Source organism: Natator depressus, chromosome 3 (assembly GCF_965152275.1).
Source record: "Natator depressus isolate rNatDep1 chromosome 3, rNatDep2.hap1, whole genome shotgun sequence".
Taxonomy (NCBI): domain Eukaryota; kingdom Metazoa; phylum Chordata; order Testudines; family Cheloniidae; genus Natator; species Natator depressus.
This window is the reverse complement of record NC_134236.1, coordinates 83,925,426-84,213,783: the sequence shown is the minus strand read 5'-3', so window position 1 is coordinate 84,213,783 and position 288,358 is coordinate 83,925,426. Positions and strand designations below refer to the sequence as shown.

General features: G+C 42.7%; 2 protein-coding genes and 1 pseudogene across 5 annotated transcripts in view; 1 reads left to right on the top strand and 2 right to left on the bottom strand.

The window, feature by feature from the left end:
• SESN1 (sestrin 1) overlaps positions 1-134,108 on the top strand; it is a 137,892-nt gene extending 3,784 nt beyond the window's left edge. The window contains exons 1-10 of one of the 4 annotated variants that reach the window (XM_074948207.1): positions 113,797-113,976; positions 122,299-122,364; positions 124,098-124,298; positions 125,226-125,408; positions 127,080-127,322; positions 128,522-128,669; positions 130,642-130,754; positions 131,014-131,204; positions 131,488-131,632; positions 132,920-134,092. In XM_074948207.1, the coding sequence (XP_074804308.1) occupies positions 113,890-113,976; positions 122,299-122,364; positions 124,098-124,298; positions 125,226-125,408; positions 127,080-127,322; positions 128,522-128,669; positions 130,642-130,754; positions 131,014-131,204; positions 131,488-131,632; positions 132,920-133,006 (1,464 nt within the window). In that variant the 5' untranslated portion in view covers positions 113,797-113,889 and the 3' untranslated portion in view covers positions 133,007-134,092. Of the gene's footprint in view, positions 1-113,796; positions 113,977-122,298; positions 122,365-124,097; positions 124,299-125,225; positions 125,409-127,079; positions 127,323-128,521; positions 128,670-130,641; positions 130,755-131,013; positions 131,205-131,487; positions 131,633-132,919 lie in introns of those variants that run through there. The other 3 variants (XM_074948206.1, XM_074948209.1, XM_074948208.1) reach the window with 3 other exon arrangements.
• LOC141985607 (U2 spliceosomal RNA) lies at positions 85,388-85,483 on the bottom strand (annotated as a pseudogene).
• Positions 134,109-144,558: 10,450 nt separating the features above from the next.
• On the bottom strand, positions 144,559-264,316 carry ARMC2 (armadillo repeat containing 2). Its single transcript, XM_074948204.1, has 18 exons — positions 264,071-264,316; positions 262,837-262,909; positions 258,030-258,201; positions 255,539-255,746; positions 254,620-254,775; positions 228,808-228,884; positions 219,947-220,039; positions 209,784-209,959; positions 201,177-201,279; positions 198,403-198,623; positions 187,984-188,129; positions 183,737-183,836; positions 170,964-171,282; positions 169,249-169,371; positions 163,281-163,394; positions 161,572-161,704; positions 151,282-151,442; positions 144,559-144,916 (listed from the first exon to the last, which is right to left on the bottom strand). The coding sequence occupies exons 1-18, from the start codon at positions 264,286-264,288 to the stop codon at positions 144,759-144,761; spliced, it is 2,751 nt and encodes a 916-aa protein (XP_074804305.1). The 5' UTR covers positions 264,289-264,316; the 3' UTR covers positions 144,559-144,758.
• Between the last annotated feature and the right edge of the window lie 24,042 nt (positions 264,317-288,358).

Sequence of the window (288,358 nt, the reverse complement as noted above, 5' to 3'; positions counted from 1 at the left end):
TTCCCTGTTAAACTCCAGTGATATAGTACTGCACAATATGGAAGTCATTCTTTATAAAGAATTGCTTTCAAATACAAATGAATTCAGAGTTATTTAAAACTTTTCTCTTTTGCTTCATTAATGTTCTCGTCTGTGACAAAGTGTTAAAGAAGTTACTATGGTTAATTTAAATTCCTACTAATTAATTTTACATGTTAATTTGCAGCATCTTAATTTTTATCTTGTATGTTGCAGAAGACGTGTTGTAATGTGAGAACGTACTTAATCAGACAGTTCCGCCTATTTTGCTTAGTTCAACAATCTGAAAACTCAGTAGAAGAAAGAAGCCCTTTTTTTGACACACAAACTTTTATTGCAAACAAACTTAATTCGAGTGCTTGTTCTTGCTGAGAATTGACATGTCACCTGGAAAATACTAGCAAACTGAATCACTTTTCTTTCTGCTTTGAAACTGACTAGTCAGAAGCCAGATATAGTGTAGACAGTAACAGAAAGGAAATGATTTCAACCCAGCTGGAATACTCTTATTAAAACATTGCTGTTTAAATAAAAATATTAGAGGAACAACATGATCTTGAATTACGTTTGCATCTGAATGTTTTACATACTATCATTACAAGAAACACCCAAGATTAATATATCTGAAAGAAGCTTAGTTTTTTCGGTGTTACTTTGTGCATTTGTAGTTCTTTGCATATAGTCAATTGCACTGTATTGTTTGTGATTATTTGTACTGCTCTATGAACTGTTTTGGAGGGAGCTCACATGCATGGTTTCCCCTAGTATTTACAAGTAATTTAGCAACAGACCTGATGTTTTTTGAGTTTGGGGCCAGGAGGATATCTTTTCTTTCTGGACCCCTGCGTAGGAGATCTAGGCAAGCCTTTGCTTCTGTTCTCAGCCCACTGAGTGGGGCAGCCTAGTGGAGTGGGAAGATGAGGGAGACTTCTGTATAGTTCATGATAACAGGAAACTGATAACGGGGGTGGGTGGGTGCTGAAGAGACACCTCATGGTTTCCCCAGGCCCCTGCATGGAGCCAAAAAATGGGGAGGAGTATGTTCAATAGAGTCCTTTCTCTCCCCAACCCCTGCATGGGAAGTTCCCTTACTCCCGGACCCATGCATGGGTCTGGGAGTATCTGGCTGCAGCTGGAGTAGATGCCCAGCCCTTTCCCTCCTCCATAGCACCTGGGATAGATAGCTTGCAGCAGCAAGCCCCCCAGTTTGGCTCAACAGACTTGGGTGGTGGGCCTGGTGATAGTGCTCTAAAAATAAATGTGTAGACAGTGCTTTGAAGTTGCAGCTTCGGCTCTGAAACCTATCCCCCCTCAGTAGGTTTCAGAGGCTGAGCTTCGAGCCGGAGCCACAACTTCAAAGTGCTGTTTTTCACACTGAGTTTTAGAGTGCTAGCCCAGAGTGTCTCGACCTTGGCTGGGAGGCTTGTTTCCTTGGGCTGTGTTGACTTAAGGTATGTCTGTGGTTCTCATCCAGGGGTACCTGTACTCCTGGATATACGCAGAGGTCTTCCAAGGGTACATCAACTCATTGAAATATTTGTCTTATTTTATGACACGCTACATAAAAAGCACTAGCGAAGTCAGTACAAACTAAAATTTTGTACAGTGACTTCTTTATACTGGCAAAGAGTCCTGTGGCAGCCTATAGACTAACAGACGTATTGGAGCATAAACTTTCGTGGGTGAATACCCGCTTCGTCAGATGCATGTAGTAGAAATTTTCAGAGGCAGGTATAAATATACAAGCAAGAATCAGGCTAGGGATAACGAGGTTAGTTCAGTCAGGGAGGATGAGGCCCTCTTCTAGCAGTTGAGGTGTGAACGCCAAGGGAGGAGAAACTGCTTTTTTAGTTGGCTAACGATTCACAGTCTTTGTTTAATCCTGAGCCGATGGTGTCAAATTTGCAAATGAACTGAAGCTCAGTGGTTTCTCTTTGAAGTCTGGTCCTGAAGTTTTTTTGCTGCAGGATGGCTACCTTTACATCTGCTATTGTGTGTCCAGGGAGGCTGAAGTGTTCTCCAACAGGTTTTTGTATATTGCCGTTCCTAATACCTGATTTGTGTCCATTTATCCTTTTCCGTAGGGACTGTCCAGTTTGGCCAATGTACATAGCAGAGGGGCATTGCTGGCATATATCACATTGGTGGATGTGCAGGTGAATGAACCGGTGATGGTGTGGCTGATCTGGTTAGGTCCTGTGATGGTGTCGCTGGTATAGATATGTGGGCAGAGTTGGCATCAAGGTTTGTTGCATGGATTGGTTCCTAAGTTAGAGTTATTATGGTGTGGTGTGTAGTTGCTGGTGAGAATATGCTTCAGGTTGGCGGGTTGTCTGTGGGCAAGGACTGGCCTGCCTCCCAAGGCCTGTGAAAGTGAGGGATCGTTGTCCAGAATGGGTTGTAGATCACTGATGATGCATTGGAGTGGTTTGAGCTGAGGACTGTATGTGATGGCCAGTGGAGTTCTGTTGGTTTCTTTCTTGGGCTTGTCTCGCAGCAGGAGGCTTCTGGGTACAAGTCTAGCTCTGGTGATCTGTTTCCTTATTTCCTCGTGTGGGTATCGTAGTTTTGAGAATGTTTGGTGAAGAACTTGTAGGTGTTGGCCTCTTTCTGAGGGATTGGAGCAAATGCGGTTGTACCTCGGCGCTTGGCTGTAGACAATGGATCGTGTGGTGTGTCCGGGATGGAATCTGGAGGCATGAAGGTAGGCATAGCAGTCCGTGGGTTTTCGGTATAGGGTGGTGTTAAAGTGACTGTCACTTATTTGTACCGTGGTGTCTAGGAAATGGACCTCCCGTGTAGATTGGTCCAGGCTGAGGTTGATGGTGGGGTTGAAGCTATTGAAATTGTGGTGGACTTCTTCCAGGGTTTCTTTCCCGTGGGTCTAGACGATGAAGATGTCATCAATGTATCGTAGGTAGAGAAGGGGCATGAATGGACAAGAGCTGAAGAAGCATTGTTCCAGGTCAGCCATAAAAATGTTGTGGGGCTGTCAAGGTTCCTTCCCCACTCTGAACTGGGTACAGATGTGGGGACCTGCATGAAAGACCCCCCCTAAGCTTCTTCTTACCAGCTTAGGTTAAAAACTTCCTCAAGGTATAAACTTTGCCTTGTCCTTGAACCCTATGCTGCTACCATCAAGTGTGTTAAATAAAGAACAGGGAAAGAGCCCACTTGGAGACATCCTCCCCCCCTAAAATATCCCCCCCAAACCCTACACCCCCTTTCCTGGGGAAGGCTTGATAAAAATCCTCACCAATTTACATAGGTGAACACAGACCCAAACCCTTGGATCTTAAGAACAATGAAAAGCAATCAGGTTCTTAAAAGAAGAATTTTAATTAAAGAAAAAGTAAAAGGATCACCTCTGTAAAATTAGGATGGTAAATACCTTACAGGGTAATCAGATTCAAAACATAGAGAATCCCTCTAGGCAAAACCTTAAGTTATAAAAAGACACACAAACAGGAATCTACATTCCATTCAGCACAGCTTATTTACCAGTCATTTAAACAAAAGGAAATCTAACGCATTTCTAGCTAGATTACTTACTAACTTAACAGAAGTTCTGAAGAGCATTCCTGAGCTGGTCCCGGCAAAAGCATCAGACAGCCCCTTGGTTCCCCCCACCTCCAGCTTTGAAAGTAACTTGTCTCCTCATTGGTCATTTTGGTCAGGTGCCAGCGAGGTTATCCTAGCTTCTTAACCCTTTACAGGTGAAAGAGTTTTGCCTCTGGCCAGGAGGGATTTTATGGTTCTGTATACAGAAAGGTGGTTACCCTTCCCTTTATATTTATGACAGGCCATGTGGGTGCCCATAGCAGTGCCACTGGTCTGGAGGTATATATTGTCACCAAATTTTGAAATAATTGTGTGTGAGGATAAAGTCACAGAGCTCAGTAACCAGTTGTGCGGTGGCATCATCAGGGATACTGTTCCTGACTGTTTGTATTCCATCTTGTGTGGGATGTTTGTATAGAGAGTCTCTACATCCATGGTGGCTAGGATGGTGTTTTCTGGAAGATCACCAATGCATTGTAGTTTTCTCAGGAAATCAGTGGTGTCATGGAGATAGCTGGGGGTGCTGGTGGCGTAGGATCTGAGTAGACTGTCCACATATCCGGACAGTCCTTCAGTGAGAGTGCCAATGCCTGAGATGATGGGGTGTCCAGGATTTTTGGGTTTGTGGATCTTGGGTAGTAGATAGAATAACCCCGGTTGGGGCTCTAAGGGTTGATTTCTTCCTGTGTTAGTGTTGCCTCATAACCTAAGTTGTGCAGAACGCAATGCCATCTCCAGCCTCAGAAACAACCCAGACATTATAATCAAAGAGGCTGATAAAAGAGGTGCTGTTGTCGTCATGAACAGGTCTGACTACCAAAAGGAGGCTAAGGCAACTCTCCACTACCAGATTCTACAGGCCACTTTCCTCAGGTCCCATTGAGGAATACACTAAGAAACTGCACCATCTACTCAGGACACTCCCTATGCTAACACAGGAACAAATCAACATACCCTTAGAGCCCCGACCAGGGTTATTGCCCATCATCTCAGGCATTGACACTCTTACTGAAGGATGTTACCTCTCAGGTTCTATTGAACATCAGAAAAAGAAGTGTTCACCTTACCTGTTGCTAGATTTCTCCTGTGGTGCCAAGGTAAACAGTTGTCATTCTCATTTACTTTGAGCAGTTCAGATGTGCTGGCCACTCATTGCACCATGTAAGCTTGGCTTACAGGGGGTAAATAACATTCCTGGACTGGGTCTTTGGTTGTCAAGGCAGTTTCACCCAGAGAATATGGTGCTAGAACAGGATTCAGGAGACCTTGGTTCTATTCCAAACTCTTTCAGTGGCTTACTGTGTAACCTTAGGCAAACCACTCTGCCTCAATTTCCCCTATGCAAGATAAGGGTAATGATGCTTGTTAAACACTGAGCTTTAATGAAAAGTGGTAGATAAAAGATAAGTGTTGTTGCTGGACAACAGGATTTTCCTTTAGAGTATTTCAGTATATTATTTGGGTAGTTTAAATTGACCCTACTACTGCATGATATTTAATGCTTAATTTGTAATGAAAGAGGTGCCTGGGCTCAAGCAATTTTTTTACTTCCATTATTAGTGTGGCAAGCCCAGAGGTGCTGGGGCTATGTACTGCCAAGCCAAGAAGTGCCGGGGCTCAGCCATGGCACAAATTAAGCACTGATTGTACTGTAAAATATTTTCATGTTTCCATACGATGCTTGCAGTCATTCAGTAATAGTGGAAGCTTCCCTCAGATTAAATTCATAATCTATTCAGGAAGGATTTGTTTACGTATCCTCTTTTTCTAGGATAAAAAACAAACCCACCTGGTAAATGCTAATCTCTTTACAGATCAAACATGTAAAAAGAATCCAGCACAACTTCTGTTCACTTAGTACTTCACTGTTTAGTAAATTAACATATGTATTTTGATTTTTTTCTGCATTCTCTTCTGCCAAACCACTTTGAATGTATTTTCTGTGTCTTCCCAATCATTCAAAGTGGCCAGGGAAGGGAATTAGTTGCCTGCTATTGGAGCCTCTCCTAAAAAGTCCAGTTGTCATTCCATCCATATGCTAAAGCTGAAAATACTTGCACCAATATTTGCTTTGTTGGGTGCTCTTCATGCTTATCAGTACTGAAAGGAGTATTGAAGACAAGATATGACTTGCCTAAATGAGATCTCCTGTTTCTGAGGCTGGGAGAGACTACAAGTATTATCTGGTAGTGATCTTAATCTTCCTGGTGGAGAGAAGCTTCTAAATCTCTTTACCAACATCAGTCTGCTTCGTGAGATAGGTAAAGTTTCTCATTTACTAGATGAAGCAAATTAATTAGCATCAAGGGGGTCATAAAGGTCTCTTGTATTATGCTTGTGTATGGAGTGTTTGCTTGCATAAGAGAAGTATGTCAGGCATGTGTCTTACTTTGGAGAGTTTTCCTTAGGACTTGTCTACACAGGGAGATTTTTGTGAAGTGTCTTGGGTTTGTTTTTTAATAAAAAATTACCACTGTGTACACAATACCATCCCATCCTGTAAATTATATTGCCAGTTAGTGCAAATTGTATAATCTACTTTGGAAGTGGATTAAGTTAATTGTGGAATGAATTAGTGCAGAGTAAAGTTTTGTGGCTGCATTTTATTTCACCATGACTTGATATTCTTTGAGTGATTGCTCATGTCTATTCCACAATAGGTATGCATGCTCGCCACGTGCACCGGTGCCGGAAGTTTTTTCCCCTAGCAGTACCCATAGGGGGGGAGTGCCCCAGCGACTCCTGGAGTGCCACCTCCCTGGTGGGGTATAAGGGGAGCTGCATGCTCCCCCCCCCCCCCCACCCTCAGTTCCTTCTTGCTGCTAGTGAAGGTATGTTGGAACTACTCTGCTTCAGCTTTGCTGTAGCTTGTCCCCAGAACTGCTTGTTCGTTCAATGTTTGGTACCTGTAGTTAGTTAGCTGTTTAGTTAGTTCAGTTAGTTAGAGTGCCTGGGCCGGGGCATGCCCTGCGCCCCAGGTTTTAAGTTGCGCAACACTTGTGGGCGATCTCTGCAAGGAGTGACCTGCACGGAGACTGTCTGTGCTGTTTGGGAGAAGCCCATACCAGTGATCGTTGCAAGATTTGCAAGTCATTTAAGCCTTGGACCAAGAGAGAAAGGGACATTAGTCTCCGGGCCATTCTGATGGAGTTGGCGCTGATCCTGACTCCAGTGCGCCACTCCGAGTTGGCACTGCTGTGTCGGTGCATGCCGACCCTCCGGTGCCATCGACCAGTCAGCACTGCTCCCCGTTCACGGGGCACACCAAGAAGGCTAGAAAGACACCTTCTTCACAGCGGCACCGAAGTAAACCCGGGACAGAGGCTAGACCCATGTGGGGCAGTCCTCGATCCCCACGGGCCTCTAGGCCTCCGACTCAAGTCGAGCAGAGTAGCCCGACTCATTCGGCGCAGGCCTCCCCGGATGTCTGGGTGCTCTCCACACTGGAGGCCCTGCAGGTGGCCCAGGATGTTATGTCCATGCTGGTACCAGGAGCACCGCTAATGTTGGCTCCATGCTCCAGAGGCAAGCCGCTGCTGGGATCACCACAGTCGCCCCCGGCTCGGTACTGGTCTCGGTCAAGGGAAAGTTCCCGATGCCGTTTGCTGCCCCGCGACCATTCAGGGCAAAGTCCACGTGGATCGCCCTCGACTCCCACCAGACTGTCTGGTTGGGTTCTATCTGACCAAGACTCTCAGCAGCGCTCCACCTCGAGGAGCGAATATCGACAGGACTGAGGCAGATTTCGCCAAATCTGGGGTTATCGCAGCCGTTCATGACATGGATGTTGACACCGTTCCCACTCGGAATCCCGCTCCAAGACATCACCTCTGCAGCCCCGGGCATCCATCGCTGTAGTCTCGCCATCGTGGGTCTGCCCGTTGGAGCCAATTGCAGAGCAGCTGTTACCGATGGTACCAGACCTCCACGTCGGGGTTGCGGTCCCGTGGTCGGCATCGCTCCCGGCACCGCCGCTCCTCCTGGTCCGGGGATGGTGGCAGGTCGTACGTCAGCCCAGCCTCCAGTCGTAGTCATCCATCGATGGGCCAGGCCAAACAACTGGCTCTGCCAGTGTCACAGGAGGTGCAGTGGCACCGGGCACCGTGGCCGGCCCAATGATACCAGTGGGCGTTGGGCTTCGTCGGGAGCCACCTGGTGGGGGCTTGCTCGGTGGCTGGAGCCTCAGAAGGACCATCAGCCTCCCTCTCCAGACCTCTGAGGAAGGAGTCGGTGGGACGTACATCCTTGGCACCATGCCTGGAGACCGACCAGGTGGTGCACCCTCCAGTGCCAGCAGACACCCAGAGTACCGCACCGGACTCCTTGCCCTCCCTAGATGAGGCGATTACAGCCCCACCCCCCTCCATCCTGTGGGAGGACGGATACTTCCACATTCATATATTTGAGGGGCACAGATGCTTCCTTTGTTTTGTGGTGGTGCAGAATCACTACCAATTTATGGTCCTCCCGTTTGGCCTGTCCACTGCCCCCAGGGTATTTACAAAATGTATGTCGGTGGTAGTGGCCTACCTCAGGTGCCAGGGGGTCCAGATCTTTCCCTGTTCGAACGATTGGCTGGTCAAGGGCAGCTCCCGGTTGCAGGTGAGGGATCACGTGATGCTCCTCCTGTCCACGTGCACCGCTTTGGGCCTGTTAGTAAACAACACCAAGTCCACGTTAATCTCGGTTCAACGCATAGAGTTTATCAGGGCGCTCCTGATATATGGATGCCTCGTCGGCCAGAGCCTCCCTCCCACTGGACAGGTTCAAGACCCTGAAGGGGCTCATCGACACGGTCACCAGGTTTCTGGTGGCAACAGCCCGAGCATGCCTCCAGTTCTTGGGACACACATCGGTGTGCACATACGTGGTCCATCACGCCAGACTTGGACTGAAACCCCTCCAGCTCTGATTGGCCTCAGAGTTCTCCCAGGTCAGGGACAGTACCTTCTTTTGAATAGGCTACATAGAAAGTGACACTGACGATTATAAATCTTAGTGTCAAAAGGGGGATTATGTTGGATCATATTAAAGAAGTTCTGTATTAAAATCACAAATGAGTTTGATTCCCCATAGTTTAAATTCCAGGGTATTACTAATTAAGAGGTCTCTTGGTTTTTGGTACTGTTTCTCTCCCTCTATGTGTGAAACTTGCAAGCTGCTAATTGCGTTAGTACATTCTAAGACAGTCTGTTCTCAAAGCAATTCACAGAGAGAGAGACTCAAAGCAATACTCTGTAACAACAGAACCGGCACCCAGAGACTCCCCGCCTTTTTGTTGTATTAACAATTGTGATTAAAATAGAGCTAGAGGATGCATGTGGATGGATGCTTGGTGTGGATAATAACTGAATGATCAGGGAGGTGCCAGCCTAAGAATGCAGTGTCCATCAGCTGAAGAAGGCGTCAAGTGGAAATAACCAGAGGACCCCCGGAGGGCAGACTGGAATCCACCCAACAGCCTCAAGAATGGGAGAACCAAAGAACAAGGTAACATCTAGCAGCACGGAGCCGTCAGGAATGTGCTATCTGCTGATTGATTCAGCAACAGCATGATGAAGCAATTCCCATAGACTGGCATAGGAAGAAATTCCTATAAAAATAGATAAAAATAGACTCTAAAAAATGAGAACTTTGGGGGTCTGATTCTGCAAACCAACTTCCAGGAGCATCAGATGAGCATCTGACAAGGCCTTGCTCCCTCCTCATGTCCAAGCCACCTGGCCAGTGGCTTGGCATGAGCAACTCTAAGGCTGGTAACTATGATGATAACCTTGCAGAACCTGTGTGTGTGTGTGTGTGAATGAATGAATGAATGTGTGAATAAATGAGATTGAATGGAATGTTATAGCTATAACTAACTGCTTACTAGGATTCTTTCTGTATTCACAATAAATGTGGTATTTTGCCTTTTTCCCTTTAATAAGATCCTGCTGGTTTTTAATTTATTGGTACAACAGTGCCACAGGACTCTGCTGCTTTTACAGATCCAGACTAACACGGCTACCTGTCTGATACTGCTCTAGCAGCTTCTCTTGTCAAGTTATTCTAATGTAGAATTGATTTCATCATTAGGATGACTGAATGGTACAAAGATATGCTTGCCTTTTATTCAAAGAAATTCCATACACTCTTTACAAAACATTGTAAATTAAACCGTGGGACCTGTTGTAATACTGCTTCTGTGGGAAATCCTTCCAAAATTTTCTGTGCCAGCATCCTAGCATATTTTTCTATGAAGTGGCCATTGCTAACTATCCTGTTTTGTTTTGATTAGTAGTTCTGATGAGCATGAAGGGTAGCTAGAGCTAGAAAACTGTTCTTCTGCAATTTTGATCAGTCTAGAGCTTCTCATAGTTGGGACCTTTTGTATCCAAAAAGTGGAGGAGGGAGCATCTGCTGGTGGTTTTGTTTTTGTTTTTGTTTAGCTGTACAAAAACATCTGAGAACAGGAAGCATAAACCTTTCCTCATCTGTTACTGATCTGATTGTTCAGCTACCCAGCTCAACTGCAGACAAAGTGGATTAGTAGACTTAATTAAAAAAAATCCTAATTTATAAGTGTTATCTGAGCTTCGAGATAAAATGTAGACCTTTACGAGCTAATGTTTAAGAGGTCTGTAGACTCAAAAATACAGAGCTCTGGTCATGTTCTCCCTGCAGGATGCTGACTTGGATGGCTGTTTGGATCACAGCACTGGACCTGTGTACTTTTGGCTTGCTGAGCCTGAGTAGAGTCCAGGCACTACCTCTGATTTAGCATCTCAGAGTGTGCCTACAGGTACAGATCGTCTGTTTAGCCTCCCCAGCTGGAGAGCTGAAACTTCACTTTTTAGGCTCTGAGATTAGTGCTGGCTCCCTCAGGCTCTCCACTAGCTTTATTACACCAGAGCTCCAACCTTGTGGGCACTCTGGTTTGAAGCTTACCCCTTCAAAGCTTACCCCTCATACCTGAAGCAAATAGATTTTGCATAGGATTTCTAACACAATCAGTCTTAGCTTTAGGCAGCACTAGAGCAAAATAAGAAATGCCTGAATGCAGTTCCCTACCTCAGTTGTCTCACCACTCTAGAGTGTTCTTTGGGATTAAATCAGTTTTCTAAGGAGTCCGGAATCCTTCCCTTTCTCTCTCCATCATACATGTGATTTCTTCTTGGGAACATGGAGTCAGTCTGACTCTTGCAGTCAGAGTCCTGTGGTCTGGCAGTTAAAAAGATTCCCCGTCAATCCAGTAACCTGCTCCTTTGTTTCAGAGTAACAGCTGTGTTAGTCTGTATTCGCAAAAAGAAAAGGAGTACTTGTGGCACCTTAGAGTCTAACCAATTTATTTGAGCATAAGCTTTCGTGAGCTACAGCTGCATCCGATGAAGTGAGCTGTAGCTCACGAAAGCTTATGCTCAAATAAATTGGTTAATCTCTAAGGTGCCACAAGTACTCCTTTTCTTTCTGCTCCTTTGTGTTTCTCTGAGTCCCTCTCCAGCTTCTCAGCATTTTGTGCTTTTAGAAGTCTGTGTCAAACCTCCAGTCTTTGTTCTTCTGGGGAAGTTCTGTTTCTTCTCCTCTAGAAATCTGGATAGAACTGGTTTTCCTAGGTGTCAGCCATCCCATTGTTCTGTTTGAGCATGTGCTATTTAACAGAATCATAGAAATGCAGAGCTGGAAGGGACATTGAAAGGTCATCAAGTCCAGCCCCCTGTGCTGTGGCAGGACCAAGTAAACCTAGATCATTCCTGACAGGTGTTTGTCCAACCTGTTCTTAAAACTTCCAGTGATGGGGATTCCACAAGCTATTGGAAGCCTATTCCAGAGTTTAACTACCCTTATAGTTAAAGTTTTCCTACTATCTAACTTGAGTTTAAGCCCATTATTTCTTGTCCTACCTTCAGTGGACCTAGAAAACAATTGATCACTGTCCCCTTCATAACAGCCCTTATTGGCTGATAGCCCTTAACTACTGTCTCATTCAAAGACATCAGGGTGTCATTTCACCTGTCTCCTTAGCACAAGAAGTATGAGGGAAAGAACACAATACAGATAATCATAAGGGCTTAAACAGAGTTCATAATCTCAAACAGAATTAATTTATACAGAGACTGTATTCACCATCCTATTTGAAATGCTCAAACCCTGAATCTTCAGTATCGGGAATGACTGCATCCAGGTGTCTACACTATAGAGACTATATTGGCATAGCCATGTAGTGTAGATGTAGACTATGCAGACAGAAGGTGGTGTTCTGTAGGTGAAGGACAATAAACTCACCAAATAAAGGCTATATCTACACTTAACCTGCTACAGTGGCATAGCTGCAGTAGCACTTCAGTGTAGACACTTCCTACACTGATGGCAGGGGTTCTCCTATTTGCTGTAGCTAGTTCATCTCCCAGAGAGACCGTGGATAGGTTGAGAAAAGAATTATTCCATTGATTTAGTACTGCCTACACAAGAGGGCATTAGATCAGCATTGCTACGTCTTAGGGATGTAGCTATGCAGATGTAATTTTTTAGTGTAGACCAGCCTGAAGGTAGCTGTATTGATGTTGAGCTCTCTTCTGTTGATATAACTGTCTACATGGGGATTGTCAGCATAGTTATGTCTGTTGGGGTGTAGGTTTTTTTTTGATATCCCTGACAGACACAGCTATGCTGATGCTACTTTTCAGTGTATACCAGGCCTCAAATAAAAAGAGTAAAGGTCATTTTGCCATTCTGATTCCTAACTTTTTGCTAAAATGCTGCTTTAACCTGGGTAGTATTAAGGTCTGAACCCCTATCAGTAAATCAGTATTTAGCTAACAAGTCAGTGTTCACCTTTAACATCTTAGTTCTAAAATGGAATAGCTCAACAAAAAACCTTGCCTCCAAAACTCTGTAAAAGTCCTCGAGAGGTGAACTTAACACCAGTAGGTGTTTGGATCATTTGCATCACCCTTTCCCTTTCAAAGAGGCACAGTCAATCACTCATCATATACAAAGTATTAAATACAAATCCACAGACTCCCAGTTTTAAATATAAAAAGGTACATCTTCATGAATGATGGACCAAAAATAGATGGAAAATTAAATCAACTTTTCACAAAACTGCCAAACAAATATCAAAGAAACTTGCAGTAGTCTTTTTCTTTTAGCTCCTGGCTTTTTCAGTCTATTTGGGTTGCCTCCATCCCTCTGAAATAAGTCTACTGGAAGAATACTGATTCTGGTTTCATAGCTCAGAGATGACCACTGTGGGATAGCAAAATAGTGGAGGAGGTCAGAATATTTTTTCCTGTACATACTAAATGTCCTAAACTTTTTTTAAAAAAAAAAATATGGTGTTATATTACATGTGTTCCAGTAAGTTTGTTCACAGCTAAAGAAGGTTTCAGAGTGGTAGCCGTGTTAGTCTATATCAGCAAAAACAACGAGGAGTCCTTGTGGCACCTTAAAGACTAACACATTTATTTGGGCATAAGCTTTCATGGGCTAAAACCCACTTCATCAGATGCATGGAGTGAAAAATACAGCACATGAAAAGATGGGAGTTGCCTTACCAAATGGGGGGTTAGTGCTAACGAGGCCAATGCAATCAAGGTGGATGTCACCCATTTCCAACAGTTGACAAGAAGGTGTGAGTTTCAGTAGAGGGAAAATTACTTTTTGTAGTGACCCATCCATTCCCAATCTTTATTCAGGCCTAATTTGATGGTGTCCAGTTTGCAAATTAATTCCATTTCTGCAGTTTCTCGTCAAAGTCTGTTTTTTTTTAAAGTTTTTTTTGTTGAAGAATTGCCACTTTTAAGTCTGTTTGAGTGTCCAGGGAGATTGAAGTGTTCTCCTACTGGTTTTTGAATGTTACATTCTTGATGTCTGATTTGTGTCCATATATTCTTTTGCGTAGAGACTGTCGAGTTTGGCCAATGTACATGGCAGAGAGGCATTGCTGGCACATGATGGCATATGTCACACTGGGGTGAACGAGCCCCTGATGGAGTGGCTGATGTGGTTAGGTCCTTTGGTGTCCCTTGAATAGATGTGGACAGAGATGAAAACAAGGTTTGTTGCAGGGTTTGGTTCCTGGGTTAGTGTTTTTTGTTGTGTGGTGTGTAATTGCTGGTGAGTATTTGCTTCAGGTTGGGAGGCTGTCTGTAAGCGAGGACTGGCCTGTCTCCCAAAGTCTGAGAGAGAGGGATCGTCTTTCAGGATAGGTTGTAGATCCTTGATGCGCTGGAGAGGTTTTAGTTGGGGGCTGTAGGTGATGGCTAGTGGCGTTCAGTTACTTTCTTGGGCCTGTCCTATAGTAGGTGACTTCTGGGTACCCTTCTGGCTCTGTCAATCTGTTTCTTCACTTCCCCAGGTGGGTATTGTGGTTTTAAGAATGCTTGACAGATCCTTGATGGATTCTTGATGCGCTGGAGAGGTTTTAGTTGGTTTCTTCTTTTGCTAACCCTCAGTGGGATCAGAGGGTAATGGCCTGTAGAATATGGGGTCAGAGTTGCGATGGTCACATAAACGCCACCCTATTCCAGAAACCTACTGATCGCATGCCTCCAGCTTTCATCCAGACCACATCACACGATCCATTGTCTACAGCCAAGCTCTAAGATACAACCGCATTTGCTCCAATCCCGCAGACCGACAAACACATACAGGATCTCTATCAAACATTCTTAAAACTACAATACCCACCCACCTGGTGATACCATCATTGCTCTACAGTGTTAGGTTGAAAAAAGTAGCATAGTTAATTGAGGCGCAAAATGAGGACAGACACAAGAAAAGCAGCAGGCCAAAACTCTTATTAAACTTAAATAGAGGGGAGGGGTGCTACCTGCCGGTCACCCATTCTTATATCCTATAATTCAGGGTAGGTTCTCCTGAGCCTACTGCTCTGGACGTAACTTACTCTGAGTCCTATCCCCTTGCTTCCACCGATGAGGGGAAAAGAGGGTGCAGAAGTTTGGGCCCTGACCTTGGCCTGCAAGGACCACAGGACCAGTCATCAGAATCCCATGTCTTTTACCTCTTGGAACAGTTTATTTTACTAAAGTCCAGCTCCATTTGGAGACTGAACACACACTGTCTCCAGTCCTGTCTCTTGTGGATCCGAAGTGTAAATTTCAGTGTTGTATGCCGGAGTCTGGGTGTTATCCACTAACAAGCTGGGCTGATGCTCTGTTCTTAAAATAGGTTTTTGATCCCCTATGTAATGGTTCTCAACCAAGGGTATTTGTACCCCTAGGGGTACGCAGAGGTCTTCCGGGGCGGTACATCAACTCATCTAGATATTTACCTACTTTTACAACAGGCTACACAAAAAGCACTAGCAAAATCAGTACAAATTAAAATTTCATATAGACTTGTTTATACTGCTCTATATACTATACACTGAAATGTAAGTACAATATTTATAGTCCAATTGATTTTATAATTATATGGTAAATATAAGAAAGGAAGTAATTTTAAAGTAGTAGTGTGCTGGGACACTTTTTTTTTTTTTGGTCTGATTTTTTTGTAAGCAAGTAGTTTTTAAGTGAGGTGAAACCTGGGGTACGCAAGACAAATCAGGCTCCTGAAAGAGGTGCAGTAGTCTGGAAAGGTTGAGATCCACTGCCCTATGCATCTATTTTAATACTTTATAACTTAACATAACTGTTTTTGTTGGTTTAAAAATCCATACTATGATACAAGCATTGTGCTTTGTAGCAGGACTTTCTAAATTATATGATCATTTTAAATCATACATACTGCAGACTGACTGGAAACCATAATTGTTTTCTTCACTTCCTTTTGGATTTCGGTAGTTAGCAGTAGGATGTTCTCAGCTGCATGTCCTTCCCCTATAGGTCCTTCTCCTGTTTGTGGGTCTGTCTCTCTGTGATCCTGAGTCTGAGTATCAAACATCATGCTGGAAAAAATTCTTCATTGAACTTCCCGCTGAATGTATTTTGCCAGCTGAATGTTTAAGCCTATTTAGTGCTGCGCAGGCGCTCAGGGAACTTTCCTAGCGGGGACCTGCCCTGGCTGGGAGAGGGGCGCCCCTCCCCTAGCTCGGACCTGCCACGGCCGGGGGAGGGCCACCTATCCCGTAGCCCCAGCCCTGGAGCTGCTGTGGGGAGGGGGGAGAAGTCCTCTCTCCCTGCCGTAGCCACGGAGCACCCTCTTGCACCCCAAATGCCTCATCCCTGGCTCCACCCCAGAACCTACAGCCCCAGCCGGAGCCCTTAACCCCTGCACCCCAACCCTGAGCCCTCTCCCACACTCTGAACCCCTCGGCCCCACCTCCACCACATTAATTTTGTTATGTGCACCAATATGAAGGTGATGTGTCACACAACACCTCCATATTGGGGCACATAATAAAATCTGTTCCGCACATGTGTGGGGAAAATTAGAGGGAACACTGGTTCTAGTCTAGATTTGCACTGATCAGAAGGAAAAGTGAGACAAACAAATCCATTCCTCCCTGCTTAGAGCCCTTCAAGCCATTGTCCTTGTGAAGTTCCAACAAATGCCTAGTGAAAACTCTCTAGTTTAGAGTTTTGTTGTTGTGAAACTGGACACAAAGAACGGGACATTGATTGGAGACCACTTTATTAGGAAGACAGTTTTTTCAGAGCATGCTCTCTGATTGGAAAGGCCAATCCATGAGTTGACTGCCAGAGAAGAAAAACTGTTCACTTGTAGGACAGTCAGTGTTCAAGCAAATGACTGAGCTCCAGGAAATTGCTTCAGTACACCTCTCAATTCTTCAGGAAAATTAACTGACTTCTGCTGCAAAGAAACTTGTGCATGACAGTTTGAGTGAGAGGCAGAATATCCAGTATTTGTCTATGTGAATAATTAGTTGCGACATATACAAGAATTAAAGTGGGTGTGCCTCACTGTCTGGAGTAGCTCACAACTGAGAGTGCCAATTTCAGGTCAGACTGTCAGAAAACAGGGCAGACACCCCAAACTGGTAGTATATTTTATAATTAGATTGTACCAAGCCAGTTACAAATGTGAACTCCTTAGGCTCTCCAGCCCATTTGCCACCCAGACAAACTGGACTTTGTAATAAAGGCCCCTTATACCAAGTATAAAATTACATTAGGTTACTCCCAAACCCAAAGGACCACTTAGTTACCCTAGGTCAGTGGATCTCTGAACTGTTTTGGATCATTCACATAAACCAGTATTTATAGATCCTGCTCGCAGAAGATAATCTGAACAGCGTACTCACCCATGTGGGTTTTCCTTTGTTTGCTGTGTGTGAGGAATGCAGATTGAGTTTGTGAATTTTCATTATGAACTCAATGGCCCTTGCCTTCAAGTTAGTAATTTCTTCTTCTTAATTTACATTTCCAAGGCTCCAGTTGCGTTTTATGGGTAAACATAATTACTGGGATATATACTATGTAAATTGTAATGTAACAGTATACAACAATCCTTCATTAGTTTTCATGAAGTTTACACCAAGTAAATTCTCATCTTAATAATAACACATCCTTTTGATCCAGGGTTAATTAAGTACAGGGGTATACATAATGTGAATAGATAGCAATCAACAGGTTACAAAAAAGTGAAGACAATGTCATTCACACTTCCTTTGAACTAAATTAACACTTGAGTGAATTAGTACACTTAACATTCTTTTGATATTCATGGACGAGTTAATTGGGCTATTGCTCTGACCTGAGCTGGCCTATCAGGTGAAATTCACTTCAGTGCAGGGTCTGGGTTTAAGTGGTATAGAAGTTCATCAGTAGGTCCTCTGCATTGTAGTGAACTTTGCTCAGCCTGAGTAGGAAAACAGTTTCTAGATTAACAAGGTATGCAGCAATGAGTTGGTCTGCACCTGCTAGAATACTTTAAGCTAATAAATTAGCTAAGATGTACCATTTAAGATATTCTTTGAGAGTCACCTTGGTAATCATAGTGTTTACTAAAAAAATTGACAGATTTTATAAGCTTATTTTTAGTTTAAGTTTCAGAAAACCAGAACAGACTATAGTTTTTAGCCTGTGTAAACTCTAATTTCTGTGGGTGCTTTTTAAAACATAAACTATTCTCTTAAACTGTGATCAAACAAAATTTTGCATTGCTTCTGTGGTATGAGTGCAAATACTCCTGTACTCATTCCTTTCTCCCTCATCTGGAGTTTGTGGCCCTCTTCTCTCCCCCTTCTCCCCCACCATAATGTAAACAAACCATATTTGTATCTGTTTAATTAGGAGCTCTTTATTCTAGATTGAGAACACTGTAATAGAGAGTTTTTGGTGCTTAAGTTTGTCACTTTGAACTAAACAAAACTGGTATGATTGCTCTGAATTGTGAAGGTAGAACTTATTTGGTGTTCAGTGTTGTGCATTAAGCATTTGTTCTCTAACAATTACCAGACTGTAGTTACAAAAATATTACTGTCAGTAAACAGTGGCCAAAGTACTGCTAAGAACTGTAAATGGTAAATAAAACACTAAGCAGTTCATTTCAAACACAAAAGTACAAACTAATTTAGGCCCCCATGTGTCAGAGGCCCATTGGTGGTTCATGACTGTATCAGCAAGTTACAGGCCGAAACCTTGAGAGCTAAGGGTTACCAGGTCCAGACACGCACGTTGATCTTCGGAGCCTTGGGCAGATGGGACCCCAGTAACGAGCGAGTGCAGAATCGGTCAACGCTACGCTTGGCTGATGTCCGACACCATGAGTTGCCGCACCATCAGGTGGTTGAAGGATGTCTACATAGAACACATCACCGGATATTGACAGTACCAGGAGGGTGAGCTGGAGCACTGATAAGCGCAGTCAAGAAAGTAACTGAAATCTTTCCTCATGGATTGTATTTCAGTTACATCATGTATAGTTCATTCCATGTATACTTCAGTATACATTGACAACCTACCTAAATCTCAATTACTGAGGGACAGACTTCACTCATTGATATATTTCTTTCCACAAACAAATCGCCATACAAGTTCTCATGAGTGATGTACCCGAGTATTCGGATTCTAATATCTAAACTGTATTGTTAAATCTATTCACCTAAATTTGGGTTATTGCTGATTATGTACTCTATCATATGACTTTTAAAAACTTTGTATTTGTGGATAATCTAAGCACCATATCCAGATGTACAGACACTCTATTCTCAACCTATATATTAGTTAACATTCTTTATAGCTAAAGCCAATGTTAAAAAAAATTGTGAGGTATCAAATTAAAGCTTACATCCTGTTGGTCATCGTAAGCATTGTGAGGTATAGGTACTGGTGGTGGTCAAGTAGTTTGTTTGTTTGTTTGCTTAAATTATGTAACGAGGCCCAGTTGATAAACAAGAGTCCCCCAGACAATTGAATGTTAATTTACCTGTCTGCGTAGGTTTCTGATGTAAAATCAAGCATTGTAGATGCCAAAACCAATGGGAGCTGCAATCGCATGTAAGTCAACAGAGAAAGTCTGGGGGCTGAGGGAAATGTGAAATCAGCATGGGGAGACATTGGAAACTGAAACTGGGGTGGGGAGGGCAGGGGTTGTCTTATTTCTGGTCTTTCTAGTTTAAAAAAAAAAAAAGACAAACACACTTCGTTCATCACTGAGGCAGCAAAAAGAGCTTTTTGTATCCCTGAAAATTGATGATGCTGTGAGGTTGCTTTAGGTGGAATCTTGTCTGAGACAGAGATTTTAGCTTGTTAAAGTTTGGTTTAGTTTCTTAGTGTGGAATACTTCTATTTTTATTTTTAACCATATCTTTTCCATTATCCTTACTCAGTATCATCTATGTCGGGGGTTCTCAAACTGGGGGTTGGGACCCCTTGGGGGTCGCAAGGTTATTAAATTGGGGGTCGTGAGCTGTCAGCCTCCACCCCAATCCTCGCTTTGCCTCCAGCATTTATAATGGTGTTAAATGTATAAAACAGTGTGCTTAATTTATAAGGGGGGGGGGTCGCACTCAGAGGCTTGCTATGTGAAAGGGATCACCAGTACAAAAGTTTGAGAACCACTGACTTAAATCTCTCTCTTTTTTTTTTTTTTTTAATAAACTTCTCTTTTATCATAAGTAGATTAAGCAGAGTGTGAATGCTTATTTGGATCAAACAAGTTGATGTGCACACTGTGAATCTGGTAATTTTCCTGTAAGTGTCCAGTGACAAGGGTTGGTAACTCCGGGGGAATGCTGAGAATTAGGGTGCACCAAGTGTTACCTGCAAGACAAAATAAAAGGGCTGTCAGAATCCTGAGAAGTGTGTCAGGGAGCTGCCATCCAGGTTAGCACCAGCAAATCTTTCTCACTCAAGCAGGGCGGTTACATGGTAACCTGCAGTTTTGGGCATGCTGAGAAAGTGTCACACCCTGATCCTGTAAATACTTAAATGTGCTTAACTTTGAGCAGACCCATTGATTTGGGAATACTCGCAGTACTAACGATAAGCACATAAGTGTCTAGGATTGGGGTCTTAAGTATTATCCATGTGCACTCATGGCGTTGCAAAATTAAAACACTATTTGTAGCCAACTTCTAGTATATGTATGAGATGGAGAACTTTATGCTAAAATAAAATACTTCAGAAGGATGGAATGACTGCTAAGGTAGTATACTTGAGGGGGAGACTTCATATCTTGTCACTTGTCTGTTTTTTACTTTCAGTTTATTTCAGTTCTCAAACTTGATTGCACTGCGACCTTATTACAACAAAAATTACTACATGGCCCTGGGAGGGGATGGAGCCAGAGCTGGAGTCCTGCTGCCCCTGGCTGAAGTCCATAGGCTTCAGCCCCAGGCCCCAGCAAGTCTAACGCTGGCCCTGGCAACGGCATTAAAATGGGGTTGTGACCAACGTTGGGGTCCCAACCCACAGTTTGAAAACTGCTGGTTTATTTGATTAATTTCAAATTTCATTAGCTTTATAATACAGCTCAACGTAAACATAATTAAACAGCTATTCTTTGTGCTATTTATAGCTACAGTTGAATAGTATTTTCACTGACTTTGCTATACCCCTCTTATGATGGCATCGTGATATCGTTTATATCACATTTAAAGTATCTCTTATTCAGGGGTTCTCAAACTGGGGGGTGGGACCCCTCAGGGGGTGATGAAGTTTTTATATGGGGGTTGCAAGCTGTCAGCCTCCACCCCAAGCCCCGCTTTGCCTCCAGCATTTATAGTGGTGTTAAATGTGTAAAAAAAGTGTGCTTAATCTAGAAGGGGGGGGTTGCACTCAGAGACTTGCTATGTGAAAGGGGTCACCAGTAAAAAAAATTTGAGCCACTGCTCTTATTGGTGATACCATCTTATTACATTTTCTCCTGAGAGTCTTAAGATGTAGATGTATCTAGGTTTTTGTCTGAAACTTGAAACTGAAGAGGGGGTTGCACTTTTAATCTTGGGAGTGCGGTAAGAGAAGGATGAGATTTCAGTCTACTTGGTGGAAATGAGGAGGGAGCCTGTGATCCCAGATGCACCAGAGATATGAAGGGGTGATGGGATTTCAACTCTAACCATAGCTTGGGAGCTGCATGTTTGTTTCCATTCTAATTTCCCGTCACCAACTTTATGAAACACTCACCTTTTGGCTGACACAATGTAGCTATTGGAGCATGAACTTGATTATTTTCTGGCTCACATAAAACTAGATTTTTTTAAAAAAATTTTTTGCTGAGTTTCAGTTGCAAAAATATTCATAATTCATATTGATATATACGTAAGAAAAAACCCTGCTTGTCTTTTACTTGTTTGAGCAAACTGATCTCGAAGTTTCTTAATTACATGGAATCCTCCATGGTGCTATTTGATTCATTCACTATACAGCTGCAATTAAAATTTAACTTTTTGTTTTGAACAACATTCTATGTTAGAATTCCTGAGTGCTAATGTTAAATTTGCTCTCACAGCTCTGCTGCTACTTTGTGTGTGCACATGTGCATTCAGATACTCTTCAACTACATGATCACATTACTTTTTCTGCATTCAATATGCTGTTTGGATGGTGCTTATGAAGGAGTTGGCTATTCAGATTTTTGTCATTGATGTTCAGTTTATGGTTCTTTCTTGCCTCATTCACTGTCCAGCCTACAAGCTGAATGCAGATGAAATCTTAGGGAAAGAATAAGGTGATCACATAAAAACTATTATAATGCATACTACAAGGGGAAAGAGTTATAGGTCCCATGGACAATCTTAACTTTGACTTTCCCTTTTTGAATGCTTCCCCATTCAAAATAAATATTATTTTAACAGTCAACAATTTGTAGAAGTAAAATGGTACTCACACCTTCTTGTCAACTGTTGAGAAAAGGCCACTTCCATATTAATTGAATTGGCTTCGTTAGCACTGACCCCCCCCCCCCCACTTGGTAAGGCAACTCCCATCTCTTCATGTGCTGTAGTATGTATACTGCTTACTGTATTTTTCACTCCATGCATTTGATGAAGTGGGTTTTAGCCCACAAAAGTTTATGCCCAAATAAATTTTAGTCTAAGGTGCCACAAGGACTCCTCGTTGTTTGTTTTTGATAGATCAAAAGTTGATCATGTGGAACTCATCACTAGACCACGTTAGAATGCTTTGCCTTGTACAGTGTTTACACTCAGTGAGTCAAGGGCTTTTGTGGAGTCCTGCCTTGATGGGTTCAAAATTTTATTCACTTTCCATGCATATCCTTACAGATTGCATTATATGCGCCTAATCATTCAACAATACAGTTCCCCTCAGTGTTCTTACATCTATCTGCACAGACCCAATAGAACAGTGGCACTTCACTTAACATAACAGAAACCAGTGTGCATGCATGGAATATGGTTTTTAAACTTCTGTCAAATCAAAACTGATTTTCATTGGACTATTGAAAGATATGTCCCCAATCTAAGGACATTCCAAACTTCAAGTTTCACCTCCTACTGAGTTGATAGGTATGTTGAGTTTTTTATCACAATTTAAAAAAATATAATCACACTCTGTTATCAAACAGGTGAAATATTTTTGCTCAAACTTTCCAAAAACTGGTTCCTGGGCTAAGAACAAACATGCAAAATTTCAGCACCAAAGTAATGAAAAGCATTTGAAAATGCCAGTTGTGTAGTCTTAACCATGTTGCTACATTCTCTGCCTATTTTGCTGGTAAAAGGTAGCATGTTTTTCTCTAGTTGGTCTTTTACATCTCTTTTTGGAGCCTTAGAATCTTTCTCTGTACCACCTCCAGATTTCCTCCCCTTCACTTCACATCCCCTCACACTTGAGGGCAGTATAAATTCATTATTGAGGAAGTAGAGTACTCTGGTGTTTCCAAAAACACTTCTTGGAGATATAGATTAAACTGGTTATTAAAGTTTTAGTCCTCCCTCCCCCACACACATTTCTCCCTTCTCCCCACTTAGAGAGAGAGGGTGATTTAGTGACATACGTAGAACTCCTCATGAATGGAATAAGAGAGCCAACAGTATCTTTAAAATCTAGCACAGACAGCTCTATAATTCAAATGATAGAAGTTGCTATCCTGAAAAGAAGTTATTAGCCTGACTCAGACAGAATTATAACTTGACTTTTTCAGTGCAAGGTGTAATGATGCAAATGTCTAATCCTCATAACTGTCTTCTGAGGTGAAATAGAACCAGCAAACAAGTCTGGAGGAACTGCGCCAAAAAAAAAAAAAAAAAATCAGGTTTGAGACCAAAGGCTTAAAATAAATACTCCATATCCTGCTGAGTAAGCATAGGATGAAGCCCAGAAGTTTTCCTCAAATAGTAATAGGAAGTGTTGGTATTAACACAATTCTCTGAAAGACAGTGAAGTAACTCCATTTCTTTTTCCCCACTTAAGTGGACCTTACAGGAACTAGATCAGTACCATCAAAAGGAACATAAATGCTTCCAAGTGTATTGTGACAAAGTTCCTCCTCTACCTTGGTGGGTCTTGCGCTTAGTGCTCACCTTGGAGCTTCACGGCAGCCCTCAGCTTGGCCATTTTTTTTCTGAACCCACAGTCCAGGTCGACTCCTCGTGTGTCTGACCAGGAGTTGGGAGGATTTGGGGGGAACCCAGGCCCGCCCTCTACTCCAGGTTCCAGCCCAGGGCCCTGTGGAATGCAGCTGTCTAGAATGTCTCCTGGAACAGCTGTGCGACAGCTACTTGGCTACTTCCCCATGGCCTACTCCCAACACCTTCTTTATCCTCATCATAAGACCTTCCTCCTGGTGTCTGATAATGCTTGTACACATCAGTCCTCCAACAGTCCGCGTTCTCACTCTCGGATCCTAGTGCCTCTTGCTCCCAGCTCCTCACATGCACACCACAAACTGAAGTGAGCTCCTTTTTAAAACCCAGGTGCCCTGATTAGCCTGCTTTAATTGATTCTAGCAGCTTCTTGATTGGCTGCAGGTGTTCTAATCAGCCTGTCTGTCTTAATTGTCTCCAGAAGGTTCCTGATTGTTCTGGAACCTTCCCTGTTACCTTACCCAGGGAAAAGGGACCTACTTAACCTGGGGCTAATATATCTGCCTTCTGTTACTCTCCTATAGCCATCTGGCCCGACCCTGTCACAGTATATTCAGGCCAAATGTAAGTTTTTGCAAAACAGTTAAATGATGTAATACAGTGTACTAAATGTGCAAATACTTTTTTTTCCTCACTACTATTGTCAGGTTGACAAATACATTATTGGATACAGTGTATGTCAATCGGGTGGCACTGTGCTTCATCTTATGTTTTGGTCCTGCTTTTGAGCAGGCGGTTGGACTAGATGACCTCTTGAAGTCCCTTCCAACCCTGATATTTTATGATTCTATGATTAGTTCTTTTGATAGCATTTGATTCAAGCTCATTAGTCTTGAGCACTAGTAAACCACATTGGTAGTGGTTGTCTGCTAAATGTTTCCCATAATTCTAGATTTTCAATCTGATTACTGCAAAATATTGTGTTTGTTTATAATAATGTAAAGTTAGTTAACTTGGCAAAGTTTTGCTCTTTCTACATGACAGGTCTCAACAGACTATGCTGTTACCCTTTTTTTACAATCTTTTGTCTTAGTCTTATTCCCAAATATGTGCTCTGCCTTCCACGTAAATTGTGTGCTCTTGCATATGTTCCCACCATCTCTTCCTTAAAGAAGTATTTTCTCTTCACTAACATGCTTGAAAGGAAGAGATAAAAAATAAACCAGACCACCATGTTTGTAAATTGGCGCTGCAGCCAGTCTTTGCTGGATTAATCTACCAGCAATGTCCAAGATAGCTCATTCCCCTTCTTCCCTGCAAGATAAGGTTAGGGTTTTAGTTCATCCTGAAAGTTATTTACAAAGTGGTGAATATCTTTGAAGATGGCTGCAACAAAGTGGGAATACTTTGTAATATACTTGAGGCCTGTTTGTGCCTCAGTTTCCACTTTCTGGTGCATTGTTATTCAGCTGATAGCCTGCCCTGAGAGCAGTCTCCTTCTAAGAGAGATGGGTATGGGTGTGCTTTAGCTGTCTGGGGCTTGTCCCCATATCAGTGGAACATTTGAAAAGACAAGGGCAAATCAAATTGCCCTGACATTGACACCTAAGAACCAATGACCCAGGGGATTTGGATTTTCCCACCTCTCAGCAGAGAGGCTCAGCAACATTCCCCAGCTTGAGAATAAAGGACTGGGAAAGTATGAGGTTGGGGTATGTGTTGGCTGTGGGAAGCAAAAAGAAAAGGAGTACTTGTGGCACCTTAGAGACTAACCAATTTATTTGAGCATAAGCTTTTGTGAGATACAGATCACTTCATCGAGTGAGCTGTAGCTCACAAAAGCTTATGCTCAAATAAATTGGTTAGTCTCTAAGGTGCCACAAGTACTCCTTTTCTTTTTGCGAATACAGATTAACACGGCTGCTACTCTGAAGGCTGTAGGAAGGGCTCTTACTTGGAGTCTGACCACAGAGGTCAGCCAGACACACAGAGCTTGAACCAACAGCCAAGAACTGATCCCTGTAGGACCCTCTAGAAACACACCTGTTTGATACTTCCCCATTTACAATTACATTTTGAGACCTATCAGTTATCCAGCTTTTCATCCATTTAATGTGTGCCATAGTAATTGTTGTATTCTAGTTTTTTAATCAAAATGTCATGCAAAATTAAATGCTTTACAGAAGTCTAAGTATGTTACATCAACACTATTACATTTATCAAACTTGTAATCTCAAAAAATCAAGTTAGACATGATCTATTTTCCATAAACCCATGTTTCTTGGCATTAATTATATTAACCTCCTTTAATTCTTTATTAATGTAGTCTTGTGTCCTCCAATCCATTGTGTTGCTTGGGATTGATAATCAGACTGACAGGCCTATAATTATCCGGGTCATCCCATTTAGCTTTCTCCCATTCTTCTGAAACTTCCTTATTGTGCCAAGATTTATTGAAAATTCAACATTAATGGTTCAATGAACTCTTCAGCCACCATTTTAAAAAACCAAAAAAACCTCTTGGATGCAGGTTATCCGTACCTACTGATTAAACATCCTCATGAATTACTGTTGGAATGGAAAGCGTCATCTGACTTTCGTCCAAATACAGAATATAAATATGTATTGAACACTTCTGTGTTTTCTGCATTATTATTGATAATTCTGCTGTTTCTATCTAATAATGGACCAAGTACAACAGTTAAGATTCTTTTTGTTCTTAATATACTTGTTGTCCTTAACTCTGCTGGCCATAGATTTGTGTCCCTTTGCTTCCCTTATCCCTTCCCCTCGACTCCACACTGATTAGCCCTCAACTGCAGTGTTGTGTCCAGTTTTGGGTGCCGCATTTCAAGAAAGATGTGGACAAGTTGGAGAAAGTCCAGAGAAGAGTAACAAAAATGATTAAAGGTCTAGAAAACATGACCTCTGAGGGAAGATGGAACAAATTGGGTTTGTTTAGTCTGGAGAAGAGAATACTAAGGGGGGACGTAACTGTTTTCAAGTATATAAAAAGTTGTTACAAGGAGGAGGGAGAAAATTTGTTCTCTTCAACCTCTGAGGACCGGACAAGACAAGAAGCAATGGGCTTAAATTGCTGCAAGGGCGATTTAGGTTGGACATAAGGAAAAACTTCCAAACTGTCAGGGAGGTTAAGCACTGGAATAAATTGCTCAGGGAGATTGTGCAATCTCCACTGGAGATTTTTAAGAGCTGTTTAGACAAACACCGGTCAGGGATGGTCTAGATAATACTTAGTCCTGCCATGAGTGAAGGGAACTGGACTATATGACCTCTCGAGGTCCATTTTAGTCCCATGACTCTGATTGTGCAGGGTTGCTAGTTCGTCAAAGAACTTTTGAAGTAATATATGCTGTTAATGCACAATATTTTAGGAAGGGAAAATAGGTAGGGCAGGAGTCAGTGGGAGGAAATGAGACAAACCACTTCTATCTGAAATTATGAATGTAGAAAAACTCAGTCTGTGGAAGACCCTATTTAGTGCCACTGTTACTTAATAGAAAATACGTACATGACTAAGTAGTAGCTGCTTAGATTTAAGATGTAGCTGAAATGGCTGAAAGCATACAAATGCTGTAATAGAATTATTTTCTTCTAGATGTTTAAAAACGTTCATTTTAACACCTGAGAGTACTTTATCAGTATACCACTGCAGACTCCAATATTAATTTAATAATTAAATTAATGTCTTGCTAGAGAGATGAAAATTTAACTACTTATGGTTAATATTCATACATTATGGTAGCACCCAAAAGTCCCAATTAAGGCCCCATTTTACTGGGTGCTATGCGAACATAAAATAAGAGTTTTTGTCCTCAAATTCACTTTTTTCTTTTTACAAAGTATTACTAGTTTTAGCCCTTGCTTTAAATTGTTCAGTACAGAATCTTATCTGTTTAATATGAAATTTTAAAGATTGTTTAAATATACATTAATTTACTTACCCTTTCCCAGTAAAAGTTAGTTTTAGAGGTTTTAAAAAATGACTGACACTTAAATTAGTTGGTAATTGGTGTTTTAAGTACTACTAGTGTTTGCATAAGCTTTACTTTATTATTACAAATGCAAGGCTATAGCAAAATAATTAAAGGGGAACTGTCAATGTGGAAGTTAGGCTACTTAATATCTAAATCTGTTAACTCACTTTTATCTCCACGTCTAGCTTTTTAAAAAGCTTTTTCTCTTCCTTTTTGCTATGAGAGACCGAAACAAAGAGGGGAAATTGATTAAGACCCTCATCCTGTAAAGACTTGTACGTTCTTAACTTTAAACACATGAACTGTCAGATGACTGCTTCAGACTTTTTTTCTGAATGCTGACAAGCCATCCTGTAGGTGCTCTCTCCCACCTCTTACAGCACATCAAAATGGCATGGCAGCTCTGGCTTCAGGCATCTGGACTGGGAGTTAGTGAGCTCTGATTTCCAGTATGACCTCAGACAAGTGAGGTTCCCAACTTGTCAGTTTTCCCCAACTATAAAATGAAAATAATGCTTATTCACCTTTTACAAAATGCTTTGATATCTACAATTGAAAGTGCTGTAAATGCTAAGTTATAGTTTTTTCCTGCTTAAGATCCAGTGCCTCCAATTTACTTTACACCCAGTTGCACTATGTGTAAAAACAGAGAGTACACAAAATTTGGCTTTAGCAATCCATGAATTATTTGAACGTATATTGGTAAATTCTGTTCGGGGCACCAACAGAATTTTTTTTTTAATGAAAACTTGCATGTAAAAACTATTTCTTTTTTGAGTAGTGTCCCTGTGGGCGCTCCACTTTAGGTGTCGGTGCGTTTCTGCACCACAGATCAGAGATTTTTGGTAGCTGTGCTTGGTCGGGGCACGCATGCGCAGTAGTCCTCTCACGGTGCTGTTGGCACCTCATGTAGCTTGCACAAGGCCTGACCCTTCAGTTCGTTCTCAACCATCCTCGGTTGCAGATGGAGCTCAGTGGCAGTGCTGCCTCTTCGTTTTTTCTCTCTATAGAAAGAGTTGGATTAGTTGTAGTTTAGTAAATTACTTTGTAAGAGGTGGGGGAGCGCACCTACAGGATGCCTTGTCAGCATTCAGAAAAAAATTCTGAATGAGGTCGCTCTCCTCGGTGCCGAGCTCGAGTAGAGTGAGCACTTTTGAGGCTCTGGGCACCCTGGCACTGACCCTCTATGGACCTCTGCTGAGCCCTGTCACTCCAGATTGGAGTCGAGACACTCCTCCTCCATGGCTCCAATCTCCCTGGTGCAGGAATCGGCACAGAGATCATTACAGCAGAAAACGCCACCCCACTGGCACTGACTCAGTCGTCAGCACTGACAGACAGACCAGGAACAGCACTGACCATCTCAACAAAGGCACCAACTGCATCTATACCAGCGGCACTGCTGCCACAGAAACAAGCAGTGCCACAGCAGTTTCTACAGCACAAGGATAAAGCAATCACCTCGGTGCCGCAATCCCCCTTGCTTGGTACCGTGGGATCTCCGGGCCAAATACCTGAGCAGTTATCCACTTCTCCTGCTCCCCAGTCTGTCTCCAGTGATGAAGAGGAGGAAGTATGTGGAAGCCGTTTCTCTTCCCACCACTCTTCACCCACAGAATGAAGACCACTATGGGGAAACTGCTAGGACCAAATCTTGCCAACCTTGTGAGATGCAGCAATGATACAGACAACCCTGGATGTGTCCACTGATGCCCTTCCCCATGCAGTGGCCCTCCTGGGTCAATACGCTAGGCTCTTGTCTCCCTATTTGAGGAAGGTGGAGAACAAATTTCCCTTTGGGCTGGGGTCATCAGGGACGTGGGAGAGGAGGAGGAAGAAAGTTCAGACCGTGCAGACGCTTCTCTGGCCCATAACTCATGGTCCTCCCTTGATGAGGCAGTCATACCACCGCGTCCAAGCAGAATGGATGACCTGAAACAATTTCAGGAACTCTTTTTTTTTTTTTTTTTTTTTTTTCAAAAAAGAATAGCTGCCAACCAAGACATCTCTCCTCCTCCCCCCTGGGCTGGGCTGCCATCTGGCATAGGGGCACCAGTTTAATAATACTGCGAAGGGCCCCATAAATCCTAAGGACAGCCCTGTCCACTGCCTCCAAAGTCGCTCTACCAATCACTGATACTATAGTGTAACCAGCAGAGACTATCTGGCAGACCCCTGCTTCTATACCACCTACCAGCAAACGAGCTGGCAAAGTAATTCGTCCTAGCTAGGAGGATGGACTTTCTCTTCTCTCATCCACTACTCAGTTCCCTAGTTGTGGAAGCCATCAATCACCACAGCAAACAACCTCAGTTCCGGTCCATTCCACAAGACAAAGAACACAAATGTTTAGACCTTCTCAGTAGAAAGGTATCATCATCATCAGCTATGCTCCAATTCAGGGCAGCCAATTACACCGCCCTTCTAGCCAAAAAGTACAATTTTGATAACTATGGTAAACTGCAAGAATTCCTTGTGGCCTTACCGGAGGAAAAATGCCCCACTCAACGCTATCATGATGGAGGGAGCAACTAATCACCTGTACAGTCCTCAATGGACACTGCTGCGAGAACAATGGCCAGAGCTGTCATAATGTGCAGGGCCTTGTGGTTGCAGTCGCCCGGGATCCCGAAAGAGCTCCAACGTAAGGTGAAGGATCTACCATTTGATCGGGAGAAACTTTTCTCTGCAAAAACTGACGTTCTTCACTCAATGAAGGACTTGCCTGGAGTGGCTCGAACTTTAGGAATAAACACACCACCAAACAAACTATGTTGGTATCAACCATACCAAAAGGGCAGAGACACCTCTTTCCATCTCCCACAATACACTGGCACTTCGACCAGAACAGAAATAAGCAACGCTCACAAAGATATAGGGCTCCCCAAACTCAGTCTCTGTCTTTGCAACCATCTGCCACCAAGCCACAGTTTTAAAGTCTTGGTCGAGGGCATGAATAACCTCCCCCACAATACAGCGCTCTTAGATGCTCCTACTCAACATTTTGGTCACTGCCTGCACCCATTCTGCCATGCCTGGGCAGCAATAACAATTGATCAATGGGTAGTGGAGATTATGGGTTATGCCATCCCTTCCCTGTCCCTGTTTAGGGACCCCCCTCACGAGCACCTTTTACCACAGGAAGTGAACCATCTTCTATAATTAAGAGCTGTGGAACAAGTTCCAACTCAATACAAGGGGAAGGGCTTTTACTCCCATTATTTTCTCATCAAAAAGAAAAATGATGGATGGAGAACCATCTTAAACCTTCGGAAGCTCAACAAATTTGTGAGGAATTAGATTCAGAATGGTCACACTGGCCACTATCATCCCAGCACTAGACAAGGGGGACTGGTTTTCAGCCCTTGCCTCCAAGATACTTATTTTCATATTCCCATACATCCGGTTCACAGAGGATTTCCAAGATTCACGGTGTGCCTCAATCATGATCCGTAGAGAGTACTGCCTTTTGGCCTTTCCACTGCCCCTCGAGTTTTTTCTCCGATGTGCAGCTCAGGAATGCACTGACTCCCAAAGTGGGCACCTACAGGGGGAACATCTTGAAGAACCATCGTTACTGCAGAAGGTGAGTAACTTCTTCCTAATATTTGTGCTTTGAACATTGAAACTGCATATATTAATTTTCTTGGTGCATTTGAGCACATTAGTTTATTATTCAATTAATTTACTGTGAAGTATTTTTGACTTATTTTCCTACTGAAAGGACTTGACTAAACAGATTTTGCTCAAACTTTGAGAATGCAACTCTTGAATTAAGCTAAGAAAACTTTGAGTATAAATTATGGAAAGAGGAATTCGGAATTGGCTATTGCAACCTTAATTGTAATTGTTATCAATGCTGCATCAGGATACTTCTACATTATATAAAAAGTTTTTCTCTCTCTTAGAGTCTTTGCTTAAATTCTCGTGGTCAAATTTTCCTTGCCTTTAGCCCTCTAAATCTTTTCAGTTGGCATTTAAATGCAGCCACCTTCGTGGAACGAGGCAACTGTTAAATAGTGCACAGCAACACTGCACAATTATTTTAAGGCAGGAGACGAATTACATTGAAATTACAGAGGAAAGCAGAATTCACTCAAATTGGAATTTGGCCAGGAAATTAGAGCTATCTTACTTAAGCGTTGCGTACAATAAAAACTGTTTAAAAGCGTATGTGTCAGCATTTGCAGCCAACTGACCTGTAAAGCTGAATGCATAGAGCACTGCTCTGAAATGGTAACTGCCTGAGTCAAGCTAGAATGACTCATAATGCTATCACAACCCTATGTGAACAAATGTATCACTGTCTTCCTGTGTTCTTCATATGTCTGTATGAAGGATGTAAGATTTCAATAAAAATGCTTTTATTCCAGCTACGCACAGTTTCCCATGCTGTCCTGTTTGTGAGAGTAGGAAGATTCTAGGTAGCTTTGACTTAGGGTATGTCTACACTACGAAATTAGGTCAAATTTATAGAAGTCGGTTTTGCAGAAATTGTTTTTAATTAGTCGATTGTGTGTGTCCCCACACAAAATGCTCTAAGTGCATTAACTCGGCGGAGTGCTTCCACTGTACCGAGGCTATCGTCGACTTCCGGAGTGTTGCACTGTGGGTCGCTATCCCACAGTTCCCGCAGTCTTCGCTGCCCATTGGAATTCTGGGTTCAGATGCCAATGCCTGATGGGGCAAAAAACATTGTCGCGGGTGGTTCTGGGTACATGTCATCAGGCCCTCCCTCCCTCCCTCCCTCTGTGAAAGCAACGGCAGACAATCATTTCGCGCCTTTTTTCCTGAGTTACCTGTGCAGATGCCATACCATGGCAAGCATGGAGCCCGCTCAGCTCACAGTCACCGTATGTCTCCTGGGTGCTGGCAGATGCGGTAGTGCATTGCTACACAGCAGCAGTAACCCATTGCCTTGTGGCAGCAGACGGTACAATAGGACTGGTAGCCGTCATCGTCATGTCCGAGGTGCTCCTGGCCACGTCGGTCAGGAGCGCCTGGGCAGACATGGGCGCAGGGACTACATTAGGAGTGACTCAACCAGGTCACTCTCTTTAGTCCTGCAGGCAGTCCTATTGTACCATCTTATGGTGAGCAGGCAGGAGACCTGGATGACTAGCAGTCCTATTGCACCATCTTTTGCCGAGCAGCCAAGAGATGTGGATGGCTTGCAGTCCTTCTGCACTGTCTGTTGCCAGCCAAAGATGTAAAAGATAGATGGAGTGGATCAAAAACAAGAAATAGACCAGATTTGTTTTGTATTCATTTGCTTCTCCTCCCTCCCCCCCCGACCCCAAAGTCCTGCCTGAAATACAAGAGGGAGGGATAGCTTAGTGGGTTGAGCATTGGCCTGCTAAACCCAGGGGTTTGAGTTCAATCCTTGAGGGGGCCATTCTGTGTGACAGTTGGTTTTGTTTCTCCTTGATGTAAAGCCACCCCCTTTGTTGATTTTAATTCCCTATAAGCCAACTCTGTAAGCCATGTCGTCAGTCGCCCCTCCCTCCGTCAGGGCAATGGCAGACAATTGTTCCGCGCCTTTTTTCTGTGCAGACACCATACCACGGCAAGCATGGAGCCCACTCAGATCACTTTGGCAATTAGGAGCACATTAAACACCACACACATTATCCAGCAGTATATGCAGCACCAGAACCTGGCAAAGCGATACCGGGCGAGTAGGCGACATCAGCGCGGTGATGAGAGTAATGAGGACATGGACACAGACTTCTCTCAAAGCACGGGCCCTGGCAATGCGGGCATCATGGTGCTAATGGGGCAGGTTCATGTGGTGGAACGCCGATTCTGGGCCCGGGAAACAAGCACAGACTGGTGGGACCGCATAGTGTTGCAGGTCTGGGACGATTCCCAGTGGCTGCGAAACTTTTGCACGCGTAAGGGCACTTTCCTGGAACTTTGACTTGCTTTCCCCTGCCCTGAAGCGCATGAATACCAAGATGAGAGCAGCTCTCCCAGTTGAGAAGCGAGTGGCAATAGCCCTGTGGAAGCTTGCAATGCCAGACAGCTACCGGTCAGTCGGGAATCAATTTGGAGTGGGCAAATCTACTGTGGGGGCTGCTGTGATGCAAGTAGCCAACGCAATCAAAGATCTACTGATACCAAGGGTAGTGACCCTGGGAAATGTGGAGATCATAATGGATGGCTTTGCTGCAATGGGATTCCCTGACTGTGGTGAGGCCATAGACGGAATGCATATCCCTATCTTGGCACCGGAGCACCAAGCCGGTGAGTACATAAACTGCAAGGGGTACTTTTCAATGGTGCTGCAAGCACTGGTGGATCACAAGAGACGTTTCACCAACATCAACGTAGGATGGCCGGGAAAGGTACATGACGCTCGCATCTTCAGGAACTCTGGTCTCTTTCAAAAGCTGCAGGAAGGGACTTACTTTCCAGACCAGAAAATAACCGTTGGGGATGTTGAAATGCCTATAGTTATCCTTGGGGACCCAGCCTACCCCTTAATGCCATGGCTCATGAAGCCGTACACAGGCAGCCTGGACAGTAGTCAGGAGCTGTTCAACTACAGGCTGAGCAAGTGCAGAATGGTGGTAGAATGTGCATTTGGATGTTTAAAAGCACGCTGGCGCAGTTTACTGACTCCGTTAGACCTCAGCGAAACCAATATTTCCACTGTTATTACTGCTTGCTGTGCGCTCCACACTATCTGTGAGAGTAAGGGGGAGACGTTTATGGCAGGGTGGGAGGTTGAGGCAAATCGCCTGACCACTGGTTACGCGCAGCCCAACACCAGGGTGGTTAGAAGAGCACAGAAGGGCACGGTGCGCATCAGAGAAGCTTTTGAAGACCAATTTCATGACTGGCCAGGCTACGGTGTGAAAGTTCTGTTTGTTTCTCCTTGAAGAAACCACCCGCCCCTTGGTTCACTCTACTTCCCTGTAAGCTAAGCACCCTCCCCTCCTCCCTTCAATCACCACTTGCAGAGGCAATAAAGTAGTCATTGCTTCACATTCATGCATTCTTTATTAATTATTCACACAAATAGGGGGATAACTGCCAAGGTAGCCTGGGAGGGGTGCTGGAGGAGGGAAGGACAAGGCCACACTGCACTTTAAAAGTTTTTAAAACTTATTGAATGCCAGCCTTTTGTTGCTCGGGTAATCCTCTGGGGTGGAGTTGCTGGGTGTCCGGAGGCCCCCCCCACCGCGTTCTTGGGCGTCTGGGTGAGGAGGCTATGGAACTTGGGGAGGAGGGCGGTTGGTTACACAGGAGCCGTAGCGGCGGTCTGTGCTCCTGCTGCCTTTCCTGCAGCTCAACCATACGCTGGAGCGCATTAGTTTGATCCTCCAGCAGCCTCAGCATTGAATCCTGCCTCCTCTCATCATGCTGCCGCCACCTTTCAGCTTCAGCCCTCCACCTCTCCTCCTGGTCATTTTGTGCTTTCCTGCACTCTGACATTGTCTGCCTCCATGCATTCGTCTGTGCTCTGTCAGTGTGGGAGGACAGCATGAGCTCAGAGAACATTTCATCACGAGTGCGTTTTTTTCGCCTTCTAATCTTCACTAGCCTCTGCGAAGGAGAAGATCCTGTGATCCTTGAAGCACATGCAGCTGGTGGAGGGAAAAAAAAGGGACAGGTATTTAAAAAGACACATTTTATAGAACAATGGGTACACTCTTTCACGGTAAACCTTGCTGTTAACATTACATACACAGCACATGTGCTTTCGTTCCAAGGTCGCATTTTGCTGCCCCCCCACCACGTGGCTAGCCCCTCCCCCCTCCCCGTGGCTAACAGCGGGGAACATTTCTGTTCAGCCACAGGCAAACAGCCCAGCAGGAACAGGCATCTCTGAATGTCCCCTTAAGAAAAGCACCCTATTTCAACCAGGTGACCATGAATGATATCACTCTCCTGAGGATAACAGAGAGAGATGAAGAATGGATGTTGTTTGAATGCCAGCAAACATACACTGCAATGCTTTGTTGTACAATGATTCCCGAGTACGTGCTACTGGCCTGGTGTGATAGTGTCCTACCATGGTGGACGGAATAAGGCTGCCCTCCCCAGAAACCTTTTGCAAAGGCTTTGGGAGTACATCCAGGAGAGCCGCAAATGCCGGGGCAAATTAATCCTTAAACATGCTTGCTTTTAAACCATGTATAGTATTTTTAAAAGGTACACTCACTGGAGGTCCCTTCTCCGCCTGGCAGGTCCGGGAGGTAGCCTTGGGTGGGTTCAGGGGGTACTGGCTCCAGGTCCAGGGTGAGAAACAGTTCCTGGCTGTCGGGGAAAACCAGTTTCTCAGCTTGCTTGCTGTGAGCTATCTACAACTTCATCATCATCCTCTTCCTCGTCCCCAAAACCTGCCTCTGTGTTGCCTCCATCTCATTGAAGGAGTCAAACAACACGGCTGGGGTAGTGGTGGCTGAACCCCCTAAAATTGGCATGCAGCTCATCATAGAAACGGCATGTTTTGGGCTCTGACCCGGAGCGGCTGTTTGCCTCTCTGGTTTTCTGGTAGGCTTTCCTCAGCTCCTTAAGTTTCATGTGGCATTGCTTCGGGTCCCTGTTATGGCCTCTGTCCTTCATGCCCTGGGAGATTTTGACAAATGTTTTGGCATTTCGAAAACTGGAACGGAGTTCTGATAGCTCGGATTCCTCTCCCCATACAGCGATCAGATCCCGTACCTCCCGTTCGGTCCATGCTGGAGCTCTTTTGCGATTCTGGGACTTCATCATGGTCACCTCTGCTGATGAGCTCTGGACAGCATGGCAAGCTACAGGTGACCATGCAAACAGGAAATTGAAATTCAAAAATTTGTGGGCCTTTTCCTGTCTACCTGGCCAGTGCATCTGCGTTGACAGCGCTTTCCAGAGCGGTCACAATAGAGCACTCTGGGATAGCTCCCGGAGGCCAGTACCGTCTAATTGCGTCCACAGTACCCCAAATTTGACCCGGCCGATTTAAGCGCTAATCCCCTTGTTGGGGGTGGATTAAGGAAATCGATTTTAAGAGCCCTTTAAGTTGAAAAAAAGGGCTTCATCGTGCGGACGGGTGCAGGGTTAAATCGATTTAAGCCTGCTAAATTCAACCTCAACTCCTAGTGTAGACCAGGGCTTAGTGTTGTGAGTGAGACTTTAGTGTCACTTCTTTTAAAAGTGAGGTATCCCTGCAGAACCCCACCTTCTAGAAGATAGAAAATCATGCCACTCCAGCTCATTGCTGTAATTTTGGATTCACTTCTATGAGAAACAAGTCCCCTGAAGCCACTTTTAGATGATTCCAAGTTTTGTTTAGGATTGGAAAGACAAACTTGAATCTAAGGCATATTTATAGCTGTACGTGGTTTTTCTTTTGTGAAATTCAGGTCTACTTAATATAGGATGTTTTTGCCATCACTGTTGCTGTTCATATTTGTTGCATCTGCTTTTCTATTTTGAAGCTTTACCACACAGCCTGATCTTTGCCCTAAGCAGCCATCCATCACTGGGATTGTAGACAAAAACAGAAAAACAAGCCTCCCTTCTTAGCTGGGTTGGACATTGTGCTACAGCTTTGTGATTGGTTGAACAGGAACACCACTGGACTCTGTTTATTTCTTAGAAATAAACAAGGTATCTTTAGTAATTCGTGTAGAAATCTTTAATAGTGCTTTTAGTATACAAATAAACTGAGCAAAGATACTTAACCTCTTTGGAAGCTATCTTGGTGTTTGTTTAAAGGGTGAAACAAATTTTGTGATTTTTTTTTCCCCCCTCCCCCCTTGAGTGCAGTGAATCCTATGTGGGTGGTTTTCTAGATGTTTTTTGTAGGTGGGTGGTATGATAGAGAATTCTGTTTTCTCAAATTTTATACTTAAGATGAAAGTTATTTTTCAAACTTTATAATGTATTGACATAACCCACTTTAAGTATCAGACTGTTTATCTTTAAAGCTAATTTTCTGATGAGATCTGTATTCAACATGGTAGTTTAGATGCAATATGGCCTTTTTCTTTATGTTAAGGACTGATAGCTTATTCGTGATTATGCACTAGTGAGGTAAGACGTGAGCCAAAGGCATTACTTCCTATAGTAACATAGCCTCAGTGTATGTTTTAAGATTTCTTGGATATTTACTTTTATAATTTGGGATTTAAAAAATACAATTCATCTTACATTGTGTGCATTTTATGATTTTATAGAAGCAGATTATAGAAGCATTATTGAAGCAGATATTTGCATGGCTGGGTTGAGGGTTCTTTGTTGACACTAGAGATCTTAGAGCAGCACAGCTGTACCATTCAATGCCAACGGAAGAGAGGTCTCACGTCAGCATAATTAAACCATCCCCAATGAGTAGCGGTAGCTATGTTGGCAGGAGAGATTCTCTCCCGCCGACATAGCACTGTCCACACCAGCGCTTTTCTGAAATCCAGGGTCCGTATTCTGCTGCTCTCCTTTCTTCCTTGTGTCAGGATCCTGAACTCTACCATCCCATGGTCACTGCCTCCCAGGTTCCCATCCACTCTTGCTTCCCCTATTAATTCTTCCCTATTTGTGAGCGACAGGTGAAGAAGAGCCCTGCCCCTAGTTGGGTCCTCCAGCACTTGCACAAGGAAATTGTCCCCTACACTTCCTGGATTGTCTGTGCACTGCTGTATTGTTCTCCCAATAGATATCAGGGTGATTGAAGTCCCCCATGAGAACCAGGGCCTGTGATCTAGTAACTTCTGTTAGTTGCCTGAAGAAAGCCTCATCCCCCGGTCTGGTGGTCTATAGCAGTCTCCCACCACGACAACACCCTTGTTGCTCACACTTCTAAACCTAATCCAGAGACACTCAGGTTTTTCTGTAGTTTCATACTGGAGTGCTGAGCAGTCATACTGCTCTCTTACATACAGTGCAACTCCCCACACCTTTTCTGCCCTGCCTGTCTTTTCTGAGCGATTTTTATCCATCCATGAGAGTACTCCAGTCATGTGAGTTATCCCACCAAGTCTCTGTTATTCCAGTCACATCATAATTCCTTGACTGTGCCAGGACTTCCAGTTCTCCCTGCTTGTTTCCAAGGCTTCTTGCATTTGTGTATAGGCACTTACGATAACTCACTGATTGTCCTGCTTTCTTGGCAGGAGTCCTCCCCTCTTGCGCTCTTCTGCTCGTGCTTCCTCCTGGTATCCTGCTTACCTCAGGGCTTTGGTCTCCTTCCCCCAGTGAACCTAGTTTAAAGCCCTCCTCACTAGGTTAGCCAGCCTACTTGTGAATATGCTCTTCCCTCTTCATTAGGTGGAGCCCATCTCTGCCTAGCAATCCTTCTTCTTGGAACACGATCCCATGGTCAAAGAATCCAAAGATTTCTCTCCAACACCACCTGCGTAGCCATTCGTTGACTTCCACGATTCGACGGTCTCTACCCAGGCCTCTTTCTTCCACGGGGAGGATGGACGAGAACACCACTTGCACCTCAAACTCCTTTATTCTTCTTCCCAGAGCCACGTAATCTGCAGTGATCTGCTCAAGGTCATTCTTGGCAGTATCATTGGTACCCACGTGGAGAAGCGGGAAGAGGTAGCAATCCGGGGGCTTGATGAGTCTTGGAGGTGTCTCCGTCACATCATGAATCCTAGCTCCTTGTGTAGTTCCCCTTTCTGAAATTAAATGCTACAGTGTTGGGCCACTGTGGTGTTCTCCCCACCACAGGGGATGTTAAATTTAATTATATTATGGTCACTGTTACCAAGCGGTCCAGCTATATTCACCTCTTGGACCTAATCCTGTGCTCCATTTAGGACTAAATCAAGAATTGCCTCTTTTCTTGAGAGCTCCAAGACTAGCTGCTCCAAAAAGCAGTCATTTAAGGTGTCAAGAAACTTTATCTCTCCATCTTGTCCTGAGGTGATATATACCCAGTCAATATGGGGATAGTTGAAACCCCCCATTATTATTGAGTTTATTTGAATAGCCTCTTTAATCTCCCTGAGCATTTCAGTCACTATCACCATCCTGGTCAGTAATATATCCCTACTGCTATATTCTTATTATTAGAGCATGGAATTACTATCCATAGAGATTCTATGATACAGTTTGGGTCATTTAAGATTTTTACTTCATTTGATTATATGCTTTTTCACATCTTGTGCCACTCTCCCCCAGCATGACCTGTTCTGTCCTCCTGATATATTTTGTACCCTGGTATTACTGTGTCCCGTTGATTATCTTCATTCCACCAAGTTTCTGTGATGCCTATTATATCAATATCCTAATTTAATACGAGGCACTCTAGTTCACCCGTCTGATTTAGACTTCTAGCATTGGTATATAAGCACTTTAAAAACTTGTCACATTTTAGCTGTCTATTACATGATGTAATTGAATGAGACTTCTTTTCATTTGATTTTTTTCTGATCACATCCTACCTGTATTTTAACTTCCATACTCTCCTCCTTACTAGGACATAGAGAATCTCCATTAGTAGATCCTCCCCATGTGCTCCTCCGCACCTGTCGGCTTTCCCCCAGACCTTAGTTTTAAAACTGCTCTACCACCTTTTTAATTTTAAGTGCCTGGTTCCAGTTTGGTTTAGGTGAAGTCCATCCTTCCTGTATAGGCACCCCTTTCCCAAAAGTTTTCCCCAGTTCCTAATAAATCTAAACCCCTCCTCCCTACACCATCGTCTCATCCATGCATTGAGACCCTGCAGTTCTGCCTGTCTGTCTGGCCCTGCACATGGAACTGGAAGCATTTCAGAAAATGCTACCATGGAGGTCCTGGACTTCAATCTCTTACCTAGCAGCCTAAACTTGGCATCCAGGACCTCTCTACTATCCTGCCCTATGTCATTGGTACCTACATGTACCATGACCACCGGCTCCTCCCCAGCACTACATATAAGTCTATCTAGATGTCTTGAGAGACCTGCAACCTTTGCATTAGGCAGGCAAGTCACGATGCGAGTCTCCCGACCATCGCAAACACAGCTATCTATGTTCTAATGATCAAATTGCCCATTACTAATACCTGTCTCTTCCTAAGAACTGTTTTACCAACGAAACTGCTAGTGTAGAAATCAATAACCTACTTGCCCTCCAAAAATTCCTTGCCCATCCAAGGGAGGAAAACAGTATGAAAAAAAAATTTCTTTTGTAGTAGAAATGAGACAGACACACAAAGCCAAGAGGCTTATGAAATCTTGCTAGGTTTTTTGCGTTCTGTGGTTTTTGTTTTGTTTTTTTTTTAAACAAGAAGTTTCATCTTTTTAATCTGACAGCTGGGAAGCACTGTGCAAAAGAAAAGCAGCCACAGGGATTATCCTGCAGGAGAAGGGACAAACACAAACAAAGGCAAAAGGGGAGGATGGGGGAGAGGGGGAGAGACACTCTTTCCCTCCCCCTCACCCCCCAATGGAGGCCAACTAAATACCAGAATGGACTCACTAAAGGAAGTAAAAGATTAGTCGGATTAGGATTTAAACAGATTATAATTCATTCTTGAATATTTACATATTAATAACTTTTGGAAGTAAATGGTTATTCTTTAAAATGTGAATTAAAAAAGTTCGTGTTTTGGATAAACATCCATATTTTCCTTACATTAACTGAAATAGTAAGTAAGTTGTTTAGATATGGAAGTAATTGACATTTTTTGTGGGGAAGACAGTTATACTATTACTGTTCAAGAATTCCCTGTTTATCTTCTAGTCTGATATAAACCTCCTGTTCTAAAAATCTCATGCATTTTTCTTGCAAAAACAATTAACCCCCCTTACTTAAGTTTGAGACTCCTTGCTTTCGTAACTGAGGTGATGAGGAAGTAATACTCTTAAGAGGGTGGAGGAATGATCCAGCCAAAAATATATGAAGAATTCTGGTCTTGAAAGCCCTGTAAAGTTTCCCTTAATCAGCAAAATGGTTGGCTTACCACAGAAGCCCCAAAAGAAAATAACTCCAGTTCTGTATCTGCAAGTTGTGAAATAGGTGTGAAGGAGCAGCCAACTGTTAATGCAATTGAATATTATAGTATTGATTCTTGGGGTTGTTTTTTCATTCCTTTCCATAGCTATACACAAAATGGGAGTTACAGCTTTTATGGCGGGGGGGGGGGGGGCGTGCATGAAAGGAGAGGACAGGAATGCACGTTAATAAATGGCGAGGATGGAAGGATTGTGTGACTGGGATATGCAATGAATCTTTTTTTGCCCTGATAACTGGTGGTCATGAAGGAAGGGGAATTCTCTGAATTGTGCATGATTCTTTCCTCTTTTTGCTGAAAGCTCTGTTTTAATGGGCATGAGACAGCCCTTCACATCAGTATCTCTTAGGGCCCCAGTTTATTAACATTCAGCATAGACCAAGAGGCATAAAGGCTAATTTATGGGAGGAGACCTTAAACGATACCAACTTGAAATCTATTCAGCTTCAGGAAGTGAGTTTAAAATTAGAGGTAGGTATAGTACCTACTTGTGACTCCCCCTGCCAACTTTTGTGGTTTTATAATCTAATTTTCTTAAACTAAGTTTTCCCTATTGCTGTGTGAAAGACCTACACAAAGTGAAATTGACTGTACACAGTGCATTGGATAGCACTTTAAGTAAAACTGAAATGATAGGTAAAAATAGTTTCCCTCCAATCTCCTTTGGTTAGAGTAATAGCTGTTACTTGAAAGAATAGTAGGGTTTAAACTGATAGAAATTGTTATTTTATTTTACATCAGTAAGCTGCACTACAAACCTAGTGCTTAAAGTGAATTTTCAGGTTCATGGTTGACTGTGTGGATGACATTTGTCTTCCCTTTCACCCACATTAATGGTTCTGCAGTGCCTGTGGAAATGTAGATGAGCCAGCCAATGCCTTTGGGCAGGATGGCCTTTACTAAGGCTATGTCTTTACTACCCGCCGGGTCGGCGGGTAGCGATTGATCTATCGGGGATCGATTTACCGCGTCTCATGTAGACGCGATAAATCGATCCCCGAATCGATGCCTGTACTACACCTCAGCAGGAGGAGTAAGTGGAGTTGACAAGGGAGCTGCCGTGGTTGGCTTGCCACCGTGAGGATGGCCAGGTAAGTTGAACTAAGATACTTCGACTTCAGCTACGCTATTCGTGTAGCTGAAGTTGAGTATATTAGTTCAAACCCCCCACCCCAAGCGTAGCTCAGGCCTAAGGCTGGTGTTTCACTCGTTATTTGCCACTAAAGAAGATCATTGGAAGTTACCAATGTGTCCCTACAACACTGAACCCATAGGGAATGAGTACAGATTGCTGTTGCTGCTACCTTGTTGATGGAATGGGTTCTTCCTTCATTTCCACCCTTTTCCTTTCCCTTCTAAGAGAGGGTTGAGGGGGAATTAATCCCCTGCAATAAGGAGGTGGTGCAATAAGGCAGCCAGCTTTAGTTATACCCTACCGCTACATATTTTTCCTCTTATGAAGTACCAAAGGACCCAAGTGCTCCTGGTGATGCCAGGAACAATATCAAAATGGCAGTATATGCCTTTAGGCATGGTTCAGTACTGAAGCAGAATTCCAACATTTTATCTTCAGTCTGAAAAAATCTTAGGTTTCAAATCAGGGTGAATTTGATTTAAATCCATGATTTAAATCACTAGTCACTCTATTTAATCATGGTTTTCCACATAAAAGTGCATTCTTGTTGGTTGTTATAACCTTAATACATATTCTTCACAACTCAGATAGATGTAGGTTTCATTTTTAGAAGGTACACACTATACATTTTTAAACAGTGATTTATTTTGAAAACTTTTTAATCAGTTTTACAGCTATATCCGAAAATGAATGATTGTTTGGTTATTTCATTTACCAAAGGTAATTGAAGCAGATATTTTTGAAGTCCATTGGGAGGTGAACTACCTCCAATTCAACAGGTTAATCATTAATATTTGGAGGATTTTCTTGCCATGCTGTATTAGGAGGAGAACATCACCAGACAGATATTTAAATTGTTTTATTTAACTAAAACAACAATGTTAAGTATTCTGTATTTTTTTTCTTCAACAGCAAACATACAATATTTTAACAAAAAAGCATATGTCCCTCACTTCTCTCATTTATCTCCAGATTTCTTCGCCTTGCCCAGATCTATTCTGCCCCCAACAATCTTCTATTCATTTAACTTTTTAAAATTTCGCACTTTTAAAGAGAGGTAAGGGATTGACTCTGTGTACACAAATTTGCAGAGGGACAATAGAGTTGAGGTCTGTTATTCCTCACCTTGATTGATTGATAAAAAACATTTTTGCTGTTAACAAGCATGTTACCTCTGCGGAGACACATCCACAGTTTGAGAACTGCAAAACTAAGCATCTCTGGTGGTATCTTCTAGACTGAGCACTGAGTCCAATTGGGTAGATAGAAAGATTAACCTAAATAATCTATACAGAAGCCTGTAGAACCCCATAAGATTGGGTCCCTAATCCATGAACTATTGGAACTCATTTACAAAACTTTTCTCAAACATTATAGACGCTCCCCAGGTTATGCAAGACCCGACTTATGCAAATTCGCACTTACGGAAAAAGTTCCATAAGCCAGAAATAGGATTTTCGAGTTGCGGAAATTTTTGCATAACGTATGGGTATACGTTTCCAACTTACACAAAATTCGAGTTATGCAAGGCTTTCTGGAATGGAACGATTGCATAAATCGGGGGGCATCTGTACAGGAATATATTGTCTCATACCATAGAATTAGAATTTATAATCCCTATTCCATGATGAGATATCTTTGAGCTATAATGTATCTTAATTAAAACTATCTTTAGATTGTTTGTTTTTTTAAATAAAAATTTTTTTATTCAAATGCTTTTTGAGGGGAAAAAAACCTATCATTGATTTTTATGAAACCTTGGGTTTCATAATTCATGCTTGCATTAAAATTTGAGTAAAAATCTTGGAAAGGTTTCTATGCTGGTGTCTTCTGGTATCATGTAAGAAAAAATCAATTTGTGCACATCTTTGTTTCTTTAATTTTATTTGTAGGTTGACAGAAATGTTATCCCTTAAGTCTGGAAAACTTCCGTTTGGGAACTGGTGATTACTGACAGGCAAGAGTTCTAATTTCTGCACACAAGGTAGTGTCTCCAGGTTTTATTTTAGGAATAATACATTAGTTCTCAATACGGTGGCTATCTTTTTTTTTTATAGTCTGAGGTGAAGTAGTATATTTTTGACTTGCTGCTTTAGCACCCAGGAAAAAATGATAGTGAAGGCATTGAAATGCTGCATGCTTTTCAGACCAGAACTTCTAAGTCCAAATTCTTCCACGTGTATGGCAAAACTTGTGGCGAGTCATAGTAAAAATACATTAGGTTTTTCTTTTCATAGAAAAGTGCAGTAGTCTTTAAATGTTTAAATATTGTGTTTTTGTACTTGCCACAGTAACTGCTGTGCTGACAAGAGACATACAGTGTATGAAAGGCAGGGCGAGTAAATCTTGTAGATCATGCTTGGCTTGAAAACTACTTTCCTTTAGCGTGTTTTAGCATATAATAGGCAGAATCAGTGCTTGTTTAAACAGCATTATCTCAGAAGACCATATTTTGCATCCCTGTCTCTGTGCAAACAGTTGTTTACCGTAATGCCTACAGTAGATTATGAAATGTTGCACTTGCATCTAATTTATGCAAACATCAAAAAGGAAGCACTGGACTTCTATAGCATCAGGTGATCAAAAATTCAGCTAGAAACAGTATAAGACACAAGTGCAAGTTCATATTAATTTAAATTATTTGCTTTTGGTTACATTTTTGTGCTGGACACAGTTATTTAAGAAATACACCCATCAAGAGCTGGAAGCCCTAATTTCTGGTTCCTGCTCTAACACAGGTTACCTGGCCGTCCTTCTTCAGCATGTCAGTAATGTTTGTGTCTCCACTTCCCTATTCATAAAATGGGTGTAAAGGTGTAGTTCACAGGGATGTTATGATATTGAGCTGTTCTGCGATCCCAGGATGGAAAGATCTACATAAGTGGAAAGTATTATTCATTATAGTGGATGTGTGTAAAGTAATCCCCCAGGACCAAATATTTAAAGGTATTTAGGTACCTAGTGATCCATCTAGGTGCCTATGGGGACTTTCAAAAGCACCTACAGTGCCCAACTTCCATGGCCCTAATTACCTTTAAAATCTGGGCCCTTAGTGACTACTTATGGAGCGAGGATATGAGAGAGGAAATGAATCATGAACAATAGATGTCAGTCGTATCAGAGTTTCCGACATGATGGTGATGAAGGCAGTATAACAACCTATATAGAATAGAATCTGAAAGTCTATATTAAAAAAAAGTTTTAAAGATGCTTGCTTCATCACCCTAATGTAAGTATCCAGTGGTTAGCTCTCAAGGTTGAACTGCTCTGAATTTTGTGGTTCCACTTCATGAATTCCATTCAAATTTTTTTAAAGTGAATTTTAAAGTTCAGTGGCTCATTATATGGGGTGGAGCAGATATCTATGGCACTAAATTTTATTTATGCCTTAGGTATGGTCTGTAAAAGATGTTTAAAATAACTGTATAGGAACTTGATAATATCCCTTTAGATAGCTTTTGGGCCCTTACTCTCGTCTGTGTAGAATAGCAGTGTATATAGGTAGGTAGGCCGGCCTTTTATGTTGTATAAATAAGCATGATTATTTGGACCTCATTATGGGTGTGGGTTCTTCATATTATACATGTGTAAAGAGCAAAAGACTTAATTGGTGATGATGATAGGATCCTTATCCAGGAATACAGTGATAGTAGAGCACTAGTGAAAATGAAAAGGAAACTACAGTCTGCAGCCAGTGGAACTGAGTTAACTGCTAACTTTAAATAGAAATGTAGAAAGAGTTAAAAAGTCTGGCTAATTGGGGGGTGGAGGGGAATTGACTTGCTTGATAACTCAATAGGACTTGCTCTCTGATATTGAAAGACTAGGGTTGCCAACAGTCTAATCACACAAACCCAAACAACCTTCCCTGCCCCTTCTCTGAGGCCCCATCCCACTCACGCCATCCCCCCTCCCTCGTTCGCTTGCTGTCCCCCCCCCCCCACCTTCGCTCACTTTCACTGGCTTGGGGTGCAGGAGGGAATGTGCGCTCTGGGCTGGGACCAAGGGGTTTGGAGTGTGGGAGGGGGCTCCGGGCTGAGCCTGGGGCACGGGGTTGAGGTGCAGGAGGGATGTGGGGTACAAGCTCTGGAAGGGAGTTTGGGTGCTGGATGGGGCTTAGGACTGGGAGAGGGGATAGGGATGTGGGGTGCAGGCTCTGGGAGGACGGGGCTCAGAGCTGGGGCAGGAGGTTAAAGTTCAGGCTCTGGGAGGGTGCTGGAGGGGGCTCAGGGCTGGGAGAGGGGATGGGGGTGGCAGCTTTGTAGAAATTTTGGTGGTGCCCAGACTCCACCCCCCCACCTGCCTAAGGCTCTGAGAGGGAGTTTGGGTGGGGGAGGAGGTCTGGGGTGCAGGCTCTGGGAGGGAATTTGGGGGCAAGAGGGGATGTGTGGGAAGGGGGTGAGGGTGTAGGCTCTGGGACGGAGTTTGGGGGCAGGAGGGGATGGGTGGGAAGGGGGTGAGGGTGTAGGCTCTGGGACGGAGTTTGGGTGCTGTGTGCAGGCTCTGGGCTGGGACAGGCTGGGGGTGCAGGAGGGGATGAGGGGTGAAGGCGTTGGGACTGAGTTTGGGTGTGGGGTGGGGGTACAGGCTCTGGGAGGGAGTGGGGGGGTGCAGCACTTACCTGGGGCCCCTAGGCAGGGCAGGCTGGGAGTCTCCATGTACTGCTACTCCCAGGCACTGCCCCTGCAGCTTTTCATTGGCTGCAGGGGCACTTGGGGTGAGACACAGACCCACCCAGGGGCTGCAGGGAGGGGCCAGCAGCCATGTGGAGCGAACAGGGAGGAAGCCGCTCAGCTCCACTGTGCTGCTGATGGTGAGTGAGGGCCCTAGGCTGTTTTAAATGGCCCAGGGGACGTGCAGGGGGTGGGGGCTGGGGGCAGAAGGCGGGGCCGAAGGAGAGACTCAGCCCCAAACATTGCTGGAGTCGGGCCCTGGGCCAGGAATATTCCTGGTGCCCAGGCACCACAGGTCCATAGGGCTCGCTGCCCATGGTTGGGGATGCAGGGTGTAGGCTCCAGGCTGGGGTAGGGAATTGGGGTGTGGGAGTGGGTGAGGGGTGCAGGCTCTGGTCAGGTGGTGCTTACCTTGGGCGGCTCCCAGTTGACGGTGTAGCAGGGCTAAGGCAGGCTCCCTGCCAGCCCTGTCCCCGCGCTGCTCCCGGCAGCAGCCGGCATATTCCGGCAGCCCCTGGGTGGGCAGGGGTCTCTGTGCATTGCCTGAGCGCTGACTCTGCAGCTCCCATTGGCTGGGATCTGTGGCTAATGGGCGCTGTGGGGGCGGAGCCTGCCTTAGCGCCGCTGTGCTGCTGACTGGGAGCTGCCCGAGGTAAGCAGGGCCGGTGGGCACTGCCCTGAGAAGTGGCCTGCGGGTGCCGCCCCTTGCAGCTCCCATTAGCCGTAGTTCCTGGTCAATGGGAGCACCTCTTCCCCACTCCCACCCAGGGGCCGCAGGGATGTGCCGGCTGCTTCCGGGAGCAGTGTGGGGCCAGGGCAGGCAGGGAGCCTGCCTTAGCCCTGGTGCGCCACCGGACTTTTAGTACCTAAAATCTTCCGGTTTGGCTTCAGTAGTCTCCAGGAGATAGAGCCTGATTCCAGGAGACTCCCAGCGAAACCTGGAGGTTTGGCAACCCTACGAGAGACTGGAACAGTATATAATTAACTGGTATGATTGAGGAAAAAATGGCAGTTTGAGGCCTGGTTTATACTACAAAGTTAGGTCAGCATAAGCCACCATTGGTGTTAACCTACTTGTCTCCCACTGATAGTAAGCTGTCCATTAGGCAGACATAGGAACACCACCTCCCTGAGCAGTGTGGATTGATGTACTGAATTGACGCAGTACAATGTAGACATTGTGTTACCTATGTCCATCCTAACGGTCCTCCAGCATCTATCCTTTCATGCCCAATGCTGACAACTCTGGTCACAGTTATGAACTCCATTTTCTAGGGGTCTTTGAGACTAGCATTGCCTGCCTTTAAACCTTAGGAATTTTTGAAACACCTTTTCCTGATTGTCCATCTCAGCAAGCCTACTGAACAGCTCTCTATTGTTGCATGCAACTGCCTAGCTGACCGTGTCCAGCTACATGTTCCAGACATGCTCCCACCTGAAGTAGACAGTAGATATTGCATCTCCTGGCCTGTGAGGAGAAGGGGCTGTGCAAGTACAGCTATGGACCAGCTGGAGAAATTAGGACATCTATGAGCAGATTGCGCAAGGGATGCTTGAGTAGGGGTATAATAGGGATCAACAGCAGTGCCGCATGTGAAAGCGAAGGAACTGCGGCAGGCATATTGGAAGGCCAAGGAGGCCAACCGTTAATCCAGTGCTGAGCTTCAGACCTACCACTCTTACAAAGAGCTTCATGCCATACTTACGGAGACCCCACTACCACCCTGTATACCACTGTGGATACTTCTGAGTAGCCTGAGTCGCAGGCCCCTGGCATAAACAGCAAGGACAAGGAGGAAGAGGGAGGAGGATGTGGGGGACATGTGACAGGTAGGGCCCAGCTCTGCCACAAGCCAGGACCTGTCTGAGTCTTCACTACAGTCCTGTCAGTCCAATACAGGTGAACCCAATTCAGGGAAAGGAACCTCGAGTAAGTGTAAATTTATTTCCCATGACAGTGTTGGTGACCCCAACTTAGCTAGACACAGCTATCAACTTTTCATGAATTTACTTGTACTAGAAAAGATAACTATCTCTCTGTTGTATTGCTATCTGGTTTTCATGCCCTGTAGAGATAGGCGGAGATCCATGTGGAGCAGTTTATGTAGAGAGAGATGTCCCTTAAATCCTCCTGAGAGAGCTCAGTGAAACTTTTTCGTGGAGGTGCACTGCAATCCACTCCTGAAGGTTTCTAGGGATGACAACCTTATTTCTTTCTCTGCGGTAGGTCACTTGCCCGCACCATTGCAGTAAACAGGCCAGAAGCATACTGTCCTGGATGGCTTTGGTTTGCCAGGAGCAGCTGTGCTCTCTGTTCCTTTGTGGCCCTTAGGAGTGAGATATCAACTAAAATCACTACTGCCTGTGGAAAGTGGTGCACGTATACAGTGCCATTGCCCTATACTCAGTTTCATGCAACCGAGCAATTCCCTCCTCATTTCCCTCACTCCTGGTAGGCCATACTCACCAGAGCTGGAGCTATGAGTGGTGCTGTGCATATGCACTCTGAAGCAGAAGTGTCAATGAGCATGTCTTTGTTTAAAATATTAGGGAGCAAGTTCTGAATTGTTACTTTTTGCTTTCCATTGTGACTATACTGATGATCAGCTCTGTTTTATGTGTAACTGCTGCTGTTGTGGCCTTGAGGGGTTTCCCCCTCCACACCCACGGAATGCCTGAGCCAGATAAGGAGGAGAAAGAAAAGGACTCAGGATGACACATTCAGCAAGATCCTGCAAGTCTGTACTGCATCGGACTGTAAACAGAAGGCCTGGAGAATGAATATTGCATACTTTTTGGAGAAGAAAAGAGCAGACAGGAGAGAGGCCCAGGAGTTAGAGAGGGAGATGCACCAGGACATGACTGGACTTCTCCGGCAGCAAACAGATGATGCAAACTTTTGTGGACCTACAAGTTCGACAATCTGTCTCCCCTCCTTTTGCAGTCCACGGAGAACTCCATTTCAGTACCTCCCTACACCCTCTCTCAGCATTCCATTATGGCTTCAGAGGTTGCATCTCTACCCCTACCACTGCACACCAGGATTAAGGACAACCACAGCTTCACATACTGAACTGTGAGAGCCACAGTTGGTGTGTAGTGTGACTGGGTCGGGCCAGATGGCTATATGAGAGTGGTCCTATTGAAAACTTCAGGGGTAGAAGGCAGGTATATTAGCCCCAGGATAAGCAGGTCCCATTTCCCCTGATAATTGAACAGGGGTACTCCAGGATAATTAGGACACCTGGGGCCAATCAAGGGCCTGTCAGAACCTGTTAAAAGCCTCCCTTCTAGTCAGATAAATGCTCAATAGGAGCTGTGGGAATCAGGTGTGCTACTGGAGAGCCAGATGGTGCAGACACTGACGAATGCCAGGAGAGAGATCTCACAGATACAGAGGTGAAGAGTAGAGGAAACCCTGCCCAATAGGGTGTACAGCCTTTCCAGGCCCCAGAGGTTTGGGGGAAGAGACCCTGCCAGAGGGGAGAGACTGAACTCCGTGTCCGGCTTGCTGCCGCTACGCCCAGAGGAGCTATCGGAGACTAAGAGGCTTCCCTCCCCCCCATCAGGGAGCCCGGGAGGAACCTCTGCTCCAACAAAGTGGGGACAGTAAACCCAGGGGCATGGAGAAATTCCCAGGGAGAGAGGAATCCCCCAGCCCGCTGCTAAGAGAAAGCATGGAACCCACTGAGGTGGAGAAGGAGCTCTTCCACAGTAGCCTAAATAGACATGAATGTTCCTCACTCTTCTTCAAGCACTGCTTCATGAATTTATTACAGTTTTCATGTTTTGCTTTTAACTTGCACAGAATTTTATTTTGAAGTGTTTTTGTTACTCAATAAAATTATTGCTAGGAAAATAATTCATTTAGTAGTTCCCAACATATACTGAAGAATGCCTGGTAGTAGTGAAAGCACCCACTTGTTGTACATTGTGATACAACTCATAGGATCAGTGACAAACAGTGTAATAATCATAAATGTACAGCAAGCACCAGAAAATAAGTTAATTGTTGGTGTTTTGTTTATAGATGTGCACCACTACACAATTCCTAACAGGCCCCCAAACTCTAGGACAGGTAGAGCACAGTACACCACAACACATTATTGTGGCTCGCTGTTACAGTGCTCTTTCAGAGCCGCCCTGAGCCATATATGTTGAGCTCTTCTGATAGCCCTTGTTGTCTGGCTGTTCAAACTCAGCAGACAGCTGCTCTGTCTCTACCCCACAGCAACTTATCTCCTTTTGCTTCACCGATTTTATGCAGGACACAGCAGGCAGCTATAACAATTGGGATATTTTTCTTGCTGAGATCCAATCTTGTGAGAAAACAACATCAGTGCCCCTTCACTCTACCAAAAGTGCATTCAACTGTCATTCTGCACCTGCTCAGCTGTTAGTTTAATCTTTTGTTGGGGTTGTCCAGGTGGTTGGTGTACAGCTTTGTGAGCCAGGGGTGCAAGGTATAGACTGGGTCCCCTAGGATCATTGTTGACATTTCAACATCACTGGTGGTAATCCACCTGTTAGGAAAGAGAGTCCCTGCTTGTAGATTTCTGAACAGTCCTGTGTTCTTAAAGATGCAATCAGCATGCACCTTCCCTGACCAGCCAACACTGTCAGAAGTGTCCCTAATGATCCACTGATGCTTGCATAATGATAGAAAAACAGCAATTTCTGTTGATGTACGCTGTGCCAAGGTGATCTGGTGCAAAACTGGAATTGAATCCTGCTCATGCTGTACAGTGCAGTCTGCATAATGTTATGACCGATATCATTTGTAAGTCATATTTTTTTTGAGCAAACTCCATTTTACTGGTAACTTTGGATACCAGTAGCCTGCACGATATCGGGAGTAAATGTGTATTGACAGTGTATTCTGTATTTTTCCTTACCAAAGCAAACTAGTTGGGAAACGGTCTCTGTTGGAATCACATTTCCATGTACATTGGGACAGTTCACTTTCTGTAATATCCTTTCCATCCTGTATTTCTTGTTAAAGAATCATAAGTTGGCTGTGATTAATTTCTGAACAGGAAACATCTTGATGCCCTCAGTGCTTTAAGTGAGAAATGAAAATAAATCCTTAAGGGGAAGCTAAGTAACCACCTCCCACGCAGAAGTATTTTTTCCTTCTCTAATTTCTACATATGTATATTAAAACGTTTAAGGTTCTTTCCCCATGTGTGACTGCTTCCAACTTCCATGTATCAACCCAGCATAGAAAGTTATCTATGTGATGTCTTGTTTCAATTTTGATACTAATTTTCCTACTCAGACCTAGAATTATAGGATACAAATAAGTGTGCTGGTTTTGTTGCTACTGGTCAGAACTTGGATGGGTGGGATATTATGCGGGAGAGGTGGTATCAAAGCCTATACCTAAGATGCCAAAGGGCTGGTTCCTTGCAAGCAGATTTTGTACCATTATAACTAGATCCATTTAGAAACTGATACCCACTAGACGAGGGTTGTTTCTACTTAGCTTGGCTACTGTGGCAAATTGCCGGCACTACTATGATGGGTCTCGCGCTTTCTCTTCTTGGGTGGGGGTTAAGGGCACCGTTTCTTGCCCCTGAACTGGGGTATTAACTGCCTCACTAGTGTCCTAGAGGAGGAGAGTGGAGAGGGAGGGACCTGGGCCCGCCCTCTACTCCAGCCCAGGGGCCCTAGGGATAGCAGTAAACCAGTAGAACTAGCGGTTCCTTCCCCTGGGCTACTTCCCTCTCCTCCCCTTCAGTTTGTGGGGCTTCCTGCCCTCCCTCTGCGCAGACCAGGTGTCCCTTTACCTAGGGTCTTGGTGGTCTTAGCCCACCGCAGCACTTCTCCAAACTTTTCTCTGCTTCCCTCCAAACTGCTCTCTGCTTCAACATCAATCCACTATTGTTTCAACTCCTCCAAACTGCTCTTTGCTCCAATGCCAATCCACTTTGCTTCAACTCCTCCTCTTGTCTGATTGAAGCAGGGGTGTTTTATCATGTGACTGGCTTCAGGTGCTTTAATTAATTTATAGCAAACTTTCTTCCCTCTACAGGGAATAAGGCTCCCTTCTAACACTCTCCTGCTGCCCTCTGGCCATGCTGTATCACACTACCAATAGCAGTCAAGATGTATAACAGTGCACGGTACCTTGGGTAATTACTAGAGTGGCTAGCCTGGACTGAAGTCCATGTTTCTGCAGCTTCACTGCTACCAGTACTTGAGCTAACTAGCCCTAAATTAGTAGGGTATAAAAGCATATGCTGCGGTCGCACTTCCAACTGTTGACCTACCCAGTGTGGGTATAGTTATATTGGCATAAAGATGCTTACATTACTATAGCTTATTCTAGAAGATAGTTTCCTCAGGAAATTGGTAGGAATAAGCTATTCCATAGCACACTATTCTACGTCACTATAGATTTTAACCTTCCAGGAAAATTTTTCTACCAGCCTGAATTTTCTTTTTCTGCCTATTCTTCCCAGCTAACCACAATATACAGACAACAAATTCCTACATCTTGTGTAGATAGAATTAGATATACCAATTAAGCACCTTTTTACTGGTATAGCTGCATCCACACTAGGGGCTTGTGCTGCTTTAATTGTGACTCTAACTTCGTCTAGTGGTAAATCTACATAAATTTCTTGTTGACAAATCCTAATATTTTTCCTTATAAAGGATTCTTGTGATCTTTTCTTTGAAACCCTATCACACTTCCAGTGTCTGCAGCAAGCCTTTAATGTTTGTGGTGGGGGGGGAACCAACAGAGCTACAGAAAGTGCCTTTTTCCTGGTTCCATGAAATACCATTCAGATGTAGCTAAGATACGAAGTATTAAAAATAGGTCTTCCCTTGTTTCACTTGCAAGCTTCACAAAAACTTTGGCAACATGCCAAAATCACTGAACATCCAAAGGCCAGGTTTGCACTGTTGCCACAGCAGCACCATCCCCATCACAAGCTGCACTGAGAATACCAGGCAGCTCCTACACCAGCTGTAGCAGAATGGGAGTGGAAGAGAGGCAGGATGGGCTCTGTCCCCCTGTAAATCCTCAAACCCCTAACTTAGGCCACTGACGCTATCTTCCTCTCCAAAGGCAACATACAGGGCAGAAGGTCTCATAACTCTGGGAGATGAGATGAGAGGGAGATGCTGGCTGGCTTCCCCTGAACACAACAACCCACCCTGCTGCAAGTGAACAGTCCTAATGCTGCAAAAAAGACTAGTCCTGTAGCTCAAGGTAATAGTACTGTGCTCTGAGATGTTTAGGGTTCAGGGTTCTAATCCCACAGACTCATGAGTGGAATTGTCACACATGATATAATTTGTCTTTACCTTTTTCCTTTAAAAGCAATCAAAAAACCCTAGGAACTTATGTATTCATATGTACATGCACACTCTTCCTAGCTGTACTGGAAGAATTTTATTTAAGTTGCACAGTCAAGCAGTCCAAAATTAGGAAATGCCAGATTTACAGTTGTCTGTGCAACTTTAAGTCTGTCCCCCCTGTGCATATGTATTATGATACAGCTTTTAATTACCCAATGAAATACTTTTTTCCCCCAGGACATTTGTCGGATTCAATGCACAGAATGGACATAGGAAATGCCAGCTTTTCAGTTGCCCCCTAACTTTTTAAGTGCTTAACTTTAGAAGAATATTCAGGTTGTCATATTTTTGTATGTGTAATATTATATAGGTCAAAGAATATCAGAGTAGCAAAAGGGAAGTCCCTGTACTCTCTTATATTGTCTCAGCTCTCTGGTGGAGCTCAGTTGCATTGTTATAGTCTATTCCAGCACTCACAGGAACTCAGGAAATGCTGATATTGCAGAAAGCAGGAGCATGGTCAAGAGCAACATACAGCTTTGTTCTATTTTAATTGCTTCCTTCAGCTTTATTTCTATAGTGATAAATTGTGTACTGTATCTGTTGGGGATAGAGAGAAAATATAAATTGTAATTCAACTTTTTATTTTAAAATGTGGTTTGCAGATTCAAATAGCTAAATACAAAGCTATAACACATCCTTTCATAGCATAATTAGAGCATTACAGAGCAATGAATGAAATGCTGCACAATTGAAAACCAGAACCTAAAATAGGGGATTAGCACCCAGTCTTCCTCTGTTTCGTACTTTGTGGTCCATATCTTTTTCTTAATGTTAGCTAAGCCACAGAAAATGTGAGTTCACTTTGCAAGATTGCACAAAATGACCATTCAGTATGTACCTTTAAATCTGTCATTACATTGGCAAGGAACCCCAAACTCTAGAGGGTTAAACATCTGATCTCTCCTAGTAGTCTTGTCTTGGCTGTGACTTTTGCAGTGGTCTGACAGGAAAAGAAAGCAAGGCTATAATGTCAGTGCTGCCAGTTCAGATACAGGAAAATAAATATATATATATATTTTTAAACTATCATAGTCTGTACACTTTTTGCAAAAAAGGGGGCATCCTTTAAGCAAGATTTAGAGTCATTATTTGTACATAGGCTGGATGCATCTTTAACTTCCATATGAATGAGGTATTTACCAGCATACGACTTCCAATCAGATGATAAATAGTTTGTTCATAACAGGATGGACCAGACAGCCAGTAAAACATTCCCAGGGTACTAAATTAGCACTTGATTGTTTTATTTTGAATGGTAAAGGAAAACTACAATAATACATTAGAGAGCAGAATAAATATTAACTAAATTAGAATTCCTATATTGAAAATGAATGTTTAAAATACATTTTTAGAAATATGAGTCACTATTTTAGTATCTCATTCAGTGGATGTCATCATTCTTAGTGAGGCTGCCATTTAATGATACTGGATTGTACTTCACAGCAGGAGACACAGTTTCATGAGACAGCATAACACTTAAATTCAAGTTCTATTAGCAATAATTGCAAATCAAAGTCAGATTGCTTAAGTACGTTCTTAAGACACTTTTTAAAAAAAGTATACGCTAAATTACCAATTGGTTTAAGCAGCTGTAAATTACCAAAACATAAAACTAGGACTTCCAAGTGATTAAAAAAAAAAATCGTGATTCATTGCGTGGTTAATCTCACTGTTAATAGAATACCATTTATTTAAATATTTTGGATGTTTTCTACATTTTCAAATATATTGATTTCAATTACAACACAATACAAAGTGTACAGTGCTCACTTTATATTTGTTTTTGATTACAAGTATTTGCACTGTAAAAAAACAATAGAAACAGTACTTTTCAATTCACCTAATGTAAGTACTGTAATGCAATCTCTTTATCATGAAAGTTGAACTTACAAATGTAGAATTACCTACAAAAAACCTGCATTCAAAAATAAAACAATCTTAAAATTTTAGAGCCTGCAAGTCCATTCAGTCCTACTTTTTGTTCAGTCAATCGCTCAGACAAACAAGTTTGTTTACATTTGCAGGAAATAATGCTGCCCACTTGTTTACAACGTCACCTGAAAGTGAGAACAGGCATTCTCATGGCAATGTTGTAGCCAGTGACCCAAGATATTTACGTGCCAGATGCGCTAGAGATTCGTATGTCCCTTCATGTTGCAACCACCATTCCAGGGGACATGCGTCCATGCTGATGACAGGTTCTTCTCTATAACAGTCCAAAGCGGTGTGGACTGACGCATGTTCAGTTTCATTATCTGAGTCAGATGCCGCCGGCAGAACGTTGATTTTCTTTTTTGGTGGTTCGGGTTCTGTAGTTTCCACATCGGAGTGTTGCTCTTTTAAGACTTCTGAAAGTATGCTCCATACCTTGTCCCTCTCAGATTTTGGAAGGCACTTCAGATTCTTAACCCTGGGGCAAGTGCTGTAGCGATCTTTAGAAATCTCCCGTTGGTACCTTCTTTGCGTTTTGTGAAAGTGTTCTTAAAATGAAAAACCTGCTGGGTCATCATCCAAGACTGCTATTAACATGAAATATATGGCAGAATGTGGGTAAAACAGAGCAGGGGACATGCAATTCTCCCCCCAAGGAGTTCAGTCACAAATTTAATTAATGTATTTTTTTTTAATGAGAGTCATTAGCGTGGAAGCGTGTCCTCTGGAATGGTGGCCAAAGCATGAAGGGGCATACGAATGTTTAGCATAGCTCGCACGTAAATACCTTGCGATGCCGGCTACAAAACTGCCATGCAAATACCTGTTTTCACTTTCTGGTGACACAGTAAATAGGAAGAGGGCAGCATTATCTCGTGTAAATGTAAACAAACTTGTTTGTCTTAGCGATTGGCTGAACAAGAAGCAGGACTGAGTGGACTTGTAGGCTCTGAGGTTTTACATTGTTTTTGAGTACAGTTATGTAAGAGAAAGAAATCTACATTTGTAAGTTGCACTTTCACAATTAAGAGATTGCACTATAATACTTGTATGAGGTGAGCTGAAAAATACTATTTTGTTTATCATTTTTACAGTGCAAATATTTGTAATGAAAAATAATATGCACTTTCATTTCAGTTACAACACAGAATACAATATATGTGAAAATGTAGAAAAATATCCAAAATATTTAATAAATTTCAATTGGTATTCTATTTAACAGTGCGATTAACTGTGATTTTTTTTTGAGTTAATTGTATGAGTTAACTGCGATTAATCGATAGCCCTACATAAAACACAAACAACCTACCTTAAAACATGCTCTTAAAAACAGACTAGACACATTTTTTGTTCTAGTTGTGTGCTGTGTGTGGAGTCTTCTATTTCTGTATCCCAGACTGTCCTCTGACTGTATCTCCATCATATTAGACTTAACATGGTCCAAAATGAACTCCGTATATCTCCTTCCAGAGTCTACACATGGCTTCCATTCTGCACCACTGTTGACAGCACCATCATCTTCCCTATTACTCAGGCCTGTAAGCTGGAGGCCATGTTTTAATTTTCTCTCTTCTTTGCCACACATATCCAGATTGTGTCCAAAGCCTGTTGCTGCTGCTTCCACAACATTTCTAAGATATGACTTTTTTTTTTTCTGTCTCCATAGCTAAAGTTTTCATTCAGGCATCCTCATCTCCTGTCTTGATCACTGTAACCACTATCCCAACTAGCCTCTCTGACACTCACATTACTCCCCTCCATTCTATACAAAATGAGTCGCTAAGATAGTCTTCCTTGCAATTTGTTCTTAACTTGTCACACACTCTGCTTTTGAATCTCTCCACTGGCTCTCTGTTCTCCATTGCATGAAATTCAAAGTTTTTGTCTTTGTCATCAAAACCCTGCATAACTCTACTCCAGCCTACTTACTGGTTCTTGTCTTTGCTCACCTGTGACCCCCATCTCCTCTGCTCCACCAGTAATGCCAGCTTTATCATGTGGTCTGTTTCTCACAGCCACCTCAATGCTTCCTTCCCTGCCACCTCATGGAACACCCTTCCAAAACTTGTCTCCCAGGCCTCTACCCTCTTGCCATTTAAATCCCTCCTGAAGACCCACTTCTACTGAGACACCTATAAGAAATAAACTGTCATAATGGTGAGAGATGTGCAACTGGAAATAGTTTTTATAATTCTAACTTTCAAAAAAGAGTTGTACTGGCAAGATGTGGCCAATAACCACAGTTTGTTTCCCTTTCTCCTACCCTTTGTTTGTCTGTCTGTTTTTAAAATTGTAAACTGTTCAGGGCAGGGACTGTTCCTTCCTTCGTTCATATATATTCTGGACATTGCCAGAAATGAAATAATTATAACAGTAATAAGTTATAGCGAAAGGTATTCTTTGAGACTACTGGCATACACAGACTTCAGTATGTTGAGTCTCATGAGTACTTTCAGCTGCCCCAGAACGTGACCACTAGTCAAGTTATGTACGCTTGAAATTGGCTAATTGCAATTAGTTAGTGTAAATTTTAGCTGTTCAAAATTGGTAAGTTTTTTTTTTTTTTTTTTTTTTTTTAGGCCTTTAAGAAGTGTATCTTTCCACTATGAAAATTAGCTCCTATTCTCTTATTCTTTGACTAGGGAAAAAAAAGAAACTCCAGTTTGCCATAGGACCAAGGAGGTTTGGAATTCTGGTTTAAAAGCATCATAGGAACCTTTAGTATTAAGGATTAGAGGGTTTCGTTTGTTCTTTTTGGCGAGCAGGTCCCATCATTATACAACAGTTAGTTGATATGCTGCTATAATGTCATCAGGCCCAAAGAGCCTGTCAGAACATGACTTTAGAAAATGTCACTATACCTTAATGTAAAATAGTTGCTGTAGCAGAGGTGAGGAAACAAAACTGGAGTTTGCTACAGACCACGGAAGTTTGAAATAAACCTCTGATGTAGGGCAAAATTTTCAAAGATCCTAAGTGACTTTAAGTCCCATTTTCAAAAGTTACTTAGTGTTAGGCATTAATAATCCTAAATATCTCTCTATAGCACTTCTATGCATACTTGCAGTACTTTTTTACTTCAGTTATTGTGTGCTGGTTTCCATTCTTCTGTTAGGTGGTTGCAACAATTAGTTTTAAGAAGAAACACTGTCCCTCTTCTAAGGAGAGAAGCAAATAAACAAGATTCCAAAACAGTAATACTCAGATTATGTGAATTTCATTTTGTGCCATTTTGATGCCAGAATTGCACAGCTGCCAGTTTAATAACAAACAGCATTATTTTAAGCCTTTGACTTCATTAAAGCATACCCATTGCCAACCTTTTCCTTAAACTGGCGATAGCAGATGTTGTTAGTTAGCCCCATTGCATATTGTGTGAATGTTAAACTAAAGATTATCTTCCCTCTTTATTCAAGTATATATTAATATGTTTATTCCACAAGCCAGATCACATGTCTGGATGTGTAGCTCTTTGAATCTTGTTTTCTGTTAATTACTTTCTAAAAACCCCACTGAAAAGTTACAAAATGTATTGCTTGGTCTCTGTTAAATAAACAATTTTTGAGTACTCATCTCAGGATATGTTGGTCACATCACAAAATCTCATTGTATTAAGATATTTTTCAAGAGTTCTTTTTAAAGTAATTCCTTTTGTCAAAAGTATCTGGTTTATATGTAGGACTTTAAGTTGTTCTCTTTGCCAAACCAATTTTTATATCCTATGTAGCACAGACAAAATTTTGAATTTTTATGGCAGAATTTTAAAATGGTGAGGCCTACAACAAGCTTGGCTACTGGCACGTAGGTATGGTATTGTGCTGCCATAGAGAAGGCCCCACTGTAGTAACAATTTTCAAATTCTCCTTACCAGGCAGGTGGTGCCATTTAGTTATGCTACTTAGTATCCAGTAGTGGCACTGAGAGCGTTTTGGAGTAGGCGTTATCTGGTGTTTTTTCTGGCCGAAAGGAGAATTTATATAAGCAATAGTCTCCAGGATGGGGTGAAGGTTAAATCATTGTGACAACTTGGAACTTAATCTGTTGGAAAAAAAATCCTTGTTCTACTAATAATGATGGGAGAAATACTCTTTGTGGAACAGGCAACACAATTAAAAAATTGTGTCCATATATAATGTGGAACATAGCTTTAGACATAAGTTCGTTTCATTGCTAAAGCCCATACTAACAACTCTTCATTAACTATATGAATTCTCTGGAAGTGATGAAACTTGGGAACCAATATGTCTAGCTACATTCCTCTTAACACCACAGTCTTGCCTACACAGTGACATCAATAAGCCTTGAATTTGATTTGTATAAAACGTGTGCTCATAGCCTAGTGGTGGAGTATATTTAAATTTCAGATCTTCAAGGATCAGATGAGCTTTTCCCTTAACGTCCCTCCCCCTCTTTCTCTTTCTCACTCTCATCCTCCCACTAAAGCCTCCTTTTCAGAGGGAAGTTTAACATTTCTTCCACTCACAGGTTGTGGACATCTTCACTCATCAACCTTCCATTTTTCACCTTCCAGTTTCCCGCCTCTGCTCTGGACCCCTCCCAGTTTTCACCCTCCCCAAGATGTTGATCTCACAAAATTGGGAAGAAGCTTTTAAGAACTGGTCTTGCTGTTGTTGCTTGGTGCTTCTATGCCTTCTGAAAGACTACTCCCTTCCTTTTTCCCAGTTGGCCTGTCGGTCTCTTTGGCTCCTCCTGCGCTGTGACACTTGCAGAATAGGAGCTGGTGGAGGAGCTGAAAGAAGTGTGTGTGTTGAATGGCTGGCTGGGAAAAGAGAGAGTGCGTGTGGGGAAATGTTGGTAGCCAGCCAAGAGTGTTGGACATGGGGGTGGCAGCCAGGGAGCCATAAAATTGGGTGGAAAGTCAAATGCTGGAAGTTGGCGAACTGATTAGTTTACGATGAAGACAAGACAATTTATATTGATTGTGTGTAAATATCTCATAAAGCAGTCATATGCTGGTGTTCTACAGTGCTAATGGCAAGACTTGTGACTAGTTTCATGACCTGGATAAATCCTGTTCCAATTTAAAATATTGCTACTTTCTTTTGGCAGTAAAAGATATACGTTCTGAAGCAAAATTGGGATTCTTCTTGTGTTAGTTTGTATGCAAGTACCCAGAGTGCTGTTTTAATTCACAACTATTGATATCTGGGCTGTGGGAATAAGCTAAAAGTTGTATAAGTATGCCTGCATGGAGTTTTTTGACGTGTGCCTTGTAAGTGAATTGTGGAAGCCTGTCCTACTTCTGGTCTTGAGATAGCAGTGGTTGAGATTTTTCCATTGGAATGGTTTTCCAACAAAAAAAAAATGCAGTTTCACTAATTTTGAAACTTTATGCAGGGGAAGTCTCAATTTTCCTGAAAATTTTTGATTCTGTTCAGAAAAATCTGAATGAAATAATTTTGGGTTGGTTTGAGATTTGGAATATTTCAGTCTGTTTTGAATCAGTTCAATAAAATCTTAAATTGCATTTTCCAGTACTTAACCTTAGGGTCTGAACTTGAGCTCCCATCACTTTCTCCTGTGGGTTGATTTCCTTATGACTAAGCTGTGTGATGCAGCATGGGACTCAAATGAGTTGGGTATATCAAGTTCAGAAGCCTGGTGCCCCTGTTTTTCTTGAAGTGTCAAGCTTCCTGGCTGGACTGCATCTTCCATGAGGCACCTAAAGTCATTGGATTCCTATGATGCGTAGCACAGAGTTTGGTCACAAGAAAATTCACATTGCATTATTGGAGATTTAGTCCTCCAGGTAGTTCATCCCATGAATGGGATAAGAGAATGGGGGCCCTGAACTACAAGTCCCATAATGCCACTATGAGACAATGCATTTTAAGATTGAACTCACCTGAAGTGTTCCAGATCAGTTCAATATATTGATCTGAAACATTTTTATTTTGGGAATGTTAAAGTTTAATTTCAATCAAAAATGTTGAACAAAATGCTCTTTCTGAACTGAAAATTTTTGGAATTTCCATTCTGTGAAAAATTGCAAATTTTAGCATCCCTGATTTGAGATGAAAACAAATGTTGAGATGTTAGACTTCACTGTGGGGTGGAAACTCTGAATTTCACTCAGCCCTGTCTCTAGGGCTGTATGTACATGTGCAAGAGAGAGAGACTGTGCAACAGTCTTTATCTACACCACACCATCTTGCTTTACCGTTATTGAATAATGGCATCAGACTTAGTTGGTTAGTAGCTTTATCAGATAACCACAGAGTAATTCTACAACCAATTACAGTATATGCAAAAATGAGTATGGAACAATGATGCCAATTGTCTCCTACAAAAGAGACTCATCCTATGGAACCATTGCAAGATTAATGATGTCAGGTTAACTTGGACTGGACTACTTGGCTAAATATGAATTGTGCTAATCTTCACTGATGTTTTTTCTTTACAAATGTCAATGTGGGATCTTTTTTATATACCTTGAATTGCTGTTTAAGTGTAATGAAAGAGCATGAAATGGGTATTTCCAGTATTGGTCCTATAGGTGGGGCATGTTTCCCTGGCAGGAAAACTTACATATATTTTAAATATTTCATTTACAGATGATTGACACAAGAAGTTTGAATATTTAACTGGCGTTAAGCCAGGCCTTTGAAATGTAAACAATCTTTTATTTTTATTAATGGAACTTAAAGCTAAATAAGTAGTTCTATAGTTGATCTCCTTGAAGGCAGTTTAAAAGATAACTTTGCATTCTTTAACAAGCTAAGTCCTGATATCTTACATTTCTACCTAATTATAAGAAAGTTTTGAGTTAACAAGATATTCAAAACTACAAATTCTTCTCTGTGTAGATGTAGTTTGAAATAATTTAATCCTTGTTTCAGAACTTTGGAAATCAAAGCTAAATTTTTGCAAAAGCTAACCTGCCACAGACTATTGTTTGGTTTTTCTAACCAATGAAATTGAAAAAGGAAAAACAACTTGCTAGTTAGCTCAAATTACATAGCAGTATTTTTCTAAAGAAATGTGGTAGACTGAGTCAAATTCTTACTAAAAATGTAAATTATATTGACCAGTTTCATTAAAACATATAAATAAATTTCTATCATATGCCCGTAGCATCCTAGACAACTAGATACTGCTAATTGTCTTAAATAAAAATACTAACAAGCCAATGCACAGCTTGCATACACATCATGACATTACTCATGGGGGAATTCTACACCACTGTGCAATGCAGAATTTTGCAGAAGTTAATGTGGGTGCAGAATTTCTTTTCCCCTACAGAAATGGGCTGCAGTGCTGCTAGCCACCACTATGGGCTGCTGGACCCAGCAAAGCCAGGTTCCTGGCAGCCGCAGTTCCCAACATGTCCTCAGGGAAGGAAAGGCTGGCACACAGGAAACTACGTGCAAGCCTGGGACTGAGTATCAAGTTGTTTCTCCCTCTGGATCCCTGGGCTCTGGAGGGGGAGGGGGCAGGTGTCTGGGCAAGGGAGGGTCCCTGCAGCTGGGCTCTGGGGGGAGGGGTTGTGAGTGTCTGGCTCCCTGGCTGGGCTCTGGAGGTGGGGAAAGGGAGCAGAGAAACAGGGACTGGGTTGACATAGGAGTTTCTTTAACTCTCCACTCTTGAGGGGATTTTTGTGTGTCTCTCTATTGTTATAGACATACTTTCTGACAGGTATTTTGAAATAAATTACCAAAATAATTGAAACTGGAGTGATTATGTAGTGTTGTTTTAACAAATAAAATTTGCAGAATTTAAAAATATTGTGTTCAGAATTTTTAAACTTTTGGCACAGAATGCCCCCAGGAGTAAATAACTATTTACTCTATAAAGGGTGCCAATCTTCAAATCTAAAACTTCTTCCCATTTCATCTCCCATAACCCCCACCCTCAATCTTTCCCATATTCCTGCCCAAATATGAGTTTTATAGTGAGTTCTAAAGGTCAACATCTGTGGGCTAAATTTAGACCTAGAGAAGTTAATCTCAGTTGAAGGGACCTCATTGAGAATACCCTCCCAACAACTCTGCCTCTCTCATACCAAGGGAGCTCCAGCTCAAGTACCTCTACTGATTTCAGTATCACCTGAGAAGAGACCGGGCTTCTCAGTTAGGCAGGTCCCAAAACATTAAGAGCTTTATTGGTCAAAACTCACCCCTTAAATTTCCCCATAAACTAGTAAGCAGCCAATGCAATAAATGTGGTATTCCTGGAATTGGTTTGATTGGACAGGGGGCAGAAGAGCTCAAAGCACAATCATACTATGAGTGCTAGGGACATCAGTCATATTGTTCTTTACTATCCATACAACAATTCACAATTTAAATTTTACTTCCTTAGTACTGTAGTGTTCCATTACCAGTTTCCCACTGATCCATAGTCTTTCAAGGTAGACAAGACCTGAATTTCTAATTTAAAGAGCAAGCAGAACTTTCCTCCTCCTTTTAGTAGTGGAAAGGGGAGATAAGAACACGATTTTGTTGTCCTCTTAAAGTCACAAACCAATTTTTAACTGCTTTGCAGATCATCTTCCAGTAGTACAATATAAATACTTCAATAAACAGTAGTCCACTTCTAAAAATAAATCTTTGCCAATTCGTGTTAGTTATGTGCATAAATATTCACATTATTGCAATATTTGATCATAAATGTTCCTTTAAACACACATTCTACCAAACTCTTGCTTTTTATTTTGAGCTAGTAATGAACAGTACTGAGACTGTATGGCAGATGAACTTTTTTGGAGGCTTTTAATTTGTCAAATTCTAGAACTTACTCAGTTTGGCAGATCACACAGAGTGGGGGAGGCTGTTTCCCCTTCATACTTGCTCGTGCCTCTGTCAAACCACAATATCACAGTTCAGGCAATGTGCTTTTGTTTTCTGTGGCTATATTATCCTATCTGAGATATGGGGAGGTTATTTTTGCAGCAAACAACCCTCTTAATGCCTTAATGGTTGTGTGACTAATTACTGTCCTGTTCCTTTCTATACTAGTTCTGTGGACCAATATTTTCAACAGTAAAATGGTATAGTGATAACAACCAGAAGATCTTGGATTACTATATAATTGTCTAGACAACTGTATGTTAGTTTTGAATTATAACTAAAGATATGTGGAACAAGGATAGTATGGATTTTTTTTTTAATGTGAATGTCTGGATTCTGCATATGAAACTTGTTAAACTGTTCATAACTTTTTAAAAAGTTTGAAGCAAAAGGGCAAATTCTAAATCTTGTATTCAGCTTGTTGTTGATCCAGTATTAGTAGATGTATGCAGTTCAAATACCATAGTTAGACTAGATAGGCTTCCTGTCTGCTGTTTTTCATCTAAATTATTTCATATGGCACAAACTCCTACATTAACTTAATATATTAAGATTGGTGTGAAGATTTTGAAAGTGAGTCTTTATGGTTGAATCAGGTTCATAGATCTTTCTTGCTTCCTCTGTTCTGCAATGTGTCTGACCACTGCCTTAATGAGGTAATAAGTCTGTCCAAGACAGTGGCTGGGTTGTGATGTTCTCTATTTTGATAGGTAGGCAGAAAATGAGTCCACGGTGTTGACTGGCAGCATGGGGGGATCAGAGATGATCTGTGAAAGTCCTAGGAAGCCAAGTGAGGAGTTGTCTTTCTCTTTGTCTATATCCTCATCTTAAATGTGGGGGCATGGGGTCTTTCACAAATGCCCCTCTCTTTTCCACTAGGATTTAGTTGGACCTTCAGCCCCTCTGCCTTCCAACATAGAAACTAACTGGGGCCTTCTGCCCTCTTCCCTCCACGTGCAGACTATTTGGAGGTTTTACCTTTCAGTCACTATTAGGTTCTCTACTCTTTTTTTTTTTTTTTCTTCCTTCCCCTATAAGAGCTAGCTAGAAGTCTTTTCACCCTCCTTCCTCCATAAGGGGCCTAACCTGCTACACTCATCCATAACCACGTACTTGCAAGGGTGTGCAGCTCTACCTAATCTACTCCCATCTCCATCCTCACACAGGAACTTCCAGGGAGTTTCCACACCTACTTCTTTGAGTGTTTGCATATGTCCATTCCACTGTAGGGGTGTGGTTGCCTCGTGCACAGTAATCAGAACATTTTCCCTCAGTGGTACCCTTTGGGGTGGCTTGAACTCCCTCTGTCACCTCATGCCACTGTATGCTGAAATAAGAAGGTGGTGCCACACCCAACCTCCCTCAGTTCCTTTCTCACTGCCAGTGATAGTTGTCAGAGCAATCTTAGACTAATTATTATAAGTGCTTCCCTCAGTCTTTTTGTATATATACTCTCTAATTGTTAGGAATTAGTTAGTTTTTTAGCTAGTTTGTATGGATAGATTTTAGTCTTAATTTTTTTGGACAAAGCTTCTGAGTACCCGGCTTGGTGCCAGAATGATGCCACACTCACCAGGGTTTAAGTCCTGCCACACTTGCACTAATCCCATGCCGGTCAGTGACCCATACTTATCCTGCTTAAAGTACTTGGGTGAATTCCATAGTAGTAACAAATGTCACATCTGCAAGGGATTTAAGCCTCACTCAGAGAAGGACAGAACAGTGACATTCAAGTATCTACTCATGAAAGCACCACTTCAGCCCTCTCGAAATCACTGCGCACACAGTTCTCAGATTACCATAGCCTTGGTGTGAAGTGCACCAGAAATGTCTGTGGCTCCTCAGTCCTGTACCAAAGAAAAGGCTTAGACTTTACTCAGATTTAGTACTGTGCTTAGTCGTGTCAGTGCCTAAGCCTAGTAAAGGCAGAGACTCTAAGAAACATGTTGGGAAGAGTCTTTCAGTGGAGCAATCTTCAGCTAAATAGAAGCGATTGCTACCTCTGGAGCATGTGCCAGGTCTGTTGAGGGCGTCCCCTGAAAGCTCTCTGAGACAGAGTCATCAGCCGCTGCTGCTGACCACTGCAGAGGCATATGCAGCTGGGAGAGAACTATGTAGTACTCGGTACTGGTATCTCCGGCAGTGCAAGAAGGTTCAAAATTGGTACTGATGCCTGTGGCTATTACCACAGTGTGTCAGGAATTCATGGTACCAAGCCTCTGTATGTGCAAGCCTCCAATGATTTCCCTGGTACCTCCTTTCCCAGGCTCAGGGTACCAGTCCCTGGTACTAACTAGCTCTGCATGCCCCCCCCCCCCCCGCATGTCAGATGGTTCAGACTCTTTTATCTTCAGATTCAGTGGTACATTTGTCTGTGTCCCATTCAAGGCAGAGGACATACCCTCCATCAGAGACTTGAGAACCGTGGGCAGTGCAGCTGTCTTAACACTGGCCTGCTCCTCCTTCCAAGTAGCAATAGCCCAGTTAAGATTGGGTCCCAGGCCCATATCAGTTGTCATTCTGGACACCATGGGGAGTTTCTCCCTCCTGCTAGGTCTTCCCTACAGTCATCTCATTCTGGGTCATAGAGACCTCTCTGAGGGTATCATCACTGAGAACATTCTCTGATACCCAGTACCAACATTGGTACTGAGCACCCAGAACCACCTCAGGCAGCTTCCCAACTGCAAATCATGGAGTTGCTACCACCTCAGAATCCTGTGGCATCCTCTTTCTTGTCACCAAACAAAGCAGTTGATGCAGTAAGCGATTCAATACCACTAGAATACCACTGAGCTCATCAAGGTTGTTTGAGAAGGGTGGCCTCTTTTCTTGATATTCAGGCAGAGATGGTGTGTGAAAGCTCCCACAAGTTGGTGGACATCCTGATATTGGTGGCCCCTGCCAGGATGGCTCTGCCAATTAATGAAGCCATTATGGAGCGAGGCAAGGCATTCTGGCAGATGCCGTCCTCCTTACCTCCTGCAGCAAATTGAACTGAAAAGAGGTACTACATCTAAGGGATATTAATATTTTATTTCTCTCTTGGATTCCTTGGTGGTAGCAGCTGCTAATGAATGGAAGAGACAAAGTCACCAAATATAGACTCCAAAAGGCAAATAAGTGAAGAGGCTGTACTTGTTCAAGCATAAGCTTTATTCTACAGGGAGGATGCAGCTCATGATTGCAAACCAACACACACTCCCAAGCCACTAGGATTTCATCCTCTGGGAAATAGTTATAAAATTTAAAGACAAGCTGCCTAAGGGTTGTAAGTAGGAGTTTGCAGTAATTATGGATGAGTGCAAGCTGGTTGCCAGAATGGTTCTCCGGGCAACATAGATGGTGCAGATGCGGTGGCTCGAACTATGGCATCAGCTATTACCATGAGAAGATGTTTGTGGTTACAGTGCTCTGGGCTCCCCGCAGAAGTCCAGACGATCATCCAGGACCTCCCTTTTGAATGTCCCTCTTTCCGTTTTGAATAAAACAGATGATAGGCTCCAAAGTCTAAAAGATACAAGGACAATACTAAAATCTCCCAGAATCTATACTCCAGCGACAAGAGGAAACAGTTCCATTCTCAATAGCCATACAGACACCAGGGTTTTCCAGTCTCAGGACCTGCCAAGGAGAAAGGACAGGGATTATTGGACATTTGCAAAGCAGCGACTTGGTCATTAGTTCATACTTTTATGTCTCATTATGCCATTGCCCATCAGTTCTGGGTGGATGCCAGTTTTGGATAGGTTGTCCTTCAATCACTGTTCAGGTAGACTCTCTAAGACCATCTCCTTATTTGTCTGTTTGAGTGGAATGGACATATGAAGCACTCGAAGAAAAGATGGTTACTTACCTTGCTGTAACTGTTCTTACATGTGTCCATTGCATGACCTGCCTTCCTTCCGTCTGTCGGAGTCTCTCCCGTATGAAGGAACTGAAAGCTTTTTGGGGTGGAGCCACCCTCTTACACCAACACGTAGTGATGTGAGGAAACAGGGCACTCAAGCCACCCCAATAGGTGCCAGTGATGGAAAAAGTTCTCTGATAACTGTACACAAGGTGAGCACACACCTACAGAGGAATGGACGTGGCTATACTGAAGAACAACAGTTGGAAAAAATGGTTACCTACCTTTCTGTTTCTCCCACTCATATTGTAGATTCTCCAAGACCTCCACGCCACCCACCTTGAAGGGTTTTTGGGGACTTCCTATCCTCCTTTGTGTTTCTCTCCACAAACTAGTGTGGAAATCTTGCTGGGGGCATCTGAACGCCTAGATAATGTCCCCTCCCTCCCTCTCTCTCACCGTTGGGACACTTGCTTGGGATCAGCTCTTTCTATGGAGGTTTCCCCAAGTGCATGAACAAAGTTGCTGTGGGCTGAAGTAGCTGTTTGGGCTCTCCCAGCCATGGAACAACTCTTTTGGTTGGGGTGGTTGGGAGGAGAGTGGTAAGGATCAAGTTTCCAGCCAGAACAGAAGGGGGCCATGGAACAGCTGAGTTATCCAAGGCATTAAATGCTCTCTAAGCACTCTAGTCCTTTAACATTAGTAGCAGGGAGGACCCCCTAGAGGAACAATGGGTCTGTTAAACTCATAGACTTTGAGGACAAAAGGGACTATCATGATCATCTAGTCTGACCTCCTGCACATTGCAGGCCACTGAACTTCGCCCACCCACTCCCTATAATAGACCCATAACCTCTGGCTGAGTTACTAAAATCCTCAAATCATAACATAAAAGTACAAGTTACAGCAAGCCCACCACTTACACTCATTTAAACCTGAAAATGACCCAGGCCCCATGCTGCAGAGGAAGGTGAAAAACCCTCAGGGTCTCTTGGGGCAGAAGGCCCCCCTGGACACCCTGAAACAAGTGCTCTTTTTCCTGCACCACACTACAGGCGCATACAACAACCCCACTCCTGATAATGGTTGCATAACATCTCCCCCGGAGATCAGTCTGTATGGATTGGAAGGTATGATGGGGGGGAACAAGCAACATTTCAGACAAGTGCAAGAGTTGTTGCTAAAGGTGGATAGGGGAGTAGGGGCAGGGCACTTGTTCTACTGTCTCAGGAGACGGAAGCCTGAACGCTTTGACCTGCTCCCTTTGTGGCCGCTGTTAACTTCTGGCCACCTCGTCAGGGCAGCTCTTTGAAATCGTGCAGACAGTAATAGGGAACAGAAACATTGTCTAAAAAATGCTTTCAGGGTATAAGATTGGTGGGATTCTTTCTCTTACCCCTGAAGGAGGGATAGAATCTGGGAAGAAACTTGGAGGGACTAGCCAGATTCCATCTGTGCTTCCAAACCTTTCCTGAGGGCACATCTATGGACTGTACTGGGAGGAAAGAGAAATGCCAGAGAATGTCCTCTGCCTGGTCTTCTGTGGAGAGAATGAGTGAGATCAGACCCTGGATAGATGGTTCCCAGGGGCAGTTGAAAAGGGAGCAGGAAGAGCTGTGTCTTGTCTCTCACCCTTGCTACTTACTCCCCATTCTCTGTAGCAGCTGAGGCACTGTCGTTGGGGGCATCTGAGCTGTTGCTGCCCTTCCTGGTGGTAGCTCTGTTCCCATCTATGGTATCTGAAAGCCCTATGGGAGAATCGGAGTTCCTGAGAGTCCTCAAATCTCCTGCACTTCCCACCCACAACACACAATCATCTCCAAAATACTTCTTTTTAAATAAACACTTCTTTAACCCTGATATGCATAGCAGTTAATTATTTCCTTCAAGAATGTGGTAATTGTTTTGACCCTGTAGGTTCATACTGTGGAAAAATCTTTGTGAATGTTTACTTTAAGCTGCCCCCCCCCACACACACACACACATTAAAAACGTAGCTGTTTGTTGAACTCCTTGAATACACATTTTTATAGACCATCTTCATGTATATTGATGCAGATTAAAAAAATAGTAGACAGCATTTCATTTAATCAATATGGAGGAAGGATGTGGAAGATTACTTCTGGGTTTCTAAAACTTTCTTTCAGAAAGTAGTGAGCCACAGTTCCAAGTTGCTTCTTCCAGCCTCTTAATTTCTTTGGCTGTAAATCTTTGTCCTGATGAAAGCAGGCAAACAGCTTTGACGCCAGGCTGGAATGGAGCAGTAAGTGCCAATGTGAAATCTTGACTCTGGATTATATTTAGCTGAGCATTTTGCTGCAGCTGTGTTATTAGCTAATAAATTTTAAATAGGGCTTTGCACTTTGTTTACTATTGCTGTGGAGGACTGGCAGAACTTGCACAAAATCTTTAGACCTATATTGAAATCTTTAAGTCAAGAATTTTAAAAGGTTGGAGTTTAGGATTCTTGATATGAATATATAAAATTGCGTGATGGGGTTAAAAGCAATTCTTGACAAAGATTGCTTCGTGTTTGGACATTTAGAGTCTTAGGTTAGTCCTTCCCTTTCACCACTCAATTTACAGTTTCTGGTCCAACATGATTGCAAAAAGACTATTTTTAAACTGTATTTCAGTGAAACCAGTATCTTCTTTCATGCGTTAATCCTATCAAATGGGGTTCACTCCAAGAGTCCTTTCCTTCTAGAGTGCTCTGTTTAATGCCATATTATCTCTCACTCCACATGCTAACTTGCCTTCCTTATGACATCCTGCCTTTTCTTCTTGGATTGGTCTCTTTTTCCTTCAATTTTGATCTGTTGGACTTTCTTACCTACATAGTTGTCAGTACTGTGTCTCATGCAATCAGATCAACTGAACCTACACTCCCTCACTTTTTCACTTATGGGTGTTAAACCTTGAGCATGTCTGACATACACATTCCTCAGGTGAACTTTTTTTGCTTACACCACTCATCCATCTCAACATTTTCCTTTCTGTGGAACAGATAATTTGGACGTTTCTTCTTTGTTGCCCTAACGCTCGGTGCCATACATCAAAACTGGATGGACCACCATTTTATAAAAAGAAAAGGAGTACTAGTGGCACCTTAGAGACTAACCAATTTATTTGAGCATAAGTAACATTCATAAACCAGTCGGAGAACTTCAGTCTCTCTGGTCACTGGATCACAGACCTAAAGGTTGCAATATTACAACAAAAAGACTTCAAAAACAGACTCCAATGAGAGACTACTGAATTGGAATTCATTTGTAAACTGGATACAATTAACTTAGGCTTGAATAGAGACTGGGAGTGGATGTGTCATTGCACAAAGTAAAACTATTCCACCCCCCCCACCGTTCCTCTGACGTTCCTGTTAACTGCTAGAAATGGCCCACCTTGATTATCACTACAAAAGGTGTCGTCCGTGTCCGTCCCCGTCCCCCCCCCCCTCCCCCCGTGCTCTCCTGCTGGTAATAGCTCATCTTAAGTGATCACTCTCCTTACAGTGTGTATGATAATACCCATTTTTTCATGTTCTGTGTGTATATAAATCTCCTCACTGTATTTTCCACTGAATGTATCCGATGAAGTGAGCTGTAGCTCACAAAAGCTTATGCTCAAATAAATTGGTTAATCTCTAAGGTGCCACTAGTACTCCTTTTCTTTTTGCGAATACAGACTAACACGGCTGCTACTCTGAAACCTACCATTTTATAGACTCCCTTTTAAACTTACTGGTATATTCCTGTCACATACTACGCCACTTACCTCTCTCCATTTGAGACAGGCATTTATTATCCTAGCTCTCATTTTGTCCAACATTTTTCTGGATTCTGGAACCCATATACTTGAAACTTTACAGCATTTGTATTGTCGGCCCATCTAGTTTCAAGAATAATTCTTCAATATTCACATTTATTGAAACTATATACCATATACTGTTTATCCTCTGCTTATTTTGAACCCTCTCTAACACATCTCTCCATTTATCACAGGGGTACTCAAACTGGAGGTTGTGACCCCCAGGGGGTCATGAAGTTACTATGTGGGGGGTCATGAGCTGTCAGCCTCCACTCCTAAACCCCCCTTCTCCTCCAGAAAAATATAAAAAATGTGTTTTTAATTTATAAGGGGGTCACACTCTCACAGACTTGCTGTGTGAAAGGGGTCACCAATACAAAAGTTTGAGAACCACTAATCTATCAAGATCCTTTTCTGGACTGACTTTCTCCTTGCTGTATAGAATGATACCATCTGCAAACAATTTTGTATGTTCCTTGAGGGTATCCAGGATGACAGTAAACAAGAAAGGGCTCAGTGCTGATCCCTGATGCACTCCCACCTTTACCAATAGTTTGTATTTCACCACTGGAAGTTCTGACTATTGACATTGCACCTACATAAGTGACTTGAACAAGCCACGCATCATAATCTGGTAACATTTTTCCCTCATACCCCACCAGGTGTCTTCCCTTGGCACGCTTTTCAAAGGCCTTTTCCAGATGAACACCAGTGGCGTTGGAACAATTTTTATAGTGGGGGTGCTGAAAGCCATTGAACAAAACTGAAAACCCCTCTATATGATGGAAACCACTTCTAGCCCAGAGCATGTTGCCACACCCCCAGGTCCAGCACCCTGATGAACACCATGTAAATGTTTTATCCTTTTATCTACATTTTTCCAATAGCTGCCTCAATGCAAAGACAGCATCCATTGTTGACCGTCCTGGCAAGAAGCCATATTGATCTGCACTAATATCTTCATTTCTTAGTTTTATTGAAGACTCTCTGTTTCGTTGTATAATTCATCAGGTTCATACATCTATACTTTGTATGGTTGCCAGCATTACCTTTTCCTTTCTATATTGACATCAAGATAGTTTTCCTCCATGCATTTGGTATCTTTCCCCATCTTATGATTAAAATGAATGGGGATGTCAGCAGATGGACGCCCTCTATTCCAAGCTTTTTCCATGCCTCAATGGGGATTCTGTCTTGGCCTATGCCCTTATTATTTTTCATTGCTTTTATAGCATTTGCCATTTCATCTGGTGTGATTAGGCTCTTCTGCACCAAAATTCATCATTTTAAAGTTGCATTGCTCTCTTGGGTTTTCTTCATTTAAAAGCTGTTCAGATACCTTTTTTCATAGATCCTTTGTGCGACTACCAGTCAACACCCACCAGTTTCATCTTTGAATCTCACCTCCTTTATGTCTTCTGTCATATGCGTTCACCAGTCTGCACACTTCCCCCTTTTCTTTGTTCTTGTGTAAAGTTCCTTGAAGACCCTTACTTTTCCAATTACATTCCTGGCCATTTTCTTTACAAACATATATTCCTCCAGGTCTCATTTGCTCCTATTCCTTTGCCAGAATTTAAACTTTTTTCCCTTTATCTTTTATCACTTCTTGTACTACCATACTTAACTTCTCCACCAAATGCCAATGGGAGATCTGCATGAAGATCAAGATTAAAATATGGCTTTTATGTACAATCTAGCAGGGTACATTGAGCATTTTGAAATTATGGATCATTGCTATTTCTTCCCTAGTTCCTATTACGTGCCCTTTAATCTTCCTTCTTTTTTGTTTTTCTTTCCTCTTTGTTTGTCTTCCCCTTTCTTCTGCATTTCTTCATTTTCTATCTTGCATCTGTTCCCAGTTTTTTCTCCTCCAGTCCCCATGGGCTTCACTCTTCTCCTGTATACAAAACTATTTCATTACTAATTATTTTGACGCACAAATTTTCATTGTTAGGTGTTAGCTTTCTCACCTCAGTGAAGTTAATGGGGGTGGGCAAGTTAACACCAACCAGAGCTGTTGTTTGAGGCTGCCTGCAGCCTCAAGAAGACAACATTGTTTTGGTTTACACTTATTTTATATTGAGGAAGTTAATTTTGTAACTGTCTGCTAGGAACTTTTCTTTAAAACGAAATTTAGATTCTGCAGAATCTCAACTATTCTATATCAGACACCTAAATACATCAAGTGGGTTAGACCCACACATGGGATTGATGTATAGCTCCTGTAAGCTGTAGTATGTGGGTGTTCTTCATTTCTGCATTGGTACAATTTGTGTATCAATTTAAATTTGTAAGTTCTTTGTGTGATCCTTTGGATTAAATAGAAGATCATTATTGTCATCAGCTACGTAACAAACGGATTATGCTCAAGTTAATTACCAAGTATTCATACAGGGCTCTTCAGTTTGTAGTCCTGAAAGAAACGTAAAGAAGCAAATACAACATTAGGCTATATTAGGATAGTGATAGAGGATATGGTAAATATGACAAGATGGTATAGTAGATCTTCGCCTTGAATGCTCTTAAGCTTTGGTTATCTCCCAAAAGGCATAACAGAAATAGAAGAAGTCCAAGTAAGGGCAACAAAAGTTAACAGCAGAGGTTTGGGGTTGAGATGAAGTTTTTATGAGGCAAAATTAAGACTAGAATTATTTGGTTTGGAAAATGAGAGAACATAAGGGGTATTTAAAATTGAGTGGAATGAAAAGTCCAGTCATGTGCACTTGTTTTTCTGTTACGGTAGTAGAATAACTGGATGCTCTGTGAATTAAGAGGCATCAAATTTAAAAAGAGAAATAACATATATAAGCAGGATATATTGAGGCAAATAGCATTAGAGGGTTTTTTTTTTTTTTTAAAGCAAAACCACTGTGATGGGTTCCCCAGGGTGTAACCTGGAACTGAGGTACCATTGAGCCCTCTATCCATCCAACCTGGGCTTCCTCTTACACTGTGATGCTGTTGTTAAGCCACAAACCTCTGTCAGGTACTGTACTTACACAGCCATCCTCAGGCAGGGACACACACCCAGCTGAATTACATGAATGCTTCTCCCAGTTAAGTCATGAACTAACAATAGAGAGGCTCCAGCCATTTCTCCCAGCTACCCAATCTAGAACCCCAGAGCTGTGCCATCTTACCCTGGTCAGAAGCCTGACCACTGTAAGTTTATTACCCAGTCCACCACTTCTACAAAGGAAAGTGGACGTGCACCAGCCCTTGCAACTTGAGCAGATTTCCCAAGTACTCCAACCAAAACACACTGTTTTAGGTAAAATATAAAACACTTATTAACTACAGAAAGATAGATTTTTAAGTGATTATAAGTGGTTACCTAAGAAATAAAAGTGAAATCGCAATCTGAGTTCTTAAACTAGACAGGATTTGAATCAAGTAGTGTTTCACCCTGGTAGATGATATAGTTCCTTAATATACAAGCTGGAATTCTCCTTTCCAGTCTGGGACCACCTCCCCAGTTCAGTCTTTTTCCTCCAGACGTGTTTCCAGGTGCTGAGTTGTGGGGGGAGTGAGGCCAAGTGATGATATCACTTCCTTCTTTTATAGCTTTTTACAGCTTGCTGGAAAGAGCTTTTGCTATGACATGGGTCAAGCAGTCTCCATTGTCTATGTGCTATCTCTGAGAAATCTCCATTGTATCCAGCTCTTAGGATAGTCATTGAGAGTGTGGACTCCCTTTAATGGGCCATCAGCAGTGTCTAGCTGCTGCATTGTTGTGGTACCTGAAAGACTGGTTGTGGGTGTTCCTAACCTTACAATATATTTCATAACACACACATAGCATAACTTCCCATGCAGTGATAGCACATAAAGATTAATATCCTGTTGGGTTGTAACAGGTCAAATCTTTTAAAATGATACCTCACAAGGCATACGTTCTACAAAACATACCATAATTATGTGACAGATGAATATAGGGGTTCCAGGGTACTGTTTTGGGCACACTGTGCCACAAACCCCGCATAAAAACTTGCACGAATAAGAATATAATCTATTTATACTTGATACATAATAGGTGTAACATTATATAGGCTAATTAAAGCATAACACTACAGTAAGGTAGAATCAGGAAAAAAATTTCCCCTCCTCTTTTACCTCCCCAACGGAATTGGCATTGCCCAACTAGCCAGACACTTTGGTTTTTGCCTTCTTTAATACGGCGTATGCCACTGCTAAAAACTAGATTATAATGTTTAGCACTTATGGATGCTTTATAGCATCAAAGGACTCTACAAATTCTTAAATAATCCTAGTACCATCCCCCTAAAATAGGGAAAGTGAATATTGTCCCATTTTACATATGGGGAAATTGAAACAGTGATGAAGCAACTTTCTGAAGGCTACACAATGAAACATTTATGGAGCTGGGATTAAAACTCAGGACTTTACAACTCTCTGTTCTATGTTCATCTGTCCAGATCACACTGCTTCTCAAGATTATATCACTGGTCTGTTCTAATATGGCAGTTTTTCTTACAAAGACATGTCCATTCTAAAATAATGTGTTCTAAAAACAGTGGTAATGCTTATCATGAATATGATTTCTTCTTTTGTATCTTAACCATGTTTCGTCTCAAACACCTTTCAACCAGGAAAATCATTAGATTTCTGTTTGCTTTCTAATGATGCAAAATTGAGTCTTGTTTTCTTTTATTCCACTATCTGTAAAGACTTTTCAATTGACTGTAATCACTTTTAACATACAGTTTAAATATCATCAACAATGATTATAGGTAGTGATCATTTAATAATTCAGTTTCAGTTAAGCACATATTTTTCAGTGGAATGTTGCTACATTAAATATCATAAACCATTCACATACCATCACTGGCTCATCTATGGTGATCTTTATTGTGGGACACACGATCAAGTGAGCTGTAGCTCACGAAAGCTTATGCTCAAATAAATTTGTTAGTCTCTAAGGTGCCACAAGTACTCCTTTTCTTTTTACTGGCTTATGAGTAGACAGTAATTTAAGTTTTCTATCATTGCAGTGTTAACTGCAAAGTCAGCTTTGGACTGATGATCCTTTATTAACCGCTGTTAATTCTTATGCACGTTTTATGGGTAATTGGAGATGCTGTCTTTTTGGAGAGGAGAATTGGTGGAAGATAACATCTGGTTCATTTTGTGAATTATTGACAACTTGTAACTTGAGGATGTTATACAATTCCAACCTTAAAGATTTGTCAAATTGATTGTAAATAATTCAGCTGTTTGTAAAAGAAGGTTATAATGGAATGAAACTGACTACTCTGTTTAATCAGTGCAGTGAAAACACCTGATGTAATCAGTTGAAGTTGACCCAAGAGATCTTGTGCAAGTGTTTACCCAACAAAAGAGTGATATGAGACACAGTAACTAAAGTGCAAGGAATTTACAAGTTCCTTGAGACTAAAAGCTCTGCTTAATGAAAGTTAAAAGCTCAACTTCAAGAAATGTATAAAATCTGCAGACACATTCAGCACAGCTTTTAGTCTGTAAGATCACTAGTAGAGGTGGGCAATTTCTTTTTCTTTTTTTGGATGAATACTTTATTTGCCAAAAAAGGCAGTTTCAGGTTAACAAACTATTTGTGAATTTGGGTCAAATTCCATGAATTGTTTCATCTGAAAAATATGGGGGATTCTGAAAAAGTCATGCATTGTTTTGACATTTTTTAAAAGAAACATTTGGACTTTTCATTTCAAAACATTTTTATTTTGAATTTTAGCTTATTTGATTTTGTTTAAAGGGTGAAAACCTTCTGAAAATGAAACAAAATGTTTTAGTTTGTGTTGAGCCAATAATTTCTTTGACCTAAAACTAATAAGCTGTTATGGGATAAGAGGGAAGGTCCTCTCATGGATCAGTAACTGGTTAAAAGATAGGGAACAAAGGGTAGGAATAAATGGTCCATTTTCAAAATGGAGAAAGATAAATAGTGGTGTCCCCCAGAGGTCTGTACTGGGCCCAATCCTATTTAACATATTAATAAATGAATTGGAAAAAAGGGGTAAACAGCGAGGCTGCAAAATTTGCCGATGATATAAAACTACTCAAGATAGTTAAGTCCCAGGAAGACTGCAGAGCTACAAAGGGATCTCACAAAAGGAGGTGACTGGGTAACAAAATGGCAGATGAAATTTAATGTTGATAAATGCAAAGTAATGCACATTGGAAAACATAATCCCAACTATACATAAAAAATGATGGGGTCTAAATTGGCTGTTACCACTCAAGAAAAAGATCCTGGAGTCATTGTGGATAGTTCTCTGAAAACATCCACGCAATGTGCAGCGGCAGTCAAAAAAGCTAACAGAATGTTGGGAATCATCAAGAAAGGGAAAGATGACAAGACAGATCGTCTCTGTATAAATCCATGATACGCCCGCATTTTGAATACTGCTTGCAGATGTGATAGCCCCATCTCAAAAAGATATACTGGACTTGGAAAAGGTTCAGAAAAGGGTAACAAAAATTATTAGGAGTATGGAATGGCTTCCACATGAGGAGAGATTAATAAAACTAGAAAAGAGATGAGTGGGGGGGGGATATGATTGAGGTCTATAAAATCATGACTGGTGTGGAGAAATAAACAACACTTCTTTATTTACTTCTCATAACACAAGAACCAGAGGTCACCAAATGAAATTAATAGGCAGCAAGTTTAAAACAAACTAAAGGAAGTATTTCTTCACACAGCGCACAGTCAACCTGTGAAACTCCTTGCCAGAGGATGTTGTGAAGCCCAAGACTATAACAGGGTTCAAAAAAGAACTAGATAAATTCATGGAGGATAGGTCAGTCAGTGGCTATTAGCCAAGATGGGCAGGGATGGTGTCCCTAGCCTTGGTTTTGCCAGTATCTGGGAATGGGTGTTGGGGAATGGGTCACTTGATGATTACCTGTCCTGTTCATTCCCTCTAAAGCACCTGGCCACTGTTGGAAGACAGGATACTGGGCTAGATGGACCTTGAATCTGACCTAGTGTGGCCATTCTTATGTTTGTTTTTTTTCAGTTTCTCACTGAAACAAAATTGGGTTGACCCAAAATGATTCTTTTTTGTTTTGTTTTGTTTCACCACTGAACCAAGTAATCAATTCTTCTTCTTTGAGTGATTGCTCATGTCCATTCAGCTTAGGTGCGTGTGCTCGCCACATGCACTGGTGCTGGAAGTTTTTCCTTCAGCAGTATCCGTTGGGGACCAGCTCTGGTACCCTCTGGAGTGGCACGCATATGCCGCAGCATATAGGGCGCCACCGGCCCCCTCCACCCTGAGTACCTTCTTGCCACCAGTGATGGTGCATGGAACTGTTGCTGCTTCAGCTAGCGCTGTTGCTTCTTGTTCATTCAAACCCATTTACCTCTTGTATATTATTGTATATCGTTTTCCTATAGTTTTAGTTTCCCTATTTGTTAGGGATTGAATAGGTCCCGAATAGGACTTCGCCTCAGGACGGAGCATGCCCTGGTCCCCAGGCTTTAAGCCCTGTGATCACTGTAAAAGGCCCATGCCCATTAGCGATCCACATTAACAGTTATTTACAGTGGTTGGGCGAAGGTCACATTCGTGATAAGTGCAAAATCTGCAAGTCCATCAAGCCCAGGACAAAGAAGGAGCATGGCATTTGCTTGAAAGCATTCCTTATGGAGTCTACCCTTAACCCAATGTCAGAGCAGTGCTCTGATTCGGCGCTGACACCATGACCTCGGTGTGCAGCACCCCGCCAGTACTGTCTGTGAGCCAGCAACGGTCTCCTTCCATGCTCCAGCCACGAAGCCAAGGAAGACTGGGTGAGGAAGGTCTACAGCTTCTTGCAAGGGAAAGGACAAGTCTGGGGTGGACCAAGGCCCTGTCTCGGGCACCTCTTCACACGTTTGGGATCTCAGGCCTCAGCTCCGCTCTAGTCGGGTAGCCCAGTCCACTCCCCGCGGCTACCCTGGTTAGCATAGGAGGTCCTTGTCAGCTCCAGGTGCCGTCCATGCTGGAGGCCCTGCAAGCGGCGCAAGAGATTATGTCCCTCCTGGTGTCGCCCACTCCAGCCCCTGCAGGGCTCCGGTCACAGGGTAAACCCAAGTTTTGAACCACCAGAGTCTCCACCTCTATGGCAAAGCTCCCCACCGTGGGGGACATCCCGCCACTGGTCACCCTCTCGCAGCCAACACGTTTCTGACCGTGATAGGCAGAAGCTTTGCAGGCCTATCCAGTCTCCAGACCTCTGACAAGGGCAGAGAGGCTTGAGGTGTGGCTCACCAGTGACCGGGCACAGACCTCTGTAGGCACGTGCTCCCCCAGCAGGAGTTTCAGAGTTGGTGCCCGGAATCTCTGCAGCACCAGCACCACTCCAAGGACAGGTCACGGGACCGATGGGACTGTTCCCCGGACCTTCGCCGATCCCCCAGAGCGGCAGCACCACATGTGGCTACATCTTCACAAGGCCAAGCCTGTTCTGGTTCCTGGTACCACTTGTGAAGCATGAGGCATAGATCACCGGATCAGGGCCATCACGGATTCACCAAGTGCCAGTGGTCGTGAAGGCCCTGATCCAGATGCTCGTTGAGGTCAGCCAGATCCAACTCTGGGAGGAGCAACCGGTACCGATCGGGGACAGAGCCACCACTCAGCCATGTCTTGGTTGCAGGGGAGCAACTGCTTGGGCTCTAGCTCGGGTTTGGAGCGAGGTTCCCTAGCTGCGGGACAAACTCTGATACCTACGGTGCAGATGACTGCAGTGGCACCGCAGCCGGCCCCGTGGCCTCAGACTCCGTGGCTGGCACAGTGGTACCCATGGGGGTTCACTCAGCCCTCCCAAGCCACCTGCTTGGTATCCAGAGCTTCGGAGAGACCAGCTACCTCTCACCCGCCCCCCTCTAGTTCAAGAGGCCTTGGCTGCAGCCACCCCGTTGGCACAGGAGGAAGTGGGCAAGCAAGCAGCCTGACCATCTCTGGTTGCGGAGGACCACTTGGTACGGGCTTCCTCCTTGTTGTTGCCAGACGAGGCTATAGTGGGGCTCCCTCCTCTGGTTCCCCAGGATGATTCTATGGTGCATCATGAGCTGCTAGTGGGTCGCCGCCAACCTGGGCCTCCAGGCGGAGGAGTTAGAGGAGCCACAGACTCCCTCTTTGATGTTCTCTGCCCCACAGCCTCAGCCAGAGTAGCTTTACCCTTACATGAAGGGGACACGAAAGTTACAAATGCCCTCTGGCAAGCTCCCGCCTCCTTGCGTGCTGCCCTCTTGGAGATCGGAGGCAAGTACTTTGTGCCATCCAAGGATCACAAGTACCTTTTATACCCACCCTGCTCCCAATTTCCTAGTGGTAGAGTTGGTCAACCACAGGGAGAGACAGGGTCAACCGGGGGCTACTCCTAAGAATAAAGACTCAAGGAGAGTTTATTCGTCCTCCAGTCTACAGTTGTGGGTGGCCAACCATCAGGCCCTCCCAGGCCACTATGATTTTAATATGTGGCAGGCCATGACCAAGTTGATGGACAACACAGCCTCAATGTTCTATATCAACAGACGGGGTCGCTCAATCCTCGCCCTATCCCAAAAGGTACTCTGTCTTTGGGACTTCTGTGACCATGGAATCCATCTAGAAGCGTGTCATCTCCGGGGGGTCCAGAACACATTAGCAGATCACCTAAGCAGGGACTTCTTTTCTCTCACCACCAGTGGGCTCTCCACCCAGAGGTAGCCTGCACAATCTTCCAGAGGTGGGGATCTGTCCAAGTGGATCTGTTCTCCACCAGGCAGAACAGGAAGTACTACCGCTTCTGCTCCCGATGGGCTCTTGGCAAGGGCTCCCTCTCCGATGCCTTCCTCCTGTCCTGGGCGGGACACGTGATGTATGCGTTGCCCCCCATAAATCCCGCTCATCAGCAGTGTCCTGGTGAAAACCAAGTTATCATGATTGCCCCAGCATGGCTGCGCCAACCACTGACTATTATCATAATTTATATGACATTTGTCTCTAGGGGCCAATTGAGAAAGGGGCCCCATTGTGCTAGGCACTGTACAAACTTAGTCCTGTCCCAAAGAATTTACTTCTAGATAGACAAGACAGACAAATGGTAGAGAAAAGGGCTATAACCTATGAGCATAGTTAACACTGATAGTCTGCAAATGCTAGGTTAGTATCATAGTATTTTTCAGTTTTGAGTGAGGTTAAGCGAGGTTATTTTCTGCGGCCCCCCAGCACTTACCTAGAGCAGCTCTGGCCCCGTGCGCACTAGGGGCAGAGCTGGCTCCCTGCCTGCCTGTCCTGCCTCCGCACCTCTCCAGGAAGCGGCCAGAACCTGGGGGACGGGAGGCACAGGGGTCTGTGTTGCCCTTGCTTCCAGGCACTGCCCCCCCGCCTCTCCCATTGGCCAGGAATGGGCAACCGCAGCCAATGGGAGCTTCGGGGGATGTACCTGGAGGAGCGGCCAGGGGAAGGGGTTGGAATGGGGAAGGAAAGGGGTGGGAAGAGGTGGGGCAGGGGCAGGGCCTCATGGAAGGGGTGGAGTGGGGGCAGGGCAGGGGGCAGTGAGGGGGGTGTCAGTGATGCAGCCCTCAGGCCAATGTACTAGTCCTCATGTGGCCCTCCTGGTCATTTGAGTTTGAGACCCCTGATCTAAAGAAAGGGAGAGAGGGGGCTTTAAAATGGAAGGGGGATAGGGCAGGGTAGGAGGCTACCACGGAGGACAGCTGGGAGGAGGCTGAGGTCAGCTGTACATAATTTGTGCACAAAGTGTGATTTCGCCACAACACCCATCCTATCGCTTTCCCGTTAATTCCTAAATCTAAAAGAAATTCCAAGCTTTTCTTCCATTCTGTTCTCTTCATCTGTCCACTTCACTGAATGACCGACCTGTGTGTCCTGAGTTATGTGGCAACCTGAGTTAAACGAGGTTCCTATCAAGTACTGGATCTAGCAGCTCATAACCAGACTTGTTATGGAAGGGATATGGATAAGTTAAGGAGAAATATGTAGCAGATCTTTAAAAGTTTTTGTTTTACTTAGTTGGTGAGGGTCCCTTAATCAAGCTGCCCCAACTCAATAAGAATAAGTACTAACAGATTCCATTATATAAATGTAGTTCAGAAATCGGTGGTTTATCTAAAATAACCCGTAGTGCAACTCACTTTTTTTTTTGGTCACCATTTTTATTTTTCTCTGGTTGTGTTGGTCAGTGCTAATAAGGGAGATACTAACAGAAGGATCACGTAGGAGAAAAAAATCCGTTAGGTCTACTAATCTGTAATTCTTAAGCATGTTAAAAAACTCCTTGAGCTTTGGAACATTCTTTCTAACTTTTTCCCTACCCACTTCTTACACAATAGTAAAAGTACTTTTGTAAACAACCTTCAAATTAGGGTTAATCCCTAAAATGATATCGTCTGCACCCCCTGAACAGCAGTAAAACATGGAGGTTAGCAGGCTGTATTGTACACAAATTGTGTTCTATCCCAAAGTAAAATATACAGTATAATTATAAAATACTCATAGTTGTTACTAGGTTGAAAATGTGTCTGTTTTTCCTGGCAGTGCACTTACATTTTTTTAATCTGCAAATTAAATTTGCTGACTCCCTAATGTAGTCCCGTCTTGTATTGTATTGTATTGTATTCTTTTAATTGCAATCTTGTAAACAACTACCTACTCCCTTCACCCCCTTGAGACAACTAAGAACAAGGTGGGACAGAGGCTATAGATGGTGTTATCAGGAAGTTCACAGTGATGTCACACACTCTAGCATAACTGCTTCAATGGTTTGAGGAAGACTTCTGTGTGTGAAGGGAGAAAATGTAATGAGATTGATAGTAGAATAATACCATATATTGGGGGGAGGAGGGGAACTGATACATCTTTCCTTTAAAATCACTTGATAACCTTACTAGTATTCCATTTGGGTTGCAAATTGAATTTAGCTGATATTTTGATAGTTGACAGGGTAACATAAAACAAATTTGCCTTTGTAGCAGCTCCTATTAAATGTTTGGAAAGCACTATATAAATTCTAAGTATTTATTATGGCATTCTGGCTCTGATGTTGCAGCAAGCTGTTCATGAGAGCATGTTCTCATTTTAACAAGACTTTACCAACAAAAATATTTGTGTTTATATTTGTGTAAAACTCTGTTTACAGGAAACAATGCGTTTAAACAGTGTAAATGTGGAGAACAGAGTATTTTAAGAATTTAATAGTCTCTCTAAAGGCATATGTAATTGTTTAATAAAACCTAGTAACTTTAAAATAGACAGCTACCATCAGGACAGGTTGCTTTAAATAAGAATATAAAAGACTTTTAGCTGCCAAGTTGAGAGTTCTGTTTCTCCTGCGACAGTTGACATCCCTGATTACACAGGTTTAACCAAGCTGCATTCCCTTCCCTGTTTTAGGTGCTTGTGACTGAGGATGTCTTCAGCTGTTTTTTATTTTTAGGACATATCCGATATTAAACTGATAAGAACAGATACTACACTTGATCTTAGCTCATAGAGCGTCTGCTGGGCAAACACAACTGTAGTCAGCAACCATCTACCATGAAGCTGGTTGCTCTAGTTTAAGTTAAGAGAAAAAAGTGCTGGGTGACAGAAATGCTTATTACAATGAGCATTTTCACATTAATCCATTCACCAAATTGAAATCACACTTGGTGCTCTGCCACTGATATGTTGTTCCAAAGAATTTTAAAACCATTTAGAGGACTCTCTTACATACAGTAGTGCCCCTGATTTTGGTAGCTTTGCATTCTCTTTTTGTTGATGATAAAAAGACATGCATGTAAAAAAGCTAAGGGGTACAACCATATGTCATGGCTATATGGGGATATCTGCACCTCAATCCCCTTTCTGGTCTTTCTGAGGCCTGGTCTAAACTACAGAGCTAGGTCGATGATGGGCAGCTTAAGTCGACCTAACTCTTTAAGTGTTGACATTAAATGTGGCTCTCACCAATGTAAGTCACCCACGACAGTAACTTAACTCCACTTCTGCAAGACGCATAGCACTTAAGCTAATGTAGTTAGGTCAACACGGTGTTAGTATAGACACTGTGTTGCTTACATTGACCATTTCTGCCTTTCAGAAACGGTCCCACAATGCCCCACAGTGGCAGTTAAATCGATGCAGGTGCTCCTATTGAGGACACGAACCACCAACACAAGAAGCATAGTATGGACAAGTAAAACAGATTCAATTACTGAAGTGGCTGTACGTCGACGTAACTTATGTTGACGCAATTTTGTAGTGTAGACTGGCCCTGAATGCAGCCCACTGGCCTTAGGCCTCTGCCCTTTATCTGTCTTGGGGTGGAATCCTGTGATTCTTCCACTTGTACAGCAGGACCCCTGTGTATACCAACTGCTTTTTACTGTGCAGGCCTATCTCTAAGCACCTGTTAGGGTCTCCCTTTGGGAACATCTGACCTGTGATACTGACTAGCACGCTTCTAAAAGTATTTTTATTTAGCAGCTGGAACAAAGGTTTAGAGAAGTTATTTTAAAACAACATAAACACACATTCTGTCTGAACTTCTGCAGTGTCAGATAGTCCTTTTGCTTCAGTTACCTTGCAGATTGCTTACCCAGAGAGACAGTGCACGGAGCTATGTCTACATTGTAGTGTAAGCCCAGAGTTCAAACTCCATCTCAAGCCTATTTCCCCCCCCGCCTTCCCCCGCCTACACACACATTGCACTGATCCAGGATTCCAGCACCGTACAGAGGGCTTGAGTCAAGCTGGGACCTGGGGTTCAAGCCCTGTTGGTTTGCAGTGTAGACACAGCCCCACTGGATTTGTGGTCTGGGAGTCTGCCACAAGTTTCCCACAATCCCATGAGCTGACTTTCTTTGTCCCCTGGATAGTCAAGTTTTCCCAGCCTGCACCATGAACAAAGGACTAGAGCAGCCAAACTTTGGAGGGCTACTAGAGAGTCTGGAATATGGGTGGTTAGACTCAAGGCTGCATAATGCAGTGTAGGTGCTGGAGACCCAGGTTGGGACCAAGCCTTCAACAATTTCTAACCTACAAATGTGTGTAGATGCTCAAGCCCTAGATTAACAAACTAAGCAGAGGTTAACAAACCTAGGATTTGCTAACTCAAGTTCTAACCCTGGGCTTACATTGCAGTGTAGACATATCCTCTGAGTCTCTCTTGACACCAGCTCTCCATCATGGTTCTCTTTTATATTCTCTTTCTCTCAGGGATGCTGTGTTTCAGAAAGCTCCTCCTCCTTACTTGTGGAGTTCTGAGTCACATTACCGTACATCATGAAAGGGGCAAAGTCCTCCTTCCTAAGGATTTATCACAGAGTGGACAAACTACGGCCTGCGGGCCGGATCCGGCCCATCAGGGCTTTGGATCCAGTCCGTGAGATTTCCAGCCCCATGGTGCCGCGGGGCTAAGGCAGGTTCCCTGCGTGCCCTGGCCCCGCGCTGCTCCTGGAAGTGGCTGGCACCACGTTCCTGCGGCCCCTAGGGGAGGGAGGGGGCAGAGGGCTCCATGTACTACTCTCGCCTGCAGGTACCACCCCCTGCAGCTCCCATTGGCCTCTGCTCCCCCACCCTCTCCCGCAGGGACGTGGTGCCTGCTGCTTCCGGGAGTGGTGCGGGGCCAGGGCAGGCAGGGAGCCCACCTTAGCCCCACTGCGCACCGCTGTCACCCCAGAGCCACTCCAGGTAAGCAGTGCCAGGCCAGAGCCCGCACCCCAACATCCTGCCCTGAGCCCCCAATGACCTCTCCTGGGCCCCCCCTGCACTCCGTACCCCTTCTGCATCCTAACCCTCTGAGCCCCCTCCCGCACCCCAATCCCTTGCCCTGAGCCCCCTGCCAAACCCCTCCCTGCACCCCCTGCCCTGAGCCCCCTCCTGCACCCCAACCTCTTGCCCTGAGCCCCTTCCTGCACACCGCACCCCCTCCCATACCTTGCACCCCCGTCCCCACCTGCGACCCCAGCCTACTGCCCCAGCTCTACATTCATGGCTCTGCATGCAATTTCCCCACCCAGATGTGGCCCTCGGGCCAAAAAGTTTGCCCACCTCTGATTTATCAGGTTTGCTCCACTGGCACACCAGGGAGTCACTCTCCTTCCTGTTCTGTCCAGGCACGTATGATTTGGATTATAATTTTCAATTGTTTAGGCTATAGTATTATACATGCCCACTTCCTCCAGACACCGCCTGTAGTCCCAGGCAGTTTTTAATATAAAACACACCTGTGCAATCATATCTTAATTACAGTTCAACATAAGAATGAGTACAGATCAATACAGTTAGGAGGAGGTCCATCTGAGATCTGATTTTTATTAGAAAATGAAGTACTCGTGCAAGTGAGGAAGAAGAGAGAATAAGACTGAAATTACTATTAGAATGCAGGGACAAAGTAGCATTTTTCTCTTAGATCATGGAATACATAGTTTGGACTTTATATCCAGTTATAAGCTTTCTTTCACCTCTAGGTTATCACCTGTTCAAATCAGAGCCAATTCTATAATCCCCTTTCTTTCATAAAAAGATGTATTGGTTCCTTTTTAAAATTAAATCTTTTAAATTAAATTTTTTTCACTGATTCTTTATTCTGTCTGAGGTTTGAGAGGTGCCAGAAATCAGCCAACACTGGATAACTTTGAAAATATTGATTTTTTTTTTTGTTTTTGTTTTGTTTTTTGCTTTTTGGTTGTGGGAACATTTTGTCTATTGCAATGTATGTAGTGTATTTTGTGTGCAACTTTAGCACATTTGAATGTGAGTGGGTATATGCAGTGCTTTCCTTTCTCAATGTGTTTTGAACATAGTATTTTTAAGTTGCTGTACGACATGCAACAGCGTGGGTGGCCTACCAATAGTAAGTGGTCTCCTCTCCCTATAGCAGCAAGTCAACCTGAACTGTTTAATAATGTTCTTTAAGGAACAGTGGCTTTAGGGCTAACTTTTTTTTTTAAAGTGTGAAACCACTTTAAAGGTTTTGAACTGAAATTGCTAGCAATTGTTCTAATCATGTTTTGACTTGATTCCGATAACAAACAAGTACTCAAGAAACTAAGTGGGTGAGTGTAGCAAAGCGACGACTCACTGGTGCAGCATCTCCTGCTGGTTGTCTTGGGAATTAGCTCTTCAGCCTCGGAGTGCCCTCTGCTGGCTGGTGTCTCGCCTGCCTCAGGCCCCCATGTCCCTCCCGGACACCAGGGCCCTTTACCTCGAGGTGCTGCCCCAATGCAGTGCCCCTACCCTCCAGGTCTCCCCTCCCAGGGGAACCCCCAACCCTCTAAGCTCACCTTGCCTCAGTGGCTACTGCCAATCTTCATCTAGCCCCCTTTCTGTGGGGCAGACTGCAGTCTGTAATCCACTCATTACTGGATTTGGACCTGCTGCCTTTCTTGCCCCCAGCTGTCTCCCTGCAGCCCCAGTACCTCCTTTGGCCTTTAACAAGGCCTCAGGCTGGAGCTCCCCAGCTCCTCTTGCCCTTCCCCAGCACTGCTCTGCTTCAGGTACCCTTTGCTCTTTCAGGCAGCTAGGTCTATCTCTCTCCGAAGCTGGAGAAGACTCCTTGCCTTCTGGCCCTACAGCCCTTTTATAGGGTCCTGATTGGCTGCCTCTCAGCCTTTTCTGATTGGCTCTCAGCCCCAGCCCTCACCAGGGGCTGGCTTTTAACCTTTGCTGAACTGGAGCAGGGTGACTGCCCTGCTACAGTGAGCATATAATACCTGTACTATTAAAGTGTGACCAAATTGCAGACACTTGCACTGCAAAGACCTCAAGTTTCTGTAGTTCTACTGACATTCCAAACAAATAAATCACAGATATTCTCATATGATTTTACAACTAACTGCATTACAAGAGTCCCAAATCTTTTTAGTTTACAGTACTGTGTGTATTGTTGCTGGAATTAAAACAAACAAACACAAAAAACAACCCAAGGACTTTGCAAAATACCTAATAGTTTGTCCCCATATTGAGTTTGGAACAATATCTTTAAGTGTAAGATAATAAAGATCTTGGAAAGTAGGCATGAAGGAATTTACAGAGGCAATTGTTTCTGAAGTTGAATCAGAAGATACTGAGCTGGACAGAACTGAATGATGAGAGAACAAAAACTGTAATAGAATCAAATGATATTGAAAAGAGGAGCTATATAGTTAGTGGGGACAGACAAATAAGATTTAAAAGGAGAAAGTGGCCCATGACTAGAGTACTACAAAAATCCTTCATTCCATGGAACATAGAGTGAAATCCTCACCCCATCCAACCCACTCTAGCTCCTTTCCTCTCTTGGCCAGGATTGAGTGCTGCTCTCACCATTTCACTCAGAGTAGTCTCCTTGCACAGGCATTGTAGAAGACTGCCGGTCAGCAGCCTCCTGTGGACACCCTTGCAAGAGCTGACATGGAAGAATAGAAGAGCAGGGGGGGCCAGGAAGAGTTTGCCAGGACCAGGCTCCTGAGTGCAGCCCTGCACAGATTCCTAGCAACAGTGCAACCCAGGCAGGCTGCTGTAACTTAGGTCCCCCAGAGCTCTGTAAATTATGACGGGGGGCCTCTCCAGCCCCCAGAACAGCCCAGAATAGGGAGGGTGCAAAGGAGACTTAAAGCCACTGTACTCCACCATCACCCTGGGCTGTGAATTCTGGGCTGTGCCTGTCTGGAATTTTGCCTATAATCTTTCTCGTTTTGAGGCAGTAAGTGGAGAATTACTTCAAATTTAACTTTTTTCATAAAGACACTTTAATATTTTTGAAGCAGTTCAATAAATCTTTGTCAACACTGATGTATTTTGTTAAATATAACTATGTACAGTAAGGAAATTTACTATATCATTATAACTTATTTTCAATCAAGTCTGCCTGTTTCAAAACTTGCTAGATTCAGTTTTGACAGAACACAATTGGGAAACATGCTTGAGGAGGTTGGACTTCACTGACATTTTGAGAAGTTGAGCCTTGTACTTGTTTGTCTGGTCTCTGATTGGCTGAAGCTGTTGCTAGGCTCATTGCTTTGTTCTTAGGCAAAGTTAGAAATTTGAATGTGACCTGTCTGAACTGCACTGTCTGCTGCTTTTTTCAGTTCGATCTCCTGATTCGCTCTTGCTCTTTTGTACTTTCCTATTGTATCCTAAGTTGGTCTAACAGATGCATTTTTAACTATGACAAGTAAAAAAATGTTCTCATTGGTTGCACTAGCATTAGTAACTTTTTACTTTTAATATTTTTACTTGACAACTTTTTTCTATCACAGAATAGCCTACTAAGCCTTTTGCTAAAAGGTTTTAAATTCTTTATCTTTGCAAGCAATGAACATTGAGTTGATCAGTGTTAATCAAGAGAAGTAAAATGGTTAGTACTTTATCTGGAATATGAAAGAGGTTGTTTTAAAAACAGTTGGGGAAATAGTGAATACACTTTTACATGAATGGTAAAAGACTGAAACACATTGTACTAAAAGAATAGTAAATATAAACACAATTCAGAAGTCTGCATTTGCTTAAATGCTCCCTATGTAGAAGTAGGCTATCTGGAAGAATTAAATCTTCCATGTATATTTCTTGGTAAATGTTTTTTTTCAGTGCCTTGATTGACACTAATCTCAGTGTTAGTACTAATCTGAATACAAATGTCAAAGCCCTAAAACTTACAAAAAAACAAGCGATCTTCTTTGAGACCAGTAAACTCAGATTTCAGCCACAAGCCAAAACTTCTAAGCAACATTAGCCCCTCCCTTCAAAGGGTGAAGGCTAATGAATTCAGCACTAAGTTGAGTTGAACAGAAAACCAATGATAACTAGCCTATTAAGTAGAATGTGCAAGATGCGTCTGTTCTGCCAGACTTCTCTTGGTGGAAAGGACTTTGGGCTGGTGTGCGGACTTTAAAAATGAATGAAATAGGGCTTTGTTGTTATGATGGGGAGGTCAGTTGTGGTGTTTTCAACCTATTGAGTTCAGGTTTTGAACAGTACCCAGAGCGTGGGATGAGTGCTTTCATAGTCTGAATGAATAATGTAAGTTAATGGCAGAGGTTACAGAACAGTGAAACCTAGTTTTGCACCCTCTGCATCACAAAGCTACAAAGAAAGTTGTTTGTTGCTTAAGTCATGGCAATGTGCTTGTCACTGTACAGGAAATGTATGAAAACAGATCCTGCCTTGAGATGTTTTCAGTCTGACAAACACATAGTTAAGACCAGACACACTGGGAGACCCAGAGAAGAGTGCAAGTTTGGAGGTCACTGGAACTTCTTAAATTTTCTCTATAGTTTTCCTACGCTCCCAATTTCCCCCACTCTAGTGCGGTGTTGGGGTGGAGAAGGCATTTAACTCGGGTTACAGTTAAAATATAGAAATTGAACTTAAAGGAACTGAAAATCTTTTGGGTTTCACACTCTGCTGCTCTCAGACATAGGACTGTACCCTTGGAGGTGTCAAGTGTAAGAGAGTAGAAAGTCTACAAAACAGCTCACAAAGTCTGGAACTGCTGACCGGAGGGCACCCAAGGCTGTAAAGCCATCGTCCTCATTCAGTTCGATTCCATTCCACTTGATTTAATTCATTTTTGATGCACTTTAGTATGAGTGCCTTCCAGACTAGCTTTTGTCACAGGTGATTGATTCTCTTTTCTCCTCAGCAGAGGGTTTTTTAAAGGTTTGTTTTTCTTTTAATGGCTGTGGGACATGCATTATTGAGGACAAAGCTAAAGAAGTGTGCCTTGCGCTTGGAATGAGACGTGGTGATGTTTGAGGTGGTTCTTAGATCCTCTGGGAGTTTGTTCAACAGTCTGGAACCAGCCCCAGAGAAAGCTTTCTCTTGCACAGACTAGCTTTTCCCTTGTGGGTAGCGCCGTTGTGCTTCAGGAGCAGAGTAATTGAATGGTCTTTAGCTCAGAACTTCAGGCAATCTTTTAGGTATCCTGGGCCTAGACCACTGAGTACCTTGAAGATGAGAACAATGTTTTAGGCAGAAGGAAGGGCTTCTGGGCTATGTTTTCCCAACTTGGGGTGGAAGTAAGCAGAGGGCTTACAAATTCAAAGAACAAATTTAAAAGGGAAAGCTAGGGTGGTACAGAGAATAGACAAATAAGGGTTAACAATGTTTTTTATCAAAAAATGTCAAGGAAACTTGGAATGAAAAATTGATTAATAGACTGAGTAAAAACAAGATGCACATGGGGGGAAGCTTTCTAAACTTAGCTTGATGGTGAGAAGAAAATATCTAGCAGAGCTCTAAATAAAAATTACAACATGAAAAAAAATTGTCCCTCTGTCTTTCCGTTTTTGGGACCAGAGAGATTTTTTTCAAGGATGTGCTAGAAATGTACTTAAACAAATCTGACCCCTTGCACTGTCATATGAGATTTTGGATTTGGTTTATTAAACATTATTGACGTGTCAGTGATTGCTGGGAATTGTAATGAGATGCCATTTTGGACAAACTTTGGTTAAGAGAATGTTACAACTTACGAGGCAATTTAATAGTCTACCTAAGATTAATAGTCTCCAGAGGACAAAATAGAATGTGGGGTGGGGCATGAAGCCATCCACATAGAATTTTCTTTTTTTTCCCCTTTGGTTTCAGATCTGTCTTAATCTGTCCTGTGTGGAAAAGTAATTTTTGTGTTCAAATAGGCCCATTCTAATGAATACAGAGTTTATAAGACTTAAAAAAAAAAAAAAAAAAGAGAGACCTGAATTTTGTCCTGTCCCTTCTCCTTCTGAATCCAAGATGGCTACTACTTTAAGTGTGATAAGATGCTAGATTTTTAGAAGACTGTATTTTGTCAGTTGTGATGCCTCTTGTTTTTGTGTTTAAAGTTGGAAGCCAGCTTTATGTGATTAAGCTTTAATTGTAAGCTTTTCATAGGAGAGACTATGTTCTTTCACTTCATATAGCTACCATCTAGCTGTGGGTGCTACCATAATAATAAATATCCGTTCTAGTGACATGCAGTTTCATATAACTACATAGCTTTGAATGTAACTTTCTGCAACAGTAGTTTAGTAATCTAGAGCTGTAGTGTTGCAATCTCCTTTTTTTTTTTAATTTTAGTGATGGGCACAAGCAAGCAGCCAAGAAGCAAGTTTTTTGGCATGTAACTCACTGTTTCTCTCCATCAACCTCTGGGGAAGGTGTGTATCTTAATTAAAAAAAAATCTGGCAAGGAGCTCTTTCTTCAGAATAACCCGCATAAATACACCTTTAATCCACCTACTTACAGTAGTCTTAGAAGCCATAAATCCTTTTTTTGTGTCCTTGCCAAAGCATAAATAATCTTCAGATCTCAACTCCTTACTCTATATAAATTAAACTTCAAAGTACTTTTAATGTCTAGTAATTCTTTTCCTTGGTTGTGGAGGAGGTCTTTAAATTTGGATAAACTGGGTAAAATGACGCTTGGTGAAAAACTGAAATCTTGAGTAAAGGCAGGAATTACTGAAGAATGACTATCTTTGGTGGAATAATAAAAAGGGGTGTTGTGTGACAAGGCGGTTAGTCCATTTGCCCTTTAAGGATGAAGATATGGCTATAAAGAAAATAATGCCTAAGGGTAAATATAAAACTGACATCTCAAATGCAGATAAGGCTCTAAGACTGGACAGTAGATGTAAGGCCCAGTCTACAGGACTAGCTCCAACTCTGTCTCTTTTCTGGTCTCTGAGTGCACCCCCTCAGGTATTGGGCTTTGTGCCTTTACCTGTCCTGAGGCGGAATTCTGTAGTTCTGCTCTTAGACCAGGCCTTGGGCGGCAGTGCCCTGTGCTTACCCAGCAGATCCAACTGCATTGTGGCACCTGTCATTCTTCCTTACAGAATCTGAGACCAGCGGTATATACAGTGATAAAGTAGCCTTCTGAAAACTGTAGCAGGAGCAGAGAGAATTCTCTTATGCCCTGTCCTCTGGAACCCCTTGAGCCTAAGGTCTTGTCTACACTTGTCAAGGTTCCTTCCCCACTCTGAACTCTAGGGTACAGATGTGGGGACCTGCATGAAAACCCCCTAAGCTTATTTTTACCAGCTTGAGTTAAAACTTCCCCAAGGTACAAACTATTTTACCTTTTGTCCTTGGACTTTTATTGCTGCCACCTCCAAGCGACTAACAAATATATAACTGGGAAAGAGCCCTCTTGGAAACGTCTTTCCCCCCAAAATCCTCACCAAACCCTACACCCCCTTTCCTGGGGAAGGCTTCATAAAAATCCTCACCAATTTGCATAGGTGAACACAGACCCAAACCCTTGGATCTTAAGAACAATGAAAAAGCAATCATCTCCATTCCTTTTCTGTTCCTGGCAAAAACAACACACAGACAGAGAGAACCTTTTGTTTCTTCCCACTCCAGCTTTGAAAGTATCTTGTCTCCTCATTGGTCATTGTGGTCAGGTGCCAGCGAGGTTATCCTAGCTTCTTAAACCTTTACAGGTGAAAGGGTTTTTCCTCTGGCTAGGAGGGATTTTAAAGGTGTTTACCCTTCCCTTTATATTTATGACAACACTACACAGTTTTGTCGACAAAAGTCAGCTTTCGTCACCAAAACTAAGCACTACAAACCCGGGACATTCAGAGTTAAGGTTACATTTAACAGAAATCCATACGTATTTTAAGTATGAAAATGCATAGATTCACAAGTTTTAAGGCCAGAATGGACCATTAGATCATCTCATCTGAACTTCTGTGTAATTTCACCCAGTTACTCCTATATTGTACCCAATAACTTGTGTTTCACTAAAGCATATCTTCCAGAAAGGCATCCAGTCTTTATTTGAACATATCTAAGAAAAGGAGAATCCATCACTTCTGTTGGTAGTTTGTTCCAATGCTTAATCACCCTCAGTATTTAATGTTACATTCAAACTGGCAACAGTCAGTTAGAGCGACTGCTAAAACATTTGTTTACCTTTAGCTAACCAACTGAGAGAAAGAAAAGAGAGAACTTAATTAAGAACATTCAGTTCTACATTTAATGTGGTAGAGCAAGTCAAAGCACTCAGTTACCACTTAATTCTGCAGTCACTTTGGCACAGCAAGTCACATGTGAGTCACATGACTTAACACTCAGCTCTGCAAGCAGCAAGGTCAGTTAGGCCATGTCTACACTACAGAGTTAAGTCAACTTAAATTACGTTGATGTTCATCAGCCGCTTTAATTACATTGGTTGTGCACGTCCATACAACACTCCTTGTGTTGACGGAGCACGTCCATAGTCAGTGCTCTTGCATTGACAGTGTGTGTTGTATCCCACTGTGCAACTTGCCACATTCTGCCGCTGGGAGCTCTGGGAACAGATCATGGTGCATAATTGAGGCATGCTCACCATCCAAGGGCAATTCTTTCCATCCCATCATTCCATGAGTTTCTGACTTCATTTCGCGCTGTCTTTTAACAGCTCTTGTTAACTGTGCACCTACCATCTCTGCCTGAAAGCATGGATCCTGAACTGCTGACCAGTATGGTGAAGAGTGTTATGAACACAATGCGCTGGTCCTGCAGTATTTCATGACCTGTGAATCAGAAAGTGAACCGGTGGTGCTTACCCTTCTGTGTACCTCTGAAAGAAATAATTCATGATTGCTGCTGGCATTCATGGACCAGCTGCACATAGTGGACTGTCGATACTGGGCTCAGGAAACAAACACTGAGTGGTGGGATTGCATTGTGATGCACTTATGGGATGACTAATGATGGCTGCAGAACTTTTGGATATGTAAATCTACCTTCCTGGACCTGTGTGCGGAGCTTGCCCCAGCACTGCGATGCAAGGACACCAGACAGAGCTGCCCTCACTGTGGAAGAAGCAAAATTTGATCGCTGTGTGGAAGCTGGTGACTCCAGACTGCTACCAGTCAGTCACAAAACAGTTTGGGTTTGGAAAATCCACTGTGGGGGCTGCAGTGGTGCAAGTGTACAGGGCCATTAAGTGCCTCCTGCTACAAAGGACTGTGACTCTCGGTAATGTACAGGAAATACTTGATAGGGAATCCCATTGCTTCAAATCTAACTGTGGTGAGGTGATAGATTGGGGCCAAAACTGGGTTATGCATTCAGACCATCTTGAGTCAGAGAACATCAACTGAAAGGGCTACTTCTCTACAGTCTTGCAGGCACTGGTGGATCACTGGGGCCGCTTCACTGAAATCAATTAGGGGTGGTCAGGGAATGTGCATGATGCACGTATCTTTAGGAACACTGGACTGTATAGAAAGCTGCATGCTGGAACATTCTTTTCAGTCCAGAAGATTCAAATCAGGGATCCATAAATGCCCATAGTGATCCTGGGAGACCCCACCTACTCTTTGTTCCGGTGGCTCATGAAGCCTTATACCAGGAACCTAGACAGCAGCAAGGAGCGCTTCAACAATAGGCTCAGCAGGTGCCAAATGAACATTGAATGTGCCTTTGGCCAATTAAAAGGTTGCTGGCACTGCCTTTTTGGCAGGTTAGACCTGAATGAGGAAAATATTCTAGTGGTCATAGCAGCCTGCTGTGCCCTGCATAACATTTGCAAAGCGAAGAGGGAAAAGTTTCCCCAGAGTAGAGCATTGAGATAGATCTGGCTGCTGATTTTGAGCAGCAAGATACCAGGACAATTAGAGGGGCACAGCAGGGAGGCTATTCAAATTAGGGAGGCTTTGAAGGACCATTTTGACAGTTATTCCCAGTAATGCGTATTTATGTGATTCGTTCGGCCACACAGTGTTTTCTTGCCACCTTGAATGACCCCTGTAGTCCTTACTTCCTGAGCATTAATTGTACTGAGCAAATATTCCTGCCTATAACCACTGTGCTTGAATGTTAATACCAACTAATGTGTATACTACAAATAAAGACTCATTTTATTTCAAAGACTAAAGTTCAATTACAGAACAAAACACAAACTTTTTTGTCAAATGGGACATGGTAATGAGGAACAGTCTCAGTTATGGCTCTCTCAGCTGTGTGTAACTCCAGCTTTCGTTGTGAAACCAATCCCTAGGGGTGGAGTGCACAGGATACTGCAAGGGACTGGGAACATGCGAGGAATGTAGTGGGGAAGTTTGGGGAGGGCATGGAACCAAGTTCTGTATTGATTGCAGGGAGAGTCATGCATGGATGTGCTCAGACTGCAGCTTAGTGAGGCACCTGAGCATCTCTGTTTGGCCCTCCAGCAGCTTTATCATCCGCTCTTGCCCCTCCTTTCCAGGCTATACAGCCTGAGTCTTTCATTGATTGTTTCCCTCCACTCTCTGGTTTCACTATGTGCTGTATCTGTTGACTGTAGCTCTTTGTGAAACATATTCTCTTTACTCCTCCTGGTTCTCCGCCTTACCTGACAGAGGCGCTCCGCTGGTGTGGAGGAGAGGGTCTTCAAGGGCACATCTGCAGAAGCCAAAGAAACAATGAACAGAGACAGTATTGTGAGTTTGCTCACAGTTGTGAATCACAAAAGTGACATACCCCTCTTTGTCACGGTCCCTTTGCTAGCACACAGCTTGGCAAGAGTCCGAAATATGGTGAGTTCGGCGGGGGTGAGGGAAGGGAAGGGGGAATGGGGCAAGAGGGGACAAAGAGTCTGGGTGGTTTGCAAAGAGGGTCACTACACGTGCCTAGGGACAGTATTCTAAATACTGGCACCCTTTCCCAAAAGCTAGGGTAATCAAACCCAATATCTCGCTCCTGACGGTAACCCAAGATACAAGGGTGCACCTCCTGCATGCATGCGGCTTCAGACCGGGTCCATATGTTGCTCGCCTGCGTGCTGCTCTGGTCCCTGCAGAAATAAATGCTGGTTGACATAGCAAAGTTTCCTACAGTGGGGGAAGAAACAAGGCAGCTCTGCCAGGGAACCTTCGGCAGAGGATTGCAGAATACTCTCAGGAAAGTTTCCTAGAGCTCATTATGCAGGATTCCCGGAACATTCCAGTATACATTAACAAACTTTGCCACTAGGTCCCCACTACGTAGTTGCATAGGCTCATTTGTTAATTTCTGTCACTTATCCCTCTTCTACCATATAATAAGGTATACGAGCAGGGCCCTACGAAATTCACGGCCATGAAAAATGCATCATGGACTGTGAAATATGGTCTCCCCTGTGAAATATGGTCTTGTGTGCTTTTACCTTAACTCTACAGATTTCACGGGGGAGACCAGCGTTTCTCAAATTGGGGGGCGGTCACAAGGTTATGGGGGAGGGGTTGCTGTACTGCCACCCTTACGTCTGCACGGGCTTCTGAGCTGGGTGGTTGGAGAGCAGCAGCTGTTGGCCAGACGCCCAGCTCTGAAGGCAGTGCCCTGCCAGCAGCAGCACAGAAATAAGGGTGGCAATACCATACCCTGCCACCCTTACTTCTGTGCTGTTGCCTTCGGAGCTGGGTGGCCGGAGAGTAGCAGCTGCTGACTGAGGGCCCAGCTCTGCAGGCAGCAGTGCAGAAGTAAGGATGGCAATACCATACTATGCCATACTTCTTCTGTGCTGCTGCTGGCAGCGGCTCTGCCCTCAGAGCTGGGATCCTGGCCAGCAGGATCTGCTGCTCTCTAGCTGCCCAGCTCTGAAGGCAGCGCCGCTACCAGCAGCAGCACAGAAGTAAGGGTAGCAGTACCACAATGCCCCCTACAATAACCCTGTGACCACCACACAACTCCTTTTTGGGTCAAGACGCATACAATTAGAACACTGTGAAATTTCAGATTTAAATAGCTGAAATCATGAAATTTATGATTTTTAAAATCCTATGACTGTGAAATTGACCAAAATGGACTGTGAATTTGGTAGGGTCCGATACATGAGAACTCAATCTCCTCGCACCATTTTGGGATAATTATAACATACCTGTACTTGTTTTACCCTTAAATTACTGACATAATCTCAACCTCTAACTTCATTTTAATGTAGTTTGTCTTGTATAATTAAGAGATAAGGTCCAATAGAAGGACTCTGGACGTTATTGCTGAATATACATAGAGCAGACACATGGACCCTTAGGGTAGTGGGATTTAAACCTTTGTGCACTCTCCTGAAAGAAACCTGGGGAAAGTAGGTAAAACTCACCAAAACAAAAAGTTAAGAACAGATTTTTATGATGTATTCAGCAAATTTCATTTACCAAAGATAATGGAAGCAGGTATTTATGAAATCATTGGGAGGTGAACTATCTCCAATTCAACAGGTTAATTAATATTTGGAGGATTTTCTTGCAAGGCCAGGAGAACATCACCAGAGAGACATTTAAATTGTTTCATTTAACTAAAACAACAACGTTAAGTATTCTGGATTTTTTTCTTCAACAGCAAGCGTAATATTTTAACGAAAAAGCATATGTCCTTCGCTTCTCAAATTTATCTCCAGACTTCTTCTCCTTGTCCAGATTTATTCCACCCCCAACAATTTTCTATTCATTGAACTTTTTGAAACTTTTCACTTTTAGAGAGAGGTAAGGGACTGATTCTGTGTATACAAATTTGCAGAGGGACAAATAGGGTTGAGGTCTGTTATTTCTCACCTCTATATATTTATTTATTTATTTTAAAACATTTTTGCTGTTAACAAGCATGTTACCTCTGGAGACACAAATCCACAGTTTGAGAATTGCAAAACTGAGCATCTATGATGGTATCTACTAGACTGAGCACTGAGTCCCATTGGGTGGATAAAAAGATTAACCTAAATAATCTATACAGAAGCCCCTGGAACCCCATAAGATTGGGTCCCTAATCCATGAACTATTAGAACTCATTTACAAAACTTTTCTTAAACATTACATGAATATATTGTCTCATACTATAGAATTAGAATTTATAATCCCTATTCCATGATGAGATATAATGTATCTTAATTAAAACTATCTTTAGATAGGTTTTTTCCTCAAAAATCCGATTTAAATCAAAAAGCTGCTGCCACTGCCCCTGCAGGAGAGAGCAGGGGGCAGAGAAGAGCGGGCCAGGCCGGGTCCCCTTTGGAGCATGGGCCCTTTGCCATTGCGCCAGTGGCGCCATGGTAAATCCGGTACTGCATCTAGAAACTATTAAGCAGCCAACGCAGAGCAAAGAACTCTCAACCTGCAGCTGAAAAACCTTCTGTTCAGTAACAGGGCGACTACGTTCTTCATCCATTTATATTTTGGGCTCAAGGTATAGTCCCACTTGAAGTCTTAAGATAATAACAAAGGCATGAATTGTGGTAGCAAGGTCCACGTCTGAAAGAAATGGTTGCAATTTCATAATCAGACACAGATAGAACATGCAACCCTGGATGTTGCTGTGATATGATAATCTAACCATTATTCCTTGCAAATTTACTGCACATTCTGTGCACCTCACTACTTGAATATTGTCCCTGATGTTAACCCTGTCTTTTCCTTTGTTTGCTTTTATAAATGTAACTCTAATGTATCGTCTTAGACCAACATACATAATTCTGCTATTCCTTGGTGTTAGCATTCTTCAAATACTTGTGATTATCAATGTTTTTCAACTTTCAGCCAAGCTGTACATTTTAGTTAATATTCTTTATTCTTTTACAGACTTAAAACAAAATTCACACTTTATAAGCCTTTGACTATATATTTATATTGTTTCCATTTAGGAGGAAAACATTCTAACTATATCTTTTCGTACACAACTACTTATTCCAGGTTTGTTATTAAAGCCTGAAAGCATATTCTGATATTGTTTAAAAACAGTTACTACCCCAGGTAGATTCAGCACTGATGTCATTTGCACGCCAAACAAAATTACTGTATGCCAAAGTAAAACGTTAGTCTGTCTGGACACTCAAAGTTGAGAACTGGATATGCTTAAAAGGATACCTTAAAGGTATCTTGGGTCCAAATTACAATATTGTGGGTTTAACTATTACTAAAATAAAATGTTTAAAATCTGTAAATCAGAACTTGAAAAACGTATCAATCTCTACTAACCTTGGACTAGGTTTGCTAGCTAGGGTGAAAAGTACACTTGCCACCAATTCACCCATAAATCACACCCCTTTTGTACTGCACCAAATTGTGACATGTCAATCCACTTTCTGTTTAACAAACTTAAAAATATGTGACATCAGGCTTGACAGTGGCTGAGTGTTCTGGCCCCAATATGGCAAAGTATTTATGGATGTGCTAAATCAATGGGACTACTCACATGCTTTTCTGGATCTGGGACAGAGTGCACAGCACCTAGCAGGGTCAAGCCCTTACTATGACTTTCTTGCTTTTGTTTTACCTTCTTTCCCTTCCTCCTACTATCATAGATCATGGTGTGTGTATTTATATATTGCTGTCAATGTCTGTTGCCTGATCTTGACAACTGTGCCATGTTAAAAACAAAACTAAAAAATGCACAGCTTATTCCTTTTTCTAATTCAGTATTTATTTGACAGTCCATTGTTTTATCGTTTTCCCCAGGTCTTCATAATTTTATACTATTTTACCTCATATGAATATTAAAATCTTAACCACTCATGCTTCTTAAATTGTCATTATGACCATGATTTTTGAATCTCTTTAATGGGCTAAAAAATACTAGTAACTAGAGGCTACTAAAGCTTCCTATATTTTGTTAGTTTTTCTGTACTTTGTGAAACCACAAGGAAAACTGAAATAGCAAGGATTCAGTTTACATTTGCACCTCTACGAGAGATAAAAACATCAGGTTTTTTTCTAAACAAGTGTGAAAGCAATGTGGCTAGATTTTGTCCTTAGTCATACACCACAGTATAGTTTCAATTCTGTAGATGAGAAACAGGGAACAGTTTTGCCACTGAGTGTCATATAGTGACTTGATACTGTCTAGAATGTTTATAACCGAAACTGATTTTTATCCATTGTTTTAACCATCAGTGTTCTAAAAGTAGAGCATTATGGCATGCTACAATAACATCTGTTATGCCCAAAGAGCACACTTGATTGAGATTTTTAAAGTAAACTTTAATTTTTCATTCTCTTCCTGTGTATGCAATTTGCACTATTCTTCTGTTTCTTAACAGCAATATTTGGGTTTATTAAGAAGTGTGCTAACTGTAGTATATAGTACCTTTTTAAAACCTTAAAATTGGCTAGTATGACCTTCTGGGTGAAGAGGGGTGTGTTTAAGTACTTGGAGTCTGTAAGGTTAGTGCTGGGCCTGGAGGGCGTAGTTGGCTGGACAGCAGGTTCCAACTCTCTGAGGGGGTTGTCAGATAGGTCTGCACCCTGAAAGTGTGCCTAGGGACCCAGAGATTGGGGCAGTGGCTGGGCTCCATTCAAGCTCCAGGAGCTTGAAACACTATGGGGATATAGAGTGGCAGAGGCTTGAATTTTCCTCTCAGCAGTCCAGGAGGGAGGGGGGCAGCTCTCATTTGGATCTGTGACAAAACTGTTGCTAAAAATTATTTGAAATAAGTGATAGGAACTCTTTATTAATATAGTAGAGATGAGTGCTGCCAACTCAATTTTATCACAGATCTCACAAATACATGGTGGTTTTCTCACATCCCCATCTCCTGAAGTAATAGGATTATGAGTTTCTCAGGACTTGTGTACATAGGAAAATTTACCAGCATAATTATACCACTATAATTATATAACTCCCCTTGTGGATACTTTTATTTTGGAGTTAGAGTGTTATAGAGTCTAAGGCCAGAAGGAACCACTAGGTCATCTAGTTTGACCTCCTGTATATCACAGACTACAAACACCACCCAGCACCCATATGCTAAACCCAGCCACCAAAATGAAATCAAAGTACTACAGCCCACAATAGACTAGACTGTTATGTGTCACACGCAGAGAATAGGAGGGACCGAGATACACCAGTGCTTGAGGCCCCTGCAGTGATGGGGAAATGATAAAGTGAGATATACCCAGATAATCCTGGCAGGTGACACATGCTTCCATGCAGAAGAGAGACAAAAGCCCCTCAGGGTCACTGCCAATCTGACTTTGGGGAAAATTCCTTCCCACCCCACATAGTGCGACCACTTAGAGCCTGAGTATGTAAGCAAGAGCCAGCCAGTCGCCCAAGTACTTGTCAGGGAGAAAGCTCTGTGCCATCTCAGAGCTCAAACCTACCCTATCCCATGTCCCATTTCCAGCCATGGGTATCCCTGATGCTTCAGAGGAAGGAGATTAAAATGTAACCCTTCTGCCAGGTGGAGCTGGCAGCAACCAGGGCTGGGTTCAATATCTATGGGTTCAACAATACAACACAGAACCGGCTCGAGCCCCCATCCAGTGACCTGGGGAAATTACACACTACCCCTGGGCACCTCTGAGAGGCAATACTTCCCCACTCGCAAGCTCAAAGTTTGAGTGTAGAAAAGAAACTTTTATTGAAAGGAGGGAAGTCACCCGACAAGAATTAGGGAAAATGCCACGAGCAGGACTCATAATCATAAAACTGTGAGCAGGACACCCATCCCAGAGTGAGTGGGGCAGTGTGTTCTACCTCATGTTCTTGAGTTCTACAACCAAAAGTTCCTTTGCTGTGCCTCTCTCTACTCCCTTACCATACCCCACTCACTGTGGTTGTCCTTGGTCAGTGAGGATCCAGAGGTGCATCTGTGTGAGTTCACCTCCCACGTGGGGAAGAAAGCACTCTGCTTGCTCAGCCATCTGAGCACTTGCTCTGGCTGCCTGCCTGCCGCTGTTCCTTCCCTCTAGCCGCCCTGCTAGCCGCTGTTCCTTTCTGCTGGCCCCTTGCTGCGTGCTTATTCCACTCGCCGGTTGCCTCTCTGCTGTGACCTCTGCAGGTCAGTCTCTTGAGAGTCCACCTAACTCTTAGTGATTATCAGCTCTTAGTGATGCAAGCTGGGCAGAAACGCTGTCGCCCCACAAGTATTTGCAGCTCTAGTGAGCACTTAACATAACAGAAACTGCTATTGGAACCTATTTAGCCCTATCTTTGAACAGTGCAGAGGAATAGTTTAAACAAGACCGAGGACCCTCAGGGAGAGTCCATATCTCCTGTCTGGGACACCTGTCCCCATTCCTATTATTTTCACAGGGATCTGGCATTCAAGCCCCTGCCTTAGCGAGTCTCTTTCATCTGAGGGTGACCTCTCAATTGGGACAGACTTAGCACAGTTCTGCTCCCCTTTAATCATACAATAAAAAAGATAACATTAATAACATTTCACTACCCCTGCATTCAGTATTAAAGTGATTTGTAACTCAACACCAGCCAAATTTGATCACTTGGAGCTACGCAGCTCCTGTCTGCTGGATACCTACGCAGAGTAGGTGTGTTCACGTAAATACAGTTTGCTCCTGAAGTCTCTCCCCATCGTCAACTAGCTGTCAGGGGAGAGTTCATTCAGACCCTGCTTACATCTAAAAAAACCCACCCAAACCCCAAACCTTCTTGTAGTACATTAGAGGAAAAAATCCCTTCCTGATCCCTGCCTGGAGGCTGTTGCAGAACTTCACCTGTCTGGTACTTCACATGGAGATTTTCTGGGGTAGACAAGCTCTCAGCTAGTTTCTGGTGCTCCTGGTATTGGGGGGAAAACTTGACAAAGTGAACCCCAATGGCTCAAAAAACAAAAGGCAAATAAAAAGAACCTAATATTTATTATTTTAAAATCTCATGATTTTTGGAAGCTTGTCTGATGGAATGAAAACCAGTGCCTTTGAAGTCAATGGGAGTTTTGCCAGGATTTCACCATGATTTTTTTGAATGCTTGGGTCAGGCTTGTTTGATGTGTTTTGTAGCATTTTATATTAAAACATATTATCTGTCGCTCCTAAAACACATTTTTTATAGAGCTATTGGAAATCAGGTGTCTCAGAGTAGTAAAGAACCATTTTAATATTATTTGTAAAGTTTTCCGGCGGAGAATTTTCTGATAACCCTTCCAGATTTTAATTTGATACCTGGTGCGCTAGCTATAGTAAGCATTTCAGGTGCTCCAGAGTGAGACCTCTGGTGATCTTGGATAGCTTTTTGCAATGGAAAGAATTTAAGATTTTGGGCCCCAGTCTTGCAAATGTTTACGTATGTGCTTAATTTTGCACATAAGAAGTCCTATTGACCACAGGTACTTAAAGTTAAGCTATGTGCATAAGTGTTGCAGGATCAGGATCTTTAACTTCATATCTGATCTGCCTCTTTATAGCCTTCATATAATACATTTTTTGAACTGTTGCTAAGAAAAGTCTCATTGTGAGAACTGTCTTCATAAGAGTGAAAGTACTAGAAATACCCAAAAGGAAATTGTACGTATTCTTTAAATAGAAGTAAAACTTAAGTAACCCTGACTTCTAAATAACATTCAAGGTTTGTCAACGGGGCATATATTTTTACCAGAAATACTGCTGAAAGAAGAATGGGCCTCTTCACCTTGAATAGGATACAGAGGGACCTAGGCAAATTAGAGGATTGGGCCAAAAGAAATCTGATGAGGTTCAACAAGGACAAGTGCAGAGTCCTGCACTTAGGACGGAAGAATCCCATGCACTACTACAGACTAGGGACCGAATGGCTAGGCAGCAGTTCGATATGAGAAGCTGGATATGAGTCAACAGTGTGCCCTTGTTGTCAAGAAGGCCAGTGGCATTTTGGAATGTATAAGTAGGGGCATTGCCAGCAGATCGAGGGACGTGATCGTTCCCGTCTATTCGACATTGGTGAGGCCTCATCTGGAGTACTGTGTCCAGTTTTGGGCCCCACACTACAAGAAGGATGTGAAAAATTGGAAAACATCCAGCAGAGGGCAACAAATATGATTAGGGGACTGGAACACATGACTTATGAGGAGAGGCTGAGGGAACCGGGATTGTTTAGTCTGCGGAAGAGAAGAATGAAGGGGGATTTGATAGCTGCTTTCAACTACCTGAAAGGGGGTTCCAAAGAGGATGGATCTAAACTGTTCTCAGTGGTAGCAGATGTCAGAATGAGGAGAAGTGGTCTCAAGTTGCAGTGGGGGAGATTTAGGTTGGATATTAGGAAAAAACTTTGTCACTAGGAGGGTGGTGAAGCACTGGAATGGGTTACCTAGGGAGGTGGTGGAATCTCCTTCCTTAGAAGTTTTTAAGGTCAGGCTTGACAAAGGCCTGGCTGGGATGATTTAGTTGGGGATTGGTCCTGCTTTGAGCAGGGGGTTGAACTATATGAACTCTGAGGTCCCTTCCAACCCTGATATTCTATGATTCTATGAATTGTCCCTTAGAATATATGCTAACTACTTATGCTAAACTATCTGTTCACTCTTGTATTTAGTTCTAACACTCTGGGTATGTCTATTCAGCAATGTAAGCCTGCCCTAGGATTAGTGGGACTTGTCAGTTGACCCATGTCAGGGAACCATGGGATTGAGTATTTACACTGTATTTTAACCCTATGTTAAAGATTTTCTGACCCATACTTGAAGCTAGTGCTTTGGCATCCACTCTGCAGTGTACAGACCCAAGTCAAAGTAACCCTATCCCACAGTACCTAGTACGCACCCCCTCCGCCCCCCCAGTGTCGACAGTCTAGCCATACAACTGTGTTGCACTGTGGGAAAACTCTACTGTGCCCATCTTGTTTCCTAACTGACAGTGCTATTGATGGGACTCAGGTGCCCAAAAGGAGCACGAGTTCATAAACTACATAATTAGCTCCTTTGGTGTCCATCTCAATAGAATGACTGCAATTTGAGAAGGCTTTATACTGCACTACCATCTAATCTGAGAATTGGGCCCCCGCCGCATCCCAGGAGGCAGGGATAAGGGATCCCCAGGAGGCTGTGGGGAAGTTTGGGGGCTAGCTCCCACTTACCTCCCTCACAGTGTATGCTGCCTGGACATCTCTGCACACACAGCCCCAAAGAAGGCAGTGGTGGGAGGGGGTGGATAGGTCGGAGCAAGGGACAGAGAGCAGAACGGGACCAAGAGGCTGCCCTGCAAGGAGTGGCAGGGCTCCCGGACCAGCACAGCTGGGGGAGGGATGACCCCCAACATCCTGGCAGCCAGGAGCTGCCTCCCACCTATCAGCTTTGCTCCCTGCTCTGGCCAAGCTCTATGTAGCAGTGAGGAGGAGCCAGAGCAGGAGCTGCCGCTGCTGTGAGAGGAGCAGGAACAGGGAGCGTGCTCAGCCAGGCAGAAATAGTGCTTCTGACCACTGTGCTGGCTGCCTGCATTGCTGCTCCTCTGCTACCAGGAACTCTGGAATACATCTGGAGGACTTCCGGGACCTGAGTCAAGCCAGGACCATACACATGCAGGAAAGCAATGGGGCTTGGATCCTAGGTCTCAGCTCAACATGGGCTTGGACCCTTGAGCCCTGCAGGGTTTTGGGACCCTAGGTCCAAGACCTAGGTTAGCACAAATGGTGTGTGGATGTAAGGGGGTTAGGCTTGCGCCCAGGCTTATACTGCTGTGTAGAGATGCTTCCAGAGTACCTTTCCCAGACCTGAAGAAGAGCTTTGTGTGGCTCTAAAGCTTGTCTCGCCTACCAACAGAAGTTAGTCCAATAAAACAGTGGTTCTCAACCTTTTTTCATCTGCAGACCCCTAAAAAATTTCAAATGGAGGTGCAGACCACTTTGGAAATCTTAGACGTAGTCTGTGGACCTCCAGGGGTGCACGGACCGCAGGATGAAAACCACTGTTCTTTTGTAACGACAACCTTTTGTGGACCCCTTAGACATAGTCTGTGAACCCCAGATTGAGAACCATTGCAATTAAAGACATTCCTTTACCAACTATGTATCTCTCTGTTGGAAGGCATAGTCATTTAAATTGAAACCACAAAGATTTCTCATAGTGGGATAACGTCTTATATCTCAGATTTCAGAGTGTTAGCCATGTTAGTCTGTATCAGCAAAAACTATGAGGAGTCCTTGTGGCACCTTTAGAGACTAACAAATTTATTTGGGCATAAGCTATCGTAGGCTAGAACCCTACATGCATGAAGTGGAAAATACAGGTGCAGGTATAAATACATGAAGGGGTGGGGGGTTGCCTTACCAAGTGTGAGTTCAGTCTAACGAGATAAATCAAAATAACAGCAGGATACCAAGGGAGGAAAAATAACTTTTGAAGTGGTAATGAGAGTGGCCCATTACAGACAGTTGACAAGAAGGTGTGAGTAACAGTAGGGAGAAATTAGTATTGGGGAAATTAGGTTTAGGTTCTGTAATGACCCAACCACTCCCAGTCTTTATTCAGGCCTAATCTGATGGTATCCAGTTTGCAAATTAATTCCAGTTCAGCAGCTTCACATTGGAGTCTGTTTTTGAAGTTTTTTTGTTGAAGGATTGCCACTTTTAGGTCTGTTATTGAGTGACTAGGGAGATTGAAGTGTTCTCCTACTGGTTTTTGAATGTTATTCTTCCTGATGTCAGATTTGTGTTAATTTATTCTTTTGCATAGAGACTGTCCGGTTTGGCCAATGTGCATGGCAGAGGGATGGCATATTTTCTTTTGAATAGTTCCTTCTGAACACAAGCCAGTTTTTGTCTGTGGTGTTGCAAGAGAGTTCTTCCTTGGTCCTTTGTTATATTTTGGCCTGAAGTAAGGAAGCAGTGGGAATTAAACTGTCTCTTTACTAGTTTATTTAAACTAGCTCTGAAAATATAACCACTCTCACCATCTTGCTTCTCTTTTCCATTTGTCATCTAAGCCCTTTCTGATGTTCAAGTAGGTATGGAGCAGTAACAGTCTGGAAAGACCTTGCCCATTTAGGAAAGCTAAATCCCTGTTCTGTACCAGGAAACAGAGTAAGGACCTAAAGCGCCTTCACACCTCTAGTCAGTGTAATGGTATGCTGCTATTCTATCTTCAAAAGTAGAAAATGTGCCTTGTCTTCTCAGAGGTAATTACAGGTTTCAGAGTAACAGCCATGTTAGTCTGTATTCGTAAAAAGAAAAAAGAAAAGGAGTACTTGTGGCACCTTAGAGACTAACCAGTTTATTTGAGCATGAGCTTTCGTGAGCTACAGCTCACTTCATCAGATGCATAGCATATTGTGGAAACTGCAGAAGACATTATATACACACAGAGACCATGAAACAAAACTTCCTCCCACCCCACTGTCCTGCTCGTAACAGCTTATCTAAAGTGATCATCAAGGGAGGGCCATTTCCAGCACAAATCCAGGTTTTCTCACCCTTCCCCCCGCCCCCCCACAGACACACATACAAACTCACTCTCCTGCTGGTAATAGCCCATCCCTCTTTGAAACCTCTCTTTATAATGCGCATGATAATCAAGGTGGGTCATTTCCAGCACTAATCCAGGTTTTCTCACCACCGCCACACCCCCCCCCCCACACACACACCCCCCTCCAAAAACCACACACACAAACTCACTCTCCTGCTGGCAATAGCTCATCTTACAATGTGCACAGCAATAATCCAAGTTTAACCAGAACGTCTTGGGGGGGGGGGGGGTTAGGCTACCTTGCATAATGACTTAGCCACTCCCAGTCTCTATTCAAGCCCAAATTAATAGTATCCAATTTGCAAATGAATTCCAATTCAGCAGTTTCTCGCTGGAGTCTGGATTTGAAGTTTTTTTGCTTTAAGATAGCGACCCTCATGTCTGTGATTGCGTGACCAGAGAGATTGAAGTGTTCTCCGACTGGTTTATGAATGTTATAATTCTTAACATCTGATTTGTGTCCATTTATTCTTTTACGTAGAGACTGTCCAGTTTGACCAATGTACATGGCAGAGGGGCATTGCTGGCACATGATGGCATATATCACATTGGTGGATGTGCAGGTGAACGAGCCTCTGATAGTGTGGCTGATGTTGTTAGGCCCTGTGATGGTGTTCCCTGAATAGATATGTGGGCACAGTTGGCAACGGGCTTTGTTGCAAGGATAGGTTCCTGGGTTAGTGGTTCTGTTGTGTGGTATGTGGTTGTTGGTGAGTATTCGCTTCAGGTTGGGGGGCTGTCTGTAGGCAAGGACTGGCCTTTCACCCAAGATTTGTGAGAGTGTTGGGTCATCCTTCAGGATAGGTTGTAGATCCTTAATAATGCGTTGGAGGGGTTTTAGTTGGGGGCTGAAGGTGACGGCTAGTGGCGTTCTGTTATTTTCTTTGTTAGGCCTGTCCTGTAGTAGGTGACTTCTGGGAACTCTTCTGGCTCTATCAATCTGTTTCTTCACTTCCGCAGGTGGGTATTGTAGTTGTAAGAATGCTTGATAGAGATCTTGTAGGTGTTTGTCTCTGTCTGAGGGGTTGGAACAAATGCGGTTGTATCGCAGAGCTTGGCTGTAGACGATGGATCGTGTGGTGTGGTCAGGGTGAAAGCTGGAGGCATGTAGGTAGGAATAGCGGTCAGTAGGTTTCCGGTATAGGGTGGTGTTGATGTGACCATCGTTTATTAGCACTGTAGTGTCCAGGAAGTGGATCTCTTGTGTGGACTGGACCAGGCTGAGGTTGATGGTGGGATGGAAATTGTTGAAATCATGGTGGAATTCCTCAAGGGCTTCTTTTCCATGGGTCCAGATGATGAAGATGTCATCAATATAGCGCAAGTAAAGTAGGGGCGTTAGGGGACGAGAGCTGAGGAAGCGTTGTTCTAAATCAGCCATAAAAATGTTGGCATACTGTGGGGCCATGCGGGTACCCATAGCAGTGCCGCTGATCTGAAGGTATACATTGTCCCCAAATGTAAAATAGTTATGGGTAAGGACAAAGTCACAAAGTTCAGCCACCAGGTTAGCCGTGACATTATCGGGGATAGTGTTCTTGATGGCTTGTAGTCCATCTTTGTGTGGAATGTTGGTGTAGAGGGCTTCTACATCCATAGTGGCCAGGATGGTGTTATCAGGAAGATCACCAATGGATTGCACTCCATAGAGGTGATGACATTAGGGAAAGAAAGAATGTAAAGCTCAGCTTTAGAAATGTCCAAAGCCACTGCCCAGGGTAAAGTTTTCACATTCCACACAATGTTCTGGCCTCAGTGGTTCTTGCCTCAGTGATTTCTGCATTTGGCCGCAGGATTTATAAACCCACTCCAAGAACAGCATAAACAGTTTTTCAGTATTCAGTTTTATATTTAATTAAAGTTCAAAGTTCATGGTCATATTATTCCCTTTACAGTAATTAGACTTGTTAGAACTAGTAATCTGGATGTGTAGCAATCCAAATCCCAGACTGGAAACTTTGTTTTTCGTGTTAGTTAAGGAAGTTTCTTGGGTTCTGAGCTGTTGTAATCTAACCACCTCCTCTCAAAGCTGGGGTAAGAATCAAGCATTCTCGTCTTGTTTAGATAGAATGTGGTACCTGAAACTTTTGATTTAAAATAAATATTTAAGATGTAAAATAATTAACAGAACATAGCTTTACACTTTTAATATGGATGTGAAGAGTAAACCAAATTTTACCCAGGACCTTGAACTTGAAGATGCTGTATTTACTTTTGGAAAATGGCACAAGACCAGACATGTCAAACGTGAAAAAAACGCAGAAATTGGGCTTCTCTCTCTTTTTTTTTTTTTTTTTTGCCTTAATTGGCTTGTGAGTTTCTTGTTGGCTAGTTTTAGCTTGTATCTTGTTGCTTGTTTGGCTGGTAGCTTGTTGCTTCTTTTTTTTGATCGGCTCCCAGCAAGCAGGGGCAAAGGGGGGCAAGCAGGGGAAGGGGGGGAAGAGAGTCAGGGATGCACAGCGGGCCCACCACAGTCCCAGACTGCATGCTGGGGGGCTCTAATCACATAGAATGTTGGGGTTCTTAGGGATTGGCTTGTGTTGGCCTTGTTTTGAAATGGGATTAGCTTGATTTTTGGCTTATTGTGAAAGTAGGGGTGCTTATTTACCATGTGAAAGTTGGCAACTATGCATAAAACCCCAAACCAGAACAGAAAGCTATAGTTGGGTGGGGATAACTGGGGCATCTGGGGATTTAACAGCACTGGAGTTCGGTGAAGGAAATACAATCTTTGTTTGCAGCAGTCTGTGTGTTTTGCTGATGAGATTGCAAAACATGTTTGCACAGGGATATTATGGTCTTGGGGCAGGAGCTTTCTGGCAAAATTGCTAGATGAGTTTATTTAAAGTCACACATGTATCTGCTGCATGTTAAGCTCCTATGAGCTAGCTGTTAAAAAGGCTTAATTACTTTCTTGTTTTAAAAAGCAGGTAGAGGCTCTTAAGTGAGGATGGATGGAGATGATAGATGATTGAGCGAATACATGACTTCCTAGAAAAAAATAATTTTTGTCAAACAAAAATACTGTGGTTTTTTTTCTGCCAGAGAGAGGAGCAGAGGATGCAGGAGCTGAAGAGGGATCTCCCGTCCCTCACCTCATGTGTCCCCAGTAGTCATTGTGATGGCATCTGAATAGCTGACCTCTGAAATGATCTGCCGGATGAATTGGGCAGTTAATAGTTACTTCGTAATTTAAAACCAGCTGCCTAGGCTCAATAGACGTCACCACTAGTGTCCTCAATAAGGGGCAGTTGAAGCTCTAACATTTTTCTGTGCAGTGCCAGGACTGAGGCGCAAGAAGAGCACACTCAGGGTTGCATCAGTGGATGTTTGCAGTGTAGTGTCAGAAAATGTTTCTCTGGCACATTTGGCTCCCAGCTGTAAAATCCGGGGTTCACAGTTGCTGCTGTGCATACCCTGCTCTCCCGGCCATGCTCCCTGACACAAGGGGAGCGGACTGCGACTCGAGGGGGGCACGGCTGGCTGTCCCGTGTGGCCGGCTGGCTACCCTCGCTGGGTGCCAGGGCTCCTGCAGCAAAGGCACAAATTCCCCGTGGAACTGCAGCCCCTTCCCCAGCTCCCGCCCGGGCCTCTCCGCCCCAACCCAGGGAGCGCGCGCTTCGCTCCGCCTCCCTGCCCCTCCGCCTCCCGCGCATTGGTGGCTGGCGGGAGGGGGGCCGGGCTCCGCTCGGCTTGTTTGTGCCCGTTCCGCAGCTCCCCCCGCCCCCGGGCGCTTCGCTTTAGCCTTGCCTTCGCCGCTGCCTTGGGCAGAGGGGAGCTGGCTGCGCGCTGTGCAGGGACAGGCCCGCTCCTAGCCTGAGACGCGCTTTCCCTCCCGCAGGCATGAGGCTGGCGGCCACGGCCAGCCACAACCAGGCGTACGCAGTGCAGGGGCTGCTGTGCAACCACTGCACGAGCCGGGGTTGCAAGGTAAAGATGGGGTGCTGGGGTTGGCCAGGCAACAGAGCGCGGGGGGGAGGCTGTTCTGGTGACTGGGGTCACTTGTTTTGTTTTGTTTGTGCTGAGCTGCTGGGGTAGCTACCAAAGCCACGTCTGCCTGACTCCGGGACGGCCCCTCAGCTGGGCTTCACCTGTGGGCTTAGCTTTGCCTTTTGTGGGCTACGTGTTCTGCGTGTTCTCCGCCAAGCCTAGGTGTGAATGCCCTTTCGGAGGGGAGAGCCGCCCAGGGGGTGTGCGGCTTGCTCCTGTCCGCTCGTTCCCTAGTGGCGGGGTGTGTAATTGGTGGGAGGCTAGGTATAACAAAAAGACATTCAGAATTGGAAAATACAGACTGGAACACCAGGACCAACCGCCTGTTACGCTGTGGAGTGGCTTCCAAAGGGAAGTTGTGGCAGTCCCATCATTTGAGTCATTAAAAAGTGCCCAAAGCCAATCCCTGGGAATGCACTGTAGGGAACAATCCTTTACTACAGGGAGGTTGACCAGGTTATGTAATAGGGCTCTTCTATCTCCTTTTTCTGTGATATACAAGCACACTGGCTGTTGATGCGGATTTGTCATTAGTCTTCAGAGTTAATATACAGGTGGAATGAATAGAGTCCATTCATGCTTCTCAGAGCTCTTTAAAAACAAACAAAACCACTAATTTCCTCCTCTGGATATTCTAGTGTGCCAGTCTTCTCTGCGTGTGTCTCAGATTATTAGCTTTTTGGGGCAGTGACTGTTGTCTTGTGTCTTGTCAATTCTAAGTAAATAATATTGTTCTGGCCTGTTCTCGAGACTAGGGAAGAAAACACTTAATTGGGTCATATTTGCATGTGTAGCTTTATGTATTAGATATTATGATATTGAACTTAAATAACTTTGTTAATGGCATAAAGCAGCACTGTCCAGAAAATATGATGGTAAAGTTTGGTGCTTCATATTCAAAATTAAGTTTTGTGGTTTATTATTTGTGTTGCAGTCTTAATAGTATTTAAACTTTGTTTGTTGCCTTCCAAAACCATGCTGCTTCCTCCCAGCCTCCTTTCCCCTTCCTTAAAGCTCCGGTGTTGCGAGTTTTGCTTTGGAGCTGCTCCAGTGATCTTAATACATATTTATAAAATATTTTCAACATGCATATTACAGAGATGGCACAGAAGGTTTAGACACTGGTCCTTTTTAATCCTAGCCACTTGTGACCTGAGTGAGTTTGAAACCAAGTGAAACAAGTTGTGGTCTTGGTATAGTTCCAACACAAACTCAACTTCTTATAAACTTGTGCCAGCCTTTTCCTAGAGAGGGAGAGTGTGCTGGCATAATAGAAGTGCCATGGCTAAAACTTCATTTAGATATATCTCCAGATGTGTATGTTAATATTTAATCCTTGAAGAGCCAAAAAATCACTACTACTATGTTTTTATGATTATTTATTATTAATAATAAGCGAACAAGAAACTTGAGAGTCTGTATGTTTTTGGGCAGATCACTTAGCTCCTTGTGCCTCAGTTTCTCCATCTGTACAATGCAGATAACAGTAAGCAATTCTGAGTGGGTGTTGAAAAATGTAATATTTTAAAAGCATTCTGAAATATTTAGACAGAAGGAACTTTCCACTTCATATCTAACTTGTAGAGCTAATAATATTTTAAGATCTGTTTTTAACATACAATAAAAACACTTTTACTTTCTTTGTGATGATTAAAATCAAGTACAGTAGGCCTATTGAACTTGGTAGGGTTTGTAGGAGAGCAGAATGATTATTTGTAATCATTTAAATCTGTATGTGTGAACAAGCTGAGTGCTTTTATTCTGGAATAGCTCTAGTTGTTCCTGCACAAAGGAGCTGGTGTCAAAATTTTAAAATGGGAAGAGGAAAAGAAATAAAGATCCAGCAGATGTTACCTTAATACTAATTATGGTTTGGGTCTGAAAATGCCACAGTGCGCCCTGGAGGCTTTTGGGTTGGGATGACGGTTTTAGAACTAAGTAAGGAAAACTCCTGGACCACCAGCTCTGCTACCACTGTGTCTAGAAAGAGCTTTGGTTTTATTTTTGACTTGTGTTTACAGAAGTAGTATTGTCCCTTATCTAATCCAAATTCTTCAAAGCTTTTAAGGCCTGTTGGTGCAGCTGGATAACTGTTGGGGATTCTACAGTTATAGTAATGAGCAGAATTGAAAGCCTGACTTTTAACTGAAGAATGTATCAGCTCACTGATGGAGTTACAGGGAAATCAAAATAACTTGTACTGTGGTGGCAGTCTGTGCAGTAGTTATCGTTAAGATCTAAACAATTAAGTGTTCCAAATTCATAGCATTTCAGTGTCACTACCATTGAGTTCTTGGTTTGAACTGATCTTTGAAGGGGAAGTAGGGGACTGGGGATAACATTTCCAAAAGCATGTAAAAGCCTAAATCTCTCTTAAAAATCAGACTTAGGAGCCTAAATCACTTAGGAGCTTTTGGAAATTTGACCCTAAAAGAATAGAAAAGATGCTAAGAGTATTTTTAATGTAGGCATGAAAATATACCAATATGAGATGATTCTCCATAAAAAGTGAATCCCAACGAAACTTAATTCTAGTCAAAATCATTCCTCTTGCAAATAAAATGTATTTGGCTCTTCTTAAAGGCTGTTTTGTTTCTTTAGAACTTGTGATTTTTGAGGTGGTTATGTCTGTATCCAGTGGCATTTGATACTTCATGAGGACACAAAGAATCAGATGATATTAATACTAATGTGGTTGAGTGAAGTACATTATAGTCCCACTCTGCATACAATTTGTGCGGAAGTGTTCTGCTGTTTACAGTGATTTTAGTAAATACACAAATGTATCTTTCCCAGACTTGCAACACTTGACATTGTTACTGTACTGAAGGTAAAGAGACTGTGCATGACATCAGGGAAACAAACTGCAGACTGGTTTGTGGTCGGTTTTCAGCTCATGAAAGTCCAATTAGTTTATTGCAAATTAACAATTGATAACAGTACACCATCTGGTGCATCACTCTGGTGACAGAACTATAACTGAGTTTTGAGAGAAATTTTTATGGTAACAAGGGCAAATACATCAGTGCTTTAATAGTTGGTAACCAGTGATGAGAACCAGTGATCAGAGAAAATATCATAGAGTGAGTGCAAGTGCTGTAGCAATAGCTAAAGTTAAGATAGTCTAGGCATTACCATTCTAAAGGTCCTGTTTCATTTGCTCATAACTTCAACCTTTTGGGATGAAATTTCCCATGTTTGACCTTTGTCTAGGGACAATGTGTTTTTTGTTTTAATGAGAGTAGAAATACATACTTTCTCCAAGTATTACACAATTATGACTTTTTTGGGAACATCTCTAATAATAAAGCAGCAAGACCTTGGGGTAGAACCCTGAAACTTGTCAGGAAGATAGCTCTTCAGCAGGAGAGGTGCCTTTCGTGTCTGCCCTAAAAATGTCTTGATTTGGCGGTTTTGAGGCATTGAAAAGCCATATGTAGTTTTGTAACACTTGAATAAATATCTTCCAGCATTTTAAATGAAAGCGAGCTGCAAGAAGCATGTGTGATGTAGAATTTTGATGTATGATTACACCCTGCCTCATTCAATACATCTTGTTCAGTACATTTGTTTTAATGAGAGAAGAGTGGTTATTAGGAAACATAATTAATGTTGTGCACCTGCTGCATTAATTGTGCACCATTCAGCCTTCACTTTGAGGGCCAGATGCTCAGCTAGCATACATTTGCATAAACAAATTTCCACCAGCTGAAAAACTTGCCCTGAGAGAGTCCATGGAAGGGCACGAGCATAGGACTTCAAACACCCAGATTCAAGTCTTTGCTCCACCACAGACTTTCTCTATGATGTTGGGCAAGTCACTTACAGTACATTTATGCTGCAATCCAAGGTGTGATTGTAGCATGGGTAGACATACCCATGCTAGCTTTACCCATGCTAGCACAGCTAAATATAGCATTGTAGATGCAATGGAACAGACTTCAGTTTGGGCTATATGAATATGCTGGGGACTACATTGCTAGCCTGCACTTCAGCCTATGCCCCTGTAGCTATACTGTTAGTTTTAGCAGCTAAGTGTGGGTATGTCTAGCCATGCTGCAATCGTACCTTGGACACCAGCGTACGCATTGTCTCTCTGTCTCAGTTTTTCATCTGTAAAATCAGGACAATAGCACTTCACTTCTGTGAAGTAATGGGTACATTCATTAGATGTGATGCACACAGATACTATAGTAATGGGGGCTGTGACCCAAGAACCCTCTAATGCTAACTGGCAAAAGAGTTACAGGAATGTCCTGATTCTGGAATGTACATTCTGGTTCACCAAATAATGTCATGTGAGGTGTTAAATGAAAGTCAGGGACACTCTAGTCATGAATATCATTGTGAATTGTAAGCACAGATACTGTGTAAGGAGTTAGGTATATATACTGCAAATATGTTCTTGGAGTCTAGGTATGAGTCAACTGCAGAAATGAAAGATTTCTGTCAGACAAGATGTTTTGTTCACAGTGGATGCACAGTTACATACGAAGTTATTGAAGAGATGTGAAGCCAACAGAGAGAGAACTCAGAGTAGCTGGGGGTGGTTATGCTGTCTCTGAGTACAAGCAATAAACTTTGGGGTATAAGTAGAAGGCAAAGAGACCCCCTTATCGTGCACAAAGAAAGTAAACAGACAGTGTGTTTACCTTCATGAAAATGGGATCTCAGCCAACCTTGGCTGAAAAAAGGTGTGGAGGACTTCCGGGGTGAGAAACTTCTTTAGACATGAGGTTAACCTGCTCAGTTAAGTCTAGTCTCTAGAAAGCATGTTATTTTCTTTTTATCTGTAACTGTTTGTTTCCTGTATTCTTACTGTCACTTGAGTCTTAGATCTTTGATGATAAATTTATTCTTGTTTTCTCTATAAATATATCTAAATGCTGTGATATTAAGCTAGGTGCTGATCCTGAGTTGAATTGTACAGGCTGGTGTGTGTACTGTTGCCTTGGGGACAGCAGACCTGGTATTTCTGTGAGTGTTCAGTGGATAAGGGGCTGGACACTACAGAGAAATGCTTCAAAGGGATTCTGGGGCTCGGGTGCACATATCGTTAAACTGTGAGGCAAAGTAAAGGCAGGCATAGGCAAGAGGAGATTGTGTGAGTGGCTAATGGGCTGGTGGTGTCAGGGAGCTGACACCCAGTTAAGCACAAGCAAGGCTCCTTCATGCTGGAGGTAACAAGGTGACTCTCAGTCCAAGGTACTCTGAGAACTGTCACAGGAGCTATGTAAATTTCATAGGTAGAGTGAGATGAGGCTCCTGTGTGATGTATGATTTAAAAGTATATTGTAATGCATAAGGAGGTAAAGCTAAGGTTGGACATTTTGTGACTTTCAGTGCTTAACTTTGCAATGTTAACATTCTTTTATTCCGGCTTTTAAGATGGAGCAGACATGACAGATGAAGAGATTTGCTATTGCTTATTTATACTGCAGAATCACCGAAAGGCCCCAGTCATGGTTGGTATCATATTGTGCTAGGGCTGAACAAACACGGTCCATATCCCAAATAGTTTAGAGTATCTGGGATCATAAGTTCTCACAGAAGAATTGCATCTTGAGGGATTTGAAGGAGGAGAAAGTAGTAACCTTACAGTTAGATCGGGAGGGATTTCTATAAAGAGGACAATATGGGTGGGAGACAGTTGCGGAGGTAAGGACAAGATACTTGAACTCAATGTGGTGGAAATGGAGGCCTAATGCAAAACTTCTAAGAATGGAGTGACATGTTAGAGCTACAGGAAAGGCCTTTGTGAGAAGGGGATCATTCTAAGTGTTAGTAAGAGACTGAAATTGTTACCTTGTCAGTGTAGTATTTGAAACATGGGATACAGGGAAAGTCTGAGTTAGACACAGGTGGTGATGAATGTCAGAATGGAAACTGATTTTTTTTTTTTTTTTTTTTTTTTTAGTACACAATTTAAGGTCTAAAGAACACCTCTCTATCTTAGGTAAAGTAGAACCTCAGCGTTACGAACTGACCAGTCAGCCACACACCTCATTAGGAACCTGAAGTATGCAATCAGGCAGTAGCAGAGATTTTTTTTTTTTTTTTTAAAGCAAATATAGTCCAGTACTGTGTTAAATATAACCTACTTTAAAAAAAAAAAAAGGGAAAGCAGCATTTTTCTCCTGCATAGTAAAGTTTCAAAGCTGTATTAAGTCAATGTTCAGTTGTAAACTTTTGAAAGAACAGCCATAACCTTTTGTTCAGAGATACGAACAACCTCCAATTCTGAGATGCTCACAACTCTGAGGTTCTACTGTACTTATACACTGTTACCTGTGTGGTATCTGAGAACCTCAGTCTCTAGTGTGTGTATTTTCAAAACACCCTCAGGTGCTGTTATCTTTATTTTACAGCTGGGAACTGAGGCACAGAGACACTAAGTGGCCCATAGTCACACAAGAAGTCTGTGCCAGGCAGATTTGAACCCAGGTCTCCCAAGTCCTAACCACAGGGCCATCCTTCCTCTCCCTTATAGTGCCTTTTAAAAAGTTATGTTCCATGAAGGTGTTTTCTCTCTTTACTTACATAGCTGTTTTTTAATTAAACCTTCTTCCTGTAGCATAATCATTATGTTGAGGGGACAAGAAAGTTGAAAGTCAGGACTTGCTGATATATTTTAGACTGTATTGGGCAAAATAAATTAGTAATCTTATAAGTCTCAGGTTGTAGAACTTTGAGGCTTTCTTCCTGTAATTGTTCTGGAAAGGGGAAAGACTAAAACTTAGCTGTCCAAGAATTAAACTAAGATTTTTTTTCTCCTGCTGTGTATGAGTTGGCAGCTAGGTTTGGAGATATCTGTTAGATTAAATGTTACATAAAGACCTTTTTGTTTTCTCATTGTCACTTGGATATAAGATCTTTCTTTAATTTATCAGTATATGGTTGCCAGGACAAGAAGTAGCTGGCCTCTGTTGGATAAGATTCTTTTGAGGATATAAATTCAGCCCAACTCTGACACACATTATATTACAGATTTAGTTGACAAGTGTAACATGTTTTTGAACCTTGTGACCTGCAGTAGGAAAAGACTCCGTCACAAGCCTTATCCTTCCATGTAAGATTTGAAAACACTAGTGGTAAGGACACCTTTTAGTTAACCCTTTCCCCAAGTATAACTCAAGAAATGAAAACATCTGATTTAAGAAGTCAGAGGCACATTAGATAAATAGAATCTTGAGATTACATGTGGGTACCATGGACAAGGGTCAGTATTCATTCACTCTGCAGTCTGAAGTTTGTAGCTCTTTTCTATTAGGGAAAAGATCAGGAACTGTAATTGATGGATAAAGTCACTAGACTTTTTTTAAGACAAATCAAGGTTATTATAAACAAGTCACAAGCACCAGCCTTGCTTATTATTGGTCTTTTTTCTTGTATTTGGATAATATTTCTGTTTGTGTAAATTCATTGCATGTAAATGAAAGCTTAGGCAGCAACTTATTTTAGATAAGACCAATTGACTTCTAGAAGCCACATTCTCCCCTGAGAAGGTCCAAGTAATTCCCATTGAAGTGCATGATTGTTACCTGGATCCTGAGAGGATAACTGGGCTCAAAATTCCCAAGTGCAGCAGATTTAATATGAAGCCTCCTTCAGTTGAGCAGGTAGAATAAAAATAACCAATGGTTGTGATATGGATAACTCTAATCTCTTAGGTATGGAGATATGTTGTCTGTGTTTCAGCAAAAGTTTTGTGATAAACTGTTTTTTTCAGGTTGGATGCAATTACCTGTCTTTCTCTCTGTCAACTTAAATAGCTAATTAACTTCTCAAGTTTTTGTTTGCTTGTTTTTTATTTGCAGTTACCTTTAGCGATTCACACACATTGCTAAGGTTGAAAAAAACAATTGGGTTAAGTTTACAGCTGTTTCATTTCCTGACAGATGCACAGAGATTGGTATGTTGGTTTACTGCAGATGTGCATCAATCTCATTTTGCATCAGTGACCTATCACATAACAGGCTGCTATGTACTGAACTCCTTGTTCTGGACACTCTGCCAAGTATTTTATGCAAAGTGAAGGTTTTCAGTGAAGGAGGTTTTATTGTTTTTAACCAGAGCAGTATGATATACTGTAAACAAGTATGGTTAGTTATGAAGCATGTGTAGAAAAATAATTGGAAGTGTACAGAGTGTACCACTAAAACAAGCATAGCTCTGTTTGTTTGGTGAATTTTTTTTCTTCCCTGAAGCCACAGCTGAAATGTTTATAGCTGAAAACTGAGATGGTGTAATTTTCTTTTCTAGGAACTTGGAATTAGAATTCCTAGACCACTGGGACATGGACCCAGCAGATTCATCCCAGAGAAGGAGGTATGTTGTTTGCAAGTACACTGTGAGCTGTATGCTTTTAAGGTAAAGTCATTTAGGACCCACATGGTTTTAGAACAGCAAAATATTTTGCACACTGTTGATCATAATAAATCATCATGAGACTGGCAATGGTTCTGCTAAACTAGAAAGCAGTAATGGCCATGTGGAATTCTGGAATTTTACACAACCATATTTTACAAAGGAAATGCAGAGTTGTTTTTCGTAATAATTACTTGTCCTGTCCCATCTGCAGTATTCAAATGTGGGCTGGGTCCTCTTACTGGTCCAGAGGAGTGTCTGTCCTGGGATGGGCAAACTTTTTGGGCCGAGGGCCACATCTGGGACTAGAAATTGTATGGCAGGCTATGAATGCTCACAAAATTGGGGTTGAGGTGTGGGAGTGGCTGAGGGCCCCGCTTGGGGGTGCGGGCTCTGGGGTGGGGCCAGAAATGAGGAGTTCAGGGCGCAGGAGGAGGCTCCAGGGGGCAGGGTGAGGGCTCCGTCTGGCGGTGCGGGCTCTGGGGTAGGGTTGGGGATGAGGAGTTTGGGGTGTAGGAGGGTGCTCCGGGCTCGGACTGAGGGGTTTGGAGGATGGGAGGGGGATCAGGGCTGGGGAAGGGGGTTGGGGTGTGGGCTCTGGGGTGGGGTTGGGATGAGCGGTTTGGGGTGCAGGAGGGTGCTCTGGGCTGGGATTGAGGGGTTTGGAGTGTGGGAGGGGGATCAGATCTGGGGTTGGGGTGCAGGGGGGGGCTCATGGGTGCAGGCTCTGGGTGGCGCTTACCTCAAGCAGCTCCCAGAAGCAGCGGCATGTCCCTTCCCTGGGTCCTACGCGAGGCACGGCTAGGTGGCTCTGCACGCTGTCCCGTCTGCAGGCACCGCCCTTGCAGTTCTCAGCCAATGGGAGCTGCAGGGCCGGTGCTTGGGGCGGGGGCAGCATGCGGAGCGGAGCCCCCTGGCTGCCCCTAGGTGTAGGAGTCAGAGGGGGGCCAAGCCCCAGACCCCGCTCCCCAGCAAAAGCTCAAGGGCTGGATTAAAACAGCTGGCAGGCCTGATCCAGCCTGTAGCCCATAGTTTGCCCACCCCTGCTCTATCCCTTAGTTCTGGTGATTGTTGTTGTTTTTCTTATGAGCTCTTACCACTTCTCCAAATGAACAGAAGTTTATCATTTGTTCAGCTCAAAGAGCATGTGATAAAGCTCTTTCAGTGCTGCTGCTTGCATTGATTGGCAGGAGAGACTCGTGTAACAAGAGGATTTATTGATGTGACTATGGTCAGTTTTCTGGGAAGTTTGAAGTCTTTATCCTGGGTTTCCCACTATTGCCAGGTACCCAGGTAGCACTTACATTTTTTTTTACTTAACTAGCATTTACGCCTTTTATAGATACTGTGGTTAACCCTCACTACACTCAGCTGTGTTTGCTGCTGTTTTCCAAAGTGGCTACGCTATGCTCTTGAGAGTAGTGTGTACTGGCCCTGCCAGAGATACAAGTATTCTTATTACCTACATGCCATCTGAATTTCAGTGCTGCACCTTAAAATGTCACATGCAATACCCTCATACTTTATTAAGTTTCTTTAGAACTCCTAGTTAACATTAGATTCTCATTTAGCAGAATGGACCCCCCCAAAGCTAATTGGGGCCTCTGAGAACTATGTGATATAAATATTTAATCATAATTTTGTCGATATGTTTTGGAAAACCGTTTCTAAAGCCCTCTTTTTAATTCAAACAGATTCTTCAAGTGGGAAATGAAGATGCCCAGATGCATACATTGTTTGCAGATTCTTTTGCTACTTTGGGCCGTTTGGACAACATCACCTTAGTGATGGTGTTCCACCCACAGTATCTAGGAAGCTTTCTGAAAACTCAGCACTATCTACTGCAGATGGATGGTCCATTGCCTCTTCATTACCGACACTACATAGGGATAATGGTATGTTGGAGTGCAGAGCAGCAAGCAGAAATAGCCATTTTGGCTACTTCCTTTAATCCTTTTTACAACAGATGTTAACTACATTTTTGTGTTTTCAGCTGAGGGAGGGCCTTCCAACGTATGTTAAGGGAAATGCCAGAGTAATTACCTGAAGTATTTTGTGTTTTATAGAACACTATCTTTGGTTTTTTTTCCTAAATACAGTTTTATGAGATCAGTGCTTATGGTATAAATGCTCATGCTTTCAAAAATAATGGGAGGAGGAAAAAAGATAATCTTACTGTCCTATAAATAGGAAGATTATTTTGCCATCAGATTCCTATGTTCCTCAAATCTGTTTTTTAAGCCAGGTTTTTAACAATCTGTGTCTTGTCCAGCACACCTCAATATAAATAACTTTACCATTCAGTCAATATTTCAGAATCTTCAGATTCCAACCAAATTTCCTGTTAGATCCCAAAATTGTCATAATTAACTGTAACAGGTGTAGATTGTAGTCTTCATTGTGCCAACGAAGCACTCTGTGTCCATTTAAGTTATCTTGAAACTCTGAGCCTTATCTAAACTAGCAATGGAAATTATTATTCTTTGAGTAAACCACGTGTAATCACATTCCTTACTGGAAAAGTGCCAGTTTTTCTGGCTTTTACAGGCAGAACTTTAGAATCAGCTTCCCACAAACCAATTTTAGATTAGACTTTAAAGATGTAAAATCAAAACACTGTTATGGTGAATGTGAATGAAAAATGTTCAGTTATATATTCTTAAGAGGAATAATTGAAACAAGCTACTGTGTTAATCATAAGTTGTTTTAATCACAGATTTTGACCACTGCAAAATCTTACATTGTAATAACGATTTGCGTCATTGCTATGAGCGGATTTGCAGAGATTCTTCTGCATTAAAAAGATTCTTTTTTCCTTCTAGGCTGCAGCAAGACATCAGTGCTCCTATCTAGTTAACCTCCATGTTAATGACTTCCTTCATGTTGGAGGAGACCCCAAATGGCTGAATGGCCTAGAGAATGCACCTCACAAGCTGCAAAATTTAGGAGAATTGAATAAAATATTGGCTCATCGGCCCTGGCTTATCACCAAAGAGCATATTGAGGTTAGTCTTCTCTTATGCAACACCCTACACGTCCTTACTAGACTAAATGCAGTCTAAATTTCTTGGGGCTGAGGAGGGAGCTCATTTTTTTTTCTAGTGGTTTTATTTACACTTTGTCGCTGAAATACTGTAATCATTATGGAAATGATCTATCACGGTCTCATCTCACTGAGTAATAAGAGTTCTTATTTAGAAAGCAATTCTACTGGTACTTTGGAAGAATTGCATGTTAGTGTTTCACAGTGTGACTGGTAGCCCTGATCTATAACCCTCAGTAGGATGGACATGTGTTACTTAAAATGTGATGGTATGTCACTGGCACATAGCACCCGATTTTGTAGGCTCTACTTGGGGCTGTGTGGAACCCATGTTTAAAATGGCTGAGGCTCTGAATGATCCAGCTTGAGACTTAAAAGTAGAGGGTGCATGTTCAGATACGTACCTTCTTAAAACAAGATTATTATACATTTCTCTTGAACTCAGGATTTTCAAGATGATGCTAGGGCATTAGAATAGGTGAAGATCAGCACATTTTTAACAGAATTATTGAAAACTGTATTTTGAACCTAGAGACTCCAGTCTACTGTATATGCATGTAAAATGTACATATTCCTCAACACTCTCACACTTAAGCAACTTTTAAAAGCAAATTTTATATATAAAAACAATAGAAGCAATAACCTGAAGTATAATGCCCTCCTTTGTAAAGCCACTCTTTGCCTCCCTGCTGTTGCTTTCCTCTCTCCAGAGAAAGGAGGAAGAGTGTTACTTTCTCTGAGAAACATCTGCTGGGGAGGGAAGCAGAGGCTGGCCTTGCGGGAGGGGAAGAAGCATACTCTTTGCAAAGGCTAAGAACCTCCCATTTGTTCCTGTCTGTAGGGGAAGCTGGGGTTAAAGCATCCTGTCAGCCACAGATAATTCCTCCCACTTGGAGCCACTGGGGAAGATGGAGTCTTGAGCCATGTTTCACCCCCAGACTTTCTTTAGGCAGCTTATTTGCCATGAACTGTCTGGGGCTTTCCAAGATTGCAGAGATGGGCTAAAACCATCCAATTTTTGCTTGTGCCTGCTAAACTTGAAGGTTTGAGTAGAAGCCTTGTTTTACTAATGGTGCTAAATTGAAAAACTAGCCAGCCTGACTTTAGTGGAAACCTGAAAGCAAAATGAAGCCACTTCAACTGATCCAAGTGCTATTTTTGGGCAAAAAGTCATCTGCTATTTGGCTTACCCATGCAACCCCATTACCACAGCTCCTGCCATTCTTCTGTTAATGGCTTATCAGTAATAAAACCAGCAATACAAGGATTGATTATGGCAGTGTTATGGGCTGCGGGGAGGAGGAGGGTATTAGTCTCTTGAAATTAATAATATAATGAGAATGTGGCCAGTTGCCTCCTAACCTGTTTGTTTGACCCCTTACCTCACTCTCTGTTTGGTCCTTTTCAAGGGTAAGCTCTGCATTTGTCTGTGCAGCTTCTAGCTTACTGGGGAAAGACATAACGAGAGAGCTTGAATTCTAGAAGAATGGCTTCTTTCCAGAGAACCAGTTATTGACAAGTGCATTAAAAAGTTTGTGGGACTAGGCTGATTAGGTTGATGAAGTTTCTGAGCCACCAGTACAGTGGGTTTTTTTGTGTTTTTTTTAAATCTTGTGTTGTGTTTCTTTTAAAGCAACTTCTGAAGACAGAAGAGCATGGCTGGTCCCTGGCAGAGCTGATCCATGCAGTTGTTCTACTTACACACTACCATTCACTTGCTTCTTTCACATTTGGCTGTGGAATCAGCCCAGAAATTCATTGTGAGGGTGGCCACACCTTCAAGCTTCCCTCTGTCAGTAACTATTGCATCTGTGATATTACAAATGGCAACCATGGAGTGGATGAAGCTCATGTCAGCCCAGCCGGAAGCATTTCAGTAAGGATCTGTTACCATCTAGGAGTTTGAGCACATAACAATCTCCAGTTCTAACAAGTTCATAGTGTGGTGTTTCTGCATTAATCCCATAGGTGGATGAGATCTAGTTCTGCATCTCCATTTCACCCAACTTTAGTGGCACAATAGAGTGATTTACCCAGAGTGTGGATGAACCTGGATGAGGGTTAGGTGGTTTAAGCTAAACTTAGATCAAACTGAAATGATAGGCTGGGGGAAGCAATCAGAAGTGGCCGGTATCTCTATCCCCTCAGTTGAGGGTGTCTTCCATTTGTCATTCCAGTTGGCAAACTCGGGGTTTAGTTGGTCACTCTGCAGCTTCTAAAGGTCCAAATAGCAGCAGTCACCAAGGTTCCTTTTTTCATCTGTGCTTTGCTGGAGGATGAACACCTCTTCCTTTTACATGAGACCCAGACTCCACACCCACAGACCATTCAGAGTCTTCTGAATGCCTTTACGTTAGGCAGTACATCTTGCCCATTAGTGCTCCCTGATCTGCATTGGTTTTCAGCTGGCTGTCATTTGCAGTTAAAAGTCAAAGATCATGATCTCCGGTTTGGGTGCTGGTTAGCTCTTGAAGACCTTGGTATAAACAGAAGAGATCTGGAGGCACAGGGCATTTTCCGTGTGGGCTCCTTGGCTCTGGAACTGGCCTCCTGCTGTCTTGATAAGGGTCTGGGTTTGTGGACAATAAGGGCGCAATGCAAGACAGCTATTTACCCAGGCTTTCCCTGGAAGAACAAGCATACTATGTGAGGCAGAGAGGAAGTGGAGGACTGATTGGGCAAAGGTGGGAAAATTGAAGATGAGGATTTTCTTTGCAGTGGCCTGGGGGATTTTTGTTTTAGAGTTCATTTTTAATGGATATTGAGCCAATAAAATGTGTTTATGATTTGAACAATACCCAGAGTCGTAATGCACTTATTTTGACTTATAATTTTATTTACAAAGTGGGAGTCTAAATCTTTAATAAAATCACACTGGACCGGTTAGATCAGTATATCTTTACATAAGAGAAGTTCTGGTCTTCCTAGAAAATATTTAAAAAAAGATGCAAATCAAGGCTGGAGTATGAACTTTAGCTTTAACTTTAAACTTTTTGGCTTGACAGTTTGTATCACAACTGTCACGTTCTAGTATATAGAGCAATAAAGTGTGTTCGTGTGTGTGTTAATTTTAAGACTACAGAATCTTTCTGTGAAGTTGAAGCACTTATGGAGAAAATGAAGAAGCTACAAGAGTGCAGAGATGAAGAGGAAGCCAGCCAAGAGGAGATGGCCACACGTTTTGAGAGAGAGAAGAGAGAAAGCATGTTTGTGTGTTGTTCAGGTAAAAATACATACATGGTGATTATTTAGACTTAACTAAATGTGTTGGAGAAATCAACATACTTTTAACGTCCACCAGTTACTAAAAAAGTGGTATTTTTGTTGTGTTTTGCACAAACAAAAACTTAATTTAAAAAGGATTATGGTTAGAGAAGTGTGATTTTTTTTTTTTTTTTTTAAACAAACTCTTAAAAGCAAGGAGGTGCCGAGTTGTGTGGCATCTCTTAAACATACCATAATGCCCACTAACAGCCTCCATATCTTCACAGGGAACTTTAATTTTGCCTCCAACAGATAAGAAAATGCTACTCAATTAGGCTCCTACAGTATAATGTAAAACCTAATTACCTCAGTTACAGTAGCAAATATTAAGCACTGATGTGCACAAGTTGAATGTGGGGTGTGTGGTTTTTCAGGGAAATACGAGATTGTACTAAAGGTCTGCTACAAGCCTAATGTCATTCTGGGTTCTTCCACAGAAATTCTCTCCAAATTAAAATGCGGTTTGTAAGATCTAGAGCTCTGTTTCTAGAAATTCTGAAAAAAAAGTAGATGCAGGATGTTTGATACTTGTGGTTTTTGCATATATATGAAAGAAGCTGGATTTTTCGTTCAAGGAATTGCCCCTAGAGATCCATACTCTTGCAACTGTATTAGGCTGTACATATCCAGAACTTTTTATAATTAGTCTAAAGAGGTTGTGTGTACCTTAAAAAGTGCAGAGATTGTCTGTAAGTGAAACCATGCTTATCCCACAGCAGCCGAAGTTCCTAATTGCTTACCCAGAGGAGAACCCTGATAAGCAGAGGATAAAGAATGAATAAACTGTGGAGCCAATTTCTTTGGATTAGTTTCTTGAATGTCTATAAAGGTCTGATACTCTGGGTGCTATCACCATTCAGGCAACTACACCTGTGTTCCCTCTCTGTGATCACTTGAGTGTACCGACTTTAGGCACCTGGTTCCTCAGCCATCACCTCTCTTGAACGGACACCCATGTCTCTCTCCCTCCTGACCAAGGTTTTTCCAAGCTGCACCATTCCCTGCCTGCACTGTGATATCCTCAGTAAGCCAGATTGCTTAAACAGGCCAGTGTCTGTGCTTTGCTTTATCTCTGAAGGCTGGGAACCACATAGCTTTTTCTAAGTAAGCACATTTATTCTTAAGATGAAAGCATTACAGGAAAAATCATTAAAACAATAAAAGAACCTGCAAGCCTACTAAAAAGCTTAGCAGAGATCACTACAGTTTAACCTCGGGCTGTGGTAGGTGTCAGTCCTTCAAACCCACAACTGGGTTTCCCTGTGGTTACAAGTTCATAACTGATTCAGATTTAGAACTAGAACCCAGACTGGGCAGAACAGCGGTTCCTTATACAGCTTGGGCCTTTGATGTTGGCCTTCAGTAACAGGTAATCAGAAGACAAAGACCTTCTTCTTAGGCCATAGCTTCAAAAGGCTAGTTTTTTTTCATAACGAGAGTTGGGGAATATGCATTTACCTCTTAGATATTCCTCAGGAAAATCATGTAATGGTTTTTATTCTTAAAGTCCATTCTTGTCTGGCACATTGTTTGAACCTCCAGGTCTCACATATCACCCCCTTTAGGGGTTACATATAGTCTTGGCCCACAGTAATACATAAATCATTCATTTAATACAATGGACCCCAAAGATACCTAAACTTAATTTAGTAAGGTCTCCCAAGGATATTGCAGGAAATTGCCATATCTTTCATAGGTTCTATCATAAATTACTACCTTCTCCAGTTACTACTAGGTAACCTAGTTTTGCAAGAGTTCCCTGTATTAGGATTGTTTCTGGAGGGGAGAGACAAGTGGGATGTGTTACCTTGACTTATTGTACTGTCGAGAGAGAGAATCCACAATAGCTTCACAGGTGCTTTTCCATTTTTGTTTTCTTGCTGGAATATGCCGAGACTAACTTGTGAAACTCCTACTGTTTACTTTAACAGAGGATGAGGAATCAGCGCCAACAAGAGATGTGTCTCGACACTTTGAGGATACAAGCTATGGGTACAAAGACTTCTCCAGACATGGAATGCATGTGCCTACGTTCCGTGTTCAGGTAACAGAAAAGTGATCAGTAAGCAGCATCAGAAAATGCATACAATCAGTGTGTTAAATTGTACCGATCACTTAGAACTAGTGACATGTTGTGATGCAAACTATTGCCTGGAGGACAAAAGAGGATTTATTTTTTATTTTAATTTACAAATAAGCACTCTTATCTCAAGAGCAATAAATTTATAGTGATTATACTTGATAAAAGAAATTGAAGAGCTAGCTCTTCAGTGTGTAGTCAGTTTTGCTTTCTTTATTTTAAGGACTATTCTTGGGAGGACCATGGCTATTCCTTGGTTAATCGTCTTTACCCAGATGTGGGGCAGCTGATTGATGAGAAGTTTCATATTGCTTATGATCTGACGTACAATACAATGGCCATGCACAAAGATGTGGATACTTCCATGCTTAGACGTGCAATTTGGAATTATATCCACTGTATGTTTGGAATAAGGTTGGTCCTGTCATCTTCCTTATATAAAACAATTAGATTTGGTAGTATCTCATGGAAGGAAAGCCATTTATTATGCTATCAGTGATAAATTTCGTTGCCACGATAGCAATGCAGGAACAAGACTCTACTTAAGTGAGATAGAGGTGCATATTTCCAGAAAGTAAGTCTCTGTTCACAGCTGGCATAACTAATTGTGTACAGTAGTTTGAAACATAATTTGTAAGTGAAACACTAGGATTGTGGGATAGGAAAATGAAAGTATTTTCCTTTCACTTCTGAACAGATACGATGATTATGACTATGGTGAAATTAATCAGTTGTTGGACCGCAGCTTTAAAGTTTACATCAAAACTGTGGTTTGCACTCCTGAAAAAACCACAAAAAGAATGTATGATAGCTTCTGGAGGCAGTTCAAACATTCTGAGAAGGTACTATCTGCATGTATTTTGAGGAGCTCAGTAGATTTGGTAGTATGCTAGTAGCCATAGTGTGCTACAATAATAGTGTTAAATGCTATGATAATCAGAGAATTGTGTTTCAGTTATGAAATTATTTAGATCTCACTTCTGTTGGATAAATATACTGAATTTGTCGAATACACTTTCTTATAAGCATAATTTTTCCTTGTCTACTAAATATGCTAGCTAACAGACAAACCAAGTTATTTGCTGGTCAGTATGCAAGCTTTCTTGTTATGTAGAGGGAAATAGATAAGTTGCTAAACTACTTATCGATACACACAATTTAGTTCACAAAGACTTTTCTCTAGGGCCAACTGAGAAAATCAAGGCCATTGTACATCATGACAAGGGGCCCCCCGTGGCCTATCTCTTATCATGGTCCATGCCCCAGAAGGCAGTTTTATGGGACGCTCTTTTGCCCTGGGAGCAGCAGCCCACCTCCCAAAAGTACTTATCCCTACAGCAGATAAACCCCAGCTGCTATGTGAGTCAGTTTCCCTGTGGCCTTCTCCAGCCACAAAGTTCTCTCTTATGATGGTGTTGGGAGGTGTTTCCCCTAAGCAGCAGATCTTGGGGATAGCACCCATTGATGTTTATGGTGTCAACACTATTTCAGGCTGTCTGCAGGCTCTCACAGACATCAGTTACACGCAGTTGATGTCTCCAAGCTTTTGTTTACAACTATGGAGCCAAGAAACTGCTTACATTTTGTTGTATTAATGTAACTCTGTGATCTGGGGCCCTAGGCCTATAGTGCCTGTGCCTTAGGCCTGGTCTACACCTAACACTTGGGTCTAGCTACCTACCTTGCTCAGTACTGTGAATAATTTCATGCCCTGGGTGATGTAGTTAAATCAACCTAACCCCAACCATAGACACAGCTAAGTTGATAGAAGAACTATCCTGTCAACCTAGATGTCCCCTCTTGGAGAAATGGATTTGCTGCAGTGATGGGAAAAAACCCTTCTGTTGCTCTAGTGTCTACACTACAGTGGAGTTGTTGCAGCTGTGCTGCTGCACTACTTGTAGTGTAGACATACCTTTAACCTGGCCCTGCCCTTATCAAAAGAGAGTGATGTCTGATAGCATCAGACCTCCTGCTTCCCTGAGCTTCCCTAAGATCCTTTGAAAATGTTGAAAAGTTGTCCTGCACCTGTAGCATTTGCTGGAAACCCCTCCCCTCCTACAAGCTCTGTGGCAGGGAGAGAGCTATCTGTATATGTAACTTTACTTTTTTTTTTCTTTTTTTTTAAGGTTCATGTTAATTTGCTTCTTATAGAAGCTCGGATGCAAGCTGAACTACTTTATGCTCTGAGAGCTATAACTCATTATATGACCTGATACCTTTGGCCGACTAAAGACGATGGAATGTTCAGCAGATACAGCCTATAGAGTGAACCTACTGAGCACCAGGACCAATGGTCACTAGAAACTAAGAGACTTTTGCCAGAACTTCTTTAGTTTCAGCTCTTTCATTGTTGGAATATCACTGTTGCCACTGAGCCGTGACTGCGTGGCAGTTGAAAGGATAGAGGTGTGTCGAAGTGCTGCCCGTTCACAGTACTGGGCTTTAGACAGCATAGGAAACCAGGACTTGTGGCAGTACAGCAGATGGTAAATACGTAAATCTTGTATTAAGTTAAATACAATGGGAGCTGGAGCATAAGAAGAACTTGCACCAAAAAAAAAAAAAGTGCACCTTGATGACTCCTGCTTTTGATACAAGAATAATTTTAGAAAACCTGGATGCTGCTATTTGTGCTGGTGGAATGAACTGAGACTGGCTGTTCCAGTTAAGCTATAAGCGAAAGTGAGCACTGCTACATTCTGAGCCTACATTGTGTGTGGTTTTAAAGAAAACAGGTCTCCTTGTTTAGCATCTTTTTAAAAATCAGAACTTTAATCTTCCTTTGAAGGTAACAGATTTCTCTTACTGTAGTATCGCCTTAAAGAAAAACATGTTGTAGGACAATGTGTTCAGAATTCTTTGGTGAAATCCAAAGCGTGATGGTCTTCCAGGAGGGAGGGGATGGGGAAATTCAGTCCTGAAAGCTATTTAGATAAGTGTAGAACTACATGAATTGCCCCTTAATCTGCTTTCCAAGGATGAACACTTTCTGTCACTGATGCCCATTCTTTTGTTGTCCTGTATTTTTTTTGTTTCTAGGAGCTAGCTAGGGTGTGGGAATGTTACATGGACTGTTCGGCAATCCAGAGTTTCACAAGCCCAGTGCTGGTCTTAGTTACTTAAGCAGCTGCAAAATCATTAAGCTGAAAAACCTCTCTTTTTTTAGTAAATCAAAACATTAAAATGATGATGTTCAATATACAGTACGTTTCAGAGAATACATGAAACACTTATATGAGTGTGAATTGCTTTTGAAATCTGTCAGTATTACTGGTATTTTTAAATAAAGGATAGCAACTTTTTTATTTGTTTTTTATTTTACACCATCTTACTGCTTTAAACTACTTACCCATCTACTCCAATACTCGCTACACTAAAGGATCAAAATCTTTGAGAGGCACAGCTGAGCAAACCTACTATATAACTTGTGAAGCTGACAGAACCTCCCTATTAATTATTCAGTTGGTTAGATTAAGAGGGGTGGCAAATACAAAGCTCACCCCAGTAAACATTTTAGCTTTTCAGTCAGCACCACCTCTTGCTTGCTCAAGACCATTCCAGCTAATTTTTGTTCCCTCCCTGACTCTGCTCCCCCCATGATCTATGAGAAGAGATTTTCCAACTCGCTTTTTCCAAACCTGCTAGCTTAAACTGCCAGCTCCCTAGGTATTTCCAAAAGGATTAAGTGCAGAGATACAAAATACTAGTGACCTTTAGTGAGTCTAGTTCCAGAACTTGTGTAAAATTATCAATTATTCAAAGAAACTTTCATGGGCTAGAATGGGTTAAAATCAAGCAGCAGTTGGGTAAGGATAGAAAAGACATTTGTTAATCAATTAAGCCATTCTTCATTTAGTTAACTCTTGAGTCATCATGTATGTCAGTCACTGAAGAATCATCTACTAAATGCTGCCAGGTTTAAACAAAAACTTTACTCGCTCTTTTGTACAATATAATAGATAGTGGGGACTTGTTAATGTCAAAATCTTCTTGACTATGTTCCCGTAATTTATTATAATAGTACTTACTACATATATGTAGTCTTCTACAAATCTTATAGGGGGTGTGACAATTAGTTACGAGATCCTGATGTTGGAGATTGGGAAAAGGAGACAGCGATTTACCAGGTTACAGAGCAACTCAGTGGCAAAGCTGGAATTAAAACAAGATTTCTGGCTGCCAGCCCTTTGTGCTCACTCAGCTAGATCAAGCTGGCTCTTGTTGCAGATGAGCTAGTATGAGCCTAGAGGGATATATGATTGCTCTTTAAAACAATGTTATGATATAGGCAGAGCAGGGCCCTACAAAAGGAAAGATGCATTAGTGACCATGGCCCTCAAGCTCCATGAGGATTTCAGAATCTCAGCCAGAGGTCATGAGTCTAATTCAGGATTGGGTGGGTGAGATTCTGTGGCATCTAATGTGCAGGAGATCAGACTCGATGATCATGATGGTCCCTTGTGGCCTTAGTCTATGCGTCTATATACAATTGCTGTGGTGTGTACCTATTGAAAGAGAGACAGACACTTAAAAGAAAATAGGTTTCAGAGTCACAGCCCTGTTAGTCTGTATTTGCAAAAAGAAAAGGAATACTTGTGGCACCTTAGAGACTAACACATTTATTTGAGCATAAGCTTTCGTGAGCTACAGCTCACTTCATCGGATGCATTCAGTGGAAAATACAGCGGGGAGATTTATATACATAGAGAACTTGAAACAATGGGTGTTACCATACACACTGTAACCAGAGTGATCACTTAAGGTGAGCTATTACCAGCAGGAGAGCGGGGGGGGGGGTGAGGGGGGAGATTTACTTTGTGTAATGACCCATCCACTCCCAGGCTCTATCCAAGCCTAAGTTAATTGTATCCAGTTTGCAAATTAATTCCAATTCAGCAGTCTCTTGTTGGAGTCTGTTTTTGAAGTTTTTTTGTTAAAGAATTGCCACTTTTAGGTCTGTAATAGAGTGACCAGAGAGGTTGAAGTGTTCTCCGACTGGTTTTTGAATGTGTTAATTCTTGACGTCTGATTTGTGTCCATTTATTGTTTTACGTAGAGATTGTTCAGTTAGACCAATGTACATGGCGGAGGGGCATTGCTGGCACATGATGGCATATATCACATTGGTAGATGTGCAGGTGAGCGAGCCTCTGATAGTGTGGCTGATGTGATTAGGCCCTATGACGGTGTCCCCTGAATAGATATGTGGACACAGTTGGCAACGGGCTTTGTTGCAAGGATAGGTTCCTGGGCTAGTGGTTCTGTTGTGTGGTGGCTGGTGAGTATTTGCTTCAGGTTGGGGGGCTGTCTGTAAGCAAGGACTGGCCTGTCTCCCAAGATTTGTGAGAGTGTTGGGTCATCCTTCAGGTTAGGTTGTAGATCCTTGATGATGCGCTGGAGAGGTTTTAGTTGGGGGCTGAAAGTGATGGCTAGTGGCGTTCTGTTATTTTCTTTGTTGGGCCTGTCCTGTAGTAGGCGACTTCTGGGTACTCTTCTGGCTCTGTCAATCTGTTTCTTCACTTCAGCAGGTGGGTATTGTAGTTGTAAGAACCGCTTAATAGAGATCTTGTAGGTGTTTGTCTCTGTCTGAGGGGTTGGAGCAAATGCGGTTGTATCGCAGAGCTTGGCTGTAGACAATGGATCGTGTGGTGTGGTCTGGATGAAAGCTGGAGGCACGTAGGTAGGAATAGCGGTCAGCAGGTTTCCGGTATAGGGTGGTGTTTATGTGACCATCGCTTATTAGCACCGTAGTGTCCAGGAAGTGGATCTCTTGTGTGGACTGGTCCAGGCTGAGGTTGATGGTGGGATGGAAATTGTTGAAATCGTGGTGGAATTCCTCAAGGGCTTCTTTTCCATGGGTCCAGATGATGAAGATGTCATCAGTGTAGCGCAAGTAGAGTAGGGGCGTTAGGGGACGAGAGCTGAGGAAGCGTTGTTCTAAGTCAGCCATAAAAATGTTGGCATACTGTGGGGCCATGCGGGTACCCATAGCAGTGCTGCTGATTTGAAGGTATACATTGTCCCCACCCATTTGGGGGACACGAAAGCTTATGCTCAAATACATTTGTTAGACTCTAAGGTGCCACACGTACTCCTGTTTTTTTTTTTTTAAAGAAAATAGTTCAGCTACTACCCAAAGAAATGGTTTGATATTAATTACAGAGGTGTTGCGCACACATTTTTATTCTCTGATTTAGTCCATTAACAATCTGCTTCATTTATTTCTACCTCTGAACCTTAATTGTGAACAGCTTAACTGCTACTTGAATTTCAGATGAAAACTAAACCCATTTTAATGGAGTAGGAACATTCTAGAAATAGCTTAGATGCTACAGCCCAAAAAGCTAAAATATTATCTAAAATGGTGGGGGGGGGGGGAGAAATTAATAAACTGTCACAAAATTGTAACTAACAGGAAGCATCTGCTATTTCCTCTCAACAGGATTTTGATGTTCCATAGAGTAAGAACTTGGCTTTAAAGGGCAATTCATAAAACTTAGCTTTGTTTAACTGTATCTAATTCCAGGCAGCAGTAAAGACAAAGGGGATATTCCTGCTCTGAAAAATTGAGTTACAGTGGTGTTCAGAGAGCTATACTCTTCCTTTTGCCAACAGAGGCAGCTAAACCTAACGTGTATATTTCTACATGGCCCAAAGACGCTCTGATCTTTCAATAATATTCCAAACTGTCTCTTGTTTCCAACCCTACACACACACATACATTTTCAAGCATTACCACACTGCACTGCTTTAGATGCTGGTTATGATACCATCAAGCTTTTTGGCCTTAGATATCACCCCTCATTGTTTGAATATTAAGAAACTTTCTCATTCTAGCTGGAAGACATGGTTACCTTACATTAACTGTAGTTCTTTGATGGGTGTTGTCCTCTTATATTCCACTGATGGTGTACATGGACCCCGTGTTTGAGTTTGGATTCTTTTGGCCAGCAGTGTTGGTTGGGGGAAGGGTTGCCCAATGCCCTCCTTAGAATCATAGAATGTCCTTGTGCCTCTGACTGAGGGCGTAGAGGCCATGGCAACCCCAACTGCCATATATGGACAACACAAAGAATTACAGTTACTGCACAGTAAATATCTTTCTTCAAGTCCCTGTCTCTATCTAGTCCACTGTTGGTGGTTCACAAGCAGTGACCTAGATCACAGGAGGCGAGTGATAGGAGTCTGCCTAAACAATGAATGTGAGGCAGCCCTACCAATGTAGCATCAGATTTTGAGTACTGAGTAATGCTGGGTAAGTATATGTACTGAACCCCTCTCCCCAGCAGGTGCCTGCCCTCTGTGTCTCTAGTATTGAATCACTTCTCTAAAAAGCTAAAGAAGTTCCCTCAAGAGTGAGCTGTCACTCTTAGTAGTAGGTCTAATTTGGCTATTTCACATAGTCATTTCATACATTGGAAATCCAGTTAGTGTTAATATGGCCTGGCTTCTTGGCCCATGCTGGTAAACTAATCTGGGGCATACCATATATGGCTCAGTTCTAGTTGGGTACAAAAGGGATCCTGAGAACATCTAGGGGGTGAAGCTTGCAATGTGACTCTGGGAAAAACACAGACAGCTGTATTACTTGGTTAAGATGGATATGACCTTTGGCAAGAACTTCAGGTGAGGTGTCAAGGTTACTTGGACTTGGAGGGTGAATATACAGTAGGCTTAGAGCCAACAGATCAAAAGTGCATCGGCCAGCTCTTTGACTCTGCCCTCCTCTGGAGCAAACTGTTTGCCCCCAACAAAAACAAATGTCAAACAAGCACTTCAGGTGGGGGTCATCCAGTCATAGATGAATGTCTTGGATAAGTCTTCTGTTCTGACCACACATAGTCACTTGTCAGCAACCTGCTGCTCCATCAGCACATTCTACAACATGGGTAAGTGTATGGCTACGGGAGTGATTTTTGTGATGGATACAGTCAGTGAGGAGCTGCCAAAATCTTAACAACCCGTTCCCTATAACAAGTTCTGATTTAAGGGATGTGCCTCCGTCCTGCCCTCCCCAGGTCTGTTCTCCATCCCAGGAGTCCTGCAGCCCTTGCATCAGTGGGGTTGCTCCCTGCATGTGGGGCAGCAGCTCCCTGCAGGCAAAGGCTGCTGTCTGCCTGACTCCCCACCGTGGGATGTGAGCGCCCCACATAGCAGGAGAGACTGGAGGGGGAGGGGGTCTCCCCAGCACACCCAAGGCAGCCTCCAGCTGGCCTTGCTCGGCTCCTCGCCCTATGCAGTGCCCAGTCACATGGTGCCTAATCTCCCTGCCCAGTGCAGCGGGTCACGCTTGCTGGGCCAGGCAGGAAGCAGCATGGAGCCTGACTGTGGCTGCTGAGCGAGGTGGCCTCTGCACACAGGGCCCCAGAGCAGCTGCCCAATGCAGGTACCAGCTGCAGCGCAGCCCCTACCCCAAGACAGGATGCGGGGCCCCTAAACGGTGCTGCTCCATGCACACACCCCCCTCTAGCACCAAGCCCCTTCTCCAACCAGGGCCAGCTCTAGGATTTTTGCTGCCCCAAGCAAAAAAAAATTTTTTGGGCCCCCACCCCTTCCCAGCCTTGCCTCCTCCCCTGGGCATGCTGAATTCCCCCCACCCCCCCGCCACCCAAGCTCACCTGCTCCCCTGAACATGCCACGGCTCCGCTTCTCCCCCGTCCCTCTCAGGCAAGGGAGAGACAGTGTGTTCAGGGGAGCAGGCAGAGTGGAGGGGGGTGGGGAAGCACAGGTAGAGGAACCGCTTCCTCCTCCTTATCCAGCCCCAGCCCAGCCCCCTGACCGTGCTGCTCAGGGCAGCATGTATGGATGCCGTGCGGCCTGCTGGAGCTCGCAGCCCCACTCCCTTACCGTGCTGCGGAGTGGTCCAGAGCGCTGGCGCCGGCAGCGCAGCATACTGAGGCTCTGCGAAAGGGGGGAAGGCAGGGGAGGGGCTGGGGGAGCCTCCCCCGCTGGGAGCTCAGGGAGCCCTAACAACGGATTCTGAAACTGCTTCTAAATTTAACCACCAGTTCCAGCTCACCACTGGATACAGTAGTTCCACAGGTTTACAGTTTCCTGATATAGGGGTAGTTCTTGCTCCCCCCTGTTTTCTTGTATAAAGCATGGCTTTTTTGCCACAGGGTCATCCATCACCATTTGAATTGTCAGACCCTTTAGAACTGGGAAGAAAACTGCATGCCTAATGACTATCCCTTAGTCCCAAGATAATTATGTGAAGCAAGGCTTCTTGAGAAGTCCACATTCCATATGGCTGAAGGTTATCGGGGGGGTCCCCATCCCAGCATGTAAGTATGTCACCAGAGTCTTTGATGGTCAAGAGAAGGATACACCCTCTGAAAGTTTGCAAGGGCCTTTCCCCTAGTTTAATAATGACAGGAGTTCTGGAGGGGGGCAATTAACCGTGTATCACAGGCTATGTCTAGTTAGCAAATAAACTTTAACCACCATTGCCTGCAGCAGTGGTGAAGGCTGGCATGCTGAGTTACATATGTGCAGGAAGCCCTGTACCCCAGAAGTTCAAGACAAGTTCTTAAAGGTATCTTGGGATGAAGTTGCAGGTGGTTGGTCAGATGTACTATGGCTTAGACTCTTTATTTGAACAGAGAGGTTAGTGCCATTTACAGAGCCCAAAAGTGCCCCATAAGCACCATCTTTTGAATAGGTTTCAGAGTAGCACAGGAATAAGAACAGGAGTACTTGTGGTACCTTAGAGACTAACAAATTTATTAGTCTCTAAGGTACCACAAGTACTCCTGATCTTTTGAATAGGATCTAGTACCAACTTCTTTGTTTACTCTTAGTCCTAGAGAATTATAGAGTTGCAGGGTCTGTTGTGAAGTTGTTACCTGTTGCTGAGACATCCCATGACTAAGACAGTTGTTTAAGTACCTCTTCTGCAGTAAGCTGCTGCTGCTAGGCATTTTCTGAATACCCTCAGTGCTGTCAATAGACCAAACTGTTTCACCCTGTTGTGGGAATGAATTGTCTACCTGAATCCTTCTCTGCAGGTAGCATGAATTGCTATATTTTTATAAGCATCCTAGAGGTTGAGAGCTGCACACAAGTCACGTAGATCTAAGATTGAAATTATTGATGGCAGAGTCACCATCCTGAATAGGAGCTTGCAAGTGGAGATGTCCAATTGTTCCCAAACCAGATAGAGCACCAGCATCCCCTTTTTAGGGAATTAAAGGCATGAGTAAAACTTCTTCCCCCTTATTCTTGAGGTACTTCTTCCACTGTGATGAGAGTTAGAAGAGAGTGCACCTTCTGCTACAGCATGCTTTTGTTAAAGGTCTCTGAAAATGGAGAAGGTGGGTCGGATGAATCAGGAATTGGATGGAATAACTCCACTCCACTGTGTACCACTGGAAACTGTAATCTTTTTACAGACCCCATGAAAATGAAATAGTTGCCAAATGGAGGGGATATCACAGGAGGATCCAACAGAAATTGTACATCTTTCCTGACCAAGGAGTCAAATCTGCTGCCTTCAGCATGATGAGGGGTGGCAGAAGCAGATGATTGCCTGCTCTGATGAGTTTCTAGACCTTTCATTAGCTGCTCCAACAACCAAAGGTGCAGGGATGGTGTGTATAAAGTTGCTCAAAGCCCTTATAAGGCATTTGATAACGACAGTCATTCTTTTTGATGTTGGTGCCAAAGAACCAACATGTCTGCCAAAGCAAATTAACTGGCTCTAAAAGTCCCTTATCAGTGGGCATTGCAAGATGTCCAGGAGCTTTTTTTTTTTTTTTCCCTCCCCTTGGACCACTTCTACTGGAATCTCCAGGGTATCAGCCATCCTATCCAGCAAGTCCTGGAACACTTTGTGATCCTTTGGGGTTGAGACAGATGAGATGGACATCACAGCCTCCTCAGGGGATGATGATGGTGTGGTCCTCCACCTGTGAGCAGTCTGTTTGGTTCAGAGTGGGGAAAATTGGGCTAGCTATAATGCCCCTTTGTGAGGTGGTGGTGAAGGGGAACTAGCCCTTGATTAGGATGCAGATGCTGGCCTTTTGGCCTGATGGATTTTCCCACAGTGCCCAAGAAGACCATGGGTGTTGATAGAAATATGGAGCAGGTAGCCCTATGAGTGGATACTAGAGAATAGTATCCCTCTTCAAGCTCTTATGTCTGGGGTAATAAAAAAAGCAGCCCTCAACACCCCTTGGGTGTATACTGCAGTGGATTGAATTAGTGAATTCTCCCTACCCTCGCTGTCTGTGAGAGAAGGAGCAGTTTCAGGTGGAGAATGAAGAGCACCGTAAGATTGTGCTCAGTAACAAAGGCGGTACCTTCACTACCAACAGCAAGTCTGGCACCATAAACACCATGAGGCCCTTTAACACCATGGAGGATTTTAGTACCAAGTAAGTTGGCACTAGTCAGGCAACTAGATGACATTGGTACTGGGGATATCTGTACAGGGTGGGCCTCAGTACCAAGCAGTCAGAACCAGGCCACTCCTGGGGACCAAGGGATGATGACTGGTGCCTGAATAGGTGCCAGAGTGACCCCTTCCTTGAGCTACTCTTTTCTACTGAGATTTGAGAGGATTTTTGACTTCCTGAGGATGGACCCATTGCAGGGGTCCATAAGGAAATGGGAGTGGCATACAAGATTGGTTCCACCATGCTTGCATTGGTACTGATGACTGGGTTAAGGTGTGCGATGGCACCAAGGACTGAGTACAGTGCTTTGGCGTCAATGGCAGGGCTGATCTCAATGATACCTTGTGCTTGCCCTCCTTACCGGCGGAGGGTAGAGGTGCCCTATCAGAGCCATGCTTCCTTTCCTTTGAGTGCCAGGACATCATGGGCCTGCTGGAACAGGAGGAAGAGTCCTTGGCCTCAACAGTACCCTTAGAAACCAAGAACCTCAATGGTGACCTAGTCTTTTTTGGAGCTGGCTCCTTGCGCCTCTTTTTAGATGTTTTGCCAGCATGCTTCGAAGACTTACCTTTCTTAGAGGAAGCATGCCCCAAACTTAATGGGGTGCTGGATCTATCTGGGAACAGATGTACAGCAGCAGTCTCCTGCCCTGGCTCGGAGGGCAGTTGCAAGGAACATTCCATGGCCAACAGTCTTGGCTTTCTCTCCCTCTTCTTCCTACTCCTGGACATAAGGGACAAATGGAAGAAAGACTTCTGGGAGACGAGTGACTCTCCCAGCAACAGACATACTTTCAGTGCCTATCATTTACCCGTACAGCTTCCTGGCAAGAGAGGCAACATCTGAAGCCTGACAAACCAGGTATATTCTGCCAGGAGAAGACTCGTCTCCTGGGGGAAAGAAGTCCTCTCATCTAAAACTATTACTAAACACTATACAGTAACCTACAACTATAAACTAACAAACTTTGAAGAAAGATAAAAGGCAGCGTATGCTGTAAGCGGACCTGCGAGTGGTCTGTCTCCGGCTGAGGCAGTAGAGAAGGAACTGAGGGCGGTTTGCCTGTGCACCTCTATATAGCATTTTTGTCTGCCACAAGGAGGCACATGCACAGGCTGAATGGACCACTGCAAACTAGAAATCTCTGAGAGCTAGAGAGGCACCTGAACTGGAGCACCCTTAGGGATGCTACTCAAAGAATAACAAACAGCAGTTCCTTTCTGCTGCAATCAAAAAACCTAACTTTGCCTAACTACAACTGTTTACACAACACTGGGCAAAATGCATGAGTGAAGAGCAATGAGAAGGAACTGAGGGCCTGGGGGCACTAAGACACATGGTAGACACACAACTCCCAATGGACACTACTGGCCAAAAGTACCCAAACAAGTATCCAGGATGCATTGCACCAACAGTGAATATATAGCACAAACACACACAATCAGCTATCCCCCAGCTCTCTCCAGCTCTAGTCTGGGCACTGATCCTGTGGATCAGGGGCAGCCTTCTCTCTCCCTTTCTGTTCCGCACAACTAGTCTGATAATACTAAATTCTTCCTCTATTATTTCAAGGACAGAGCCAGGACTAGTCATGCATAACAGAAAGAGGGAGAAAGAAGGTGCTCCTAATCCATTAGATTCATGCCCAAATCAGAGCTGGAGAAAGCTGATCACCAACTTCCCTGTGATAAGGGTAAAGCGCATCATCCCTCCAGCAGAGAGGAAAAATAAGCCCCAGCCAAGAATGTGGATGGTAGAGAGACCATCTCCCAGCAGCTTAGAGTTTAGGCTAACTCTTAGGCTAGAGAGTTTCCCCTCTCATCAATGAAGAGGGAAATCCCCAGGAGCATACAGAGAGGAGGGGAAAAGATGATTTCCCCTTTTTGTGAGAAAGGGAGACAAATTCTATCTTACCATTTAAAAAAATTGAAGCTCTTGTGTGTCATTTAAAAGAGCATCTTGTGAAAAGAACAAACTCCAAACGTAACCTAGCAGTACGTGCTCAGCTAGTATTTGCGATGGAATTTTATGAGCGAGAAGAAGTACTAAGCCCAAGTCTGTAGATAAATGCAGTGTACTGCAGAGCTCCTTGCTGCCAGAGACTTCCCATGTGCCCATTGCTGGGGGGGGAAAAATCTAACTATAAGAAGTAAGTTTGGCAAATTATTCAAATAGTCTTTTTTCAGCTGTAAACAAACTTCTCCACCAAAGAAACCCCCAACAGAATTTAATGACTAGAAAAGCCACATTACATCAATTATTTGATTTTTTTAAGCAGAGGTTTAAAGTGATATTATATAAAATAACTTTCTCAAAAGATAGTATTCAGTCTAGCTGTGAGATAAATTAATTTTATTCATTTTCCCCATAATGTCCAACATGTTTGCCAATGAAAATGTATAGGTAGCATCAGAAATAGTTAAATATACAATCTACATACAAAGATAATCAGCACTTAATGGAGTTGTTTTCAATATATTAATAGCAAATCCTGTTTGCCTTTACTACTACTATTTTAAAACAGCTGAAATATTCTGTGGTTTGTATTAACATTTTAGCAGCCCCCAAGTTAAAATGACGTCATAGTGATAGGCTGAAGGAAGGAATGGTGGCTTTGAATTCTGCTGAGAAGCTTCTGTGCCACAGGCTTGAACTCTGTTTCCCAATACAGTTTGTGATAGTCCCTTAAATCTCTGTCGAAGTTGTAATGCAATGCTAGTTCCTCATCTGCAATGGGGGAAAATATCAACAATGCTGAAGAATAAAAAAACCCCTATGTATTACCACTAGGGCATGTACAATTTTTACCAGTTCTACATTCATAGTTTGAAAACAACTTTGAGTTAAACTAAAAACCACTGTCTGAAGAGCTTAGTTCTAATGGAAAAACATGAATGCATTTGGGCTCAGAAAAATGAGTAGAAAAAATAGTATTGTGGGGTCTATATTTATCACCTCCCAATGGCTTCACAATAGTTGTCTACAACTAACAGGTTTTTTTTCCTAAGTGCCAGCTTGGGAATTTGAAGTCAAGCTGCGCTTGTTTTGGTTTGATCATCATCAACAGTAAGAGATTCTACAATTAAATGTAACTACCAAATTCGTAGATGTACAAGCCGGGAGGTAATCCAGCTCATTCATTTATGACTGTGTTGGCTCTTCCATAAATCACTCACTGGTAATCTGGTTTGTTGTTTTCTTCAATTCTATCCAACGATATCCCTGATCCACCAATAGGAGGCTGGATGGATCAATACAGCATTTAAGCCTGTCCATCTTACAGAAACGTCCAAAGCAAGAAAGAACAGGAAAGAATAGACTAGAGAAGATTAGACAGGTGGTCTTCAAATGTTGCTTCGTGAGCGGAAATTGGAGGCAAGTACGATAGGAGAAGAAAACTATGACAAACAGGATTACTGGTGAGTAATCTTATGTTTCTCTTCTCCTATTTTACCCAGCAACAGCCTTGACTATCAGATGTGGAAAGTAAGGGGGGAAAAACAAAAACAAGAAAGCTTAAGGCAGGCTTACAGTGGAACTTGAAGGAACATGCTTCAGAATTTGGAATCCACTACAGGAGCCAAGCACAACTGATGGTTTTTGACAAATGTCTGAAAGGAGGACTAAGTTAAGGTTTTTTTCCCCTCAACATGACTGAGTTTTGGCTGAGTCAGTTCAGAAGAGGCCTCAAGGCAGAGCTACTTGCAATCCACATTTTGGCAAATCCAGCAATTACCTCAGGGAACAGGTGGTAGATCACATCCCCTTGCAAAGCAAGTGCCTTTCTCTTTTTACTTTTATTCTTTGAGAATGTAGTGGAAGGGAACTGATTCCAACTCTGACAGGATTTCAGCCATTTCCTCTAATGGAATGGAAGCCACTTGGCCTCTAGGCCATCAGAGAGAATTGAATGAGATCCTGGGCAGCAGCTTCCAAAGGCCATATTCTGAAATGGGGCTCTGCCCAAGCATATCTGAGGGGGGTTCTGAGAAGGGCAGAGGCTGTGGATGTCACACTGGGTTAAGTCATAGCTTTAAGACAAAGAGAGAGCTTGGAATGCCTGAAATACCAGCACACTGAAGTTGGCATTTCAAGGCAGGGGGCTGCAAGTCCCCCATACTGAGATGCCCAAATGAACATCACAGCCTGCAATGCTAGCAACTGTGGTTATGAGAGTGGAGATGAAAGGATGGGAGAAGCTGGACCCTACCAAAAGTAGTGGGGGAAGGCTACTTCCTAAACAGGGACTTCCAAAACTTAATAGAAAGGAAAAGCAATTAGTTCAAGGAGAAGAGTGTTGTCTTTGCAGCAAGAAACCCTGCAATGGCTGGAGATGAAAGCAAAGCCAGGACATCAGATCCAAACAAGCAGTAATATCGCCAAAGAGGCTCAAAATGAATCTGACCACAAAGGGACTCAGGGAGTGGACTCTGGAAAGGACAGATAAGGGATTCTGATGTTTGTTCTCAGAGAGAAATGCATTACCTAGCCCAGAGTGTGTTTTCAATACAAGTTAACTATCTCTGACAAAAGACAGGTATCTACTAAATAGGTAGAAATTACACTTATCGTCCATAACATGTTGAAAGAATGGGTAAAGATCCTGGCTGAGGGGTCCTGGATCAAAAGGTTATTGAAGCATATTGTATATACCCACATGACTGCAGCAAGTAGGCTATGAAAGTCTTGGAAAGGACAGGAGGCAGATATTAGACCAAAGTGAATAGCGCAGGCCTGGAGCTGAAGATTCCCCACAGAGATGCAGATTACAATGGGGATCCGCTGTGGAAGTACAGTAACTCCTCACTTAAAGTCATCCTGGTTAATGTTGTTTCCTTGCTGATCAATTACGGAACATGCCCGTTTAAAGTTGCGCAATGCTCCCTTATAACATTTGGCAGTCACCTGCTTTCTCCACTGCTTGCAGGAAGAGCAGCCTGTTGGAGTGACCTGGTGGGGGGTTGGAACCAGGGTGGGCCGGCAGCCCCCATCAGCTCCCCTAACTTCCCTGTGGAGCAGCTGCCCAGCAGGCTATCAATTGCCAGGCAGGTCAGCTGTCCCCCCACTGCCGTGTGCTGCTCCTGGGAGCCTCCAGCTTAATGTGCAGATGGGGGTGGGGAAGAGGGGTGCTAATGTCAGGGTATCTGCCTCCCCCCACTTCTGTACTTCATCTCCACAGAGCGGGATGGGGGACACAACAGGGCTCACGATGGAGGGAGCTTGCTGATCTACTTAAAAAGGCAGTGTACTTAGAGCGGGGTCAGTGTACTTAAAGGGCAATGCATCTCTGTCTCTCTCTGCCATGCTGTCTTCCCTCCCTCCATTTGTGCTGCCTTGTAGAGTGTGAAGCTACATTAACAACAACGTGTTTACCCTTAAGGGCACAGCTGAATGCTAGTTCATCATTTAGCAGTAAGGCATTCCCTGGGAAATATCCCACCCTCTTCCATCCTTTGACTTCACCACCTCAACCAAGCTTCACAATCATCACTGCTGTGTACAGTATTGTTTGTTTAAAACTTATACTGTGTGTGTGTGTGTGTGTGTGTAGATAGACAGATATAGTCTTTTGTCTGGTGGAAAAAATTTCCCTGGAACCTAACCCCGCCCAATTTACATTAATTCTTATGGGGGAAATTTGGATTCACTTAACATTGTTTTGCTTAAAGTAGCATTTTTCAGGAACATAACTACAACGTTAAGTGAGGAGTTACTGTATGCATCCAGGTACAAATCATCTAGTTGGAGAGGGTCTAATCTCCCAACCCCCCTTCTCAGTGTGGAAATCAGGGTGTGTCATAAATATAAAGGGAAGGGTAAACACCTTTAAATCCCTCCTGGTCAGAGGAAAAACCCTTTCACCTGTAAAGGGTTAAGAACCTAGGATAACCTCACTGGCACCTGACCAAAATGACCAATGAGGAGACAAGATACTTTCAAAGCTGGAGGGGGGCAGGGAAGCAAAGGGTCCTCTCTGTCTGTGTGATGCTTTTGCCGGGACCAGAGCAGGAATGCAGGTCAGAACTCCTGTAAAAAGTCAGTAAGCAATCTAGTTAGATATGCGTTAGATTCTGTTTTGTTTAAATGGCTGATAAAATAAGCTGTGCTGAATGGAATGTATATTCCTGTTTTTGTATCTTTTTGTAACTTAAGGTTTTGCCTAGAGGGATTCTCTATGTTTTGAATCTGATTACCCTGTAAGGTATTTACCATCCTGATTTTACAGAGGTGATTCTTTTACTTTTTCTTTAATTAAAATTCTTCTTTTAAGAATCTGATTGCTTTTCATTGTTCTTAAGATCCAAGGGTTTGGGTCTGTGTTCACCTATGCAAATCGGTGAGGATTTTTATGAAGCCTTCCCCAGGAAAGGGGGAGTAGGGCTTGGGGGAGAAGACGTTTCCAAGTGGGCTCTTTCCCTGTTCTTTGTGTAACACTTTGGTGGTGGCAGCTTTTAACCTAAGCTGGTAGAAATAAGCTTAGGGGGTCTTTCATGCAGGTCCCCACATCTGTACCCCAGAGTTCAGAGTGGGGAAGAAACCTTGACAGGGTGTATCTCCTGCACTACAGAGCACATGAATGCCATCCCAGGAGTGAGACCAACACACTGCTTCTTCATGGTGTGGTGGAACCCAGGACTAGAGCATAGAGTGCAGGCTCTGTGCCATGAGAACTGGGAGAATCCCTGCAGCCTGAGGGCAGGAGTGACCTGTGAGAGGATGCCCACAGGAGAGGAGGACAATACCAGGCCATAGTGGAATGTAAGTGTATTGAGACCCCCCTACCACCCACGTGTAAATGAGGTAGGGGACAACTGGATTGCCACGTTAAAACCCACGGAAGAGGAAGGAGGAAAAAGCATGATGTGGAAATGGGAACCAAGTTGCCCAACATCATAAGGTAGAGACAAGCCCCAGGTCTGCTGTTGCTGAGGGAACTCCTGCAATGGGGTAACTGAAGCAACTATGCAGAGTGAGAAAGTGCCAGGCTGAAGGGCCCTGCAGAGGCAGTCAGTAGAGCAAGTGGGAAGAAGGTATCAGGGGCAGCAAAAAGGCACTTGTCCCTGAACGAAGAGGTTATTCACTGGATGGACTGTGACAGAGCCACCTGAAAGGGGAGGAGAGCTGCTTCTGCAACTCAGAGTGCAAGGGTCTGAAAAGGGGCAGAAAGAAGAAATGGCTTTCCTTGCTGCTGTCCTTCCTCCCTCTTCTCTCTCTGCAGACTTTTTATTTCCCACTCTTCTTTTCCTTCACCTTTGTCTGCGTTATTATATGCATCTTCTTGCTAGAGATGGTTAGTGAGGCTAGTGAACTGATGTGATTGCTGCTCCATGCTCCAACTCACAGGAGTCCAGCAAATGAGGGGAAAGGGCTGGCCTGCTGCTTAGATACAGTCTATTAATTGACTGAAGTTGCCTCCTCCTTCCTGACTGCTAATAATCAAGGTGTACAGTGGGTATAATGGCAGGAGAGAGTTGCAGGCCAATATTAACTCACTGTTGTCACTACCAACATACGATGACTCCCAACACACACAGCGCAGATCTGGTGAGTAAGAGTCCCATTTGTACGGTCACTCTTCTGACCATAAATTTGAGGAAGATTAACTTTCAATTTAAATTTTGATTTAAATAAGCATCCTTACATGCTACAACTAAAATTGTAATTGCAGAAGGACACCCACCTGATGGCAGATGAACAAGCTAATGGGAGTAATCATGTATTGTGTCAATATCTTAATAGCTGGAGGAAGAAAATGTTAAATGAAAAGGAAAAATCCTTAATGAAAACATTAAGAACGATCCAAAATGAAGATGCACAGTCACAACTGGACGGCAGACCTTTCAGGAATGATTGTGACTGACTAGCATGTTTGTGCTTTTGTTAGAGAAATGCTAAGAGGTGCACTATTGATTGTGCAATGAGTATTTTTAGACAGATGCCTTATCTTATCATGCAGTACATGGCCATCTATCACTGCAAAGCAAGGAAAAATAAAGCAAATAAATTACTTAGTAACTTTGCAGCAAACACGAATCATTTCTTGCAGTCTAGAAATGTCTGCAGCAGACTTTGGGGCATCTCACTTCTTAACAGGTCTTCCCAACTATCATCCAATCCTTGCCTCAACAGTAATATAAAACTTTTCAAGAAATTTTAAAAAATTGTAAATCAAAATTAACCAAAGATTTGCCTCGTTTTCTTTTGGATTTTTCTTAGTTTGTTGTTGTTTTTTTAAAGGCAATTGGAAGAGGCTGACTCAGTGAGTATAATACAAAGCAAAGTAGTGAACATAAAATAAAGGGGTAAAATTAAGTAGAGAAACTATGCACTATTATGTACAATTTGAAAACAAATGTATCAAGCGGTAATAGGATCTAGTTTATCTACATGCCACTTGATGTCATTTCTCTGCTTGTCTTTCTCTCTGGGACACAGCCCCTGGCATGGGGGGAGCAAGGCAGGGGTTACAGGGAGTCTTGAAAATAGAGGGAAACAGGAGGGTGGCCCATGGGGGACTGCAAGGAGCTCCTGGCATGTGCAATGAGCTCAGCCTACATAAGCACTGGAGAGTTGCACACTTTGTTGCATTAGGAGAAATGTCTTATTCCCCTGTGCTGCCTAGTGTGCTCTGTATTCACAATCAAGGTTAGTTAAGCAGCTGAATGTCTGATCACGTGCTTCTGTAAATCCCTACATTGTTTTGGAGGGGAAGAGGGGCCCAGTTCCAGTGAAAGGTGTACTCTGCACTGTGAGTACATAGGGCAGTTGGGTCAAAGACGCAAAGGACTGTTGGTGAAAGTCAGTAACTTACTGACTGGCAAAGCAGCAGAACTGGGACTGGAATGATTGGCAATGGTACAAAAAGGCAGTTCTACCTTGGTGACTACCTACATCTGAGAGGAAGGAGGAAAAGCATGGAAAAACATGGAGATAGTAGCTGCCGTGATTGGGCAAAGGCCATTGTGTCGTTGAGTAATCCATGAACCGCTAACCTGTTTAAATACATTGCAGCCCATGCACAGATGCTTCCTTGGTTTTACTCCTGTCTTGTTCTGCTCTGAGGAAAAGGTAATGAGATTGTTAGCTCTTACCTAAAAATGATGCAAGCAGCACTAGGAGTGTATTGATATCTTCTTCTTCAAAGCATGATGCAGGACTTGTGATATTTTCACTATAGTTCCACAGCGTTTTGCATATCAAGCAAGCCAATTGCCAGTCTGTAGGCCCAAAGTCTCTTAAACAATCAACTAACCTGTTAGTATGGGGAAAAAAAGTGTTACTGTTCTGTTCAATTTTATTCTCTCTTGTTCCATTGAAAATCAAACTAGTCTTAAAACATGTGCAGAGAAACATTAGCATTAGCACAATACTAAGCTTAAGATTTTACCTTCTTCCCCATTCTACTGCCCCTTCTTTTTCAAGCTCCGTGAAGCCTGGCCACACAGCAGATCACCTGTTCCTACTTGTTCTGTTCCACCAGCATGCATTCTGTTGGTGACATCGCAGCCGCTACAGACCTCTACCGCACCGCAAAGCCAGCACAGAGTGGATCAGATAAGAATAGATTTTTGCCCCAAAAGTGGCAGTTTTGAAAAGTTCTCTTTTACAAGCAGGGTTCCAGAATTAAGCCACATCTACAATCCTGGGCAGAATGAGCCTCGGGGGTGGGATGAGGGGGAAATCTAGTTATACGGGCATGACTGCTCCATAGCACCTCCTGCTGGACGAATGTGGCACTGTCAGCATTCCCTGAGGCAGGTCTCCTCAGCTCTCCACTCACAGATCTGCATGGGAGATGTGGCTAAATCAAACACAGAGTACACCTTTCAGGTTAGCACAAGTCCAACTAAAACGTCCCAAAGAAACAAACAAACAAAAGTTTCTTCTGCCCTTGAGGGCTTTTATTCAGTCTACCCTTCGGGCGCTGTTTCATAAAGAGGACTACCTTTGAGAGTCTTTCTGGCTCTGGGATAGAACATCTGGCCTCCAGGCTGGTTCCCTGGAGTACTGTTCTCAGCCCAATAGACTGTTCCTTGTGTCTTCCCCAACACTGAAACAGAGCAATAGGCCCTCAGGCTGGCTCCACCCCGGAGTATAGAATCATAGAATCTCAGGGTTGGAAGGGACCTCAGGAGGTCATCTAGTCCAACCCCCTGCTCAAAGCAGGACCAATCCCCAATTTTTGCCCCAGATCCCTAAATGGCCCCCCTCAAGGACTGAACTCACAACCCTGGGTTTAGCAGGCCAATACTCAAACCACTGAGCTATCCCTCCCCCTGGCCTCTTGCAACCCTGGTTCAGGGCTTTCCACAGGAGCCTCCCCATTCCCTGTCATTCCACTACAGACTGATCTTTCAGTTCTTTCATAAGGCCTAGGAGTCCAGTAAACTGTCACCTGACCCTCCTTAGTCCTGTCCCCTCAGACTAGGAAGCAGCTAATTAATTATGGCATAGGTGTAACTAGCCCCATCTCTCCTTAAAGGGGCCAATCACCCTGTGTGACATCCCACTAATGACCGAATATATGTAATATTAATCCTGGTGAAAGAGTCATTCTATCTAGCTACCACTAATTGAAGAACGAGAAATCAGGATCAAGCCCTTTGCTTCCTTTCAAGCTATATATCAGAGAAGGAAGAGCCCCAGGATCCTGGAGAATCAGCATATCCGGCTACTCTGAGAGTTCAAGTTCCCAAGTTGCTTCTTTTGTGCTGTTTCATGAGAGACACAACACAGAATTTGGACCCTTATTTTCAGTTTTGATTCTGGTGGGCTTGCACTGTCTGAAGAGTGGAGCTTTGAAATTTGGGGATCATTTGGTCCCACAACTCAAAGTTAAATTCATCTGAAACTGCTGAGCTGAATTCATATTTAAAAAAAAAAAAAAAAAAAAAAAAGTAGTAAAACCTCTTGGTTTAGATGTGAAACATTAGCCCATGTCCACCACCAGTACTGGGCCCTGCCTGTGACCAGGCTTTCCATGTGAAGGGGGGATGCTGGGGGCTCACAGGGCTCATGTCAAAACAAACAAAAAGTTGCCAATAAACAGCAAGCCTGCCAATATCCAAAACAATTAACATTGCAGTCAACTGGATTTGGTTCCAAGCAAAATCTTTCCATTAATAGAAAGTTGTCATTAGCAGAGTTGCTGTTAAAATGGGAACCTGCAACCATCTACCATCAAAAAGCCAAAATAACTGTCAGCAAAAGTAAAAAGCACCAGGTCACCAGAGGTGATGCTATGCAACATCAGCAGGCCAGCCTAGCTGTAAAGTGGCATTTTGGTCCTGGGCTTTTTCTGGTCCTTCCGGGAAGGAAAAAGATCATCTAGAAATCAAGTGCAGCAATGGCCATAATATCTGCCTGCACTAAAAATTCAGAAGAGAACCTGAGATGAACACATCTGCAACTTCTAGCACTGGGGGAAGTAGCACTGACAATTTCAATGAGCTATCAGTTCCTATTTGTCATGAAGACAAGTGTCCAGGAAGAAGTCCCAAGCCACAGCTCATCACAAGACAGCCTGGGGCAAGATCCAGCACTATCGCCACATGTCCCCATGAACTTTCAGATTCCATCCATTATCTTGTTGAGAAAGGACCTAGTCAAATGACATATGAAATTTTAAATTTTCCACAGCAGCATGGCAGACATTTCACTGATCAACACTATGAAAGTGTACTAGCAAATGGAGAAGCTGTCAGTCGAAGCTGGATGGTGTGTTCCTGGGCAGTGGACAGGCAGTGGACAGGTTGTTCTGTTTTCCCTGCTGTCTGTCTGCCAGAGCAGCTCTCAGGCCATCATGCAGAAACTTTCATAAATGGTATGTCAGACTGGAAGAAGTTGGAGCCTAAACTAAGGAAGCATGAAGGTCATATGAACTGCTCCTTCGCCTAGACAGAACTGCAAAATTGTCTCAAGAATTCTGTGACTACTGATGAAAAGCTGTAGCAGGAAACGAAAGGAAAGAAATACTGTTGGCATTTCATACTGTAGTGATTTCTATATGTCACCCTATTCCTTGGTGAGACAAATCTGCCATTTTCAGGTGATGTTCAACACTTGGGAGATAGATGGAATGGATAATTCCTGAGAGGGTTTGAGATGCTAAGTATAATCCTGTTTTGGCAGGTCATTTGGATAAAGTGAAGGCAGGTGGAAATGTGCATTCTAGGCTTAAATTGCAGCAAGGGCGGTTTAGGTTGGACTTTAGGAAAAACTTTCTGACAGTCAGGGTGGTAAGCATTGGAATAAGTTGCCTAGGGAGGTTGTGGAATCTCCATCATTGGAGATGCTTAAGAGCAGCTTAGGTGAACACCTGTCAGGGATGGTCTATATAATACTTAGTCCTGCCATGAGTGCAGGGGACTGGACTAGGTCAGTGGTTCTCAACCAGGGGTACGTGTGCCCCTGGGGATATGTAGAGGTCTTCCAGGAGGTACATCACGTCATCTAGATATGTAAGTACAATATTTATATTCCAATTGATTTATTTTATGATTATATGGTAAAAATGAGAAAGTAAGCATTTTTCAGTAATAGTGTGCTGTGACACTTCTGTATTTTATGTCTGGTTTTGTAAGCAAGTAGCTTTTAAGTGAAGTGAAATTTGGGGGTACGCAAGACAAATCAGACTCCTGAAAGGGGTATAATAGTCTGGAAAGGTTGAGAGCCACGGGATGAGATGACCTCTCAAAGTCCCTTCCAGTCCTATGATTATCTAGTAAAGACACCCAGAATGGGTCCAAAAATTAAACAACAAATTCTGATGGAAGTGAAAACTTCAAAAAAATTATGTACTGTTGTTCAACTGTACACTGGATTGTTTTCATGTGGAACAAATGTCTTTAAGTCTTTGGTATGTAGAAGTGCATGAAGAAACAGCATCTACTAAAGAGTCTTTTCTTAAATTCCTGAATGTCAAAGGCCCTTCCAGAGCAGAACTTGCTGAAACTACTTTAAAGCAGCTAGAACACATAGGACTTAAAATAACATACTGCAAAGCCCAATGTTTTGATAATGGCTCAACACAAAGGACAAGCACAAGGGTTTGCAGGCACAAATTAGGAAAGTGCATTTCTGTGCCATATATACATATATGACCTTGTATTCACAACTGGAACTTGCTGATTTTTCCCTTGAGTCCAAAAATTATTTGGTATACTGTTGTTTGGTTGCTCTTCTAAAAGGTGGGATATAAGCATGTAGCTATTCCCCTGAAACCCTTGGCTGAAAAAAGATGGGAGGCACTCATAGGTGCTGTAAAAGCTATTAATCAACAGCTCTCCCAGATCTGGGATGCACTCCTGGACCTACATAATTGTACCTCCAACGATATGGTTTGCTCAGAAGCAAAATGACTGCAAGAGGAACTATCTACTTATTCTTTCATGGTAACCCTCACTGTGTGGTACAGGGTGTTGAACAAAATCAGCACAATGAACAAGCAGTTTCGGGGAAATGATATGGACTTTAGTATGGCATGCAGATTAATAGAAACAGCAGCAGCAACCTTCCACAATTATCATGAAACAGGTTTCGATATAGCACTTGAGAAAGCCAAAGAAATGGCACCTCACTTGGATGTAGAATGAGCATTTCCAGTTATTCACTCAAGGGGGAGACAGAAATAGTTATCTGAAGATGGAGGAGCTGATGGTGAAATGGATACAAAAGACAAGTTTAGGACTGATTTTTTAAAAGTCACTTCTGAACATTGTCATTACAGAATTTTACAGCAGGTTTAAGGGAATTTTAGCTTTGTATGACTTCTTACATATATTTCCCAAACTGGATGACGACTCTCTGGAAAAAGCATGTAAAGAATTGGCTGAAACTGAAGCAGACTTATCAGCTAACCTAGTGGATGAACTTGTGACATTAAAACATATTTTGAATAAAGATGAAGTAAAAACTCTGCGTTAGATTCTGAACAACATCATTAAGAACAAACTGCACTTAGTATTTCCCTATGTTTACACAGTATATCTCATGTATTTGTCAATTCCTATTACTGTGGCTTCAGCTAAAGGCTCTTTCTCCAAGATCAGAAAGACCTATTCAAATGTCATAGAAGAAATTGAGTGCTTTAGCTCTATTGCCTATTGAAATTCGAGTTGGAAAGCAGTTGGACTTCACAGAACTGATCAATACTTTTGCAACCACAAAGGGAATAAAGATTGTGTTGCAGTGATTCTAACTGCATACAGGGTGAACTATTTATATATTTTTAAAATTTATGATTAGTTACTTTACCTATTTCAGGCCACAGACTGATTTCTGGTTTAACTCATCAGTTATGTAACTGATGGTAACCTGCAGTGGATTCTACATTATCTGATTAAGTGTTTTGCTTCTACGGATATATAATTACAGCAGCTATCACCACCAGTTAGGATTTAAAAAAAAATAGGGTAAGTGATAAGCCAACCAGTTGTTATTTATTTTTTATCAGTATCCTAGCGGAAGGGTCTTAGCTTTAAATACTGCTTCCTTTCTTTGTACTTATAAGTAGAACCATCTTGTCGATTTGTGGTGATGCCAACTGAAAAGTGGAAACTGTATGACACTTTATGACTTGTCAATCCACAGCTGAATCCACAGTTATTTTAATGATTGACTTATTTTGTAAAAGCGTGACATTCTAATAGCTGAGTAGTTCTTAGTGAAGGTTTTACTATTTCAAGTTTTCCTATAGCACTTGCTGAAAAAACTAAAATACTGGTGTTTTGTTTGCTACATAAGCAGATTCCATTTGGAGGATTTTCAAGGAACAATATAAAACAGGCCAAAAAGATAATTTGAAGAGCAAGTACCATGAGACTCAAATACTAACAGAAAAAAAAAATTAAATACCTCAGAAGCAGGAAGCCTACCAAACAATCAGTGGGGTCCCTAGATGAGTGAGATGCTAAAGGAGCAATGAGAGAAGACAAGGCCATTGAGGAGAAGCTAAATGAATTATTTTTTCATCGGCCTTCACTGTAGAGAATGTGAGGGAAATTCTCACACCTGAGCTATTCTTTTTATGTAACAAATCTGAGAAACTGTCCCAGATTGAGGTGTCAGTAGAGGTGGTTTTGGAATAAAATGATAAATTATACAGTAATATGTCACCAGAACCAGGTGGTATTCACACAAGAGTTCTAAAGAAACTCAAATATGAAATTGCAGAACTACTAACTATGATATGTAACCTATCATGTAAATCAGCTGCTGTACCAGATGACTGGAGGATGTCTAACGTGATGCCAGTTTTTTTTTAAAGAAGTCTCCAGAGGTGATCCTGGCAATTACAAACCGGTAAGCCTAACTTCAGTACTAGGCAAACTGGTTGAAACTATAGTAAAGAACAGAATTATCAGACACATGGATGAACATGATGTGTTCAGGAAAGGTCATCACAGCTTTTGTAAAGGGAAATCATGCCTCACCAATCTATTAGAATTCTTTGAAGGGATCAACAAATATGTGAACAAGGGTGGTCCAGTGTATCTAGTGTACTTGGACTTTCAGAAAGCCTTTGACAAGGTCCCTCACCAAAGGCTCTTAAGCAAACTAAGCAGTCATGAGATAAGAGGGAAGGTCCTCTGGTGGATCAGTAACTGGTAAAAATATAGGAAAGAAAAGGAAGGAATAAATGGACAGTTTTCAAAATGGAGAGAGGTAAAATAATGGTGTTCCTCAAGGATCTATATTGGAATCAATGCTGTTCAACATATTCATAAATGATCTGGAAAGGGTGTAAACAGTGAAGTGGCAAAGTTTTCAGACAATACAAAATTACTCAAGATAATTAAGTTCAAAGCAGATTGTGAAGAATTACAAAGGGATCTCAAAACTGGGTGATGGGGCAATAAAACAGTAGATGAAATTCAATGCTGATAAATGCAAAGTAATGCATACTGGAAAACATTATCCCAATTATGCATACAAAATGATGGGGTCTAAACTAGCTGTTACCACTCAAAAAAGAGATTTTGGAGTCAACATGGATAGTTCTCTGAAAAACATCTGCTCAATGTGCAGCAGCAGTCAAAAAAGCTAAGTGAATTTTAGGAACCGTTAGGAAAGGGGTAAATAAATAAGAGAAAAAATCAAAATGCTGCTATATAAATCCATGATACACCACCCCTTGAATAATGCATGCAGTTCTGCTCACCCCACCTCAAAAAACATATATTAGAAATGGAAAAGGTACAGAGGAGGACAATAAAAGTGATTAAGGGTATGGAACAGCTTCTATATGAGGAGAAAGAAAAGGAGTATTTGTGGCACCTTAGAGACTAACAAATTTATTTGAGTATAAGCTTTCGTGAGCTACAGCTCACTTCATCGGATGTATTCAGTGGAAAATACAGTGGGGAGATTTATATACACAGAGAACATGAAACAATGGGTGTTACTGTAACGAGAGTGATCAGGTAAGGTGAGCTATTATCAGCAGGAGTGCGGGGGGTAAAAACCTTCTGTAGTGATAATCAAAGTGGGCCATTTCCAGTAGTTGACAAGAACGTCTGAGGAACAGTGGGGGGCGGGGGAGGGGAATAAACATGGGGAAGTAGTTTTACTTTGTGTAATGACCCATCCACTCCCAGTCTTTATTCAAGCTTAAGTTAATTGTATCCAGTTTGCAAATTAATTCCAATTCAGCAGTCCAATTTGCGGATACAGACTAACACAGCTGCTACTCTGAAACCTGTCATTATATGAGGAGAGATTAAACAGACTGGGACTGTTCAGCTTGGAAAAGAGACGACTATGGGAGGCTATGATAGAGATCTATAAAATCATGAATGGTCTGGACAGTGAATAAGGAAGGGTGATTTACCCCTTCACACAACACCAGATCCAGCGGTCACCCAAAGAAATTAATAGGCAGCAGGTTTAAAAACAAACAAAAGGAAGTCTTTCTTCACACAATGCACAGTCAATATGTGGAACTTGTTTCCAGAAGATATTATGAAAAGAATTAGATAAATTCATGGAGGATAGATCCATCAACAGCTATTAGCTAAGATGGTTAGGGATGCAACCTCATGCTCTGGTTGTCCCTAAGCCTCTGACTGCCAGATGTGGGAACTGGATGACAGAGGATGGATCACTCGATGATTTCCCTGTTCTGTTTATTCCCTTTGAAATGTCTGGCACTGGCCATTGTCTGACCCATTATAGCCATTTTTATATTCTTATGTAAGTTAGCATATCTGTTAACGAGTTTTAAACTTGCAGTTGGGGTTATCAGCAGAAATAATTCATAAATTAGGTGCAATGTATAAACTATCTCCCTTGCCTTATGGTATGACTGATAGATATAATAAAAAGCAACATTATCAATATTACATTTAATTCTATCTTCATTTTGGATTCCCCCCTCCCAAGTCTGTCAGGGAAAGTTATACTTAAAACAGCAGAATACTGAAATAGTAGCCAAATTTTACTTTTTTAAACTCTTAAAATCCATAATTTTCCAAAGGTATAGTTAGGCCCTATTCTCCTGGAAGGTTGTTTTCTTAAATAATGACATCCAGGGCATCCAAAATACCCACTCTTCCCACCCCAAATAATGGGACCATAGAACCTGCCCTTACTGCAGTACTTCGCATTTTAGTTTGCACAGTGCCTTGCAAATGTGCTGGATGCTATGGTAGAGGTCCTGCAGAAATCCTAAAATGCATTAGTAGAACGACTGTTGTAAGTTGTGCTGTGTGTGAATACATCAGAATGGTTCTTCCAAAACCAGTATTTCTATGTGGCTGCTCTAAATAGTTAAAAATGATGCAACAAACCATTTTCTGGAATGAAATCTCTGAAATGGCCTCCTCACTTAGGGTAGATGCACCATAAGGATGTCTTTACTGTACAGTTAGTCCAGGTGATTGGCACCCAGGTCTGAATACCCAGGTGTGAGCAGCCACTGCAATGCCCTACATGAGTTTCTGTGTCTTCACTGGTGCTACTGTCCCCTGTGTGTATCACTAGGATTCTGGGAGTATTTCTTAGGGTTGCTTGTACTGCAGGAAGCTAAGCCTCTGATTCTTTTCCAGTGAATTATGGGAGGACGTGTCTGTCCCCTGGGCACACAAGGGGAATTGTGGGAAGGCACTGGAGAACTATCAGTACTCAAATGTCTTAGCCTATACCCTATACATTGAAATGTATATACCTATACATTGAAAAATATACAGGTTACCAGCCTGAGTGAAAACAGAACCCAGGCTCTAACCCATACCTCTATCTCTGCCAGCTATCATGGGTTCAAGGCACCACTAAGAGGTATGAGAGGTTTGTGTGCATGGATGGGAGATGGGTTAGGGGCAACACCCAGGTAAGAGCCCAGGCTAACTTTGCAGTGAAGTCACACCCTAACAGAAGGAGGCAGCTGGCAGCATTACCACCAAAGCAGTGCTCATCAATAAAATAGGGTGGAGCTGTAAGAGTTTATACAAGCAACAGAGTTCTTGCTTTAACAAGAGGTCTGGCTGGATGAATCTATGTTGGAGGCCTCATGGCAGGGCTGGGCTAACTAGCTGCAAGAAGTTTGGAGTCCACCTTAAGGAGGGTTTTGATTAAGCTTTTACTACCTGGTTCTGCAAAACGTTACTGAACCCTAAAGGTACATTTATTTTTTAATATCTGGCAATTCTTTTCATGTAAGCAATTTTGTCTAGAATGTCACAGTTTTCTACTGGAAATGCTGTTCTGGGAGAAAACAGAAGTTGACAGCTAAACAGTTTTTGTTCATGAATTTTTGTTGTTCTCGTCTCTTCAATGCACTCCCTTCTCTCCTACGCAACCTTCCTTCTACAGACCAACCCTGCAATAACCTCTCCACAAACTGAGCTGAATAGGACTATGTGATAGACTTAACCCTATTACACCTGGAAGGCAAGGGAGAGAACCCCAATTAGTCATGTGCCACACCTGGGCGGAGGCGTGATTAACTAAGTGCCTGGTGCACGGTAATACATGGTACTCCTCCTATGGGATAAGTGTACTATATCTAATGAACTTTGAACCTCCAGCAAGCCAAGGAGCAAGACACTGAGGTTGGAGAATCAAACTCTAATCTACTGTGTGGCAACATGGAGTCAACCCTGAATGGTATCTAAATACCAAAAAACAGTAAACAAAAATACATTATGCTTTCTTATTTCCTCCATTTGGAAGTTAAACAATAAAATTAGATTTGCCAATAACTGGAATGTTCTTATCAAATCATCTGCACAGTTCCATACTCAGACTTGGTGAGGCACTTGCATAACATCAGAGAAAGGGAAAAATACAGCAGAAATCCAGACAGGGAACAACTGCTTATAACATAGAATCATCATCTAAAGCCATTTGATATCCCTGATCAGGATTTTTCCCCCCAAACTTACTTCTTAATTCCTCCTTCTTCCTTTAGTACAGCTCGTTTGTTCTTATCCACAGTAAGGTTTAGCAGAACTCCACAGGCAGAAAAGCAGACATCTTGATGTTTGGCATCGAGCAAAGCAATCATGAACTTGTATACTGGATTGTACAGAAAAAAACAAAACCATCCTCAAGAAACATGGACTTGGACTATACTGTACTTATTACATTTGTATGCTTAGAGGACAGTAAGAAGCATTTAACTGAAGCACACAGAATTACCTGAAAATGTTACTTGATGACATGTTGTAATGTTGCTAGAGTACTCTGAGATTGGATATCAGCCATAACTCCATAAAGTTTGAGTACGGATTCCCCTAATCCCCCAAAGGAATTCTGGTTGCCTTTTATATTTGTGTTTTCACATTAAGTTGGTATATTTTTACTGTTGGTTTTGCCAAACTGAAACTAAAACAATACTACAATTTATTTTTCATTTAGCAGTCCTGATATTGGAATGAATCGTAGGGGCAAAATTTTCGAACTGTGATTCCTAAAAATTAGGTACATAAATCCATCTTTTGGGCACCAGAGGTGTTGAACTCCAATTTACTTCAGTTGGAGCTGCAGGTACTTATCACTAGGGCTCCATGTCTGTCACAGAGGTCATAAAAGTCACAGATTCTGTGATTTTCCACAACGTCTGTGACCTCTGCACGGGCCAGTGGGGCTGACCCAGCTGCTAGACCAGCCCCAGAGACAGCAACACCAGCTGCAGCTGCTCCGGCTGGATGCCCAGGGACCGCTGCTGGGTCCGCGGCTGCGCCAGCCGCCCACCTGGGGACTGCTGCCTGGGGCCACAGCTGCTCTGGCCAGCTGCTTGGGGATCACTGCTGGAGCCACTGGAGCAGCAGCTGGTGTGGCTGTCCCCGGGGCTGCACAAGTGGTCCGTGGCCCCCGGCAGCTGGTGCTGCTGGTCCTAAGTGCAACCCCCCCAGGACCCCTCCCTTCCCCAATATTTAATCACAGATATTTTTAGTATAAGTCATTGACAGGTCAAGGGCCATGAATTTCTGTTTATTGCCCCTGACCTGTCCAAATGCCATTATAGTCCAAGAAATTTAGAGAGAGGCGGTGTTGAGTTAAACTTTTACAAGATACTTTCTCCAAATTGCAAAGATCTGGCATTTGCCCTAAAGCTCCTCTGCCATGAAAAGTAAAAAAAGTTATGAGAATGCTGGCATCTTACACCTCACCCAGAGGCAAAAGGGAGCTCTCTCTTGGTGAGGTTGATAAATGTTTTAAGATGCATGTCATAGATGCACACACTGTCACATGTGGGAACCAAAGACCCACAAATGTGAACCCTTATGAATACTTAAGCTGGAGTTTCATTTTACACAGAACCATTGAGGACATCTAGTCAAAGTGAACTTTAGGAATCTGGGGAGCCAGGGGAAAATTTCAAGACTCTTTATTATTATTTTAAAGAACAAACAATTTCTGCGGGCGTAGATTTTTTTCTTGTGTGAAGAAAAATGTATTCCCGCACTCATTATCTAAGTTTTCATAACATTCATCTAAATTAAACCAATAAATGCTGTTTATGCTGTAGCTATTGGATTTTTCAGTGCCATATTACATGCTTGTATGTTTCAAGTTATAGATGCTGACTGGCACAGGTGCCTATCTAAATATCTTACACAGAATCACTACCAATGCAAGAGTAACTTACCCTTCCTCTGTATGATGAAGTCACAGATTTCACGGTATTGGGAAAGATTGCCAAAGACTCTAACAGCCTCCAGAATTCCATCCATATTGCTGCTCATTAGCAGCTTTAGAAGCACTATTTGTTTGCAGAGAAACAAAAAAGGTACAGGTATCATTACTTATAATTTATATAGCCCCAAATGTGCCACTAGGCTCTTTACAGATACATATGAGAATCCTGTCTTGAAGGGTTCTCAAACTAAATGGACAAAGTAAACATGGGAGAGGAGGGGGGGTTGGATGAAAAGCCAGGACGGACAGACAGAAAGGCGATGCTTAGAGAACATATATTGTTCGTTCCATTTTTAATCATCTGTTTAGTCAACACTTTCTTGAAAGGAGAAGTAGGGTTTGTGTTTTAAGGAGGGACGTGAAAGGGACAATGGGCAGAGACACCCTGAACTGGCTCAGAGAAGAATTTCCAGACAGAGAAGGTGGATTGGATAAGAATAGTACAAGACTATACACATAGCAGTTAATTTGGCAACTGGGGTGCAGTGAAGGGGGTAAGTGGAGGAGTAAAATGAGACTAAAGCATACGGGTCTGGCAGGAGCTAAGTTGTGCAGGCCGTTGAGACTTGTCAAGGGGAGAAAAGCTGGTGAAGAGACCTGACGAAGGGCTATGCATGGTTGGAGTGATGGGCCAGGTAGATTATTTTGCTTTGTTTTTACTGTGATGTTTTGAACGGACTGAGGTGAGAATTCAGAAGGCCAAAGAGGAGGGAACTTCCATAGTGTAGGAGAGAAATGATCAGGGCCTGGAAAAGAGGATTTTGCAGTGGGAACAGAGAGAAATGGAGGATTCTCAGACATTCTAGTGGGAAAACTGCAGGATTTAGGGACTGTGGGGGAGAAGAAGAGGCAATCACAGGGGATATCAAGATTGCAAGTCAATCTCACCGGAAGGATGGTAACGTTGCTGACAGTGATAGAGAAGGGAGAGACAGATGATGATAAATGCATCCCTTATTCAGCTAATATTCCCACTGATGGCAATGGAAGTTTTGACTTTGTTAAGGACTGCAGGACCGGATCCTTAATGACCCAAGATCTATCAGGGATGTCACATCTTTATATAAATACAGTATTTATATTAAAAATTCAAATCTTTTCTTAGTAACTAGTTTGTGCCATCAAAACATCTACATTTAGAGAGGTGGTACGGTTTAGCAATAATCATTCAACTACAAATCTTGCTTCCCCATCAGCTCTCCTGTAAAATTGGACACGTTCTAATGGTGTTATCAGCATTAAACTTCCAACTATCTTTTTACTCTCCTCATTTTTAAAAAGTGAACTTAAATGTACAGTACAGTTCCATGAAAAAATAATGTTTTTCCTGAGTACAACAGATTGCCAAGAGAGCAATTCTGATTACAGAAATAGAAACAGTAAGCTTTATATAGCATATGACAATTCATATAATATCGGCTCACTGGAGGCAAAAAATGGTTACCAACCTGTTCTAACTGTTGTTCTCTGATATGTGCCGCACATGTCCATTCCACAACCCATTCTCCTTCCCCTCTATATCGCAGTCTGTCCAGTATGAAGGAACTGAGAAGGGCTGGGGGCAGCTCTGCCCTTTATACCATCATACAGCAGCACAAGGTAGCAGAGGGCACATGCACCACCCTGACAAGGGTACATGAGTGTGCGCATACCTAAAGTGGAATGGATATGTTCAATACATATCAGAGAACAACAGAAACAGAACAGGTTTGTAATTGTTTTTTCTTCAAGTGATTGCACGTGTCCATTCCACTTCAGGTATGCGCACACTCATGTACCGTTGTCGGGGCAGTGCATGTGCCCTCTGCTACCTTGTGCTGCTGTATGCCGTGTCATAGCACTAAAGTATATGAGAAGAGATCTACAACAAGGTTCTTTGAGACGAGTCCTGAAGGCCCCTCATTCTTATCTGCAATTGCCACAAACAATTATGAAGACTATTTAAATGGTTTATTCCTGTCTGAGTAAAATGCTAATGCTCCCCTAACATATAATATATGCAGTCTTTCATCATCTTATGAGCTTGAGGCACAAGAAATTTGGTAAATATATTGTCTGATTGATGTGGAAGTGAGAAACCATTTCAGTCAGAAATTTCAGATGAGAACATAGGTATACATTGACCTTATAGAAGTAGTCAGTAGTATATACTTGTAGTAGTAATCAGCAGTTCAAAGAGAGGACCCATTAGCTTTAACACCAGATTCAAGTCCCAAGAGGGAATCGGATCTTCTAATTTGTAGATATAAATACTCCAAACCCTTCATCTCCTCCTGAGGTGTTAGCCACAAAGTATCCAGGCTGCTAGGTGAAGGGCCTACAGGTTGGAACGGAGGTGCTGACCATGGTCCTGTGAGATGATGTCTGTGGCTGGTGGTAAGAGTGGAAAACTAATGCTGGCGAGGCCACACTGGAGCTATGAGCATGACTCAGGCATGATCCTGCTTGATTTTAACACTCTGGGTAGGAGTGGAATTGGAGGAAATGAGCACATGAGCTTGTCTGACCAGGGCAACAGGAAACGCCCGAGAGAGCTCCAGGGCTGTGACCTGCTTGTGAACCAAACTGCTGACGCTTCCTGTGATTTTGGTTTCAAAACAGGTCTAGGTGGGACTCTCCCACAGTTGGAAAACAAACAGCGCAGGGCGACGCTTCTGCTGGAGGAGGGGCAGCAGCCCGGGGCCCCGCCACCGCTGCCACTCTGGGCAGCCTGTGGTCCCGCCCACCACTGCTCTGGGTGGAGGGCGGCCAGGGCTCCCACGTACCACAGCTCTGGGCGGAGGACAGGCAGGGCTCCCCACCACCACCACCGCCACCACTCTTGCGTCCGGGGAGCGGCCCAAGGTCCTGCCGCCACCGCTGCTAGTCTGGGAAGGGAGTGCAGCGGCTTAGGGCCATGTGACTGCCACCGGTCCGGGTTGGGGGCAGCCGCCTGGGGGCCCCCTGCCACTGGTCCCGGACCGCTGCTTCAGGGCAGTGCCAGGGACCAGCTGTCTGGGGCTGCCAGAGCAGCCGCTGGTGCGGCTGACCCCAGGGCTTCCCCAGCTGCTGGAGTGGTCCTGGGGTCAGCCACACCACAACTGCAAAATTCACGGCGGTCACGGAAAGTCACGGAAGCCGTGACATCCGTGACCTCCGTGAACGATTCGCAGCCTTAACTATGGGTCTGAGACCTGCTTTTACTTTTTGCTTAGCTTTTTTACACTTTTTGTGTAACTGAGGAAAGTCCTCTAAGGTTCCCAACCAGAGGAGAGATTGTACCTTCTGAAGGAGAACTTCCTTGTAACAGTGATCCCTGAAAAGGAACTAGGATGGGGGAATAGGAAAGGGGGAAATAGAAATAAATTGAAGGGTGTTTCCCAATTCCACCATGCTTAAGACTCGCTAGTCTGAAGTGATGCAGGTCCAAGCATTTAGACAGTGAGACAGCCCATTGGAAAACACTAGGGTAGGAGAAGTTGTCAAACAGGAAACTGGTAGGCTGTCCTTGATGAGCAAGTCAAATTGACAGCTTGGTGTTTCTACTCTGGACAAGCTAACAGATGAAAAAGTAGGCAGAAGTAGTCTCCTTTAACAGCTGCCTCTCTTCCTAGGCTGGCATGGTGGAAAGGTGTAAAAGAAGCATACTGATGAGGCTGTTGGGGACAGAACTGTTGCTTCTTTGGGAAAGGTGTATAAATGGCTATAGACTTAAGTGAACTGCTAGAGCCTTTGAGGCTATGCAGCTTGTAGTTGGTCTCTGCAAAACAAGCATCAGTCCCTCAAAAGCAAGGTCCTGGATGGCTTGCTGGATCTCTTGAGGAAGACCTGATGGATTGGAGTCATGAACATCTGGGCACTGTGATGGCTGACACCATGGCTCTAGTCACAGAATCCACAGCATCTAATGCAGCCTGAAGCAAGATACTGGACACCATCTTTTCCTCAACCACCATACCAAGAAACACTTGTCCTATCTCCTCTGGCAACTTGTCCATGCTTTTTAAGTATATACATCATGAGTTTATTAAAATAAATATTCAGAAAGTTCTTTTAAGTTTCCCCTAAAGGCCAAGCACTTGGAAACTCATGTAGCTCACAAACCACTTGAGGTCCACAATCCTCTTTCTTGTGGCCACCACTGCCAGTGAAACAACAAGCAGATTTGTCCTAACTGGCAATGATAAATACGGCAGCTAGTCTGAAAGCTTTTTTCTGCTGGCTGCTTCCTGTTCAGCAATTTTACGTGAGTAGCTCACATAACACCACTATATTTTCTGGCAGAAAAACTGGTCTCCAGCATTGCCTAGGAGTCATGAATTGCCCTGTTAGTTTTCAGTGCACACTCAAGACTGCAGCAGGAGCCACCATTCATCAGCCCTCACAGGAATCTTCTGCAGTGAAAGAGGGAACCACTGAAACCCACCCCTCTTCATGTCAGGGAGTACGCCAATGAGAACCTTCCACTCTTCCTTTCTTTCCCCACAGAGAAGAGAGAGAACAGTCTGGTCTCATTCACATCCTTCCTTTGGATGTTGTTATATCAGGGATGACTTAACTGTGGCTCAGCCTTCTTAAGTGATACATTTTTTGTCTTTGGAATGCACCTGACTGCATCACACAACAGGTATTTCTCAACATGTTTCCTGGGGTAAGCAACTGTCAGGCCCTCCTGCTACAAAGCTGCATCTCTCCTACAAATTAATTTGTTCAAACAGTGAAATGAAGGGAAGAGAGGAATGTGGGTGGTGGCAGGGATGGTGATGAGATTGACAACACAGGCTGACAATAACTGATTCCAGCTCCAAGACCACACCATAGGCTGTATTTGGCTTCTGGCCAATAGTTATTAGGGAGCATTGGCTCTAGGCCATTTCTAAACTTGGATTTTCACCACTGAACAGTTTTCTGCACTTCTGCATATCCATCTGAGCAGCAAACTTGCAGAACTGCATTTCATACTGAAATGCAAAATACTGTTAAAAAGATGAGAGAAAAATCTTAAAGCCTCATCCTCTAACAAAAAAACAAGGAAGCATTGCCTAGTGCAGCCATGGTAAAAATGACATCATCTTACTTCCCAGATCTGCTCCCTATATACAGTCAGTCACGTCTGCTTATGTTAGTTACAAATTTATTAATTTTTTTCTCCTGTTAGCACTGAGAGCCATTACAGCTCTGGGGGAATGAGATGGATTCCATTCTGACTCATAAGACAGCCACACCATTGCTACCTAGAGAGGAAACGTGGCCTAGCAGAGAGGGCACTGGGCTAAAAGAATATGGGTTCCAATTCCTGGTTCTATCATCGATCTGCTACGTAGCCTTGGGCAAGCCACTTCCCATCTCTGTGCCCCCCTTTTACTCTTTGTTTGTTTTGTCTGTTTCGACTGTATCCTCTTCAGGGACTCTTACTGTATGTGCAGTATCTACTACAGTGAGGCCCCAATCTCAGATGCAGCATCCAGGCACCACCACCACTTCATTATCACCATCATCATCAAATTTCCAGGGCTGATGGTTTGATCTTTTAAAACTTTTTACTTGTAAATTGAGAAAATCTGAACTGGAGTTGAAAAAACATGCAACAACCCCATACTACTATTTTCACATTTTAGTTATTGAAGTTTTGAACAGCTTTACCAAAAATCATAGAACAGAAAGCAATCTGGCGAGTAAGTGAATTTTTGGGGGAGAAAGGCTGTTTTTGCCAACAATGTAATGATTTCACAGAGTTCTAAAGAGAAGGGTCTGGCATCGGATGCATGCAGGGATTCTCTTCAGCTATGGGGAAAATTTGGCCCTACGAAATTCCTATATTATACCACAAAATATTTTTAATGACTCTTTTCCACATTGCCCTAACATAATCAAAATACACATCTTATCCCAGATATTCTAAAAGACATACAGAAGGAATTGATTTTTAAAAACCTTACACTCCGCGATGTGTAGCTTCTTGTGTTCGATTACAGAATTCCTCCCTTTGTAGTAGGATAAATTGTTGATTGTTGCGGTAGCGTTGATCACCAGCTCCTCACAGTCATCAATTGACTTGTATTCTGATATTTTAAAAAAATATATACATCAGTCTTACCTTAGAAGATTGATTACAGCTCAAGAAAATTAATTCACAGCCCAATTGACTGTAGTGTTGTTGCACCCAAACTCTGTGCAATATAACAAGGGTTATATTGGTAATCTGCCTGGACTATGGAAGATTACAACTAATTTGCATCAAGTGAAGCAGATTGCTCTGCCCAAGATAAACCATTGTCTGCTGGGTAGTGCTGGACAAAAGAATTAATGAAAAATATGTCCTGATTTTCAACCAGCTCTAATATTAGGGGCTGTGGACTCTGAGGCCTGCACTTCTGTAGTACAGAAGAACCACAGAGTTACGAATATCTCGGGAACGGAGGTTGTTCATAACTCTGAAATGTTTGTAACTCTGAAAACGTTAGGGTTGTTCTTTCAAAAGTTTACAACAAGCACTGATTTAATACAGCTTTGAAACTTTAGAATGCAGAAGAAAAATGCTGCTTTTAACCATCTTAATTTAAATTAAACAAGCATTGAAACAGTTTCCTTACCTTGTCAAATCTTTTTTTTTCCCTAAACTTTCCCTTCATTTTTTTAGTAGTTTAACACAGTACTGTACTGTATTTCTTTTTTTTCTGCTGTGATTGCGTACTTCCAGTTCCAAATGAGGTGTGTGTTTGACCAGTCAGTTTGTAACTCTGATGTTCATAACTCTGAGGTACTATTGTAATAGTGAATGGCACAGCAGGATTGCATTTAGTTTGAAGGCCACTTGGTAGCTGCCTCCATTCTAAGTGTATCTGTACTGAAGCTACAGCATCCCTAATACTATTACAAACAAAAACTTGTAGCAAAGATTTCATGAATGCTGGCACTGTTGAAATTGTTCTTGCTCTTAAACCTATATAAAAACAGGATGGAAACAATTTATAGTTCCAGCCATCATGCTGCTAGCATGCCAAACTATTCAATTTTTTAGCAAGATGAGTTATAGCTGCCAGCAGCAGCAAGCAGCTCAGAAATGCCAATAAAAGCTCCATCCTCCAAGCTCGTCATATATAGAACTCCCCTTGATTTGGATAATAGTGTTTAAAATATACTGGCATGTAAGTTTTACAGATCGTGTCTGCTGTACGAAGGCAGAACCAAGCAGAATGTGCTTGCAGAAACAGGTCCTTAATTACAAACTTTTTGTTTAAAAAAAAATCCTCTTATGTAGGGAGGAGGCAAGAAGGCAAGCTGACTATATGAGTTTTCAGTCAGACATGTTCAAAAGAAAATTCCCACAGTTTATTAATCTTTTTGTGAAGTCTGATTTATTCTTAATAATCTGATCTATAAATCCTATCTATGCATGAGGCTCCTTTGAATGCCTTGCAGGAAAGATGCTGGAAAGTTTAGTATGAAGGTGATAATTCTGCTACTGTTACAGTAAGTTAGTCTATACATTGCAATTATTAACATTAGCAGATTGGTTTTCCTATTTCAACAACATGGCAGATTTAATTAAGGTTCTCCCAATAACAAAAGCTGAAGTAATGAAGTACTATACCTGCCGACAGACTGAATGAAAATAATACATGAAAAAACACACATAATATACAAACTTTACCTAGAACCGTAACAAGCAATGCCACAATGCGATGGTTAGCTGCCAGAACAGCACCTACACTAGGATGAATGGAGAGATTGGCAAACACTCTAATAAGTTTTATAAGGACATCCTCTGTTTCTGAAGGATGCTTTTGTTTTGATTTGTTTTCTTCTTCTTCATGTTGTTCTTTTTTTGCATTCAAATCAAGTTCATTGTAGGTTTGGAATAATGATATCAAGGTGTCAGCACTTCCTTTCTCTTTAAAAAATTGTTCACGGGCCTGGTTGTTCTTCGCTGTTAAATTGCCAAGAATGAAAACAACACGGACAACTAAATCCTGCAATAAAATAAACAAACTCTGTTACACCGAGAGAAAAGCTGAAGTTGCTAGCGGTTTGAAAAACGTCAATATTTCATGTATTTCACAATTCAATGCAAATGGAAGAACACTAAACACAGCAAAAAAGGAAACAATCTTTGATGCTGTATTTGATTCCTCAGTTGAGGGAAGAGTTTAAAAAAAATCATCTAACAAAGGCACACAGTTCTAGTACCATAGAGGTTATTAATCGTGGGGGTCTCCTAAATAGAAGTAGTCTATTTCCATCAAATGACCAACAACCCAACACGATAAATTTCAGGGGGTTCCAAAGAGGATGGCTCTAGACTGTTCTCAATGGTAGCAGATGACAGAACGAGGAGTAATGGTCTCAAGTTGCAATGGGGGAGGTTTAGATTGGATATTAGGAAAAACTTTTTCACTAAGAGGGTGGTGAAACACTGGAATGCGTTACCTAGGGAGGTGGTAGAATCTCCTTCCTTAGAGGTTTTTAAGGTCAGGCTTGACAAAGCCCTGGCTGGGATGATTTAACTGGGAATTGGTCCTGCTTCGAGCAGGGGGTTGGACTAGATGACCTTCTGGGGTCCCTTCCAACCCTGATATTCTATGATTCTATGATTCTATGATAATAGAACATTTCAGATGGATATTCTAGTTATGTATATGTGGGTTTAATCAGTCTCCCAAATAAGCAGAGGGTTGCTTTGATGGCCAATAGGGCCTCATAAGCATTCTACCCTGCTACTGCTGCCCTAGAAAGCTTAAGATTTTAAAGCAATGGAAGTGTCACCTGATGTCCACTAGGAAGCACAAACCCAACAACGAGAATTCTGTTCAGATGGTGTCTATAAAGGTTTATTTCCTCCTGGCATTTCTCTTTTAAATAAAAGTGGGGGGGGGAAGGGGCGCAAATCAAGAGCCAATGAAAAAGGTCTAGTCTGCTATGCCACAGACCTCCCAATCCTAATATTACATCTCCCTTATTGCCTTCATTTCGACCACCATGGGGATACAACAATTTGTGCGATGCAGGAGCTGACTGACTCAGGTGTCATCCCAAAACAATACCCCCAACTCCCAACTGCTTTTAATTCAACAGTATGGGCTGGTTTAGCTTTCTCCTTGTTTTCTCTCCCAAAGATGAAATTACTCAAAAAACTGTCTCCACCCCCATCAACACCTGGCTAGTTTCCAAAATGGAAAGTCCAAGTACTGGCTCTGTTTCAACAATACAGGGAAAGAAGTGGCAATCCCCTGAGTACAGCATAGTCAGTCTACCCCTAACTGTTAAATGACTGTACTTGCACTAAACCACTGCTTTGACAAACACCCTGCACGTTGTTTTTCTTGAAATACAGGAATCCCATTCAGACACTGTAATCCCCCAAGGAATAAACCCCATACTTTATCAAGAGACATTCAAAGAATGGCAACTTGTTACTGTACATGTATTAACATTTGATATAGAAATTTTTGCAATTTAATCAATGGATCATATATTCCTCCACTAATAATTTCTCCTCTTTTGAACCACTCCCACAAGGCCTTGCATCACAGACATACACCTATGTCCAAAGACAAGAAAATGAGCTTCAGAGTTCATCACAACTACTAATGAACTTGCCAGGGGGTCATCAATGAGTGACTTCTAGTCTCTCTCCCTCACTTTGGGCTAGACACTCTGACTCTCTATGGCATTGCTCCCACTATTACTATTTTGCAAACATCTGAATGTCACCAACACAAGATATGTATAAACATTTTTATTTTATAAGTAACTGTCTAGAAGCTTTTTACCTAAGCCATCACAATCCCCAATGGAAGCCTTTCCACAAAGGCTACAAAGAATTTGTTGTTTCAAACAGTTGATGAATCAGAAGAGAGAAGTGAAAAAAGAAGGCAGTCTAGTTTAACTTGCTTTATACTGACTTTCTAATTTTGGTTAAAACAGTACCAGCTTAGCAACAGCTCTAGCCAATCAGGGAATAAACAGACAGGTACTGTAAAGCAATCAATTTAACTGATATTTTGAGAAGTGTGATCTCAGCTATGTTTTCCACCTACAGACTATGAAACAAGCCTACAAGATATTATTTCTTTTTAGCATAGCACATCCTGTTTTAAAAAGTATTACAGAAGTTTCATTACCATCCACTGACAGAGTTTAAATAACAGTCAAATACAAGAAATGCAGATGTGATTTTATATTACTTAGGAATTATAGGCTATATTTTTATGTATTTTTGGCTAAAATTTTCAAAAACGTGCATGCCATCAGAACAACTAAGCTGAGTAATGTGAAACCAAAAACCACTGTTCAGACAGCCATGCATGGAGTTAGAGATGAATGCCACTTTGAAAGCAGGTTTCAGAGTAGCAGCCGTGTTAGTCTGTATTCGCAAAAAGAAAAGGAGGACTTGTGGCACCTTAGAGACTAACAAATTTATTTGAGCATAAGCTTTTTTTAGTCTCTAAGGTGCCACAAGTCCTCCTTTTCCTTTTCCTTTGAAAACAGTTACAAGAATAAATGTACATAGACACATGGGATATTTGCACATCTGAAAAAAATCAGCAGTAGGCGGGGCTAGTATATAGCCAAACATTTGGAATATTTACTGAGAAAGCATGCAGGTATTTCAGGCATATCTGCAAATAAACGAAATACATACGTATTTATCAGGTTGATTGATACAACACAGGTAGAGCCCTATGTGGATACAAAAATTTGGATCCACATCTAATCCGTGATCTGCAAGGATAGTGAACAATACAACCACATCCGCAGATGCAGATCCCCGCAGGTATAAAGCAGATATCTGCGGATTTGCAGGGCTCTAAACACAGGTTTCAACAGGTAAGACATACCTTTTGAAACTAGCGTGCACAGATTTAGTACTGAAGATAGAGGAACACTGTAATTTCTGTTTGTATTGAAGCACTCTTTTTAAATTGAACAGGTTTGTCAAAGCTATTGATTTGACAAACTTTATTTGATCTCTGTTAGACACTAGACTAAGGATGGGTGACGTATTTCTTCATAAGAATTTCAATCCTGTCCCTAAAATGAACCCAGTCTGATTTGCAGGCTATATCTTTGAAAACTCATGGCGATTGGGGGAGGTTCCGGACGACTGGAAAAAGGCTAATGTAGTGCCCATCTTTAAAAAAGGGAAGAAGGAGGATCCTGGGAACTACAGGCCAGTCAGCCTCACCTCAGTCCCTGGAAAAATCATGGAGCAGGTCCTCAAGGAATCAATTCTGAAGCACTTAGGGAAGAGGAAAGTGATCAGAAACAGTCAGCATGGATTCACCAAGGGCAAGTCATGCCTGACTAATCTAATTGCCTTCTGTGATGAGATAACTGGCTCTGTGGATGAGGGGAAAGCAGTGGACGTGTTGTTCCTTGACTTTAGCAAAGCTTTTGACATGGTCTCCCACAGTATTCTTGCCAGCAAGTTAAAGAAGTATGGGCTGGATGAATGGACTATAACGTGGATAGAAAGCTGGCTAGATTGTCGGGCTCAATGGGCAGTGATCGATGGCTCCATGTCTAGTTGGCAGCCGGTATCAAGTGGAGTGCCCCAAGGTTCAGTCCTGGGGCCGGTTTTGTTCAATATCTTCATTAATGATTTGGAGGATGGTATGGATTGCACCCTCAGCAAGTTTGCAGATGACCCTAAACTGGGAGGAGAGCTAGATACGCTGGAGGATAGGGATAGGATACAGAGGGCCCTAGACAAATTAGAGGATTGGGCCAAAAGAAATCTGATGAGGTTCAACAAGGACAAGTGCAGAGTCCTGCACTTAGGAAGGAAGAATCCCATGCACCGCTACAGACTAGGGACCAAATGGCTACGCAGCAGTTCTGCAGAAAAGGACCTAGGGGTTACAGTGGACGAGAAGCTGGATATGAGTCAACAGTGTGCCCTTGTTGTCAAGAAGGCCAGTGGCATTTTGGGATGTATTAGTAGGGGCATTGCCAGCAGATCGAGGGACGTGATCGTTCCCATCTATTCGACATTGGTGAGGCCTCATCTGGAATACTGTGTCTAGTTTTGGGCCCCACACTACAAGAAGGATGTGAAAAAATTGGAAAACATCCAGCAGAGGGCAACAAATATGATTAGGGGACTGGAACACATGACTTATGAGGAGAGGCTGAGGGAACTGGGATTGTTTAGTCTGCGGAAGAGAAGAATGAGGGGGGATTTGATAGCTGCTTTCAACTACTTGAAAGGGGGTTCCAAAGAGGATGGATCTAGACTGTTCTCAGTGATAGCAGATGACAGAATGAGGAGTAATGGTCTCAAGTTGCAGTGAGGAAGGTTTAGGTTGAATATTAGGAAAAACTTTTTCACTAGGAGGGTGGTGAAACACTGGAATGCGTTACCTAGGGAGGCGGTGGAATCTCCTTCCTTAGAAGTTTTTAAGGTCAGGCTTGATAAAGCCCTGGCTGGGATGATTTAGTTGGGGATTGGTCCTGCTTTGAGCAGGGGGTTGGACTAGATGACCTCCTGAGGTCCCTTCCAACCCTGATATTCTATGATTTGATGCCAATTAAAATAATTCGTATAAATGAATTCCAAAAATTCCAGAAGACTTGGACTTTTCAGCTTGGAAAAGAGATGACTAACGGGGGGATATGGTAGAAGTCTATAAAATCATTAATGGTCTGGAGAAAAAATTAATAAGTTAATGTTATTTACTCCTTCACATAACAAAAGAACTAGAGGTCACCCAATAAAATTAATAAGCAGGTTTAAAACAAACAAAAGGAAGTACTTCTTCACATAATGAACAAACAACCTGTGGAACTCATTGCCAGGGGATGTTGTGAAGATCAAAACTATAACAGGGTTCAAAAGAGAACTAGATAAGTTCCTGGAGGATAGGTCCATCAATGGCTATAAGCCAAGATGGTCAGGGATGCAACTCCATACTGTGAGTGTCCCTAGCCTCTGATTGGCAGATGGTGGAGTGGATGATAGGGGATCGGATCACTTGATGATTGCCTGTTCTGTTCATTCCCTCTGAAGCACTTATCATTGGCCACTGCTGGAAGACAGGATACTGGGCGAGATGGACGACTGGTCGGACCCATTATGGCCGTTCTTATGTTCTTAAACTATATTTCTTTTCTCTAAGTTCCAGGAAGGGATGACAGAATACCATGAGTTCTTTCTTGTTCAATCTAATAGGCAGATGATAGGACATCTTTACATATGTAATTGTGCACTAGCACCAAATATGTACACACATTTGGAAGAGCCAAAGCACAGTGTACATATACTCTTCATTAACTCTTAACTTTGAATTGGCTGACAATAATGGTGATGGACAAATATTTTTGTCCAGTTAAGTCTAAAAGTCTATCCCCTACATTGCACTTGCAACAAAGGTTAGTATTTGTATTTGCAGACCCCCAGTATTTTACTGAAATTTACATTAGAAACTAAAAAGAATAGCTATATTAGACTTTTGTGGTTAAAGACGACTGGTAATGCTAAACTTCATAAGCCATTTTTCTGAAATTCATGATGAAAAGATCCTCAAAAGTTCAGATTTATTAAGCAGAAAGGGGAAAGCCAAGTGGCTAAATAATCTTGACCTAAATATGTTTTATCAAGTGACCCAATAATTTTTTTCAATCTGCAGTATGTGATGTGCTATCACCAGACATGAGACTAAGCCCAGTTTTTGGTTTGTTTGACATTTGTATCAGGCTCTGAGGGGAAAAATGTAGCAAGCCAAAAACGCAGATTACACCACAAGGCTCTATTGTGTTCCTGGCTTTAAACTAAATTTGCTCTTCCTCTTCTAGTGCAAACGCTGATGGAGGGTGGTGGTAATTTTGCCTGTCCTCCACAGGGGTGAATCCCTCCTGCAATACAAGTAGTACTCAAAATGGTCTGAAAAAAGTGGATGGTCTATAATATTCTACAAAAATGAAAGCAACATAATATCTGCCTGTCTCCCATCAATTGCACCCTCTCCAGTCTCCATATTAGTTTTGCCACACCCAACCTCACCTCTGCTCTCCCTGCAGCTCCTTCACCCACATCTCTACCAGGGCTGGTGTAGAGGCTGCAGCAGGGTCCTCTCTCCCCATTCCCAGGCCAGGTGTTTCAATGAGAGAGAGGGGAGGAAAGAGAAACAGAGGAATAATCCCATTGCTCAGAGGAGATGGGGGAATAGGAATGGAGCTGCCTACAGACGGTAGGATTTTTCTTCTCCCCCATTCCCTCCTGTGGGAATGATTTTGCCTCCTTGGGGTGGGGGTGGGGAGAAGAACTTTGCTGGTTCTTGCAGAAGCTCTGACTGACTACTTACACCCCAGAAGGCAGAAAGTGGGAAGCCGCCAATCACAAGGGGTTTCCCCCCCGCCCTGGACAGGGATAAAACGTGCACCTCTCAACAACACAGCTCAAGCTGTTGAAAATTTTATTTGCTGGGTCTTATGACCCCTTTTGACCACATTCACTTTAAGCACTTGATACAAAGTAGGGTAAATTTACTCTTCACTTTGCCAGCACTAAAAAATCTGATCTTCCGCTTTGTAAAGTATTCTCTGAAAGAAGATATGAGTGTGCTCTCCTTTGGGCTTGACAGTCTGCCCAGAGGGCAAACAAACAGCAGTCATGTCAGGCTGTGAGGAAACTTTTCCAAACACATTCAGGACACATCTTGAAGCGACATACCAGAAGTGAAAATTCAAGGACAAAACCAAAAATAATCAGTGACCCAAAATGAAAGTTACTGTTGCACTTAAAAATGTGCACCTTATTTCTGAACTTGTCTAATTTCCATTTCCAATCACTGGCTCTCATTATGCCTTTTCTGCTAGATTAAAGAGTTGCCTACTATCAGACAAGTCATTTCTTAACTTTCTCTTCAATAAACTAAATAGCTTGAGCTTCTCATATAAGGCATGTTTTCCAGATCTCTAATCATTCTTGTAGCTCTTTTCTGAACCCATTCCAAATTTTCAGCATACTTATTGAAGAATGGACACAGTATTCCAGTAATGGTCTCGCCAATACCATATACAGATGTATACATATACACCTCCCTTATATTCATGCGAATACTCCAACAGTTGCATTCACCCTCTTAGCTACAGCTACCAACCATTATACCTGAACAACACGTAGGTATGTGACACCAGCTGGTGAGACAGTTTGGATCGTATCTTTGAGCACTACATATTCTAAGCCAGTCATGTGCCTACAGCAGTAGTTCTCAAACAGGGAGGGTCCAGAGGCCCCTGAAGGGGGGCACAAGCAGGTTTCAGGGGATACGCCAAGCAGGGCCAGCATTACACTTGCTGAAGCCCAGGGCAGAAAGCTGAAGCCCCACCACCTAGGGCTGAAGCCTGGGCTCCAAGCCACATCACCCAGGGCAGAAGCCGAAGCCTGAGCAACTTATTTTCACAGGGCCCTGTGGCATGGGCCCCGGGCAACTGCCCTGATTGCTACCCCCTAACGCTGGCCCAGGCTTTTATATGCAGAAAAACAGTTGTTGTGGCACAGGTGGGCCATGGAGTTTTTATAGCATGCTGGGGGAGGCGGTCAGAAAGAAAAAGGTTGAGAACCCCTGGTCTAAAGTATATATTTAGACTCGTTCTATTACATCTCTTTAGAGAAAAAACAATTATCACAATTTAAAAATTTGAAGTTATGCATGTTGTTAGCCAGGCATGTTATAAACCATCATGCTGTGGGGAAAGGCTGACCCTCTGTGGCTGTTTAGATTAATCACCATGAAAATTCCCTTGAGATTTTTCAGAACATTTGTCCCAGGAAGATCTTTTCTCTAAGCAAAAATTAATAATACAAGAGAGAATCAAACATGAATTATTTATCATATATTTCTAGAACTATATATATATATACACACACACACACACACACACACCCCACCCTCAGGAGAAAATCTTAAGAGTTCTTGGCTCTGTAATGACCAACCATCATAATCACTTATTACACTGGTATGCTGGGGGGTTGGGGGGAAGGGTTAACATAAATTTATGTTTTTGAAGGATCTCTGTCACTACTGTATTAAAAAAGGGAGCTTAAACAAAAAGCCTAAAATGATCAAACATATGGATCGAGGAGAAAAAGTTATGTTAACCCAAAATAATTTTTAAAAATAGAGAATCCATATACATCTATTGAAACTCATCAGTGAAAAAAACAACAGCTGAAGACAAAGTAACAGAAAAAGATTTTTTTAATCAATATCTTGTAGGATTGAGATGTCTCAAAGCAGAGGAGATGCCAATAATGGTCTCAGGGTATTGGATAGGCACTTTTATAAATTCAGCTGTGGCATTAGCAACCCTTGTGAAAAACATAGGACTGCTTGTATTAATCTAGGAATACTATATAATTTTATAAGGTTGGTTGTTGTAAGGAATAGGTACTGGGTAGCTATAATGAGAGTTGAATGCATAGGTTGGTTCAGTTTAATAGCAGGCGGTTAGAAAAATGGCCAGGAAGGCCAGACAGTTCGTGCAGGTAAGTCAGCTCCTGACAAATACATCAGGAGACAAGACAGGGAGGGACAGGGACATTGGACAGAGAGGGCCAGAGTTCGGGCTCTGATGTGGCACTAAGCAGTCTCTCTCTCAGATGCTTGGCTTGCTGGTTCTTGTTCACATGCTCAGGATCTAACAGATCACCATGTGTAAGGCTGGAAAGGAACTTCCCCCCAGGTCAGGTTGGCAGTGACCTTGGAGGGTTTTCACCCTCCTCTGCAGTGTGTGGGTGGGGGTCACTTGCCAGGATTATCCGAGTACCTCTTACTTAGAATCATAGGGTTGGAAGACCACAAGGGTCATCTAGTCTAACCCCCTGCCAAGATGCAGGACTTAATCATCTACCTGCCATTGTGGAACCATGGGCACTGGTCCACCTCAGTCCCTCCTGTTCTGTCTATGCGACATAATAATCTAGTCTCCTGAGCACTGTTATACTTTGGTCTAATTTTGGTTGCTGGGTTTAGTGTATGGCTGCTGGGTGATGTTGGTGGCCTGTGATATCCAGGACTGTGATATCAGACTAGATGATCTGGCGGTCCCTTCTGTCCTTAAACTCTGATGCTATGACAGAGTATTTAACTGTAAAGATCCCACTTAGAGGCTCCAGCTAAGAGTTCCACAGTTGTCCTACCAAGGCTGGAACATAAAATCAAAAGGACACTAAACAGTTAAAAAGTGATTCTAGAGATCTGGGGTGAGGTAGTTGTCAGGGGTTGCTCAAGCAGAGCAGAGCAGAGGGAAACAAGACAGACCCTACAGGAGGGTCTGACTAAGTTGGGCTACTTGGTTACCATTCAGGGGGTAGTAAGTGAAACAGGCCTATAACCAGCTTTGAGTGTTCAAACCCTCTCTCTGTTGCAGGGAGCTATGTTCCTACTGCTAAAATTAAGCAACACCTTGATTTGGAGAAGGCTGTCTGGTCACTTTGCATTAACCACTGGTCACATCCCCAAAGGAGAGACCTGTAGGGTCTGATCACAGTCAGCCCTGCTAAGTACTCACAGGACACTGTAGCCCAGGGATCTGGTCTAAGAGTGGGAGAATTGAGAGATTCTACTCCGAGAAAGGTGAAAGGAGGAGGCCTGGCATCTGGAGGGGTACACTCAGAGAGAGCAGTCAGGGGTCCAGGGACAGATAGTCGGGTAACCGTGACAGTGCCTCTCTAGACCTGTGCAAATTTTTCTGGACGTATAGTTTGTTTACTAATAAATGCTGTTTTGGCCAACCTGAAACTATTCGTAAAGACGATCCAATAATTTCAACTGGGGGGAAAAAAAGGGTGGGGTGGAGAATATGCAAGATCAAGATTAGTCTCTAATTATATTTACACACACACGTCATTGTATGGAAATCGTCACCCCATTTATATGCTTTCTTCCTGTTTTAAAAGAGGGCCTCCCTGCGGCTAATGACATCACCATCAGCAGCAAGCTCAGCTGGAGGAGAAAGCTATGCTTCACATAGCTGCAGCTCAAGAAGTACATGTGAGAGGTAGGGGAGCTTGAACGGAGGAACTGTGCTCAGCTGCCTTTCCAAATAGCTCTGAAGAAAAGGTGAGAAACAGCCTCGAACACTATTCCAATGACAGCTGGGAGCTTGGGGAAAGTACATGTGGCACAACATTACGGGATATTGGGTCCCAAGATAAGCATCCGTGGCAGCCCATTGTGCATGACATTTGAGAGGTACAGAGCCAACAAAGGCTCTCCAACAAACTCCAAAAACAGCTGTGGAGAAGGCACCAAGGAGAACCAGGTCAGTTACGTCTCTAAAAATGGGACTGCTGAGCTCCCCTGCCCACGCCTGAAGATCCATCTTGCCAACTCACACATATTTCCCTTCTTATGTGAGATGACAACACATGCAGTTATGTGAATCTTGGCAATTTAACTCTCCTAACAAACCCTCCCTATCTTCTCAGAGCAGTCAAGTGATAAGGACAAGCTGCTCAGCAGGCTCAATAACTGCGGTGTTTCCAGCTCTCACATTTTTAATCCCAAGTCATCATGACATTTGGTGTTTTTCTGAAAGTCACAGCTCCTTGAAAGTATTTGATTACTTGTTTGAGAATGACTCTCACCATTCTTTTTTATTTTTTAAAGTAAGTTTCTAGCTCTCATGGTTGCAGAGAAAAGCTTGACACCCCAACCCAGGTGTATACTAAAGCCCCAGAAACCAAGAGACAAAAAAACCCCAAAGAATATGTTTTTTTTTTAAAAATCTCACACATTTAAGCCAATCTTTATGATTTTTTTGAGACCTGCCTCATTATTTTGAATGCTTGGGACTGGCAATACTGTGATTGATCCATTGGTACTCTCATTGTTCATCCTTCCAGACAGTTTTTGCTAGGTTGTGAGGTTTGTTTGTTTTTTAAACAGATAAAAGCTGATCTATAAATTCACTAACTCTCAGTATTATACATTGTAGTGATGCCAACTGCACTTCAAAAACTTGCATGCACGCTCACAGCTCTAATGTTTAAAATACTATAAATATTAGAGAGGAAAGTGATCTGTTAGATCATTCAGGCCCCCTCTCTGCCAGTGTCGGCCTTCAGTAACTTACTGTAACCCACACACCCTCTGGGTGTGGTGCTCTGTCCCCTCTAGTGGCATCAAGACCACTTACAGAGATTAATGAGTCTGTTACAGCCTTAGCTAAGGGCCATATGACTTTTAGCTCATGCAGTAGAGGATCATGTTTTTAACTCCAGAGTTCCCAGGTTCGATCCCAATGACCGGGGTCTGTCGGCAGTACACTAGTACAAATAGCTCTGGGTGTGTGCATAAGAATCACTGTAAGGAGAAATCATTCTGAATATACACACAAAATCATCACAACACAGTAATAAACGTGTTTTAATAAACAGTTAATTTGCTTACTAAGTGATATTTTGATAAAGAAGAGATGGTGCTTAACATGCAAAAACAAAGCTGATGTATGGGATGAGAACCATTTATTAAAAGTAGAACTATGACAGGTTAAAAATCTCAGCATTCTCAGGCAACAAACATTTTGTGCTTACTTAAGAACCAGTTATTTATTATAACATATAAAAAAGGATACTCTCATAATTCTAGCCAATCTTTCGGATATGAAAATTACGAAATACTTTTATTTCTAGCTATCTGTTACAAATAATCTTGTGTTGCTTTGGTAGAAGGCACTATATATTTTTCAGGCATAATAAGAATCCATACTTGGGGGTAGGTTAAATTGTAATAAAAGACCCCTGGTATGGGTGCAGCTGGCTCCAGTCAGTTGATTCAGGCTTGCGGGGCTCTGACTGTGGTGCTAAAAATGTCAGTGTAGATGTTCAGGCTTGGGCTGAGGCCTGGTTCTGAAACCCTGGAAGGCAGGAGGGTCCCAGAGCCCAGGCTCCATCCCAAGCCAAAACATCTATGCTGCAATTTTTAGCTCCTCAAACCAATCGATGTGAGCCTAAGGTCTGAGACTCAGTGCCTCAAGGTTTTTTATTGCAGTGTACATGTACCCTTTGATAGCTTGTTTGGATATTTGATAAAAAGAAGTTGTAGCTTTTTCCACAATTGAAATGTGGGGTTTCTTAAAGTTAACCAATTTTAAATATGGAAAAAATTTTGCTATTCAATAAACCACTTGCTTTTTAAAAAACATTATTACTACTTAAAACCTTGGAAAAAATATAAGTATTCAGAGGATAGCTTACATGTGTGCTAAGGATAGACAAATTAATCAACTGTCTGTCCTCTGTGCTGCCCTCTTAATCTAAATGATTCCATTTCCTTAATATAGAAATGCTGTCAACTGTTTTAAATTATCATCTTGTAAATGTGCATGAAAGTAGGTCACTGAAAATGGGCTTACACACATACAATAACAGAGACACACAGGATTAAAATATAAAAAGCAGGAGATGAAAATACTGACCTGCTTCTTTTGGTGTTTGTTTAGAAGGGCTAAAAATAAAACATAACACCTGGAGCAGTCTGCCAGAGCTGCACAGCAGTCATTGTAGGATGAAAGTTTGCTATAAAGGTACAAAAATAAAATATATATAAATGACAGCATTTTATTTCTTCTGCAAAATAAAAAATATTAATTCTACTTTCAAGTCTCAAAGTAACCTTTTCCAACATACAGAATGAAATACTAGTACTTCTACTACAGGTACAGGCAGCCAGTCACATAAGAGAATGACACTGAACTTCGATGAATATATAGTAACAACTATTGTGTATGTGTGACACAAACAATGAACAAAATTCTAGCTATTCCTGTGCCAGTACAATGAGGGACAGGAGAGGGCGTGAGGAGCCTTCCTCAACACATGTGCCTAGCCCAGGCACGAATGCCGATACTAATAGTATTCCTTAAGCACTAAGCAGAGGCCTTTAGCCTCAAGACAGCATGGGATGCCAGGTGGAGACAAGAACAGGACCTCATTTCTTCTGCATGCGTGCTTGTGCCCAATATAATTCCATCGGTGCTATTCTTTAACCAGCAGGGATGAGGCGTACCCTCCCAACACTCTTCAAGGTATTCTCTTCCTGCATCTGACCCAATGTTATAGCTCCTCAGGCTGCTCTCTCTCTGTACCCATCACCTTAACGATTCAAAGAGGAGCGAGGGCATACTTTGGCCTACAGTTATCACTGCTATATGGTTAACTGGCTAAGCCTTTACTTCCAGTTAATATTCTACCTGAAAATGTCTGCAGAATCAAGTAGGATTACAAGAGGTTATAATATTTATGGGCCCAGACAAGTGAATAATCAAAACAGATTTGAAAACATGAATTCTATACAAAGAACCTAGCTAAATTTTATGTTACAGATTGGGAAAAGATAAACTGTAAGACTAATAATGTTAGAGGAAACAAAGAACAGCATTTAGTTCCATATTCTACGCTACTTATGCAATTTCCAGGTAGCTGGTTAATTTGGTTTTATAGCGGTTTAGTACCATCAGAGCATCCAGATAATAGGAGAGGAATCAGGGTGTGTAATTACCAAATTAAAGAAAATATCTGAAGAATTAAGATACTCTAAACAAGACAAATCTATTTCTGCATCTATACCAGGGATGGGCAAACTATGGCCCGCGGGCCGCATCTGGCCCGCCAGCCGTTTTAATCCAGCCCTCGAGCTCATGCTGGGGAGCGAGGTCTGGGGCTTGCCCCACTCCGACGCTTGGGTCGGGGGCTGCTCTGCGTGGCTCCTGGAAGCAGCGGCATGTCCCCCCACCGGCTCCTATGCTTAGGGGCAGCCAGGGGGCTCCGCTCCCCACACTGCCCCCACCCCAAGCACTGTCCCTGCAGCTCCCATTGGCCAGGAATTGAGGCCAATAGGAGCTGCAGGGGTGGTGCCTGCGGATGGGGCAGCATGCAGCAGAGCCGCCTGGCAGTGCGTTCGTGTAGGAGCTGGAGGGGGGACATGCCGCTGCTTCTGGGAGCCACTTCAGGTAAGCACTGCCTGAAGCCTGCACCCCTTAGCCGCCACCCCCCTGCCCCAGTCCTGATCCCCCTCACCCTCCGAACCCCTCGATCCCAGCCCGGAGAACCCTCCTGCACCCCAAACCCCTCATCCCCAGCCCCACCCCAGAGCGTGCACTCCCAGCCGGAGCCCTCATCCCCCCACACACCTACTCCACTCCCCCTGCCCCAGCCCGGAGCCCCCTCTCGCACCATGAACTCCTCTTTTCTGGCCCCACTCCGGAGCCCACAACCCCAGCCAGAGCCCTCTCCCCCTCCCACACCCCAACACCAATTTCGTGAACATTCATTGCCCGCCATACAATTTCTATAGCCAGATGTGGCCCTCGGGCCAAAAAGTTTGCCCACCCCTGATCTATACTGAATCACAGATGTAATCTAGGAAATGCTCCTGTCTTCTCAGCCTTAGCAACTTGCCAGGCTACAAAGAAAACAACCTCTCCCTGGAAGAAGTAAATCTACAGAAAACATACCAAAACCCCAGAACTGACTCATCTTTGGAAACCAGATTACACAGACAGAGAAGAGCAAACTGATACAGAACTAGGGCTGAGAAGTGTTTTGTGGTTTCCCTGCCCAGGAAGCCTATGGAAACCATCCTGCACAAACCATAAAGAACCACGCTCTGCCTGTTTTAAAGGCTGAAAAGGAAACCAGGGCAGAACTTAGAAGCAGCTGCTCTCTGTGGCATGCTCCCTTTAGGACTTGGTGCCTTTGCCAGCTAGAAAGCAGAGGCTGGATAGTTGTTGGGGATAGGAGTGAGCAATTAAGCCAATGGAAACATTGCTTTTCAGTAAATCTTGCAGCCAACAGCAGCACAGAGGCAAAGGCAAACTTTTAATTCAAAACTAAACCCAGAATTACTCGTACCTACATCCTTTCCACTCCCTGAAAATTCCTCAACACCTTATTATCCAGCTCCTGCAAAATTCTCAAATTACTTACCCACCCCATTCAGCATTTGCAGTATTGCAATCAACCCTGCCCAGATTTATGCTGGGACACAGAGAACTCTTCAATGCCTTGTCTTCACGGGGGGGTGGGAGGAGCAGGTTTGACCTAAGATACGCAACTTCAGCTATGCGAATGGCACAGCTGAAGTCGGCGTATCTTAGGTCGACTTACTTGCCTGTGAGGACGGTGGCGAGTCGACCGCTGCCGCTCCCCCGTTGACTCCGCTTCCACCTCTCATGAGCTGGAGTTCCGGAGTCGACGGGGAGCGCGCTCGGAGATTGATTTATTGCGTCTAGATGAGATGCGATAGATTGATCACTACCTGTTGATCTGGCGGGTAGTGAAGACCCACCCTGAAGGGTTCTCAATTTGAGGTAAAATCCTACTAAAGACAAGGCATTGGCTTGTGTGAAAACTATACTCTACCTGCTAACTTGTGTCAAAAATACAAACTACACTGACTTCACTAGAATTTTACCTAGAGTTACCTAACTTGAGTTAAGAGAACATCTTCATTTCCTCATGAAGATGAGGCCCAAAGGGCTATTCATACATACAACAAGGTACTTTCTAGGGATATGTCTACGCTGCAATGTAAGCCCAGAATTAGTGGAACTTGAGTTTGGTCCCTTGGTTTGTTGACCTACGGCTAGAGTGTCTACACTCATTTGTAACCCTAGGTTAGGCATTGTTGAACCCTGGAGCCCAGCATCTACACTGCATTATGCGAGCCCAATTCCAAAGACCCATATTCCACACTTTCTAGTGCCCTCCCAAAATGTGACTGCTCTAGGCCTTTGTTCATGGTGCAATGTGGGAAAACTTGAGCGTGCAACAAACTTGTCTGTCTAAAGGACAAAGAAAGTTGGCCGCGGGACTGTGGGAAGCTTTTGGCAGACTCCCAGAACACAAGTTCAGTGTGGCTGTGTCTACATTGCAAAGCAACAGTACTTGAGTCCCTGGTCCCAGCTTGACTCAAATTTGGAACCTTCACCACCATGGGGTCCTGGGGCCCTATGTCCAAGTCCTGGGTTAGCATGATTTGTGCGAAGACGGAAGGGGAGTTAGGCTTGAACCTGAGTTCAAACCCTGGACTTATTCTGCAGTGGAGACATACCCTAGAGGTGACCCACTCTGGCAGATTTCCCTAGCAAGTACCACATCTTCTTGGGGAATGGCCATTGAACTCCCTGGGCAACAATGAGATTCTTCTGGGGAAACTAACCAGAAGTCCTTCACCTGCACAAGGAGGGCCCCATCTCCGACACCTAATCTCCTAGAGTGTTCTGTGATGACTGAAGTAATAATGTCCCTGCGTCTCACATATTTTTGTGCATATGCAAATCCAATCCCTGCTGTAAGGTTTGAGCTGTAAACACCAGAAGATAACTTTTGTCCATTTTAAAAACAAATATTAAAATAAATTACTAACAATAAAAACAATTTCTTTCTCTTTAAAGGACAGGAAATGGCATCTTAAACAATAAAATCTAAATTTGGCCCACAGAGATTAACATGACAGTGGTACAAAATATTTTTTTTAAAAGGGAAAATAAATTCATGTTTGTAAGGCCATGGGCTAAGGCTACGTTTATGTCACGAAGATCATGGAAGTCATGGAATCCGTAACTTCCAGAGACCTCCATGATACTATTGACTTCAGTGGGTGCAGGACCAGACCTCAAGAGATTGGGGGGGTTTGATGATCGAAACAGTGTTGCATACATACCTGAATATCCTGATAATATTGGTACATATATCCTTATCATTCATACACTGCTCCAGCACCACCCAGAGCTCTGAAACTGCACCGCTATATAGGAGCTGGCATCTTGAAAGAGGTAAGTCAACCAAGTTTCGCAAAGTAGCTGTCACCTGTAGAAAGAATATGTAATTGTCTATTATGAATTCCATGTGCTTTTGAAAATTTAATAAGTTCAGATGTCACCGAAACCATCTTGGGAACTGGTAACAATAAAGCAGTTAGGACTTCTAGAAGCATGTATGGAGTAAGCATCTCTAGTTTGGGATGTGTATGACATGTATTTAAATTATATAGATTAAAATAAATGTTTAAAAAAAGAAGATCAATATTTGTCTTGTGCCGCTCATGCAACTTTCTTCTTTTAAAGGCCAGATTATCCTTCATTGTAGGTGCAAGGGGAGCCGGGGGGAGACATGCCACTAACCCCTCCTGCATAATTTAGTAGTGCTGGTTAGTCTCAGAAGGGAGTGCATGCCACACAGTGCTGTACAGCAGTGGTCATTTATTTTTCACACTGGAGGGTTCTCAGGGGCTTTGTACAATGCTTCTCAGAGCTCCTAGCGGAGTGATGAGGCTCAGCACTCCCCCACACTTGAGTTTGTGCCCCACACAAGCGTGTTCATATAAAGAACAACAGACCCCTTAATGTTTAACCCCATTTTAAGTCAGGTACTTAGCATTATTAGTTTGTGGTATTTTCTGCATTATTTAATAATCAACATTCTTAATGCCATTTTATCATGATTTTTACAATCTCTTGGCCAAATCTTGCTTGCCTCACTCACTGTACATACCAGAATAATTTCATACTCCAATAAAATGCAGTCAATTTGCATGAAATGCAGCAATCACTTAAGGAATACACACATATATGACAGGTTACGACAGGAAGTGGGATTTTAGATAGGCAACACACAATTACTCAGACTGTAATTTAGCCTTATTGTATACGTTTTCCTTGGAAGTCCCCCTTATAAAGTACTGAACTTATCTACTCTGGCTTAAAAATGAGATAAGTGAAGGTATGTCTTCACTACCCGCTGGATCGGCGGGCAGCGATCGATCCCCGAGTGTGCTCTCGTCGACTCCTGTAATCCAGCGCCGCAAGAGGCGCAGGCAGAGTTGACGGGGGAGCGGCAGCAGTCGACTCACTGCAGTGAAGACACCACGGTAAGTCGATCCAAGTATGTCAACTTCAGCTACGTTATTCACGTAGCTGAAGTTGAGTAACTTAGCTCGATCCCTCCCCCGCCCCCAGTGGAGACCAGGGCTGAGAAAAAAACAGTCCAAGGAGGTACTGCAACAAATAACATTCCCACTAAAAAAAGGTTTTAAAAATTTGCATGCACACACACTGATACAAATGATTTTAAGCTTGAGCCAAAGATGCCTATTTAATACATATGTAAAATACTTATGTATACTTAACATATTTATTAGACACAGAATTTATGATGTTTTGTGGAAATCGACATCTGGATCTTCTGAAGACGTCCTATTTGATCAAGAGCAAATTAATATAGCCCCCCACTCAATACATAATTATATTTTGGTAGCAACTGCATGTAACAGTTTTAGCAGCAAATTAAAATGGTGACCAGTAAATTAAAAAAAACCAATCTCTTTGATGTAAAGATTAAAGAGTTAACATGTAACAGGCAGGACACAATCTGCATCCAAAAGCACAAAAGCCAAACACAAAAGCCAAACACGGGTCTTCAGTTTATGGAGAAGCCAAAATATTTTCAGGTGATCCAAATCTATTTTGAAGAGCTTACATCATAAAATACTACACACAGTTTCTAGCAATGAAAATGGAGTGAACTGGTTATTGCATATTTTAAGGATCTTTGTCAGATTCTCCTCTGAGATAAGAGTATTAAAATACTAGAGTCATATAGGCGACTATGCATAATTGTTACTTTGAATAGAGATGTCTTGAAAATTTCAAATTCAGGTCATTAATACTAAAGCAAATACAGGAAGAAATCCTCAGATTTTCCTAATTCTAAAATGAGTTTTTAAAGTTGCATATAGGCTAAAAAGACATAAAGACTATCTATTTAACATGGTTTCAGTCAGCAAATCTCTAGACATATAATACCTTCTCATTAAACGGAACTGTCTGGTCAGCAATATGAACTATACACTTTATTTTTCCATAAAGATCAACAGAAAACAGGATAAGCAGTTGTCTGAGCAGCTTCTACCTACTGTATTGTTTTAAACAAACATTTTATTGTCACATCAAACCAAATGGGATTTTATGGTGCTACAAAAGAGAAAATAAAAGCTATAAACCTTCATAAAACACACAACTGTTGCACTCCACAGTGTGTACTCTTCAGTGAATCTTATTGTTTAAAGAAAAAAGAAAAGGAAAAACTTTTAATGTACACATGCTTATGCCATGTATAGAGTCAGTTTTAGAAAAGAACTAACCTCTGGGAAAACACATTTATACAGAATTTAAAAATTCTTAATAAAGCACTACATATATAGTGGTAGTACATAGCAGTATTGGTGAACACTAATGTAATTGTGTAGAAAAGGTTTCAACTTCAACCTTGTCACAGATTTACTAGTTGAATGTGAGCTTGGGCCAGTCACTTAATGTCTCTATGTCTCAATTTCCTTATCTGTAAAATTAAGTTTAATAATACTTCCCTGCCTCCTTGGGGGACTTATGAATATAATTTATTATTCATTTTATTATTATTATTATAACACCTAATAGATCAAATTTGGATCGAACTTACTATTTGCATACTACCGTAAAGCCAAAATCTGCTCTCATTTACAGTGGGGTATAACAGTTATGTCTCTAAGAGAGTTGCCCTGGATTTACCCCAGTAACATAACAGAGTTTGGCACGGTCTACATATACTCGTAGCAGCCAATTCAAATGGAAAAAAATTATAAAAAAATGTTATTCCTCTAAAGTTATTATAGTCTTAACATTTATCTTAGATTTTGGAACAATTCTTCCACATTTCTAATGCTATTTTCCCCTCAGTGTTACTAATTCCTGGTTTTAGTTATGACCATAGAAACAATAAGATCATTGCTTTTGTTGCCGCTACTGAGTGTGTGAAATTTATTCAAATAGTAGCAAGTTCAATACAAAGAACTGTATTCAGATTTTACACTGTGCTCTGGACATTTTAAGAAATACAAAAGTGCTTATCACATCTCTTGATTTGCTCCTTACAAAGGTTTGGAAGTTCATCACTGTTCTTTGCTTTTATTATTCCTGTTCTTTCTCCAGATTGTGAGCAGAGATCGCTAAACATCTTATACAAATTATACATCTTATACAAGTTTCTTGGCCGAATCATCTGCCATTCTGTGGCCTCAGGTAGAGTAAGAATAGATTAGCTGGGTCAGAAGTGTGTCTTAAGTCACAGACCTCTGCTATAACCACTACATAAAGTTCCTGAAGCACAAGTAAATATTATGGTTACAGGCATTTTTAAAATTATATTTTGAGCTTCTGTCAAAGGACCATTGCATAACAAAGCTAATTTCTTCAAAGACTAAAAACTTGTTTGCATGCTAAAAAGAAAAAAAAAATCCTGTAGCCTATGAAGACTATTTATATAACAACATCATTTGGTCACATACTATAACACAGTCAATGCAAGAGAATCTGGCTTCATAAATTCACATATTTAAGTTACCAGCTAACAAAGTGCAGTCTCGAACCACACTGATCATTGTGGGTAATTTGATGCATCTCCCTTCTATTGCCTCTAGTTCACTGTGGACTTCACCAGATTCTGTACTTCTGAAAGGATTTCTCACTGTATCTACAACTTCTGTATCTATCATTGAATACTTGGTTTTTCACTATATCCATTGGTGCAAACACTTAATGTCATTTATTATACTCTGGGTGTGCATCATAGGAAAACGCTTCTGTATTGCCTATGCCTGAAAACATGGAAATATTACGGACAATATTTCTCTATGATGACTCAGTAATTCATTCTAACTCAGAATCAGAAATCACATATTTTAATGCATCAAGAACAGTGATGTAAGCAAATCATGTAGGGAATGCTAATAGCAGAAAAAATTACATTTCTAAAGGTAAAAAAAAATAAAGTAGCTTTACCATTCCAAAATATTCAGAGGCTTGCTCTACCTCCCGCCTCCCAAAAAAAAAAAAAAAAAAACGAACAAAAAATGCCAGTTGAAGTCACTGGATGGTTCTGGGAACTGGTACATCATTCTTTACGTCCTCACCTTTTGCAATTTCTCTCCGAATCTAGGCCCTCCTTTCATACCCAAAAATGGTTATCCAAGATCACACATTCTGACTCCCAGCCTCCTACCAAACTGCCTCTTAGGACGGTATAGGAATTAGGGGGAGATGGTTGGGAGATGTCCAGGTAATCTCCACGCCAGAATTTAGCATTGAGAGGAAAGAAAATGAAGTAAGAGTGGATACAGCCATGGGTAGGAGGAAGGGCAATGTAGATACAAGTCTAATAGGTTATACTGGTAGTAAAATGACCGTGCCTAACAGGGTTCAGAACGTGAGTGAAGCCAAACAGCAAAAATTAAGATGTTTGTACACTAATGCGAGGAGCCTAGGTAACAAAATGGAGGAACTAGAGCTACTGATGCAGGAAGTGAAACCAGATATTATAGGGATAACAGAAACATGGTGGAATAGTAGTCCTGACTAGGCTACAGGTATTGAAGGGTATGTGCTGTTTAGGAAAGACCGAAATAAAGGTAAAGGTGGTGGAGTAGCACTGTATATCAATGATGAGATAGAATGTAAAGAAATAAGAAGCAATGAAATGGATATGACTGAGTCCGTCTGGGCAAAAATTAAATTGGGGAAGAAAACTATTAGAGCCTCCCCTGGGATAGTGCTTAGGGTGTGCTATAGACCGCCGGGATCTAATTTGGATATGGGTAGAGCCCTTTTTAATGTTCTTAATAAAGTAAATACTAATGGAAACTGTGTGATCATGGGAGACTTTAACTTCCCAGATATAGACTGGAGGACGAGTGCTAGTAATAATAATAGGGCTCAGATTTTCCTAGATGCGATAGCTGATGGATTCCTTCAGCAAGTAGTTGCTGAACCAACTAGAGGGGATGCCATTTTAGATTTGGTTTTGGTGAGTAGTGAGGACCTCATAGAAGAAATGGTTGTAGGGGATAATCTTGGCTCAAGTGATAATGAGCTAATTCAGTTCAAACTGAAAGGAAGGATTAATAAAAATAAATCTGCAGCTAGGGTTTTTGATTTCAAAAGGGCTGACTTTCAAAAATTAAGGAAATTAGTTAGGGAAGTGGATTGGACTGAAGAATTTATGGATCTAAAGGTAGAGGCGGCCTGGGATTATTTTAAATCAAAGCTGCAGAAGCTATTGGAAGCCTGCATCCCAAGTAAGGAGAAAAAAATCATAGGCAGGAGTTGTAGACCAAGCTGGATGAGCAAGCATCTCAGAGAGGTGATTAAGAAAAAGCAGAAAGCATATAGGGAGTGGAAGAAGGGAGGGATCAGCAAGGAAAGCTACCTTATTGAGGTCAGAACATGTACGGATAAAGTGAGACAGGCTAAAAGTCAAGTAGAGTTGGACCTTGCAAAGGGAATTAAAACCAATAGTAAAAGGTTCTATAGTCATATAAATAAGAAGAAAACAAAGAAAGAAGAAGTGGGACTGCTAAACACTGAGGATGGAGTGGAGGTCAAGGATAATCTAGGCATGGCCCAATATCTAAACAAATACTTTGCCTCAGTCTTTAATAAGACTAAAGAGGATCTTAGGGATAATGGTAGCATGACAAATGGGAATGAGGATATGGAGGTAGACACCACCATATTTGAGGTAGAAGCGAAACTCAAACAGCTTAATGGGACTAAATCGGGGGGCCCAGATAATCTTCATCCAAGAATATTAAAGGAATTGGCACAAGAAATTGCAAGCCCATTAGCAAGAATTTTTAATGAATCTGTAAACTCAGGGGTTGTACCGTATGATTGGAGAATTGCTAACATAGTTCCTATTTTTAAGAAAGAGGAAAAAAGTGATCCGGGTAATTATAGACCTGTTAGTTTGACATCTGTAGTATGCGAGGTTTTGGAAAAAATTTTGAAGGAGAAGGTAGTTAAGGACATTGAACTCAATGGTAAATGGGACAAAATACAACATGGTTTTACAAAAGGTAGATCGTGCCAAACCAACCTGATCTCCTTCTTTGAGAAAGTAACAGATTTTTTAGACAAAGGAAACGCAGTGGATCTAATTTACCTAGATTTTAGTAAGGCATTTGATACCGTGCCACATGGGGAATTATTAGTTAAATTGGATAAGATGGGGATCAATAGGAAAATTGAAAGGTGGATAAGGAATTGGTTAAAGGGGAGACTACAACGGATCCTACTGAAAGGTGAACTGTCAGGCTGGAGGGAGGTTACCAGTGGAGTTCCTCAAGGATCGGTTTTGGGACCAATCTTTTTATTACTGACCTTGGCACAAAAAGTGGGAGTGTGCTAATAAAGTTTGCGGATGATACAAAGCTGGGAGGTATTATTGCCAATTTAGAGAAGGACAGGGATACCCTACAGGAGGATCTGGATGACCTTGTAAACTGGAGTAATAGTAATAGGATGAAATTTAATAGTGAGAAGTGTAAGGTCATGCATTTAGGGATTAATAACAAGAATTTTAGTTATAAGCTAGGGACACATCAATTAGAAGTAACGGAGGAGGAAAAGGACCTTGGAGTATTGGTTGATCATAGGACGACTGTGAGCCGCCAATGTGATATGGCTCTGAAAAAAGCTAATGCGGTCTTGGGATGCATCAGGAGAGGTATTAGTACCGTTATACAAGGCACTGGTGAGACCTCACCTGGAATACTGTGTGCAGTTCTGGTCTCCCATGTTTAAGAAGGATGAATTCAAACTGGAACAGGTACAGAGAAGGGCTACTAGGATGATCCGAGGAATGGAAAACTTGTCTTATGAAAGGAGACTCAGGGAGCTTGGCTTGTTTAGCCTAACTAAAAGAAGGTTGAGGGGAGATATGATTGCTCTCTATAAATATATCAGAGGGATAAATACCAGAGAGGGAGAGGAATTATTTAAGCTCAGTACCAATGTGGACACAAGAACAAATGGATATAAACTGGCCACTAGGAAATTTAGACTAGAAATTAGACAAAGGCTTTTAACCATCAGAGGAGTGAAGTTTTGGAATAGCCTTCCAAGGGAAGCAGTGGGGGCAAAATATCTATCTGACTTTAAGATTAAACTCGATAAGTTTATGGAGGAGATGGTATGATGGGATAACATGGTTTGGTAATTAAATATTCATAAATAGGCCCAATGGCCTGTGATGGACTATTAGATGGGGCGAGATCCGAGTTACCCAGGAAAGAATTTTGTGTAGGATCTGGCTGATGAATCTTGCCCATATGCTCAGGGTTTAGCTGATCGCCATATTTGGGGTCAAGAAGGAATTTTCGCCTTCCTCTGTAGCATGGGGCACGGGTCACTTGCTGGAGGATTCTCTGCTCCTTGAAGTCTTTAAACTACGATTTGAGGACTTCAATAGCACAGATATAGGTGTGAGGTTTTTTTTGTAGGAGTGGTGGGTGAAATTCTGTGGCCTGCGTTGTGCAGGAGGTCAGACTAGATGATCATAACGGTCCCTTCTGACCTAAATATCTATGAATCTAATTTACAAATAAATTAAAAAATATTATGTAAAAAGTTAAAACTAAAGCCTACTTTTTGTTTACACATAAGACTGGCTGTTTCTGTTGTTAATAAAGGCACTTGACAAAGATAATATATATGTGCGGTAGATTCATTGTGAACCAGTGGCGCTGGAACATTTTTAATAGTGGGGGTAAGTGAAAGCCAGCCCCCTCCTATTCTCCACGCCCCACTCCCCAGAGCTGGGGCTGGGAGCAGAACCATGTCTCCAGAAGCAGGGGGATACAGACAAGGGTAAGGGGTGGAGGCTGGGGCCACAGCTGGGCAGGCAGGAGCTGGGAGCACAGAGTTCGGTGTTTAATTGCAGTGATTCTTACTCACATCCACAGTATTAACTGCTTACTGTATTTGGGGCGGGAAAACCAGGACCTATTGGTAGGACCTTTGGAGTATTTTCACCTTCCAAAAGAAGATTAACCAGAGATCATAAGATCAATTTCCTGCCATTACAAGATGAAGACTATGGTCATTTGTACTCGTTAGTTTCTCTAAAAACCCTGTAAGATAGGAGCCCTTAAATTTCACCAGTAAGTAATATATCTGAATTGACAATATATAGACTATAACATATAATGGGTCCAGAAGTCAGCAGAAGAGCCCCAGGTTTGGGGCGGCAGCCCAGCAGAGCCCCAGGCGTGGGTTGGCAAGTGGGCGTAATGCGATGGCAGGAGCCAGGACCCCAGGAATGCGGGGCAGCAGCGGAGTTTAATCCTTAACTGAAACCGATAAGCATCAAGCTTATTGGTTAACCAGTTAAACTTTTACATCCTAGATCTAACCCCTGGTGTAGATGCAGCTAAGTCAACAGAAGAAGGTTTTCATTAACCTAGCTACCATGGCTTAGGGAGTTGGAGTTCCTACAGCGACGGACAAAACCTTTCGTCACTAAAGTTTGCCTCTACAATATGGCTCACAGTGGAACAGATATACCGTTGTAGCTATACCACTATAGAGCCCGTAGCACAGACCTGGGCTGTCCACACAGAGGTTTCATGCAGTTTAACTAATTCACTTTAAATTCACACCTTTAGATTAATTTTCCTGTGTCCCTGTGTAGACAAGCCATTAGTCTAAACCAGCGGTTCTCAAACTGGGGTCCACAGACACCCAGTACTCCCGGGGGTCTGCAAGTCATGTCTGGGGCCACTGGCCCCGCTCATCAACTCCTCCCACTCCCTCCCAGTGCCTCCTGCACATCGCAGAACAGCTGTTCAGCAGCATGCAGGAGACGCTGGGAGGGAGGGGGAGGAATGGGGATGGGATGTGCTCAGGGGAGGGGGTGGAAAGAGGCGGGTAAGAGGAGGGGCAGGGGTAGAGCAGAGGCAGGAAGAGGTGGGGCAGGGGTGGGGTTTTGGGGGCAGGGGTGAAGTGGGGTCAGGGCCTGGGGCTGAGCAGGGGTTGAGCACCCCCGCGGAAAATTAGAAGCCAGCTTGGGGGTCTGCAAAAATTTTAAATCAAAATGGGGGTTCTTGGGTTGCTAAAGTTTGAGAACCACTGGTCTAAACTATTTAATTCAGGGTTAAATTTAGTAGCTACACTGATTTTTTTAAATTAAAATTGCCAAGCTGTTCGCTGTTCAGATACAAACTATGTGTATTAGTCCATAAATCTATACTATCTATCTATGTGTATGGTCCCACTGAAATATATAGCTTTTATTGTTACATATTACTGATCATACCATATATATTTTTGACTATGTCATCAGTCTTGTCATACACTTGCAGCAAGTGTGAAAGCAACTGTTTGTTAAATATGTAGAAAATAGTCTACAACTTAATATAATAAATTGTTCATAAGTGTATCATTTCACTTAACAATAGGGACACTGACAACATATGTTTCCAGAGCTAATACAGTTTACCTTTTTCTGAACAAAATGTTATTTCCTAGAAAGAAATACAAGCAGCCAAAACATGGACAACTCCTCAACAACAATGTATGCACGGTGAAAGGGAGGGAAGTAATTATGCAAAAAACAGATCAAGCTATGAACACATATTTTATCTGCTATATCTACTAGACTGAGGTTGGAGTACTCTTATCCCTCTACAGCAAAGAACCTGTTTTGATGGTCATCGATAGCCATTGGAACATGATAGATCCCTGCCTTCCCAACACACCATTTGTCAGTTGATTGATTGGATATTATAAGTATCTTTTGTCTCCTTAAAACACATTGCTTCTTTAGAGTATACAAACATTAACCTGCCAAGCAAAGTTGTGGTATTATATTCTCCTCCTCCCTTTCTTCTTTTTTTTTTTTTTTAAAATGCACTGTTTTGTGATAATAGCTTCTTCTACTCTCCTGGTCCATTATGGGGCTGATTTGTATTACCTGTCTATTCTGGTTGTAAGCAACATGGGGCAGGGATCATTGTCTTCCTCTAGTTTTGGTATTACATCCAGCACACTAAGAGCACTCAAGAAGCAATTATAAAAACGTTTTTTAAAAAATACTCCACAAACCTAAATTCTGGCCATAAACAACTTCATGACAATGCCATTTTTCAATAAAGTCTACACATACTTAGGGCCAACTTTCTCTTATGTAAACAGGCACAACTTAGCTGCTTTAATTTAATTTGGTCATTAGAGTTTGTATTTATATCTTTAAAATAAAAATAGATGCTGACCTGTACTAATAGGTGGCCCAAGTTGGAGAAACGTGTGTCATTTTCTTTAATATTATTAATCTGCTTCATGAACTGAACCAGTATTTCAACAGCTCCTTTGTTAACCAGTTCATTAAGGAGTACTGCATTTCCAGAAATGAATTTTATTGCTCCCAAGCAATACAGAAAAGCCTCACTGTTTGTTTGTAGATCTTCAAATCTCAGGATCTCCAACAAAGAATCTAAAAAAGAATATTAGTGTTTAGAAAGACTGACATTTATATTTGAACTACTTTAGTTTTAAAAAGATTAACTGCAAAAGAAAACTGGGGTTTACAGTGTTTATCATACTTTTCTCATCAATGGATTGGACAAGTATTTGGATAGAAACCAGGGGTAATTATTGAAGTATAAGACGTGTATACAAGCTTTGTAGGCACCGTGGTCATCATTAAAATCCTTGGTCAAAGTCTGAAAAACAATTATTGGTTTTATGTGCCTCAATTCTTGAATGCTCAACTTGAGACACCTTTAAAAAGGCCTGATTTTCAGAGAGCACATGCTCAGAACTTTCTGAAAATCAGGCCTCTTTAAGATGGCTACCCAAAAACTGAGGCACCGAAAAATCAATGACGTGTTACTGCAGTGCTTCCTGTACACCAGCATTATCAGTAATGTCAGCATAGGCCTAAGCTTAAATGTGCTAGCTAACTGCTGGTCCAGACAATAGGAGGAGTAAATGTGCCCAAAATATCATCTTCATATGGCATTATTTCCTCCATATCGCCCAATCAAAACTAAGTAATCAGAATTTTGAAGATATTTCTTACTTGATTATTAAACAAATGTGAGGTCAGTTTTTGAACCTTTAATCTCTAGATAATTGGATCAGTTAAAAAGAAACTAACTAATTTCTGTTTCCAGTCATTTTCAGCATTTTCGTGGACTGAAAAAAAGTCAACTGTTTGTTTTAATAATTCCTGTTGATGTTCTGTATCCCAGTAAAACATTTAATAAATAAACAAATAAATCACTGAAACAATAGGGAAAAAAACTTTCCAAAGCATTCTTATGTCTTATGTCAGCCATTCCTCCATCCACAAATCAATCCCAAATTATACACCCTTTCCAGCAAAAAAAACCAAAACACAAAAAAACAACCACCCCACAAAACCCACATTTTTTAACTAAATAATGAAGAAAGCCATGGGAAGATGGGACCAAAAGCTAAACAATGATGCTTACACAGATATGCTTTATCTGTCTATTCTTACTGAATTAAGTTTTAAGTATTTTAGGAGTTCATTGTATTAAAAATGCAAATGCTTATGTACTATTGAAGGACTGTATGTATTTCCATGAGGAAGGGGGATCACAGCCCTCCAGGAACTAAGAAGAGTGAAAGGTGGGGAAGAGAAGAGGGGGAATGAAAATTCACTCACAGTATAACACTTCCAAAGAGCTACCATCACCACATATACTGATTCAGACTGGATTTTCCAGGGAACAACAGACAAGGAAAGGATTTTTGGTTCAATAGCCTCACTGACTCAGGGCCTTCTTTCTAATCCTGCAATCTGGCAGAACCTCTGGTCTGGCAGGGCCCAATCCTAAGGAAAGCATTGGAAGCTCTTTGACCCACTGATGCCCCATCAGACTTGGGTTCTTGGGAGGCTGTGATGAACTTGTACCCATAGGAAAAAAACACCTTGTGCAGGCTTTTAAGGACTATCACCAAACAGAGCCCTTTTTGGAGTGAGGGGGTGATCTCTGGTATGCTTATTGTTTTAATATGTTTTCTCTGTAATGCTTGTAATTAAAGTGCTTGCTTAGAAAGAACTGGGTGATAACTTATAAAATTGTTGGCAAGGAGAGAAGTGAAGCAGGCCTGCTTCGGCAGACAGTCTTTGCTGGGGACACCATAGTACAGTCAGGGAACTGTTCAGCCTGGAAATAACCCAGTCAAAAAGGGAGGAGACTCGGCTGGGGAGCCTGGAAACCAAGCCCCGATCTAAACTGGGGGTGGGAGGAGGGAGGGGGGAAATCAGTCTAAGTTACGCAATTTCAGCTATGTGAATAATGTAGCTGAAGTCAACGTACTTGGATCGATTTACTGTGGTGTCTTCACCGTTGTGAGTCGACTGCTGCCACTCCCTCATCAACTCTGCCTCAGTCTCTCGCGGTGCTGGAGTACAGGAGTCGACAGGAGAGCACTCAGGGGTCGATCGCGTCTCGAGTACACGTGATAAATCGATCCCTGCTGGATCGATTGCTCCCCGCCGATCCGGGGGGTAGTGAAGATATACACCTAGAGTGCATGTCCTTGCTGGACGACGGGGGGGAATATAGGTGCAACTGCCCTGTACTGAGACACCTCGTGTCTGAACTCTACTGAGTTGCTTGTGGAGTTTTCCTTCCCCGGACCCATCTCCCATAGGTCTTACAACTGGAAGGGATGATCTGGCCAATCCTGCAAACACAGGTGCTTAACTTTAAGGAGGTGAACAGTCCCATTTACTTCAATGGGAACACTCATTCGTTAAGTTAAGCATGTGTCTGAAGTGTTTGCAGGGCCTAAGTTAAGAAGATATGTACAAGTTTTACTGAAAACAACAAATTTAAAACAGGATTGCACATCACTCCCATGCTTTTCCATAATGCTCACATTTTTAGAGTGGGGAATACAGTTACAGCAAATCTCAGCTGTCATAAATTTTCCAAAACATTTGAAGGACAAGCATTTTTACTACTGTATTTCAACATTTATTTTAGTGTATATAAAAATGAAAACATACCCAATAGACCATCATTTTGAATGAGTGAATCATTTTTCTCATTTCTACTAATTTTAAATACAAGCTTGCAGACATTGAGCAGATTCTTTCCACTTACTTTGAGCTGCAGAGAGACAGAAAGAAGAGAAACAAAAATCACATGTATATTTTGGGGTAAAAGAAAACATTATAATATTTTAGAAGTTAAGTACACCAGAGTAATCTAGTCAGTATGTGGACTTTCTAAAGTTCCTATAGAAGGCATTGACAACTAATCAGACTGGGCCTGATCTGGGACCAAAGTGAATGGGGGTTTTACCACTGACTTCCATAGGACAGAATGAGGTTCAGCGTTCAAAGGTTCTAACACCTCAATATTTAAAACAATTTAAGAAAATTTAAACTAGACTACTCTAAAAAAAATACAACACATGCTACTTGGGATCAGTTTTTAAAAGATTTTTATCTGACGAATTTGCAGGGTTTTTTGTTTTAATTATTCCTATAGCACAGAAAAATAATCCCCGTCTCTCTTTGTTTGAGCAGGATCCACCGTTTATGCAAAATACAGTGGCTACACAAGAATATGAGATCTGTATATTAAACTCTATGCTAGAAAATAAAATATGATATGAAACAATGTATTTCACCATGAAAGATGCCCTTGAACTTCAGGGACTATCTTAACCAGTCAAGTTCAAGAGGAGAGAGACTTGACAGGAGAAGATGATCAAAGGAAAGAATGTAGGAAACTGTAAAAGGGGAACTGAAAGTTGTAAAGATACAATGGCAACCTTTCCATGATTTTTTATGTTCTAATGGAATTGTATTCCCTCTTCTTTTCAAAAACTGAAAAAGATTTCATGGTAAAGTGTCTTTGTGGCCCTAGGCATCCCTGTATTCACACCCTACACACAACTGCAATGATGTTTGTACAAATGCCTTGCAATGTATCCTTTGAAAACAAATACAATGGTCAATATCATTGCAAAATATAAATGTAATAATGCTTATGTGAAATTATGGATACTCATTAATATCCTGCTTTAAAGTCTGTGACTAAAAGATATTTAAACCAGGCATATCATGGGGAGTTGATAAACAGGTTTTCTCCAGACAAAGGAAAGAGGTGGACACCTCAAACCAGGTGTGGCCCATATTCAATGGGCTATTCATTTGTATCAGAGACTGTAGCAGGAAGAAATAATTTGCACAGTAGCAAACCACCAGCAAGGGAGGAACTAGCATGGAGTCTTATCTTCCAGATTTCAAGGCTCCTTTACACAGCATGAACTAATGAAATTTATCTGGACGTACCTGTCAGAAAAATACATTTCAAAGGGTCACTGAACTATAAGGAGAGGGGCTGGAGCGAACCCCTAAATTATTCTTCACTTTAAGGAGACAAAGTAACCGAGCAATTTGATCTCTGTGATGAGTCCAGGCCAGACCAACCAGTTAAAAGATGGACAGAAGACTGTGGGTGAGAGAAACCATCTTGAATAAAGACTGTATTTTGCTAGCTTAAGTTTTAGACTTTTTAATGCGTGTTTTCACTTTTATTTATGTATAACATAAGAACAGCCATACTGGGTCAGACCAATGGTCCATCTAGCCCAGGATTCTGGTCTTCTGACAGCGGCCAATGCCAGGTGCTTCAGCGGGAATAAACGGAACAGATAATCATCACGTGATCCATCCCGTTGTCTATTCCCAATTTCTTTCATACAGAGGCTAGGGACACCACAGAGCATGGTTTTGCATCCTTGCTCATCGTGACAGTAACCATCTCTATCTTAATTTCTCTTACTTGGTATCACTTAATTTATGCTTTTTTGTTAATAAACTTGTTTTGCTTTCATTATAAATCATCAGCACTGGGTAATTTCAGTAAAGTGTTTGCTTCTAGTAAGCTGACAGGTTGAAATGTTATACTTCTCTGTACTGACAGTGAACCTAATACTTTTTTTGTGAGGGTCCAGAATAGATCCTCCAAAGGAAATCCCACTTGCAGACCCCTTGTACAGGAAAACACTCTAAGAGGCTGTTTCACATATTATTCCACCGAACAACTGAAGAATAACTGCCCTAAATTGAAAGAAGCTAAGCCCACACCCTGTCCAGCCCAGGTTAATACAGCTGTTCTTAACACAGGATCCCAAGAAGTACCTGCAAGTCTCCTGATTAATTTTGAGAGGTCTGACCCATTGGAGATGGACATAGAATTTGTTGAAGCAGCCAAGGTAAATGGCAAGAATGCACTTGGTGGGTAGACACTGGTGCAGAGATTTCTTTGGTCACAAAAACCACAGTTGAACAGGCAGACATGCTCCCCGCAGAGTATGCAGAACTCCTAGCACTGGGGCAATACAAATTCATTGCACCTTTAGCTAAAGTACCCATAGAGTATTCAGATCTGGAGAGAACTCTGAGAGTTGGTGTGTTGGATAATACTCCAACAGCATTGGGGAAATGACATTTTGTCTATGTCTAAAGCGATTAATATAGTAACTCGCAGCAAAAAGGAATATTGTTCTGTGATCTCAGGAGAGGATTATGCAGAAAAAAACAGCAGCAGAGCAGGGAGGGGATGGCCCCAGCCCTGGCCCCAGCTCAGTAAGAAAAAGCAATGTGCAAAGCAGAGGAAAGCAGCAAGCATAGAGAGCTGGGGGGCGGGGGGAGGAGGGGGGGGAGTTATCCACTGTAACTGTAGAGGCTGTTCAGGTTGTCAGCCATCAGGGTTTTGTGGGCAAGCAGAAAGCAGACCCCATACTAGAAAGCATCTGTGGATAGATACTCGAGGGGAACCCAGTGAGGGGAAATGGGGAAAGATTTTTTTTGAAGAGGAAGAGTAATTGTACAGGGAAGTCCCATGGGGAAAGATAAAAGCCCTGGGAAACCTTACAAGCAACTGGTTGTACCTGCCCAGCATCATGGGGAGTTATAGTTGCTAGTGTATGAATGTCCTTTTGCTGGTCACTTGGGGGGCAAAAGAAGGTTAAATAAGAATTTAGGGATACAGAATGATGTGGGAGACTATAGCGGATCTTGTGAATTATGTTGAAAGAAACCTACAAGACCCCCAAAAGTCCCTCTACAACCACTTGCTAGTGATTCAAGAGGTACTTTATAGGGTAGCAATGTACACTGTGGGCGCTATGCCATTCCCTACCCAAAGGGGAAAAAAAATGTGTCTTGATGGTAGTGGATTTTGCACTAGCTACCCTGAAGCAGTTGTTCTAACTAAGAGGCTGATTCTGTGGCAAAAGCCCTTTTCACTATTTTTAACACAGTGGGTTCCCCTAAGGAGATTTTATCAGATCATGGGTCAAATTTCACATCCCAGCTATCCAGTGAATTATTATGGAAGTTATGTGGAGTTAAACAGTTAAGGACTGCCCTATATCACCCAGAAACAAATGGTTTGGTGGAGAGGTTTTGTGGGACACTGAAATCAATAAAAAGAAAAGGAGTACTTGTGGCACCTTAGAGACTAACAAATTTATTTGAGCATAAGCTTTCGTGAGCTACAGCTCACTTCATCAGATGCATGCAGTGGAAAATACAGTGGGGAGATTTTAGATACACAGAGAACATGAAACAGTGGGTGTTACCATACCCACTGTAACAAGAGTGATCAGGTAAGGTGAGCTATTACCAGCAGGAGAGCGGGAGGGGGGAGGGGGCGGGGGGGAACCTTTTGTACTAAGACCCATCACTCTCACAGATCTTGGGAGACAGGCCAGTCCTTCCTTACAGTAAGCCCCCCAACCTGAAGCAAATACTCACCAGCAACCACACACCACATAACAAAAACACTAACCCAGGAACCTATCCTTGCAACAAAGCCCGTTGCCAACTGCATCCACATATCTATTCAGGGGACACCATCATAGGGCCTAATCACATCGGCCACACTATCAGAGGCTCGTTCACCTGCACATCTACCAATGTGATATATGCCATCATGTGCCAGCAATGCCCCTCTGCCATGCACATTGGCCAAACTGGACAGTCTCTACGTAAAAGAATAAATGGACACAAATCAGATGTCAAGAATTATAACATTCAAAACCGGTCGGAGAACACTTCAATCTCTTTGGTCACTCGATTACAGACCTAAAAGTGGCAATTCTTCAACAACAAAAAAAACTTCAAAAACAGACTCCAACGCAAGACTGCTGAATTGGAATTAATTTGCAAACTGGACACAATTAACTTAGGCTTGAATAAAGACTGGGAGTGGATGTGTCCTTACACAAAGTAAAACTATTTCCCCATGTTTATTCCCCCCCCCCACTGTTCCTCAGACGTTCTTGTCAACAGCTGGAAATGGCCCACCTTGATTATCACTACAAAAGGTTCCCCCCCGTCCCCTCCCCCCTCCCGCTCTCCTGCTGGTAATAGCTCACCTTACCTGAAATCTCCCCACTGTATCTTCCACTGCATGCATCCGATGAAGTGAGCTGTAGCTCACGAAAGCTTATGCTCAAATAAATTTGTTAGTCTTTAAGGTGCCACAAGTACTCCTTTTCTTTTTGTGGATACAGACTAACACGGCTGCTACTCTGAAAACTGAAATCAAGGTTAGGAATGCATGCAATGAACAAGAGAGCCACTGATTGGGATGAAATGTTACCCTGTTATTTATTTATAGGAAGTTTCCCCAGGAATCCTTGGGTTTGCTAAGGATTTGATCTTCTATATCGAAGGAAAGTGAAAGGACTCCTAGATCTCACCATGGACTCTTGGGAAGGGTAGTAAGGTCAGCTTGCTAGGAGTAGCCATGTTGGGCAAAGCCAGGGTGAGGCTTGTAGGCTGCCAGCAGGCTGTTTGGGTCAGAGCTCTGAACCAAAACTGCACAGCCACAAGACACCCACAAGGCTGACATTGACTGAACGCATTATTGGCCTTGGTGAACCCCTAAACATCGTAGTCCCCAACAGTATTTTTCTTTGTATGTACATAAAACACCTGCACTATAGTCAGGTGTTGGGTGATCATCCGAGATGGCTATAACATGAAATATATTGCAGAATGCGGATAAAACAGAACAGGAGACATACAATTCTCCCCCAAGGAGGTCAGTCACAAATTTAATTAACGCGTTATTTTTTTAGCGAGTATCATCAGCATGGAAGCATGTCCTCTGGAATGGTGGCGGAAGTATGAAGGGGCATACGAATGTTTAACATATCTGGCACTGAAACACCTTGCAACGCAGACTACAAAAGTGCCATACAAACACCTGTTCTCACTTACAGGTGACATTGTAAATAAGAAGCAGGCAACAGTATCTCCAGGAAATGTAAACAAACTTGTTTGTCTTAGCGATTGGCTGACCAAAAGTAGGACTGAGTAGACTTGTAGGCTCTAGAGCAGGGTCTCGAACACGCGGCTCACAGGCTTATTTCCTGCAGCCCGCCAAGCTCCCTGCGCCCTGCCCCTGGAGTTAATTCCCCTCTTCCCGTCCCACCAGTGTGCCGCATCCCCACTCCTCTGCCTACCTCCAGGATCTTCCTGCTGCCAAACAGCTGTTTGGCAGCGCTTTCGGGGGGGGGGGGAGGAGCAGGGAGCAGAGTGCTCAGGGGAGGAGGCGGAGAAGAGGCGGGGCAGGGGCGGGGATTTGGAGAAGGGGACTTTGGGGAAGGGGTTGGAATGGGGGCGGGGAAGGGGTGGGAATAGGCGGGGCAGCGCCTTATGGAATGGGTGGAGTGGGGGTGGGGACAGAGGGGGTGGGGGGGTGTCAGTGATGTGGCCCTTGGGCCAATGTCCTAGTCCTCATGTGGCCCTCCTGGTGATTCGAGTTTGAGATCCCTGCTCTAGCGTTTTACATTGTTTTGCTTTTGAGTGCAGTTATGTAACAAAACAAAAAAAAAATCTACATTTGTAAGTTACACTTTCACGATAAAGAGATTGCACTTCAGTACTTGTATGAGATGAATTGAAAAATACTATTCTTTTATCATTTTTACAGTGCAAATATTTGTAATCATAAATAATATAATAAAGTGAGCACTGTAACTTTGTATTCTGCGTTGTAATAGAAATCAATATACAGTATTTGAAAATGTAGGAAAACCAAAAATATTTAATTAATTTCAATCGGTATTATATTGTTTACCAGAGTGATTAATTTGAGTTAATCACCTCAGTTAACTGCGATTAATCGACAGCCCTAAATATAATCACTAAAAACTATACCAAGAAGTGCTAAACAGCATCCTTCTAAAAGACAGACCACCCCTCCGCTCCACAAACACCATGCTAAAAAGCTAAGCTGACAGATTTAAAAGCACAGGCTTAGAACTGAGTTTTATATTTTTTGTGAAATATCGTCCCAAATCCCATTCTTTGTGAAAAGCCACCATTGTCAGATTAAGAGAGTTACAAGGAAATATTCTGATGGCTGATTTTGTCGTTGACAGTTATGACTGAGATTTTAAATGTGTAACACTGATGTTGACAGGTTTCAGAGTAGCAGCCGTGTTAGTCTGTATCCGCAAAAAGAAAAGCAGTACTTGTGGCACCTTAGAGACTAACCAATTTATTTGAGCATAAGCTTTCGTGAGCTACAGCTCACTTCATCGGATGCATTCAGTGGAAAATACAGTGGGGAGATTTATGTACACAGAGAACATGAAACAATGGGTGTTACCGTAACAGCTCACCTTGAGTGATCACTCTCGTTACAGTGTGTATGGTAACACCCATTGTTCCATGTTCTCTATGTATATAAATCTCCCCACTGTGTTTTCCACTGAATGCATCCGATGAAGTGAGCTGTAGCTCACGAAAGCTTATGCTCAAATAAATTTGCTAGTCTCTAAGGTGCCACAAGTACTCCTTTTCTTTTTACTGATGTTGACAAAACTAAACCAAAACAACAGTTTTAGCTATCAACATTTTATGTAAACAATTCTATTGCTATAAACACAAATCTTTAAAGAAATTAAATTTAGCAGATAAATAAAGAAAACATGGCATGTTACAATTGAAGTTCCCAGTTACAACACTGAATTAAAGGATGCGATGCGAATTTACTAAACTCTCCTTAATTTTAGTAACACATTATGCAAACTATTTTTGTTATGTAAGGTTCTGAATTATATTAATTATAAGGTGTGACCAACTAATCAATTTTTTTTTACTGGGAAAGTTATGATGTAAGGTAATTTAACTTTATTTTTATGTATTTACTAAAAATAAATTGGTACTAAGTTGCCCCTTCTGTCTGGTTGTTTATTGCAAAAGCAAAGGTAATGATGCTTTTACTTCATTTTGACATTTTCTGAAAAGCTTCCTACCCACCACCACAACACAATTCTGCCCAAGCTTCCCTGCCCTTGCAGAGATTACACAACAGGAATGTAATAGTCCTATAAGCAGTGACATGCTGTTTCACGCTTGGATCATCAGAGGGACTCATGACATTACCACTGACAAGGAAGTAGAGAATTTCAAAGTCACTTCAGAAACTACATGGGAGCACAAGGATCATTGTCTTACCATAACAATGACCGTGTTCTCCAGTTTGAGTTGTGCTAATAATTCAACATTTATTTAGTTTTCTATTATGTTTAGACTAAAATCTCAGTTTTGGTGTAAAGTTGTAGAAATCACAACTTTTCATTAAGTTTGGAGTCCTAGGTAAACAAAAACAAAATGAAAAAAAGACTGGAAAGGCAGAGTGATTAGAGCACAGGACAGTGAGCTGAAGGACAGTCTTGTGCTTAAGACACTAACCTGGGATTCCAAGGATCAATGCCTAGTTCTGTCAGATTCCCTGTGTGACCCTGGACAAGTCACAATCTCTGCCTCTCCATTCCCTATCAGTATAATGGGGATGATAATATTTCCATTCTCCTTCTCTTGTTTGTCTCATTTGTTTAGATTGCAAGCTCTCCAGGGCAGAGACCATCTCTTATTAAGTACATATACTGGGCTTAGCACAATGGGGTCCCCATTTCAGTTGAGGCCTCTAGATGCTATGGTAATTCAATTAAATAATAAATAATAAAATAAAATAATAATGAACCAGAATAGATGGCTATCATTCCTAGCTTGGTCGCTGACTTTCTGATTTGGCCTGGAAGTTACTTAACCTCACTTTCCCCGTATAGGGATAATTATACTTACCCAGCTTTAAAAAAGGTGCTTTGATATCCTCAGATAAAGTTGCTTTATTAAGTACAAGGTATTATAAAACTGAACTTAATTTCCACTGTTTAGTCTTCCGATTTTTAGCAGATCAAAACACTACAGATCTCTATCCTACAATCACAGGGTGCAAGTCCAGCTCACATATACATATCTAAGCTAACTCAGGCACTGGAGCAGTGACATTCAGGCAGCATGGGCTGCACAATCCCACATGAAACCCTGGATAATTACTCTGCTGGCTAGCTCATATTGAAGCCCATGCTGCTGTTACTTTACTGCTGTGATGCCCAAGCTAGCTAGATTCAAGCTAGCTCAGATATGTCTACACAAGCTTCAATCACACAAAAGTAGATACATCCTTAAAGTATAGAACACTAAATTAGATAAAAGTTTCCAATTGTACATACAGTATATGTGAATCATTGCACTCTTTCATATCACTAAATAGTTTAAGAAAAGACTTACAGCCAGAATCATTCTTGCCAGTTTCAGGCCAAGTGGGTCTGAACCAATGTCAACTAGTTTATATAATATCTTCAGAAGCGCACTTCTTCTTTTAAATCTCTTTCCAAACATATTTCCTTCTTCCAAGGCTTGATGGAGACTGGTGCAGGCAAGGTAGAGGTTTTCTATATTGTCTTCTATTTGTGGGGATGGAGAGGAAAATAAAGTTAATTATCAAGGCCATCCATTCAATCAACAGATACAGACAGAACACTAAAAAGAGAAATGTTTGCAAAATACCACACAAAATAAGGTACCCAATCAATTTTGTAGTGTTCTGATACTTTAATACAAGGGTTTACAAGCATTTTTCATACATCAAATTATTTTTATGTTACTCTTTTAAAAACAATAGCTCTTTTTAAGCCAAGCGATTCATAGAGGCAACAGCAACAAGACAAATCAAGACATTTGAGGATAAATCTCAAATGAAACGTTTTTTAACTTGTTAACAACTAGATTGACGAAATATCAACTAGGAACACTTAACCTGTGGTGAAGCTGGAAGAATTCATTAAGGATTTCCGTCAAATGCTACAGGCAAAAAGGAACTGACAGCTGAAGAAAGTTATTCTGTCTATAAATCCAACCCACAGACAATCATATGCTTGCTGTTGTATGGGTTTCAAAAATAGATTTATATATGAGTTTTCAGAGCTCTTATACACACCATAGAGGTTCAAAATGAATGCAAATGGATGTTTAAACAGGCATCCCATCTGCTACTCTGAGTGCCTGACATTATTTAGAAACACAACAAAAACAAAACCCACATGAAACTACCAGAAAATCTCCATCCTCACCATAACCCAATCACTCACATATGATCTACATTAGGAGAAAATAACTCACGTCTATCTTCTAAACATTAATTTTCTGTTTAAATATTGGATTTTTTTCCCCTTAAGGTTATATCCATTTAGTATTTAAAGTATATCATAAGCTTACTTGAAATACAGTACTGCCATTATTCACATGTATTTTCACAGGTTGCATTCCTCAGTAGAGGCAGAGTAATACGCAAGTGGTTAAAAGCAGTTAGCTCAAACAAATAAAAATCAGTATCAAATTAGAAGGAAAAACTCATCTTAACTTCTGAGGCTTACCAAATTGCCCTATGAAAATGGGCTGGCTGGGTAGATGTTTTACAATATTTTTTAAAAGGATAAAAGGTACTTTTTTTTCTATTTCAACTGCTAAAGAAAAGACAATTACCTTTTCTGTAACTCGTGTTCTTCGAGATGCGTTGCTCATGTCCATTCCACAATAGGTGTGCGCGCTCGCCACGTGCACCAGTGCCGGAAGTTTTTCCCCTAGCAGTACCCGTGGGGGGAGCGCCCCCCATTACCCCTGGAGAGGCGCCTGCCTGGCACAGTATAAGGGGGGCTGGGCTCCCCCCACCCTCAGTTCCTTCTTGCCAGACAACTGCGACAGAGGGGAAGGAGGGCGGGATGGGGAATAGACAGGAGCAACACATCTTGAAGAACAGCAGTTACAGAAAAGGTAACTATCTTTTCTTCTTCAAGCGATTGCTCATGTGTATTCCACAATAGATGATTCCAAACTATATCTGTTGGAGGTGGGTAGGAGTTCACAAACTCTCGGGATGGAGTACGGCCCTGCCGAACCCAGCGTCCTCCCTGGTCTGGGAGACGATCACGTAATGCGAGGTGAATGTGTGAACTGAAGACCATGCGGCAGCCCTACAAATGTCTTGAATGGGGACATGGGCCAAAAAGGCAGCCGACGAGGCCTGCACCCTATTCGAGTGTGCCCTCACATCTAGTGGGGGAGGGAGTCCTGCCACATCATAACAGGTACGGATACATGAGATGATCCGGTTAGAGAGCAGCTGGCAGGAGATCGGCCGACATTTCACGCACTCAGCTGAGGCGATGAACAGGTGCAAGGACTTCCTGAACGGCTTCGTCCGCTCCAGGTAGAAAGCCAGAGCCTGTCTCACAACCAGCATGTGGAGGCAGTGCTCCTCATTGGACACATGGGGCTTGGGGCAGAGGACAGGAAGAAAAATGTCCTGACCCATGTGATAGGCGGAGACCACTTTTGGGAGAAACAAAGGGTGTGGTCAGAGCTAGACCTTATCTTTATGAAACACTGTGTACGGGGGCTTGCAGGTCAGGGCCCTGAGTTCCGAGACCCGCCTAGCCGATGTGATCGCAACCAGGAAGGCCACCTTCCACGAGAGGTATGACCAGGAGCACGTAGCTAGCGGCTCAAATGGTGGCTCCGTGAGTCGGGCCAACACCAGGTTTAGGTCCCACTGTGGGACTAGGGGCCTAACATACGGGAAGAGACGATCCAACCCCTTAAGGAATCAGGCAGCCATAGCATGGGAGAATACCGTATGGCCCTGTACTAGCAGATAGAAAGCCGATATGGCCGCCAGGTGCACCTTGACTGACAAGAGCGCCAGGCCCTGGGCTCTAAGGTGAAGGAGGTAAGTCTAGAATAAACTGGATCGGGGCAGCCACCAGAGAAACTCCCCACTCGTCTGCCCATCTGGAAAACCGAGACCACTTTCCCAAGTAGGATCGGCGTGTGGAGGACACGCTGAACCCCTTCCGAGCAAGTCCTTTCCTCCCTACCTAACCATTGAGCAGCCACGCCATGAAGTGGAGTGCCACTAGGCTGGGGTGGAGGCGGCGGCCCTGGGCCTGGGAGAGCAGGTCTGAGCGAGACGGCAACTGTCACGGCAGCGCAACCACCAGGCCCATGAGGGTCCCGTATCAATGCTGCCTGGGCCATGCCAGGGCAATCAGAAGGATCCGGGCCTTGTCCGTCTTTAACTTTTCCAGGACCCTGCCAATCAGAGGGAACAGGGGAAAGGCATAGAGAAACTAGCTTGACCAGGATAGGAGGAAGGCATCAGATATAGCGCCCCGTCCCAGCCCGCCGCGGAGCAGAACCAGGGACAGCAACAGTTCTGCCGAGTCGCGAACAGGTCCACTTGAGGAGTTCCCCACACTTGGAAAAATCTGTGCACCACCTCTGGGTGGAGAGACCACTCATGCTAAGAGGATAAGTCCCTGCTCAAGGGATCCGCCTGCGTGTTCCAGGCGCCTGGCAGATGTTGTGGGCTCTACAAAAGTCCCACAGCCTGAGGGCTTCGCGGCAGAGGATCTGGCCCTGCCTCGCCTGTTGATGTAGAACATCAAGGCTGTGTTGTCTGTGAGGACCCTGACCAACCGGCCCTCCAGGTCATGCATGCCAGCCGTACTGCCCTGAGCTCCTTGACATTTATGTGGAGGGTCAAATCCTGAGCCGAACACAGATTTTGGGTCTGAACATTCCCCACATGAGCCCCCCATCCCAGGTCCAACGCATCGGACACCAGGTCCAGCGACGGGGCCCTGCCCCTGAATGGGACCCCTTGGAGCATATTTCTCGCAGAGGACCACCACCTTAGGGAGGCGATCACTGGCTCAGGCACTGTGAGGACGTTGTCCGTCCTGTCCCTGGCCTGGGAGAACTCTGAGGCCAACCAGAGACGCAGGGGCCTCATCCTGAGTCTGGTGTGATGGACCACACACATGCACGCCGACATGTGACCCAAGAGCTGGAGGCACGCTCTGGCTGTTGCACCGGAAACCTGGTGACTGGTTTGAGACTCTGAAGGGGCTCATCGACACTGTTCGGTAGGAGGGAGGCTTTGGCCTACGAGGCGTCCAGGACCGCCTCGATAAACTCTATGCGTTGTACCGGGCCCAACGTGGACTTGGTGTTGTTTACCAACAGGCCCAAAGTAGTGCATGTGGACAGGAGTGCCACGTGATCCGGCACCTGCGACCGGGAGCTGCCCTTGACCAACCAGTTGTCCAGATAAGGGAAGATCTGGACACCCCCGGCGTCTGAGGTAGGCCGCCACCACCAACATACATTTCGTGAATACCCTGGGGGCAGTGGACAGGCCAAATGGGAGGACCATAAATTGGTAGTTTCCTGCCCCACTATGAAACGGAGGAAGTGTCTGTGCCCCTCGAATATATGAATGTGGAAGTAAGCATCCTGCAGATAGAGGGCAGCATACCAGTCCCCAGGATCCAGGGAGGGAATGATGAAGGCTAGGGAGACCATGCAGAACTTGAGCTTCACCATGTACTGGTTCACGCCTCGCAGGTCCAAGATGGGCCTGAGCGACCCCTTTGGCCTTTGGGATAAGGAAATAGCGGGAGTAGTACCCCCTTGCCTTTGAACTCAAGGGGGTTTGGGCAGGGAGGAAGTAAACTGGAGATTGTAGCCCCGGAAGATGGTGTTGAGGACCCATCGGTCCGAGGTCAGCCACGACCACTCCGGGAGAAAAGCACACAACCGATTGGAGAAGGGAAGCTTTACTGAGGGTAGATCCCTGATGAGAACTGGCAGGGCGCCCCCAGGCATCCCGTCAAAACTGCTTTTTCCCTGTCTGCTTACCCTTGGAGGACCCAGGCTGGGGGGGCAGGCCAAGACTGCCTCTGTGGGTACCTCTTATAGTCCTGCGACTGCTTATAAGCAGTCTCCTATTTTGAGTGGGTGGCCTAAGCAGGAGTCTGCTGCGGCTCGAACTTAGGTTTAGCTGGAGCCGGAACATAAAGACCCAGAGTCTGGAGAGTCGTGCGGGAGTCTTTCAGGCCATGCAGCTTTGTATCCGTTTGTTCCGCAAACGGAGCTTTGCCATCAAACGGGAGGTCCAGCAGGGAGGTCTGTGCCTCGCTGGCAGCCCAGAGAGCAGCAGCCACAACACCCATCTCATGGACACAGCGGAGGCCATGGACCGCGCAGCCATGTCCACCACATCCAAAGCTGCCTGCAGGGTTGCCCTGGCAGCCCCCTCCACCAGCGCTTTGAATAGGGAGCAGTGCCGACTAGTCGATGGCGCCGACGGGTAGCCACACAGCAACACCGCAGCGCCAGGTGCTGACTCGGAGCAGCGGTCAGCGCAGACTCCATCAGGATAGTCCGGAGCCTAACGTCCCTTTCTCTCTTGGTCTGAAGCTTAAACAACTTGCAAATCTTGCAGTGATTGCGGAGATGGGTTCCCCCCCGAACAGCGCAGACAGTCCATGTGCGGATCACTCACTGGCATAGATGGCCTACAAGTGTCGCACAACTTAAAACCCGGGGCATGCCCGGGCCCAGGTGTTCTAGCTAAACTAAAACTAACTAACTACAGGTACCAACATTGAACGAACAAGCAGTTCTGGGGACGAGCTATAGCAAAGCTGGAGTAGAGCAGTTCCGACGCACCTTCACTGGCGGCAAGAAGGAACTGGGGGGGGTGGGGGAGTGCACAGCACCCCTTATACCGTGCCATGAAGACGCCACTCCAGTGGTCATCAGGGGCACTCCCCTATGGATACTGCTACGGGAAAAACTTCCAGCACCAGTGCACGTGGCGAGCATGCACACCTACTGTGGAATACACATGAGCAATCATTCGAAGAACTTTTAAAAATACAGTCAAACCATACAAACTAGGACCTTAAGTTCTGTATTTTATTAGAGTGAATTTAGCATTCATGAGAGGTTCTAGATTGACAGCAATAGAGAATAAAATGCTTTATTTATCCACAAAACAGGTACAGCTCCGGCAGCGTCAATGAAGGCTTCCCATCCTGCCTCATCAATAAGCTTCAACCTTGAACTGGAAGGATTATTCCTCTAAATGATGTGATAGACAAAAACTCTCTCATTTCACGATTGCATCTTTGGCATCTCTCTTGGGACAATTACGATCAATTGTGGTAGTGGTAGTGGTATCTATGCTGTGGATAGCTGTCCACTGAGAACTGGATTGAAGCTACCAATTCATTTCACACAGGTGGAGAACTAGAGTACTTTTTCCACTGCAAAGATTTACAGCTAGTATACTAACTTGTCCATATCAGAAAAAGCAAGGTCATGATATATGTGATGCGAAAATGTCAAATCTAAATATGCTTTCTAATCTATATACAGTCTTATACCTACTGATGAAATATATTACTTATTACCTGCTTCTTGTAGGAGTGGTGGAGAGGGGGGCTCGTGAGCGCATCTGTGTGCGCGCGCACACACACACACACACACACAGATGTGAATTCCAAGGCAAAAACATTTTAAAAACAGATAAAATTTGAGAGTATATATCAGCAATTTGTTAAATGTATAAACAGATTACATGAATTATCCCCAAAACAAATATCACAAACCCAGAACTTTCAAAGGCTTCTTTTGAAAGAAGTCCAACCATGTTAAGGTATGGAAATGCATAGATGATGTACCCAAACAACCTTAAATCCACCTTCTAGTAATGTCATGAAGTACCCATACAATGATGATTAGGGTATAATAGTATTTGTAGTCCCCGATTCAGTGTAATTGATTTTTAAAGGCACATTAGATTTTCTCCCCCTCATGATGTCACCACAGGCTGGAGTCATTATTGAATTAGTAACCTCACCTCTAGAGTTAAAGGTGCATTAAATGTGCATTTCCATACCTTAATATGTTTGGATTTCTTTTAAGATTATATCACCAATATGTACTTCAATCCTTCTCCAGTTATTCATTGTTTTTAATCCAGGAATTTCCTTTATAAAATGTTAAAATTTCACACATGAACACTAAACAAGAAACCCAGAATAATGTTACAATGTGATATTTCTAATGATCTTTTAAAATTACATATAATATGTAATTAACTTTTTGGGCTAGATTCAGCAGTACATTCTGGCTAATTTAACCAAATCAGAAGCAGCATAAAATGACCAGAGGGTACTAGTCAGTTTCCCCCAGGTACTACTCCCCACATTCCACTATGCACACCTCTCCCATAATTTCTCTCTTCTTCCCACCCCCATACTTCTTCCCTACTCACACTCCTCCTTATTTCCTCTCTCCTCCTGCCCCACACTAGATCTAGAAGCCTAGAGTCGGCACACCCCTCTGGAAGCAGCTCCTAGATGGGGGATTCGGGGGGGGTCTCTGTATTCTGCTGCCCACAGGCACCGCCCCCACAGCTCCCATTGGCCGCAGTTCCCGGACAGCAGGAACTATGGAGTCGGCGCTTGGACAGTGCGCGGAGACCCCACACCTCCCGCGGGGCCGTAGGGCCGTTACAGCCACTTCTGGGAGCAGCACAGAGTGAGGGCAGGCAGGAAGCCTGCCTTAGCTCCGCTGTGCTGCCGGCGGTGGTGGCCGGGAGCCCCCGGGGTCTTTTAGATCACCAGGGCTCCTGGGCAATTGCCCTCTTTGCCCCCCGCACTGGTGAGTCTGCTGTGCACTCTCTAGAAGGATCAGTCAAAATTGCAATCACTGCATTCAATGAAGCGCAATGACTATTCTACTTCTATTCCCCAGATGACACAAGAGAAAGCAAGATCACGATTCTAACCCCATCTCTACACCAGTCAATGGAGAAGGAGTTGCATGCGACTGAGAAAAGAAATTAAAACTCATGAACAGCTGCACTCCATCTGCATGTTGGTGAACTGAGGGAAACAAAATACCTTGTGTTGCTTCCTCTGGACCGGTCCAGTTGTGCATCACCCCTGACACTGAAATTTGCAAAATGGCTAAATTTGCTCTTAGTGAATAGAGAAGTACTTTTTTGTCTCATAACAATCATCTGAAGGGAGTATGACAATTGTAAGAGCTTGGATAACAATCAAGGCCAGAATTCTTTCAAGCTCAGATTGTAAGTTTTGTACGAGTATTTTGAAAGAGGGGGAAAAGTCTCTCTTATTAATATGCTAATATGCAGAACCAACCATATGACTTAAGTAAATTTATATGCGATTAGCTGAAAGAATTCGAAGTACAGTAGAATCTCAGAGTTATGAACACCTCAGGAATGGAGGTTGTTCATAACTCTGAACAAAACGTTACAGCTGTTCTTTCAAAAGTTTACAAATGAACATTGACTTAATACAGCTTTGAAACTTTACTATGCAGAAGAAAGATGCTGCTTTCCCTTTATTATTTAGTCGTTTATGTTTAACACCATACTGCACTGTATTTGCTTTTTTTTTTTTTTCTTTTCTCTTTTTTGTCATTGTCTCTGCTGTTGCCTGAATGGATACTTCCGGTTCCGAATGAGGTGTGTGGTTGACTGGTCAGTTCGTAACTCTGGTGTTCATAACTCTGAGGTTCTACTCTATATAACTGTATACAACAAACACTAAACAAATATTGCATTACTAATAGATCCACTCATTTAAATTATGGATTCCTGAACTGGCTTAGAAATAAATACTGTAACTGTACAGGGAAGGCCCAAATAAAGGAAGTATAGCATGCAGCTAAAAGAGGGGATGATTATTCTAACTTTAGTCAACAAGAACATTAAAGAAACAACAAAATTGTTACCCTGACCGTTTCATAGTACTGTATTCATCTATCACTTGGTGAGAAAGGACTGAAGACAGATTTTTAAAAAGGAGAAAAAAACAGACTATTAAAAAATTAAAAATATGTTCTTGTTTTAATATATGCAAGTGTAAGATCCACTCCAACTCTATGCTCTGGAGAAGCTTTTTCTCCTTTTTCAACACCATCCCACTCTCCAAACCCTCTAACTAGCTGGCTTCCATTGGGCTATCTTAATTTAAACTAAGAGATGGAATACGTGGCAGTTTCAAGTTTCTGCCCAGTGTTCTTTCTTAAATCAGCTGATAAAAGTGACATACAGGCCAAGGGCACCGGAACAGGTGGGGCCAGGAGTAATGCCCCCCCCCCCCCCCGCTGCACTTTTTACCAGCCGTAAGAGCGAGCAACAGAGAAGGGGTGGAGAGGAGCAAACAGAGGGCGGGATCTTGGGGGGAAGAGGTGACAGGGGAGCAGGGGAAAGGATAATGCGAGGGTGGAGGCTTAGGGAGAAGGAGCGGTGGGGGGCAGAGCCTCGGGGAGAAGGGGTGGTGCGGTGTCGGAGTCTCAGGGGAAGGGACAGCGGAGGGGGAGGTGGAGCCACAGTTCAGGAACACACAGCCCACCATCACGCACACACATACTTTTAGGAACCTTCTGCCACTCCTGGTACAGGCAGAGTGTATCCTTTACTCCTAAATCAGAGGTTCTCAAACTGTGGTCCGCAGACCACCAGTGGTCCGTGAGCTCCATTCAGGTGGTCCGCGGATAGTTCCCTCTAAGGTGCGCACCTTGGCTGCCACAAACGAGAGAATGAAGGGCCACCCATCTAATTAGTGGAGGTGCAGGCGTGGCTCCACTAATTAGGTGCCTGGACCCTGAAGATGCACATGTAAGGTGAGGTGGTGGCCTTGTGGGAGAATAGGGGGTAGGTGGGAGGGGGCAGTGGGGTGAGAAGAGGGGATGGGGGGGAATTTGGGATGTGCAGGCCAGAGAAAGAGGCAGGGGTAAGAAGCTGGTACCAGCCCGTACGCCGCCGATGTTAAAGCTTTAACATCGCAGCCCCTTCCCAGCCTCAGCTTTGTGGCTGCTGTGGCAGAGGAGAGACCCCTCCCCACCCTCCTTCCCAGACCCAGTTCGGGGGCTGCCGTGGCGGTGAGGAGAGGGCACATCCATCACATTAGAAAGGTAAGACTACAGATATTAAAATAGGAGTTGTGTGCTTTTATCTGTAGAACAAAAAAAGTTTTGTTTTTTTTTTATATATAGTGCTTTTATCCAAAACGCTTTACAATAGTTAGCTAACGGTACAAACAATATTTGGAAAGATCATTAAGTGGTCCTCTGAGACCCTCAGCAATTTTCAAGTGGTCCACAAAGATTGAGAACCACTGTCCTAAATGATTAAGCATTTTGGGCCACTTTCCTCCATTGCCTTGCACACATGTAATTATTTACACATGTGCAAAGTTTGTGTAAAACAATATTCTGATTTTGCAATATTTTACACACAAGGTTGCCCAGGGGTCAATGCAGCACAAAATAAGGCATTTTAACTTTACACACACTTCTAACCTGCCTGTGAAAGATAACAAGGGTGTCTTCATATACTCCATTAAGGAAAGAAAACAACAATTTTGTATAAAAGCAACTTTAAATGGGTTGCCTTGCATGTAAGTCATGAGCGAGGAAATTCAAAATTAAGCCTTCCTCGCCATATTCAATTTGCTCTGTAAAATGTGTATTCACCATTACTGAAATATCCAAAAAATATTACCTACCATTCTCTAATTCATACATAATTGGTACAATCCTTACATTCCAGTAGTTTTCTTCCTCTTCTGTTTCATTTACTCTTGAGTCATTCTCTGAGCCTTCAAAATACATTTAAAACATAATCATATATTAGGTGGAGGTTTTAACTGTAGCACAAAAACTTTTACAAGTATTTTATGCACCAGGTTAACTGAAAATGTTGCAGTTTGCTAACTTCTGATTTGTCCCCCAATCCCAATTTTTTAAATTTAAACTCTCTCAAAAATAAACACTTCAAACAGAAATCAGATTGGATGCCTTTCTAAAAGGTATGCTCTTGTTCAATCAGAAGCCGAGGATCAAGATCAAGCCTTCATAAAGCAGCACTGGTGAAATTCTATGGCCTGTGTTATATAAGTCAAACTGGATCATCATAATGGTTCCTTCTGGCCTTAAAATCTATGAATTTATTAACTCAATTTTCAAAATTGTGGTAAATAACTTATTATAGCATTATTATAATAGTGGCCAGATGTTGTCTTTGATTACAGGGATATAAGTTTGAAGTACGAATGAAGGAAGGACCATTTCCCTCAACTCAGAAATCCCATTCTTTACACCTGCCATCCAAAATCTAGCAGAAAAACCTGGACTAGGAATAATATGCCTTCATATGATCTGTACAGTGTTAATTATAGCCAGCTGATCAGAATGCTCAAGAGAGTGTGGTAGTGCTATCCCTTTTGGTTCAAGCAGTTAGACAATATTTGCTGTGTCATGGGTTGTTTCTATTAGTAGAAAAAATTTATGAGAATAAGGTATATTCTTTGAGGCAATCATTATTGCCTCAAATGTTAGCCAATATATATGTTAGGCATTGTATATACCACATTAATAGGTATTAATTGCACGGTATTAACAGAATATACATTATATATATTTGTAAGTGGTGGGAAGTTATATTAATAGAATGTATTATGCTCTCCCAACAATTCTGTTCACCCATGTCAAGAATACCACCATATTTTGCAAAGCTGAAGTCAGCTTTGAACTTGAAAATAAGAAACTTGTCAAAGGCAAAATACATTAATGTTCTGCCCCAGTACAAACGGGGGAGGTACCTTCCACAGTAGTCCACAGACTAGTACGTGGACTACTAGTATACGAAAGAAAGATAAGGAAGGTGCAGAATAACTGGGACAAACTGGTGAGTTGGATTTTAGTGATGTGTAGAGAGTTTTGTAACATGTAAAATTGTCAAAAAAATGGGTGATCAGGCAACAAAATGGCAGGTAAAATTAAATTTTGATACGTGCAAAGCAATGCACATTAGAAGACAAAATCCCAACCATACATACAAAATGATGGGATCTAAATTAACTGTTACAACTCAAGAAAGATCTCAGAGTCATCATAGCTAGTTCTCTAAAAATATCTGCTGAACATTCAGCAGCAGTCAAAAAAACCTAACAATATTAGGAACGTGGTAAATAATATATCGTAATACCACTACATAAATTCATGGTATACCCACACCTTGAATACCATGTACAGTTCTGGTCACCCTCTCTGAAAAAAAGATACCTTTCTCTGTACCTTTTCCAATTCTAACGTAACAAAAATGATTAGGGGTATGAACAGCTTCCATATAAAGATGGATGAAAAAGACTGGGACTGTTCAGCTTGCAGAAGAGACAACTGGGGGCGGAATATGATTGAGGTCTATAAAATCATGAATAGCATGGAAAAAAGTGTTATTTACCCCTTCACATAACACAAGACCCTAGGGTCACCCCATGAAATTAATAGGCAGCAGATTTAAAACAAACACAAGGAAGTACTTCTTCACACAGCACACAACCTGTGGAACTCATTGTTAGGGGATGTTGCGAAGGCCAGAAGTATAACTGGGTTAAAACAAGAATTAGATACTTTCATGGAGGATAGGTCCATCAATGGCTATTAGCCACTATGGTCAGGGATGCAATCCCATACTCTGGGTGTCCCAAAACCTCTGACTGGCAGAAGCTGGGACTGGACAACAGGGGATGACTCACCTGATAATTGCCTTGTTCTATTCATTCCCTCTCAATCATCTGGCACTGGCCACTGATGGAAGACACCCCTGCCGCCCTACAGCTCTGTTGCTACCTGGCCTGGCAATGAGGCCTGTATTTTGCGTGCTGGCTCCTGTCATCTCAGCTATCTTACTCCAAAAATGAACTTAACTGCTTCTTACATTTATCCTGAATGAAATGCAGCTGTAATGCCCACTGGCTTCACTGAAGTTTCACCCAACCTCCATTATAACAGTATATATCCAAAAAACACGTGAGACTTCCAAAGCAGACTGCGAAGAACTTCAAAAAGATCTCACAAAACTCAGTGATTGGGCAATAAAATGGCAAATGAAATTTAATGTGGATAAATGTAAAGTAATGCACGTTGGAAAAAATAACCCCAACTATACATACAATATGATGGGGGATAATTTAGCTACTACTAATCACGAAAGAAATCTTGGAGTCATCGTGGATAGTTCTCTGACGATGTCCACGCAGTGTGCAGCAGCAGTCAAAAAAGCAAACAGGATGTTAGGAATCATTAAAAAAGGGATAGAGAATAAGACAGAGAATATCTTATTGTCCTTATGTAAATCCATGGTACGCCCACAACTTGAATACTGCATACAGATGTGGTCCCCTCATCCCAAAGAGGATATACTGACATTAGAAAAGGTTCAGAAAAGGGCAACTAAAATGATAAGGGGTTTGGAACAAGTCCCACATGGAGAGATTAAAGAGGCTAGGACTTTTCAGCTTAGAAAAGAGGAGACTAAGGGGGGATATGATAGAGGTATATAAAATCATGAGTGGTGTGGAGAAAGTGAATAAGGAAAAAAGTTATTTACTTGTTCCCATAATATAAGAACTAGGGGCCACCAAATGAAATTAATGGGCAGCAGGTTTAAAACAAATAAAAGGAAGTTCTTCTTCACACAGCACACAGTCAACCTGTGGAACTCCTTGCCTGAGGAGGTTGAGAAGGCTAGGACTATAACAGGGTTTAAAAGAGAACTGGATAAATTCATGGAGGTTAAGTCCATTAATGGCTATTAGGCAGGATGGGTAAGGAACGGCGTCCCTAGCTTCTGTTTGTCAGAGGGTGGAGATGGATGGCAGGAAAGAGATCACTTGATCATTACCTGTTAGGTTCACTCCCTCTGGGGCACCTGGCATTGGCGACTGTTGGTAGACAGGATACTGGGCTGGATGGACCATTCTTATGTTCTTAAATGTTAGGTTTATGATATCAAGATATAATTCCACATTACAACACACAATATAAATGTTTCTCTCCCTGAGACTTAAGCTAAATGGAGTGTTTCTTTGGTGGTGGTGGTGGCATAGTTGCTCTCTGGAGTACCTCAAAACTGAAGTGGAGATTTTCAAAAGTACCTCAGGGATTTAGAAACACAAGTCTCATTGATTTTCAATGGGATTTGTGCTCCTAAATCCTTTAGGTGCTTTTGAAAATTTTATTACTAGCTCCAATGGTGACATCTTGAAGGCAGCAGTTGACTTGCTCTACAGGAAACAGAAAAAGGTTCAGAAAGGATGGCTACTAAAAGAGAGAAGAGGATTTTGAGAGGATTAAAAAAAAAATCATATTGCTAAGGCTCCTGAAAATTTTCTTGGACCTTTTTATTGGCTAGTTTCAAGGTGAATGATCTGTAGTATATTACTTTAGCTAATGGTGAACCTCAAATATCTGAGAATTTTCAAACATAATATTTTGTCTCCTTTACTCCATTAATATAAAATATCCTTAAAATACTATCCACAGCCCAGAGGAGTGGTATCTAACAGGTGACTGAAAACTGAACCTTGAATTAAGTTTTTTCACTTCCCAAATTGACAGGAATTAGGTGCAGTGTGGAGTTGGGGCACTTGCTTCTTAGGGGAATTTTGGAAAAAACTAACTCTAAATTGGTTTACAGCAGCATCAATTGACCAGAAGTATAACTCACTAAGTTCCAAGCCTCTTGGCCAGAGAAGAACGACACTGAGAAGGCAGTGAGGACCATACTTAAACAAAGAGTAGATTGTACATAATGACAACCAAAAACTAAACAAGATCTCCATGAAGGTGCAGTGAGTTCTACCAAATTCTCTGCAGACATGAAACCTGCAGTCTAGACTCCATCAGATTGTCCCACATCTTCTGGCCTCCTTTGATTCCATTATGAAAAAGGGTTGGATTGGTCAGATCCCATGAGCAAAGAACATCCCCAACATGGGGAAGTCCTTAGCTGGTACCGTGGCTGTTCCAAAGCCCGCTGAAGTCAGTGGGAACCTTTCTATTGACTTCAGTGGGCTCTGGATCAGGTCCATAGAGAGAGTTCCTCCCTTATCACCCTTGCACAGAGAATGAGAGGGGGTGGAGAGGAAAACCAAGGAGAGGATCATCAGTAAGTGCTCTGGCTATTCTCTCCTGGTGGACAGCCTCTTAGGGCTATTGTAGAGCCAGCCTGCAGTCTCCCTGCACTCTGCAGAGCAGAGACTGGATGTAACAGGAAATGTGGGTCATTATTTATTAAAGTCTTGTGGCATGTTTCTCTTATTCCAAGATTATTCAAACTCTGTTGTAAATCAGTCTTTTTTTATCTCAATGTTTTAATCACGGAATCCAAAGAAACAGTTACAATAAATTTCTAGTTCAAGATAACTTGTAGGATTTACTTTTTCAAAAAAAATAGCTGGAAAACAAAGTTCAGACATTACTTGGTTGAATAAAGTGATCAAATCTGTAAATACCAGAGTATTAGACAGACAAGATGGGTGAGGTAATATATGTTATTGGTCCAACTTCTGTTAGTGAAAGAGACAAGCTTTCAAGCTACACAGAGCTCTTTTTCAGGTCTGGAAAAGGTACTCAGTGTCACAGCTAAATACAAGGTGAAACAGACTGTTTAACATAAGGAGTTAACACATTCGAAGGGACCATTCAAAGCAATTTACTCTGTTAATACCCCTGAAGTCACAGGACTAAAAAGGGGGCGGGTGGCTAGTGGTTTACAGATTGTTGTAGTAAACCATAATGCCAGTGTCTTTATAAAAAGACCATGATTTTTAGTGTCTAGCAGTTAGGAATTTAAGCTTCCAGGACTATCTTTTGACAGCGTTGTGCAGGCTTCCTTTGAGGATGAGAACTGAGAGGTCAGATATGGAGTGATCATTTTGTGAAAAGCATTCACCCATGGGTGATAGGGTATTTTTGTCTTTTATCATTTTTCTTTCAGAGTTCATTTGAGAGCATAGTGAATGTCTGGTTTCACCCATAAAGCTCTCATTGGGGCATTTAGCACACTGGATGAGGTATATCATGCCTTGTGATAGGCATGTGTAAGACTCATGGATCTTGAAAAGTGTATTGGGAGGGTATTGATTATTGTAGCAGTGGAGATATGACTGCAGGTATAATATCTGTTATGGTAGGATCAGAAGAGAGGGTTCAGGAAAGATTCCTTTTAGGATGTGGTCACCCTAAAGTGTGGGTTGTAATTGTTTAGTGATACCCCATAGGGGGTTCCAGTGTGGGGTAGTGGGTGACAACTATCGGTATGGAGCCAAAGAGGTTTTTTCCCCTGTATTGAAGTATGCTCTCTCAGGGTATTTGGATGGTCCGTTCCATGATGCAATCTACTCCTCTCAGGTGGAGTGTCCTTGTTTGAATGCGGTTTTAAGTGTGTATCACGGACTTTCTTCCTGGAGCCTATTCTGTGATATCTGAAGGCCTGGCTGTAGATAACAGATTTTTTTGGTGTGTTTGGGGTGGTTTCTGGATCTGTAAATGTGTGTTAACTACTTATGCTAAACAATCTGTTCCAGCATGTATTTAGCTGTGACACTCTGAGTATCCTTCCCAGACCTGAGGAAGAGCTCTGTGTAGCTTGAAAACTTGTCTCTTTCACCAAAGGAAGTTGGTACAATAAAAAAATATTACCTCACCTACTTTCTCTCTCTAATATTCTGGGACCAACGTGCCTATGGTGACATTGTAAACACCAGAGCACGTATAATTTTACTTGACAGACTCCTTACCTGATCAGAAACTGTGTCTCCTGACAGCATGTGCAAACTAATGTAAGAATCTGCACAGTTCATTCATTATATAAATCTTAGTGTAGTAATTATTTTACAAGAACAGAATATACAATATAATAATAACGTAAGAGTTAAGAGGCTTTCTTCCTGGGATCAGTGTCTCAAGCCTTAAATCTGTGCGTCTGTGTTGAGAGCATTTGGTTGGGTGAAACAAGGAGGATTAAGATTCATAACTGACCATTTTAAATGGTTTCACTTTTAAAAATCAAAATTCTGTAGCTTAATTTTCACTATTCAATGTACCCATTGTAAAAATTTATAATATCTATTTCTAGGGCTTATGTAAAATGGCTGCTGTTTCATGTGAAATATACTGGACAGATAGGATTTTTAAAAGATTATTTCTTTTGCAGACTTTTTTCATTCCCAAATGAAATGAGCTGATAGTATTGTTTAGGTTCCAAATGACTAGTAGCTCATTTAATAAAACACTGCACAGAATTTGCCATGAAGGGAAGCTCTGCTCTGAACAATGTAAGAGAACAGAGGTGAAATATGAGTATTAGAAAAGCTCACAGTGCTGCTTCCTGCCACAGTCTAGATGCAGATGAATTACTTTTCCTCCGCCCTTATGATTCTGACACCCCATCCCTGAATTCATGTAAAAAATTCGATATTGCAAGAATGCATGTAGCAACTTTATACACCTGATTAGTACCAATGAATAAGATTATTTGTGTGCATGTGTGCAGTGTGAGGGTAAAAGGTCACACTAAAAACTAAAATATGCTGTAAATCTAAAAGGCTATTCAGTTTTCATCAGAGCACAGAGTAGTCTCTCTTAAATCTTGCATAATGACAGGTTTCAGAGTAACAGCCGTGTTAGTCTGTATTCTCAAAAAGAAAAGGAGTACTTGTGGCACCTTAGAGACTAACCAATTTATTTGAGCATAAGCTTTTGTGAGCTACAGCTTCACATCCGATGAAGTGAGCTGTAGCTCACGAAAGCTTATGCTCAAATAAATTGGTTAGTCTCTAAGGTGCCACAAGTACTCCTTTTCTCTTAAATCTCTCATACACCAAAAAAACATGGAATCCAAAAACCAAAAGTAATTTAATTAAAACCAGGTATTTTCATACTACATGTTTCCACAATACCTTTTGAACCTCCCTGAAAAAAAATCATAAGTAGCCTTTAACATACTATATTAATTCAAACAACAAAAATTAGAAGCACAAAATGTTGTGATTATTCAAAAAGACAACAATATAAAAACAATAAGGCTTTGTATTTCTCAGTCTTGAAGATTTTTTTTAAAATGTTGGTGAAAATTAATAGTTTCAGTACGTTAGTGATAGTCCTTAATCTTCTAACTGTGTAAATTATGATTCAACGGGATACCAATACTCAAGCAAAAAGTTCAGCAAAAAAGTTTGCTGTCTCAGTGGTTTATAGGTCTTAACCACAGCTTCGCATTCTGGTCACAAAGAAATGACATTAAATCGCCTGCATTTATTGATTGCTGTTTTTAGCATGTAAATACAAGAGCCTTAGCAACACTGAGTTTTAGAGAGGGACACAGTACCTGATTAATCTTTTTAGCTTCTTTACAGAATACCCTCTGCCCACAAGCACACTAAACTTAAAATACACTATTTCCTCTCTAAAATGTTATAGTTAAAAGTGTATCGCTGAAGTCATATTTGAAAATATCTACATTTCAGTGAGAGACTTTTTTGTTGTTGTACACAAATCAGGAGGGAAATGTAAATCTGAGTTGATATTGGTATCCCATAATTTATTCTGGAGATAGCCGAAGACCAAATGTGTGTCTGACCTAACAAAACTGAAGCATTTTATTTTATTTTATTTTATTAATAGGGTTCTTAATCAACTAAATTTGAAAATAAAAAGTTCTGCTAATTCATATGGCCTTTTCCATAACATATACAAATTTATGACACTTATGTACATGTAAAACATGAGCAACAAACTACTGATCACTTCCCATAAAACCATGAGCACCCACAACTTCAACTGAAGTCACTGCAAGCAAAGTGAAGTGCACCTCACAGGAGGCACTCAGCATCTTCCAGGATCAAGCCCATACTTAAAGAAATATAGCTTTAAAAACCAGCAAAACAGCTGCTGTACGTTTACCAAGCATTTGTAACTGTGCACTTTTAACTTGCATGTTAAAAATATTATAAGAGAAACGTTATTTATTGACTATCTGATACGCAACTACAACAAAATTCACACGCACAGAAAAAAAGTTGAGGGCCATAACCTCAGCTGGTGTAAACTGGTATAGCCTCATTTTGCCCTAGGTATTCATACCCTTTACACTGGTGGTCCAAATTCTCAAGGCAAAATATAAGAAAATTAGTACTTCTGAAACATCAGGAAATCACATTTAACGGTTTTAAAGGTCAAATCTATTAAATCTCAAATATTGTTCTTCTGGATCTAAAAAAATTTTTAACATTTTTTAAAAAGCACTGTCCAGTGATGCATAAAGAAATGAAAAAAGGGAAACACAGAAATTGAATGATTTCTGCTTGTGTGAACTTCCCATCTGCAAATGCAAGTAAGGTCAGGCTTGACAAAGCCCTGGCTGCGTTGATTTAGTTGGGGATTGGTCCTGTTTTGAGCAGGAGGTTGGACTAGATGACCTCCTGAGGTCCCTTCCAACCCTGATATTCTATGATTAAGTGTTGTAAGCAAAGAAAAACAGGACCAGAAAAATGAACTGAGAAGAGATTTCAGAATATTGTACCTGTTTTGCTTCCTGATTTATTCCAGCCACTGCTGCTTGGATTTGATGAAGCCTTGTCACCATTTTTAATTTGGTCACTAAAAGAAATAGGCACACAAAAAAAATTCTACTAAAGTACAATAACCAAAATGTTTCCTTCTCCAAATGCAATACATAAAAGAACACTGTACACTATAATTAATAAGTCAATATATTTTTACACTTTCCAGTTAAATTATTTTGACCATTCATACAAATCAATTATATTTAAATAGAAAACTTTCCATGACATTTAAAAAGGAAAACACAAAACACATTTATGCCACAAGATGTCACTAATATGGAAGGTAAAAACTGATGTGTTTCTATTTGTAGACATAACACTGAAAGCTGAAGAAACACACTTCACACAGATCTATTTTTTATTGTTATCAAACTAAATTTGGACTCATCTAATTTTAAAACTTGTAAATTCAGCATTTTACAAAGCCTTAATATAGGGAATATGATAGAGCAGGGGTGGGCAAACTTTTTAGCCAGCGGGCCACATCAGGGTGCGAAACTGTATGGAGGACCGGGTAGGGAAGGCTGTGCCCCCCAAACAGCCTGGCCTCCTTTTCACCCCCTCCCACTTCCCACTCCCTGACTGTCCCCCTCAGGACCCCCCCCGCTCCTTGTCCCCTGACTGTCCACTCCTGGGACCCCCGGTCCCAAATCGCACCCCCCCCTCCCCAGGACTCCCATGCCCTATCCAACCCCCCTATTCCCTGACCGCCCCGTCACAGGACCTCCACCCCATCCAACCGCCCCCTGCTCCCTGTCCCCTGACTGCCCCCTGGGACTCCCGACCAAACCTCCCCACCGCCACACACGTGCCACTGTTACCCCCTTACCATGCCGCTCAGAGCAGAGGAGGGGCCGGGGACTAGCCTCCCAGGCCAGGAGCTCAGGGGCCAGGCAGGACAGTCCCGCAGGCTGGACATGGCCCACGGGCCATAGTTTGCCCACCTCTGTGATAGAGTGATTTGTGTTTATCAAAATAGTTTGTGAGCTAAAAATTTGTATTGAATATAACAGCATTCTTCAAAGACTGGGGGAACAACTCAGTTGACCAACATTCGTCAGTGGAAAAGTTCTAATTTCCACGTCTCTGAGAGAGCTATTGCTCATTGCATATAATGACTGTTCTTTTTGTCCATATACTACTGTAACCGCACCACCTAGCCCCTGGTTTGTAAAGCAATTTTGAACATAACAGTTATATTGGGTCAGACCAATGGTCCATCTAGCCCGACATCCTGTCTTCCAACAGTGGCCAATGCCAGGTGCTTCAAAGGGACTAAACCGAACAGGTAGTCATTGAGTGATCCATCCCCTGTCCTCTCCTCCCAGCTTCTGGCAGTTAGAGGCTAGGGACACCAAGAGCATGCAGTTGCATCCCTGACCATCTTGGCTAATAGTCATTGATAAATTCATGGAAGATAGGTCTAACTAATTCTTTTTTGAACCCTGTTATAGTTTTCTGGCTTTCACAACATCCCCTGGCACTGAGTTCCACATGTTCACTGTGAGTTGTGCGAAGAAGTACTTCCTTTTGTTTGTTTTAAACCTGTTGCCTATTAATTTCATTGTGACACCCCGGTTCTTGTGTTATGTGAAAGAGTAAATAACACTTCCTTATTCACTTTCTCCACACCATTCATGATTTTATAGACCTTTATCATATCCCCCCCTTAGTCATCTCTTTTCCAAGCTGAAACATCCCAGTATTTTTGCATAATGCTATTCTTTGATGTGTAAAAATTCCTATTCATTATGTGATCAGTTTTTGTTTGGACAAAAAGGAAACTAATGCATGATTTCAGCATCTGCGTTCTGTTGTGTTTGTCATAACTCTATGTGCCAAAATTGCATTGATATTTAAAAACACAAGTAGTAAACTCCCATTAAAAAGAGAAAGTTTCTCTTCTTTAGATTCCTATTTATTTATCAACGAAGACATCATGGTCAAGGTGGTGTACATCTATGTTTTCTATTTTCAGCATGCATTTAAGTTAACACATTTTGTTCCAACTATAGCTCACATACTGATACAATTCATCCCCTTAAATGTCCTTCATATAGAGAATAGAGATGTGCAAACAATGCTATTGGAAAGGTCTTATCTGTTAATTGGACTTCTCTAAGGTTTAAAGTTAAACACTTATTTAAGTATTTTGCTGGTTTGAGGCCTAAACGCCTGTCAGTCCACATAGCAGATAAAAGTTACTCTATCAACAGATGAAGACAGAATAAAAAACAAAACTTTTGTAAATTTACTCGGCCTACGAAGTGGGCTAGACTGGCTGACTCTGCTTGATTAGATACTTCTCAGGAAATTATGTTATAGTGGAGCACCGGTTCCACGTTAGAAAGTGCTGCTAAAACTTAATTATTTAAAGGACAGCTTTTCCAGGGGCATGTCCACACCATAAACTTAAGTCGACCTATGCTAGATCAACTTACAGCCACTGCAGTAATTACTGCGATGGCTGATGTCCACACTGCCCTCCTGTCAGTGGTGCGTGTCCTCACTAGGAGCGCTTCCACCAACTGAAGAAGGGGACAGTGGGGAGCTGAGAGCTCTGCCAGGAGCGGGGGGCAGCCACCTGGGCTTCTTGACTCCCTGAGCAAGGAGCAGGGACAGGGGGCAACCAGAGCCCACCAGGCTTTCTTGTCACTTTCACGGCTCCAGCATAAAGCCCTGAAATTGACAAGAATGGCAGCCAACAGCTGATGTAAGTAACGCAGCGTCCCCATAGACACTGCAGCGCCCCAACTACACCAACATAAGCCCTACACCTCTCCTGGAGGTGGAGTTATGTCATCGTAGTAGGGCACTTACATCGGCGGGAGCAAGGCTGTAGTGTGTACACTGACATATTTAGGTCGATATAAGCTGCCCTGTGTCAACCTGTGTAGTGTAGATCAGAGCTAGGCGCTCTAAAATCTTCATTCTTACTCAGATTCTCTTGAAATTTGCTGTGCCTCATAAGCGTGCTAGGTAGGGTTAGGCGCCCACATTTATGATCTTGGGAATCCCATGCTCAATAGGTACAACTCTCCCTCCAAACACCAGCATTTTACAAAATCAACAGGTTATAAATTTTTTTTGCACACACCTGCAGCTCAGACCATGATGCTAATCATCTCCCAATTAAGCTCAATCTCTCTGCATGGATCTCAGCTAGTGCATGGCACCCACTACCCCTTAAGGGAAGCAATATTGAAAAAGTTAGAAGAATTTGACTGTTTAGAATGGCATGTACCAAACACTCGCACACCGAAGTTACTGAAGTGAGAGAGTGCAGCAAGGCTAGGAAAGAGGGTTTCTAGGCAGCCCATTGTTAGATTATGTGGGTAGCTCACGGGGACATGCTGTGGCACTGGCCACTGAATCTGAGCTACCCCCACGCACTGTAAATTCAAACCCTACCATTGGCAGAAGTCTGAGAATGATCTGTAGGAATGATGTTACTTTACTACCTGCCTCCATACAGCAGATTTTTACTTTTGGGAAACATGCTCCACTACTCTGTACAGCTAATTTAGAAAATACACAACTATTTTCTGAAAGAGAAATTACACGTACTCTATCAAGATATGATTGCTGGGCATGTTGCTACTTTTTCACATAGGGGACTATAATAGCAGAGCCTCATAGAATCATAGAACAACAGAGTTGGAAGGGACCCCTGGAGGTCATCTACTCCAACCCCCTGCCCAGAGCAGGACCAATCCCAACTAAATCATCCTAGCCAGGGCTTTGTCAAGCCTGACCTTAAAAACTTCTAAGGAAGGGGATTCCACCACCTCCCCAGGTAACGCATTCCAGTGTTTCACCACCCTCCTACTGAAAAAGTTTTTCCTAATATCCAACCTAAATCTCCCCCACTGCAACTTGAGACCATTACTCCTTGTCCTGTCATCTGCTATCACTGAGAATAGTCTAGATCCATCCCCTTTGGATCCACCTTTCAGGTAGTTAAAAGCAGCTATCAAATCCCCCCTCATTCTTCTCTTCCGTAGACTAAAAATCCCAGTTCCCTCAGCCTCTCCTCATAAGTCATGTGTTCCAGACCCCTAATCATTTTTGTTGCCCTTCGCTGGACTCTCTCCAATTTCTCCACATCCTTCTTGTAGTGTGGGGCCCAAAACTGGACACAGTACTCCAGATGAGGCCTCACCAATGTCGAATAGACGGGAACGATCACGTCCCTCGATCTGCTGGCAATGCCCCTACTTATACACCCCAAAATGCCATTGGCCTTCTTAACAAGGGCACACTGTTGACTCATATCCAGCTTCTCGTCCACTGTAACCCCTAGGTCCTTTTCTGCAGAACTGCTGCCTAGCCATTTGGTCCCTAGTCTGTAGCGGTGCATTGGATTCTTCCGTCCTAAGTGCAGGACTCTGCACTTGTCCTTGTTGAACCTCATCAGATTTCTTTTGGCCCAATCCTCCAATTTGTCTAGGGCCCTCTGTATCCTATCCCTACCCTCCAGCGTATCTACCACTCCTCCCAGTTTAGTGTCATAGAATCATAGAATATCAGGGTTGGAAGGGACCCCAGAAGGTCATCTAGTCCAACCCCCTGCTCGAAGCAGGACCAATTCCCAGTTAAATCATCCCAGCCAGGGCTTTGTCAAGCCTGACCTTAAAAACCTCTAAGGAAGGAGATTCTACCACCTCCCTAGGTAACGCATTCCAGTGTTTCACCACCCTCTTAGTGAAAAAGTTTTTCCTAATATCCAATCTAAACCTCCCCCATTGCAACTTGAGACCATTACTCCTCGTTCTGTCATCTGCTACCATTGAGAACAGTCTAGAGCCATCCTCTTTGGAACCCCCTTTCAGGTAGTTGAAAGCAGCTATCAAATCCCCCCTCATTCTTCTCTTCTGCAGACTAAACAATCCCAGCTCCCTCAGCCTCTCTTCATAAGTCATGTGCTCTAGACCCCTAATCATTTTTGTTGCCCTTCGCTGGACTCTCTCCAATTTATCCACATCCTTCTTGTAGTGTGGGGCCCAAAACTGGACACAGTACTCCAGATGAGGCCTCACCAATGTCGAATAGAGGGGAACGATCACGTCCCTCGATCTGCTCGCTATGCCCCTACTTATACATCCCAAAATGCCATTGGCCTTCTTGGCAACAAGGGCACACTGTTGACTCATATCCAGCTTCTCGTCCACTGTCACCCCTAGGTCCTTTTCCGCAGAACTGCTGCCTAGCCATTCGGTCCCTAGTCTGTAGCGGTGCATTGGATTCTTCCATCCTAAGTGCAGGACCCTGCACTTATCCTTATTGAACCTCATCAGATTTCTTTTGGCCCAATCCTCCAATTTGTCTAGGTCCTTCTGTATCCTATCCCTCCCCTCCAGCGTATCTACCACTCCTCCCAGTTTAGTATCGTCTGCAAATTTGCTGAGAGTGCAATCCACACCATCCTCCAGATCATTTATGAAGATATTGAACAAAACCGGCCCCAGGACCGACCCCTGGGGCACTCCACTTGACACCGGCTGCCAACTAGACATGGAGCCATTGATCACTACCCGTTGAGCCCGACAATCTAGCCAGCTTTCTACCCACCTTATAGTGCATTCATCCAGCCCATACTTCCTTAACTTGCTGACAAGAATACTGTGGGAGACCGTGTCAAAAGCTTTGCTAAAAGTCAAGAAACAATACATCCACTGCTTTCCCTTCATCCACAGTACCAGTAATCTCATCATAAAAGGCGATTAGATTAGTCAGGCATGACCTTCCCTTGGTGAATCCATGCTGACTGTTCCTGATCACTTTCCTCTCATGTAAGTGCTTCAGGATTGATTCTTTGAGGACCTGCTCCATGATTTTTCCAGGGACTGAGGTGAGGCTGACTGGCCTGTAGTTCCCAGGATCCTCCTTCTTCCCTTTTTTAAAGATTGGCACTACATTAGCCTTTTTCCAGTCATCCGGGACTTCCCCCGTTCGCCACGAGTTTTCAAAGATAATGGCCAAGGGCTCTGCAATCACAGCCGCCAATTCCTTCAGCACTCTCGGATGTAACTCGTCCGGCCCCATGGACTTGTGCACGTCCAGCTTTTCTAAATAGTCCCTAACCACCTCTATCTCCACAGAGGGCTGGCCATCTCTTCCCCATTCTGTGATGCCCAGCGCAGCAGTCTGGGAGCTGACCTTGTTAGTGAAAACAGAGGCAAAAAAAGCATTGAGTACATTAGCTTTTTCCACATCCTCTGTCACTAGGTTGCCTCCCTCATTCAGTAAGGGGCCCACACTTTCCTTGGCTTTCTTCTTGTTGCCAACATACCTGAAGAAACCCTTCTTGTTACTCTTGACATCTCTTGCTAGCTGCAGCTCCAGGTGCGATTTGGCCCTCCTGATATCTTTCCTACATGCCCGAGCAATATTTTTATACTCTTCCCTGGTCATATGTCCAACCTTCCACTTCTTGTAAGCTTCTTTTTTATGTTTTTTATGTTTTCATCCGCAAACTTGCTGAGGGTGCAATCCACACCATCCTCCAGATCATTAATGAAGATATTGAACAAAACCCGGCCCCAGGACCGACCCTTGGGGCACTTCGCTAGATACCGGCTGCCAACTAGACATGGAGCCATTGATCACTACCCGTTGAGCCTGACAATCTAGCCAACTTTCTACCCACCTTGTAGTGCATCCATCCAGCCCATACTACTTTAACTTGCTGACAAGAATACTGTGGGAGACAGTGTCAAAAGCTTTGCTAAAGTCAAGGAATAACACGTCCACTGCTTTCCCTTCATCCACAGAACCAGTTATCTCATCATAGAAGGCAATTAGATTAGTCAGGCATGACTTCCCCTTGGTGAATCCATGCTGACTGTTCCTGATCACTTTCCTCTCCTCTAAGTGCTTCAGAACTGGATTCCTTGAGGACATGCTCCATGATTTTTCCGGGGGTGAGGTGAGGCTGACCGGCCTGTAGTTCCAAGGATCCTCTTTCTTCCCTTTTTCAAAGTTTGACACTACATTAGCCTTTTTCCAGTCGTCCAGGACTTCCCCCGATCGCCATGAGTTTTCAAAGATAATGGCCAATGGTTCTGCAATCACATCCGCCAATTCCTTTAGCACTCTCGGATGCAACGCATCCGGCCCCATGGACTTGTGCACGTCCAGTTTTTCTAAATAGTCCCGAACCACTTCTTCCTTCACAGAGGGCTGGCCACCTCCTCCCCATGCTGTGCTGCCCAGCGCAGTAGTCTGGGAGCTGACCTTGTTCGTGAAGACAGAGGCAAAAAAAGCATTGAGTACATTAGCTTTTTCCACATCCTCTGTCACTAGGTTGCCTCCCTCATTCAGTAAGGGGCCCACACTTTCCTTGGCTTTCTTCTTATTGCCAACATACCTGAAGAAACCCTTCTTGTTACTCTTAACATCCTTCGCTAGCTGCAACTCCAGGTGTGATTTAGCCTTCCTGATTTCATTCCTACGTGCCCGAGCAATATTTATATACTCATCCCTGGTCATTTGTCCAATCTTCCACTTCTTGTAAGCCTCTTTTTTGTGTTTAAGATCAACAAGGATTTCGCTGTTAAGCCAAGCTGGTCACCTGCCATATTTACTATTTTTTCTACACATCGGGATGGTTTATCCCTGTAACCTCAGTAAGGATTCTTTAAAATACAGCCAGCTCTCCTGGACTCCTTTCCCCCTCATGTTATTCTCCCAGGGGATCTTGCCCATCAGTTCCCTGAGGGAGTCAAAGTCGCTTTTCTGAAGTCCAGGGTCCGTATTCTGCTGCTTTCCTTTCTTCCTTGTGTCAGGATCCTGAACTAGACCATCTCATGGTCACTGCCTCCCAGGTTCCCATCCACTTTTGCTTCCCCTACTAATTCTTCCCAGTTTGTGAGCAGCAGGTCAAGAAGAGCTCCGCCCCTAATTGGTTCCTCCAGCACTTGCACCAGGAAATTGTCCCCTACACTTTCCAAAAACTTCCTGGATTGTCTGTGCACCGCTGTATTGCTCTCCCAGCAGATATCAGGATGATTGAAGTTGCCCATGAGAACCAGGGCGTGCGTTCTAGTAGCTTCTGCGACTTGCCGGAAGAAAGCCTCGTCCACCTCATCCCCCTGGTCCGGTGGTCTATAGCAGACTCCCACCACAACATCACCCTTGTTGCTCACGTTTCTAAACTTAATCCAGAGACTCTCAGGTTTTTCTGCAGTTTCATACTTGAGCTCTGAGCAGTCATACTGCTCCCCTACATACAGTGCAACTCCCCCCCCTTTTCTGGCCTCCCTGTCCTTCCTGAACAGTTTATAACCATCCATGACAGTACTCCAGTCATGCGAGTTATCCCACCAAGTCTCTGTTATTCCAATCACATCATAATTCCCTGACTTTGCCAGGACCTCCAGTTCTCCCTGCTTGTTTCCCAGGCTTTGTGCATTTGTATATAGGCACTTGAGATAACCCGCTGATCGCCCCTCGTTCTCAGTATGAGGCAGGAGCCCTCCCCTCTCACACGCTCCTGCTCATGCTTCCTCCCAGTATCCCGCTTCCCCACTTACCTCAGGGCTTTGGTCTCCTTCCCCCAGTGAGCCTAGTTTAAAGCCCTCCTCACTAGGTTAGCCAGCCTGCTCGCGAAGATGCTCTTCCCTCTCTTCGTTAAGTGGAGCCCATCTCTGCCTAGCACTCCTCCTCGGAACACCATCCCATGGTTGAAGAATCCAAAGCCTTCTCTCCGACACCATCTGCGTAGCCATTCATTGACTTCCACGATTCGATGATCCCTACCCCAGCCTTTTCCTTCCACGGGAACACCACTTGCGCCTCATACTCCTTTATCCTCCTTCCCAGAGCCACGTAGTCTGCAGTGATCCACTCAAGGTCATTCTTGGCAGTATCATTGGTGCCCACGTGGAAAAGCAGGAAGGGGTAGTGGCCTGAGGGCTTGATGAGTCTCGGCAGACTCTCCGTCACATCACGAATCTTAGCCCCTGGCAAGCAGCAGACTTCTCTGTTTTCCCGGTCAGGGCGGCAGATAGATGACTCAGTCCCCCTGAGGAGAGAGTCCCCGACCACCACCACCCGCCTCCTTCTCTTGGGAGTGGTGGTCGTGGAACCCCCAACCTTAGGACAGTGCATCTCATGCCTTTCAACTGGTGGAGTCTCCTTCTGCTCCCTTCCCCAGACGTATCATCTGGGCCACTCCCCGCAATCGTACCTGTGGAGAGAACATGAAAACGGTTACTTACCTGTATCTGCGTTGCTGGTACATGGACATTCCCCCTTCTTCTGGAGGTCACATGTTGCCAAATTCCTTCACCATCCTCCTGTCCCCGCTGCGCAGCCTGCTCTGAATCTTCAGAACCTTGTGCCCGTAGAAGCATATCCTGACTCAGCCCCAGCATTAATCAATTACTACTGATAACTAGAGGTAAGATGAAAGAGTTTGGATAATGTAAGCATGTGGATTTGAGTGTGCTTAATGTCAAGGGGTTCCTGATGTACAGGCCCCTAACACAAGGTGCTCAGTGTATTTTTAGATTCTTATTCCTTTTTTCACGTAGAGCTGGGGAATACTGTAAGAGGGTTTAGGCATTACGAAGAGTAGTAAATAGGACATGGAGGTGAGTTGTGGGGAGTAGAGGAAGGAAGTCTGTCATATTCGCCCCTCCCACGTGTGCCAGAACTGGAGGGCCCTGCCCTGCAGGGAATCAGACGCTCTCTGCCCCCCAGGTGGGGTGTGAGTATTAGGAAAGACTGAGATGTCATCTTCGAGTGTCTCGTCAAAACAAGTGCTTCAAGCTGCCCGAGTGTTTAGGGGTAGATTGCATCAGCCCTGAGGAGGAGGTCGGTGGAGGGGGTCTATGCCTGATCCCTTTGTTCTTCCTCCTCTGCTGGTCCTGTCTGGCAAGATGCGCAAAATAGTGTCCAGTCTGTCAAAGTCTGTAGTGTTTTCTGGGCACTGCTGGTGTATACAGACACAGACACTAAGACAACCCTAAAGTCCATGGAGTTTGGTGTCTGTTTGCTCTGTAAAGAGCGAGGACCCTGTGAATGGGAGATCCTGGAGGGTTTGCTAGACCTTCTGAGGAAACCCCCAAGGACTGTAACCACTAGCTTCTGCACATGGTAACAGCCCTGGCCATCAACTGGGCCACAGAATCAGAGGCATCCAAGACTGCCTGCAGGGAGGCCCAGGTGACTGTCTTCCCTTCTTCAACCAGTGAAGAGGAGAACTCCTGTCTGGCCTCTTTGGGAAAGCATGCTTTAAAATTTTTGCATTGCCTCCCACATATTAAAATCATATGGCAACCTTGCAAATCATATAGCCTCCCACATAGCAACCTAGCAAAGCTTTCTAGTTTGCTATTCAGAGTTATAGCCCACCTGTTGAATAGGCTTTTCAGCCAAAACAAGTCCAGCTTTTTGAGGTCCTTTGCCTTGGGCGTGGGCCCGCTTGACCTTGATGGTCCCTCTCATTGGTGGCCACCACCACTAGAGACCTTGGAGGACGGTGTGAAAACAGAAATTTGTACCCCTTGGCTTGTATGAAGTATTTGTGCTCTGTCCATTTGGCTATGGGAGGGAGGGAAGCAGGGTTCTGCCAGAGCGCTCTAACTGAATCCATAATTGCCTCATTAAGATCCACTCAAGGGAACCCACTGCTGATAAAATGTCTAGTAAACTATGTGTTATCTCTTTGACCACTTCAGCTTGGACACCCAAGTTCGAGGCCACCTGCTTTAATAAGTCCTGGTAGGCCTTCTGATCATCTTGAGGTGGGGACACACACTGCCTCATCTGGGGAAGAGGAGGCGGCGGCTAAAGCTGGTTGAGGGGCCTCTGCCCCTTCCTCTATCTCAACCAAGACCTGTGGGACCTCCTCTTGAGGTTTGGCACTGGGCTCAGCACCAGAGTCTGGGTTAGGGGGTCTCATGGCACGGTACCGGAGGTGCCCTACTTTCCAAGGCCACAGAATACGAATGCCTTGAAATGATGCCCTGGACCACAGGAAATCTTCACAGGTTCCAAAAAGTCCATTGCATGAGTGCCGTTCCCCACAGTCCTGGATACCGAGCGTTTGGGGGCACCATAGTGCCTGAGACTCTCTCAGGGTAGGAATGGTATGCAGAGTAGTGCAGGTGGTCCTGACAGTGGAAAGAGAAGGACCCCACTTTGGACTTCGATGAGCTGGAGTGTGGAGACTAAGGTGGTGCCAACCCTCTCGGTGCTGGTGAATGGCATCACGGAGAAGTCTGAACCAGGCTACCATAGGTGGATTTCCCCTACAAGGTGGCCGTGGTGCTGCACGAAAGCTGAAGGATGGCTCTCTGCCACTCATTGGTACTGGTGGTGCCAAGTCCTGAATCTCTGGGGACTCTTGGACTGGAACTGTGAGCAGGTTTCTAGCAGCTGCAAATGCGTCTGGCATTGATGGTACCACGAACTGACTGGTACACTGCCTGCTGGAGGATGGCACTTCCCATGCCAGAGTTAGCAGAGCTGGCGGGAGTACCAAGGCTGACAGAGGTGCCTGTTGCAGCGCCAGAGAGTGAGAGCGGCCTGATACGGCTCTCGCTCTACCCTGATCCCCCTGCCTGCTTCCTTTCGGCACTGGGGGAATGACTTCTCCTGGTGCTTATTCTTATGCACCAAGGAGAAGCAGCAGTGCAGGGACTCTCAACAAGTGGAAGGAGCACTGTGCATCAAAGCTGAGGTGTTTGGTGCCGAGTCGAAGCGCAGCTCCGACACTGGTCTTAGGGCAGTCTCCATAAGGAGGACCTTCAACCTCACCTCCTGGTCTTTCTTGGTGTGGGATTTGAAGTCCCTGCAGATCTGGCAACGGTCTTTCCTATGAGCTTCCCCTAAACACATGAGACAGCTCAAGTGTGGGTCACTCAAGGGCATTGACTTGCCACACACAGGGCGTGAAGATGGGTGAACGAGGCCCCAGGGATCAGACAAGCCTCTCCGACTAAGAGTGGAGGCATCCAAAACTCACTAACTACTAAAACTACTACTAACAAACAAAGTAAACTACAATAACTATACACACACACACACACAAAAAGAAGTAAAACCACTGGGATAAATTGCCTGAACAATGAGGAAAGTTCCAGCAACTGTCACAGGCGGTAAGAAGGAACAGAAGCGGGAGCGGGTCTCCTTATGCCGGCAGTATGAGCGCACGGCTCCAGAGGGCACTGAAGTTGACTCAACAGATACCACGAAGGAAAAAAATTCCGGCAACTGTGATCGGGGCACGCACACACCTATTTTGGAATGGACATGTGCAAGCACTCAAAGAAGAACGAATCTTCCTGCCAATCTGGATCAGATTCAGATCAGTGGCCCAGCTAGTCCAATGTCTAATAGCTGCCTGTACCAGAGGGTTCTGAGAAAGGTAAAAGAAATTGTGTACTCAGACATTTACAAAATAGCTTATTCATATGAGAAGTTCCTTCCTAATTCCAAACAGTTAGTGATTAGTTTATGCCAAGAGATATGATATTCCTCATATCACCCATATAAAGTTTTAATCCTTTTTTGACTCCTGCTTTCCCCCTCTGTTTCTGATCCCTTACCCAAGGGAAACAACTGGACTCTGAAAATGAGCTGGGAAACCTCCTGCCCCCACCCCCAGTTTGAATTGCTCAGTCTGTAAGCAAGGGCTGGGGCCATTTCCCAAACTGAAGGGAAAACAGGGAGGTAGGAAGCAGCCCAAGGGAGGCTGATCTGGAATAGCAGCCAGGATGGACTGAGCCACCCCTCGTCTCTCCCCCCTTGGGCCACTGCAGAGTGAGGTCCCAGATTTCCCTACCTTTCTCCCCTCCCACAGCTGCCTGGAGACCCCAGGAGTCTCAGGAGGAGAACGAACTGTGACTTGGCCACTGCTGCCCCACCCGGGCTGCCTGGAAGAGCCATCCCAAGACTAGGAGAGACTTTTTGACTGAGGCCTGACCACTGGGCCTGCTGGGTCCCAGGCAAAGCCTGCTATATGCCCCTACACCTCAACCAGAGAAAGCATCTACATACATACAATTATATTACTTTTCACTTATTTGGAAACTTAGTTTTCTTTTCTTTTCTTGTTTTAAATCTGATATGTATTGTAGTTAAATATCAGTGACAATTAAATAAAAGTAAAAAGAAATAAGTTCTTCTTGGATATAAAAATTGTTTTTAGACTTTTAATTATAGATTAATGTAACTGGTAATTCTATTCTGCAGTTCAACCACAGACAAAATTCCCCCAGTTTTCATGACAGAACTTGACTGATATTCGCTTTACACGTACAGAACTCCTTTGACATCATATGTGGATCCTAGATGTAGATAGAGCAAAACACCAGAATCAAGATTGGTCATCTGTATCCAGAGACTGTTTCTCAATTTTTCAATTAGTAAGAGACAGCAGTGCACAGACTAGCCGTGGGAGAAGGCCAGTTAGGCCCCCCTGGCTCCTAGATCCTGGGACACCTGACCCCTACACAAGCCACACACAGAAGCTTCCTCACCAGGGGAGAGCTCTTAATGGTCTCTTGTTCCTGAGGGATGATTAGAGTGATGTAAGAAAACCAAGAACAGCAAAGAGAACATAATTCCATGTCAGCAAAACTATTAAACCAACCTAACCATCACATTGTGATGTTAAAGTAGAAGACGGTGCTCAGGGGTTGAAATGCTCACGGCCTGGAGATGCAAGGGAAGAGACATAACAAGTAAGTATTAACTTTTTTTTCCCAAAGATATAACAAAGAGGGTTAAGAAAAAAATATAATTACTGTGGGAAAGGCAGTATAGAAGAAGGGCACATTGGATCAGCAATGGCAATAGAAAACTATTGTTTGTGGCACTAGAAGAGAAAGATGGGACACGGGAGAGCTTGGGGGATGGGGAGGAATGGAGGAGAAAGAATAAATAAATAAAGATTAAATAAATGTTTGTAGATATAGTGTATCCTCCTGGTTAACAAACAGAAGCACCACATTTAGTATAAAAGCTATATTTATTTTCAAAGCAACATGTTTGAATGGGTTACCAACAAATGAGAATTAATCTTTCCTTAGGAAAAACCTAAAAAACAGAAATGCAAAACAAAAGGAAAGACATTCTCTTTTTTTAATACATAACATCTACCTCTATTGAGCCACCCATAATAACTACTGAATATTATTTTCCATTGTGTCAGCTATCCTAGGAACAAAGTGAGATGCAAACACACTATGGGTACCATCTACACAGCACAAAAGAAATCCCCAAAGCAGCAAGTCTCAGAGCCAAGTCAACTCACTCAGGCTCATGATTAGGGCCCTACCAAATTCACAGCCATGAAAAACACATCATAGACCGTGAAATCTGGTCTCCCCCCATGAAATCTGGTCTTTTGTGTGCTTTTACCCTATACTATACAGATTTCACTGGGGGGGAGGGGAGACACCAACGTTTCTCAAATTGGGGGTCCTGACCCAAAAGGGAGTTGCAGGGGGGTGTCGCAAGGTTATTTTAGGGGATCACGGTATTGCCATGCTTACTTATGCACTGCCTTCAGAGCTGGGCTACCGAAGAATGGCGGCTATTAGGCATGGAGCTTTGAAGGCAGCACCCTACCTGCAGTAGCATAGAAGTAAGGGTAGCAGTACCATACCATGCCACCCTTACTTCTGCACTGCTGCTGACGATGGCTCTGCCTTCAGAGATGGGCTCCCAGCCAGCAGCCACCGCTCTCCAGCTGCCCAGCTCTGAAGGCAGCACCGCCTCCAGCAGCAGCACAGAAGTAAAAGGTAGCAGTACGGCAACTCCCCCTACAATAACCTTGTGACGCCCACCGCCCACAACTCCCTTTTGGGCCAAGACCCCTACAACACTGTGAAATTTCAGATTTAAATAGCTGAAATCATGAAATTTACAAATTTTAAAATCCTATGACTGTGAAATTGACCAAAATGGACCAGGAATTTGGTAGGGCCCTACTCATGAGGCTTGAGCTCTGGGGCTAAAAACTGCAGTGCAGATGTTCCCACTTCGGTTGGAGCCTTGTTTCCTGGACCCACCCCCCTTGCAGGTTTTAGAGCCTGGGCTCAAACGCAAGCAGGAATGTCTACACTGCTATTTTTAGCTTTATAGTGTGAACCCCATGAACCTAGTCAGTTGACCCCAGCTCTGAGACTCATTGCCCCAGTGGGTTTTTTGGGGTTTGGTTTGGTTGGTTGGGTGGGTTTTTTGGGGGGGGTTTTTTTGGTTGTTTTTTTTTCTTCTTCAGTGTAGACATATCCTAGAAGCATAAATCAATATTTATAATAGGTGTTCCTCACACAAAACGGAATTACTACAACAGCTACAATAATCATGTTTTAAGATTAATATTTTCCTTTGTAAGACATAATGGAATTGCTACAAAATTTTGTACAAATAAGTATAAATCAGTCTGTAATAGAATAATTATATGAACACATACTCAGTCCTGTTCTTCAATGGTGCAAATTGCTTAGCAATTTTAAAAAAAGCTACAGCAAATTAAAGAGATAACTGATGAATGCTGATGTCCTGAAATAATTTCAACAATTACACATTATTTGTAGCAAGAGTATTGCCAGCAGGAAAGAAAGAACAGAATGAGGGATTGGAGAGAGGCTACTGAATTAAGGAAGGGAGAAATAGTGGAATGGAAATTTAATTTTCAAAACTGGCTACCAAGGACAACTTCAGGCCAAGGACATTTTGTCTCATGGTCAGTTCATCCCAAAGATGAGCAAACAAAAAACAATTCCTCTATAACAGAGGTTCTCAAACTGTGGTCCGCGAGCTCCATTCAGTGGTCTGTCGTAGTTCCCTCTAAGCTGCGTGCCTGGGCATACATACATGAGAGAATGAAGGGCCACCCACCTAATTAGTGGAGTGGTGCGGGCATGGCTCCACAAATTAGGTGCCTGGACCCTGGAGAAGACGTACATGTAAGGTGAGGTGGTGGCCTTGGTGGGGAATAGGGGATAGGTGGGAGGGGGCAATGGGGTGAGAAGAGGGAGTGAGGGGAACTTGGGACGTGCAGGGCTGTGGCGGCCAGAGTAAAAGGCGACTTTCCCCAGCTCCAGGGCTGCGGCTGCTGAGGAGAGACCCCCCTCCTTCCCAGCCCCAGCTTGGGGGCTGCCACGGCGGGGGAGAGGACACATCCACTGCATTAGAAAGGTAAGACTACTGATATTAAAATAGGAGTTGTGAGCTTTTATTTGTAGAACAAAAAAAAGTTAATTATCATCAAGGTTTTTTTATATAGCACTTGCATCCAAAGTGCCTTACAATAGTTAGTTAACAGTACAAACATTTGGAAAGATCATTAAGCCAAGACCCTCAGCAGTTTTCAAGCGGTCCACAGAAAAAGAAGTTTGAGAACCACTGCTATATAAACACATAATGGGCACAGTCCATTATTTATGACAGTTCCAGCAAAACAATAAAATAAAGTGCTACATTGTTATATTTAGATAGGTAGTAGATCAAAATCTTTGTATATATGTTAGAGAATAGGAATGGAGTTTGGAAGTCAAACTCCTGCATTGCCACTAACTTCCTGTGTGGCCTTTGCACTTTCTGCTCAATATTAAGAAAACACTGTGGCCAACTAAACATTAATATTCAATGGCAAAAAAACTACATTAATGCAGAGTTAAGGTTGCTTGGTGGTATGTCGTCCCCTTTTAGAACACTGAGTTGAGCAAAATTCAAGTCTGAAAACCAGGTACTGCACAGTTAAGGTTATCCATGCAACCTTAACTGCTCTCTTTCAGCCATTTAGCACATACCTTTACTCTGACAACCCCACAGTTGGTGAAATGTACAAGCTCTTTGCCTCCTTTTACAAGCCATTCACTTTCACCCACAGGATTCCATCTAACACTATTCAAGGGCCAAAAGGAAAAAAATTCAATGCCCAGTGTGAAGGACAACTTACGTTACAGTGGAATGGTGTTTCTGGTTATGTTTCAGAATGGTTGGAGGGTAGAGTTTGTGGCAGGCCCAGTGAGAGAAATCACACAGTTTCTGTTCCAAACTACTGACAGTTCTGAGAGAAAGATCCTCAGACTCCTGTCCATTAGGTGTACCCCATCTCTGAGAAACAGTGAGGTGGGACAGCTTGTAATGTTTCTATACCATATAGTACACACTTTCTGATCAGCCATGAACCCTCCAATTAATGGTCTTACAACACTTAATAGCTTTCAAGCTATACCAATTATTCAGTTGCTGAGCCTGGACACAAATATCTGCTGCAGTCCAAATCTGCTTACAACATTGCATAAGGTGTACACCAGGAATAAATCATTTCTGCCCAAGTGAATTATTCCACAATGACCAGTAGATCATAAGTTCTTAAGTCACTAGTCAGATGCTGCAGAGTGGGCAAAACATGATGCCAATGCAGGTCACTTATCTCTATCCAAATCAGCAACCCCTATGTCATAGTGTACTCCTTGCTCTCCCACAAACTTGTACAACCTCAGGATCCAGGAATCATCCAGAATCTACATGCTGAGAACGCTGGCTGTTCAAGGTACCTGCATTGTCAGTTCCAAACCTGCACATTACATGTCTTTGGAATCACCACATTAATCTGCCCCAAGCAGGTAAGCTACTACCCACCCCCAGGAGCTAGTAAAATACAGATTTTCTCCAGTAATTATTTCAAGGCTTGCCTACTCATCCTCATTGCCCACCCTCCCTGCAGACATAACTCCTTTCCCTGTCCCTACATCCCAACCTACTCCCTCCCATCTCACATAGTCCTCTGTCTCTGACTCCTCCCCCATCAATATAACAAGAATGTTGGTTAGACTGCCCAGTGACTGTTGTGTTCACAATAAGCTTCCCCCTAAAATAAAAACATGCTGCACTGTAACAGAGACAACTTGTATCAAGCAACGTAAATTATTAAATCTCTATTGCACAGGTGTACAAAGGTTCAGATTAGGAATATCAGTGGCAGGACATTCATCAGGGGCAATGGCATCAGCCACATTCCCTTAAGGTACCCAGATAAGCATATAATGACTGCATAGAAATCCTCTCTCTCCAAGTTTTTTTTCCTTTATTGATTCATGAGCAGTGTAATCCTTCCAGACTACACATCTGCACATGCAAAGAAGTGAATATATTCTAAAATACCATTCTTAATTTGGGTCCCCCAAAGATTTTGTGTTTGCCATGCACTACCTTGGGTAAAATTCAACAGATTGAGACCATTTTGACCCACATCACATGGAAAGGTTCATCTCTAGCTCTGCGCAAAGAAACCCCACCTAGAAACTTTTTGGAAAAAAAAAGGCTACTTTTGGGGGGCTTATATCTCCACAACTTAGCTCAAATTACCCCAAATTTGGGCACTAACACTATGCTACAACCCCCAGAGGCATACCAAATTTCAAAAGGAATTCAACCATGCATGTCAATTTTAGAGGACTTAGCAGCATCGACCTTTGATCAGAAGTCATAAAGGAACCCTAACTATAATGGTTTTGCCATGCCACTGTAATTTAGTAGTGGTGAGGTATCTTCATACATGGACATGTTTAACATACACCATCTTATCCATTATGAGATACTGTTACCTATGTATCCTGCACCTGAATGTTATGCAAAACCGAAAGCACTAACACAAATAGTACTCGGTTCCAATAAGCGCAAGGCTGCCTGTGTTTCTATTTCTAACCTCTATCTTGCAAAGAGCCTTCCCAATTTCTCACTCCCGCCAAAAAGCCAAATTCTTTGTTCCTACGATACACACACATCTCCACACTAGGGATTGAATTACTGTTCATGAAATGAGGACCAGAGGCTCTAAATTTCCCAGAGTTTGAGACCAAGGACCTGATCCAAAACCTATTCATAACAGCAGAAAGACTCCATTTGGATTAAGCAATAAAAAGAACCTGTGAAGAACCTTAATCAGCTTTCTCACAGTACAATTTTTATACAAGATAACAGACTGCAGATAACACCTGACTTTGTCCGCTTCTCATGAACAACTAAAATTGAGTTCAGAAGCTTTAGAAACTTCATTTCTGATAGAGCAGATATTGTACTCTGTCCTAGAACTGCCCCTCTTCCACTCTAATCCTAGATAAAACATGCTCTGTTGGATAGACATCAGGCTGATCTTTGGAAAAACATATTACAAATCCCTGCCTCTGAAAGCATTGCATCACTCGACCAGTTGGTTCTTCTACAAATCACACTCAGACAGTTGAAAAAGAAGACATTAAAAGGGTAGGTTAATTCCTGGAGATCTGAACAAAAAATAATTACTACCACCACTGTCTTTTACTGAAAGTTCTGGAAAATGGGCATCCCCATAATGAGATAACAGGATACTGGACATATTCTGATGAGTGAAATTTAGAACACCTGTGTCAAGGTCCGACACAAACAACTGCTACATCAATACAGGTACATACTTAACATGCACACACACAGAGCCATTAAAAAGGCCCTTATTTTCAAAAATGTATGCATTTATCTTTCACGTGTGTGATATCCAATGCCCACACTTTACTTTGGATACTTGTGTGCATGGTGCTTTACAAAATTAGAAGACATGTTGCTGTCCTGAAGATGTAACAGTCTAAGGCTCTGATCCTGCACTTCACTGCACCAAAATAAGGCCCATAGAAGTCAATAGGACATACCAGTGTACTTGCATACAGTAAACCACATGATCAAGGCATCAGTAAAATAAATGTCTGAGTGAGATAACTGAAGGAACCAAAGGGCAGTTTCCAGACTGAATCTGGATTTTTTGTTTCATCTGAAGCAAATACTCACCAGCAACCACATACCACACAACAGAACCACTAACCCAGGAACCTATCCTTGCAACAAAGCCCATTGCCAACTGTGCCCACATATCTATTCAGGGGACACCATCACAGGGCCTAATAACATCAGCCACACTATCAGAGGCTCATTCACCTGCACATCCACCAATGTGATATATGCCATCATGTGCCAGCAATGCCTCTCTGCCACGTACACTGGTCAAACTGGACAGTCTCTACGTAAAAGAATAAATGGACACAAATCAGATGTCAAGAATTATAACATTCATAAACCAGTCGGAGAACACTTCAATCTCTCTGGTCACGCGATTACAGACATGAAAGTTGCAATTCTTCAACAAAAAAAACTTCAGATCCAGACTCCAGCGAGAAACTGTTGAATTGGAATTCATTTGCAAATTGGATACAATTAACTTAGGCTTGAATAGAGACTGGGAGTGGCTAAGTCATTATGCAAGGTAACCTATTTCCCCTTGTTTTTTCCTAACACTCCCCCCCCCCCCCACGTTCTTGTTAAACCCTGGATTTGTGCTGGAAATGGCCCACCTTGATTATCATACACATTGTAAGGAGAGTGGTCACTTTAGATAAGCTATTACCAGCAGGAGAGTGGGTTTGTGTGTGTGGGGGGGGGGGGGGTGAGAAAACCTGGATTTGTGCTGGAAATGGCCCAACCTGATTATCATACACACTGTAAGGAGAGTGATCACTTTGGATAAGCTATTGCCAGCAGGAGAGTGGGGTGGGGGGAGGTATTTTTTCATGCTTTGTGTGTATAAAAGATCTTCTACACTTTCCACAGTATGCATCCGATGAAGTGAGCTGTAGCTCACGAAAGCTTATGCTCAAATAAATTGGTTAGTCTCTAAGGTGCCACAAGTACTCCTTTTCTTTTTACAGTACTTTTTAGGACCAAATATGCAAAAATGTACAATACCTGCATACAAACAGCCATACTGGGTCATAGCAATGGTCCATCTAGCCCAGTACCTTGCCTCCGACAGAGGCCAATGCCAGATGCTTCAGAGGGAATGTACAGAAGAGGTTAATCCCCTGTCATTCAGTCCCAGCTTCTGGCACTTGGAGGTTTAGGGATATTGAGAGCATGGAGTTGCATCCCTGACCATCTTGGCTAACATTCATTAAAGCTGTGAGTTTGTCACAGAGGTCATGGATTCCGTGACCTCCATGACTTCTGCATCGGCTGATGCGCCTGGCCTGGGGGCGCCTCAGGCAGCCCCTGAGCCAGTCGACAGGCCGCTGCTGGGGCAGTCTCGGGCCACCGCATTCCCCTCCCCGAGCAGCAGCAGAGGTTTGGGTGTGGGAGGGGGCAGGGGGACAGGATGGGGTGAAGCAGGCTCTGGGAGGTGCTTACCTTGGGGGGGCTTCCCAGAAGCAGGGACATCCTCCTCACTGCAGGCACCACCTCCAGAGCTCCCATGAGCTGCGAAGCCAGCACTCTGGGCAGAGGCAGCACGCAGAGTTACCTGGCCACACCTCCGCCTAGAAGCTGAGCAAGGGTGATGTCCCCGCTTCCAGGGAGGCATGGAGCCAGGTAGGGAGCCTGCTGGTCCAGCCACCCACATCCCCCCAGCACCAGCAGGGATCCCAGTCCATGTGCGCCCCCCACCCCCGCCAACACTGCCATGTCGCCCCCCCTGAAAACCCTCCACTCCCACCCCCGATTCAGTCAGGGCCATATAGAAGTAGTCATGGACAGGTCACGGACCGTGAATTTTTGTTTACTGCCCATGACCTGTCCATGACTTTTCAAAAAAATACCATGACTAAAACGTAGTAATAATCATTGATGAACCTATCCTTCATGAACTTAGCTAATTCTTTTCTGAACCCAGTTATACTTTTGGCCTTCACAATATCCCCTGGCAACGAGTTCCACAGATTGTGCGTTATGTAAAGAAGTACGTAACCTGCTGCTTATTAATTTCATCGGGTGACCTAGGTCCTGTGTCACATGAAGGGGTAAATAACACATCCCTATTCACTTTCTCCATACCATTCGTTATTTTATAGATCTCTATCATATCCCCCCCACCGTCTCTTTTCTAAGCTGAAAAGACCCAGTCTTTTTAGTCCCTTTTCACATGGAAGCTGTTCCATACCCCTAACCATTTCCGTTACCCTTCTCTGCACCTATTGCAACTTAAGAACACAGGTCTAATACAAAGGAGAGGAAAAAACTCCTATTGTACAGCTCTCCTGTGTTGGAGAAAACTTGCTCAAGAACAAAATGACTGGAAACCAGATTTTCCCTAATTGTCTTAAGACAAGTACTTAGAGCTCTAACTGAAGATGCTGAGCGTTTTGGTTATTCAGGTTCAGCTGCCTCTGCTATTCATTTCCCTAACTCAAACTTGGCATCTGCTGTAAATTATTAGGATTTTCTGGCAGATTTCCATGGTCAAAGTGATAGGTGGCTTCTAACCACCAGGTTAAAAGGATGGACAAGCATGAAAACTACAGCCAATTCAGCAATACATCACAAAGAAGAAATGAAGCCAACAAGATTTTATTGAGAATTAATCTTGCCAACTTAAATTCTCAAAACATGTGAAGACCTACTTGAAGAAAACAAAGTTAACTGATTCCCCCCCTCCCCCCTTGTTTTGTATTATTTGTATATTTTTCTAGCTCTCTCTCACACTTTCTGCAGGTTTAATTATTGAATCAGAGCAAGTATGTTTTCTGGAATATAATTTAGAAGAGTCTTATCCTGTGAACTAGATATATCTTCTCTACTGAAAATCCATGCTTCTCTGATAAGTTATTAGTTACCCTGTTAGGATACAGATATTCAGGCCTGTCTGTAAAGGCCTATACTCTAAGAATTTAGGTGTATTCTTATCACTTGGCTAGTTATAGAGGTATAAAAGAAACAATCAAAATCACTGTCTGCCGGTGTAAGGGCCTTCTCTTACTGTGACAGTCTGAGGCCCTGTTCTTAGGCTAAGGCCTTTGGCTAAGCAGCAGAGGCAGCCATAAGCTGGGAAGCGAACGGTCACTCCAACCTAGTCACATTGAAATAAGGTGCTATTGGGCTGTTAGGAATACAATCCTGTCCTGATAATGCCCATCACCTCCAGAGAAAGGGAAGTGCCTAGAAGATGTAAAAGGAAACTTAGTTTGAGAGCATCCTGTCTGGCAAGAACTCACTTATCAATAGCTGGGATGTGAAATCCTCATTTCTTTGTTGTTCTATCACTGTAGTCCCCATTTCCCTATTGTTTGTCTGTATAATCTCTGTCTGGTTCTGTGATTGTTTCTGTCTGCTGTATAATTAATTTTGCTGGGTGTAAACTAATTAAGGTGGTGGGATATAATTGGTTAAATAATCATGTTACAATATGTCAGGATTGGTTAGTTAAATTTCAGTAAAATGATTGGTTAAGATATAGCTAAGCAGAACTCAAGTTTTACTATATAGTCTGCAGTCAATCAGGAAGTGAGTGGGTGGGGGGGAAATGGGAATCATGTTTAGCTAAGGGCAGGAATGAGAACAGGGACACAGGTAAAGCTCTGTGGTGTCACAGCTGGGAATGGGGACACTAAGGAAGGAAACTGGAATCATGCTTGCGGGAAGTTCACCCCAATAAACATCGAATTGTTTGCACCTTTGAACTTCGGGTATTGTTGCTCTCTGTTCATGAGAGAAGGACCAGGGAAGTAAGTGGGTGAAGGAATAAGCCCCCAACATACCCTTTAAATGGTTTTTATTTATTCAAGCTCTAAAGTTATATAAGGATTTCAGAGTAGGGAAATTAGAAACAACACCATTTTCTGAAGATAATTTTGACATCAAGTACTTGGCCTCCTCCACTGGTCACTAATCAGCTGCAAATTTAATAAAATGTTTAGATCTTTTGTCTCTTCCCTTTTATTCATTAATCTCTATTATATCATATCAATAGCTAAGGACATAGTTCCCACCACTGCACTGTCCATAATACACGCTTATTGTATTTGAAGATTGCCAGGGGAGAACAATTTAGTTTATTCATGGCTCAGTATCAGATATTCTTTTGCATCTGCAAAGTGTTTTGTTTTCGCCCCCCCCGAGCATTTGCAAAAGGTCTGAGGGAAGGAAGAAGTTTACTTAGACTGCAAACTCTTTGGGGTAGGAACTGTTTTTTTTTTCTGCTTGTGCAGTGCTAGTACAATGGGTTCATGATCCATGAATGGAGCTCTTAGATGCTAGGTTAATATAAATATATTATTAAATAAATAATAAATAATAATCATAATAATAATGTTGTTACTGGTTGGAAAGAAAGGGATTGCTGCAGTTTTCTTATAGTGAAAGGAATTTTGGATAATTGTATTTATATATACACACGTATACATATTTTGTTCGTTGATGTGACATTCTCAAACAGCAGCAGTGGATAGAGCCTACCATAACGTTAGGTTTGTATTTTTTTAAATTAGACTATCCAAGTTGTAAGATGTAATGACAGAGATTCAAATCCATAAGCACCTTCAAGACATAAAAGGGCACGTTAATATGGCAATACTTCATTTGTGAGAGGCTGTGCCAGCTACACCATTTTTACAACCAAAATTGCCAGAGGATCCATGGATTGGTACTTATTGAAACGTCACGTCACATCCTCAGAAGTGAAAAAATATTATATTTAGCAAGCTTGAGAGTTTTAGGGAGGAGTGAAATGAAAAGAAAATCTAGAATAAAGAAGAGATGAGAAATCACAGTCCACGAACAGAATAAATCAAAAACAGAAGAACATGTATTTGAACAAACTGGAAACATATTTTACATGGAAAAAACTCCTATTAATTAAAAGGACTGCTCTTCATATCAGCATAAACAAAGGGTCTTGGAAGGCATCAACCCATCTTTAAAAAATAAGTCTTTAAGAATAGTTCAATACAGTAGTTAGTCACCATCTGAATTGTAACGATTATTACTAAGCAAAACAGAACATTCTGTGGTTTATACCATATACTGAAATGTCCAGTAGTTTGATGTGCCATATGTATGGCAAGCTGTATAAAAGCTGTAGAGATGAATTAATTTAATAAAGGGTAAGTAAATAACTTTGTATAAGATAATTTTAGCTCACTGTACAGAACTTAACTATTTTAGCATGCCTGCTAGTTTTACAATTATCACTCAGTTTGAGGTTCATTCTTCTCAATTATTAAGAACAGTAGTTGACACACGTCTTGTGGTTAGGACCCTCTTGGGAACCATAACTAATTTCCAGGCATATATAGATAGATACATCCACACAGTGTTCAGTAATCTCTGTTCACCTCCCTGACCCTAACCCCACATTCTTTCAGATTTTCTTTCCCTTTGCTCCCTCTTTCAAAGATCAGGGTAGAAGGGGGAGAGCTAGAATAGCTTTATTATGGAGTTATTGAAACAGCTTCATTACATGATATTCTCCAAATTATCCAGTACTATTAACAGGCTTAGAATTAGACGATCATCATCTTACAGTAGCAGAAATTGTGCATTATGATGAATTTTGAGAGCTACTTATTACAAACTCTGCTAACAAGTTTACTGTAACATTTTATTAATATAGTAGCAATAATTTCAGCGTAGATATACAGTAGTTACTGTGACAGTAATCTTAATAATAGTTGCCACATCATAGTACCCAAAATATACATACTTAGGAGAGTGATTTTCTCACCTAAGCATCAAAAGCATCAGTCATCTGTAGAGACTGTAGGAGGTGCCAGTGTCATGAGTGCACCAAGTAGTTGCTTGCCCAACGTAGTGATTAAATCCTAGTATACTACATCCACTAGTGGGCAAAACAAAGAAATGGCAGGCTGATAATACTAGTGAATTCAATGCCACTGAGGCCTGATCTACACTGGAGGGAGGAGGGGGAATCGATCTAAGATACGCAACTTCAGCTACGAGAATAGCGTAGCTGAAGTCGACGTATCTTAGATCGACTTAGAATCACTTACTTCGCGTCCTCGCAGCACGGGATCGACAGCCGCCATTCCCCCGTCGACTCCGCTTCCGTCTCTCGCCGTGGTGGCATTCCGGAGTCAATGGCAGAGCGATCGGGGATCAATAGATCCGGCGGGTAGCGTAGACATGGCCTGAGTGTTACACAAGTGCTAATGGTACAAAGGACATCACAGTCAAGATACAGTAGAAATGGATTGTAAGCACAGTCTTATTTGTCTGCTGAAACACTGTACCTGTTAAGCCACCCTACGACTCTCTCTCTGCAGTATGAAGATGAAAGTAAAGCTATTAAAAAAAAAAAACCCACCAGCAGAGAGTACAGTAAATATACTTAAAGAAAGCACTTCAGAATCTAGTATGGGTGCACATACACACACATACTCGTACATACATTTTGCTTTTGTTGATAGGGACACTAGCACCAAAAAGTACCCAGATTATTTTTTCTGCCCCTTTATCTTCAATTTTTGTTCCACGCATCTTCTATGAAGATAAGAACCTTGGGAGCACAGAATGTGTAGCAATGTGGCTGTGAGGTGTAAAAGTGACTATATAGCCATTTTAAACCTAACAATATATTCTGAATGTTACTAGCAGACCCACAGCTTTGAAATGTTAGTGATCAAATGAAATTAGAACACATATACATCTATTTCATTCATTCTTCTCATGTCAAGCAGGTATCCTTACCTATATTGAACGAAACTTTATTTTTGTCACAAGAGGAATAAATCTCTTTAGGCTGAGGGGGGGAAATGATAAGTTTTTACTGATAAATCATTTACATATAGTAATACCAATGAATTTAAACAAAACAAAAAAATCTTTGAATTCTAGCAGTTCTATATATTTTGACACACGACGTATTATGCAACTAACTGTGACTGGAAAGAGAAAAAAGTAAATACTGACCTTCCACTTCTGAATTGCAATGGAGATGCTGCTACTGCCCCTTTTAAGAAGTCTTGCTCCTCTGCCGTATTATGCTCATTGTAAATTAGTGGAATACCATCATCCTTAAAATTGGAGTGTGGACTTAGTTCTGCAAAACAACTTTTATTACTTCTCCTTGAAAGATCATCCATGGTAGCTGGTTCTTCAGAATTTACCCCCTCCTTATCTGCAAAAACCAGGAATAAAATGTTTTGCAAAAATGTTCATACAAGATGAACACACAGCAAGGGGTCTTTAAAATGTAATATAGGAATTTTTACTTCATACTATCTTTCCTATTATCGCAGTAAGCTGACATCAATTAGAGAAATCTATCAAAGTAACTAAAACACAATGTTCTACTTTGTATCAGAGATCTTTTTAGAGACATTTCATTTTTTTTTAAAAAACCTAATTTTTAAAGATACCCAATATATTTTAAGGCTTTTGGCTTTTCAATTATTTTGAAACTTTTCTTTCTGCTTAGAACTAGGAAGTGTTTCAGTATTAAGGTTGAGATTACCAACCAGAAATTGGATATAAAAAGTAATTTAAACAGTAGATACAATCAAGATTAAAGGAAAACTCTCAAGGTTAACATGTCCTCAAAAGGAACCTACACTAAAGCCAATGTAAATGTTTCCCTGATACTGAAAAATGTATTACTCCTTCAAAATAAAGGCTGCACCACCATTAAATTCTTTTCTCCTTAACCAGACAACAAAGCAATATCATGGTGCTGGGATCTATGGATCAGACTGTAGATAGGCACATGATAGGAGGGCATAAAATCACATGGTAGAAGCACATATTGTAGAGTGCCTCTTTATATGCTTATTTTGGAGTAAGAACAAAAATGGGATAAACAGATTGGTACTGGCATACACTGTGTGCCTCACATTACAGTTTGATTATTATACTGAATATCTTGCCATTTTTATATTCCAAATGACTCCTCATTACAAAGTTTTAATTGATTTTCTGTAACTTATTTTCAGGATAGCAATGCATCAAATAGTTCTCCCCTTCCCCACAATAAACTACTGTTAACACTTTACCGTATTTAGAGTTTGTATAAACCTACACAAATAAAACCACATAACAGGGTGCACATAATCACAGAAACGTAGGGCTGGGAAGGGAATCTTAAGAGGTCATCTTGTCTGGCCCCCTGTCCTGAAGTAGGACCAAGTACACCTTGACCATCCCTGATAGGTGTTTGTCTAATCTGTTCTTAAAAATCCTTCAGTGATGGGGATTCCACAACCTACCCTGGTAACTTATTCCTGTGCTTAATTATTGTTATAGTAAGAACATTTTTCCTACTATCTAATCTAAATCTCCTTTGATGCAGATTAAGATCATTACTTCTTATCCTACCTTCAGTGGACATGGAGAACAATTGAACACGAGCCTCCTATTTGGAGACTGTTACCAGGCTTCTTTTCTCAAGACTAAACATGCCAAGGTTTTTTTAGCCTTTCCTCATAACCTTTTATAAATTTTTGTTACTCTCCTCTGGACACTCTCCAACCTGTCCACATTTTTTTAAGCGTGGAGCCCAGAATTGACCACAGTACTCCACCTGAGGCCAGTGCCAAGCAAAAACAGGACAACTACCTCCCACAATTACGTACGACATTCCTGTTAATACAACACAGAATGATATTAGCCTTTTTCACCACTGCATCACATTGGATTTTCAGGTCATAGAAGAGCTCCTAATGGAGGATTACTGGCCTCTTACTATCCTTCCTATCTTTCCTTCACATTGGGACAGACAATATTAAAGGTACAACAGCAAACTCTTTGAGAAACTGCCAGTTCTCCTGAATTCCTTTTTCCTTTGGCTTTTCTGTCCATGAGACCTTACCTACCAGTTATCTGAGTTTGTTAGAGTCTGCTTTTTTGAAGTGCACTGTCCTTATTCTGTTGCTGTCACTTTTTCCTTTCATTAGACTCATGAAATCTATAATCTTATGATCACTTCCACTCAAATTGACTTTAAGCAACAGACACATGGGAGCCTAGTGATTTAGGAGCCTAAGTCCTGTTTTCAAAAATGAAAGTCAATGGGGATTTAGGCACCTAAGTTATATTTTAAAATGGGACTTAGGTACTTTGAAATTTTTACTCTAAAACATCACATGGCTCTAGATTTAGGGCATGTCTACACTTACCGCCGGAGCAATCGATCCAGCAGGGCCAATTTATTGTGTCTAATGAAGACGCGATAAATCGACTGTCGAGCGCTCTCCCATCAGCTCCAGTACTCCACCGGAGCGAGAAGCGTAGGCAGAGTCGACGGGGGAGCGGCAGCAGTCGACCCACCGCAGTGAAGTAGCTCTAAGTACGTCGACTTCAGCTACACTATTTTCGTAGCTGAAGTTTCGTAACTTAGACCGACTTAGCTTGCCCCCCCAGTGTAGACCAGACCTTAGATACTTGAATTACATTGAAATGCTCTTACTCTCATCAGGAAGAAATATTTTATCCGGAATGAGATTTCCCTGAGAAGCTGTTCTATATAAGCGAGCCCGGGCACTGCTGACTTTCCTAACCTCCATTGGGTCCACTGGAGGCTTCGGGAAGGAAATGGAAGAATCTTCATCTTTTATAGGCGATGAAAGTAGTTTTGGCTTCTATTACAAAGAAAGATGAAGATCAGGTTATACAAATGTTATATCCCATTTGTATTTCTATATAACCTAAAATTACCAAAATAAAACTTTGTAACATTCACCATATATTTTCTTCCAACTTCTGACTAACTTTAGGTGAGAATTACACAGCAACCAGAAAAAAATCTAAATTTTCTTTAACAAAAATCATAAGCCATTCCATGCAACAGAACAAGTTAGACCAAATATGTCAGTATGACCAGAGAGCGCCAACAAAAATAGGCACTGAGGAAAGCATGCCTAAAACAAGTCCCAAGAGAAAACTCAATTGCTGATAGAATTAGCCATAAACTAGCTTTAATTTAGCAATTTATTAAATCTAAATAATATTTATTTCCCTTAAATAAGCCATCTACATTAAACATGTGCTTCATCACAAAATTTTGTGCCCAATCCTGAAAGACACTAAGTATGCACATCTCGAAGAAGGCCTGCTATTTGCAGTCCTACTTCTTAGGAAGTTGACTTAATTTATAGAAAATTAAAAGTACCCATTTGAATACTATTAATACTGGTTATGCCCATTCCTATTATACACTGTCCTGGGCACATGGATCCACACATCCATGAACTCTAGGCTACTGCAACTCCATACACTGGATGAAACCACAGACCCTGTAAAAGCTCCATCTGGTACAACATAGCAGTCCATGTGCTTAGCAACTCAGATATCCATGAATTCATCACCCTCGGGGCTCTGCTTTCTGCACTAAATCTCCATAAAATATAGAGTCCAGCTGAACAACTGTTTTAATCCTCAAAATTCTCTAGCTACCCAAAAAATTGTCCCCACTACCTTAATAACCATGACCTCCAACAACAGCTATATTCCACTGGAACAATAAAATTTTCCACCAACAGAGGCAAGCTCATGAGTATGGAAGACAATTTTCACAGAAGCTGGACCTAGACAAGGGGTCGGCAACCTTTCAGAAGTGGTGTGCCGAGTCTTCATTTATTCACTCTAATTTAAGGTTTCGCGTGCCAATAATTCATTTTAACGTTTTTAGAAGGTCTCTTTCTATAAGTCTACAAACTAAACTATTGTTGTACGTAAAGTAAATAAGGTTTTTAAAATCTTTAAGAAGCTTCATTTAAAAATTAAATTAAAATGCAGAGCCCCCGGACCGGTGGCCAGGACCCGGGCAGTGTGAGTGTCACTGAAAATCAGCTTGCGTGCCATTGGTTGCCTACCCCTGACCTAGACTATGGAACCCACTCTCACAAGAGATAATGACAACCACAGACCTCTTAACTTTTAAAACTAAATGAAAAACTCATTGCTTTAACTTGGCTTTCCTCAGTAACTTATTTTCACTACCCCACAAACCTACCAAAAGACCCCACTATAAACTAATCAAATTATTGCTTCTACAGGCTGTGGCATCTGGCACTGGACACCCTACTGTGTTAGCCCTCTGCCTCAGCAAGAGTGAGAGCTTTGCTGCTGTCTGCCTTGCCTGGAAACTTCAAGACTCTGCTAGTCTAAACCTTACCCACAAGGTAAGAACCAGTGAACCCCAGTTCCCAAGAGACACAATCCTGCAACGTCCAGTCCGTCTCACTGGACGCTCATAGAAATTATTAAGTTCGCTGTCTCCGAAGAGACAGAGTACACATCAGCCTACTAGATTAGCTCAGTGGTTCTGAACCTATTTACCATTGTGGGCCACAGCTTTGTGCTGATTGGGCTGCAGGTTTAGAACCACTGGGTTAGCTAAAAGAACAGGAGTACTTGTGGCACCTTAGAGACTAACAAATTTATCAGAACATAAGTTTTCATGGGCTACAGCCCACTTCATCGGATGCATAGAATGGAATATATAGTAAGAAGATTATTATACACACACACACACACACACTAACTATATATATACACACACACACACAGACAGACAGGAAGGTGGAAGTTGCCGTACAAACTGTAAGAGGCTAATCAAGATGAGCTATTATCAGCAGGAGAAAAAAACTTTTGTAGTGATAATCAAGATGGCCCATTTAGACAGTTGACAAGAAGGTGTGAGGATACTTAACATAGGGAAATAGATTCAATATGTGTAATGATCCAGCCACTCCCAGTCTCTATTCAAACCCAAATTAATGGTATCTAGTTTGCATATTAATTCAAGCTCAGCAGTTTCTCATTGGAGTCTGTTTTTGAAGCTTTTCTGTTGCAAAATTGCCACCCTTAAGTCTTTTACTGGGTGGCCAGAGAGGTTGAAGTGTTCTCCTACCAGTTTTTGAATGTTACAATTCCTGATGTCAGATTTGTGTCCATTTATTCTTTTGCGTAGAGATTGTCCGGTTTGGCCAACGTACATGGCAGAGGGGCATTGCTGGCACATATCGCTTTGGTAGATGTGCAGGTGAACGAGCCACTGATGGCGTGGCTAATGTGATTGGGTCCTATGATGGTGTCACTTGAATAAATATGTGGACAGAGTTGGCATCGGGCTTTGTTGCAAGGATAGGTTCCTGGGTTAGTATTTTTGTTGTGTGGTGTGTGGTTGCTGGAGAGTATTTGCTTCAGGTTGGGGGGCTGTCTGTAAGTGAGGACTGGTCTGTCTCCCAAGATCTGTGAGAGTAAGGGATCATTTTTCAGGATAGGTTGTAAATCTTTGATGATGCGCTGGGTTAGCTGATGACTCACCTTTCACTTCAACACACAGCACTGAGATGGTTTTGTAATAAAACAAGAATAAGTTTATTAACAAAGAACAGAGGTTTAAGTGCTACTAAGCAAGAGAAAAAAAAAAGACAGGTATGGTTACAAACAAAAAAATTTGAATACACTTTCTAGTGACTAAAACTTAATCTTAGCACATTTCAATTTTTGCCTAAGCAGTTTTCTTATTTACGTCTAGTTACCAGCACCTCCCACCTCCAGGCCAGGGGACCCAATGTTTACAGAATCAAAGAGTGCTGTTCCCTTTGTTCCTTAAGTGATCAATAACTATATTAACCCTTTATATTGACCAAAGTCCATTATCTCTGTCTCAAGAGCCAGGAAGGCTTCCTGGGGTGCAGACTGTCCTCCAGTTTGCTCACGAAGCTGCTGCTTGCTAGCTTTCTTTACTGTATATGTAAATATTCTTTTAATGTCCTCTGCCAATAATCAAACTGAGGAAACACGAAGTCCTTGGTCTATGGCAGGCTGAGTTTATGCACTGCCTCCCAAACACATTTTAAGAACATATTTCGAGTGCAAACACAACTCTGTACACAACCTGTACATACATCACACAATGATTTTGGGGACCAGCATATCACCAGTTTACATGATACCTTGCTTGACACCTGTTAGATACATATTATGACAACAGCGTGTCGGGAGTGATGAGTTTGTCAGGCCTGATTTGAGTTACAGTACGGTGGGCCCTCTGCCAGCTGGCAATGAGGAGCTTTTAGTATTACACAGGTTAGGAAGAAAAAGCTTGTTATTCTACCTATAAAACACTTGGGAGACTCTCACGATACTGCAGAGCTACGATACCACAAAGATTGTAAGTATCTAAATAGATCATACTAATATAGTAATTACAATAATTGTATAAAAATGCCTAATACCCCACAGTGTAAACCCCATTTTAAAGATAAGAACTAAACAAAGGTGCTTCGTTCATATATTTTTCTTTGATATATCAAAATAATTGCAATGTTATGAAATTGGAAATAGACTCTAAAATTTCCCAAAGAACTCAATATTGTGTGAGCTGCTATTATGAACAGAAATATGACTGCAATGAATTACTGAAGGATGTTTGTACTGTACCACTGATATTACTGATTTAGTGTGCATTGTACTACTTCATTAGACAACTTAATATTTTTAAAGTGTCCATTACCTTGTCACATATTAAAGACTAATCTCAACTACAAAACTAGCACATCTATAAAATAATTCAGCATTTTCTCAATAGAAGACATCAATATATATGTTCTTAAAAGTAACTATCCCAATTTTAAATGTCACCATTTGAATGGACTAGAACTGCCGTACATTATAAATAACTCAGCCACACTTTTCAATTGCAAGTTGCAGATCAGCAATTTCTAATTTCCTTTTCAATGCCAGTGCTACTTGTTAGTGTTTTGCACTTCACTTACCTTAAATATGAAAACAGACTGAGTCAATTTTCGACTTCTGGTTCTTAAGCACTACTGCAATGCTGTTGTATTGGGTTAGAATGCTACACAGGAATACTTAAATACCTAAAATACTGTTAGAGAGACAAGGTGGGTGAGGCAATACCTTTTATTGAACCAACTTCTCTGTTGGTGAAAAACTTTTTGAAAGTTTGTCTTTCACCAACAGAAGTTGTCCAATAAAAAAAATATTACCTCACCTACCATTTCTCTCTAATACTCTAGGACCAACACAGCTACAGCACCATAAAAAGAACTTGCATTCTCATTTTTTGAGGAAAAAATTCAAGAAATCAATTTTACTTTCTCATCCCCACCATTCTAATAAACCACACAAAACATCCACTTAACCAGTTTTCACATAATCCTTTTATACCACTACAGTGGGTTGGTACAATTCACAATACGTTATTTCAGCATTACATAGCATTCTTTCTAATAAGCACTCACATGGTCCAGTGGGCTGAGACGTGTACCAGAAACCAGTCTTGATTCACCGGATTCAAAACTGGAAGCGTGGAGACTAGCATAAAGAACATAAACAGAATATTAAGCCAGACCCCATTTGGTTTCCCCACAAAGGATCTTCTCCCCCATTGCTCATAAACAAGTGGGAGTATCTCTAATACTGTTCTTCTTTCCCCATAATCCTACAGATGCTATTCAACTTAGGTGTCAAGTAGAATAGCTCAGTGGGCGTGAGGAGGAAATCAAAGGACTGCCTGCATACTGACACCCTCTTCTACTTATTGTGTGGACAAAAAGAAAAGGAGTACTTGTGTCACCTTAGAGACTAACCAATTTATTTGAGCATAAGCTTTCGTGAGCTACAGCTCACTTCATCGGATGCATAAAGTGGAAAATACAGTGAGGATGTTTTTATCAACTGTCTGTGTGTATAAAAACATCCTCACTGTATTTTCCAATTTATGCATCCGATGAAGTGAGCTGTAGCTCACGAAAGCTTATGCTCAAAAAAATTGGTTAGTCTCTAAGGTGACACAAGTACTCCTTTTCTTTTTGCGAATACAGACTAACACGGCTGCTACTCTGAAACCTGTCATTGTGTGGACAGATAGAAGAAAAGGAATTGAAGTTCCTTGAACATGTATAACTCATTGTAAGTCCTTGCTACATCTGCTTCTGAGCAGTCATAAGGCGTGGCTGCAGGCAATGGCAGTGCAGCTCCTGCAGAAGCCATGCTGCTGGATAGAGGGACACCAGAGAAGGCAGGAGCCATCCCTGCAGTTGGCTCCTGCCGCTATCACAGAACTAAGATCTTGCCCTCTGTGAACTATGCTAAGCCACAAGCCTCTCCCACCAGAGGAGAAGATAACCAGTTATTCCATAAGGAAAATAATCTTAAACCTGTTTAAACATTTGGAACTCAAGGAGGACTTTTCTGAAATAAAAAAAAATTTAAAAAGGCTTTAGAAACAGAAATCTTATGGAAACGGTGAGATACACCAAATCTGGTGTAATGACTGTCACAGTTAGTTTCAAATCACAGGAACTTCTAGGACACACCGTTTAACAATACCAGTGAGCATCATTAAAAGATGAGAGTCTATACTGCTAATTACATCCTAACACAGGAAAAAAGAACCATAAACATTATAATAAAAAAAAAGAATCAATCCTTTTGCTGCTCAAATATAATAAAAAAATCTTAAAGTGGCTGTACCTAAAAGTGGAAGGTGGTCTATTTTCTGGTGTTCGTGAAGATGCAGATCCAAAAAGTTTCCTCTGGTCCTCCCTAGGTGTAAATGGCCTCTGAGTTCTTAAAGTCCTTAGTGCATTTCGTGCTTCATTTATTATCTCAGCACTGGTTTTCTGCTTAGGTACTGAAGGTCTATAAAATGGTTCTGGCTTTTCTACATTTTTATTCTTTGAAGAATGCATTCTTCTACAAAATACTTTACAGGAAGCACTGTGTATAGGAGGCACAAAATACAACACTACTTACAAGTGATTAATAATTAAGACATTAATAAATAATTCAGTTATCCACATGCAGTTAAAATAGGATTTAGAAAGAACAAAATTTGAGACCAGGGTGAGGGTGGGGAAAATATTCTCAGATATCTCCAGAAATCTCCTTGTACCATTGGAGTTCAAATAATATTGTTCTTCCCTCTTCATTTTTCAGTCCTATGGAAAATGATGCAAAATGTAGAACGTGTCCAGCTCAGAGTGTCTTTGATAGCAGGAGAGGGAGTTTAAAAACAAAACCCCACACAAAACAAAAACACCACACTTAGAGGCTGCAATGCTTTCAGAGTCACATACAATAGTTTCCAGACACCATAGAAAACTTCAAACAACACTATTTCAACACCCAAAACCTGATGATTCAGTGAACACCACAGTGATATTACCACAGCAGGAACTAGACAAAGAGCACGTAAAGAGAAGACTTTCTTGACCATATACTTAGAAAACATGCACTATAAGTTATCAGTCTTATTAAGTTCTCTATTGTAACAAGCTAAAAGAGGCGCTTGCCTGAAAACGTCAACTGTAACCAGAGCCAAGGAAAAGCAGCAAAGAACTTTAACTTTTGTAAGAACAAACATTCACACATTACACAATGAATTATGAACTAAAGCTGCAAGTCAGAGAATGATCCCACGTGTACCCTTACAGAGCCACTGAACAACAGACTTGCTTCCAAAAATTGCTAAGTCTAAAAAGTCAGTCAATATCCCAGTTCAGATTTTGTAGACATCAGTTTTCATTTTTCAGCAGGTTACCATCCTCATCCAAGTCAGAATTCTGCAGGAGGCTGAAGTTAGTTCCTTATTCGTGGTACCACTGCCGTACTCATGGTTCCCAGTTCCTTATTCAAAGGCCAAAATTATTTTAAAATACATTCATGTAAGATCTTTTTTTTTAGAAATATCAAATTAATGTTTTAAATGTGATAAAATTTTAAATTACTAATTACTTATTTATTAATTAAATAAGGAGCTGAGTTATGACTGTCAGTACATGACAAAATAATGCTCGGATCAACTCAACTGACATGTCACTGTGACCCACCAGACTGTTCTGAAGGACCTGGGACAAGTCACTCCCTGATCCGAATCTTTGTTCCTGAACAATATACTGCAACATCACACCACCATCCCACATTGTGCATAGGGATTGAAAAGAAGATGGGTTTTGAATGGCTGTTTGAGACAAAATACATACTGGGTCACTCCAAGTTATACGTCCCCATGATGGTTTTACATTATGAAGAGATGAGGATATGCCACTTTCCGCGCTGAACCTTTATTTCTGGTCTGACAAACATATTACTCCCAGTTTTATCGTTTGTTTGCATTGTTAGTTAACATGCAATACGCATGGGGGGGAAAAAAAGCAGTATTCAATCAACTTGCAAATCCAGCTGTAATGTTTTCACAGATACAATAGCTACAAATGAAGTCTACAGATATTTTGCTTTGTTAGATGAATTAAGAATAGGAAAAATGGCTAAATTTATTGAAATTTGTTTGTGTTAGATATACAGACATTTGTTTTTAAGTTGTGTGTTTTGCTCTTTACATAACAAAAATAAAATGAAGACACTGGTTGGACATAGTTGGGTCCCAAACAAACATACAAACGTGTTTATTAACTATATACAAACATACAAAGTCTAGCTTAATGCATGCTGCTGCTCTGAGAGGTTTCTAATGGCTTCTAAAATACAGAAAACAGTGACCGTCACTAGAATGCCCACAAACTACTTAAAAGAAATACTAACCTATTCCTCTATACTAAAATTAGTTGAACCTGCGAGTATCTTTGCTGCTGTACATGCCTCATGGCAACACTAATGTGGCTTGGTACACTTTAATGGAATTTGGAGAACTCTCTATCTCCACCTCCTTTTCTTTTTAATTCCAAAATTCCACCATAGAAATGCCTGCCATAAGTCTGACTAAGTCTGTGGAAACATACAAAATGATTCCCAGAGTTGTGCATTATCTCCAACAACTTTGTACCTAAAATGACAACAACTTTTCTTTAATGAACTCTACGGTTCATGCAAATGATTTTGATGACTTCTACTGAACTAATCAATATTTGAAACAATGTTTTAAAAATTAATGCTATATTCGAGTTACATGGAAAAGTGTTACCGAGAGGGCAGATGAAGGATTTTTCTGGGGAAGAGGCATTTCATTTCAGGTTTCAGTAATGCCAGTTATATATTTCCCCCCATTAATGAGAATTTCTAATTGCTCTTACTTGCTACCCAGACTTCAAGCATAAGTATACAAGCAACTGAAAAGTGTCTTTTCTTCGCATTTTTTGTCACATCAGTTAAAATTTGTTCATAACATCTTGAGTGAGAGTTTTATATCATATTTGCCTCTTCAGCACCCTCCTTTGTGTTAACACTATCCAACCCATTCTAGCTAGTCTCCAGCTGAGAAGGTTAGCCCTCTACCTGTGAGATGCAGGCCCCTCTCCCACTGCAATGGGGCCCAATGTTACACAAAACCAAAACCTTCAGCCTCACACCAGGTCATGCAGCCAAAAGATCACCTCCAGTATTCAATGGACTGGTAAAATCTCCAAAAATATCAACTGGGCTTTCCTTTTCTTCCACTTCCTTCCAAAATGCCTGAGATTTTTCAGAGTAGCAGCAAGAAAAGGAGTACTTGTGGCACCTTAGAGACTAACACATTTATTTGAGCATAAGCTTTTGTGAGCTAAAGCTCACTTCATCGGATGCATGCAGTGAGCTGTAGCTCACGAAAGCTTATGCTCAAATAAATGTGTTAGTCTCTAAGGTGCCACAAGTACTCCAACAAATTTCAGCATAAGCTTTCGTGAGCTACAGCTCACTTCATCGGATAAATCTGTTAGTCTCTAAGGTGCCACAAGTACTCCTTTTCTTTTTGAGATTTTTCATAATCTGTGTAGTTGCACGTGGCACTGTCTCATTAGTTTCAATGCGTATTATCAGTGGAGACTCGCCAGATGACTTCATAATCCTGTTTAATCCTGCAGTTACATCTTGTATCTTCACTGGAAGAAGACAGTACACTGTCCTATTGTTCCAAGAGAAGTTCTTCAGATATCCTAATAAATGAAGCTCTCTTGGTTGCTGCTTATTTCACACCTCAAGAACATCCATCAGATGTGTCCCCTGTAGTTTTCTTCTCCATTTCTCCAGAGACAGTTTCTTTTGTAGTTGGCTTACTAAGTTTGATACTCCTAGTGAAGTTGAGCCTCCCAGTTCTTATTTCCTTCTTGGTCACAAATAAACTGCTCATTCCTTTCATTTCTACTCCCTTCAATTCCCTTAACACTGATCCTTCCCCATGTGGCATCTGTGACAATGATTTCCAAAATCCTGTTGTCCAAGAAGTGTTCATTTTCTCAGGTGCCTCAGTGTTGCAATTTATGCTTTCAAACTACATATCTTCTCCTCCCAGTGTGGCCACCAGCTTGGATTTCACACTCCAGAAATCTAGTCTGTCTTCCAGCAGAAAGGACAACATAATACATCCAAGAAACGTCACAGCATCATCCGTATCTTCTACCTGGAGCAGAGTCATACCTAAAACAAGAATCACGCTTCCTCTCTAAACTGCCACTGACACTCATCTGATTTGCCACTTCTGTTCATCTGACAACTGACCTACACACTAAGCCTCAATGCTCAGCCCCCTCCCTTGCAAACAAGGAGGGAATAACCCACCTCAGAAACATCAAATACAGGTTTTGTTCAAAGACACAAGGGTCTCGGTGATAAGGCCCACACTGAGACACAAACAGACCTGCCTCACCTGGCCAGTTCTGGAGTCCACAACTCAGTCACATCACCCTCACAGAGAACAACCAGACAAGAGATGGAACAAACACAACACTCACCAAATCCCTGGACCTGTAAGCATAGGTTCCACAGGTTTCACCTTCTGAAACATCCGTCTGCTGCTCCTTTTACCCTGATAAAGGGAGTGGATGTGTTTGGAGGTGGTGGAGGAGGAGGGCTGGTGAAATGGGCAATGCTTTTCCATACAGATAAAGGGCTTGTCTATACTTACGGTTAAATCAGCACTGCTGTGATTAATGCAGTGGTATCAATTTAGCAGGTCTGGTGAAGACAAGCTAAGTTATGGCAGAGCACTCTCCCATCGACATCTGTACTCCATCTCCCCAAGAGGTAGAAGGTAAGTGAGCAGAAGAATGTCTCCCAGCATAGACACCACTGTAAGTCGACCTAAGTTACATCAACTTCAGTTACGTAACTGAAGTAGCGTAACTTAGGTCGACTTACAGCTTTAGTGTAGACCAGCCCAAAGTTTCAAGTAAAGGAGTTCCATGTTTCAACTACTTCATAACAGAGTAACGGTTTAAGGGACATGTCACTTTGGGTGACCTGAGACTTATTTTGTCACGTAGAGCCAGTCAAAATCCAGTTCTTTATTCAGTCAACATTTACAGTACAGAAGTGGGGTGGCAGCTTCACGTGGCAGCATATATCACCAGAACAAAGCTTCAGGTCAGGGAGTTACTTGTCTCATCTCCTTCAGAACACTCTGACAGCCACATGGACCAGTCATTTGTCTCTCTCACCAACAGAAGTTGACCCAATAAAAGATATTGCCTCACCCACCTTGTCTCAATTACATAATTAGTCATTTAAATTTGTCACATTCAATCAAATGAATTTGATAAAATTTCTAAAAATGTAATCCTACATTGATATATTTTTTAAATAATTTTGGCCTTTGAACAAGGAACTGGAAACCATGAATAAGGAGCTGGTACCACAAATAAGCAGCCAGCTTCAGCCTCATGAGTTCGTCCTTTCCTCCATGAGTGGTTCTCAACCTATTTACCCTTTTGGGCCACATCCAGTACTACCTGTATGGCCCTGAGGATGTCACATGGGCCACAGCTCTGTGTGGATTGGGCCGTGGCCCATAGGTTGAGAACCACTGAATTGTTCCACTAACATATTGAAAAAAACGTATATTTTGCCCAGTATTTGATTAAACATTTAGCAAGATGCAAGCTGGTATCTTCTATCCCTTTGTATTTATTTATGAATAAAAGTGAACAGCAGAAGAGACTGGAAGATGCCTTCTTTGATCTTTCTAAGCTCTGAAGCAAAACCTCACTTCTCCCACATCACTGCTCTCATATCCTTTACTTCCTCCTGCTTCCTTTATTGTCATGCTTCTTTCCCAACTGCTCCTTTTGGGTCTCCTTTCAAGTAGAGAGATTGTCTCCAAAACAGTCTGTACCAAAACTGCATATGAGTTTATAGTTTGGTTAAAAACAAAACTATTAATTGTCCATTGCTAAGGTGTAATTTTAGAACACTACCTCTGGCACAACCCAGGCCCATATTAATAGCATTAAAATAAGCTTTCAATTTTTGGTGTAATTTTGTTAATAAGGATGGTAGGATTTCTTCCAATTTCATGCAATAAAAATAAAATGAACAGCAGCAAAAGGAGCTGATCCTACAGTCCTTAATTAATATAACACAACTCCTAGCAAAGTCAATGGAAATTTTGACCAAGACGAAGACCCCAATATAACCAGCACCTGTGGAGTAAGAGGTGACCTGACTCTTAGAGAAAATTTAAAAATTACCAGCAAAATAAGAGGGTTGTTTTTTTTTTCAGATTGCTTTTAAACACAAAAGGTTCCTCTAGCTAATCACTTCTAAAAAAAACACCCATACGCGCCAGTAAGCTTACGCTCCCTGATCTTGTCTTCACACTGTAAACTAGTCAGCACAGAACTTTATTAAATGTTTGGTCTAGACCAAACCCTACCTGCCCTTCCTTGTATACGGGTAAACTTTGTTTGGATGGGCCATTTTCCCTTCGTTTGCATGCCTTTGTGTCCTTCCTTCCCTGTTACTATCACAGCATAGATTGGGGGTGGGGGGGGTGTAGATTTTGCACCTGGCTATATCAATACACGTTACATAACCAGGGGAAGAATAAACAACAATATCCCAGACCCCAAAGTGAGTGAAGGCATTCTCGCCATGCCCCGGCGCGGGGAAGGTGGGGGGACGGACAGGGAGCCTCCATCAGCTCCTGCCCCGGCGCGTGCGTGCGTGCGTGTGTGTGTGGGGGGGGGGGTGCAGCAGCCCTGACGCCGGGATGAGCGGTGAGGCGGGTAGCCCGTTTCCATGGCAACCGTACACAGAGCGGCCCCATCCCTTTCAGGCTGTGAGGAGGCACCTTGTCGGCGGGTCTGTGTGAAGCGGGTCCCCTCCGCAGCCGGTCCCCCTTCCTGCCGCCGTTGACGGCTACGCGGCGCTTTCCCCCCCAGCCCCCGGCTGCGTCGAAGGGCGGGCGTCTCCAAACAAGCCGGCCGGCCGGCCACACATCGCCAGCGAGCATGCGTAGACAGCAGCAAGCGCATGCGCAGAGCTGCCTTGTCCCACGCCGGCTTCTGAGGAGAACGGGGCGGGGACAAGTAGGGGGCGGAGCTCGTGCTGGGCGGGGCTCGTGCCGGGGGGACTGGAGTAGGGAAGCTGGCAGGAGCGATGCGCTGGAGGCAATCGCCTAGTGCTGTCTGCTGCCTTTCACCTCCCAGCCGCAGGCTCCACAAGTTGCAGGAGGCAATGAGGGGGAGGGGGCATGTGCTGAGGGGTTGTACAATAACCTTTCTGACTGCCCCCCGGATTGGGGTGGAAGGAAATTTACCCCCCACAATAGCCCCGAGCAGACACTTTTTGTGCCTACCTATCAACCACCGTGGCCCTAATGTGGAACCTGCTGTGTGACAGAGGCCCAAAATGAGGGTCACTGAATGTATTTGTGAAGGAAACTCAGGGTTTGTTCCTTTAGTTAGGATCAAGGTGCCAGTAACCTCAGTTTCATAATTTCAGATCATTTTCAACACTAAAAGTGAAAGGGAGTCCAGGAACCTTTGTGTCAAACAGAGATAACTTTGGGACTAACCCAAGTGATGGCTATGGAGATGAGATGCAGACAGGCAAGACTCCAGCACAAAACCAGTTTATTCCGTCATCCTAGTCAATGGCAATGTCCAGCTTTTGAATCACTGGTTATTTTCATCATCTTGCCATCAAAAATTGGAAATGTTGGCATATCTCCTGGCCATCTCAGTCTTTCGTATTGAATATTGTCTTAGGTATTTCCATGTCATTCAGTCATACCAGGTCCAGTCTATGCAAATCCCTCTCAGGAATCTGGGGAGAGATATTTTATATAAATACATGTACACACACACCTTGGTCTCAGCAGCATAGGAATTATAACCCTGACCATACCTATCAGATCCTGGGCACACTCCCTCTCACATGGTTGATCTCTGCCGCTGAAAATCCATCTCATGATTATTGGAATCATTTTGCCAGAGGCAATTAGAACCAGTTCAGTGACTCCCAGTTATACTTAACCTCTCACCCAGATGGGTAATTTGATGGTTTGCAGTATTAAAAACCATAGATGCTGGAACTAGGAGTGCAGGGGATGCTGCAGCACCCCCAGGCTTGAAGTAGTTTGTGTACAGGGTTTACAGTTTGGTTCAATGGCTCTCAGCAACCCCACTGTAAAAATTGTTCCAGCACCCCTGTTAAAAACTTCCTAAATATGTAACAAAGAGAGGCCTGTGTTATCTGTTGTGGTGATTAGATCACTTATGACTCTGAAATGGACGGTCTCTGGGTTTAGTCCTATCTGAATACATACTGAAACTTATCTAGAATATTGCCCCAGAACAGTGGGTAAGGAACTGACCTATAATTCACACATACAATATAATGCAGTTAATCATGGACCATGTTTGTGGATCACGGATTGGATGCTGTGTCTCTCTTCTCCCTGGGGTATATCTTGGCCGGCCAGTTTCTTGCCTTCACTGTGTTATTCCAGAAAGAGTCTGCCTAAGCATGCCTCCTTTCTTTCTTTACAGGTACTAATAACAGTATGATTGCCCACAGTTATAAGTTACACACAGCTCTTTCTAAGCAAGCACATTTTATTCTTAAGGTAGAAGCATTACAGAGAAAAGGTATTAAAAACAATAAAATAACCTACACACATACTAATAAATTTACCAAAGATCATCCCAACTGCAACATGGGCTCTGACAGAAGTACTTCAACCCCCACTCAGGGGTTTTCTGGTGGTTTCAAAAGTCATTACACCCTTTTCTCTGAAAAAGAACACAGTCTTAGGGGGCCTCAGTAGGCCAAAGTCCTTCCTATCCTTCCCTATAATGATTGGGCCTTTCGTGGACTGGAGGTCCTGCTTGTTTGCTGGATTAGAAAGAAGGCCCCGAGTCTGCTTTAACTCAGGCATGCCAGGTGAAAGACAAACTCCTTTCTTTGTCTGTTTAGCTCCTGAAGAATCGAGTTTAGGATGAGAGTATCAACCCCATAAACTGGTTAGGACTGGGGAAGGACAGTACTTGGATTACCAAGGAAAAAAACAATGTTCTGCAAGGAAGTGTTATGAGTAATTTCTCCTGAGTCAGTATTGAACCAATGTCCCAATACTGTGCTAAGGTATACCATGCTCATGGAAGTGCCATCTTTTTTAGGCTTAGAATTTAGGTCCTGAACATTTTTTACCAATGATCTCTTGGGATTCTAAACCCATGCCACTCATACTTGCTATGATCAGACTTAGGCGACACACAGCTAAAAACACTAATTGCCACAGGAGCCTTGCCTAGACAAGGGTTCCTACTGTTGCAACCTAACACAACTACCTCTAATGGAGCTGCAGGAGTGGTGGCAACGAGGTGAAACTTTTGCTAAAAAACCTAATGTTGACAAAGTTTTCCAGTCCTATGGTAGTCTGTATAGTCTTGCTGCGTGTGCTGTTAAATTAGTGCCATGTTTTACCTCAGTTGCAGCTGCATTACAGAGGAAGATGAAGCAATTCATGACAACAAAGATTCTTGAAAGCTTTTTTTGAGAAGCTGTAATACTTCAGAAGCATGCCAAAGAAGAAGAATGTCCAAGCTATGTTCTTTGAGATCCTTCCTGCCCCTTGAGCAAAGGAAAACAGAAGGCAGAAAATTCTGCAAGTGAATTGCTAGGTAGGTAAGAGGTGTAGACTTTGGTTTTGTGGAACGTTTGTCCACCCTCTATGGGGAGAGGGGCTATATAGGTGGCCTCCACCTCAGTAGAAGGGAGACCAATCTCCTTGGGAACAGGCTGTCTAGAGTAGTCAGGAGGCGGCTAAACTAATAGCAAAAGGGGAGAGTAAAAGAGGGACGATATGAATACTCAGCACAAAATTGAGATGTTGAGAACAAAATTAATCCAGGAACCAAAGGACCTAAAGAGTAGAAATTCTTTAACTGCCTCTACACCAAATCTAAGAGCCTGGGCAATAAACAAGAAGAATTGGAATTGCTCACTGATAAACATAAATTCAATCTAGTTGCTATTACTGAAACCCGATGGAATGATTCACACAATTGGAATGTTAAAATCTATGGTTATAACCTATTTAGGCAGGATCAAGTGGGCAAAAGGGGAGGGAGAGTGGCACTCTATGTTAAAAATGGCATTACCTGTTTCTGAATCACTGATAACTCAGAAGTTATTGATGTTGAATGTTAGGGATCAATGTATAATGGATAAAGCACAAGATAGAGTACTAGTTGATGTCTGCTACACACCACCTAATCACACTAGGGGACAGGATGACCACTTCCTTATGCACCTATCTATAGGAAAAAAAAGATGTGTGATCATGAGGGACAATTCGAGTGACATATATTGGAGGTCTCATACTGCCCGTACTAAAACATCCTTGGAATTTCTAAACATAATCAATGACAGTTGCCTAATTCAAAAAGTGTGCAGCCAACATTGGGGGGGAATTATATATTAGACCTTGTCCTAACACAGAGGTGGGCAAACTATGGCCCGTGGGCCATATCCGGCCTGTGGGACCTTCCTGCCCAGCCCTTGAGCTCCCGGCCCCTCCCCTGCTGACCCCCTTCCCCTGCAGCCATGTTGCAGTGCAAGCTCTGGCAGGGCAGCGCAGCAGCGTGTCTGGCTCCGGCCGGGCGGTGCTCTGGGCGGCCAGACGTTCTGCTCTGAGCAGTATGGTAAGGGGGCCGGGAGGTTGGATAAGGGGCAGAGGGTCCCGGGGGGCAGTCAGGGGACAGGGAGCAGGGGATAGTTGGATGGGGCAGAGGTTCTGGGGGTGGTGGTCAGAGGATGGGGAATGGGGGGGAGGGGTTGGATAAGCGTGGGAGTCCCGAGCGGCCTCTCAGGGGGCGGAGGTGTGGATAGGGGTCAGGGGATGGGGAACTGGGGGTGGGGGGTTGGATATGTGTGGGGTCCCAGTGTTTCTCAATGGTTGGCTCCCTGACACAGTTTAGGAAGGCAGCAAGTCAGTCCCTGGTATCAAAAAAGTTGAGAAACACTGATCTAGACCATGCCTTACAGGTATTTGTCTAACCTGTTCTTAAAAACCTCCAACGACAGAGATTCCACAAGCTCCCTAAGTAATTTGTTCCAGTGCTCAACTGCCCTTACAGTTAGGAAGTTTTTCCTAATGTCTAACCTTAATCTCCCTTGATGCAATATAAACCCATTACTTCTTGGCCTCGCCTCAGTGGCTGAGGAGAACAATTTATCACCCTCCTCTTTATAACAACCTTTTGTGTACTTGAAGAACTATTATCATGCCCTCCCTCAGTCTTCTCTTCTCCAGATTAAACAAATCCATTTTTTTCAGTCTTTCCTCATAGGTCAAGTTTTCTTGATCTTTAATCATTTTTGTTGTTCTCTTCTGGGCTTTCTCCAGTTTCTCCCCAATTTACACTGATGTTCACTATGTTATGTTATGTTAGTCATCCAGTCACTGCTAACTTGTTTGGTGAAAACTGAAACAAAAAAGGCATTTAACACTTTGGCCATTTCTGCTTTTCTCCTATTGTCTTTTCCTCCTCATTGAGTAATGGGTCTACCATATCCTTGGTCTTCCTCTTACTTCTCATGTATTTGTATCATGTATCATGACCTGATCACATATATAATGTCTGAGCAGACTAAAGTCCACACCACTAATATATATACTTGGTGCTTTAATAGGGCCAATTTCACAAAGCTAAAAACAATTATGAGCCAAATCAGCTGGAAGGAAGAATTTAATCAGAAAAATGTGAATGATAATTGAGGATCATTTAAGAACCCCTTATTAGGCTTTGTCTACGCTGCCACTTTACAGCGCTGAAACTTTCTCGCTCAGGGGTGTGAAAAAACAAACCGTGCTCCCAGCAGTGTAGCTACTTCCCTTGTTGGGGTGGTTTTCTTACAGCGGTGGGAGAGCTCTCTCCCAGCGCTGGTGCCGCGACTACACAGCCACGTTAAAGCACTGCCGCAGCAGCACTTTAATGTTGCTAGTGAAGACATACCCAGAGATTCCTAAAAAGCAATTGAGGAAGAAGGCTTTAGTGGTTAAAAAAAATGAACTGATTTAGAGAAGAAGTGAAGGCATCTGTAAAAATAAATAAATAAACAAATAAGTAAATAATGGAAGAAAGGGGAAGTTGATAGTAATGAATATAAATTAGAAGTTAGGAATTGTAGAAAATTAATAAGGGAAGCAAAGAGAGACAAGGAGAAATCTGTGGCCAGCAGAGTTAAGGATAATAATGAGTTTTAAAAATATACTAGGAACAAATGAATCTTGGCAATGGTATTGGTCCATTACAGGCTGGAAATGGGAGAACTATCAATAATAATGCAAAAAAAGCAGAAGTGTTCAATAAATATTTTTGTTTTGTATTTGGGGGAAAAACAGATAATGTAGTCTCATCATATCATGATGATAACACTCCATTCCACTAGTATCTTTGGAGGTTGTTAAACAGAAGCTACTAAAAGACATTTTTAAATCAGCACATCCAGATAACTTGCATCCAAAAGTTTTTAACGAGCTGGCTGAGAAGTTTGCTGGACCGTTAATGTTGATTCTCAATAAGTCATAGAGCACTAGGGAAGATCCAGAATGCTGGAAGAAAGCTGAAGTTCTGTCAAAAGGGTGACCCAGGTAGCTACAAGCCTGTCAGCCTGACATCGATTCCAGGCAAGATAATGGAGTAGCTGATGCAGGACTCAATTAAAAACAAACTAAAGAAGGGTATTGAAATAAATGCAAATCAACATGGGTTTATGGAAAATACATCCTGTAAAACTAACTTGATTTTTAATTGATAAAGGTAATAGTGTTGATATAATATGCTTAGTCTTCTGTCAAATGTTTGTGTTGGTACCATACAACATTTTGATTAAAAAAAGACGAATGATATAAAATTAACATGGCAAACATAAAATGGATTAAAAACTGGCTAACTGATAGGTCTCAAAATGTAACTGTAAATGGGGAATTGTCATCGAGTGGATCTGTTTTCAGTAGGGCTCCACAGGAATCAGGTCTTGGCCCTACGCTATTTAACATGTTTATCAATTACTTTAAAAAAACATAAATATTGCTGATAAAGTTTGCAGATGAGAACATAAGAATGGCCATACTGGGTCAGACCAAAGGTTCATCCAGACCAGTATCCTGTCTACTGACAGTGGCCAATGCCAGGTGCCCCAGAGGGAGTGAACCTAACAGGTAATGATCAAGTGATCTCTCTCCTGCCATCCATCTCCACCCTCTGACAAACAGAAGCTAGGGACACCATTCCTTACCCATCCTGGCTAATAGCCATTAATGGACTTAGCCTCCATGAATTTATCCAGTTCTCTTTTAAACCCTGTTATAGTCCTAGCCTTCTCAACCTCCTCAGGCAAGGAGTTCCACAGGTTGACTGTGCGCTGTGTGAAGAAGAACTTCCTTTTATTTGTTTTAAACCTGCTGCCCATTAATTTCATTTGGTGGCCCCTAGTTCTTATATTATGGGAACAAGTAAATAACTTTTCCTTATTCACTTTCTCCACACCACTCATGATCTTATATACCTCTATCATATCCCCCCTTAGTCTCCTCTTTTCTATGCTGAAAAGTCCTAGGCTCTTTAACCTCTCTTCATGTGGGACTCATTCCAAACCCCTAATCATTTTAGTTGCCCTTTTCTGAACCTTTTCTAATGCCAGTATATCCTCTTTGAGATGAGGGGACCACATCTTTACGCAGTATTCAAGATATGGGCATACCATGGATTTATATAAGGGAAATAAGATATTCTCTGTCTTATTCTCTATCCCTTTTTTAATGATTCCTAACATCCTGTTTGCTTTTTTGACTGCCGCTGCACACTGTGTGGACGTCTTCAGAGAACTATCCACGATGACTCCAAGATCTTTCTCCTGATTAGTTGTAGCTAAATTATCCCCCATCATATTGTATGTATAGTTGGGGTTATTTTTTCCAACATGCATTACTTTACATTTATCCACATTAAATTTCATTTGCCATTTTATTGCCCAATCACTTAGTTTTATGAGATCTTTTTGAAGTTCTTCACAGTCTACTTTGGTCTTAGCTATCTTGAGCGGTTTAGTATCATCTACAAACTTTGCCATCTTACTGTTTATCCCTTTCTCCAGATCATTTACAAATAAGTTGAATAGGATTGGTCCTAGGAGTGACCCTTGGGGAACACCACTAGTTACCCCTCTCCATTCTGAAAATTTATCATTTATTCCTACCCTTTGTTCCCTGTCTTTTAACCAGTTCTCAATCCATGAAAGGATCTTCCCTCTTATCCCATGACAACTTAATTTACATAAGAGCCTTTGGTGAGGGACCTTGTCAAAGGCTTTCTGGAAATCTAAGTACACTATGTCCACTGGATCCCCCTTTTCCACGTTTGTTGACCCCTTCAAAGAACTCTAATAGATTAGTAAGACATGATTTCCCTTTACAGAAACCATGTTGACTTTTGCTCAACTATTTATGTTCTTCTATGTGTCTGACAATTTTATTCTTTACTATTGTTTCAACTAATTTTCCTGGTACTGACGTTAGACTTACCGTTCTGTAATTGCCAGGATCACCTCTAGAGCCCTTTTAAAATGTTGGTGTTACAATAGCTATCTTCCAGTCATTGGGTACAGAAGCTGATTTAAAGGACAGGTTACAAACCATAGTTAATAGTTCCACAATTTCACATTTGAGTTCTTTCAGATGACACAAAAATTGGTGGAATGATAAATAATGAAGAGGACAGGTCACTGATTCATTAGTAAACTGAGCGCAAGCAAACAATATGCATTTTAATACAGCTAAATTCTTCTTACTTTAATATCTATTTTAATTATACTAACACAAATGTGAGCCAGACTTGTTTCCAGTTATCCATTTGTCAGTGAGGCCTGGGTTCTTGGCATGAGCTGGCACCTGGTCTGTTAACATCACACTGTTCCTCTCACAAATGATACTGAAGTCCTTATTAGTGTCACTCTTTTTTCTACACAGGCCATTCCCTGCAGGAACAAAGGCCTTCCACATTCAATGTGACTGTCACTTGAAAGCCCAAGAAAAAGGTAGCCCATAGGCACTGACTCCAGAGGTGGCTTGGGGGAAGGTGCCCGATGGTGGGAGGGTCTGGGGCAGAATGGGGGTTGAGCACCCCTGTGGAAAATTAGAAGCCGGTGCCTGTAAGGCAGCGTACATTCTGAGCGCTAACAATGGAAGAAAACCATCCTTTTTGTTCCCTTCCCATGTTATGGTTTGTTGTGTAACAGCAATAATCTCTGTTGTAGTGTACTCACAATAAATGGCTTTTGAGATTGATTAATAGTCAAAGCAAAGTTGAATCATGTAATCAATCTCAGCAGCTGTTTATTGCTTTGTACATTACAAAGCAGTACAGATTATCCTTTAAAGAGCTGCTAATGCCTCATGGAAAACTTTGAAAAACATTTTACATAGAATTGGTACGGCTGATGTATCATTTTCTGGGTTTTTTTCCTCCCTCCTCTCCATTTTTTAAAAAGGAACTTAACATGTCTCTAACCATCTTTGTTGCCTGTCTTGAGTCCTTTCCATGCTCATTTATATCTTTACTAAGTTGCTGAACACAGCACTTCATATGAAAGCACACAACTGTTTGATATAATGGGCCACACTCCTCCTGTCCCACTGTGTCCTGGGAAAATTCACTTTCAGGGACATGGATGCAATGATTTCACTGCCATTCTCCCCCAAAGACTCAGCCATGACAGAGTAATTTTTGGTGAAATTTACTAGCATAAATATAGTGGGGTATATATATAGTGGTATTCCCTCTGTGGACACTCTTCACACTGAGAGTTATACCCATATAACTATAGCAGTATAATTATGCTGCTAAATTTCCTCTTGTAGACAAACTCCATGCTCTAGACCAGTGGTTTTCAACTTGTGGTCCATGGACCCCTGGGGATCCCTAGACGATGTCTAGGATTTGCAAAGGAGCCTGCACCTCCATTCAAAAATTTTTAAGGGTCCACGAATGAAAAAAAGGTTGAAAACCACTGCCCTAGACTGACATGCTCGGCCTCGAGTAGACAGGAGGTATTGGATTTCCTGAGCTGGTGAGGAGAAAAGGCTGAGGAAGCAGAGCTATGAACCAGCCACAGAAAAGTGGACATCTGTGAACATATTGCACAGGTATGACCAAAGAACCTCTTACTGCCATCTGGCAAGGGAGTGAAGAGTGGTTACAGGAAACTCCTGATTCTGTTACACACATTCTGGTTCACCAAAAAATGTTATGTTATGTGAGGTCTCTAGTGAAAGCCCATATCACACTGATCATCAATATCATTGTGAAATGTATGTACAGGTACAATTGTATGTAAGGAGCCATGTATATATACTGAAAATATGTTCTTAAAGTCTGTATCAAGGTATTCGTCATCAGTTAAGGTGAAAAACAGGTTTTTGGTCAGGCAACAGATGTTTAGCCACCTATCTGTTTACATGTAAATTAAGTATTTTCTTGTTCACAGTGGTTCCCCTACCACTAGTCTGAAAAAAATGTAAATAGATTGTAGAATCATAGAATACCAGGGTTGGAAGGGACCTTAGGAGGTCATCTAGTCCAACCCCCTGCTCAGAGCAGGACCAATCCCCAATTTTTGCCCTGATCCCAAATGGCCCCCTCAAGGATTGAACTCACAACCCTGCGTTTAGCAGGCCAATACTCAAACCACTGAGTGATCCCTCCCCCCAAGGGCAGGTCTGTAAGGGCAGGTCTACACTACAGAATTACTTTGATAAACTACGTCACTCCGGGGTATGAAAAATCCACACATCTGAGCTATGTAGTTATATTGACCTAAGCGCTGGGGTAGAAAGCGCTATGACGGCACGAGACATAGCTATTGCCTCTTGTGGAGGTGAATTAACTACACCATTGGGAAAGCTCTCTCCTGTTGGTGTAGAGCGCCTTCATTAAAGCAGTACAGCGGTGTAGCTGTATTGATGTAGCTGCAGCAATGCAGCCTTTTAAGTATAGCCCTGCCCTCAGAAAGAACTTCAGAAAGAATACCGGGAAGAGAACCAGAGCTGGGGGGAAAGAACCTTTTCTTGCAGGGCATATCAAATGTTTGCCTGAGTATATTTGAGGGGATGTTCAGGCACCCTTCACTGAGGAAGTAAAAGGATAGTGGTTTTGCTTCATGAAAAGGGATCTCAACCAGGCTTGGCTGAAAACACCAAAAAGAACTTTGGGTGAGACATTTCTTTAGATTAGAGAGTAATTTGTTAGTTCAGTTTAATCTCTAGAAAGCATGTTATTATTTTGCATTAAATGTAGCCATTTGTTTGCAATATTCTTACTCACTGTTACTGGAAACTCTAATCTTTGTCAGTGCGTTTATTCTTGTTTTCACTATCAATATATCTAAGCTGTGGTGTTAAATTAAGTGCTGGTCCTGAGTTGAATCTTGTAAGCTGGTCTATATTGTTCCTTTGGAAATAGCAGGCTGGGTAGTTCTGAGAGTGTACAGTGGATAAGGGGATGGACATTGCAGAGAACACTTCAAGCATTTGGTTGGTTGTGTGCCCATTGCTACTTGTACAGAGAGAGCAAGGTCTGCAGAGGGCTGGAAGGTTAGTGCTTGTGCTGCCAGAGGCTGTTGGTTTCAGGGAGCTGATACACAGCAGGCATAGACAAGACTACTTCACACTAAGAACAGGTAGCAGGGGGCTGCCTTGCATGGGTATCTCTGGGGAACATCACCATGGGAAATGCAGGCAAAAGAATACAACAGGAATCAGAAGCAGTGCTACGTGAGAGAGAAGGAACTGCACCTGGCATACTATACGTGCAACAAGCAGCTTGGTGCTGAGCCGCAGACCTGCTGCTTTTACAATGAGCTGCATGCTGTACTTTAGATAGAGACTCTACAAGAACCCCACAGATCACCGTGTACACTTCAGAGGAGCCTGACACAGCGAACCCTGCGATGGACAGTGGGACATACAAAGGGGGCTCTACCCCACGCCCTGAGCCAAAATATAGTCGAGACTCCACCACAATCTCGCCAGTCCTGCCAGATGAGCGCAGACAAGCCCGATAGAAGGGGAAGGGGCCTTGGGTAAGTGTGTGCATATATTTTTCCTTACAAAATTTAATATAAAGATGGTGCCCATCCCCCAGTTAACAAGTCACAGGTATGGACTTTCCATTGTTTTACTCAGACAAGAAGAGGTAGCAGGACAACGAACAGAAAGAGCTGTTATCTGTATTTCATTCTCCTGTTGGGTTAGGTGCGGGGGTGGGCATGCGAAGCAGTTTGTTTATGTACATAGGGTTGGCCCTTGTATCCTCCTGGGAGATCTCAGTGAAACTTTCATGGAGATACTATGCAATCCTCTCCTATTGGCTTCTAGGGATAGCTGCCTTATTTCTTCCTCCGCGGTAGAACACCTTCCCACACCATTCTGAAATAAGTTTGGCTGGCACCATTGCAGCACACAGGCTAGTGGAATGCAGGACTGGGCGGCTTCAGGATGCCAGTAGCAGCTGTGTTCTCTATGTCTTTGTGACCCTCAGGAGTGTGTTATCAGCTAAAATCATCACCACCCGTGGAAGATAGTGCCATTGCTCTATACTCATACCTATGGGATAGGGACCAAAATCTTATTATTTCATGCAGCTGAAATTCTTCTGCACTTCCCCTCTCCCGGCAGTGATACTCATCATGCCTGGGGCTGGAGAGCAGTGCTGTGCAAAGAAGCTGAAAAACCGAACTGTAAAAAAGCATATCTTATTAAAAGTTTTTATGGGGATGCAAGGGAGTTTTGAAACTTATCTTTCCCTTTCCATTGTGACTATAAATTAGGGTGACCAGACAGCAAGTGCGAAAAATCGGGACGGGGTGGGGGGTAATAGGAGCCTATATAAGAAAAAGACCCAAATATCGGGGCTGTCCCTATACAATCGGGACATCTGGTCACCCTACTATAAATCCAGTTACACCTGTCTTTTTATCAGCAGCTGCTTCCATTGCAGCCTTCAGGGGTGCCTCCTCCACATCCACAGAACACCTGATCCGGAGGAGGAAAAGAAAGAAGAGGGTCAGGGAGGACATGTTCAGCAAGATCCTGCAGGCCAGTGCTGTATCAGATCATGAACAAAGGTCCTGGAGGGTGATTATGGCAGATGGCATGGAGAAGGAAAGAGCAGACAGGAGAAAGGCCCAGGAATTCCAGCAGGAAAAGGAGAGGGAGATGCACCAGGATGTAATAGGGCTTCTCAGGCATTAAACACAAATCCTGCAGATCGTGGTTGGCCTACAGGTCCAAAAATCCCAGATTCTCCACCATTTGCAGTTCTTGAAGAACTCTACTGTAGCAGTTGCCTACACCCCTCACCATTCACCATGGCATCATGGGGAACTCATCTTTATCTTTACCACTCTATACTGGGGGACAACAAGGAAAACCACAGCTTCATATACCCTGACCTGTGAGAACCACAGTAGGTGTGTGTGTGTAGTCATAACAGACTACATTTGTGCACTGAAATGAACAGAAAGGTTTGAAATTGGAACGGCAGCAAAGTCTCATTCCATTTATTTATGTTTAAAATTTGTATTTACTTGTTTGTGGCTTTTTTTTTTTGCCATTGTTTGTCTGCACTGTTTTTGCCATGCAATAAATTTCTATTTTTGAAAAATAAAATTCTCTTTATTCGTTCACAACACCACGTATTGCAGAATGCACAGCGGTACGGAAAACACACAGTGCTCATAAACATGCAGCAAGCAACAATATTCATAGCTTTGGGACCAGCATCCCTTCAGTCTACAAAAAGCACATTCAACTGTCATTCTGCACCTGTTGAGCCAGTAGCTGAATCTTTCCTGGGAGCTGTCGAGGTGGCTAGGGCACCTTCATGAACCATGGGAATAAGGGGTAGGCTGGATCCCCCAGAATCACTACTGGCATTTCAATACTGCAAATAGTAATCCACTGGTTCGGAAAGAATGTCCCTTGCTTGCAGCTTTCTGAACAGTCCTGTGTTCTTAAAGATGCAAGCACCACACATCTTCCCTGATCAACTCACAGTGAAGCATCCCCAGTGATCCACCAATGCTTGCATAACCATAGAAAAATAGGTCTTTTGTTGATGTATTCTGTGGCAAGGTGGGCTGGCGTCAAAATAGGGATATGCATACTGTCTATTGCCTCAGCACAGTTCAGGAACCCCATTGCTGCAAATCCATCCACTACATCCTGCACATTGCCGAAAGTCACAGTCGTGAGTAGCAGGAGATGATTAATAACCTCACACACTTGCATGACACCACCCCTACTGTTGATTTTGCAACTCCAGAATGATTTCCCACTGATGAGTAGCAATCCAGCGTTTCAACCTTCTAGAGTGAAATCACCATATGCCGTGTCAATGCAGCTTTTATTCTGGTATCCCTGCACTAGAAGACTGGAGCAGGCTTGGCAGACAAATCCAGAAATGTGGCCTTTCACATCCGAAAGTTCTGCAGCCACTGCTTGTCATCCCAAACGTGCATTATGCTGCAATTGCTCCTCTCAGTGCTCGTTTCTTGGGCCTACACCTTCTGCAGCTGCTCTGTGAATGTCACCAACAACTCGAATTGCTTTTCGTTATGTCTCTCAGCAAACTGTCCTCAAAGAAATCGTCATGTCCCCATTGTTGCAGTACTTCCTGCAGGTCTGCAAATACAGGGGAATTGTGTATCCTGTATTCGCAACATTCGTGAGAATAATGCAGAGCTCTGCAGCCTCCATGCTTCGGTCAAATGTTTTCTGAATGAGACTGTGGAACTTTAAATATGACAAGGTAATGGAGGGCAAAAATCACAAAATGTATCAAGGTAAAAAATTTTAGACAGAAAGTATAAAGGAAATTGGAACATGGTAGAGGGAAGAAAAAGGAAAACCAACGCGAAGTGGCAGAAGGGTTAATTCTTTTTCAAATGGCACCCATCCTAAGGATTTTTTTTTAAATCATCGAATTTGCTTAGAACACATGGTTTCCGTTTTTGCCAGCTGATAAATCCAATCCACTCATTCTGTTAGTGTTGATCTATTATTCACTTTCGTAATGGTAGTCACAAAAGTGTTCGCTGTAGATTGATATACACATGAGAGGAAAGTACTTGCACACATAAGAGCCGCTATTTTTAGTAGCTATACCAAGTGGAATGAATACATAGAGTAAGTAACATGCCATGATGAATTTTTTTGGTGAAACTGACATACAATATCAAGAGAAGTTATTGTATACAGAGAATATGTAGAGAAGGAGTAGCTGCCTTTTGAGAAGTTACCTTCTAACTTCCCTATTTTTCGGGCAAAAATTCTGAAATGTATATAGGCAGCGCCAAAAATTACTCTTAAAAGATACATAAATTCCTACTTGGTAAGGTTCAAAACATAATAGGAAAGTCAGAGCTGCCAGATGCCATGAAATGTTAATAGCCAATGTTACGTGAAGAGAGGCCTAAAAATAGCCCAGCCCTAACTGTAATAAGATTTTCTGCTGCATTTAACGAGTACATATGATGGAAAGTGGATTATGTACAAATTGATATAGCAACATGACATAATTTATTTCAATTTCAACAACGTAAACCATTCCTAACACTTACAAGGAAAAAGTAGATCATTTATTGTTTAAAGGGAATGTTATGCTTGTGACGATAGCCCTAGAGATGAAAGCTGCTTATGTATTCACAACAGAGGTCCAGCATGGTAGTGCTAGTGCCAGCTGCTGCACACTGCCTCAACCTGATTCTAAAGGGATCATACCTAGGAGTGAGAGGTAGTTCAGTCTCCATACCCTTTGAATCTTTGAGCTTTCTGATGAGACTGCCAACAAGGCCTGTGTGATAGCCTATGGGACGCCTATCTGCTTTATAATCTTTTCAGTACTTACGACTTTCTACTTCTCTATTGCAAAAAAATAAGCAGTCCTATTGGCATTACACAACTGAAACTTGCTTGCTTTGTACCATTGATTTAAAAGGGTGATCTAGTCATTTTCATGTTAATGGAATTTTATGCAGGACTGGTCAATGAAGAAATATTCATGATAGTTAGTTTGCACAGTTGTATGAGGAACACGGCCAATAAGGAAAGAAATTAGCATTAAGTGTATTTTAGAATCACAATAGAAAAAGAATCCCATTTTAGTACTACCTTGAAATCAAAGACCTAGACCGTTTAATGATAGGGGGTAAGACAATGAAACCTTAGTGAGTATTGCAAAGGTTGATACCTTTATTTCAAAGCTTGGGGAATTATAAGAGGAATTGCTTGGGTATGACACAGCTATATACATTCTATCAAGTTCATCACTAAGCTAGGAGTTGTAAGTAAAATATATTTCTTTGAACTTTCTTCTTTTATCATACTGGCTTTTAGGGTACTTTCTACTTCTCCATTCACTGGCATTGGTTCAAGTCATTGCATTCAGACAGCAGAAGGTAGCACTGGAGAAGACTAGCTCAAGGGGTTCTCACAGATCTGATTCTGCTGCTAACCATTTCTGTTGGTCTCTAGCAGTGACACAAGCAGAGTTTCAAGATGACAATAGATTTGGGAAGAAAAGAAGGGCCAGATTCTCCTCCCTATTATACCAAACCAGATTGGTATGAATGAGGTTGAACCAAGGAGAATATTGTTCAAACTGTGTAATCAGAATGTACCAGCCACGTAAATTCTGAGTTCACATTTTTTAAAAGACGACTCTAGGAAACATCCCACGCTATTTATATTTCTCCTAATTTACATTATAATCTCATAGGATGAAGATTATTAAAGTACTGGTGAGAAGGACATCTATGAACGTTAGGTAGACTTCTCTCTGGTTTTTCTTTGCTACAACTGTGGCCTCTCCTTGAAAGCTGCGTACCAACTAGCTAGCCAACAAATTCAGTGCTGCTCACAAACCGGGTAGAATTAGTGGGGGAAGCAAAAGTGGATGGGAATCTGGGAGGCAGTGACCATGAGTTGGTTGAGTTCAGGATCCTGACGCAGGGAAGAAAGGTAAGCAGCAGGATACGGACCCTGGACTTCAGGAAAGCAGACTTCGACTCCCTCAGGGAGCGGATGGCCAGGATCCCCTGGGGGACTAACATGAAGGGGAAGGGAGTCCAGGAGAGCTGGCTGTATTTCAAGGAATCCCTGTTGAGGTTACAGGGACAAACCATCCCGATGAGTCGAAAGAATAGTAAACATGGCAAGCGACCAGCTTGGCTTAATGGTGAAATCCTAGCGGATCTTAAACATAAAAAAGAAGCTTACAAGAAGTGGAAGGTTGGACATATGACCAGGGAAGAGTATAAAAATATTGCTCGGTCATGTAGGAAAGATATAAGGAGGGCCAAATCGCACCTGGAGCTGCAGCTAGCAAGAGATGTCAAGAGTAACAAGAAGGGTTTCTTCAGGTATGTTGGCAACAAGAAGAAAGCCAAGGAAAGTGTGGGCCCCTTACTGAATGAGGGAGGCAACCTAGTGACAGAGGATGTGGAAAAAGCTAATGTACTCAATGCTTTTTTTGCCTCTGTCTTCACTAACAAGGTCAGCTCCCAGACTGCTGCGCTGGGCATCACAGAATGGGGAAGAGATGGCCAGCCCTCTGTGGAGATAGAGGTGGTTAGGGACTATTTAGAAAAGCTGGACGTGCACAAGTCCATGGGGCCGGACGAGTTACATCCGAGAGTGCTGAAGGAATTGGCGGCTGTGATTGCAGAGCCCTTGGCCATTATCTTTGAAAACTCGTGGCGAATGGGGGAAGTCCCGGATGACTGGAAAAAGGCTAATGTAGTGCCAATCTTTAAAAAAGGGAAGAAGGAGGATCCTGGGAACTACAGGCCAGTCAGCCTCACCTCAGTCCCTGGAAAAATCATGGAGCAGGTCCTCAAAGAATCAATCCTGAAGCAATGGGGGAGGTTTAGATTGGATATTAGGAAAAACTTTTTCACTAAGAGGGTGGTGAAACACTGGAATGCGTTACCTAGGGAGGTGGTAGAATCTCCTTCCTTAGAGGTTTTTAAGGCCAGGCTTGACAAAGCCCTGGCTGGGATGATTTAACTGGGAATTGGTCCTGCTTCGAGCAGGGGGTTGGACTAGATGACCTTCTGGGGTCCCTTCCAACCCTGATATTCTACGATTCTAAGGTCAGGCTTGACAAAGCCCTGGCTGGGATGATTTAGTTGGGGATTGGTCCTGCTTTGAGCAGGGGATTGGACTAGATGACCTCCTGAGGTCCCTTCCAACCCTGATATTCTATGAAAAATTCTTATGTGCCCAAAGGCTGAGGGAAAGTGTCCACATCAGAATGAATAATTTCTTTTCTTTCTACTGCTGCTCTTTATTGTCTCTCCATTTCTTGTTTCTGTGTCTCTGGCTCCTCAAAATATGGCATCCAGGTGGAAGGCTAATGAGAAAATACTTGTTCTATTATTAGGAAGTTATTTTCCAGTTATTAGTTCAGGTATTGAGCAACCTCTGTCCTCATCCAGAATAATATTGAGCTTGGAATTACAGCAATTCTTGAGGTAAAATAT

Coding starts and splice junctions, on each gene's coding strand:
- ARMC2 (XM_074948204.1), bottom strand. CDS start 264,288: ATGCATTCTTCAAAGAATAAAAATGTAGAAAAGCCAGAACCATTTTAT. Junction 220,040..228,807: donor TAAATCAGGAAGCAAAACAG/GTACAATATTCT, acceptor TGTATTTTGAAG/GCTCAGAGAATGACTCAAGA. Junction 151,443..161,571: donor GAAGAAGGAGGAATTAAGAA/GTAAGTTTGGGG, acceptor CCATACTAACAG/GTTAGTTGATTGTTTAAGAG.